Source organism: Conger conger, chromosome 5 (genome assembly GCF_963514075.1).
Source record: "Conger conger chromosome 5, fConCon1.1, whole genome shotgun sequence".
Taxonomy (NCBI): domain Eukaryota; kingdom Metazoa; phylum Chordata; class Actinopteri; order Anguilliformes; family Congridae; genus Conger; species Conger conger.
In genome coordinates this window covers 51426318-51696793 of record NC_083764.1, presented here as the reverse complement: position 1 = coordinate 51696793, position 270476 = coordinate 51426318, and the positions used below count along the sequence as shown (strand labels likewise).

The 270476-nt window shown below is 40.8% G+C and overlaps 5 protein-coding genes across 17 annotated transcripts; 4 read left to right on the top strand and 1 right to left on the bottom strand.

Annotated features, from left to right (window-relative positions):
* The first annotated feature begins 119302 nt into the window (after nucleotides 1-119302).
* On the top strand, nucleotides 119303-128449 carry LOC133129613 (type-1 angiotensin II receptor B-like). Its single transcript, XM_061243822.1, has 2 exons — nucleotides 119303-119589; nucleotides 123084-128449. The coding sequence occupies exon 2, from the start codon at nucleotides 123126-123128 to the stop codon at nucleotides 124203-124205; it is 1080 nt and encodes a 359-aa protein (XP_061099806.1). The 5' UTR covers nucleotides 119303-119589; nucleotides 123084-123125; the 3' UTR covers nucleotides 124206-128449.
* Nucleotides 128450-133383: 4934 nt separating this feature from the next.
* On the top strand, nucleotides 133384-148407 carry gyg1a (glycogenin 1a). 3 transcript variants are annotated; one of them, XM_061243824.1, is made up of 8 exons: nucleotides 133384-133540; nucleotides 134891-135026; nucleotides 136046-136220; nucleotides 137166-137328; nucleotides 143592-143718; nucleotides 145962-146184; nucleotides 146670-146720; nucleotides 147220-148407. In XM_061243824.1, the coding sequence occupies exons 1-8, from the start codon at nucleotides 133534-133536 to the stop codon at nucleotides 147382-147384; spliced, it is 1047 nt and encodes a 348-aa protein (XP_061099808.1). In that variant the 5' UTR covers nucleotides 133384-133533; the 3' UTR covers nucleotides 147385-148407. The 3 variants fall into 3 exon arrangements, with proteins under 3 accessions (XP_061099808.1, XP_061099807.1, XP_061099809.1); XM_061243823.1 differs by having other exon boundaries at nucleotides 133392-133540; nucleotides 134888-135026; XM_061243825.1 differs by lacking the exon at nucleotides 146670-146720 and having other exon boundaries at nucleotides 133392-133540; nucleotides 134888-135026.
* Nucleotides 148408-148815: 408 nt separating this feature from the next.
* Nucleotides 148816-162414, bottom strand: hltf (helicase-like transcription factor). Of its 3 annotated transcripts, none has more exons than XM_061243819.1 (25): nucleotides 162292-162414; nucleotides 161862-162069; nucleotides 161454-161620; nucleotides 161141-161274; nucleotides 160591-160694; nucleotides 159852-159923; nucleotides 159118-159309; nucleotides 158650-158724; nucleotides 158361-158421; nucleotides 158180-158249; nucleotides 157881-157960; nucleotides 157735-157779; nucleotides 157085-157186; nucleotides 156722-156813; nucleotides 155922-156065; nucleotides 155189-155327; nucleotides 154800-154935; nucleotides 154117-154296; nucleotides 153679-153803; nucleotides 152999-153180; nucleotides 152552-152674; nucleotides 151742-151854; nucleotides 150860-151040; nucleotides 150123-150203; nucleotides 148816-149534 (listed from the first exon to the last, which is right to left on the bottom strand). In XM_061243819.1, exons 2-25 carry the CDS (start codon nucleotides 162060-162062, stop codon nucleotides 149388-149390), a joined length of 2946 nt encoding a protein of 981 aa, XP_061099803.1. In that variant the 5' UTR covers nucleotides 162063-162069; nucleotides 162292-162414; the 3' UTR covers nucleotides 148816-149387. The 3 variants fall into 3 exon arrangements, with proteins under 3 accessions (XP_061099803.1, XP_061099804.1, XP_061099805.1); XM_061243820.1 differs by having other exon boundaries at nucleotides 152999-153177; XM_061243821.1 differs by having other exon boundaries at nucleotides 158361-158418.
* Nucleotides 162415-165672: 3258 nt separating this feature from the next.
* LOC133129236 (rho GTPase-activating protein 29-like) lies at nucleotides 165673-205790 on the top strand. Of its 8 annotated transcripts, none has more exons than XM_061243185.1 (23): nucleotides 165673-165790; nucleotides 167888-168249; nucleotides 186041-186184; nucleotides 190899-190995; nucleotides 191128-191200; nucleotides 191447-191507; nucleotides 191961-192101; nucleotides 192578-192642; nucleotides 192911-193021; nucleotides 193580-193660; nucleotides 194005-194172; nucleotides 194433-194570; nucleotides 195024-195214; nucleotides 196384-196556; nucleotides 197625-197753; nucleotides 198732-198830; nucleotides 199476-199639; nucleotides 200312-200500; nucleotides 200736-200873; nucleotides 201431-201663; nucleotides 202440-202764; nucleotides 203464-203569; nucleotides 204491-205790. In XM_061243185.1, the coding sequence occupies exons 2-23, from the start codon at nucleotides 167982-167984 to the stop codon at nucleotides 205399-205401; spliced, it is 4005 nt and encodes a 1334-aa protein (XP_061099169.1). In that variant the 5' UTR covers nucleotides 165673-165790; nucleotides 167888-167981; the 3' UTR covers nucleotides 205402-205790. The 8 variants fall into 8 exon arrangements, with proteins under 8 accessions (XP_061099169.1, XP_061099168.1, XP_061099166.1 ...); XM_061243184.1 differs by having other exon boundaries at nucleotides 203461-203569; XM_061243182.1 differs by having other exon boundaries at nucleotides 197625-197759; nucleotides 203461-203569.
* Nucleotides 205791-211079: 5289 nt separating this feature from the next.
* LOC133127994 (retinal-specific phospholipid-transporting ATPase ABCA4-like) lies at nucleotides 211080-254235 on the top strand. 2 transcript variants are annotated; one of them, XM_061241169.1, is made up of 49 exons: nucleotides 211080-211145; nucleotides 212732-212825; nucleotides 213201-213342; nucleotides 214078-214217; nucleotides 214783-214910; nucleotides 217293-217490; nucleotides 219312-219401; nucleotides 221084-221324; nucleotides 222454-222593; nucleotides 224738-224854; nucleotides 225258-225455; nucleotides 225570-225775; nucleotides 227437-227613; nucleotides 229031-229253; nucleotides 230125-230346; nucleotides 230769-230973; nucleotides 231674-231766; nucleotides 232201-232379; nucleotides 233410-233615; nucleotides 233733-233864; nucleotides 234351-234490; nucleotides 235089-235226; nucleotides 235605-235789; nucleotides 236599-236710; nucleotides 237333-237538; nucleotides 238256-238310; nucleotides 238829-239049; nucleotides 239359-239483; nucleotides 239862-239960; nucleotides 240214-240403; nucleotides 241214-241308; nucleotides 241442-241474; nucleotides 241813-241918; nucleotides 242578-242652; nucleotides 243381-243550; nucleotides 245336-245513; nucleotides 245662-245777; nucleotides 245873-246020; nucleotides 246761-246884; nucleotides 247048-247177; nucleotides 248239-248359; nucleotides 248450-248512; nucleotides 248879-248985; nucleotides 249337-249478; nucleotides 250981-251115; nucleotides 251527-251630; nucleotides 252018-252110; nucleotides 253001-253250; nucleotides 254076-254235. In XM_061241169.1, the coding sequence occupies exons 1-49, from the start codon at nucleotides 211080-211082 to the stop codon at nucleotides 254199-254201; spliced, it is 6984 nt and encodes a 2327-aa protein (XP_061097153.1). In that variant the 3' UTR covers nucleotides 254202-254235. The 2 variants fall into 2 exon arrangements, with proteins under 2 accessions (XP_061097153.1, XP_061097154.1); XM_061241170.1 differs by having other exon boundaries at nucleotides 232201-232413; nucleotides 233438-233615; nucleotides 238874-239049.
* Nucleotides 254236-270476: the final 16241 nt, after the last annotated feature.

Below are 270476 nucleotides of genomic sequence, written 5' to 3'. Positions count from 1 at the left end.
TAAATCTTGAAATATAAATTTCGGCAATATAGAAGCTATTGTTTGACACGTTTGGAACCAAATAGGCTACGTTGTTGTGGGCTACTTGTGGGTTTTGACATAGGCTACATATTTATTGTATCATTGCCATATTGTGGGGTGTTACATGAAGATCTACACAATGCAGCACCACGATTGTTTTGTACATGTTGCATGTTTATTGATTGTAGTAAAGGCTTTTACTTTTTATCTTAGCCATCAATTCGGTCATATCATTGGTTATTCATTTGGTCACTATTTTGTGTTACTGTCTAATGTCTCAAGTTTTACCACAAATTAATATTTAAAAAATATCTGTGTACCATAAATGAGAAGCTATCGAACATTATCACATTTTAAATTATTTAAGATAATAAAATATTTATTTCTCAAATAGGAAATTACGAGATGTCCTATTTTAACACGTGTTCAATGTATGCGGTAAGTTTTGTTCGTGGGGTAATAAAAGTTGAGTACTATATCATAAGTCACTAAATAATTTATAGGTTATAGACTTTTCAATATACAGTCTTATCCGTTTTGTCAATTCCCTTAACGAGATTTCGAGTTTTGAATAGAAGCCAAAACTAGAAGAAAAAAAACCAAAGCATAGTTCTCTGCTTGTGTATATTTCTTCAAATAAAACCAACCCTGTGGAATGGTTTGAAAAACATGCGTATTGTTGCACCATAGACTACCCCAGAATATTGGTATGTTGGAAGAAATGTCCACCGTGTCTCTGATAATTCGTTTTTACAATAGGCTAGAGCATGCAGCAGACAAAACGTAGCATATAAGTTCCACAATCGAGACTGTGTGTGTACTGACTACTCATTTACAATTAAACAGTAGGACATTTCTGATCACGCCATTTAAGATCTTTTTCCATATACAGCCATGGGCAGTAGGTCTACAGACCTACTTCAGGGCAGGCCTATAAAATTATTTCAATATCAAAAGCCTAATTGTCAGATTACAAGACTATGTCTTTTTCGCTGTAGGTTTTGATGGCTCGACTTGATTGCATTTTTGGTTGAACTTTACGGGTGACATTTTAAGTGACTTCATGAATAAGAAGCTACCACACTTTTGAGTCGTGTACTCTGATCAAGTACTGAATCAAGCTCCAGTTGACTAAACACGTTTATAGCGACCTCTCGGTCACAATAATATAGAAGAATAATGCCATTCCACTATGTCCTCCTGAGGCATGTAGTCTTCACTTGTAGCCTAATGAACCAGTGGCCTTCCATGTTGCTACTTTTATGAACTCAAAGAGCTGGAGTAAATTTGGAAATGTATTCACGGTTATGTAGATCTCACATAAGGGTAAAATGCAAATGGCGTAGCACTTATATTTCAGGATAATTATTTCATGTAAATTAGTGCTGTGTCAAAATTAATCACAGAAAGGCTCATGGAGACGTGACTCATATTAAATAGTTAGTTATTTGCCTTCGCCGATTTATTCTCAAACTCAACGTTTTCCATTATTAGGTGAGATTAATAAGAATCTCTCTCTCTCTCTCTCTCTCTCTCTCTCTCTCTCTCTCTCTCTCTCTCTCTCTCTCGCTTTCTTTCTCTTTCTCTATATCTCTCTCTTTCTCTCATTGGATATGGCTGACCCTTGGCTGACTTCGAGCTGCCTGGTAGGGGTGTGCTGTGCGCATGCAATATGAGACTCGGTGGGTCAGCCTCTACTGCAACATCAAGGACGGTATATATAGTGTAACAGCAACGCCTCGCACCTGATGGGGAGGCAAGACGATCCTTGAAAGGCACTTAGAAATCCAACAGAAATCCCATAATCGAATTATACTAGGGGTTTGCTTCAAAGGCACATAGGTTAAAAACAGTTAACTATATAATTTCATGTCAGTATGGGAAAACACGGCTGCTGACTCCAAGTTTTCAAACTTTATATTAGACCCATTTACTCAACGTTAATGCATAATTTGAGTGTTTGAAGGTATGATTATTCTTTTTTAAACTAATTTCTCTAATATATATATTATATCAATGAACTTACTACACACACACATATATATATAAATAAAGTAAGTTCATTGACGTTAAAATAGAGTCATTAAGTTGTTTGCCAAGGGACCTGCAAGTGCTAGGCTACCTGGTCGGAAAATAACTTTATTTGTGTGTGTAAAGGCCTTTAGACAGCACCGTTTTTTCACGATATAACAGCACAAAATTATTACAAATTATAGAGTGGAAACTAATTACTTTAAATTGATTATTGATTAATTCTTAATTGATCATAATGAACAAACATATTCCTACAATTCAATTAGCATTCCAATTACTTTTATTCAAATATAATTAATAATACATGTTTTACTTAATTTAATTATGGGTATAGATACCCTACAATTCACCATCCAAGTACTGACCTCATAGATAATTAAGAAATGCAGGTTGTGATGGTTATACTCAACTTTTTAATGGCTTTTAAAATACATACATTTTTACTCATTAAGTGTTTATTTATGGTTGCGTATGTCTACATGACATGCTTCTGTATATATGCCAGTGTGGTTATTATCTATTAATTATATTGTTAACATTCCTATGATTATTCTCTGTGAATAATGTTTTAGAGAATAACGTGACATTATTTGTAAATCACACAGATTTCAGGTTATTTTCTGCTACTTACCGTTAGAGATCTTGAGGGGGTGATAACAATACATTGTTTCATTTGATTGACCTGCTGGCACAGGACACAGTGCTAGTGTAACACTGAGCAAAATAAATGGTAAAATATTGTAATGCAGAGAAAATTACACAAGCTTATCATGGCTACATTTGACAGGGATTTGTGAATCTCTTAACATGCTGATGAAAACCAGGGATAAACCCACTTCTGAATTGCAATGCAATGGAAATATGCTTCCAGCATCCAAAAAAAAAAAAAAAAAAAAATTATTTCATTAGATAGTCTGGTATCTACTTGGTGATTCTTGTGGTAACAGTTAATGTAATTTGAGAGAAACAGTTCTAATACTGGCTAATACACTTATTGTCTTTCCTTGACTCAGAACACCTCCTTTCTTGTCACAAAGCCTTAGGTTATGTGAACAGTCAAAGGGAAGTAGGGCAAATGCTCCATCTTTACATGACTTACATGATTTAAGATCATTAGTTATTTTGATTATCAGTACAGTTGGTGCAGCAGGGTCATGCAGTATACTCTACCCTCAGCCATAAGGACCTCAGTGTTGCAATGACCTGTCAGTAGAAGTCCATATAAACATATAATATCTGCCTCTTATTATCACTGTTACAAAACAGGAGTATTAAACAGATACACTTTCCTAAAATTCAAAAGTTGACAAAGAATATTCTAATGATAACTCAAATAATGTTGATTTGATTATTGTATTTTCAGCTGTAGTAAATGTGCAATGTGCATATAGTAAATGTGCAATCAATAAAGGATTCAAATTCTTAACATTTTGACTCATTTTCAAAGTAACACATTTTTGAAGATAAAAACTCTTTATTCCATTGAAATCCATCAGGTTCTACAATACTTTAAGTCCACATGTTGTAACTTCAAGTGTTACTACAACAAGTTGAAAATGTCGAACCAAATCCTTAAGAGACACAGATTTAGTCTCTTTCGTGGTAGCATAAGTCTGTCCATCACCATGACTCCAATCATTAAATAAATCTATGTTGCATCACACATGTAAAATTTGTAGCCAACAAATAACATCTTAGAGGACACTTAATGTTGCCAGAAAGATGTGTCCTAATACTTTGTTTCATCTGTACTGTCCTACCTGTGGCTCTGTATCAGTATTAGCCTCCAAAAAAACGGACCCATTTTTCGCCAAGATGAGCTACTTCTTCAGTTATATTTCAAATAAAGCATTTCCTTTTACCATTATCCAATTATTTGCACTTGTTAAGCTTGTTGATGTAAACCATCAGTAGGCTATATGTGTGATTATATAAATGCTAGAACAATTGGCCATGCTAACACTTTCATACTATACCCCGGAAGCTACACTGTAGTTATTTGCACGTGGACAGGGGCATTGCTTATATTGAGTGACTGCTTTACTGGCACTTGTCAGAGAGCCTTGTAGGTGGGGTGATCATGTTCCTGAGAAACTATAAAAAATGGAGATAATAGCAAACCTACGCACAAGTACAAGTATGTACAAGTATATAATATCAAAACAGACTTAATGTGATTTGTTTTGGGTTTTTTTTTTTCAGAAAAATTAGAATTAAATAATGATCCAAGTTAGCTTGTTTTTGGAATTAAAAACTATTATGGATTTGGTTCGCTGGACCCTTGCCATGAAAAGGATAACAATCTTACCCTGATTTAACTCATCTGTCAATTTCCGAAATGCAAAAGGTGAGGTCCTTCCGCGCTTGTTACAAAATAAGGAACTGTTGCTGCTAATGCAATGGCATCATAAAATAGTTTATACTATTTAGAGAACCATGAGTTTTAACACTTTCAAATAGTATATCCGGTGACATTATTGATTGAAAAATTTTAATACAGAAAACAACATGATATAATAGAGGTCCAATGATTTTCTTGCATTTGAAAGTTTTAAATAGGGATAAACTGGTGAGACAAAAGTAATTTCCACTGCACCACGTCATTACCATCACAGCCAAATATGTGTTGGAAATGATTATAGTGAGAATGACAAAAGTACAGCTTTTGCCAAATAATGGCAAGGTACTAAGGCAAACTTTTTTTGCGAACATGTGATGTAAACTAAATATACAGAATTAAACTTTTGTAATTAAATTACAGTCAGTTTTTAAATGATGAAAAGTTGTGATGAAAATCTCTACTCAGGTGATTTTTACCTTGATTGATCAAATTTCTATCTAGTATTTAAGTAAATATAGTATTTAAGTATAAAATTATTTTTTAATTATTTATGTTTTTCTCATTAAAATTCACTGAGAGTTGGAAGAGGGAGGGGCTGCCAAAGGAATGCCTGCTAAAGAGATTAAGCAGACCTCAGTCTGTTCCCTATCCACTGTGGGAGAAGTGAGACTTTGTTGATGTCCTCTATTTCTTTCCCATGTACAATAAAATAATTCCTATTGACACTTTTAAGACAATCACGATTCTTAACCCTTGTGTTGCTTAAGGGAAAAAAATTACCTGCCACTATGTTTAACAGCAGAGAAAACCTAAATGATATTTTTAAAAATTGTGATGAGTGACAGGTCCTTTGATCAAGAAAAATAGATTTGAGTCTTAAAATTCAATGAAGCTGCTTTATTTTATTGAAGGCAGGTCATTTTTTACCCTTAGGACAAGGCGAGTATACAGAATGTTGAGAGTACTTAAGGGTTAACTAGCTGGGTTTGTTTACAATGCACAATCCATGTATTGATGATCTGACATATTTTTTATCTGACATTTTTTAACAGAAGCCTAAAAATGACATACCCAAAAATAAATGGTTACTATTGAATCCTTTTTTAGGCATAACCCTGTTCCCTTCAAAAAGGCAACTCTTAAGGTTCTCTTTTCCAAGAATCGGAATTACTCTAAATATTTCTAAAACACAAACTCAAAAAACCCTAAACTATTAGTTGTTTACTTGACTGGATAGAAATGTGTGTGGCTGTGCCATGTTGGCTGAGAGACACAACGGAGCCACAGCTACAATGCTGGACAAATCCTGTCTGATGACAATATCACCAATATAGCATTCTGCATTGCCTTATCTAAGCTATGTCTAGGTAGGTTTCCAAAAGGCAAATTATATTATGGGCCTTGTGAGGTGTAAGATACTACATATTGTATATTAAAAGCTACTGGAAGAAGTGTCCTGAAATGCTCCTGAAAAATGTGTGCTTACTTCCCCCCTGCCTGTCACCCTCCCCCTACCTCTCCCTCTTCATCTCCCTCTCCTTGCTATCCCCTCTGGCAGCAGCAGCAAATACCTAGAATATCTACAATAACATCTAGTATATTATTATGTTATATTTTATTCTATATCATATCAATCATTGATTGAGGTCCATTGATTGAAGCATTTGTCAAATATTCCACCCCCATCAAAATATCAAACATATCCCATAATTTCACATTCCATTTATTATTATCAAATATCAAAATGGAGACAAAATGGAGTTGTTTTCACTGTCCTCCTCAATATTCACTCAGACAAGTGATGGCCTTGAAGGCCTTCAAATGCAGAGTCATCTATTTCAACTTAGGCATCAACCGATCCATTGTGGAAATGTTTATTTTGGTTGTATAGCTATATTTTCATGTAACCCTTAAAGAAGTGAGGATATCAGGCATGTCTATTGACATTCCACATTGAAAGAAATTGGCAAATTTTGGCATCTTTAAATATTTGGGATGATGTTCCAACCTAAATTCATTTTGAAATTACACCCTTGGTGTAGGACATGTAAGAAGTACCTTTGAAATCAGGTAGGCTAGGCCTACAGTGCTGGCTGTGAACTGGGTAACTAAGAGCTAATAACTTTGCATGTTCCAGCTGCTCGGGGGCCCCTTGAGGGAGTACCTCTGCCGTTCATTCAGCAATGACCGTGCAGAATTATAACATTTTCCAAGATGGTTAGATCATCATACTTTGATACTTTGCTACATTATGGCAAATCTGTTACTGTGGGGTGCAAAAATTTGGGCACCCCTGGTATAAATGTCTGTTACAATGAATCTGTATGTGATCGAAAGCAAACCTGAAATCTAAATGTTACAGAGTTAAACATGAGACTTTCTATAAATTTTAAAGCAAGATTGATTACTGGACAACAATACAACATACTTTAAACAACAAAGACCTACTTCGCAGGGTTGCCAAAAATAACAACCTCAACACAAAATTAAGCATCTGAAGTATGCAAAAGAAAACATTAAGAACAATGTCGAACAATGTGCTTTAGACTGACGAAACCAAAATTGAACTTTTTGGCCACCACCATGTTTGGAGAAAAAAGGGTGAAGCCTTTGTAGAGAAGAACACCTTTTTCCTTTTTTTATTATTTTGAAACTGTAAAAAATTTAAATAAAAAGTTATCTTGCTTTACAATTTGGAGAAATGTGTCATGTTTAACCATTTAGAGGTCAGGTTCGCTTCAGTTCACTTAGATATAAACAGGTTTTGACCAGGGGTGCCCCCCCCCCCCAAGCTTCGCTTATGGATGGTGTGTATGGCCAGAACTCTCAATTTTGGTCTCGTCTGACAACAGCACTCTCTTCCAATCATAATTACAAAGAGGTTTGGCAAACTCCAGATACTTGGTTTTGTTTATTGTGCTCAATAGGGGTTGTCTCTCTGCCACCCTTCCGAAGAGTTTGTTGGTATGGAGGAGCCATTTTATGGTTATTCTTTTACTTTGTGACCCTAAGATGCAACCAGTCTCTGCAATTGTGAATCTGTGATCCTTGGGTTCTTTATGACCTCCCTCAATGTCTTCCTCACCATGGGGACAACATGCACTTGTGCAAGTTTGTAACCATTACATTTGTTTTACTTTTTTTATTATTGCCCTTACAGAGCTAAGTGGTATGTGTAACTGATTTTTTGGAATTTTGCATGCTTGTTACTTCATTTTTATACTCTAGTGAAATAGGAAGTGATGGAATGACAGAATTAGAATGACTAGAACTAGTTTTCCTTTTCTATTTACATATTTGAAAAATACATTTGAAAATAAATAATCCAATATGAAAGCAACTTTATAAACAATAAATTCAATGAAATTGAACAGAGAATAAAAAAGAATAAGTAAAAACTTGCTCATGTTTATAAACAATCATTTCAGGATTTCAGTAAAGTCTTGGAAAGGAAATACACAAGGCTTGTCAGTAAATCCAAGAATACACCAAGCTGACGTACGCTTGATAGGTCGACAACTTTTGGTACTGGTCAGGAGTGATCTTTCCCAAATCTCTGACGAAGTGGTCACAGTGAGCCACTGTTGCAGGGAAAGTGTATGAGGGTATGAGGCATTCCATGTGGGTTAAGCCATGGTTGCTACAGCGACAAGCACAGGGTGCCTTCTGGAATTTGTGTTACAAAGTGGAGGCGGAAGAGACCACAGTTTTCAAAAAAATTTCCTGGTTGTTTCTTTCCCAGATTCACATGTTAGGAGAGTTGGTAACTCATCTCATAAAGGGGCAGCAAATAAACTACAGAGACTGCATCACGGTTAGAGAGCAGCCAATGATAACTCTACAATTCTTTGCCAAAGGTATACAAAAGTTTCTCAAACTGAGGAAGCTAGTGACATGTAATAAAAGATACCCACATACTCTCACTGAGCACTTTATTAGGAACACCTGTACACCTACTTATTAACAAGATCAGCCAATTGTGTGGCAGCAGTGCAATGCATAAAATCATGCAGTTACAGGTCAGGAGCTTCAGTTAATGTTCACATCAATCATCAGGATGGGGAAAAAATGTGATCTAAGTGACTTTGACCGTGGAATGATTGTTGGTGCCAAGGTTGTTTGAATATCTCAGAAACTGCTGATCTCCTGGTATTTTCACGCCAACAGTCTCTAGAGTTTGCAGAGAATGATGGCAAAAACCAAAAACAGGCAGAAATACACTGTTAATGAGAGAGGTCTGAGGAAAATAGCCAGACTGGTCAAAGCAGAACAGAACACACAGTGCATCAAAACTCTAAATGGATAGGTTACAGTAACAGAAGACTCAATAAGTCTAAAAAATACCTAATAAAGTGCTCACTGAGTGTATCAATGTATCAGTGTTTTTTCCAAGTACCACTGCAGAGACATCAGCCTTTCGTTGTTGCCTTTCACTTTCACCCCACGCCCCTTTGTTAAAACTGTACTGCACACTGATTGGCTTGAAGCGCTGACCGATAGGGTCCCAGTTTATTCTTCATTATATAAGATGTAAAAACTGCCTTATCATTCAGTGAATCTGTTGACTGTGATCACAGCCACTCGTCAACCTCACGGTCAGCAGAATGATTTGCCAATATCATGGCCACAATCTGCATAAACTCAATTCCAACATCCTGGAACACAAAACCAGGGAATCAGTTCTCCCCTACTAGAAACATAATCAGTAGTAATCAACAACCATCAATGGCAAACTACTTTAAATATTACCAATAGAGGTAGAGAGCAAAGGTACAGTGTCCGTGCAAGTGAAAACATCCAAGGTGGAGTGTATTACATGTCTCATTTACTGCCTTTTGTTTTGGAAAAAACAAACAGATTTGCTTACGACAGATCTATCAAATAAGGTAAGGGAGCTAGGCAGGCCACCCACGATTTAAACATCCATGTCCTTACATTCATGTGCACCATGGCCATCAATTATTGATATTCTTCAGAGGAGTACACTACCATCATACCACAGTTGTAATGGCACTGTATAACAGCGACAGTGGAAAAATTGATGAGAACATTTGAGCAAGTGTTACGTTTTTTTTACCCGACTGTTCTTTTCTGTTCCACTCTGGAATGCTAAATTACAAGCCTGGTACAATATCCTCTGCAAATCTGGGAGCACACAGACAAGCATGGGTGCCCTCCCAAATGCAACTAGCCAACTGCCACATCTTTTCACTCTGCAGTCCCCCGGTTTAGCCACACATTCGAGAACCAGAGAACTGCATTTCATACACAGCTGGGGCAGGCAGAATGCCGGAGCCCAATGGACCAGAGAAGTCACTTGTGCAATGAGACAGAGTACTCCCTGCAGACTGAATTCCCCCCCTCCTCCCTGGGCACTACCATGGCTCCTAATGCATTCCAAGAAAGAAGAAGATGCAGGGGAAACTCGTTAAAGAGCAAATAAAGCACAAAAAACAAGAACAAGGCAAATTAATCTGGGACATAAGCAATTTTCCATTCGTGAGTGGGCTGGATGTAATTTGTTGATTGTTGTCAAAAATGCTGAAATGAAAAACGTGAACCTGGTTGTCGAGACATGTTCTGTCATACTGTGTGTATTGTAATGCACCTGGAATTGTATATACCTACATACTTGTGGGTAGTACTGTATTGTAATGGTCTCTCCTGATTTTGATTCTGTAATTTTATGCTGCTATTTGACCCTGTCTTGGCTAGGTCTCATTTGCAAAAGAGGTTTTAATCTCAATGTGACTTCCTAGTCAAATAAAGTTTTATATACATCAAAAGAAGATATTAAGCAGGGGATCCTAAATTAAACAAACTGTACATAATTAGCTAACATGGACATGTCCAAGAGTAGACAGCAAAAGATTTGAATTAGGTATGGCCTCCCATATCATTTTGCTGGCATTTTCTATGTCCTAGCAGTTAGATAATGAGACTGAGAGCCCACATTTCAATGGATGGTGTCTAAGTCTAATTTAACTCTGTTCCTTGGATGATCGAATGCAAACTGTCATAAAGGGAGATAATTTAGTCCAAGTGTAATAAATATCTCCCATTTTAAGGCAATTAAATAAGACCATTATCATATGTTAAAAAGGATAAAAGCAAATGAACCCATAAGTAAGCAATGTCATAAATTCTTTGGATCATAAAAGATGAATGTTAGAGTGATCTTTGATTTAGATTATTTACAATCAATAGTTTTTGCACTGTGATACATTTGGGTTTGGATATTGTATAGGTTTTTTAATTAATGTTCCTTATTCTATCTTTTCTTTCATTTCACTACTTTAACTGCCATATGTTTTAATATACAGTACTGTAGTTATTTTACTGTATTCTGATTTCATTAGACAATGTTATGATTTGTGTAGAGGATGATGCAATATAAGCAATAATCCCTTCTTAAATATATTGGTACTTGCGCCATAAGAACAATTCCACATTAAAGACAGGTATGTTGTGTTACTGAATCAACAGTAACTCTGTTTATCAACAGTGTTTTCCAATAAAATGACAAGATAGTTTTGACGGAGCCCAGGGGTCCAAAGGGAACCATTCTCGGAAATTAGCACGGAAACGGAACCACTCAGGTGTCTGTGAGAATTGAGCTGAAACATGTCACATCAACAGAACACCCTCCAATGATAGTGTTATACGCTTTTTTAAATAATGCATTACACCTTAAGGTCTAGCCTAAGTAATAATTAACTCCAAATGCTAATTATGCCTATGTAATTTATGCACATCTGTAAACATTCAAGCAATCATGGATAACTCTATCACATTTATCAGTGCGCTTTCCCATTGGTGAGTAAGACCCGTCTCCCAACATGCAAGTGGCCCGCCTGACCCAGGTGAGTGGATGGGCAATATGCCCTACAAATCCCTGGTGCCTTTCAGCCTTCCAAAACAAAAGATTTAGATACGTGCAGTCATTTATTTCCCCCTTCCCTATGCTAGACTTATACAGAGAGGAGGAAATCAGGTGTAACAGACCCGGAGAGACAGCTCACAAAACAGTCTTGGCAAAAAGTGATCCTACCATTCTCCCTTCTGCGTGTAGATTTGGTGACCATGTTAGCAGGTCAATTATATCTTCTGCCACTCAGTTTTATTTATTCATTTTTGGGGGTTGGGCAGAATACCCTGAGAAGTCAGTTGTAAGCACACTGTGACCTGTCGGGCATGGCACTCACCCCTGTGCTATGTGAAACCCCATGCTTCCCACCCATGGACCCTTTCAGCACCGATGATAAGACAGACTGTGTCCAATACTGCAACTCTGACAAAAAGGATACCGTCATTCAGTCCTTTCATTCAGAAAGATCCTCCAACCCTGAACACAGGGAACCAGGCTTCCTGGAACCCAGTCAGCATTTACAGACACACACACACACACACACACACACACACACACACACAAATACACACATGAAACACAACTGACTATAAATAAACCAATAAGGCTGATTCATATTCAATGCTGTTTGCCATTTTACATAATCTCCATCCACCTCCAGTCCCCACAGCCCCCCTCCTACACACTCACAGACACAAATGCACCCTTTTTTTTTTTACATGTCTCATCTTCTGAATGGCTAGAGATTCCAAGCTCATTTGCATTCCAAGTATGCTCTGAATATTCAAAGGGGTGTTTGCAGTTACTGCCATTCTAATCATCGTAATGGACCAGACAGTTTATGACTTTAAGAGTTCTGGAACAGCTTCTGCTGTCAGTCAAGATCTTTTGATCACATGATCTTTTTTCAAGGGCATGTACTATGCTTGGCACAGAGTGGTGGGGTCCCACAAGCAGAAAGATCCACCACAAAATTTTGTTGAATTAAATCCTTGCACCTGGATATAATTGTGGTGCTGCTGTGCAGGGATTTTCCTCGGCGAGCTCGAACAGGCAAATTAGCTGAATGGAAAGAGGCATACAGTAGGAGGGGGCATCGTCTCACCTGGTGCCTTGCTTTACAGGGAGAGGGGAATAAACCTGTTTTCTGTGTGATGATGAGTTTATTAGCTTTGGACATGCCACTCACAGAATGTAAATGAAGAATTAAACAGATGGAATGTCAGATACGTGTCAGCCAGAGTCTGTTACTCCAAAGAGACTTGCAGATTAGACTGAACTGTACTAATTTAAAGGTGATTTCTGAACAATGTCAACCGTATAAAGCTGTAAGTGTCTTACCTGTATAGACTGTAAGGAGATTACCTTGATTTTTAAAAGATCACATCATTTATGATATAGTATAGATTCATAAACAATTTGGCCACTGAGTTTTTTCTCATTTAATCATACAATCATGTATTTTATTGTTGCTTTACACCAGCAAACCCAGCTATGATGTGACATAATTGCATGCAACACAAACCAATCATCTACAGCTAGTTCCTACAGAACACAAATTATATGTATTTCTTCCACCAAATATTTCCATATATACTGCATGCATTACCATACATACATCCATTTATATACACTCAGAAGACACTTTATAAGGTACACATGCTCATTAAAGCAAACATTCTGCTCCTCCAAACAGCAAGCAAACTCAATATATAAAGTATGGTGAAGATTTTGACCATGATATGTGTTGGTACCAGACGTGGTGGCTCCACCCTCGCAGAAACGGCTGCCCATCTGAGATTTTCAGGCACTACAGTCTCTAGAGTTTACAGAGGACGGTGCAGTAAACAAAAAGCATCTAGTGAAAACATCCATTTTCTTGTTAAAAATAGAGTTAAAAGGAGAATTGGCAGACTTGTTCAAGCTAACGGAAAGGCAACACATTTTGAAATAACAGCCTTTTTACAACCGTGGTTGGTAGAAGGACATCTGTGAATGCAATGAATATGCTGAGCCTGAAGCGGATGGGCTATAGCAGCAGTGGACCACACTGCATTCCACTCCTGATGGCTAAGAACAGGAAGATGAGGGTACAGTGGGCATGTGATCATCAAAACTAGATGACTAAAGATTGGAAAAATGTCACCTGGTCTGTCAAATCTCAATTGCTGCTGTGACCTACAGATGGTAGGAATTTACGGTAAACAGCATGAATCCATGTTCTCCTTGCCTTGTGTCAATGGTGCAAGTTGTCGGTGCTATAATGGTGTGGGGAGTGTTTTCTTGGCACACATTAGGCCACTTAATACCAGCATCATTTGAATGCACTGTTGCTGACCATGTGCATGCCTTCATGGACAGTCTGCAAGATAATGTGCCATGTCACAAAGCATGCTTCATCTCAAACTGGGTCCATGACCATGGCAGTGACTTCAGTTTACTCCAATCGCCTGCACAGTCCACAGATCTCAATCCAATAGAGTTTTCTTGGCACACATTAGGCCACATGGTCATGGACCCAGTTTGAGATGATGCATGCTTTGTGACATGGCACATTGTCCTACAGACTGGTCACGAAGGCATGCTCATGATAAGCACCTCCTGTGCATCTGTTAAACAGAGACAAATGACAAAAAACTAATTACAAAATAAATATGAACATATAAATAAAGCATAAATGCAGAGAAAATGTATTTGGACCATTATCGGAACTGAAAAAAAAGAAGTCATAAATGCTCCAGGTAACCTTACATTTTCTGACTGGAATAAAAATATTTCTAGTTGTATCCCTGCTGTAAAATCCAGCAATGCCAGCTTGACCAGCTTGGTTGCCTAGCTCATATGGTCTAGCTGGATATGAGCTAGTCAACCAAAGTATGGCCAAGCTTGTCATGAAGCTGGTCTAGCTGGGTATCAGCCGGTTAACCAGCTCGTACTGGTAGCTTATCTGGTAGCAAAACATAGCTTGAGTTGGTCAAGCTGGGAGCTGGTCTGAACTGGTCGACCAGCTAAACCATATCAAGCTGGGAGCTGCTCTAACCGGCTCAACCAGCTACCAGCGGTTTCAAAATCTAGAATTTTTACTTGCATTTTGCAATATGAAATTGAAAATATTTCCCATTTTGAATTTTTGAATACACCCTTGTCACATAATTGGCAGGCAAGCATTTAAATTAGTGTTGTAATTCAGACCTAACTGTCCAGCAGAACCAATGCGTTTTTGCTAATGTTTGATAAATGAGGCCCATAGCATAGCACAGGATTTCTCACAAAGCAGTTCTTTCTATGATTGCTTCCAATTAAGCATTAGTGTTTCAAATACCTTTCGAGAAAAAAGTTATAATGTTAAAAATGTATGTTACGTTATCCTTTGACTGACTACTACACTGCTAAACAGACTACCTTTTATAAGAAAACATTAATACCTGATTCTAATGTTTAGGAAGAAATTTCACACTATATGCAATATTGTGTTTAAACATAGAGCACACACATTCATACATAAATAGATGTACACACTCAGTCTATAATTATCATAAATAATGTGATTCCATATGGGAGACAAATATCTCTGATAGGCTGCAGTTTGGTTAGGTTTTATGTATGAGGGTGAAAAAACACAACCCATGGTAAAGTGCTACATGCGTATGAAAGACTGCGTAGAAGTTTCAAGGAATAACATCCCCTGGAAAGCTGTCTTCTGATTCTCTAAAGGGAGATCAAACCAGTAGGTTTTAATCATCTGCATCAAACATGCTGTGCCATCACAGGCACAGTGCACAGATCACACCAGAGGAAAAGGTGTTCATCTTCCTGGAGCTGTACCTGGTTCTGGGGAGCTATACATAGGAAACACAATCACCCCTGCTCAACTAAGTGGCACACCTTATTTTGTTGTTTTTTTTACAGTTAATCACACTTTTCTACAAAGCAAATGACAGTTGACTAGACTAAGCAGGGGCTAATCTCTCTGGAGCAATGCAGGGTTAAGTGCCTTGTTCATAGGGCCCAACAACTGCTCTGATGTCATTGTGGCCACAATGGGACTTCAACCACCAAGCTTCCAGGTCCCAGTCAAGCACTTTAGCAGCTAGCTACGATCTGAAAAGGAAGAGGAAGACCGGAAAATGCAAAGCACCATCATCGTAAAAAACAAACAACACATTACCACCCAAGAACATTTTTTCTTTATGTCCCATTGTATCACAGCTATGGAGCTTCCTCACCATCTAGTCATTTAATCAAATTATTACATGTAACCTGTCACTCAGAATTAAAGACAAAGCAGATTGGGTTTTGACGGAATCGGATGTGTCACCTCCTGGGTTTCTGGAACGAGGCGCGAGTCAGCCCGGTGGACTGGAGCACGTGCACAGAGAGGTCCGGCTCAGATGCTGGCTTTGTTTCCAGCGTGAGTAAGAGGCTTATGCATTGCATTGGACCTCTGCGGAGGCCCCTCAGCGGGAGATGGATTAGCACCCACTTCACTATAGCTTGTGCTTCCTAGCGCACTGCCAACTTCTCTCCCCCCCATCCCCGGACCCCCATATCAGACAAGCGCCCTAGACCACCAATTGAGACCCATTTTCTCTGGGTCGCTTCAGTTCACACACTTGTCTCATTGACTCAAACTTGCCTCACAAGTCATATCACAGCATTAAATAGCGGTAAAAAAAAAAAAGAAAAAGATAGAGATGGAAGTATTCTGCAGACATTCTTATTCAGAGCTTACAAAACTGCTGAACATCAGCTTTTGTCTCAGGAATATAAAAGTGTGATATCACTAAGAAGGCACATTTATAATCTGTAAGTGTAAAAAAACTAAACAACCTACCAATTAGTATTGTAAACACAGGTCTCATCAGACCAGAGAATCTTTTTCCTCATGCTCTCAGAGACTGTTGGGTTCTTGGCCATCTCTCTGACCAAGGCCCTTCTTGGTCCATTACTCAGTTTGGCCAGACAGCCAACTCTAGGAAGAGTCATGGTGGTTCCAAACAATTTCACCATTACTGAGACCACTGTGCTCCTGGGAACACTCAAAGCTTTAAAAATGTTTATCCTTGTTCTGATCTGTGCCTCACCACAATTTTATCGCAGACGTCTACAGAGAATTCATGGCTTGGTTTTTGTCCTGACAGGTGAATTGTGAGGCCTTATATACACAGGTGTGTGCCTTCCTATGTCAAATCAATTCAATTTGCCACAGGTGGACTCAGATCAAGTTGAAGACACATCTCAAGGATAATTAAAATTTGTGCCACTACAAAAGGTCTGAATACTTATTTAAATAAGAGATTTCGGTTTTGTATTAAAATAAAATACATTTTCAAAAATGTCTAAAAACATGTTTACACTTTGTACAATTTAAAATTAAATTTACAACACAATAAAGTGTGCAAAAGGTAAAGGGGACTAGCCACTGTACATCAAATAGGGAATCATACAGTTATATAACTAGATATAGCTATACAGTTATATAACTAGATATAGCTATACAGTTATATAACTAAATATCACTTTCCACCACCTTATACAAAAGTATATATTGCTATACAGCTAATCATATTGACTATGACTGGGATTAGTTGCTGTGGAATAAGTTGGTAGTGTTTTTTCTTGTTGGACAAAAGGGATATGGCAGATTCTGTGTGTGTTTTAAAGGTTCTTCCCCTCCCACACTCAGCCCTTTGCATGGGATTTGGATTTCACCCTTCACAGTGCGTAGCAAACTGTTAAAGCTTCTGGAAAGGGAACAAGCCTTTTTGGAAGCTCAACAGTTACTCCTGACACATGGTAATCAGTGAGTCAGATTAACACATGGGAAAGGGGAAGCGAGCTGCTACTTTCACATTCTGTCCTCTTCATAAAGAGGCCTTCGAGTAGCGTTTCATACCCTCCTGTCTCAAAAAAACTGTGCCCAGGACAGTAAATTAAGTTGATAAATAGAGACAACTATTTTAAATAAATCCATATGTTGGACAATATTTGGATAGTGACTTTTAGATTTAATTTGAAGGTTTTTACATCCATTTTGGGCAAACAGTGTAGGAATTGTAGCCATTTTTATACATATATAAGGGACCAAATGTAATTAGACAACTGGCTGCTCCGATGTTTCTTGGACGCCGTGCATGCATAAACAAGATAGCAAAATGTGTCAAAGACGACCATCAAGAGAAGACTATCACAGCATAACTTCAGAGGGTTCGCAATATGATGCAAGACGGCCTGTAGCATAGTGGTTAAAGTAAATGACTGGGACACGCAAGGTCGGTGGTTCAATTCCCGGTGTAGCCACAATAAGATCCGCACAGCCGTTGGGCCCTTGAGCAAGGCCCTTAACCCTGCATTGCTCCAGGGGAGGATTGTCTCCTGCTTAGTCTAATCAAGTGTACGTCGCTCTGGATAAGAGCGTCTGCCAAATGCCAATAATGTAATGTAATGTAATGTAAAAGACCCCTTCAAGCCTCAAGAATAGAATGGCCATGTTACAGTTGGCAAAAACGTACATTAAAAACATTATGGAACAAAGTGTTATAAACAGATGAGATGAAGATCAACCTGTACTAGAGTGATGGAAAAAGCAATAGCTCATGATCCAAAGCATACCACCTCATCTGTGGTAGTATTACAGTTTGGGCATGTATGGCTGCCACTGGTACTGGCTCACTTGTGTTCAGTGATTCAGTCACTTCTGACAGCAGCAACAGGATGAATGCTGAAGTATACAGAAACATCTTGTTTGCTCAGGTCCAAGCAAGTGCCTCAAAACTGATTGGATGACACATCATGCAGGACAATGATTCAAAACAAACAGCCAAAGTAAGTAAGGAGTTTTTTAAGGACAAAAAGTGTTCTTGACTGGCCAAGTAATCACCTGAAAACGGTTCACCCAATATGGATGCAAAATCCTCAAATTATAGCTGAAAGTCTGCGCTTTAACCACATAGCGATTGTATTGATTTTATTTCAAGTGCTTGTTGTTGGAGTACAGAGCAAAAACAACTAAATATATGTGATTGTCCAAATACTTATGGACTGCACTGCATGTACAATTGAAACAGGAAAGTTCTTGTTACCAAAGTAGTCATCAATAATTTGTCTAAATGTGCCTGAAGTTCTCTTTTGCAAGCAGGACATTGGACATACAGTATCTTCCTCTTGTATTACAATACTCTGTAATGCCCTCAGTTGCCTATAGCTCGAAATGTTGAAGAATCAATTAATTTAATCTTTAGCCTCGGCTAAAATATTTTTATTATTTATTATTTTTTCACAAAAAAGAGCTTGACAAACACATTGTATTAATAGCTTGCTATAGCAGAAAGCAGTAATTCTGAGGCCCAAGCTTTGAGGCACAAAGTTCAGGGTAAACCTTTTACAAAATTAAAATGTCAGAAAATCACATTATGGTGCACATTTGTTCTTTGTGAGCACATACGTCGAAATATATATTTTCTGTTTTCTGCATATTTCTGTTGTAGGCTATTAACTGTAGATCCTTATACATAAAAACATTTCATGAACATACACTGTCTCCTGGTGAGGTTTTTCAGAGATGTGCCAGAAAATAATACATCTTTATAATTAGGTTCCAGTAACTTCTGTGCTTGGACCTATAATTAATTGTATAAATAATGCCAAACCTGTATTATTTGCAAGTAAAAGATTTAATGCAAGCCTGTGAGAGCGAATCTCATAACATTAACCTAAAGCAGCACTGTAAGCCTCCAGTCCATGATAACAGATCTGTAGCAGTCTCAGTGCTCTCTTGCTTATGACTCTTTAACACTCAAAGTGTCATCCAGCCTGCTGCTACGATGCTACACCCACTCCCTCACCCCAAGATATTGACACATCTGGCAGACTTCTCACTCAACCCTGATTCACTCCCTCTATATGCTATTACTCTAATTTACCTCTCTCACAACCACGTGCTTCTCACCCGGCAGCTCAAAGGGATGGTTTTTGCATAGGCTGCCCGGAAAGGAGTATCGCAAGTGAATCCATGCTAGGATTGCTACTATTTCACCTCTTTAAATGACCATTTTGGGAAAAATGTATCGCCACTTATCCTCCAAACAGGCATTTGGCATATATGTGCGTCATTTGAATTTGAAATTAATTTGCTTTGTTTGCCAATGAGCTCTTTACATTTTTTGTTTTAAGTGATTCCCTAGGGAACATGTTGCCTCATTTTCTGCTGGACATGCTATTCTAAGTGTACATCAAGCAAATGAGACTCACATGGCTGGTTCAGAAGTGCTTGCTTCATCCAACCATTTTTTTTTTTTTAGGGGAGCCATTTGCATATAGCACCAACCAAAGTGTCTTTGGGAAGGTCTGTGCATTGTGCCTATATCTACTGCCTGTTTTCTATGCTGAATTTTAGTATTTGTATTGGTGTGTATGTGTGTGTGTGTGTGTGTGTGTGTGTGTCTGTGTGTGCGCGCGTGTGTGTGTGTAAGTATGTGTCTGTTTTATTTGACTGTTCAGATAGAGTAAACTATTGAGCTCTCCCAGCTTGGTCAATTGGTTTAGTTTGGACAAAAGATAATTAATAAATACAAAAACATCAACATGTGAAAAAAACCATTGCCAAGCCTTCTTCTGTCTCAAAAATAAATATTCTACTACCTGACCAGTTCTGTAGGATTACACCATGATGCTGTAATTCAGTATATACCAGTATGCAGTGGCTTCAGAAAGTATTCAGACCCCTTCACCTTTTGCAGGCTGTATTGTGTTGTAGATTTAATTTGAAATAGATACAAGTGCCATTTCTGCCCACCAATCTACACTCAATAATCCATAATGTTTTTAGCAAAGGTTTTGCAAATGTATATGTAAATGTGAATCAAACACAGAATTTACATATTCAATTCAAATTGTGGTCAGGTGCATCCTATTTGCTTTAATTATCAGCAGTTTCTGAGATACTCAACCTGAGTTGAGTATCTCAGAATGAGTAACAGGCCAAAAGGAGCTTTGGCCAGGTAAGTGACCTACACAGGAGCCACTCTTGAGTGAAAGCTCACTTGGAGTTTGCCAATGGCATTTAAAGGACTCATGGGGGAATGGGAGAATAAACTCAGAACTCGCAGCACTATGTCTTGTGAACACCAGGCACTGCTCATCACCTGACTAATACCATCCTTACGATGAAGCGTGGTGGTGGCAGTTTCATGTTATGGGGGTGCTTCTCAGCGGCATGGACAGGGAGACTGGTCAGAATTGAGAGGAGGATGAATGCAGCCAAATTCCTTGAAGAAGCCTGGTCCAGCGTTCAAGCGACCTCAGACTGGGGTGACGGTTTACCATTCAACACAACAAGTAGCTTTGAAACAAGTCTCAGCCAAAGCCCAGACAAAATCTGTGGAGAGACCTGAAGATGGCAATTCTGATTGAGCTTGAGAGGATCTGCCAGGAAGAATAGGATAAACTGCCCAAATTCAGGTGTGCAAAGGTTGTAGTGGCTTACGCAAGTAGACTTAAAACTATAATAGCTTCCAAACGGGCTGCAAGTACTGAATTAAGGGTCTGAATGAAGTTATACATAAATGAGAGATTTCAGTTTTAGATTTTTAATACATTTGCTAAAATTTCTAAAAACATGTTTTCACATGTTTTATTTGGACATTTTTGTTATTTTTATTTGTTACACTGGATTTGAAAATATGAATATGAGGGTAAAATGAAGACTGCAGCCCTATTTATATACGTATATATGCCCGCATGTTTCAGGAGCAAAGGCAAATGGACAATTGGCTGCTCAGCTGTTTCTTGGCCAGCTGCGTGTTAATACCCTTAAATTAAATCTGACAGACTGCAATTTAACCTTGCATTTATTGTTTCAGTCCAGAGAAAGATTAAAAAAAAACAGTGTCGCAGTCCAAGTACTTGTCCAAGAATCCACTAAATCCATTAATATAATTGAATGGCTAAACAGAAAAATAAAGGACTAGAAGCAGGTAGGAAAAATATGGGAAGAAGAAGAAAATAAAGATCCAGACAATAATGAACACCCAAATAATCCAAATGCCCGCCCAAAGATGCCATCCTAGTAACATCTCTCCTTTACGTGATGTTCCATGTAAACGAGCAACAATAAAGACAGAATGCCTCATTGTCCCTGTTTCTCCAGCCCGCCTGTTACTGTACATGAAGGCCAAAACCTTCACTGAAGGGGAAAAAAATGCATACAGCTGATGTCTGATTGGAGGAGGCAGAGTATCCTGCCCACATTATACACACACAGTCTGTCAGGGTACACAGGTAGCATTCTGCTTCCACCACAGAGCCCCCAGCGGCCCCTCCTCTCCCCTCGTGTGTGGGGTGGGGGTGGGAGGAGGGTGGCGAGAGGGCGGGTCCCCAGCGTCATGTCACATTCGATGGCCTCAGCGGTTGATTTGATTAGCCGATTGGAGTGTGAAGAGGGCAGAGTGGGGGCCACGTGCTAATGGCAGGGAGACAATAGGCCATCACTAATCAGAGACCTCAAGGTTGCGGCGGGGGTTAATTGTGATGCAGGTGGCACTTGTGGGGGTGGGGGGGGGGTGTTGACTGCTTTACTGCCTCCACTGGGGGGTTGTGCTCCGGTGTCAGACCCCGAGGCCAGGATTTCCATCCTTTCCATCCCCTTGTGTGTCCCCATCACCTTTTAATCTGTTGTTAGCCACTGATTCTCATTCGGGTCCCTCTGCGGGTCAAAGAAAACCCTTTGCTACGCTGAAGAAAAGGAAATGTAAATATTGCTCGGACAGAGGGCTGTTGTGATGCGGCGGCCATTGTGGGCCTGTTTGTGTGGCGCTTCTTCCATTTACATTCACCGCAAGTGTCCCTTTTTTCATTACCATCAGTCTGAATTGGGAGGAACAACATAGACAGAGTGTCATTGTCAGGCATGAAAAACCATCCGCAGGTCATTTATTTAGGCCTAAGGAGAGGACGGTTCTTTAATATGTTTATTTAGCATGTGTTAAAAGGCACCTGGGGAGACCTGTAAGAGAATGAAACACAGGAAAAGTGTGCAGTGGATCAGTTAACAGAGCTGTAACAGGCCTCTGTGTTTACCACATTTAAGGAAGTTCTGTGCAGGCAACTAGTTAACGCAAGTAACACGATTAATACAGCCCTGCAAATTAATAGCTTCAAGCTCTGGGGAAAGTGCTTTTTGAATTGTTTTGGGTCCTTTTATTTCCAGTCGGTCAATTAAGTCAAATGAATGAACGAATAAACAATTGAACAAATGAATGAATACACAAATAAACAAGCCCTTCACATTCCACAGTTGGTGTTTCCTCTCTGACGCTGCATATATTTCAGTACAAGTGACCAATCAGAAGGGCCGCTCGAGGCTGTGGGGTGTCTTTGCTCCAGGTTTCTCCTCTTGTTGGTTTGAAGGGAGGCTCCCCTAAAAATGGGAAAAGAGCTCTATTTCAGCCAGCCGGTCCGGGCAGAAGGCCACGGCGTTTATTCAGCTGAGGTTTGGATGGGGGCCACTGCATCACGGTCGCAAACTAATTTACAAGCTCACAAGACCGGGAGAGAAAAGCTATAGGACTTTTCACATGTGACAAATATCGCATTAGGCGTTAAAAAAACTGCAGGGGTGGCGGTGGCGAAGGTTGCGGCGGGAAGCCGAGGCGGAGGAAGGGCGGGGAGCGGGCGCGCGGGTGCGGGGCGGAGGGCGGGCCGAGCGGAGCTCGCGATTAGCCATTTTCCCTCGCCGAGCCAAGTCCTCTCCCTTGTGGAGCCCGGGCATTGAGGAAAGCATTAGAGATTCATGTCACAGATGGCTCTTTCATAAACCGTTTGTGGGTGAATTGCATTCTGCAGCAAGCAAAAAAAAAAAAAAAACACGAAGGGGAAGAGGAGGAAAAAGAAAAGGAAAAAGGGAGAAGAAAAAATAGGCTCACCGCTCCGCTTCCCTCGTTAGGGGAAGCAAAGCACACTCAGGAGCCTTTCCTCCGATAATGGAGGGAAAGCGCAGGCTCTTCAAAGCGTCCGCAGCCTCGCTGAGACACACAAGGCTTTCTCCGGGCGGCGCTTCCTGCCTGTGCTGGCACCAGCGCAGAGCGGGCGACATGCCCGCACGCTCCTCCCCTCTTCTCTCTTTCTCCCATCTTTCACGTGTGTAGACATCTCCCCTTCCTCCCTTCTTCTCCTCTTTCGCCTCCGTTCTCTCGGACGGCTTCGGCCGCCGCGAGTCCGCCGATCTAAATGACCGTCAAAGCCGAGGCGCAGTCATCAAAGCAGCTTTGTTCCTTCCCGCACTCGCCCGCTTGTGTCGCCACTTTGGAGAAAATGCAAATGAGTTCCACAGAGGAATTCTAAATATAGACAGACACTTCAGCATACCACATGCAAAATGATGTTTACGGGTTCACATAAAAAAAAGCCCTGAACCTTCCTTAACAGTACTAACAATGACTATAAGCAGGCTCTAAATTTTGAATATGACACGCTTTCATTTTCTGCTGGAGTGTGTTATGAAATGATTTACTGATGCTCTAATTCCTAGTCAGAATATCTGCATTAGACTACTGAGGAAATATGAGAAGGGATTTAATGCTATAGGCCACCAGCTACAGACAGCAACATGAACACTATGTTCTATGGAAACATACAACAAACTTGTCAGGAAGAAGAGACATTAATAATGGGTGATTTGAATTACCCCTCTATTAACTGGGAAATTACGTCAAGACAGAAATGTTTTTATAAGTTGCAAAGGACATGGTTTTATGCAATAATGTTGTCAGAATTTGCCAAGTGAACATAGTACAGTCAGTTTTGATGTATTTTGGTAAGTTGGGGCCGCCTCCTCTGACACTAGAATTTTTTCACTTCAGTTCTGATGAGCCAGAGTAGGTATAACATACAGTAGAGACTGTGTGAAAGAAAAAGTATAATACATTCAAAAAGGTTATTTATGAAGCCCAGTGCGTAAATTCCTTTTGAGATGAACCTTTAATGAAAACAAAATATAGAACAATACGAGACCAAGTAAGTACTTAGCCATGCTAACACAATACACAACAAAGGTCTAGCACCCATGCCAACAGACAAGCAGGTCATTACTTGATATAATGGAGTCCTAAGGAAGTGATTTGATATAATGCAGTCTGAAGGAAGTCACTTGATAAAATCAAGTCTTAAAGGTACAATAGGTAATTTCGGACTTCTAACGGTCAAGAGAGGAATAGCAGCAACAAACACCTTCAAACCACAACACTGTTTATCCCTCCCCCTTCTCCGTAAATGCACTGAGGTAGAAACACCATTGGCTAATTAGAACCAATTTTCAACCAATGAGCTTTAAATATATTAATATTGTACAGTTATACAATGAGTGTCGGGCTGTCAACTGTATATTTTCAAACCCGAATTTAAGGACTATAAACACAGGCAGAGGGAGAGTGAAAAATATCAGTGAGGCCTTTCCAATGATAGGAAGGGATTTACAATGGTCTTGTAACAATATTTTAACACAAAAATCTTACCTATTGTACCTTTAAGGAAGTGACGGGGCGGCCTGTAGCGTAGTGGTTAAGGTAAAATGACTGGGACACGCAAGGTCAGTGGTTCTAATCCCGGTGTAGCCACAATAAGATCCGCACAGCCGTTGAGGCCTTGAGAAAGGCCCTTAACCCTGCATTGCTCCAGGGGAGGATTGTCTCCTGCTTAGTCTAATCAACTGTATGATGCTCAGGATAAGAGCGTCTGCCAAATGCCAATAATGTAATGTAATGTAATGTGACTCGATAAAATGGAGTCTGAAGGAAGTGACTTGATATAATGGAATCTTAAGGAAGTCATTACCTGCCAGCAGAAGGTGGAGTCCCCATGTCCCATCAGTACTTGCTTGTCATTTATTCACTACCACCCTATTAGCACTAGCACTGAGAAAACATCACCCTGCAATGGTATTGCTAAATTCAAACATCATATAAAACTCACATCACTGCTATTAAACACATAGGGTTACTGTGGGGCTGTGGATACAGAATCTTAATTTGTGTGTTGTGTCTAAGGAAACAAACTTAATTAGCTTCAGTTTTTCTAAGGGTGCGACCATCAACTGAGAAACCCTGTGTCATAGTCTGTCTCTCTCTTCTTTAAAATCTCACCCTCAGATTGAAGGTGTGAGTGATAGGTTGAGGGTGTGACTAAAAACTTATTTAAAGCCAGACTAGCCTAATCCTTAAACAGAAATTGAGTTCCAGACTGGTGACGTACAAGACTGCTGCTGCATCACATTTTTGCACTGCATATCCCAGCTCCAAGGCCAATTTGCGTGCATACATATTAAATTAATACTTAATGGCAATAAAGGGGAGACACAGCCATATGATACATTCCTGACCTGTCCAAACGACGGGCACTTGTTTGGACTTGTTAGCAATTTCAGCATAGCCCACTTGGGCATGGTTAGGATCCTTTATGAAACTCAGGAGTGTCCCTCGGCTGAAAGCCCCAGTGTGTTAGTCAATTTTCAGCCCCACATTATTTTCTAATTGAATACAAACTCATTAAAAATGGCAAATTATATTACTAATTACTAATATATTATCAGTATAATAACTTGAGTGAAAAGTTGAATCTGTGAAAAATGTACATTAATTTCAGAATTGCTTAGTAACTGCTATGTCCCCCTTTTGCTTTACTGCAGTGTTTCCCAACTCCAGTCCTCGGAACCCACTTGCCAGAAGGTTTTTGTTGTAACCAGTAGCTCACACACCTGATTTAACTAATCAAGGGCATTTTTGTGGTTTGATTGGTTCAATCATTAAATCAGGTGTGTGAGTTACTGGTTACAACAAAAACCTTCTGGCATGTGGGTCCCGAGGACTGGAGTTGGGAAACACTGCTTTACTGGCAGTGCACACTGCGATGGACTCCAAAAAGCTGCCATGAACTCCAAAAATGTGTGCAAAACCTGATGATTCATGTTATCCCAGCATTATTCGACAATGTTCCAAAGAGCATCTTGTGATGTTACTGAATGCATGGCTTTTGTCAGCCTTTAAGTGCCCCCATACATTTCCAATGGGGTTGAGGTCAGGTGATTGGGGATTATACAGTATGCCTTTCTCTTCTTTGGTCTTCAAGTAGTTCATGCAAAGCTTTGAAGTAACTGTATTTTCTTAAAAAAAATTATAAATCCTAAAACTTCTCCCAGATTTTCAATGTGGTCTCAGACTTTTGGACCCCACTTCTTTCTTTCCAACTCCTCCTCTCCCCCCATGCCCACTCTGTGAAATATTTACAATGATGATATGTACGTCAGTGCAGTTGCACTTTTTTTTTGCAGAAAGTTTTTTTTTGCAGTTGCACTTCATAATGTAACTATTCATGTATGTCCGCTTTATTTTCCAAAAGCAGAACAGGCCTCTCTTGAAATGCCTGGTCACCGCTAGGTGAGAATGCCAATGAACCACCACTAAAACATAGTCACAAGGTCCTCTCAGCCACTGACTGCAGCTGCCACAGGACCATCAATTCTAAACGTATTGCTTAAACCATGAAAACATAGCTGTAACTCAACAAGCTTCCAAGTTTTTCAAATAGGATGGGGGGGGGGGGTAGATTTTTATAAAAGTAACCAACCATTAATTAGTCCTACCCATAAATCAGGCGAGGAAGTCAAGTGCAGGTTCTGTAATTGTACGAGGATTGCCTTCTGCAGCATTGCTGGATGTTGGCAAAGGGCTCCGGTCGTGACAGATGCTCAATCCGGCACAAACAGTTTGAGGCAGTCAGCGTGTGATGGATCGGAGCCCCCGGGTGAAGACGTCATTGGCTACGAGGGGGAACCTTCCGACTCCAGATAAAAGCATTAACGACTATAAAGCCCCGCTCGTCATCTTCCGGGCTTTATTTTCATTTCAGCCACCCATTCCTATAACGCCTAAGCGCGTTTGAGCCTCAAGGAATCAAAAAGTTACAAACACGGGGTCAGTTGGCATTATTGTCATTAGAATTCATTTTTACCATCTGCCACCTGGTTAGACAATGGCATAACACTGCACGCTGACATCAAAGCGGAGCCCTTTCATGAGAGAAAAGGACCGTGGGGGAAGACCGCGTGTGCAGTCCGAAGGGCAGAGCATTCTCCAGCCGTATATGCCAATCCCCCCGCGTGGCTGGGGTTCAATTCGCCCGGCATGGTGCTTTCCGCAATGCAGTCCCAGTGTCTATCTGTCTGCACCACAATCCCCCTCTCCGCTTTACCCCCGTCTCCACGAAGCGGGCGAAACGCATGAGGCAGGGGGTTTGCCTGCTCTCGGTTTTTAATGAAAAAGGATTGCAGGGGAAAATATTGGGTGTTGTACTGTTGTGACTTTTTTACTTTCGTTTGTTTGCGTGTTTATTCTTTCAGTTTTTCTGTAAAGATGTATAACTGTGAGGTAGAGCGAGGGGGGATACAGAGGCTGCCTGTTGGATTATTTTAAATGCACCTCGAGACCGATGAGTAGAGCTGAGGTCATTCGGCAGTTGGCCCTCCTTTCTTGTCGTGGAGTGACCCGTCGGCTGAGTTTCCGTAGAGACCGCAGTGGGGGGCCAAGCCAGAAAAAGCAACATAAATTTCAAAATGAGAATCAATAGATGGTGCAAGCTGGAAGAGATAGAGTATGTTACACTCACAGAGAAAGACACAGAGTACACACACACACACACACACACACACACGCACGCACACACAGAACAAACACGAATTCTAAAACATAAAACATAAAAACAGAAATCATAAAACAATGCAAATCTGTGTGTGGATGCATGCATGTCTTTGTATGCGTGTGTGTGGTATTTTGCTGACAGGTTTCAAAATAAGGATCGTTCTACAGTGCTGTTCTCACATATAAAACTAGGGAGAAATTCTCTCCCACTGCAGATAAAAATAGCCCCTTTCGTGTTCCTCAGAGGCAAAGTTTGGACACTCAGTGGGGTGTAGGCTTCAAAGACACCGGAAAATTCTCCAGTTGAAAATCAGCATACCCCTTGAAACAGGCAGACCAACCAGGCAATTGTGTGTTCCTGCACCTCATTTTATATTTCTTTGCTTTTGTTAACTACATTTATCTATTTTATTTTTCAAATGTTTTGTCTTTTATTAAACTATTTACCAACATTTCTGGTTTCTAAAAAGTTACATTTTTAACACTGTCCAGATATAATACATCGCTAATGGATTCTCGCACTATGATTAGCAATGCTGAAAAGCTAACAGTAGTCAGAAAATCATACAATAGGCCTACGCATCCAGCTTCTCCAGCAAACAGAGGAGCACGAGACCCATTGGAGACAGAGTGGGAATGGTCTGAGAAGCTCTGGTCTGGTTAAATTTCCAGGCCCATTTTGCTTAACAGTTGGTGGGAAATTAAAATGACCTGAGAGAGCAGCATAGGTCAAAGGCCTAAATCACATCAAGAGCTGAAGTGAAAGAGTGGAGCAAATAAAAGAAAAAGGAATAATGTCCAAGAAATATCTGTCCATAGGTAAGTACATAAACAATGCTAAATTATCTATGCACACACACATAAACTCGAGATGGAGCTTTATTGGAAAGAGTTTTGCCGGTGTTGCATCTCAACTGGCTACTGGCTCTCAACTGGTTCATGGATGTCACTCCAGCGGTAAAATCTCTGTCACTGTGCTCTCGACCAGATTAATTACATGATAGACCCCAATCTCGACTCTTTGAAGTACAAGGCCATTGTTTGTACTGAAGGTATTCTACACTGCTGTAACGAAAAAGGCAACCCTCCCCAAAAGCTATTGACTTATTTATTGTTAAATGTGTATTGTGCTTGGAGTGTGAATGATCTAAAATGTGAGCTTCTTTACCTCAATCGAAATTATATTAGTTTATTAAATACATTTGTTAATCGTGTTCCAGAAAGATCACAGGCTTTGCGGCTCAGCTTTCTCGCCTTTCTGCCAACAGCGATGGGCTCATTCCAATCCCTTATTTTTCTTCACTGTTTCTTTCCTCCTTTTTATGCCCCTAGCTCCACCCATCGGGAGAGGCTAGGAAAAGATTAAAGAAAAAGAAGTAGAGACAGGGACATAGAGAAAACGTGAATTAGGCAAATGGAGTACCCTCGCTCCTTCAAACATGAGTTCAAAGCCTGGTCAGTTACAAACGTGGCAGATGCGTGGCAGATGGGGAGAGGTGGATCCACAGCTCGATAATTTCTAGATATTTCCGGAAAAAAATAGTGCAAAGGATGCACTGATGTTTTCTTGCTCAAATGAAAGGAGTTCCTAACATGAAGGAACATTTAGGGGGTGGACAGCCTTAAAGATGGCGGACCTCAATCAATTTCTGGGTTAGGAGCAAGTAAGATAAAAGAGGAGAAAAATAAGAGATTTGAATGAGTGTCTTGGCAGAAGCAGGTGACACATAGAGTCTTCGCAAGCTGCCAAACTTGTAGAGGAATCAGTCAGAAATAAAAGGCTTTAACACTGCCCTCTTGTGCCGAGTCAGACAGCCATTATATGATCAAGTGCCCCTGCTTTTCAGTCAAGGCTCCTCTGTAGTGGGCATCGTGGGTGACAGTGGTCGAGAATTAAAGACCATTGAAGGCAACCAGAAAAGCTTATGTAAGATATCCATCTGTTTGCATGTATAGTATATAAATATATATGTTTTTCCAAATGTAAACTATTAAACTTTATTTTTATGATGTTCGCTGTAAAGCATATCCTGACAAGCCACATAAAAAAAAGAAAGAGCTGTCGCCCCCAGACAGCGGCCAAATTCTCATGTGTATTCTCAAAAATCATACCATCCTTTGTGTTTTCTGCTCCTGGATCACGTACTTCACGTGCGTGTTTTGATTTCTATTCTTTTTTTGTTATTTTTTTTTTACACCCAGCTACGAGGCATTACAATCAGCTAAATTAGAACAGTTGTTGAAATTGGTTAGTGCTTGACCCCACTTGACCTCAAATTATAACTGGAACAGGATGTCACTGTCACCGCTCAGGGAGAGGCACAAAGCGTGAGCGGGCTGTCATGATTAGAATGATTGGCTGTAATTATTCTTCTGAATATACTAGGCAGTGCAGGTTGTAAAAAAAAAGATATATATTAAATAGATATGTGTACCAAATAATTGCACATCCGACACAGTCTGTAGTAAATAACTGTCTAAATTAGCCTATCAAGGATGATTAACCTTTTGAGTTACTGCTGTGCCACCCACACCCATGTGCCATGGTGGATGAACTGAGCACACTCCACTGATGCACTTGCTAATGAACAAGTGTCTACTAGCAGCTAGTGCTGATTTGACCGAGTGAGGATAGCAGCTAGCAGCCTGCGAGTAGCTGCATCAATGGGAGGATCAAAATCAGCAATGGCTGCCGAGTCTTAACCACTCTGATGATATGGACTTGAACCTGTGACTATAGGGTTGTGGTGAGTACCTTTGTTGACGAAGCCTGAGAGATGTATGCGATTTACTCCCATACGCTGTGCGAACAAGTTCACAGTGGCGTCCGTCTAGAAAGGAACATATTCCAGAGAAATTCTCATCGTTCTGACTGACAAAAGGAGAGACAACTCTGAAGGACAGAACAGAGGCAAAGGTTATGAAAATAGCAATGGAAAAAAAAACATATCGTAGTAAATGAAAACACTTCTAAGGCTTTTCCTGGGAGGGCGCGAGTGTCCCTCTCCACAGGGACTCCCTCAGAAGCTGTGTTGGGGTCGGGGTTAGCATTCCATTGGGGTTTCAGTGACCACGTTCCCAAGCTTTTCCCTTTTTTTTAAACCCCATCTCCGACACTGGCCTTGTCCCCGAGGTTGGAACCCTTTGATTTTCACTAAGGAGATCAACATGTTCCTGGAGCCCTTTCACCTCTAAACCGCAGAGCCTGCCTCCAAAGGGCCTGATGAGGCATGTTCCATGCAGTACTAGTGTAATGATATTCCAGTTATGATGTACCACTTACTTGAATGTTTGTATATGTAGTCTCACTGAGAAGGTCACATATTGGATACATATGGAGATCACATTGTATGTAAAAGTAAAAGGGAAAGCAAAAGAAATTGGTGAGAACATTTTCCATTATAAAAAGGTAAGTCATGCTAACACTAAAAATGAACAACATAATTTTATATGAAATATGTATTGGCAATTTCTATAATATTTTAAAAAGTGAATATACTGCTATTGAGGAAATAGTGTATACGCAGTGCCCTCCAAAAACTATTAAAAATACACAATATAGGTAAAGAGCTATACTCAGTGATCACTTGATTATGCAGACCTGTACACCACCTTGTTAATGCAAATATTTAAACAGCCAATTATGCGGCAGCAACTAAATGCAACCATGCAGATGTGGTCAAGAGGTTCAGCTGTTTTTCAGACCAAATGTCATAATGGGGAAGAAATCTGGGGAAATGGGGAAAATCAAAGTAAAGATCAAAGTAACTTTGACCATGAGATGAGTGTTGGTGCCAGACAGGGTGGTTTGAGTATCACAGAAACATTTTCATATTATTATACTGTATTGGACATTGTTATTTTGAACAGTTGTCTGAAGTTAGGTGTGTGTGTTGAATCTGACGTGGCACGCTTGTATGACCTCTTTGTTTGAAAAAAAGTAAGATAAATAAATTAATGATAATAATATGAAAATGTTCTTGCATGAATCTATTTGTGGGCCAAGAACTTATGGCAGGTTGTGATTTCACTGACCTTAATAAGCCATATTTATTCACGTCTTTTTCAAGTGTTCTTCTCTCAATGCCAAACCCACCATTGGTATGAAGGACAAAACGGTCTTATCCAACGGATTATGGTCAATTATGGTCAAGCATAACAAAAGCATTAACTAGCCACAAAACGTTTTGCATCTCTGCCTCGAGACATGAATCCTATCAAATATTTATTCTATTTGAATTGAAAAAGGCAGTCTACTAATGCAGACCGGAGGATCTTTAAAGGTTCTGTCTGTACCGTAGGAACGGAAGAAGAACAGAACCTTCCAGCATGTTCACATAAAACACAACAGAAGATGACTCAGCAATATTACCCTGGGAAATAGGATTGTGCACAAAGCACAGACAGCAGGTGTGGAATAAATGTGACACATAAGTATCTTTTTGGGCGGACCCAAAAAATGCTTGTTTTGCTTTGCTTTTAAAACAATGCTCTTTCCAGCAAAAACATGCTTAAATCAACGAGCGCTAACTAGAGCCCGAGGATAAATAACACTATGTTCCGATTTTATGATCAATTACAATTCTGTAAAGCTGGTCTTAACAGTTCATACATGTCCTGTCTGCTTGGAAAAATGATAGGTACAGTACAAATGAATCTCAGAAAGCTGAAATCCATCCCCGTGTCGCCAAAGGTCCTTTCCACCCAATATCAGTTATCAGCTTAATATAATGTTGTTGACTTAACAATGATGTATTTGAGCCCAGAGGCTCTGTTCTTATTTTGAGTGAATAAATGGTCTTCAGCTGTGTAAAGAGGTGTTTTATTATTTTAGAAGGGTGGCTGAGAAGCACGAATACGGTGGTCTTTTCATCACTTAGAGTTATATTCGATTTCTCGACGCGGCATTAGTCACAGTGACAGGAAACCTTAAACCACTGGAAGACGGTTATTACTCCCCTCAAGATTAAACCCCCCTCCCCATACCAAACACCACCCCAGAGTACTCAGCCACATACCTAAGCCTTATGCCAGGGCAGGTAGGGAAGAAAAAAGGGGGACATCTATTCTGCCGTTGTTCATACTTTGATGGGTAAAAAAAATTGATTAATTGCACATTTAACTCAATGCATGATCCTCTGCACCACAATAAATTATGGTCATTAATCAATAAAGCGCAGAGTAATTCGGCAGGTCTGGGGATAGGCTGACGGCTAATAGAAAAACGTATGCATGGGTCCCTTTTCCCATTTTCCCTGGCAGTGACCACTCCTGCTGAAGCACTGCACACCTGCCTCAATCCAATTAGATGACATAATTAATGAACATCCCTTTGTCGGTAATGTGCCTTGCTTCTCTGGTCACCTATTAATTTTTAATGGGCAACAATTTACGCACCTTATCATGGAGTTGAGACAGCTGAAAGTTTTGTTTCTCCTTTTTTCCTGTTAGGAAAACATTTTAAACTTTAGTCTAGTGGTTTATATTTGAATTCTGGGTCGCCTATCTGTGACCAATAAAGTATCCCTACAATAAAGTGCCCAAAAGGTGTAAACACGCTGTAGCAATATGCATTTAAACATGCACAACTTTCTTTTGTTTTGTAAAAATCCCTGTGCAATGGATTTCAGTATTTTTTCTACCAACAAACTAGTCAGGACCAAAATGAAAACCTTTACACTACAACAGGGGTAATTTATTGTTTTATAAAAATCAGCAACTGCAATAGGACTAAATAGGCCTCCAAATCTCTGGGGGTAAAAAACAATTAAGTCCTTCTTATGTGAATGAATGACTGAAAAGGTTCCTCTGACTACTGGAAATCACTTTGCCCATCTAATGCTGTCCGCGCTGTCAGAGAGCTTGAACTTCTCTCCACTTGATTAATGGAAAGCTTTGGGGCGCAGCTAGAAGCTAAAGGCTCAATTATGGAAAAAGTGCTTTCTTGTCCAATGTCGCTGATGCTCCCATTACACTGACAGCTGTGAAAAATAGCAATATTTCTAATCAAGAATTAATCATTTATCAGTCCTTTATTGGGATTCTCAATGTGCTCTTCAGGTTTGCCTTTTTATCCTTGAAGTTCATGTGGTACTGTCACCTGGATGCTCACTCTGAAGGCAATGGGAAGTTTCCTTCACTTCATATTCCATAAACTACCTTATTATTTGTGCATTTATTGAATTTGATTTATGTATATATACATTACACACTTAAATTATATTATGTGAAAGGATCACAAAAAAATTGAATATTTCATTTGAAGAAGAGCCTTCTACTGTATGATAGCCCTACAAAAACATAAAGAGGACCTATAGTTAACGTGCCTTTAGCTTTCAGTGGTATTGGTATGTCCAACTAAAAGCATCCTCTTTGGCTAAAGCTTGAATGCCTACTTTTTTCCAGAAAAAGCAAGAATCAATTCAAGACATACATTGTAAATAACAACTTTTTGAAATGGCACTGGCTCCCTAGTGTATACAAGAAATAAGTGAGCTTAATATATCCCTAATCGTAAATTAAAACTATATCGAAGCATTTGTAGAAATGGCCTCACAGAGAAGTGAATATGAAATACAGGGAAATGTTTTAATATTTAATTAGGATTTTATGTTCCATTTGCAGTTTGAGTTAATGAAATTATTATTATGTTTCTATCCTGATGGTGCTACCAATCACATATTTCAATATATGTGGATTTGCGAAAACTGTTTACGATGTAATTCATTACTTTAATGAATACAAATTATCCTTCAGCAATATAAAAGAGCGATTTTCTCTCAAAAGGTACTTGCCACATGCAGCTGGCTGTACTACAGTACTGCAGTCTCCAGTTGATTACACAGCACTTTAAGCTCCCTTGTTCATGCCGCATAGTATTTTTATTTTTGGCATATCATAGTATTACACATGATTTGTTTGACAGTCTCTCTTTTCCGGACTAACTTAAATAGTAACTTAAATAGCTCTGTACACATGCATTTATAGAGTTGGATATGTATACTCGCTTATACACCTACCTCAAATGCACAACAGCAATGCCATGCGTTTTAAATGCATTTAAACCTAGCTAGCAAGTCCAAGTCTTAAATCATTGCATTACACTGCTGCCCATTTTATATTGTATGTTAAAATTATCATGTTTATGATTTTGGCATGAAAGAGGAATGACTCATACAGCACTCAACACAAAAGGGAAGCATAAACAAAAGAAGGAAATAAATCAAGAGATTGTGTAAAATGCAGATATTTTTCAGCAGATACAGTGTGCTAAGGCAAACCATATACAAATATTACTCTAGTTTTGCATTTTTGGTACTTGTGTAAGGATTTGCTAAAAAGGTATGTTTCAATTTGTGCCTTCAATGCAAACCCTGATCATGTTGCATCATCCAGTGAACAATTTATGCAGTGAAAAGTCAGTGAAACGTCATCTTGGCATTCAGATGAAAACCTGCCCGGCTATATTTAGTTAAAAAATTTGAACTCCCGAGCCAACTAGGATGTACCTGAAACCTGAGATATATTGTGGTTAACCCATTTATGTGAAAACGTTTCTTAACCTAGATTTCCAGCTCTGTCTAGATTATGTCTTCTGCTCACTGGACAATAGGCATATGAGGCTGGAATTAGGCTGGTCTGGCTCATTGCTCAGAAGCTAAACTTAACCTTAAACATTTCAGTGTACTGGAACCAAGGAATGTAAAATTGGCCAGTCAAAAATTAAATAAGCAGATGTACCTGTCATCCTTTTCTTTTTACCTGTAAAACCTTAAACAATGCTTTTAGGCCTACTGTAAGTTAGTGTCTATGTTTTAATACTCAGGGAAACCCCCATTAAAACTCATATGGGTGTGCCACATCCACGGCACTCCTGCTAATTCCGCTTCTGAAGGACGTGTTTCCTTGGAAAAAGAATCCCAGCCAAAACGCAGGAATTCTGAGGTCTTTTTTAAGACTACAACGTCTGTCCCAGACTTGAACCACAACATAACTACTCCTGTTCTTTTGAACCCATTATAATTCTGTGTCTGATGTTTGTGTTGTTTATTGATAACAGTAATAGTTTTATCAGAATTAGTTAAAAGAACATTTTTTTAAATGCCCTGTGTTCCAAAGAGGAAGCATTCCATGGGCAAGCGGCACTACCACTGAAAGAGGTGCTAGGTTACTCAAGTATCTCTTGAGTACCCTTGTACTCTAATAAGACCTAATGCTTCTACCTAAAATGCCACTAGAAGTCAACCGCTGCAGTGGATCTGAACGACAGCTCATAACAACCCCTCACAACAGCCCAATTCCTAAAATGACACACTGGGTGCCTTCTGTACCTTCAGAACCCTCCGCCACAAAGCAAACCAGGCACAATTTGAAGGACGAGTCACTCCTGGAACCAAAGCTTTATATGGCACATGTGGCGTGGAGCTGCTTGGTGAAAAAAATCTTGAATTTTGTGATGCCATGTGATCCCAGTTGCCATAGTTACATGCCACATTGCCCAAAGTCACTGCTGTGTCGCTACTGCGACAGAATCCTGCAGAAGTATAAAGGCTGAGGTTTGTTTACGATACACTTTGTTTACTCTATGGACAACAGTCCATATAATTGCCCCCGACTACCAATGATGGCGTGGTACTCATAGTGGTCTTTCTGTGCAGAACAACATGTGTATTATTTAAATAGTGGGCACACTACATTGTGAAAAAAGCTTAAATGTGCCCTGCTCAGAGGCATGAGAGCAGCCTGGATTTATTTCTTCCCCATTTTTATTCATAGTTTAGTACATTGTTCTGCAAGGTGCACTGCAGCTGAAGCATTATGTAGCCAACTGCTAGGCCAGTGAACGTGTTCCACACTGCAAGCTACCACAGATGAGCCAGTTCCAGAGAAACATAGCTGACTGAAGATGACTGGTAGCCTGTGGAGTCTTGGAGAACAAACTTATCGGTTAACCTAAGAAGCCCTACTGACTGATGAACAGGAAATATCAATGAGTTTCATTGCTGTAACTGAAGCTAGATGACTTAAGGGGTTACTGCTGCATTTGACTCTATACTGTGTACAGTGTAGTGTAGGCCATAGGCCATTGCCCCCTCTCTACTCCCAGTCCTATTAAAATCTCCTATAATCATGGTTATTATTTTCATCATCTTAATGCTTATTGATATGGCAATCATTTTAATTTTATCACTTATTTGCCAGTTTTCCTTGGTGACACCCGCGTGTGTCACCCTGGACAAAGCTTCATTGGCTGCTCTCACAGAAGTTGAGACAGGATCAGATCAGCACATTACCAGCCTAAGGTTCATGATCAGTTCCCTGCTGTTTCCATTCAATAGGCTTACACACAGAAGGCAGAAACAAGTTACAAACTGCGCACTGCAGCCTGATGAAAGGCAAAAGGAGACGAGGTGTTTCAGGCGGGGCTGTCCGGGGGAGGATCAATGTTCCCTGCCAATATTAAGTGAAAGTACTTCCTGTTTAATGTGCTCAGTCATTTCAGGGTGAATACTCAACTCAGCCATGGAAGACAATCCTTTAATCCCGACTACATTGCTGGACAAATAATCTTGACATGGCTTAACATGATCAGACAGATGCCGTAGGATTTGGATTTGATTCTTTTAATTGGTGTCTGCAAGTTTTCATTTTTCCTACTGTACTTGCATCCCCTGGTAGCTCTCTCTGTGTTGATCTCTGAAATGAACTGATTGTGGTACCATATAAGTATCTCTCAAAATGTTTTTCAAAGTAAAATAAAGAATTGAAATGTTGTACTGATTGAATTTTTTTTCCTCATGTCATGCTACTCTGTCTGCAAGTTTTCCTTTTTCCTATTGTACTTACACTGTATCCCTGGTAGCTCTCTCTGTGTTGATCTCTAAAATTAGCTGATTGTGGTGAAGATTGACTTCTCTTTCCTTGTGTCATGCTAAATGCAGACATCCATACTGGGTTAAAAACAACTCACTCAAACAGTCAATGAGTGTGATGCCAAAACACTGCCATAGTACTGATAATGGAATACAATGTGTTCAATGGAATGCAATGCCACACAAACAAATGTTGTGAAGACCAAAATTCTGTGGTAAAATTGATATTCATAATCTCCTTAAATGCTATGCTAGTGTTGTGGAACATGCCAGAGCACATGTGAGTCTGGAATACAATTGATCGTACGTAATTGCCCAGTAATCACTGACCTATCATTCCTAACAAGCCTTAATTTAAATTACTTGCACAGCTGTTTTGGATAAAATTAGCAACATACTATGGGGTATTGAATGTAAAGCAAAACACTTGCATCACATTTGTGTTTTTTTCTCTGATTTTACAAAACCCTAACATTTTCCAACAGTTCTAAGGGAAATGAGGGATTTCTTAATTTATTATATTTTCAGTTTGACTGTCAGATCTCTAAAAATGTTTATATATTACTAAAACATTAACTGTAAAATATTAGATTTAGTTTGTATGTTGGTCTTCCAAGAAATATACAGTATGCCTTTGTCACCAATCTCAGTTTAAATTGAACAAATACGTGTTATAATTCTGAGTAATTTACAATATTTAAAAAAAAGTCTATTACTGCATTAGAATCTATACTCAGTGACCACGTTATTAGGTAGACATGTAGATGAGCTTGTTAATGCAAATATTTAATCAGCCAATCATGTGGCAGCAACTAAATACACAAAAGCATGCAGACTTGGTCAAGAGGTTGGTGACAGTAACACAAATAGCCATGCATTACAACAGTGGTATGCAGAAGAGCATCTCTGAACACACTAAGTGGAAAGGTTACAGCTGCAGAAGACTAGTCTAAACAATACGTCTAATAAATACCTAATAAAGTGCTCACTGAGTGTATAGTGAGCACAGCCTTGTGTAAATATAACACTGCACATGCCCCACTCAACACCATCCCAATAGTGACTGAATTGAAGGGAAAATGGATAATATAAAGCACAGGCAAATACTGCCAAACACTGTTTCAGTCTGCTGAGACCTGAATTGGGGTGAAAATTCACCTTTCAGAAAGACAACAATCCAGAGCTACACTGAGATTTGGGCTCAAGATGTCCTTGGGTGGACCAGTCAAAGTCCTCACCTCAATCCCAATCAAAAACCTTTGACACAACTTGAAAATCACTGTCCATAAGCAATGGCCAAACAACTTGTGAGACCTGGAAACAAATCTGTCATGAGTGTTACTGTCACCTTCCTGTCAGCTTTGACCAGTCTGGCCCTACTCTTCTGACCTCTCTCATTAACAACGGATTTCTGCCCGCAAAACTGTTGCTCACTGGATGTTTTTTGCCTGTCTGGCACCAACAATCTTTCCACGGTCAAAGTCACTTAGATCACATTTCTTCCCCATTCTGAAATTTGGTCCGAAAAACAGCTGAACCTCTTGACCACGTCTGCATGCTTTTATGCCTTTAGTGGCTGCCACATGATTGGCTGATTAAATATTTGCATAGCTGGTGTACAGGTCTACCTAAAAACGTGGTCTCTGAGCGTAGTTAAAAAATTACATCGAATATAATCTTCGGTTGAAACAATTTCCTATGGTGCAACCGGTGAATGCTGCACGTGCAGAAATAAAAAACTGGCACTGACATCTGCGTTTTCAATCATGAGTAAATGCTATAAAGTAAATGGCTGAAACATAAAATTGTGGTAAGAGCTGCTTTGAGTTGCTCAAAGTATATTTTCTTGCTTCAGACCACAGACCCCTGAATGACCTATACCTGCCATTGTAAAGCTATCCCGAGGAACCTTTTTTTTTAAGAAACCCCCAGAAAAGTTTTTCCATGTTTTCAGTTTGAGTGAGTTTTAAATATAAATTAATTGGCTAAAAATGTATCATTTGTAATCTTTTTTTCTTTTTTTTACGGTTCAGGAATATGAATACCTTCACAAGGCATTATATATTTTGAGGTCTGTCAATTAAATCTGAAAAGGAATTCAAATGTATTTTTTGCATGTCAGATAATTATGATTCATATTTACCATAAATCTTGGCAGGGGGAAAGGGTGTAGAGTACAGACCAAAATGGCTGATTTCAAAAAGCTCAGTGGTCTATCTATTGTACGTGCCTGTTTATAGGTGTGCTCATAAATACTTGTGTCCTCTCCAAGCTCATATCCTGGTACAAGTCTTTATGCATCTCGATGCAGGAACTTTACCATTGCGTACAATGAGGGTCTGTTCAATGTATTCCTCCAGTTATATCCATCTGAAAAATATTTTGTATACCATCTGAAAAACCTACATAAATAACCATGCTCTACAGAGCACTGAATATGCGGTAAAATTGGGTTGCTCCTATGAGACATTTTTCTAATGTGACGTCTTCATTTTCTCATCCAGCACTGTCGATTGGTTCCTACAGAGCCAACATGTTTCTTTTACTTGAGGTCTTTGCATGCAATGTCTTTTTATTCTACCTCAACACAGATGGAAACCAGAGTAAATCATCCACTCTGCATTGCACCTCTCAATTCAGGCCGATCTATCAATCACCCCACATCACAGACTCTGACCGTCTCTCTATTTCTCTTTCATTTTCTGCCCCGCGCCAAGCCTTTTGACGCAAAGCCCACTCTGCAATTAATTCACACGTGGCCTGAATCGTGAGCATAGATCACATCTATGCGTCTCCTCCGCCAGATTTGGCTTACTGCTCAGCATGCACAGTTCAAAACCCAACTTCTAACAGTACTGTCTTTTTTTCGCAATATTAAACTTTGCACTTACGGGCCAGTTTTTAAATACTTAAATGTTTGATTTTTCATACTCAAAACATGTTTGTTTTTTTCTGTCTCGCATTCAGGTAAATTGTTTCAAAAGCCTATTTTCATTTCACAAGCAAAAAAAAAAAGTAATCTCTGGTCAGGCATCCACTTGCGCTCAGTATCTGCTGGTCACCCCCTGCTTGTGTAATGGATTCATGCAGGAGGTGAAATGGCCGCCCATCAGAGTAATCCCGGTGATTCATCTTCTCATCTGCGCCTAGCTGGCAGGACTGTGCAGGAGCCATGCTGCTTCGCCTCTGCCCAGGTTTAGACTGAGTGACAGTGGGGCGCGAATGTCCACTTCCATCACCTTCAGCAAAATATTTCCCCTCATTTAATAAGCCAGATATGGATTCCTGGCTCGTTTTATGAGAACACCAAGCATTTGAGCTGCTTAATTTGCGTCAAGTATTTTTATTTTTTTAACTTGTTTAAATGTAGCCGCGCTGCAATTTATCACAATTTTCGGCTTACGTTTCTTCCCTGAGATAATGCGGCGTTTTGTGGTCACGGGCATGATCCAAATACTTGACTGTGAACATCTGGAGATTATTCATTCTAATCCATAGCCATGCCATTAACTTGATGATTTCTTATTTTACTTAATGACACATTTTTTCTCTCCATGGATCAACATTGCCAAGACTTTGGTTGTTGCGTTTTGGCATGTATAGGCCGACTTTTCACAAGTGTGTGTCACTTTAACTTGGAAAAGCATACTTATTTTTGTTAGGAAAATACGTGAGGAAAACAACATATGGCGTGGTCGGTTAGTGCTGTACACCTTACAGCAGGTTCTCTCTGCCAAATCCTATTTCCCCCCAATATGGAGCAACAGACCACAATGCACGATATTGGAAGGAAGGGAGAAATGGAGACCACCCCCCTGCCCTCCCCAATCACAGAAACTGGTTGTTCCTCGTCTGTATTGGAGAGAGCTGTCAGTTTGTATCGGTAGCAGTCAGTCAGGCTGAAGATTCCCCACTGGCTGGAAAGAGCTGGTTTGCCAGGCCTTACTCATCAGGGAGAGTTAAACCGTACGCTGTTCCTAATTCCAACACTGTTGCTCAGCATTCCAATTTCTACTCGCTGCGTGACTTGTCAGATTTAATACGGATTGCAAAAAAGAAATTATAAACACACTAATAATGAGGATGTTGCAGGCCGCCGTCATCTGTTCATTTTCATAGTTCACCGAACCTTGCGGTTAATGTTATTTGTACATTTTAATGTGTGCCCATGAGCACGAATACACTAAAGACGCTTTGTCGTCACGTGAAGATGATCACCGTACCTTTTTTACGATTTGGAAAAAGAAAGACCATGGAGAAATACTGCAGCTGTGGCAATATTGCGATCATGCAAAAACGTGGGGTGGCAGCCACCGGACCAGCTGACAAGACAATGTAGTGGATGTTGCTTGTCTTTCCAGGGCCTGGCCCTTTCCACAGAAAGCCCCTAACCCACCCACTCCCATCTCTCGACGGAGTGATACATGGAAACGAGAGAGATATACAGTTGCTTCCCCCCTCCCTTGCTCTGTTTGGTAGGCATTGGCTTTCATGTGTCCTAGCCCAGGCCTCTCTCCACAGGAGTCGTAGAAGAGAAGAAATGTGGGAGTTTATCCAGAGCACAATGAAATGAGATGAGAGAGCTTTTTTTAATGTTTTTCTAAGTGTGCAGAAAAGAGAATACCCTAAGTAGATCGGAAATCCAAGGAGACTAGTTTTGTAAAGTTTGATTTAAAAATGTCAAGTGTGAAAACACTGAGATATACTGTACGGTATGTAAATTTTATAGAAATATATCAAAGAACATGCATATTAATAAGAAATGAAATTAATAAGTGAAATTTTGCATTTGCTGAAAGCCCTAACGCTAAGATCCATCAAGGTATCAGCACAGATCTCTGACTACTGCCATGTATAATGCCTACTGTATGTTCAACAAATCTAGATAATATACCAGGAGATAAAAGCTGAAATTTCATGTATATAGTTTGACTTCAAACTCAATTGTCTTCAGTGTATAGCAAAAACAAAGGAATTGGCCTTGCTGTCCTAATACTTTTGGAGGAGACTGTATAGCCTACAGTATCTACATATGTGGTCCTGTACATAAGTATTCATATTTGTCCAAAATAAATTGGCCAAATAAGGTCCTGGCTAACTACTGTGCATTCACAGTCAGTCAATGATAGTGTCACCGACACATCACGTTGATTCTCACTGTAGGACTAAATGTTATGTTGTAATGTTGTTACAATTTTGTATCTGATGAATTGAGCAAAATAATAATACACTACCATGTTAATGCTATGCAAATAATTGGGTATAAATGAGGAAGTCTTGTTCTGCACAGACTGAATATAAACTACAGGGCTGATACCTTGATGGAGAGCAGGCTGATGTTAGTGTCAATTTAATTTCCTGTCTTTTGCAAACATTTCACTAAAAACTTTTTTATTTTTTGTGGTTTATTTCCTTAGTTTTTACACCATAAATGTAGTTTATTTAAAAGAGATTTACCTGCATAACAGTGCAAAACTGTAGTAGTTGCTTTTCGGAACATCTTGAGCAAACATGGTTCTGAACATAGGGAAGTTGTGTAGTTATTTGTTGTCACATCAAAATGTTTTAATGTCTGGGATAGTTAATAAGCAACCATAATCATAAACCACATTCCTCGGGAGAAAAACTACCATTGAACAGTTGTTAAATTCTAGTGGAAGCGTATGTTTCTACATTATATAGACTAGCTAGTTAGCTAATTAGCTAATAAACTAACATAGCTGCCGATTTAACAGTAAGTTTTCTGTTCATGTACACGGAGCTAGCAGGTCTCTTTTTGCCATGCTCGCTTTACTGTATCCGACATGTTTTCACAAATTGAGTGCTTGCCACTGTCCGTGTGCTATGTAATGTCATCTAGCTAGTTACTACCTGCATGCGGTAACGTTGCTGAACCTAGCGGTTTCTTTGAACTTTCAATGAGCAAATGTTAGCATTGTGTCCCGCCATGTTAAATCTATGGACAATTCATCATTGCAACCTTTAAGACGTGCCTTGTTATAGACTTAAGTAAAATTAAATAACAAAATTAAAATACAATTCGAACAAAAACAAAAGCACAACAAAACATTTTCATTTTCTTCAGAAATATTACAAGTTTGGTGGACAATATAATTACTGGGGAAAATGAGGACAGAGAAAGAGGAAAGGAATAACTCAAGTTCTGTGCCCTACTGTCCTTATTTGAATCCTGACCATGACTGTGCTACATAGTTGTGAGTCGCATGTGGAGACATGCATGGTGCCTACAGTGTTGCCTAGAGAGGAATAAATTTGGTCAGCAGGATACACTCTGCCTCATCACACAAGAGCAATTGCTCCGGTCTGCAGGCACCTGCAAACTGCCTGAGCCTGGAGCACACAAAGTGCACTTACTGCTGGGCTGCGTAGTGAAATGAACCAGCTTTCCATTGCATGCACCTTGGAAGTAGTCAGCGCTGTCCCACATTTATGGATGTCACAGCAATGGCAGGGGCTGACATACATGACTGGATATTCCGAAAGGGACATGTTACATTGTACATATTGTACCGTATGAAAGTGCATTAAAGTCCAACCACAAATGCTGGAACGGCAAAGAAACAGGCCATGGAGTTCTGAATAATACTCATCGCATGGTCTGTTTTCCTAAGTGAGAATGTGAGATGTCAAATTTGTTCAGCTGTGACTTAGACATGGCGGTGGACACCACACAGAGAGGTGAAAGGTCGGCTTTGATATTTCAGATTCCTTCCTCCTCCGCACTCCGTGTGCCTGTGAAAAATCTGCTTCGGCCAAAAGCCAAGGTGACTATCTAACGTCCATCTGCCACATAATATTTAGCACGACTGACTAAATACGTGAATCTCAATATATGTGAACAAGGCTATCTGTATAGATAATAGATTTTCGGGTTGAAAACCAACAACTAGCCTGAATGGATCATTATGACAATGGCTAGCCATTAAATGCTCCCCTGTGATGATGCATGCCCTCTCTAAAAAAGCTCATTTTAATAATGCTAAATTAACTTAGGGATGGTTGCACCATAACAGATAGGTTAAAGTTCAGTCACTTCTGTCAGTGAGTGATTTTTTGTGAACAAAGAGATCCACTGGGAATGCCGCTTTGTGCAGTATACTGGTCTCACTCATCTCATGTTATCAAATAGGACCCTTGTGATTCCAACCATGAATCCCAACTCTGCTTGTGAAACATTATCTAAACACATACTCTTCTTCAAAAATGTTTGATTTCAGCTGTGCCAAACTTTTTTTCAAATGAACAGACAAAGATCCAACCAACACAATAAAGTTGGCTGGTCTGATCTTGAAATAAAATAATGTTTTGGGGTTGTCTCAAGTTTCAGTACAAAATAAATAACAAAAATGAACCAAAAAGAATTAAGAATTGTCTTCCATTTTAAATTTCTCATCAATGTTGAACATCCAGTGGAAACTGAAGGCCCGTTCCATCCCATGCAACATCCTTCATTACTTCACCATGTCTTATGTTCTGAAACATGCACAGCTCGTTTTTACAAGATGCCACAGTACACTGAAGTGGACTGGGCAGCATTATAGTATCACCAACAGTTGGTCACACGACACACCAACTATGCACCACCTTGCAGGGCCTAAAGCCAAAGTCGGCCTTGGCATGGGCAGGATTTGATATAACGCCACAGGGCATGCCACTCACCCAGAATTCCTAGCTTGTGTAAACAAGCAAATTTGAAAAAATTCTGACAAGCTATAAGACGGATACACAGTGGGCTCCAGAATTATTGGCTCCCCTGATAAATCTTCACAAAAAGTGCAGTAAACTAAAAAATAATTTTAGTTTTTTTGTTTTATTTTCCAACTTAATTATTATTTATTAATTTAAGGGAACAAACCAAGGTCTTACTGTTAGGGTGCACCGAGTGTGGAGGACAAGAACGATGAGGGACTGTGGTGATGAGATGCTGATGGTGTATTTTATTTACAAGCGCGATGGTGGCGGTGCAGAAATATTTACAGTGCAGTGATGACAAAAAAATAAAATTAAAATAATAGTAAACTAAGAAGAAAAACTGTACAACACAAACAAAAGAAAATGAAAATACAGTGCACTTGGCTATGCCTGAAAAATAGACACAGCGACTCTGCCAATTAAACGCCAACTAAACTCAATCCACCAGCTCAACCCCAGGAGCTCTACAGCCACTTGGCCCTTCCAAGAACCAAATTTAACAAAATGTAACAGGAACATCTGAATAAAACCGAATAAAACAAACATGGCCATGACACTAATAATAAAAAACTAAATAACTAAACAAAGGGGGTACTAAACGGAAATTTAAAAAATACTCCTACCGTTAAAATTCCCCCTTACACCAACAAACAGGTGGTAGCTTCAATTAAATAAAAAGAGTGTTGTGTTGCGGTGTTTGTAATAGTGTAAGTCTCGTCACGGCGCTAGTCGGTGACACTTACATTTTTCAAATAAAAAATGTATTTCCCCAAAAAACACGTTCCACTGTTATTGGCAACCCTGGTTTAAAGGGTACCTGTACCCCAAACAAGCAGACGCTAGAAAGACTCTTAGAGGCTCATGGTTGATGGACCGTCCATAGATTGAAGTTGAAGAGAGACAAGACAATGATCCAAAGCAAACCTGGAAATCAACCTTGGAAGTACTTCTAGGAAAGACATATGAAGGTTTTGGAATGGTCACCACAGTCCCCAGGCTTGGATATTAATGAAAATCTGTGGAGAGATCTGAAACATGCTGTACATGCAAGGAGGCTGAAGAATATTTCTGAGCTTGAGGTGTTCTGCCAGGAAGAATGGGGGAAAAATATGCACTTGCATCCTTTTCCTTGCAAGTTTGCAACCATTCCATGTGTTTTACACCTGTATTATTGCACTTACAGTGCTAAGTGGTATGTTTAACCATTTATGTATGCTTTTGTACTCATTACCCGACTTGTGATGGTCAATTACCATCTGTGTCTTCTGAATTTTTGCATTAATGGATTTTTAATTGGATTTTGCATAATTGTAACCCCATTTTTATACTCTAGTGAAGCAAGAAGTGGTGGAATGACAATATAGTTCCTTTAGACTAGATGAATTGCAGAAATTGTATTGCCAGTTTCACTTTGTTTGAGTTTATTTAAAATAATCATTGTGGTTTTCTGAAAAACTGAGATTACAAAATAAAAGCCATTGTAACATGAGAGTAAATGTCTTTAAATAAAAGTGTGTAGTGTATGCATCATTATCAATGTTTACACCCTTTTTTCTCAGTTTTTTATTAAGGCTGCCAATAACTCTGGAACCCACTGTTTGTAGGTGAATAATTTAAAGTGCAGAGTTTTCTTAGCCCTCAGATCATATTCATCTTAGGTCAAAATATTTGTCAAATCTAAATCAAAAGCCTGTTGGAATCGATCAATGGAAATCGCAGGAATTAATTAATGCCCTATTTTCATGCTCTATGATGTTGTAATTTATCCTTTATTCACGACATTTATCAGTGTCAGTGTCAAGTTTTCCTGGGAACATTTTTCTCAGGGTCTCCTATATCAGTGAAGTCAACCAATGAAAGCATATTGTGAAAATAATTAGGCTACCCCAGAACTGATTAATCTAAGGATAGCAAGGAGCTGGAGCACAAATAACATGGGAACATGGCTACAAACTGGTCAAAATGACTGGTCCAATCAACTGAAAACACCTGCTGCTACTTTTTTCTGCATGAAGCACATTGCATCAGACTAAGAATTTCAGATAGAGGGCATCTTGTGACTCATGTCTACACAGGGTGAACAATTTATGTTAAAATACACATTGGCAAGGTACAAACAAGATGGTGCCTTTTGACTTTAAATCTCTTTTATTCTAAATATGAAAGGTAGAGATTTTACACCGTCTCAGGATTTCCACAGGTCCTGCAATGACAGGAAATCAACTATTGGCTGTGTGCATTTTAGGCATATAATGTAACACTGCTTTGTCAGACTGAATAATATAAAAACTGCAATGAATAAACACTTTCTGTTAAACAATCAAGAACACCCACTGTTTGTTTATTTTTTGGCGAGCTATAGATTGTCACCTCGAGCAATACAATAATTATGATTGTGGTGGGGCGGGGGAGGAGGTGGGAGGATAAGGGGAGCGGTGTAATAGTTTTGAGAAAAGACAATTTCATTTTGTAATGAAGTGAGCTCGTTTGGCACGACATCCGGACATGCCCATTCATTGGCGATGGCCTTGCCGACAGAGGACAAAAGGGACTATCATGTGCACCACGCGTTTCAGTGCTGGAGAGGAAACGCGTGCAGCTGACACACCAACACAACCCGCTTCAGTGCTTACAGATAACATCAATTGTGGACATCCAGTGAAGTGTGGGGGTATACCTTTGATCTTCCGTCCCTTTTGTCTGTCCTCAGCCCACTCGTTTGGCTCAAATAGCGATTATTAATGCCGTCTTTTCGCTCGCGTTTTATCGAACACGGGACGTTCAACAGTGGAATGTCCACCACAACATTTGTGTTGGGTATTCTTAAATACACAAGAAGGAAGTGCAATTGCTAAGGTGCTGAAGCCTGTTTTGAGCTTGGTGCAGTTTTCAGACACCAGTGCCCATACGATACAGGCATTGGTGGCTTGGTTCGCACCGCAGAGTTGCTGATAAATCTGGTGATAAAACACCTCTGAGATAGTGTGTAAGGTGCCAGTGGAAATGATGACTCTGTACTGGCACTGAAGCAAAGTATTCCAATAGTGTATGAACTCTAAGTAAGGGCTCTGCTACCTCTCATCGAACATGAGCCAGGGGAACTGCCACATCCTCTGGTCACTGTCCAAAAACGATCTCACTCCAAGTTTCCCCCACACCGCCGCTCCTTCTCCAGACTATGCCAGGTGGGGAGGTCTGGAAACTCTCAAAGGTTAATAGGATCCCAAAGAAGAGTACGTTTCCATCGCTGCAGAACAGATAGCTTTCTGTCACCATTACAATGGTGACCTTTACTTAGCGGTGCCCCACGCTGCTTTTCCGTGTGCGATCTTGATGACTGATGTCATGCTCCCTCTCTGCACGTTAACCCGTGCTCCACTAAAGTCTGGGATTTTTTTGCTTTTACTTTGTGTGTATTGGCTTTTGTCTTCAATGTGGGATTTTGTGTTGGTTACAGGACGTGAATGTGCATATTGAGATGAAAAGTAGGAATTTTGGGGTCATAGGTTAAGGAATTGAAAGTAATTATTACGTAAATGTTTGGTAAATGTCAGGAGTATAGTAGCATACATTCATGCAATATCACATATATTTTTAAATCCATTCAAGAAACCTTTTACCAATCTGACTTAAAGAGATGATATTATTACTAGGTTTAAATTAAAACGTGCAAGTACCACTTCAACTTTCTCATTATTGCCATAGAAATGCCAATCACAAGCTTTGCGGTTTGACTGCTGCGACATTAATGGTAATTATCTTTGACACATATCAAAATGACCTCTGGGCAGAAATGTTCAAAGCAGAGGTCAGTTGTATTAATCCAAACAGCTTTCAATTCGTCGCTCTGTACCTGGAAACCCAGTTTAACTTCATCTTTATCAACCTTACGATATTTACGATGATTAGCATTATCACTTTTTCCTAGAAAGACTTAGAGAATAACTGTCTTTACACATCTCACGCTGAGATTAGTGGATGTTCTTTCTCCCCTTTTTAATACAGGAGAGTAATTCAAATGGAAAGCCATTCAAGCGTAATCTCCCATTCAGGTGATTCTAATTACATTATTTGTTTCAACACCTGTTTAACCTATTCTTAGTTGGTTAATTCCCTCATTACACCAGTTGCCTTCCAATGGCACTAATAAAGTAGAGGGCCTTTTTATAATAGGAAAATAATCACGTTGGCCATGTAATGTTGCAAATGAGGTCTCTGGATTATATCAGATATAACACCCTTCAGCTTCAAGATAAAATTAACAAGGTGGATTACACTTGAAAAGAGGATTTTTTTTTTCAAGGATGTGTCCTTAACTTTTTTTTTTTTTTTTTTTCTGTATTCTTTGTGAATAGCACCTTTTTTATTCCGAAACAGAATTAGGAGCTCAATTGCCAGCTTAACAGCCAGTGGCTTTGTTGTGCATTTCTCTGCATATATATGAGCTGTGGTTTTGAGTCCACTGAAAGGATGGGGGCCATGATGTTCTGTCACTATGGATGAATCTGTTTGCTGTAAAAAAAACCTTGATGTATGGGTTCCATTCATAGCTTATTTCTCTTTTTGTCTCCTTGAGTTTGAAGCTCAGGCAGGTCTTTGGCAGTGAGCCTTGTCTATTAAGATGACATTAGCGTGGCTAAGGTGAAGAACTTGACACCTGCAGAGTTTTTGTAATGACTCCTGTTCTTGGCTCACCTGGGTAAGGCTTTACCTCATTAATATTCACAGTTTCTATTCACTCCCCAAACACAGAGACTCAAGCCAAAGAGACAAAACACTTGACATCTGAAAAGGGAACGGTAAGTTAAACGTGCCTGTTTTCAAAGGAGCCCATTATTTCTTTACTTATGGATTTGAGGGGGTGTGTGTGTGTTTGTGCGTGTGCATGCGCTTGTGTGTGCGTGTGCGTGTGCGTGTGCTTGTGTGCATGCGTGCGTGCGTGCGTGCGTGCGTGCGCGCGCGCGCGTATGTGTGCAAATACACAGATGAAAGAGTGAAATAAGGCATTATTCACTACATTTCAGTGCTTCTCACTGAGTGTAGGCTTTGCAAAGAATAAAAACAATATGTTCTGATTAAGGAATTCAAGTCCAATAATATCCTATAATACATCTTCATCAAAACCCATTAATAAATGGATGATCTCATGAAAAAAAAAAAATTTGCGTTCAGATTTCGTTTAATCTTGCCAGGAAAGATCCACTGCACAGCCATTATTTAATTTCACTTAAAAACACTCAAGCTGATTCAACAGTAATTGGACTTTTTCTAGTTTTTAATTACTTTTTCATTTCTAATTATTTTTTATCCTCATCTAAATTAATGTAGATACATCATCTTTTTCCTGGAAAAAAATGTTAATCAATTCACAGTTCACAAAATACATTCGATTTTTACGGGCTTTTTATTTGCTGTCATTTGTAACTGCTTTAGCATTTAGTTAGATACAATTAAAATAAACGCAAAGAATACTAGTGTACACCAATATACATTTGTCTTAAGAAAAACACATTTTATTACCCAAATATGATAGCGGTTGTACGAGACTCCTTACCCGGACAACTTCACAGGGACTAGACTGAAATAAGACAGGGTGGAGCACACTAGGCTCAGAGAAATGCACTCTATTTAATGTGAGACTGACGTATCGATCTCAAACGACGTCTTCCTCAGAGTCAAAAAAATAATAGTGGTTGTATCTCACAACAAATTTAGTCTTGGATATACTTCATGTGCATGAGCCTCGAAAGGAAACAATACAGTATAATATGCTCAGCAGGCAGCAGGAATTACAGTATATGTGTACTCTGCAGAGTGGGATACTGTAGTACCCAGCTGGTATTCCTTTCAGAAAATATCAACAGGCTAAATGAAGTAAACATACTGTACGTATGCATAAATTGTACTGTTGTACTGTACTGTGTTTTTGGTTGACTAACAGACCCAACCCATCTAGTGGTTTTTGCTTTCACTTGGTCTGTCTTGGTTTTCTCAAAACCTCAGGCATGAATACATGAGAAGGAGGTGACACCTAAATTGTTTTGTTAGAACATATAAAGATTTCCCTGTTTCCCTTATAATAATCGTGCTCCTGGAGAGAAGAGGGTTAAAGCGGCCTCTAATTTAATATTTCACCCAGCTGGTGGTCCGACACCTGAACCCCTGTCTTTGAGTGAATCTCGCCTCTGCAGGACCGTATTTAAATCGATTATGAAACCAGCGGAATGTAATGTAAATCAAATTAGAATAAAGGGCATGTTGACATGTTGACTAAAACAATAATCCCCAGAAAGGTCAGTTCAGTACAGTCCAGGGATAGAGTGCAATGGAAAAGCAAATGATCGTATTTTCATACGAACCAGATGTGTGAAAGCAAAGTACCAACTTGTTTAAACATGCATGTTTCTCTTTTGACTGAAGCACGTGCTTTTGTGAATCAGATAAAATTAGTTTCTCACATTCCAATGGAGACATCAGCAATGAATCTACCCAACAGAGGAGACATACTGAAGCATCTGAGCAGGTATTAATTGCTTGAAGCAATGTATAAACATATATACACTCATGTTGGCCAAAGAGATGACCACTTCTTAAACCCCACCTCCTAGTGACATCATCAGTTGTGCCCATCACTGCATTCCTAAGGGCCAGTCATCAGTGGACAAATGGCTCATTCCCATCTCTTATTTTTCTCCTCTTATCTTTTACTTGTTCTTGACCTGGAAATCAATCAAGGTGCGTTACCTTTAAGGACATTCCAACCCCTTAAATGTTCCTTCTAGGAGCTAGAAGTAGAAGTTAGGAACTCCCAATTTTTCCTTTGAGCAAGCGGATCCAGTGGAGCAAGTATTTTTTTGGAAAGTCTGACATAAATGATTGACCTGTGGATCCACCTCTCCCCATCTGCCACGCATCTGCCATGTTTGTAACTGAGGTGGCTGAGAACTGACGTTTGAAGGAGCACGGACATTCCATGTGCCGAATTTGCGTTTTTCTTCATTTCCCCGTCTTTACATCTTTTTCTTTCATCTTTTCCTACCCTCTCCTGATGGGTGGAGCTAGAGGCAAGAAAATGAGAAAAGAAAAGGAAAATGAGGAGAAAAATAAGGGATTGGAATGAGCCCAATATCTTCATTTTGGGGTCAGTTTGAATCTTTCAGGTTGACACCATTACAGTACCACAGGAAACCGGTACTGACAGTTCACAGTCCTCAGCTACGGAGACCAGTGGCATAATGGCACCCCTTACTTTCAGTTAAAGGAATGCAAACGCAAATAAAAGATCACAGTAATGATGAGCCCATGGGATTAAGAATATATAAGTCTTCAGAAAGAGATATGAAGACGAGCTTGCTGTGGCACTGCAGTGATAAATATTTTCTTTGGCTGTGACGTGCTCCTCAATTTATGGCGGAATGTTCTTGAAGTGGCAGCAGTTTTATCACTTGGCCCACACACTGATGACAGAAACACATTAAGCCATGCCGTGCACTTTGGAAAAAAACTGGATATTTACAGATGAGGATGAGCTCGGAGAGTTCTGTAATTTCTCTTTTTGTCTTACCAGTGGTCTCAAACAAGCCAGCATGATATTAATTGGAGAAATGGGGTGAGATAACATTAGCTTAAAAAAGACATTTACACCAGTTACTGTAACTTCATTTTCTGCATTATCTGTTGTGCAGATGTAATAAAATACATTTAATTAAAAATACATATTCCACATGTCAAGTATTTCTAGATGATTTATGTCTTTGAAGGAACAACTCATTCACAGTTCAGCATTGACTTTCCCATGCTCAAGTAAAGCCCAATAAATCATCATCAATTCATCAATAAATTAATACATTTCCAAGTTATTTTTGGAGTTTAAATGCAGTTTGACAACTAGTTCATCAACACAATTACAAATCACTTGACAAGACTAAAAAGCGTGGGTTATTAATATTATACAATTCCAGCCATTTTCATTATTTATTTTTGCACCAACATTTTACTGCCATCTGAAGAAAAGTTCTGGCTATCAGTCTCTGTAAGTTGTAAACTGAATTTTGTTTATGCTGGATTGGAGATAGTGATATTAATATGACATGAGAGGGAAAATACGCTCCCTCCTCATCCATTTCTTACATTGGCTGTAACAGTGCATTGGTGGCACCCTGTGAATAATGAGATTACTGGCTTGATTTAATCACACACATGCATATACTATACAAACCATGGGCTCTGAATACCCATTCCAGCACCACAGCCTACCGAGTAGAAAATGAGTACCAGTTTTTGACATATGTAATCGATTTAACGGCTGAATTTGACAGCGAATCTCGAGGAGCAATTCTCTATGAAGAACGTGACCCGGGGGCTTTACCTGTCAGACCCAATGACTGTAGCTTCAGCCATGCAGATGAAGTTGGTTTTTACAGATTTTCTCCCCTCTGTCACCCACTGACACAGACTGGTGAGCAGCTGCCAGGACCAGAGACTGGAAAGAAGTACCGTAATGCATACACCATACCGCATAGGGACATAACCACGATTACTGTAATAATACCAGTCATAGCACAAGGAACCACCATTGATCTTGAGGGAAATATAAATACACTTTTGGTGATGTGTTTTCTCAAACGTGTCTGTGTATTTGTCTTTTCCATGCACATAACAATATTGTCAGCCACTCAGAGAACATTACACGGTACACCTCCTGTTCGCTTGGTAAAACGTGTCATTGCTACAGTTCCAACAGCAGCATTTCTGGTTGTTTTTGATCAGAAGAGGTTGGTTCAGCTGGCTGAAGAAAAGGTGTCAAAAGTTTAAAAGCACAACTGGTTGTTTACACAGATGGCTTTTTTGTGGGCTCCAGTTCAAAAGAAATGGAATTTGATTTGCAGGAGACCAGCTTTGGCAACACTTGTGAAGAAAACAGCTGAACTTAGTGTTGTCTCTGTGACAGGCAACCAAAATTATTGTGTATTAAAAAGAGAGGACTAACAAAACGATAGAACAAAAAATATTGAATTAAGATAAATTACAGAAGAGGAGTCTTAATGACAGTATTTCGATAAATACAAGATATTAATTTTCCATTTTATCCATTTTCCGGACAAACCAAAACATTATTTCAGAATAATGTACAAAAAAATGTAATCATATGGGGTAAAAAATTAGACTAGGGTAAACCATAGACACGTACAACGTAGACTGCAAAATGCTTTTTGTGTATGAAATTAACAACAAATTATAGTATTCACTGGTTCTTAAGATAAAACAGCAGCCCTGTGTAACTTCACCATCCATCACTCCAAACCCAAAATATCATGGGAAAAGAATTCTGAAATAAGCAAAGATAATACTGCAAATTAAGCAATACTGCAAGCCTATCAATAATATTTTATCATTATCTAGCTGAATATGGGTGTGTAATTTCAAAACATCACAGACCTGGACACAAGGGTGCAACATCACATAAAGGAGAAAATACTTTGAAATGGAATCCATACAATATACTGTAACAAAGCATCTATAGTAAAAGAGCATGTAGCCAATGCAACAATAAGTTACCAAGCGTACACATACAGTGAGGTCCATAAGTATTTGGACAGTGGTTCAATTTTTGTTCTTTTGGCTCTGTACTCCAGCACATTGGATTTGAAATGTCACCTTTAATGTGTGGGTATTTACATCCATATTGGGTGATCCATGTTGGAATTACATCTCAGGAATGACATTGCTTCCAAGGTGCAGGTATAAGAAAGACTTTACCATCAAGTCTCGATTCGTGGCTTTTGATTGCCTTTGTTATTGGCATTAGTCAACATGAGGACCTGTGTCAAGGAAGCCATTATGAGGCTGAAGAATAATACACATTTTCTTTTTTTAAACAGTCAGAGACATAGGCCAAACAACAAGCTTACCAAAATAAACAGTTTGGAACATCATTAAGAAGAAAGCGAGCACTGGTGAGCCCAGCAATTGCAAAGGGACTGGTAGGCCAAATAAGACCTGTCGATGACTAAATAATTCTTGCCATGAGAAAAACCCCCAAAGACTTGTCCGACAGATCATAAACACTCTCCAGGAGGCAGGCGTGGATGTATCTGTGACTACTCTCTGCAAGAGACTTCACGAACAGATGCAAAGCACTAGTCAGCTGCAAAAACTGCATGGCCAGGTTACTGGGCAGTATTTAAAAGAGCCTGCACAGTTTTGGAAAAAGGTATTGTGGACAGATGAGACTAAGATGGACTTCTGTGAGAGTGATGGCAAGAGCAAAGTGTGGAGGCTAAAAGGAACTCAACGAGAACCAAAGTACCCCGCTCATCTGTGAAACATGGAGATCACTGGCGCTAGCTAGTTTAAAATTAATTGTGAAGTATACAGAAGCTTATCAGCTCAAGTTAAATCAAATGTTTCCCAACTCAGTGGATGGTGCTTCATCCCACATTAAGGCACCATTAAGGATCCCTAAAAATGCACCAGCGCTCTCTTTCTTCTTAATGATGTTCCACACTTTAATTTTCAGCCTCAAATGGCTTCCTTGACTTTTATTGGCACAACTCCAATATTAAAAAATACCAATAACAGACTCCAAAGGCAATCAAAAGCCTTGATCAAGACTAGATACTGAATGCTTTCTTGTACCCACACTAAGGAAGCAATTGTATACACCTGAAAAATGAGAAACAGCAGAGAAGCAAACTGTCCGATTACATTTGGTCCACTTAAATGTGGGGAGTATGTATAAAAAGGGATGTAATTCCTACATGGATAAAATTAAAGGTGACAGACTGCTCTTTAACCTCATATTTATTGTTTAATTCAAATCCAATCCACTGGAGTACAGAGCCAAAAGAACAGAAATTGTACCAATGTCAAAATACTTACGGACTGCACTGTACATATGGTAATTACTAAAAAAGTTCATAATCAGAAAAAAGCAGAAAAGGAATAATTTTAGCACTTCAACATTTTTTGAGTGGAAAAAGGTATTAATAGTTGTATTCTAGGTATTTTTTTAAATAATCAGCATATGCTCCTATAACACCAGTGCTTTTTGAAATTTTAACAATTTAACCTTAAATTAAAATACAATGGATATCCGTGAGTCAATATAACAGTAAAGTGAATCTGCTGTTATTTGTCTCTGAACTGTACATTGAGATAATGTTCCAGCACTGAGAGACGGAGGAGGGCTCAAGAACACACGTCCACAAAGCGCTGACAAATGGTGTCATTAGACCCGGTTTCCCTGGATGAAAGCACAGTGTTCATCCATTTCACTGCAGTAATAACAACCTACCTGGTGACAACAGTATGAGCACAATGAAGTGGCTGCAATTGGGTTTGGGTTGTGTGTGTGTCTGTGTGTGTGTGTGCCTTTGTGCAAATGCATCTGTGTCGGTTAGGGATACCGTGACATTTTTTTCTTTTGCCTCAGAAGGTTATCATTTAAGGATGTGTAGATGGATAGAAACTACTTTGGCCTGGCAACTGCTGACAGGCCATGGGGAAGCAAAGCATATTTCCTACCTTTCATTTTCTGTAGTTTAGTTTGAGAGTTTCGTTAGCTGTGGTTGTGTCCAGGCTCCCTCCTCTGTTAGTAACCTTGTGTGGTTGATGTTTACTGCAGAGGTGCCCAATCATGTGCAAAGGAGGGCCGAGAGTATGCAGGTTTCCATTCCAACCAATCACTACCCCTGCTCATTTAACTGATTTCACCAAATAACACACCTTCAACCGGAGATGAGTGAACTAATTAATGAACTCAGCAGGTGAAGTGATTGGCTGGAATGAAACCTGCATACTCTTGGCCCTCCATGGCACATAATTGGGCACCTCTGGTTTACAGCATCCTGAGCTGATCAGCTGCCAAATTTGCTCGTTCCAAGTAGCAGACCAAGCCCTACATGAGGTTCCTGGATATCTACTGTCCTGTAGTTTTCATTTCAACCCTAATTTGGCCCACCTATTTCTATTAATTAGCAGCTCAATGAGATCTCTAACTGTTGAAAGACCTGTGCTTTGTTAGGGCTGAAGTGAAAACCTACAGGACAGTAGACCTCAAGGAGCAGGGTTGGGCAGCCCTGCCCTACAGAGTCCACAATGCAAACATTGCTTCACCCAGAGAAGGGTGGGCTTAAATTACCTGAGGTAACAGCATACAAGCTTCCTTGGTACCCAAAGGTATGAGAGCACTATAGGGGAAAATCCTTGTTTTCTAGGAAACCTGCCTCTACTCTGGGAAAACCGAAGTTATGAACACTACCTGCTTGCTTGGGGAACTGCCTTCCCTGCCCAGGGAAACTGCCTACATTTGCTCAGAAGAGTTTCTATATCTTTACTGCCTGTACATTTCAGTCATGGACCATGTGGATCTCAAAAGGAAAAGAAATGCATGAAAAACAAATACTAATAATCAGACAAATATTTGCTTATATGGATACAAAGTGTATTAGAGGGCAAACAAATTTAGGTCCTGCAGATTATTTTACTGCATCATGCAGTGCCAGCCACGGAGATGAGTGATTTGGGCAGATGTCACTTGTACGTATAAAAGAGTGAAACTTCTGACGCAGGACAGATTTTTATCGAATGTGAAAGTTCCAGATCAAGGCATGACACCTCTTTCGTAATGTGGTGTCATGCAACTTCTTCGTCACATGTAACAGTTTTGAGGGAAAGTTCGATTTGACTTTCCACTGCATGCCCTCCAATCGCACAATTTGTTGGCTGTTGATAAGCCTCGGGGAAAACAACTTTGTCCTGGTAACACCCCTTCCAGCAGGCATCACTGTCACACCCCCCTATGAAAAAGGACACAAACGCATCCAACATTTCCCTCAGTAACGTACCAGTGCAAGCACAGAGGAATATGACTCTAAGGAGGTCAATAAGAGTACAAATGCAGAATTCCTGCGTACTATATAATGAAATATTACTGGGGCCTCCATTCAAACTGATGCTGTAGTACTGGACTATTAAATCTGAAAATGACATGAGAAATTTTTACATGAATGATTAATTTTGTTACTGAGCAAAGTAAATGTATTCACGTGACTCTTTTGCACTTGTTCACTTGTGTGACGGGAAGTTTTTACGCATGAATAATTAAGGGTTTAAGGACTTATTTCTAGCGATTGCAAACTAAACGTTAATGAGTTTCCAGAATAAATTGTCACAAAATTGTTCAGCACCGTGCCACTGCTCATGAACGCTGCAAAATAATTTTCCTGCCAAGTAAATGATAAGACTGGGGTGTCAAAAAGCAGTTTTAATTTTATGCATACAGTTAAGTCAAATTGAAATTTCATTGAAACGCAAGACATTTAAAAAGTTTCCCGCTTAGCTTAACCCAGGTACCAGGATACATTTGCTGAATACAAATTAGACTCCAAATTCAACCATGCTTGGGGGAATCGATGCTATGTTTGGCCAAGAGCCATGTTAATTTTCCATGTCTTAAGTCTGAAGCTAAGCAGTGATGGACTTGGTTGGTACTTGGATCGGAGACTTCCTGGGAAACTGGACTTCCTGTTGGAGGGATGGTGAGGTGCAGAAAAACCAATGTCCCTGTGTACTTGCTGGAACTGTACTGCAGGACATTGTGCTGTAGGAGGTGCCATCTTCTCGGTCAGTGATTCTAAGCTCTAGTCCTCGGGACCCACTTGCCAGAGGGTTTTTATTATATCGGGAACTCACACACCTCATATAAATAATCAAAGGAGTTTTTTGTTGTTTGATTGGTTCAGTCAATCAGGTGTGTGACTTCCTGGTTACAACAACGACCTTCTGGCAGGTGGGTTCCGAGGACTGGAATTGAGAAGCACTGTTTTAGATGACACATAAAAATGTTTTTTGCCTAATTATGCTCTATGGGGGCACAGCATGGCACAATGAAAAAGGTTAATAGTGAGGTAACGATGAATGGGTCAGGCAGTGTTGCATGAGAAGCGTCGAATTTTCCAGGCTCGTGAAGAAAATCAGGAGGTCAAATTTGTGTCTGCCATACATTCAAATATATATTAATTATGGAACAGATTACACAACTCTGTGTACTTATCATTGAAACTTATCACTCAAGATTATGATTGCTGAGGCTAGCAGTTATGTCCTAATTTCCTCTATCTTTATAATTATGCGCAAAGGGGCATGGTGAAACACATCCTCCTCTATGGTTTATGATAATATCAGCCTGGCTATGCTACCTGTGTGTTACAAGCCTTTTACCACAACCAGTCATCCATTCGACACAGGTAGCATTTGTCCTCAATTGAACTCTGCTTCCCATCTCTGAAATAATAAGAAATATGTTTTCCTTTAAATTGCAATAGTACCAAATGTTTCAGTGTCACCAGGTCTATCGTTTTCAAAATGGAAATGATGACGGTTAGAAAGGAAGGGGTTCAAAATCCAGCACTAAATGAGATTCACAGTAGCCCACTCGACACACAGTTTAAGTCTGTTTAAAAGTAGCCATTATTAAACAGGCCCTTTAATTGTACTCTCTCACACACATATAGCGGATTCCAAATGTTAAGTTGAAGTCAGGTAGTGCACTCTTACTATACCTGGGTAATCTCACCCCTCTGACAATTCAACAAACACCTGCATGGCTGATTTGTGCAAGGTGAAAAGGGGGTGTGACGGGGACACACAATGGGGGGGCCGTGTGGATTCGGGCCGCTATAATGGTAAGGCTGAGATTTCCATGGTGGTGAAAAGCCTTTGGGACAGGAAACAGTTTTTCTCTCCGGTGCTGGACACCATGCGGAGGCTGTTGAAATGGAAAGGGGCCACGCATTGTCATGCGCAGTCCCTCCCTTTAATAAACAGGGAAAGGATTAAGTTTGTATCGAATAAAAGTATTTTCTGGGCAGCAGCGGATTTATACTGTCCTCAGGCACCAGAGTTTAAAAGGCACCTTGGGCTTTTCCGCGAGAACGTTAAAGCCCAGGGATTGGGTCGGCTTGGATCTTTTCTTCTTTTCTTTTGTAAATCAGCCGAGTATTATCATTTTAAAAGATACACGTCCAATGAATCTGACTGAAAGCAATTCTCTCATTTAAAAAATATTCTTCATTTTCCACCTTTGTATATACTGTGGGCTCTAGAATTATTGGCACCCTTTATGAATCTGCAGAAAAAAATAATACCGTTATTGACATAAGCTTTATTTTCCAACATACGTAAAGTGCTTTATTAGTGATTCAATGGAATCAATCAAAGTCTTACATTTTTCAAATAAATAATAATTATTATTATTATTGGCACCCCTGGTTTAATACTTTGTGCAAACACCCCTGGCATGAGTCTTTTCCTATAATGTGTGATAAGGTTAGAGAACATATTTGAAGGTATGTTTGACCATTCCTCCATGCAGAACTTTCATTGATATCATTGAATCATTGATATCCTTGGAATACCCCCCTATTCAGTTTAGACCACAGGTTTTCCATGGGATTAAGTCTGGAGACTGAGAGGGCCATTGCAGAACGTGGTTGTGGTTGGTGGCATTGTCCTGCTACACAATTTTTCTAGTGCTTTCTTTAATTCATTTCACCATTGATCTTAGATAGTGACCCTCGACCACTGGCAGCAAAACTTCTCCAAATCATCAATGACTCACCGCCACATATGACAGTAGGTATGAGGTGCTTTTCCTGTATGCATTACATTTTGCCTCTAAACATGTTGATGGTGTGTATGGCAAAAATGTTCAATTCTGAACATATCTGACCACAGCACTCTCTTCCAGTCATAATTCCAATCAGGTTTGGCAAACTCAAGATGCTTGGTTTTGTTTATTGTGCTCAATAAGGGCAGTCTTTGTGCCATTTTATGTTCTTTTTAGTTTAAATAAATAAAGTTTATGTCAGTAATTGCATAATTTTTTTAGTTTACAGTTTTTGTGCATATAATTCTGTAGCCGACTGTAAGTGATACGTATTATTTTTGTTGCGGCAGAGCTCTGCTGTATTGTAGTGTAATTTGCTGTACAGTAGATCCATATTGGGTTTGTGTTTTCTTTGGCCAATGAAATGCTTCAATAACCGGTGCTTTAGAACCAAACAGTTCCAGTACCTCCGGGTAAAATCTTCATTGTATATCCACATTAAAACATATATTTTCAATTCAATTAATCTAATTTTAATTATGTAAAAATACTGCATTCTATTATATTTGAGTAATACAAAAATATAATGACATTTTCGTTTTTATTTTATTTCTAACAAGATCTAATTACTTTCTTTTATACAATGCAACTGGACATTACTGGCTGACACCTGCACTTTAAATTCTCTATTTCAGCATGATTTCTCCTGTCATTATATTGTACAACAACTGCATACATTGACAGGGGATTTGAGACAGTGTAGTCATTTAACACAGCTACATCTCAAACAAGGAAATGGCACCTCGCTGTAGTTCTGCACAGCAACCATTGCATGGTTGGAGGTTTCAGAAAACATGGCTGTCTCCCCCTACCAGAGTGAAGAGAGCCAGGCATTTGGCTGAATTGAGCTGATGGGATAATGAATTCTGCTGACTTTACTGTGCCCAACACAGGGCCATTGTGCCGCCCACACAAAGCTCTGCAGGGTGTGGGCAGTCCTTATGGGGCCAGATCCGACAATGGCAGCGTCCCTGCCCCTTCTCCGTGAGCATGGATTTTCATCCAGCAATTCACATGATTTAGGAGAAGAGAAGAAAAATGTTATGTAACTATGTTAGCATGGCTTACCAGTTCAGGTAGACTTTTTATATTTATCGATAGCATTTGTTTCTGTTTGTATTTTTTTCATATTTGAATATGTAGATATTATATAATACATTAGAAGATTTGAAGTGAATATATCACTACAAAGGTTTTGACTACCGAAGAAATCACTACATTGGATTCTCTGAAGCCTTAAAATAGGCCTAGAAATGAGTCAAAAGACTCTTTCCTGTTCATGTATTTCATGCATCTCTCCGCATTTTTTGGATTTTTGGTGTAAAACAATAGTTGACAAAAGAACATTTGCACAAATGAATGCAAAGAACTGTAATGGCACCGCAATGGTTGAACACCAGAGTGGGGGTGATAGAAAGCTATGGAGCCAGGCTGTGGGGGCGGGGTTCTTGGGGAGTGGTTGAAATATTTCCTTTCTTTTGTTAGCCGCAGTCCATGTCATGTAATTATAACCCAAACACAGGAAGCACTAGAAAGAGCAAGTAGATATACGGTAATTGTGCCCACTTGATAGAAACTCTCACAAGCGAGCTATCTAAATTGGTCTATTCAGGGAAAAATGCCCCAAATGATCTGTGAATGTTAACTTTCAGGTTCCATAAAAAGTACGTGTTTTACAGACGTGGCCCACAATGCCGAGCAGAGGCACAATTGGGACGTTTCGTGCGAGAGTGAAAAACGTCTGTGTTCTTGGCTAACAGAATGAACTATAGCGGGAGGGTGCGTATGAATAGCCTTTTTACAGGTCATGGAGCCCATTCAGCTCCCTGACATTGTTATTTTCTGCTGGTCATGGATGGACCTAATTAATATTCCAATCATACACGCACCCTACATTTTAAAATTGTTATTTCTCTCCGTCCGCTCTTTAATGAGGTAAGGCGCGAGGTATGCGGACAATGTTTTTTATGCATCGCATAACTGCGAAACCGTGTCAATTTTTAAATCCAAGTGTTTTTCTTTGTCCTGTTTGTTTTTTGTCACAATAACTCACATAAAAGCAGGTGGATACATCGACACACACACATCCCTTCACTTGGAGCCAACTGTAACTTGTACAACCCATTTGATTATTTTCTGTGATAGATCCCTTATTACATTTCTGTTACAGTCCACTGTATGTCTACATGACACCACGCAGGCCAGTAGAGGATGGGCTCCCTCTCTTTAGCCAGGTTCCTCCGGTGAGTTCTTCCCAACGGGGAATTTTCTCTCACCAATGTTTGAGTATTTTTCTTCCGACCAGTGCGTTGTTATTATTATTATTTTTTACCTCACTTGCTTGCTTTTTGGGGGGTCAGGCTTGGTTTCTGACAAATTTTCCTTCTGTTTCTCTGTGAAGCATCTTTGTGACATCTTTGTAAAAATGAATTTGATCTCATTTGATAAAAGGAAATAAATTGTGTAAGTCCCTCTGGGAAATTGTAATGTAATGTGTGTATCGTGACTGGTTTAATTCATTTGAGATTACACTATAGCCCAATTAGTTGTAGGTAAGATATCACTCTGCATGCAATCAAAGCATGTATTCAGACATTACTGATTCGCATGGGTTAATTGGAGAGGAAGGAATACCACAGGAGGATGTCTTTGAAAACTGATCAAAATATATTTACTGCTATATGAATTACAGTTTAAAGATCACAGGTTTTACCTCCAGACTCACCGGAAACCTAGCTGTTTGGTGTCAAACCCAAAAACACTTCCAGACTAATCCATGGGGATATAACAATATAAGTTCACCCTGGAATCAGACACACTGGGAAATCCTAGAGGAAATGTTATTCCATTGCATTAATGGTGCCAGATTAGCATGGAAACATTTTTATTTAATTGAATGGCATGTACCCTGCAGTTTTACCCTAATACTACCTTTCTCAAAGTTTCACACCTGCATATCGATGCATAGAACAGGCCTATGCAGTGAGAGCCAGCTTCTGCAGTAACACAGGGCAGCATTGTGGCATAATGGCTACAACTCAACGGCTGTGAGTTCAATTCCCAACTGGGATTCTGCTGTTGTACCCTTGAGCGAGATACTTAACCTGAATTGCTAAATGGCAAGCTATAAATATAATAAAGTGCACAATGCCGGAGTTCTGCATTGCCTCAGTCTCTCTGGAATGTCAGTTAGCGGGAGCGGGAAAATCACAGGACACGCCGTAGCCAAAGACAGAAGTGATAAGTTTTGCTTTCCTTTTATTGAGACTTCTCTTTATGCAGATGCGGTAAAGCACTGCAGTGAGACTGCAACTTCACTCCAAGCGTGTATTCAATTCCCATCTGCCCATCGTAGTCTTTTTCCACCCCCAATGGGAGAGAATAGCCTAAGGCTATTTACACCAAGAACAGCAGAGTAATTACCCGGCTGTTTAATGTAACGCAGAAACAATTAGAAGGTGATAACATGCAATTAAAATGTGTTCTCGTATTAAAGAATTTGTGATATGTAAGTGATCTCACTCCATCCACAAGACAAAGTGCCCCATCTCGTAAATGTCAAACTGTAGCGGATTTATCTGATTATTTCTCAATTAATATGCACATACCCCGGTCCTGCTCTCGCCGACGTTATTGACAGTGATGAATCGTGGCCTTCCTGGTGGAATTTGTCCCTAGGATGCTGGGTTTTGTTGAATGTCATTCCCCGTATTACTTTGTTTCACAATTCTGCCTGCGAGCTTTGCGTGATCTAGCTGAAATCCCCATGGCTCCTGTGAGATTAGGGCAATGCGTCAGTTTGAAAGGAGCAATAATCGGAAAGGGCATCATTATAAATAGCGTGTTGGGTTATACGGTACTGTACCCCACTCTGTAAAAGTCCTACACACTTTTAGTTCTTGTATTCGGTTGCTTAAGGGAACAAACTTAGTATATCAGTTCAGCTGTATAGCATCTGACAAAAACAAAATAAAAATAAAACAACGCAATCCCAGCAATTTGACTGAACTCTCATTGAGGTATCTTTTTGGTTTTGCAGAGTAGATGTACTTCCTATGAAATATATTATGCAACTATTTATACAAAGCTGTGTTTTCATTTAAAACAATGTTGTAGTGTCCTATAGCTTTTGAGAAAAAAAAACATTCAAACAGCAATCTAATGGCTTGTCATTTCTGGTAGCTGAACCAATTTCCCCTCCTGCATAATGGACTGGAGACAACCTGAGTCCAGGGTCTACAGGGCAGTCAGCCAGTGTCCTTTAGCAGGACCAAAAGGTCCACCAGTGGAAACCTGAGCCAGTAAGATGGTAGGGAATGTCCACAAAGCATTTGACAGGATGTTAAAATGCACCAAATGCATTTGGCAGAACCTTAAAATGCCCTCTTGAACAGCCTGTAGTTGTTCCCAGTCATGTCGTGGTAAGGTACATGACTGGGACCCACAAGGTTGGTGGTTCAATCCCCGGTGAAGTCACAATAAGATCTGCACAGCTGTTGGCCCTTGAGCAAGGCCCTTAACCCCATATTGCTCCAGGTCGGATTGTCCTCTACTTAGTCTAACCAACTGTAAGTCGCTTTGGATAAAAGCTAAAGGACATGTAATGTGATGTAAAAAGAAACCTTTGATTGGGAGTACCCTGCTGTCCCCAAATCACCACCACAAACAAAGCTTGTCTATGGTCAGTTTCATTTATCCAGGTGAGTCCCATTGAGACACTGAAGGACTCTCTGGCACCTGGGGAGATGCAGCTTCAGGCAGTGGATGGAGAGACCTCCAGGCAGAGTCAGTAGGGCACTTCTCAGACAATTTCAATACAAGCTCAGTGCTCAGAAGAAGAAGACCCTGTAGAGAATGGTAATCATCTCAATCCATCTCACAAGTTACACACAGGTTTTACTAGAAATCTGTAAACTGATAATATTGAGTTTACAGTGTATTACTCAGGTTGAATTGGCATCAGTTGAGATCAGTATATTATTTTAGGTCGCTAGGCATTTGTGTGGTAGTGGGGTAATATAGTGGTTAGGGACATTGGCTTGTTATTCAAAGGTCACAGGTTCAATTCCCTAGTGGGCAGCTGCTGAGGTACCCTGGAGCCAAATACTGCACTTGAATTACTCCAGTAAATACCCAACAGTATAAATGGATTGTATGGTTTACAAATAAGAAATACATGAATATTTGTCACTCTGGATAAGATAATCTGCTAAGTGTTGTAAATTCTATATTATGCATAGTACTTTATTATTATTAAACTGTAAATATCGCAGAGGTTTTTTTTTTGATGAATTGCATCTTATCTTGTATACTTTCTCTTCTTCCTGTTCCAGACCTAGAAGGGGAAGGAGATAGGCAGTTTCCAATGGAAAATGAGAACGTTGCCATAGAACTGTGTACAATAATGAGGTAATATTCATGTGCCATGCATTCATGAAGTGAATATTTAATGGCAAACAAATAAGTATATGCGTGTCCGTATTCTTGTTGTTCATATCAGGTAGATTACTGATAGTCTGTCTCTCCTTCGCCAGTGTGTATGCAGCGGAATGTAGGAATTGTGTTTTCTTGTCCAATGCCTCATCTGCCAGGCCCAGAGCTGCAATTAACCATAGACGGTTTATAAACATTCAAACACAGAACATTACACGCGTGTCACAAATTATTTGTGTGAGATGAATGAATCCAAATTTCTTTCAAGGGAGCCCTGACCAAAATCAATATTCTTACCCAATCTAGATAGACATTATCCTTAGATATTTACTTTTCCTAGGCACTCTTTAAACAGACTGCAGATAAGCATGCAACTCTGGTTTGGAACCTGCTCGTTAACCAGAGATTAAATTGTCTCAGTGTTATTTCCTGTTCTAGTAGCTGGTCAGAGGAGGGAGAAAAGAGATGTGAATTGTACGCTCCCGTAGAGCAGAGCTGATTATTGCGGGTCAGTGTTTAAGCAGCTTGCGGGTTTTCACGGTGGTCCTTGCAGAGAGGAGGAAACAAGAGCAAAGAGGATCAGGGTGCCGTCCGCTACTGTGGTCAAACTGTTGTTCCATCCCGCACAAAAGGTGACGCTTGATTGGCTCCCTTTTTTCCCTCCGCTGACACAATCGTACTTCTGTGTCTCTCCTCTGCCCTGCCCCTCACCTTCAGTGCGTAACGGCGAGTTGTAACGCAGCCAGGACCAAGACAGACACGAGGAAGAGGCAGCTAATGGCGCCATCTGTCAAGTTCATGTCCAAGGCAAGAAAAATTAGAGTCCTCTAACTCGCTGTGCAATGCCGACATTCTTTTTAATATTAAAGTGGATCCACTTAGGAAAGAAGGCGGGGGCCATTTTTCAAAACAGGTCTGAAGGAAAGTGTGTCGACTACAGTTTATTTGGGGTTGGGTTGAGGCGGTATTCTTTCAGCTGCATTTCAGAACCACATCACTGGCAAATAGTTTTATAGAGCTGTATAAAGGTTTACACAAAAAGTAATTTACAAAGTAGTATATATTAACTCTGTGGTTAGAACTATGCTAATTGTTTATTTAGGAAAAGGCTAATCAATGCACCTTTCATTAATACTACACAGTCGCCGAGCACTTTATTAGGAACACCTGTACACCTATTCATATGATTATCTAATCAGCCAATTGTGTGGCAGCAGTGCAATGCATACAATCATGCAGATATGGGTCAGAAGCTTCAGGTAATGTTCACATTAACCATCAGAATGGCAAATAAATGTGATCTAAGTGAGTTTGATCATGATTGTTGGTGCCAGACAGGGTGGTTTGAGTATCTCAAAAACTGCTGACCACCCCAGTCTCTCCAGAGCCTCTGACCACCCCAGTCTCTCCAGAGCCTCTGACCACCCCAGTCTCTCCAGAGCCTCTGAGCCACCCGAGCCACTCCAACGGCCCAAATCTCTCTCCTGTTTTTCAAGTTCCCTGGAGACGTAGATGGCAATTTTATCCATTTCAAATTAAATCTACCACTCACTAAAGTTTGCAAAAAATGTTTTATTACATTACAATGCACACATGGCAATAAGGCAGCTTGTTGTCATTTCAGGGATACAAGCAAAATTGAGAGATAACCGTGGCAAATTGCTCTCTTCGCTAACGACAACCGAACGCAGGTCAGATTATCAGCATGGGTTGAGGAATATGCCAGAGGCTGAACTGAAAAGCAAACATTTTCTTGTGAGGAATGAAATATGGGGGTAAAAATAGCCATAGAGGACCCTCTGAGCAGTTACAAAAACAACGGACTCATCTCTGAAAATGACGCTTCGGTTGAGAAACTTTCAAACATGGCATCTGTTTCTAATACCACGCTAGCAAAACAAGGATGCAAAGACAGCACCATATAACCTTCAGAAATATGGACATGATTTAGAGTAGTTAATGGGTGTTCTGCTGTTACACTGCCTTCTGTTCTATTAGAATATGAACTTCTGAAATCCAGATTCCTTTCTCTTGTGATCTTGGGGCTGTTTGGAGTATCCCACAATCAAAGTGTCCTCCGTGTGATCTTCACAGTTTGATTCTTCACATGGTGTCTTTGGAGCACAAAAATCTGAACAAGAAAACCCATTTTGATCTTGATGAAAGTTTATTTTCTTTTGCAGAAATTTGATTTTCTGTCGGGTAATGTATTCCAGCTCTTCTTTAATGGATCCCTATAATGTAATCAGCAGCTGATAGATTGGGAAATCAAAGAGCACAGGGCTAAGACTTTTCCCACTACTTCAAACATTTAAAAATGATTTCTTCAAAGAACACATCCATGGCATTGGTGACAGTACAGTAAAACAGTGAAGCAAGGATGAAATTTCAACATCTGAGTTAAAAAATAGAACAGCTAAATAGATTCATCAAATTTGAATGTCCAAAAACTAAAATTTGATGGGGAGAGATGACGCATGCTCAAAAATATGTTGAGGTACTGGCTAATGGAAGCAATGATGAAGAGAAACATACTATGCTCCCAAAGTAATTTATTCCAAAAACAAACTGTGACTATCCTTCTATTTTTACAAAAAAATAAAAGCTCCCAAGAATGCAACAAACAAAAAACCTGTATGGGAAGCAGAATGTTTCATTAATTGGCACCGTTGGAGACTGCAATGGGAAGGTGTCAGCTGAATGACATCTGGGCAGGGTGCCAGTTCATCAGAAAAGCTAGCTGTCGTCCTCTCAGACACCGAGGCTCATCCTTAAAGAGCAGTGTCCCGCCCTTCCATATTTGCTCGGGCTGTTGCCATAGAATTTAACACAGGTCTTATTATTATGGGATTGTCATGGAAAGACCACTCCTTTTTTCATCCTTTCATTTTCCACTCAAGGACTATCAGGTGTGTATGGCACCCATTTTCAGATTTTGCCAATACTGAGAGGCTCCGTCTCCATCTTCACGAAAGCCGCGTCTTGCAGAAGACGGAGGCCTTTTGTTTGGGTGGTAATTATTTCCAAACCCATGCGATGATGCTATGTTAAATACCCTCTTCAGATCACCTGGAAGTGAACTGATATTTCCTGGATCGTCGAGGAGGGCCTACTTTTTTTTCATCGGGATCGCTGATTGTAAACAAGCCCTTTGTGCTCCTGGCAGAGCAAATACTGGCTTTTGTCCTGCCCCCAAGTCCCTAAACAAACTTAATCTCGCTAACACTGTGACAGATGCCATTAAGATGTCCATGTTGCTCTTTGAAGGAGTTTTATTGACAATCGCTCCGGCACAAAAGCAGGCCTCGGATAAAGACCGGTGTTTTATGGCCCTCGCTGAAAGTGCGGCGGTTCTTTGGCCCTGCTGCGGGCGGCTGAGGTAGCCCCCATTTTCCTTGGCAGTGCCGCATCTCCATGACAACTGGATATTGAATCCAATGGCTGTGACTCCCATGGAAGAAAAGATGCTGTCACCGGAGCTCTTGTATGATACAAGAGGCGTGATGGGTAAATTCACAGAGGGGTCAAGGATTTGAGTTCACCTGGCTCAATGGACTTTTTAGGAGTACAGTGTAACCACATCAGGATAAAATGTTCCCGCAACATTCATGCTTAAAGGGCACCCTAGGGTTCCTCTCTGAACAATAAAGGATTCTGCAGACTGCAGTCTTGTCTGTTTAAAAATACATCCTTGCGCACTTACACTCACTACTTCTACTTGGAGGAACCTACTCTTGATTCTGGAAGTAGTTCATTCACTCATATTGAGTCTGTCCAATTCATTTTATATACAAGGAAATATTCAAATTCAGTCATCGTACCCTCCATTATGTCCAAGGGAATGCTACGAAACTGCAGTGAAAATGGATAAGGCTGTTTACAAGTGGAGCACTCTCTGAAAATCATTTTTATTGTGCAAATGCAAAGTTGAGTAAATGAGTATATAATATTTTTAGATTTACATGGCTTGTAGGTTTTGATATTCACTTTAAAATTGATCTCCAGTTTGTTAGCAACTATGCATAGAATGCGGTTTTAGAACACACATTATTTAAGTGTGTGTGTCTTGCATTGTAGGACACACAGAACTCCAACAGGCACTTACTGTCTCCAGCTTATATCTCTTCTCGAGTGGAGAGTGGTCCAGTTACAATAAATCCACTCCCTCCCTTTCGTCTTCCCTTAGTAAGCAAGCCTGTTCCCTCTGAGTGAGGTCTGCAAGTGATGTGTGTGAGGGCGGAACATTTAACCTATCGGACCGTAGACCTAGTCGCATTCTACGGTACAGTTTCTATCTAATAGAAACAGCGTGTTTTTAAATTCAATAAACAATAAGCAATCTTAAAATTTATATCAGGAAAAATTCACAAGACAAATATTTACATTTTAAAATGGTGCAACATGTATGTCCCTTAGCGATGGACTTACATCCACTGCCAGGATTGTGGTCTTATAATGCATAATATCAGTGGTACGGCGGTTCACTGCACTAAGCTCATATTCAGAAGGATGTGAGCATTAGCAATATATTACATTAGTTATTTAACTGACGCTTTTATCCAAGGCGACTTTTATCCTTTTCTCAGTCTTCTTTTATTTTTGAGGGAGGACCCAAAAAGCTGCAGTCTTTACAAGAAATAACCCTCTGAGCGGGCATTATTCTGCCATTGTAAACCATTGTTAGCATTTCATAAGGAGCAATAGATTTTTGTGCTTTTCTGGGCTTTGGGGCATTTCTACAAAGCATAACTGAAAGGGCACAGAGAAGTGTGTTGTGAAAAGCATTGGAGGCCTCTACTGGCCAGTCGTGTCCATGCAGACATCGGTTCTCTGGGGAGAGAAAGATGATGGCGATGAGATGGAGTGGCACAGGCTTCACAAATCCCATAACAGGCAGAACGTCAACATTCTGCCAATCGGCAACAAATCCGGCATGGTCCAAACACAGCGATTTGATTAGTCCACTTCAGTGGTTCATTAGTAGCTCCACTCATTTGAAGTCTTCTTTCCATCAAGATTGTAGATTTAAGTTGTTAACACGATATGGATATAGATTATGTGTTTGGAAACAAGCTCCAGTGTGTAAAGCACATATATGACAGTCCCTCCCTTGTTTTTCAAGTTAAACTGAGTTTTTTAACTTGCATGTGACTAATCATCCAAATTTTGTCCATCACCATTTCTATCCCTTCAGTAAACATTTCCTTACATTTATTCAACAGATCCTGATAATGTAAATATCAACATCATTAAACAATGCAATAATACCTCTCAGGTATTATAATTTACTGTACTGTTGATAAAATGTTTTATGAGTCTTGCATGTCTGCACCAATACATTTGATGACTGAAATGACTGGCCCTACAACTTTAAATCCTGTTCTGCAGAATGGTGTCTGCACTCTATGTTACACAGGTCAAGCCAACATCTAACCTCTAATTGGCATGGTAAACATCCTTTTGCTCTCTCACTGGCTCAGTATTTAAAGGTCTGACTACTTCCAAGCCAAGAGGGCAAGAGAGCCCAATAACTGGCACAGTAGGCCAATTATTGGGGCAAATTAATAACACTGCTATCATTTTACAATTCTTTTAGAATTTTAGCTGGTGTGGGAGCAGTCTTGGTTCTAGCCTGTGAAAAAAAAATCTAACTAATCCAGACCTTGTTTGATGGTTGATTAACTGACTCTAGCTCGTTGATTTGTTGAATATGATTTATAGCTTCTTACAGATCAGTCTAGTTCCTCCTCCAGGATTGGCAATACTACACTCTTACCTTTATATTACTGATACATGCAGAATTGTATGGGCTCTTCTGTATTTGCAATTTGATCGATCTACCATGGAATATCACCATTTAACAATATACACTCAGTGACCACTTTATTAGGTAGACCTCCACATCAGCTTGTTAATGCAAATATCTAATCAGCCAACCTTGTGGCCCCAACTCAATGCATAAAAGCAAAAATGGTCAAGAGGTTCAGTTGTTGTTCAGACCAAACATCAGAATGGAGAAGAAATATTATCTAAGTGGCTTTGAATGTGGAATGATTGTAGGTGCCAGACAGGGTGTTTGAGTTTCTCAGAAACTTCAGATCTCCTAGGACCAGAGGAGAACAGCCAGACTGGTTCAAGCTGACAGGAAGGCAGCACTAACTCAAATAACCACATTATAACAGCAGTATGCAGAAGAGCGTCTCTGAACACACAACACACCTAACCTTGAAGTGGATGGTCTACAGCACCAGAAAAAATCTAAAAATAAGTTCAAAATAAGTAATAAATACCTTGTAAAGTGATAACTGAGTGTATGCAAAAAGAGTGTATGTAAAATGAATAAATATTCAATTGCAAAACTGAATGACATAATTAGGTTCAATTTAAACATTTTAAACAATTGTATGAAACATTATTGCATTAGGATATTTAAACATTTCCTGTAGCTCTTATTATGACATATCTGATTAAAGTTGTTATAATGTAGATTACTATAGTAATTCACCTGAAATGTAAATAAAATCCAGGCACAACATTTAGCACTCCCACAGACATTGAAATGAGGAGAAACATTAACATAACATAAATTAAATCATGCCTGTTAATGATTTTCTTTCTAGTGTCATAACAGTTCTAAAACATTTTACTTCTGCTTGAGCATTGCATGCCACACAATCTGTTGATGGCGTCTATCTCGATTTTTTCTTCCACAATAATTACACATTCAATGGCGATATGGCTCATTTTTTAAATTATCGCATTAGAAATGGACTGCTGCAACATCAATGGATACCCCCCCTTCCCCCCCCCTCCATAAGCCCTGGAGAATTTCAGCTCACCAGAAGAAGCCAGCCTCTCCAGAGCTGGGACAGGGGCTAAACTTAACAAATCAAATAACAAATTAGGCAATTAAAGAGTTCAGTCGCCACGAAAAGCAGGCAGATCTTGGGAGGCCCGTGGGCCGGAAGCCGTAAAGGGCAGCGCTGACGTGAGGATAATCGATAGTAACGCGCGGCAATGCAAACAAGTGCTGCGCCGCCGTCCGCGAAAGTCGCCCGTTAGCGGCTCGAACGCCGGTGATGATGATATCAGGGGTGACAACTGCAACGACAAACAATGCTTGATTAACTCCGGGCTGAGCGATGACGGCTGCACGAACCACCGAGGGGCGTTTTCCCCCAAATGGTGTCTATATCCAGTCTTAATTGAGGCCTGCTTCTCTTTCCTCGTCGTGTTGCCCACCCCCCACCCACCCACCCCCCCCCCCGGTTGGTTATACTCTGGTTATTTTTCACTGTGGGTTGACGCCAGACGGCCCTCCAGCTGAGAGGTCTGGGGCCCTCATATGGAAGCCCCCCCACCCCCCCCCCCCCCCCCCCCCCATCCCCACCGGCCCCTTATGAGCCTCATCAAAGCAAAGGAAATCCAAGGGTCACTAACGCCTCAGATGGTAGCACTGGCCCTAACAACCCGAGGTTCAGGAATTCTACGGGGCAGAACCCCGAGTCGTTTCTTCCAGCTCCCGTCCTCGCGTGGTGCCTCTCTCCCCCATTAATAAGGGGCTCGCGGCTCCAGCCGGGCCCTTGGGCTTCCTCCCGGTTCCCAGCTCAGCCTGTCGTTTCTGGGCTATTATGTGCCTTAATGTGTCCGGGCTGATCCCCGGTGAAGCTGTGGGTCCGGGGGATAATAGGGGCCCCGGGAAAGGCCGGGTCCAGACGCCGGCGCGGGGCTGGGCCCGTGGATTAGCCGCGGCCGACGGGTTTAGCGCGGCGTCGAGCGACAGGACAAAAAGAAGGAGGTGGTGTCCGCACAATAGAGGCGGCCATCACGGTGCGCCTCGCATCCAAACTGCCCCCCCTCCCCCTTCCCCAACCAGAGCTTTCTGCAGCCTCTTGGGATGGGGGGGGGGGGGGGGGGGGGGTTTAGGAAGTCACAGCTAAAGAAGGAGCACAAAACCAACTGTAAATAAGAATGAATGCTAATCCAGCGTTAATTGGCTCTCCCTTTGAAAGAGTGCCCCCTTCACTGAGATTATTCTCCCGGTTTGCTAAAAGCCCATTGGAAAAACGCTCATTGTTTCTTGGACAAGGCGCTATTGTCCCGGCTGATTAACCCCAAAAAAATGTAAAAGCTTTGACTTTCATATTTTCACCTGTCTGAAAAAACCAGGGTAAGATATGACCATTATCCTATATTTATGACAGTTTTATTATTTATCACGCTACTGATTTTGCATTATCATTCACTTGCATGAAAAGTATGCAAAAATTCAACATATGAGATATCAAGTAATTTCAAAAAAACTATTCTGTACATATTGACATTGGATACTGTGGTGTGGTTGACCACAATGTTGGCACAATTACATTTGGGGAAAAGTTGAGCTGAAACTTCAAACAGCCAGATTTGTAGGATGAATTTATTGCTTTCTCTGATCCTTATAAGGTTCAACTGTGCTGCAGTGGTCCTGGCGTGCCAGGCCCCCGCACAGCCGAGAAACGGAACAAACTCACCGAAGCCCTAGGGTCAAGTTTGTGTACTAGAGTTTAAATTCTGTTGCAACCGTACCCCTCTCTGCCCCAACCTGAAAGTTTCCACACAAGAGCGCCGCAATCCAGCCGCCCCAATTATCCCCTCCCTCTTTGACCGCCTTTATCGACTTTTTCAAAAACTTCTTTCAGCCGTTCTTGTCAAGCGATGAAAGGAAAACCTAACCTCTGTGTCGAGAGAACTCGGCTGCCTAGCAACTAAGAGCCACAGTTTAATTCTGACTTGTTTCAGGTCTTGAGTAATGGAAACCGACAACGTAAAGCCAGTCAGAAGTGTTGTTTGTCACCTCTGAAATGCAAACAAAACTTTATTGTTTTGCAAAGCGGCGAACGTGATTGATGCGTTCAGCTACAATAACATTAGTCATTTTCCTTGTGTTTTTGCTAGGACTGATGTCATATCTTTTCATGCCGTATTAAATGTTTTTGGGGAGACTTGCGTTTCATCTCAGTTTCTGCTCTTTGACAAGGACTTCAACAACTGATGAAGTTGAACAATTCCATTCAAGTTGCGTCCGTTTCATCCATAAATAATTTAATAATCTAACAGCCGCAAGGGGCCGATGTGTCACACTATAACCCCAAAAGACCAGACAAAAGGTAACTTTTCAGGGAACAGAAAAACAAGATGATCTTTTAAGCAAAAAAGGTTTTTGTCCTCTTCTCCTTTAAAATAACTGGTGGATTTGTTAGGTGTAATTGTTAGGTTTAGTCAACATGATTACAAACAGGTCATATCTAACTTTTTAATTCTAATCAGTTTAGAAATGTATTCACTGCTTAGTTAGTAAAGATGAATTAACACTTTGTAAGGTTGTTATCATTGTGTGAAACAAAGCATTTTTATTGTATGTACAAATTTTTTGTACACACACACACACACACACACACAAGGAGAGACAGAATTTAGACATTTTAAATATGGCTCACTTTTACCTTGTTAAACAGTAAAAAATATGCTGTATGTTTGGTTACTTTACTGTATGTATATCAAAAATGAGTGAAAAACATATTGGACTATGCCTTTGCAAAATATTCAAAAGCATTAAAGTAAAGACCACCAAGATCCAAACCATTTCTTGACAACTCATTTAATCATCAGCACATGTAAATATTAGCAATAAAGGTTCCGTGTTAACACTGCTGCTTGTGGTGGGGTTTGCCCTATTTAGAGGATGAATGAGCCAGGACTGCAGCAGTAATGTGATAATTTAACACCACTGCTATGAGTTTCAGGCTGTGCCCATACCTCCCCAATGCAAAGCAATGTATTTATTCTTATGCTTATATGGTTTACTCGTATGTTAATTATGCTTATTTTTGCCACACATACTGGCAACCCAGAAGAGGGCAACATCTTTAATGTAAGTCAATGGCCATTAATTCACAATGAGCATCATTATTTGGAAGAATTTATACTACTTATAAAGTCTTGGGGATCCATGGGAAGTTGTTCTGTGCTTTCAGTTAATATCATATCTCTAATGGAATAGCAAAAAACTCCTTCCTTTTTGGATTACTATTATGGTTTGTTCAGATTTGGACTAGACTGGACTAGACACCAGCTAGATTAGTTGATTTATCATCTATTAATAGCAAATTAAAAAGGATGAAAACTTTCAAACCGAAATTACAAAACACAAACAAACATGTGTTTTATGGCATCAATGATATGGCAGCTTGGATATGTTATTGTTACCGCTTCGTAGAATAGATAATACATATTTATTCTTTATATGTTGTTAAAATGAAAATCTATTGTGAGCATAGCCTATCCACTTAGAGGTTTTGACACTTTGTGTGTTTAGAGATGCTCTTCTGCATACCACTGTTGTAATGTGTGGTTATTTGCATTACTGTCACCTTTCTGTCAGCTTTGACCAGTCCGGTCCTTTTCTGTTGACCTCTCTCATCAACAAGGCGTTTCTGTCCATAGAACTGCCGCTCACTGGATATTTTTTTTGTTTTTTGCACCATTCTGAGTAAACTCTCGAGACTGTTGAACATGAAAATCCCAGGAGATCAGCAGTTACAGAAACACTCAAACCAGGATGTCTAACACCAACAATCATGCCACAGTCAAAATCACTGACATCACTTTTTTCAACACTCCAATGGTTTTATGATTTTATGCATTGCACTGCTGCCACACAATTGGCTGATTAGATACTCGCATGAATAAGTAGGTGTACAGGTGTTCCTAATAAAGTGCTCACTGACTATATGTTATTCATAACAATTGTAATGTTTAATCACCTATTTCCCTTCCATAATTAAAAATCTGCACAACCTTTTTGGTACAGTATCTTGAACTTAGGCAGAGATCAATTGTATTTTTTAATAATTTCTTTGGAAAATATGTAACAAAAATCCTATTTCAGCACTTAAAACATACAGATCCACATACATCACCTATATCTAACTTTGGTGTTCCTGTTCACATGACAAAACACATTATGATTTAATTCCACGAGAGGCAAATAAAAAAGTAATAGAAATAAGAAGTAGGTCTATGAACCCTCTTGTTGCTTACTCTGATAAGTATGTTTTTCCACTGTACACATATAACACATTTCAAATAAACCAGTACAGTGACAGGTTTATTCAATTTTATGTGGACATCTAACATTACTCAGTTAGATTCAACAAGCCCACACCTCCCAACCTGAAAAATGTGAAATGTGGCAAGTGTACGAAATAGCTGTCATGTGTCAGCCTGGTGAGTGCTGTACATCAACTGAGTTAAACTCCTTCAGAATAACATGCTCTTTCACAAAATACAACATTATTATTATTATTATTATTATTATTATTATTAAGTAATAAACACTGTTTTATTTAAGTCCCAGATGGCAGTAGTGGCTTACAGAGAGAGCCCTGCACAAATATTCGGTACCCACACGACCACAATCAATGTTATTTCCTATGATAGGTCGCTACTGTGCAATAGATCTCTGTTTATCCTCCGGCTCCTGTGAACATTGGAACATGTGGGAGATTCCTTGTGCAAGTAATTCAGCAAATATATCCCTGCCATCAGTTAACTCTGTTCTCCGCGATAAAAAGACTTGCCATGTTCAGGGTAAACTGTGTCCACCTTATCAAAACGAAACATAAAAGAACAACTTATCCAAACTATCAGCTTAACGCTGTTCATTATTAGGCTGCTTTGCGTCTTTTGACTTTGTTTTTTTATCAACTTCAGCATCTCAAAGCCGCAATAAAGTGTGCAATAATAGAATATAATATCTATGGAATTGTTTTTGGACTTTTCTCCAGTTACGGGATAAGGTTTGCTTCCATTGCTTGAAAATAATTTTCCCCTCCTGATACTAATACAAAGATCTTTAGGCAACTATGAGCTTCTATTTTAATGAATCATGGTTAAGACAGATACATTTATTTTAACCAAACATTTCATAAAATGATCTTGTATGTTTGCAATGTTTCTTTTTTGTACTTTAAATATTTAAATGTATCTTGAAGCTATTAAATAAACAACTTTCTTTTTGTATGGTTAATTAATTCCAAAACTTAAATCGCATTGCAGTAGTAGCAGTTAATTAAATACAGTATTGTATCCGTTTGATTAATCAGTGGCCAGTGATATGCAGAGAGAAGGCAGAGTCCTTACCAGCAAGCTAGTTCCAATAAGATTATTTGACTGCATCTAATTTGACAGCTAAACACAACACTTTAAAATCTCTGTTGCAATCAATGCTATACATAACCCCAATCTCTCTGGGATGATTAAAATGGCTTACTTACTTATTTACTTACTATGTCAAGTAACTTACTTACTATAGTGTCTTAATAGGCATTTATAAAAATTATACAGCTGGTCATTAAATTCTGAAAAGCAATCTAAACAATGTTCAGGAGAATTACACGTTTACAGGTGCTATCCCATACTTGTGTGCACTCATTGGTTTCAAGTAATAATAAATTAAGTGGGGTTTTTTTCTGTTATGTAGTTCTAACTGTGCAAAACATATTTTCTTAAGAGATTCAGAATCAATATATACAGTATCAGTATCACCATTTAAAGAGCTTGAAGCACAGCTAAAGAATAATATATATGTATATATTACACCTTGCATGATGAAAAGCAGTAACCACAGAAACAAGCAGCAGCCATTTTCAGAGGCAAACATAATCAGATGACATTTATGTAGTGTGCTGCACGTTGTCTAAATTGTTTCATCCATATTACAAATGGCTTTTAGCGGTTACGCCATCTGTGCTTAATGAGTCTATTTTTTGTCCCTGTTTCCCATACTGTATTGTGTTGCTTTATAGCCATTTGCATAATTGTTCAAAGAATTTCCTTCAAAATTAATATCCTCACACATTGGGGGGTGCGAAAAGGATGATGCAGAGAGCAGGGCGAAGAAGTTTGAGAAATAAGGTGAAAGGCGAATCCAATTTTCCCAAGCGCCATAGTAACCTAATCAGGGATGGCTTTATCTGCTAATCCACATTTAAACTTTAACCTGCAGGGGGGCTTATTGTGTTGGTTAATGTACACACAAAAGCAGAGGCCATCTTGAATGACTAATAAGATTAATCATATTTTGTGAGACCAAAAAGATCTTCACAAAAAGAGGCTAGACTTAAAAGCCGGTTTCATTTAATAGGAAAGAAGTAACTTTGGCACAGAGGGTAATTATCATCAATAGGAACCACCACTGTAAAAGTTTTGAAAAGCTATATTTTCTAAAACATAAAACAGTACAGATGACTAAACCCATAAATGCTATTTGTATGAAAAGGGCTAACTGTAACAGTGAAATGCTCTGGACTGAGGAGTATGAAAGTCTTTGGAACTATCATTCTAAGAACTGATCCATGAAGTGAATCACCACCATCAAGCTTCAACAAGAGAAAATGACATATTTCAGTATATGTATGACAAACTTTAGTGTAAAACTGCATTTAACCATTGGTCATCATAAGTGATTAACTATGACTCTCAAAGGTTGTGGCACTGAAAGAAAGAAAAAGAAATTAAAGAAAATAATGTTACTATATAGACTATATAGATAAATGAGAACAACTTCTGATTAAAAAAATCGAATTAATACTTGTGTTGCAGTTCAACAGTTACATGTGAATATTCATAAGGCAATATGAAAGAAAACACTTAGGATCTGAGAATTCCTAAAATACCTGTGGGAATTATGGGAGCAGCAAATTGAATAATAGCCATTACATGAGAGTTTGTCAAGAATAACATTTAGTATTTGAGGGTTGGCTCTTAATTAAACATCTGTGGATGGATACCTCCGGGAGAGCTACCCCAGCTTCAAGCTCACTGTTCTGTTTCAGATTCGTATTTCTGAAAATTGGATATGGGATACAAAAAGAATGAGAGAAATTAGTGCCGCTAACCACACTTGCTAACCCTGTCAGGTATTTTGGATAGTGAGTTTTTCATAATTGCATAAATGCATATTTGCAGTATTTCTGCAAGCCCTGCACACCAATCAGAGTCCTGCTCTTCCAGACCTTGTGCAAGTGTCCGGTCCCAGATAGACCCGACGGGTGACAAATACTGTAGACCAAATCACAAAGAATCATTACTGATCCTTCTACAGATAATTTGAATAGTTCCATTAACAAGTTCATGGTGTTAAATGTATATTTTTTCATTGAAAATGTGTCATTTTCAAAACGTTATTTTCTTTGTTCGTCAATTTCAAGTTTCAACTGGAAATTAAAGTCAAAGATAAGTCATCATGAAATGTATGAAAAGAAATAAAGAGCACGAGCCGGCTGCAGGAGTCATTTTAAATTCAAATATCTTATGAATATTAACTTCATTGTTCACTCCCCTGAAGTTTGTCTAGCTTGTCTACAAGAGCACACAAAGACAGGGCTGTCTATTTGGAAAACTACTACTGTTGGCCTGGTCAGTTGATTCTTGATTTAGCAGGGCAATTCTCTGTGGAAAAACTTTATGGAATCTGACTCCTCCTAGTGGCTAACCAGAGGAAATCCAACCCACAATGCAAGCCCCCATTCCAGCATACCCCAAAATAATTATTGTGTTTACCAACAAGAGAAATAATCACTTTGGGCTTCACGCATCTTTTTTTTCCATGAAAAACTCCCTGAATTGCTGCTTCTTTTCTTAATTTACTCAGTATTTCCAGATCTAAATACAGATCTTGATTCCTTCAGATTGAAGGGGAAAGAAATGAAACAGGCAGAGGGCTCCCCTTGCACTTAAACTATTATATTCTAATAAAACCGTCCCTGTAATAGGCATCTCTCCCCCACAGGGCTGTAGATGTCGGTTTCTCTCTCGCGATTCTGCGGAGAGTGAGGAGCCCCACATGCCATCCACATTTTAATACAATATCTTCTGTGTTATCTGGCCATACTTTAATATCCAGAATTTGGTGACAGTTTGTAACAGTACCTGTGGTTATCTAAGTCTAATGGGACTGGATACAGCAGAAACTTTTAAAGGTGTACCTTGTGGTAACCTTCTACTAATGAGAATTTGTGGTCTTTTGGCACTCAAGGAATTGTAGACATTCTGAAAACAAAATTTCATACATTGTTTTATCAATTATACAGTACAACACTACGCTTAAAAGTGTTTTCCACAAGAAAAAAAAAATCGTTAAAATATTAGGAGGTAAAGTCTTTGGTTGGGAGTACAGAGCATGTACAGTCCATACTAAGAAGGTTTTTTTTTTAAATGAGAACTACACTAAGGATTTCTCAAATTGTTATTTCTGTAGGAGTGGCAGTGGCCACCTTTTTTGGTTTCCTCCATGAATCTCTTAAGTAATTTTAGTTACAGCCAAACTCGTAACATTTTGTGAGAGACTTCCCTAAAGTTGTTGCACAGTTGAGGATTGTGTGCATTGCGGTTAGACTGAAACAAGTTTGGAGCATAAAAAAAACACTGCTTCCAAATCGTAACTCACATGCTTCTACTGAGCCAGAGGACCACTTGACAAGCAGCCCCCTCTGGTGGTGAAGGCACTAAATACTTGGCACCTAGTGAACTGTGCGCTGGTGTTAATGCAAGACTGACACCGTCAATCACCTTTTTTGAGTACAACAAAAACCTGCGATTCACAGCAGAACAGTCACTGACTCATATGGGACATGTGGCAGCTTTAGCACATTTTTGGATTCCAGAGGCGTCTTTCTCCCATTGCAGTAGTTATTTCAAGTAGACACCATTACTGTAATCTCAAGCCTTCAGTGACAGCACATGACAAGAAATTAGGGGGCTGTAACCTGTAAATGCAGAGTGGAACCATCTTAAGTTTTTAATAAACAAGTCAACCATCATCCACTGATTCCTCTGCACTTTGTCCATTGCAGTATTATATTACTGTTGTGCAAATCACATTAAAAAAATACTTCCATCTTTTCAAAGCTGAGCTTTTTTCTTTCTGAAGAATTTGTAGAAATTAAACCCAATGGTCAAACATAATTTTACTTAGATTTACTCATGAAAATGCTGGTAATGAACTCTGAAATATTGACCCTACAACATACAGTAGGAGGTGAACAGGCCTGAGCCGCTTTCATAAGAGGATATTGGAGTGAAGAGAGGGGGTGTATAGTCTGGTAACTGTACAAACCCAGATTTTTGAACTGATAAACTTTGAACCGATAAACTTGATGACTGATGAAGGAGAAGAAATATAAATATTCTGATAAGCAGATTTATTCGACACCAGTCCACTGCCAATCTAAACATTCTTTGCCTGATATCTTCCAAGGCGTCCATAGCACCAAATTCCTCTGGGCTTGTAAAAACATCTCCTTCTTGTTTAGTTACATGGGAAGTCAAGTTAAATCCAGTGAGCATCACGTGTTGCACGTTCCTACAAAAGCAGCAGAGCCAAAAGCAATTCTGACATACCTCACTTACGCAACATAACACAGACATGCATGTTTTTGTGCAGATGTCTGGTCTGTCATACATGAATATTTAGCCAAAAATGCACATCCAGACTTCAAGAAAGTGACATTGAAGCCGAGGTGTAATGACAGACAAAATGGCGCTCAGTTGATTTCCCCTCATTTCTCTATTCACTCACACACCATCCTCTGGGGATGTAGTGATGCTCTGTGGCACCTTTTAGTCACAGCTGTCAACAATTAAACAATCATATCTATCAGGGACACAAGCCTGTATTTCAATATGAGATGGTTCCACTGATTCAGTATTGTTGCTTGTTTGTGAGTCACTCATATTCCATTTCAAATGAGACGCTTTTGTATTGACATATAGTCAATGAAATAGTTATCAAACCCAGAAATACTTCTGACGGTTGAAGGCAATATGGTAACACACTAGCTGGGGGTTGCCTTTAGCACCTTCATGACATAAGCACTTCATAATATCCATGACGTTGCAGCATATCATAAACAGCTATATGTGGTCAAACTTGTGTATGCATACATATACTGTACACACACGCACACACACACAGTATATTAACATCATACAAGTGACATTAGGGGTTTTGCTATGGTTGTCTTGACACTTGAGATAAGACACCTCAATATATGTGGTGTAACACGAGTACACATACGTACTGCATGTACATCATATTACTGTCAATATGGGGTAGAAATATATGATAATGCAATGAAACATGTCCTGAAGCATTATGAAGCACTTATGACATGTGGTCAGCTCTTCATGCATGTTTTGCTATTTATGGATAATGCTTTTAACTTGCGGAAGAACCTATGCACTTGTAAGTCGCTTTGGATTAAAAGCGCCTGCCAAATGACTAAATTGGTCACGGAGGCATTATAACCATAGTATTAAAAATAGCTGAGTCATTATAATATGAAATTATTATACATAATAGTTTAAGTATATATATGTTCGATTCTGTAGCACATCGTAAAGGACAAAAGACACTGAAAGGCATTTTCATTACATGTGGGAGATTGCACTATGGTTTAGTGGTTAGTCATGGACAGGGCTAGGGTTATGCATTGCCCTGCCCTTGAAATTTTTAACAGAAACTGCCACAGTAATGAATGGACAATGTTTAAAATGTAATAAGGATAATGTACAAATGGAGACTAACGATGAGGTACATTGCAACCCCGGCACGTTGCGCTGTTTCAGGCCAAAAGGTTGCAGTTGCTGAAAGGGTCATGCAATATATTTAAATCAGCAGTTAATTTAAGGAAGTATTACTCTTTGTCAGGGCCTGCACAAGTATTTCAGAATGGCGTTCATTTGAGTAGGCCCCTAGGCCCAGTACAGGACAGTTTTGTACACAAGTTAGATTTTTATGTTATTTTAGAGACAAGGACATTAGCTCCCCTAGGCCAACCCTGGCCTGGATGAAGCAAAGGGTGAGTTATGTAGTATTGCAAGTAAGAAGTATGTAGTTCTGCCATTCATCCTTGCTTAACCCTTGTGTAGTTTTAGCATTCTGTATACTTCCCTTGTCCTAAGGGTTAAAAATGACCCGCCTTCACTAAACCCCTAAAATAAAGCAGCTTAATTGAATTTTAAACCCCAAATCTATTTTCATGAAGAAACAACCAGTCACTCATCACAAACTGTCATCAAATTTCAAATTGAAGAAAGATCATTTAGGGGGTTTTCTTTGCTGTTAAACATAGTGGCGTCATTTGACCCTTAAGACAACACAAGGGTTAACATAAGGATGCTGGCCTCTATACAGATTAACCACAAGGTGCTTTGATTGGAGTAATGAATGTCAACCAGCCATTTAATTATTACATAACAATTGCAACATGTTTTCCCCTTTTCAACAGTAATTCCTGGAAAATTCAGGATTTGTAGTGTCAAAAAGTCTATGATTTGCTGTAGTTCATTACTCAGTGTTAAGGGGCAAATTCCGCTGTGGTTACCATGACATTGAATCTCCTATCCTTCACTCCAGCCTACAATGCTCCTCTTTTGTCATCTCGGTCATCATCACATGCAAAGTGCACAACTTAAAGACAAGGGAAAACCATTTTCTATGGAAGGTAATGAAAGATAAACAAGCAATATGATATGATAACATCATCACGAAACAAGGAATATTTATCTTATGGATACAGACAGCCTATTACAGGAGGAAGTACTATGCGCTGCACAACTGTGTCCTCTGAAAAGGTAAACCCGATTCTCCTTGACATTCAGTGCCAGTATTGAATCGCGGCATTTTAATTAAATCTTTAACATAAATCTGGGGTGCGAACAGGGTTGTGAGAGAAGTGTGAATCTGCTGAACAACAGTCTTCTTTCTCCCCTAAACATACAACATGATGTCTCAGAAGAGAAGGCTCAAACATTTTCCAACATCTGACACTTAAGAATCTTTTACATAAAAAAACCAAAAAAAACCAAAACATTGTTAACAACAAAATTGGATGTAATTCCAATGATATGGAATGCTAATGAATGTGTTCTCCCCATATACAGTGCAGTCCGTAAGTATTTGGACAGCGGCACATTTTTTGCTGTTTTCACTCTGTACTGCAGCAAACAAACAGTTGAAATAAACAATCACAAAGTCTTTAAAGTGCCTTTCAGCTTTAATTTGAGGGTTTTTACCATATTTAGGAATTATACATAGTCCCCCCCCCAATTTTAGGGAACCAAAAGTAATTGTAAAATTGGCTGCTGAAATGTTTCTTGGACAGGTGTGTTAAGTTTCAGAATTAGTTAATGCATAAAAGAGCTAGCAAAATGTGTTTGTTCTGTGAGTGCCATCTGCAGTTGTTGTCTCTCAACATGAGGACAAAAGATGTGTCAATGCCAGTAAAGCAGGCCATAATTAGCCTGGAAAATCTGAATGAATTAATGAATGAATGAATGAATCATAAATCATGTAAAAATCTATTGTTTGGTATATTGTTGAAAAGCAAGAACGCACTCGTAGACCATGGGTAGACCATGGAAGATCAGTGTTTTTGGATGACAGAAGAATCCTTTGAATGGTGAAGAAAAATCCTGTTTTAACTGTTCAACAGATCAAGAACACTCCCAGGATGTAGTCATGGATGTGTCAAAGAGGACCATCAAGAGAAGACTATGCCAGCATGACCTCACAGGGTTCACCACAAGACGCAAACCCCTGGCAAGCAAGGCTGGCCAGGTTACAGTTTGTAATTATAAAACCTGTAGAGTTCTGAAACAAGTGTGATGGACAGATGAGATGAAGATGAACCTGTACAAGAGAGATGGAAAGAGGAAATTGTGGAGAAAAAAGGAACCACACATGATCCAAAACCACCTCAACTGTCAAACATGGTGAGGGTATTGTTATGGCTTGGACATGTATGGCTGCAACTGGAACTGGCTCACTTGTGTTCATTGATAATATTTGCTGACCGCAGCAGCAGGATGAATGTTGAAGTATACAGAAACATCACATCAGATCTAAGCAAATGAATCAAAACTGATTGGACAAAGCTCCATCTTGCAGCCGGACACTTATCTAAAAAATACAGCCAAAGCAATGAAGGAGTTTTTTTCAGGCCAAAGGGTGGAATGTTCTTGACTGGCCAAGTCAGTCACCTGACCTCAATCCAATTGAGCATGCATTTCACTTGCTGAAGACCAGACTGAAGGCTGCAGTACAGGCCTGGCAGAGCAACACCAGGGAAGATACCCAGCATCTGGTGATGTCCATGGGTTGTATTACAAAGTATTTGCGACAAAATGTTGAATATTGACCCAATATAGATGTAAAAACCATCAAATTAAAGCTGAAAGTCTGCACTGTAACCAAAGTGATAATTCAACTGTCAGTACAGAGCGAAAGAGCGACCAAAAAAAATTGTCGCTGTCCAAATACTTACGGACTGCACTGTATAATTACAGTTTGACTCCAAGTGCATTCCATAATGAAATAAATGTAAAAAGAAAAACTGTAACCAAGGGCCCAACGGCCATGCAGATCTTATTATGGCCGCACCAGGGATCGAACCAGCCACCTTGGGAGTCCCAGTCATGCACCTTAACCACTATGCTACAGGCCACCCGTAGTGGTTAAGGTGCATGACGGTCTAATCACTCTGTGCCAATATCCATGATATCCCACAGGTTCTCGTTCCATAAAGCTTAAATAGACACTCAATGCCTAATTTATGCTCTGTAATAAGGCATTCTGTTTGAAGGGGGTACCAACTTGCAGACCCCACCTCTATCCTCCTTCCCAACCAACATTTGGCTCAGCAATACTGTTGTATACTCATTCCTTAGTACACTGCTGGCAATGACATTTTCCTGTTTTTTTATTTATTTTCTTGTTCTGAATATGTCTGCATAGTTACCAGAACTATCAGACTATGACAAGGAATTGGTTTTAAAACATGCAGGCCCTGGAAGGGTTCTCTCAGCTCTCTTCCAATGTTGTTTACAACTTTCTGAGATTGCTCCAATCAGTATACAATTAAGGGCATTAAAGGCATCGTTCCAGTGGGTCCCGTTTCCACCATCTAGTGGAGGCACAGATGAACTGCATATTCATTTGGCGGGAGCCATTACCTAGAAAGAATCCAAGTGAGAAAGGTAGGATTGCTTAGTCATAGCCAACAAGGCTACAAAGATTATGCAACCAAATCATACCAAAATTGAAATATTCTTAAATGATTTGATAGGTTTGCTTGTGAAAACATTCTGTCACATTTGTGAAATAGATAGATAGATAGATAGATAGATAGATAGATAGATAGATAGATACTTTATTCATCCCAAGGGAAATTTTAGGCATCCAGTAGCTTATACATACACACATATACACACATATCTCACACACATAAAGATCAAAATCACTCACAGAAAAGTAAGAAGTAAAGAGCATGTGAAGTGATTACAAAGGCCTAGTAGGGACTGGCCCTGTGATATATTGACCATGATAAGGTGCTATGGTAGATTGTGTGCAATGGTGGTAGTGCAAAAGTACAAAGTAAACAGTAAACAGTAAACAGTAAACAGTGCAGGGATTTACTCAGTGCAAGTTGTGCTTGTTGTTAAGTATGACTACGGGCATACAATGAGTGTGAACATAAAATAATTGCTTAACAAAGAATAATAATATGAAAAAATTATAAAGGTACAGCATGTAGAAAAGTCAACAGGGGTAAAAGTGAGGATTGCAGTCCAAATGAGGTGTGTGGTAACATGAATACAAAGCCTCAGTGATCAGCAGAGGCATGCCGTGGCAGTTACAACAGTTTCAAATTAAACAGGCCCCGGTGAGCAGAGTTGCCCCGAATGCCTATGAGAATTTTTAGAAAAATGTCAAAACTAAGACTTTTTTTAAGGTTAGTAAAGACAAAAAACAGTAATTTATTTGCCACTTGTGGCTACCTCATGGCACGTCCAGGTACATTCCTGACCTTTCTATGACAAAGTCCTTTGTTGTAGATGCTGGTTAACTTCTGTTTACATGCATCCACAGCAGCTAGCTAGTCCAGGAAGCTCCCAGAATGTAAATATGATAACTAAATATCACAATATGCTGATTATTTTGCTGCATTACTATCTAGCTACACAAACTACTCAAACTACACAAACACGGGAGTGAGAAATCCTGCATAGTTCGCTTTTAAGGGGCTTTATGACATATATTACTCCAACTCTGCACCATCAATCTAGAAAGCACTGCTAAGAAAACTCATAGAGTCATTATTAAAGTCTGGAATGTGGACCTGTTGCACCTCGGCTCAGGTTTAACGGCACACATTGGAGCAACCCACAGAGCTGCTGTGTATTTATGTTGGCCATGTCTGTGAGAAAATTAAGAACATAAAACTCAATGGCAACACAGAAGTATCTTCAACTTTCCGAAACCTTTGCTTTGGAAGATTTTGTTCTGTGGGCAGGGTAGTCCCTGCAGAAATATATTTTCTTAATCTTTGCTGCTTCACTGTTAATAAACATATATACACTCAGCAAACACTTTATTAGGTATTAGACTTATTGTTTTGCCTTTTTGGTCTTCTGCTGCTGTAGCCTATCCACTTAAGAGGTTTGACATGTTGTGTGTTCAGAGATGCTCTTCTGCATACCACTGTTGTAATGCATGGTTGTCATCTTCCTGTCAGCTTTGACCAGTCTGGCCCTTCTCCTATTATTTCTGTCATTAACAAGGCACTTTTGCACCATTCTCTGCTAACAGGAGATTAGCAGTTTCTAAATAATCAAACCACCCTGGCTGGCACCAGCAATCATTCCACGGTCAAAGTCACTTAGATGAAATTTCTTTCCCATCCTGTCATTTGGTCTGAAAAAACAGCTGAACATCTTGACTATCTGAACATCTGCATACTTTTATGCCTTTAGTTGCTGCCACATGATTGGATGACTAAATATTTACATTAACAAGCTGGTGTACAGGTCTACCTAATCAAGTGCTCAGTAAGTGTATGTTCATATTTTACATGTTTTGTCGTATCCATTGTCATCGAGCCAATTCTAAAATCCATCACACCTCATCAATTTCAGGCTTGTTATTATTATTGATGCAAAAAGACAAGAATTAAGCCAAAAGTAGCAGCACTTTCAATCAATTAAACTGAATATCGTCAAAAAAAAAAAAGGGGGGGGGGGATTGGCACTATTGCAAGAGAACACAGTGAAAAAAATGCCAGTGGTGGGATTAAATCTTGTGAAATCCAAAATGTAATGTTACACTATCGGACCAATAATGCCCTGGTTAATGCACTGTAAAATTTTATATTAAATCAACTCTAATAGATAATTTCCTTCCTGAACTCATAATCTCTGTGGGAGCTAAATTCACACTAACCAATTGTGTATATTGAAATTGCAATAATTAAATGAAACCGTAACACTTACTAATGACATTTCTACATTGCTAATGAAATGCATTTTCTAATAAAATCTACAGATAAGCACAAATGTGGAGGACAAAGTTGTAGGAGAAGAGAAGATTCAGGCTGATAAACGTGCATGGTGATGCATGTTTTTGGGATGTAGGGGACACGGGGTCTGTTGTTACCCAATGTTTTTTTGCCAGATCAGAAACAAGCTAGCCTTCTGTACATCACATTGCACACCGCCATACACGTCCATAAAACATTATATAACAATCAACAGACCCCGGTCCCCTCGACTTTATTTCAGCTGGCAGGCCTGTGGTGCCAACTGCAGTGGGTTTAACTTGAGGTTTTGTATTCTCTGTATGCGTATATGGCAACAGATGGCCCTCTGTACTAGAAATCCAGATCCCAAAGTGTCAGATCTCAAGCACATTAATGAATGTATAACCAAAAAACGACCTTTGTTGATAATGTAAGTAAAAAATCAAAGAACAGTACCTTCAGCCCCACAAAAAAGCTTAACCCAGCTGCTTTCTCTGGAGTAGTTCTGAAGTAGCAACAGTGGTTCTGTAACTCCAGTTCAACTTTTCAACAGTTTCCGACAGTAAACTTGACCTGCTAAGGGCAAGGATTTGGCATGCTCTTGGTACATACTGTCAAGGAAGGTTAAATAAAATAACATACAACTGTGATGCTTCAAATATTAATTCACTTATTTGCAAATACAGTACTTATTCATCCATCCATCCATTATCTAACCAGCTTCTTCCTGGTCAGGGTCACGATGTACTACTGATGCATCTGTACTTATTCACAAAGAAGGGTTCTCGACGTCCGTCAAGCAGTTACATTTTGTGTTCAGTGTGTTCTGTAAAGTGGCTATCTGCACATTCCTGCATTCTTGTCAGCTCTAGGGCCCTGCAGTGTGACATAAAGGTCTTTACTGTGCTGACATCATGGTAAATATATTCGCTCCAAACCGTCTGCTGTTTGTCATCAGTTCATGGACCATGTGTCCAGCAATTTGTAAAAAGGGCTTAAATTTTGTTCACATTTTATTGATTTTATGGTCATATATTCAAGCCGTTGGGTTTCTGGTTACATTTATTTTTTTTGGTTTTCTAAGTCATACATTCCCCCAGCTATCATTCCCACACACTATCAACACGTAAACACATAAAGCCTTAGCAGCCAGACTGATAGCAATGTCTTTGTCAAGTCGAAAAAAAACATAAATGAGGAGACAGCCATTTACAGTATATGTTTACATATTATTTTAATACACTCCAGATTTATTGGCATCCCTGACTGCCAATGTACAAAAAATACTTCTAATATATATATATATATATATATATATAATCTCGGTAATCTTTTTTTTTTTTTTGCATTGCCAGTCAGGAGTGCCAATAATTCTGGAGCCCACACTTGCCCAAGGTAAAATATGTTTGTATATGTTCATATTTTGAAATATTCTCCATTCATAGCTGGGTATGTTATGGGAGCAGTTCAGGCTCAAGGCTTATGCTGTAGAATAAATGTGAACAATGTGTGTTATTCCTCCAAAGAGGCCATATACAAAGAATTGTGCCAAATTTCAGAGAAGAGTCAAGTAATGTCATAATCAAACATTTTAAGAGGCTGCGTGAATGCATGTGACCAGAGGGAACTTTCAGTCAACATGACTCTTCCTGTTCTTATAAGCTGTGCATTATAGCTGACTTTACACATAAAATGGGTTAATGGCTTTTGTTTATTTTTTATGGAGGGATATGACTGAGATCATATTCTGAGCTGGTATGCTCAAAAGCAAGGAGTGGTGCAGAAATGTATTTGTAATTAGTCACTTCCCCAGTGGAAAAATCTCCTCATTAGGCCTTGTGTTAATGAGGACGAGAGTGAGCAAACTTGTCAACGTGCCATGAATCTAATGTGAGCAGAATGTCAATAAATAACTTGAACTGGCTGATACTCAGGAACAGACTTGATGCAGAAATGACTGTTTTTCCCCAAGTGCATGAGAGCTTGCCTCATCAACCAAATGACCTACAAACACACGGTTCTTCAAACACACATGTGCTTTGGACATAAATTTGCCTTCACATCATACTGATTTATATATTTTAAAAAAGTCCATGTATGTTTTTCCAGGAAAGTGGAGGTTAAGCCATTGAAATGTTGCAGATAGCACTTAATTACAAAAACATTGTTTACAGGCCTAATTTAAATGGGAATTTACTTCTATTAGAACTGAATTTCTGTTCATCTTAATTTCCTGCCAAAAAGCAAAATTTCAAGGCAGCATGCTTACTTAGCAAAGAAGGGAACTTTCTTAGATAGACTTGAGAGTCAAAAGGGAATGCTCACAGGGGTACTTAAATCAACGTGGAGATTAACAGCCGCTAATGTCTCGGTGGAGATCATGCGTAAAGTCATCAAGCTGCTCTTCACTCAAGTCCGTTTTCACAGCCAGCGCCGGGAGAGAAGAGGTGCTGGAGTTCCCCATGCACTCGGTCAGACTCCTTATCCCTGGCACCATGTCTTCTGCTCCACAGTGTGAGGACTATCTCTCTCTGCCCCCCCCCCCCCCCCCCCCCTCTCTCTCTCTCTCTACCTCTATCTTTCTATCTCTCTGTCTCCCTTCCCATGGCCCCTTTCACGCTATGTGGCACCAACCACTTTATGTCATATGACCAAGGCACACCTGGGACAGGGCATATGCCACTTGGACTGTTCAATCCTCTTTTCTAGAGACTCTTTGCTGGCACAACCTTTATTTCACAAAAAATTGTTCAAAATGTTGAATATTTGTTGAACATGTTAATAGTTCATGTAAACTCACCGTGTTCCGAACACCAAGTTAACTCACCATGTTCCGAACAGTGCAACTTTCATGACGGATAACAAATTCTTCCAGATCAGCTTTGGTTTGTGTGTGTGTGTAAAGTATAATTCCTTCTCCATAAAAACTTGGTACGAGTCACATACGCGATCCATTTCAGCATACAGTGACGTGGTAATAGTGTTCCACTGTGACCTTGTGGTGGGGAAGCTGTTGCTAACGAGAGACTACGAACCCGGCAGGCTTATACGGCGGTGTTCGTACCATCGTGAGCTAACACTGTCTTTCGAACACAGGGACGTTGTGCAGTTATTTGTCGTTTTCTCTATAATTATTGGTCCATTTCACATCAAATTGTTGTAGTCCCTGAGATAGTCAATAAGCAACCATAATCATAAACCACATTCCTCAGGAGAAAAAACACTGTTGAACGGACGTTAACGTTCTCCCTGATTACTTCGCGTGTGAAATAAACCCTAAAATGAATATATATATATTCTCAATTTATAATCACAGACAACGGAAAAGGCTCTCCAACAATTGTGTTCCTCATTTCATTTCCAAATGTGTATCAAGTGCGTATCTAATCTTTTCATATAAAGGTTCACACACTGCAGTTACCTGGGACAGGAAATTCAATCATTTAATCTTGTAAACATTGCAACTCAGTCCAAGTTTTTTCTTTCTTTCATTAAATCATACATCTCAGTGGGGAGTTGAAGGAGGAGAGGCAGTGTTTATTTCCATCATTTCGCTCAGCTCCGCAGAGGAAAACTAACGTTATATGTTGTAAATATATATCATTTCCATTTATGCTAATCAAGCCATTGTCAGTGCCCCACTGGTATGGTCTTTATCCTTAATAACCTTTTGTATTTATTCAATCCCACAAGCGAATGTGGTTTACTAAACTACGCGTTTCAAATTATATCATAACATAACGTCTTTTACAGCTGCTGTGAGAGCAGGCTGATTTTGAGTTATTCAACTTTTTTGTATGTATGTTTACATCGTTTCTGCTGAGTATCGTGGTATTGCTATTTAGCCTTTGGTAAATGCGTGTTTCACGAGAATGCAAATCATTCACACTACATGGTTGCTACATAATATAGTTCACCTGCTGGATGGCAATTCGATTTGCATATTGTCAACAAATTTCCTATGCTTGCTTAAAGTCCTCGGATGGATAATAGAATATTTTATCATTTTCAAGAACATGGTTCTCTTTCCTGTAGCTGACCATAATTCAATATTCATCTGCAGTGGTCGAGATCAATTTTAGGCTTCAAAGCATTGTAGTTTTTTTTCAGACTAATAGAAACACTCTGTTTGTCCATGCCAAGTTATTACAGAATTGTGGCAAAATGTTTAATTACATCTACCGATCTACAGTGGTTGTAATAGATGTACTTTACATAATCATTTCTCATTTTGCCCTTGGGGCAAATGACAAATTAATAATAACTAAATACAGAAGTATTGGAAGAGTTTCAAATTTATTTTTGGTTTTGCCTCTGAACTCTAGCACATTGGATTTTAAATAGAACAATGAGTATGAGGTTGAGGTGCAGACAATGTTAATTTGAGGGTAACTGCTTCAATATTGAGTGTCCTATGTAGGAATTGCAGCCTTTTTATACATGTATATACACTCAGTGAGCACTTTATTAGGTATTTATTAGACTTATTTTTAGAATTCTACTGCTGCAGACTAACCACTTAGAGTTATGATGCGTTGTGTGTTCAGAGATGCTTTGTAGATGCTTTGTATGTAGAATATCACTGTTGTGGTTATTTGCATTACCGTCACCTTCCTTTCAGCTTTGACCAGTCTGGCCATTCTCCTCAGATGTCTCTCATTTACAAGGCATTATTGTCTGCAGAACTGCTGCTCACTGGATTTTATTTTATTTTTATTTTTATTTATTTTTGTTTTTACCTAGATTACATTTTTGTTATGGATATTATAACTATTACTGTCTCAGATTTGTGAGTCTTGAAATAACGTTCAAGATATCTAGTTTAAAGTACTCAATACTGTTTATAATACAATATGCAGGTTTCTTTCAGCCTGCAATGAAACAGTTTTTAGTTTACAGCCAGGTTTCAATAAACCCTTATTTGTTGAACACTTCATAGGCTGTGAACGCAGGCTCCTGCAGGTTCCCAATCAATGTACAATGTACAAACATTGCAATATAGGTTTTGCTCCTCATTTTGAATGAGTAGTCGATTGTTATTCTGATGTTTGTTTTGAAGCGCAGTTACGGCGCACTGGGCTGGCTCCAGGATTGCTGGGCCTGGAATGGCTTTCGAAGGCAGCGGAGTGAAGAGTTGATTTGATTTGGCTGCCGGGCAGACAGTGGGAATCACTGATAACAATTGCCTTCCTCTTTGCATTACAGCTGTCATCTGTGCAGAGAGAAACTGCCACTCGTTCTAAATAAGCACACAACTAATACTACAGGAGACAAATAAGTGCCAGCAGCCAAATAAATGCCATGTATGAAAAAAAAACAAAAAAACAACCACAGTGACAATAGTTAACTGACACATTGTGCCTCCGGGCTGTTTTGAAGCTTCTAAATGTTCTTGTAATGCTTGTATTAATCTGGGATCGGGCCGAAGGGGACAGTGTTCCTTCTTCACGCTCCGTTCCTCTGCGCTTCCCAGTGATTCCGACCCAGGAGTACGCTCCCACCGGGCTTACCTGTCACTCCTCTCCGATACGTAGGCGTCAATCATAACCATTCCCTTCTCTCCTCTCCCAGGGAATAGAACATACTTCAGGCATTTCCGTCAGTTTGGAGTCGCTCAGTTCGAAAGACGTATCTTTCTTCTTCGTGTTAATAATAAGAAAGATGTTATTACGTTTATTATAAGTAATCTGGAGGAAGAAATCAATGTTACTCATTAAGCACCATGGGACAGGGAGATTGTGTGGCCCTGACATCTTACAAAATGGCTGAAGTGGAGTTGTGCTGTTAATTGCCTTGGTCACCCAGGTCTAGGCCCGCTTTGACCAGTCTGGCCCTTCCCCACTGGGGTGGACCATTCCAGTCTTGGAGGGCCGGTGTGTCTGCTGGTTTTTGTTTCCACCAATTGCCCTGGCTAAATGAGCTATAATTGACTGTACACAGCAACACTGGTTCACTCATAGATTAGATCACAGTAAAACGTATTATTGTAGAGACACAAGAACAATTTTTGGCTGTCATTCTTGGGCTTATCATGAAATGTAGCTCAAATTTGAGGTGGCATAATGTTAGGGCTAATTAAGTCATTAAAGCCAGCAGTTGGTATGAAAACCAGAAACAGATATGACCCTCTTTGCCCACCTCTGCTCTAGAGACTGCTGTGTGTGAAAACCCCAGGATCAGCAGTTTCTGAGATACTCAACCACCCTGTCTAGTACCATTCCTACTTTGATCACATTTCTTCCCAATTCTGACATTTGGTCTGAAAAACAGCTGAACCTCTTGGCCATGTCTGCACGCTTGTATGCATTTAGTTGCTGTCACATGATTGGTTGATTAAATATTTGCATTAACAAGTTGGTGTACAGGTCTACCTAATAAAGTGCTCACTGACTATAAATGTATCCGTGTGTGGATGACCATGTCCATGTGTCTTCAGTCCATAACTTTGACTGACAACATCATAGAGCCAATCAATTGGAGAGTTCCGTTGAAAAATTGATCCTCGTAGCTTTCCGTAGGCAGGCTAATTCTCAAACGATCAGAGCTGGAAATACCCTATCAAAAATATGGACATTCCAGCTACAAAGATTCTCCCACTTTGGCCCTGACAAGAAAGGAGTCAGAGGAGAGGTGGAGGTTTTGCATACATATATAGGCACAATACTGGGCACAGTTTTGTTTTCCAGTTGGCCAGTGGACTACTTCATTCATCATTATTGCGATTGTCTAATTCTGAATATTATGACCATCCATTGTGACGTTGTATTTTTTATATTTTGATACAGACAGGAGGGTGTACCATTGCACACTAGCCTATAGACACATTACCAGCCTCATATTTAAATCAGCAACAAAACTGCGACATGACTTAAGACCAGATTTGTTTTGTGTATACCTGTCCCGATGTGTCTTTGAGTAGATGTGCACAAGCCTGTGTTTGTGTATGTGTTCTTGCATGCACGAGCGTGTGGGCGTTTGTATACATTCGTTGGGGTACTCCTCTGTTTCCGCATAGTGCCCCCTCGTAGCGTCCCGCTAGCAGGCTAAACCGTGTCCGCACCTTTCTCGGGCTAATGCCATTAATGAGTTATACGTAGCAAAAAAAAAAGAAAAGAAATAAAGAAAGAAAAAGAGCCAATTATTTAATTACCACGTAATTATGCTCCCCTAATAAATTGGCTGTCACTTCAGATTTTATTACACTTCACGCAGATGGAGTTGTGTTTCTGCCACTCCTGCGCCCCTGCTTGGAAAAACACTTTATTTTATTACAGCCTCTCTAATTCATGGAGAGAGCTGCACTCGGCCCGGGATCCTCTCTCCGTGAGGCAGGACTGGCAGCAGCCCTTGGACGTTTTCCATGCATCATAACGGTTTACTAATTCGGTGTGCTAATTGACTAATTAATTTGGGAATGGGAGATTAGATAGCACTCATAAATTGCTTGACGCAGCAGTGTCGTTTTTTTTCTTCCCGTTTTAACCGAATTTGACTTTCTCCGTCTACAAAGCTTTCGGAATAAAGCCAGACTTTATAGTGAAAAAGGACCCAGTCAACACACGCTATAGTTCTGAAATGGCTACATGTCAGCATGTGCTAGTTCTGTAGCTTTGTGAAAACGTCGTAATGACTTTAAATCATTGGGTTAACCACCTTGCATTGCCACAGATATCACAAATGAAGAATGCCAATATATTATCGCAACATATGCAAACAAATGTAAGGGTTTAAAGGGTATTCGCAGGGTGAAGACCATGTTCTTTATTCAAGCAGGACACACGATGATGCAGTTTGTAATCCAACCCACACGGGGGCAGACATCATATCTGTAACTTCATACATAGAACTTCATAGTAGAGCATTTAGAAGCCAAATTCCAGAGTCATCAGATTCAGTCTGCTGTTATCGAAGAAACCTACATTGTTATCGAAGAAACCTACATTGTTCTGACTGCAAGATTGTAAGCCAAAACATGATAAAAGAGATTCAGTTAAATTGGTTGTTATTTGACCTGTCCAATTTGTTTCTCAATGTAAAGACAATTGAACAAAAGTCTGAACAATCTTTCTTCACTCAGTAAAGAGAGTGAAGAAATTCTCGTATAAAACTGACATTCCTGTTGCCCTGGGCCCTGTTCCACAGAGCAGTATGTAAACCCAGAACCTTTTAAAATCCTGCTTTGTGAAATACCCCCCCCTGACCCCCCCTGACCCCCCCCAGCTGGGACTGCCTCCATGCACCTCTGGGGTGCAGATTGAGACTGCGTCCACACAGTGGCAGCACTGAGACATGGGGGGCGGGGGATGAGACCAAAATATGGTTTCTTACCTGACAATGACAAGCAAGATTTCAACATAATATCTGTTTGGATTATTATTATCAACAAAAGACACAATCACTTGACTTGAAGATTAGCCAACCCATAAAACAATTGTATATAACTGGATAATTGTACATAGTAAAAAATAATGATATAACGATAGTTCCAGCCTCAGTGCCCTTCTTTTACGGTAACAGCTGATTATTCTCTCTCCCCCTGTCTCTTGGGCAAAGCAAATAAATTAAATTAAGAGTCTATAGAGCTGGCGTACTATAAATAGGTGATGAATGAGAGAGAGAGAGAGATATGCATTGTATATTCTGATGTTGTAACAGTTAACTGATATATTTGAAGTTTAGCATCTACATTTGTGGAAAAGCCAACAGTTGCTTGTGACCGGTCAAAAAAGTCAGGCCTGGGGTCCTGTTCTTAACTCCAAGTGTTCAAAGCGTGCAGGTACAGATTCTATGGTTCACAAGGGCACTGATGACCAGATGTTGCAGTTGCTTTATTTAAGCATGTTGATCTGTGTGAACCATGAACACACTATATCGTAAACATGTCATTTGCTGAGGGTCCCATAGGTTCTTTTGTCCGTTCTGGCTCAAATATAGAAACACTACCAAAGATAAAATTGGGACATGGGAACCATGTAAAATCAGAAGAGTCACTCCATGTGACACTGTTGCTTATCCCATGTAAATGTCAGGCTCCCCTAGGGCTATCACAGATTAACACAGACTTGTAGTGGGATGAGGGGCAAGAGTAACCACATGCTAACCGCTAAATTTTGATTATATAACAATGCTGTTCCCACAACACTGGAAGTCATACAAAGGTATGGCTATTGGATTTATTTTCAAGTCAAACTCCAGGACAAATGCTGACTGAATTGAAGCCAGGGCATTGTGATTGGAAATGTACATACATGTACAGTAACATATTGTCACCTTGTGGCTCCTACCAATTCATGAGATCAATACACCATGGGTTTGAATATTAATCTAAATAGGAAAATGAATTATTATTAATGGGCAAGCTGCTACCTTCTTCCCCTTTCTTATACAGCTAACACACTATGGGAATCTGTGTATCACGATAATACTGTGTATCAGGACACTGTGCCTGACATACTAATACCTAATAAAACACTGCAGAAACCCAAATTGTCCACCCAGTTAAGCCAGGGTGTCCATAGATCATGAAGACAGCATGTTAGTAGCTGTGTCAGCACAACACATTTTTACTCACCCACTCATTCCCCTTAGATACATTTTTTTTTCATTTCAGATCCAATATGTTGGACTACTAAGCCAAAACAACTGAAATTGTACCACTGTCTAAATAGCCTGTATTGACTGCTTTCATATTTACCCATAGGGTATATATTTTGGAGTACAGACTTAATTTGGCCATTAAAAAATGGTATGGTATTACCAGGACAGTGCAGTTTGCATTGTCACAAAACTAGGTATTTTCAATCAACTACATTTAATGGCTTTTTGAAAGAGCTCATTGAATGTGTTTTTTTTTTTCACTGACATCTGCCCCCTCTGTTTTTTTATAACATTGGGAGGTAAATAAGGCAAAATGAATTGAATTTAAGAGTGTTAACTATTAATTGATCATTCAGGAAACTGCCTACAACTAAACAACCATTTGAAATATCTTTGCATATACACTTTTAATACAATCACTTTCACCAAGGTGATCTGGAACCTATATTTGGTTCATTTTTTCTAATCATGTGTATCTTTTTGAACATCATGGACTTGACAGATAAGAAAGCTTCATAAAATAAGAACACATTAAAGAACGTTTGTTTATTGTAAAGGCGCATCCAATTGTTGAATTTAGCTATTAGACATTTTGGACCATTTAATGTCAGCATTGACCAAGTTTAAATGTTATCTAGCTTGGTAAAATACCTACTTTCAAGGTGTCAACACAATTAGTGTACTACAATAGTCAAGGCGACATTAGGACTAGTTATTGCAAAAACTGCAAAGCTTCCCTTTTACACCAAAGTAAAAGACAACAAATCATGTGAAAAGCTAACATCCAACACTCTAACATCATCATTGTCCTGATAGTTTGTTTTCTCCAATTATTATTTTTTTTTAATAAGATGGGCTTTATACAAATAAAGAACAACATATTATTTCAGTCCAAATTTGGGAATTAGGCTACATCAGGAATTGATCTAAAATTGTTAGTACAGAAGAAATATCTTTCCAAAAATCTGCACGTTAATCACATATGCACTGTTTGATTATACTTTTTTATAAATCCAGTTTTCCTTTGAAAAAGTCATTTTTTGCTTGAGCGGTCTGTTTAGGATCATTGACTTGCAACAGGATGAAGCATCGTCCGAGTTTGGAGGCATTTGGTTGAATTCTAGCAGATAAGAGGCTTCGGAATTCATTTTGCTGCTGCTATCAGCAATTACACCATCAATGTTAGAAAAGGTCTGAATACTTTCTGAGGCTACTGTACACTGTACAGCCTGCATCATTGCACATATATATTTCGAACAGTAAAGGAGCCAAGAAGAGACATTGCTGATGACAAGGTGATGAATAAAGCTACATTTTACTTGTTGCAAGAACATAAAGTAATGTCGGCAAAAACGGCCAGGAAACCTGACCATGCCAGTGTGAACTGTAGCTAGCTGCGGGATTGGGCAGCAGGACTGGATAGCGGCCAATTGGCCGCAGTATCTCCAAAATACTCCTCTGGTTCATCAAATCCTATAGTCTGCCTTTAGTCTACCAATGCAATGACTGCACAGCCCAGTGGGTAGGCTGGAGAGTGAAAATATGATGGCAACACACATATAATGTGATTGTCTGCACTAGTCTTTCCAATTTGGGAATTTAAAAAAATAATAAGGTTATGTCATGTAATGCAAAATATTATGGAAGTGATAACGAACCTACATTTTTAAGAACATACTTCCTCTAAAGTCGAAGAGTCCCCTTGGCTTGGCTGCAAATGTTATAGTTAGATAGGACTGAGCCAGGCAAAACCAGGCTTCCTCATTGATGGCTCATTCCTGGTCATGCTGAAAGACTCACTAGCACCACTGCAAGTTATATCCAGTGTAGGACATTCAGACCCATTTTCATTTTAAAATTAATGGTACAATTGCAGTCAAAATACAAAGACAATAATTTTTTTCCCTGTAGAAAATGTAATTGTAATCTATCTCCATGTGCTGATTTTCTTTAACTTCTTGTGTTATTAGGACAGGACAGCAATAATTTGTGGACAAGTCAGGGACGAATCTTATGCACTTACTCGACTCCTTATTGTGTAGTCTCTTGATTCAAATTCTCCGACATGGCAGCGCTGATAAATTTTAGTTCCGCGGTTTGAAACCACTTTTCATGAGCCTGCAGATCGTCTGTGGGTAACATAACTGGTCCATATTTATTTTACAATCTATGGGATTGAACTCTGTCACACTGCAGCTGCTTTATTTAATGTCCTTTCAGGTGAATAGTGATGCTGAGTGGGACTTCTACAGGTGTTTACTTTAATGTACAATAGGTACATTGTTGCAAGATCATTGTAAATCCCTTCCCATCAAGGTTTGCTGTAATTCCAAAATGTCCAAAATGACTAGCTTTAAGAAAATATAACTCTGAAGGCAAGTCAAAGGGAAGAGAGACACTGTTCACTTACCTTACCAGACTTACCAGCTGGCGGCCATGTTGGGAGTCGTGAGGAAGCCATAACTTATCTGTGTGGGAGCGGCCAAAAGCTACGTCTGATCCCCCCAGGCCCCGCTCAGCAGGAACAAAAGGCCATTAAGGCGATACATTAGGTGGGTTGATTCAGTTACCGGAGTGACTACCGCCCTCCATCTGTCCGAACCCTGCGTACTTCCCAGAGAGATGCTGATGCGCCTGCACGATAACACACTTATTTGTGCTGTTGCACCCCCCACTCCCGATCCCCCACTCGCAAAAGGCCATTCTGAGTGCAATAAATCATCTTTGGGTATGAGTGAGTCCTTTGATCTACATTATTTAGACCACCCACACGCGTCACGTGAAATTTACTTATTTGCTTTGCAACATTGTTTTCCAGGAAATGGAGGGCAAGACAGGGAGTAACTAATGACAAAGAGGATACACACCTAGTCTGTAAATAATGCTTCAATTTCGGATTTAAAGGGATGAGGTGGTCTCCAAGAGAATCTGGGTATTTATGGGATTATTGCCCTCAGTCCGGAGAGGTGTGAGTTACTGGCTGTTAAAACAAACAGTTGTAACTATGGAGAGGCACAATAGCATCAACAAATGTTTGTGTTCATTGGGCCTTGAATGTTGTACTATTGTTTCCATTAAATTGATTCCATAAAGGAAGTGGTACACCAACACTTCAGCTTTCTGACCAACACCATTTTATGTTACTCAGGTGAAACACTTGTAAAAGAGCAATGTAACCCATTTTTACCAGCAGTCATTTTGGATAGCAGTTATGCTATTGCAGACTAGGCTATACAAATGTCAAAATACATAAATCACTGCACCGCTCACATTACACAACATTCTTTCTTGCAATCTGTTGTCTTGCCGACATTACGGTCCACACACACATTTTAATTTCAGGGAGAAAATCCAATCCAAAATTTCACTTTTATTCAACATGCCTGTATGGTTTATAAAGACTGTTTGGAGTGGAATCATTTGAAAATAATAATATTTCATCAGAGGCAGAGCCCTTCTTTTTTGATAGGGCTTTTGTGCTTATCATTCAAAGAAAGACACCAAATTGACGACGGTTTTGCATAAAACAATCAACGTCAAAACCCCTTTGTCTAAACACATTAAGCCAAACCAAAGGCTTGCTATACCAGCCTGTAGCCTAGTGGCTAAGGTACTAGGAAGGTTGGTGGTTCAAACCCAGGTGTATCCACGATAAGATCCGCACAGCTGTTTGGCCCTTGAGCAAGGCGCTTAACCAGGCCTCAAGACTCACAGCGTCTTGACGTCCCGAGCATGATTTTTAAAAATGTGTTCAGGACAAACAGAAATCATCCCCGGGCCACCTGTTCCTTTTGCAGAGCATTGAAGGTGAGCTGCAGATATACAACAACTAGGAGCACAACAGTCCAAAAACAGTAAACCACATCATCTTTATGAATTGTAAATAATATTGGACCTAAAATTGAACCATGAGGGACTTATTTATATTAAGAAACTTTGATTGAACATCGTTAGAAACTATACATTGAGACCTATCAGATAGGTAGTTTTGGAACCAATTACAGGCAGTTGGATCTAGCCCAATGCCAGATAAGCTATGCAACAACAAGTACACAGATCTATGAATAGAGCAGCACAATGTTGCCATTATCTAGAGAGGTCACTATATCATTTAACACAAGGGTTGCAACATAAATTTTTACTATGGTCAGCTCTAAATCCAGAATGATGATTGCTCAGAATCTTACTTTGTAAGAAGGTTTTTCAGCTACTTGTTAGTTGACTTTAGCTAGACAGGACAGTTTAGAAATAGGATGATAGTTATTAGGATTGATAGGATCACTACCCTTATGGACTGGTAGTACTTGCTCTGCTTTCCATACCTTAGGGATGACACCTGAGAGAATAGTGAGATTGAATATATAAATCAGAGGCTCTGCAATTAGAGGAACAGCCTAATAAAATATGGGTCAGGTTTATCCTCTTCAGTGGACTTCTTAACATTGATTGCCAGAAGAGCATCAAGTACCTCATCTAAAATGAATGGAGAAAAAGAAAAGGTGGCAACTCTGTGCCTAGCAACAAAAGTATAAATAGCAATGTTTGGAGAATCAAGAGTTCCTTCAGATGTAGGCTCAAGCAAATCTAGAATGTCAACATTATTTTTAGATTCTCTCTCAAAAAGATGGCCCACTGCAGCAAAAAGGTTAACCAGTTACTTCACTCTGACCCTTAAATGAACAACTGTTTAGCCTGATTTGATGTGGCAGAGAGTTAACATCTTTTCGCTTGGTTGAGATAACTATATAACTATTTTCCAGAAGTTTACTGGATTAGTGTCAGATCTAGCGAGATAATTTAGTAGTAAACGGATTTGGCATTCCTTATAGAAGTGGGGCACTTGTTTCTTAATTTTCTGAAGGTCAGCCAATCCAATGAGCTACAAGTACGTCTGGCCTGTGCCCAGGCTTCATTTCTCAATTGGATTAAATCAGTCAATTCAGATGTAAACCAGGGATTATTCCTGTCTTTAGCTCTAAATTTTCTCACGGGTGCATGTTTGCTTGACGTATCAGAATGATGGCAAGAGCAAAGTGTGGAGTTTAAGAAGAACTGCCCAAGACCAAAGCACCCCTCTCCATCTGTGAAACATGGGGTTATAGTTTGGGCATGTATGGTTGCCACTGGTGCTGGCTCACTTGCCTTCATTGATAATGTAACTGATGGCATTAGTAGAATTATTTCTGAACAGTACAAAAGCACCATCTCAAGTTAAATCAAATGCCTCCAAACTCATTGGACAGTGCTTCATCACACAGCAAGGTGATGGTCCCAAACACGCACCAGTGCTCTCTTCCTTCTCAAGAGATTAATTAATGGGGCCTGGGTATCATCATACCTGAAAATAATTATTTTATACAGTTTTCTGATATACAGTATGTTGTGCATGTTGTCATTTACCATAGATACTTTACGGTACATTTATGACTGCATATTATTTATTTTAAAATACTTTTTAATGATCCATTTTTTGCTGTCATGGTTTTGGATACATTGACCTTCCCTTGCAGAGTTGGGTTTGATTAATGAGTTCAGGACTTAGTGGGGAAATACGAGCTGATCCAAGGGAGTAGGAGGAATTCTCTGGCTGTAATTAAGAGCAAAAGAAAAACATAATAAGTTGGTCCAAGCAGGCCGGATGTTATACAGTGTACAGACCACATCGGGGAGAGGGGTCCGTGTTTACATCTGGTATTAGAGAAGTGCTGTCAGTACAGGAATAACCCCCCAGCCTCTCCCCCCGAGTACTGACCTCAAGCTATTATGCACAAATGTCCTGTGTTTTTGTTAGGGGTATTTATAAACTTGAAGATAAAGAACGCTATCAGTGTGCTTTCAATGTGCTGTGTAATGGTAATGGAAGCCAGTGTAAAAAAGGAGCTAACGTGATTTATTTCCCATTGGTTTTGTTCTATTGCATTTTACTTTCCCTGAAAATACACCTGGCGCAATAACACAATAATATCATGGGATGGCATGGTTGGAGATACTATGCAAATGCTGATTATCTTCTTTCAGAAAACTTCAACCTGATTTCAAGATCTTATAAATATATTCCTATCTTCTATATCTTATATATTCCTATACAGTATATCCAAATAAAAAAATTCTATAACAAGTTTCATGTGGTATTTTTTCAGAGGAGAGTTTTTTTTTATTTTCTCCATTATTGAGTATTCTTTGGTCTTAACTTGTGAGCGCTACCGTCACCTAAAACCTTTGTATAATGAGATGTAATTATTAGAAAATTAACAAACATTTACCCGTGGCTACGTGCTGCACAGAGTGTACACATTATTCTCTGCTTGTAGACTCTCGTGCTCTAAGACAGATGTAGTGTTTGATTTCACACACCACATTATCTCATCCCCAACATAGAGTGTCATTTAATAGAATGACATATGAATATTCTCCAATAACTATATTATGAATCCCTTTAATGGTCCCGAGCAAGTGAGAAGTGGGTAAGAGGTTCACAAGCCAGCTCCATGCGCCATATAAAATAATTTGGTTAGCTATCAGTGAGTGTCGGTCGTGTCTGCGTTTCCCTCAGCAGGTGACGCAAGTTGATTCAATAAGACGGCAGCTGCGAGGAATGATGCTCGGCATTAAGCTTGTGTACGAAGGGAGGGCACGCTCGCTTTTCAATGTGTCTACGTCAACTTTCTTCTGTCTGGGGAGCAGTGGTGTTTATGCAAGGGCTATTCAAGGGCTATTCATCTTTCTGGTTTGTGTAACCACTAAAAATATCTAAAATACAGTTTTCCGCACAAGTTTTAACATGTGAATGATTCCATTTCAAGTGGGACAGCAGTAAAAGTAGACTATGTGAGTATGTTTAGTTCAATGTTGGTTGTATATGGATTTCTTGCAATGGTCATGGCTGTAAATGTTTGTATATTGCCACCCCCCAACCGCCCCCCCACCCCAGATAATTAGGAAATGGGGGTGGAGCTGGTTATTCACCGACAACAATGAAAATATTTACAAAGCTCTCTTTCCGGTATTTCATTAGACATTTTCAGACCTCGGTGAATGCATCCATGGCAACCTGTGTGGGAGGGGACCAGAACTTGACCCTCGTGGCGCTGGCATGTGGAGACTCTGAACAAACAGGCAGTAACAATTCAGCATGGCTAAGTGTCTGCAGAGCAGGTACTCCTTAAACTCAGCTCCATGGATCCCCATCAACAATATTCTCACAACTTATTAATTAACTAATTAACTTATTAATTATTTATTAAAGAACAAGAAGGGCACTGGTGACACCTTCCCCTCCCTCGGTAGCTCAACTGGTGTGTGAATGAGCACTCGTGGAACAAAAATGGTTGTCATGCATCCCAGGTTGGTGCTGCTCGTGGAGGTGGGTTCATACCCTTCATTATAAAGCATTTCAGAAAATCACAATATAAAAACAACCCATTGTTATTATTATGACTTGCTATATGTAGAGGTGGCGCAGTGGGTAGCACTGCCGCCTCACAGCAAGGAGGTCCTGGGTTCGAATCCCCGTCGGCCGGGGCCTCTCTGTGCGGAGTTTGCATGTTCTCCCCGTGTCTGCGTGGGTTTCCTCCGGGTACTCCGGTTTCCTCCCACAGTCCAAAGACATGCAGGTTAGGCTGATTGGAGAGTCTAAATTGCCCGTAGGTATGAGTGTGTGAGTGAATGGTGTGTGTGCCCTGCGATGGACTGGCGACCTGTCCAGGGTGTATTCCTGCCTTTCGCCCAATGTATGCTGGGATAGGCTCCAGCCCCCTGCGACCCTGTTCAGGATAAGCGGGTTCAGATAATGGATGGATGGATGGATGTAGAGGTGTCAACATAATATGTAATAACAATGTTAAAAAGGCACAGTCTCAGACATTAACCTGTGGAGAAGGTTTTTGTATTGGTATTGGTATTGCAATTACTGTATGAGGTACCTTTACAAGACCCTACTGACTTGGTATGTTACTTACTGTGCCCATTTAAGCAGCAAAGCTCCATGGGGTTCATGTCAAAATAAATACAAATATGATTAAATTACATAGGCCTGTTGAATGATACCTGTAAGACAAGCACAGCGTGCAGTTGAAATTTCCTAAACTGTTCCGTACTGGGACGTGTGTTTATTTTCCTGTCCCTGTAGTTGATTTGTACGTCAGGACGGGATGCCCACAGGCTATGTTATTTTCTACCAATTCTGTCCCTCTCCCATGACCTGTGTATGATTGGTCGTGACTCACAAGGCCTCGCTAACACGTTCCTATCAGCCGCCTCACTGCCAGATGGCGTATTTCATGGGATCATTGCAGTTCCCATAATGGCAATAGAGAAATAGCACAGTGGCTCCTCCACAGACAAAAACATAGGCATTTCATTAGCGCAGGCTTAGCACATGTAGATTACCATGTCAATGTGAAAGCCTATCTCTGCGGTTTAGTCACACGGGTTTAGTTTTGAACCAAATTCATTGACTTATGTGAAAAGTGATAAATAATGGTCATACAAATTGTTCATACGCCATCAGTGATATTTAATAACCCCACTACCTTAGTTGGCAACACACATCCCATTTTTTCATATGTACTATATATACTTTTATTTTGGATTTGGACTTTTATATACTGTAGCAGAAGAAAGATAGAAATAGATCCACCAGGAAAACAAGATATGGTTTTATAGATTCTTAAATGTATAGATTTATAGATTCTGATACTTCTTTATGAACAGGCACTTCTATGAAGGACCCAAACCCAGGACAAAATTGAATAAACTACGGTATCTTTCAATGAATAATTATCCTGGCTAAGGGGGAACCTGGCTCTCATCAGTATGAGAGAGCGGCTGTTGAGATATGGACTTTGAGAAGGAGCGGCCAGCCGACCGCAACACCTCAGCTGATTAGCCAGGGCCACGGAGCCGAGCATCATGGGAGAATGTAGGCCAGGCTCTCATGGGAATATGTTCTCCTTCAAGAAGCCAGAAAGTTAACCACAGGCCACAGATCATGTCACAAATCAGAGGACACAGAAATGTTCAAGGCAGTTCCAGCATAAGGACTAATGAGTGAGATAGATTTTAGGCATAAAAAATATTACCTAAAAAAGGAATACATTCGTTATTGATTACTGATGAGGCACTGCATGAGTTCACCTTTTGTTTAAAGTAGTGCTTAATATCAGTAAATTGCTGTTTAAACATCTTTGTAGCCCGTGTTTTGAATGCACGGTTGCACACTCAGTTATTCTGTGGAGGGTACAGCCAGTAGAGGATATTTTCAAAGTCTGATCCTTCTGAATCCATATACTAAAAGGTTAGAATCTGGACTGATGTGAAAGAGCTTATCCTGGTAGAGTATTCAGGGATAACAAGGCAATGTCTTCATAGTTGGTCTCCAGAACTATATGGACTTAACTAATGAGGAAATACATGAGGAAGATATAATTCATCTCTTCAATGTATTTACTGTACTTTCAGTGAGTCACATCCCAATAAAAAGGTCCATATCAGATGTTTTCCCCACAAGCATATACATAGATTACATTTCTAATGATCAGCTCAAAAAATAGTCACTTCTTGAAGTGTTTCATTCAAGCAGCAGTCATTTTGGTGAAAAAACTGGCACCCAGGAAGCCAAGCAGGAGGCATATGCATCACAGTTTAAAAACGGTTATCGACATGGCTTAAGTTTTGAATAAAGTAGGGAGCAAAAAGGTAAAAGGTAAATGAATATTGGCAAGACATGGAATTGAATGGACTTAACAGAATGCCTGTCATTGTGGTGCCTGTTTTTCCAGTATCTCTTGAGACACAAGGGGAACTGGGACAGACCACTGGAGAGAAAATAGAAATGTCAATGATGCAATCATAAGGGAAAACAATGTTAACTGAATTAAAAACAACTGCCTAGACCTAGTAAAGAATGGTAAACACATTTAGTGAACACATACTTACTACAAAGCTTATCAAAGCATGCCACAGCATTTCATGTTATTGGAAGTCCTTGCTGATTAAAAGGCCTGCGATTCTAATTCACTTATGTAAATTTTAGATCTTGGACCCAGTCACAAAGCTAGCACTATACCCCCAGTATTGCTTATTTACCAATGCATTGGAAGCAGCAAAGAATAAATTCCAGTCCTCTTAAGTGTATTATCTGAAAGGCATCTGTCCAGGGAAAAGGATTTGTTTGTTGCGAGATCATAAAAATGTCCAAACACGAAGGCTTAGCACGAGGTTCTCCATCCCAAAAAGCCATGTGTTGACTCAGCTGGATGGCGGCAACACTCAAGACTTCAGATACAATCACTGTATGGGAAAGGCTGGGCCCAGGCCTCTAATGAAAACCAATACCCAACCATCTCCCTCCGGTATTGATCCTCAAGTTGACTTGCTTTCTTTGATGTGATGAAAGGGTTGTGTACACACTTTCCACAGCTGCTGTGTAAAGTAAATTGTACTGTAGTTATGTTGCAGCTGCATGTTGTGTACATCCTACAATATAACCGTATTTGTAACACAAGGTTATTGGTGACCTCAAGGAAACTGCATACGTTTGCCTCTTTGTTCTAATGGCCTGAGGGATAGCAGGTCTGTTTTTAACAGGAAAACTCAAGGGGGGTGCATGGTTTAGGGTGGAGTCCCATATTCTCTCTTCTGTACTGAGTGCCTCGTTGTTTTTTGGAAATGAAAGGCTTGGTGAAAGAGAGATGAATGCATCCTGCAGTGTTTACACGGAAAGAGACTTGCGAAGACATGAGCCAGGGTACAGCCAACCCAAGATGTAAACCATCTCACAGAACTGAGGCCATTACCTCATCCGAATGTCTACACAAAACAATTTGTTCTAGTTTTTACATTACATTCAAGATATTCTTGCTTGCTTGATGTATTTCTTTCCAGATTGGAACTGTATGGTGTCAAAATAGAAATGGTAGCCCATTAGATGACATACAGAAGGTCAAAATGAATAATTTCAGATAATAATGAAAAGAATGAAATACCCCAGGCATATTATTTGTAAAAACAAAACAAATAAACCTAATAAGTCTGGAAGTTCCAGAAAGATTACATTGGTAGCTTGAGGGCATCATTAGCTTTTTTAGTTTATCTAATTACTCTTCCATTTACGCAAGATTAACTAACATGTTTATTTTGAATACACACCTGGAATGTGTGTCTGTCCTGATATCAGAAAATCTATTTTTGTGTACAAAGCTTCCTGTTTGTATAAAGTCTTCTAAACAAAAAGAATGTGCCTAAATATTTGCTTACGCAGATACATGGATGGCGAATTTTGGAATCATATCATAGAAGATGACTGGTTTGATAAGTGCTGTTGCATTGCATTTCATGTTGTATTCACAATAAGACTAAAACCTTGACAGCTCACATTGTAACATGACAGATGGAACTCTTAGGTTGTTTTATCATCCTTGTATCTATTCCATTCAGCGATTGAAGTGAACTCTCATTTTCATTCTGTCACACAGATTTAGTTTTGGAAGCAAAAAAATCACGCAAATCAGTTTCATCACTCTCTCAACCCACTTCTCAGATTCAGGTCCAGGTTCCCATTGTTGAATGTCTCTGTTGCCCTGGTCCATTGGGGCAGAAGTTGGATAGTGACTTTGATGATTCCCAGATATCCCCCCCCCACACACATACACACACACACGCACACACACAGTGCCCATGACGTCAACACATGTGACCCATTGGCCAAGGCCACTCAGTGACCCACAGCCGGAACATATGTCCAATGATCTTGTCTACGAGGCTGCGCCCATGCAGAAACCAGGCTCATTCAAACCAAAAATCCTCTAGATAGATAAGAAGAATAAAAAAATAAAAAAACAATATAGTCAAGATGAAGAAGAAGAAGAAGAAGAAGAAGAAGAAGAAGAATATAGTGCTTTTCAGATAATGAATTCAATGCTCTTTCATAAAAAGACACACTTAAAAAGAACATACCAATTAATACATGATATGAAGGTAGAAGTAATATGAAAGGTAATATATATTATGGGAACATAATAAAAAATAATTCCGAGCAAATCTAAATAATGTGTCTTTCACACGTCTGTGCATTTTGAATGACCCCAAGTAAAGAACTGCATAGTTTATGAGAATGAGCATTTACAGTAGCTAAATCGAATAGTTCTCAGTCAAATACTATTTTCAGTATTGCTGTACTACTGTTATACTACTACAGTGTATAACATAATTATTGGCATCCCGATAAATCTTCACAAAAAGTGCTGTAAACTAAAAAGAATAATAGTTATTGGTATAAGCTTTATTATTTATTCACATAAAGTAGTGTGCTTTATTAATGATTCAATTGAATCAACCATAGTCTTACATTTTTCAAATAAGAAACATATTTCTCCAAAAAATAGGTTCCACAATTATTGGCACCCCTGGTTTAATACTTTGTGCAAACACACCTGGCAAAGATGACAGTCTTATAATTTGTGATAAGGTTAGACAACACATTTGGAGGTATTTTTGACAATTCCAGAATCATTAAGGGACACTCCCCTCTTCAGTTCAGACCACAGTTTTTTCATGCGATTTAATTCTGGCCACTGAGATGGCCATTGCAGAACATGGTTGTTGTTTTCACTTAACCATTTCTGTGTGGATTTTGATGTATGCTTGGAGTCATTGTCCACACGCTGGCACAGTGTCTTAACAGATACCAGACCATGGGGCCCATCCACACACTAGAACAGTGCCTTAACAGATACCAGACTATGGGGCCTATCCACACATTGGAACAGAGCCTAAAAGCACTCTGCAGAATTGGGGCAGCAGATGACATACTCTGGCATCATGGTAGTAACAGGCCCCTTGGATTGTTTCTTCTTCTTCAGTTTGTGCAGCCTTTGGGGGTGGGAGGCAGGAGGGGGAGGCTGTGGGATGAAGCACTGTCCAATGAGTTTTGAGGCATTTGATTGAACTTGAGCAGTTAAGATGTTTCTGTGCTCTTCTGAATTCAATTTGCTGCTGCTATCAGTATTTACATTATCAATGACGACAAGTAAGCCAGCACTTGTGGCAGCCATATGTGTCTTTTGGCGTACACTTTCCTCGACCCATCACTCTGTTACAAGTCAATCTTGGACTTGCATCTGTCTACAAGACCTTTCTTCAGAACTCCAGCAAGCTGTAATCTGGCCATCCTGTGGTTTGCGTCTTGCAGTGTAGCCTCTGTATTTATGTTTGTGAAGTCTTCTGCAGACAGTAGTCACTGACACATCCATGCCTGCTTGCTGAAGAGTGCCCGACACGAAGCAGATAATTACCCTGAAGGGCAATTATTTCCTCATAACTGACTCGTTCATAGGGTATTATCCCACTTATACCACGGCTAACTTGACAAAGTAATGTACCTATGGAACAGGAGAAGAAATAGTCCCTGTTGCTGAGAAGAAAATTGTACACACAGCCTAAAAGTGCCGGCTGCAACTAAAAGTCAACTGCATCATCGCCAAAGAAAGGTTCACTAGCTTACCAATGCGAAAGGAAATACAACGTTAGGCTATTAACTAATGTTTGCTCGCAAATTGATAGTAAGCAACTTATAGAAATTTGATGCTGTATTCCAGATTTCAGTGCCATGCAACTGAACGGAACCCTTTCCACTTTGAAGCATAGAAAAATGTCAATATTTTGTTGAGTTGTACAGCACAGCTGTCCAAATCAGCTGGCATGTCTCGTTCTTGCAGCCAGTCCTGCAAAACAACATATAAAATTATTATTAACTTCATGCTATATATAGTTTACAAAGTATCCTACAATCTAAACTCACTGTGTTCGTAACACCAAACTAGCTAACTAGGTTCCCAACAGTGAAACTGTCATAAGTTATATGACAAAAAAAGCTTTGGTTTTTGTGTGTGTGTACAGTCTAATTCCTTCTGTTTTCATACAAACTTGGTATGAGTCACATATGGGATCCATTTCAACATACAGTGACATGGTAATGGTGATCCACTGTGACATTGTGGTGGGGAAGCTGTTGCTAACCAGAGACTACGAACCGAGCAGAATTTTACAGCTCTGTCATGCATAACAGAGTGAATACGACCATCGTGAGCGAACACGGTCTTCCGAACACGTTGTGCAGTTATTTGTCGTTTTCTCTATAAATATGGTCCAGTTCACATCAATCAAAGTGTTTTTGTGTCTGGGATAGTCATTAAGCAACCATAATCATAAACCACATTCCTCAGGAGAAAAATTACAATTGAACGGATGTTAACTTCTGGTGTAAGTGGTCGCTTCCCAGAGTTCTGTGCGGAACATGGTGAGTCTACTTTACTGAATATATTTTAGCATCTCAGGGCATTCCGTGTCTAAGTATATTCCTCCACACTTGCTACGTTCTGTTGTTTTCGGAGTGAATTACAAACAGTAAACATTTGATCATTCTTTCTTCACTCACTTATGTGTTGTTATGTTATTATTACTGCCTAAGTTAAAACATTTGATAACATTATGTTTGAAACATCTCCCATGGTTATCTTTCCGACAATGTAAAGTGTAACTCAATGCAATGTAGCCTACGGTAACATATTTTAGTCACCTGGTCGGCTGTAACCGGATTACTTGCATGAATTACAAAACAATTGTGTATGATGTTGCGCACATTGGTATTTGTTGCATTTTTTAGCTGTGAAAAAATTCTATGCACCTGTTCGATCTGTTCTTGTTGGGCAAGGTTACACAAAAAAATTGTGTACTCCCACGTGACACATCTCAGCCAATCAGAATGCTGTATTTCCCCTAGGTCAGTTCTTTTTCAGTGCCGTGGTAACTAGGTGCTCAACAGCCAGAACAATAAAGTGAGAAGGACTGCTAAACCGGAGACAACTTCACAGGGACTAGTCTAAAATAAGGCTGGAGCACGGGAAGCAAAACACACTGTTTAATGCAACAGGGGAAAGACTGACGTTTCCACATCTATGACGTCTTCCTCAGTGTCAATAGTGCAAAGACTGCAAGGCAATCAAAAGCCTAGAATCGAGACTTGATACTGAAAGTCCTGCTTGTGATTGAGTACACCTGTCTAATCAGAAACAGCTGAGAATCCAACTGTCCAATTACTTTTGGTCCCATAAAATTGGGGACTATGTACAAAAAAAAATAAAAAAAATAAAAAAATAACACTATAACTAGTTTTAATGGATTAAAGGATTAATTAAAGGATTAAATGGGTTAAGGGTGCCAATAATTCTGGAGCCTACTGTACATTTGAGGAAAGATCAATATGTTATATTGCCATGTATTTGCTATGTATTTTAAATATATGGTAATACTGAATATTTGAAATATACTGTATAATGATTTCAGTGTGGGTATTATTTTTGGACACAATAATAATGTAGATCTAGTCTATGTCAGGGCTCTATTGACTGCTACAGTTGTATATACCTTCTATATCAGTCGCTGTTACACTATGATAACAGGTGTGTCAACTGATTTTGAAGAGCACAAGAGCCTCATTAAATTTAGTCTTAATATGAGTATATAGAATGTGTCGCTTTTCTCTCCATGCGTAGTCCATGTCAACTTTGGCGTGTTTGTGTTTCTTCAGCCTTCCATGAGCTAATGCTTTTTCAGGTAGTCATTGTCCTGTGACGTGTTTGTGCAGGGACCGGTAAGCTAAAGGCCACTAATACAGGAATCTGACAGAAAACAGGCCATACTGTTCGTAAAACCGCCGGTACAATAACAAGGGATTAACGGCGATGTCAGTGAGCTGCTGACATTTACTCCGCTTTTTCCATCACTTACCCGCATGCGGCCGTCATCAACAATGCGCCGGCCCGCCTGTCCAGTCACTTGAAACGAGGTTAGCAACTTTGATCAAATCAAGATCTTTTTTTCCCCTTTTGTTGAAAACATATCACACACAAACGCCTGACGGGGGGATTTTTCAACTTTCAACCCCGGGAAATGAGGATCATCGAGAAGGCCCTGAATGAAAAATGGGAACAGCGTCCCTCGGGTTCAAGGACCGCCTTATGCCAGAGTGTCATCAGTTAAGAGGCAAAAGGAATTTTCTGTTTTCACAAATTACCGGAATCGTACACTGGTCGCAGCAGAGACGTAGCCCGGATTTCCCAGAAAGGCCCTGAAACAGTGTTGAGAGGGATTTACTTACTAATACATTCCTCCAGGCCCAAATAATTTCATACTGGAGATTGAGCTGTTTTCTGATTAAAGACCAGACACCTGGTTGTAGGGAAGAATACATTTCCTGCTTCAAGGGGGGTTCACTGTCTGCTTTGCTGACAATGACCATTTGGTTTCCTTGATCACATCATATGCTTACAAAATAATGTGTATTTGTCTGCCTGTCACCCAATCAGGGACAACTACCTGTATTTTACATCAGGAGGTTTGGGGCATAAAAGCTCATTCCTCTCTAACATGAGTTTGTAATTGAACTGCCTTGCTTTTACCCGGTATGCTTCATACTGTAATTAAAGACTATTTTTGCTATATGAATACATTGTTGCTAACCTGAATATTGGACTACTTGTTTTACTTCACAAAGGACCAAATTCCTACATGGTTTAGCAAGGATAAAGGATAATCCTTCTGGGTTTACCTTGATTCCCAGTGGTAATGGTAATCAAGTTCCATCCACTTCAAAATGAGCACTCCTCATTACTTTTCCAAGAAAACAGACAATCCCAACATTAAAAAAGCACAGTACCTTAATCCCTTCCTTTTCACAAAAAAGCAAAATATTAAAATGGAAATGCTTCTAAGAAATCGGGAGCATCTATGTTTTGCTTTGTGACCAATGTAACTATGCCTTATCACTGTTGTGCCCTGAAATAACATCCTGTTCCCAAGACAACACCAGAATCTTCAGATCATGACAGGTGTCTCAAAAGACCTAATATCAACTTTGGAATGATGCTAGTCGTTTAGAAAGACACAGAATTGAATAAATTGTTTCAAATATATAATTTACACACATTTAGCATCTCTCTACAGGTGGAGAGACACTGCTGGTAATTTTGCATTTTGCATGTAAATAACAGTAATCACATTCACATATTCACCTGAAAGCACATCACTAGACGTTCGCAAAATACAGCCGGCGGGAAAATCAGCCTGGAGATAGAGAGCGCCCACAGATGTAACCGAGAACATGGAAGGAGCGATGCATGAGAATAGCAATCTCAGAGTTTGATAGACGTGATTGAACCCCTGCCAGTTTGCCAAATGTTTTATTGTGCAATAAGCATATTTTAGCAACACCGGGACACCTGGCGTGCCTGGCGCGAAGCTAAAATCAGTCTGAGAGACCGTTTCTAAGTGACACAGATTGAATCTTTGCTTGGTCTGCGTCGGGTCCGGCTAGCACACCGCGGCAGGAGCAAGAGGTCGCCTCAGAATCGCTGCAGTTTTTCGTGGTCTTATTACGCCGTCCCATTTAGAACAGGCTGCCTTGCCTTTGCGTCAGTACGAAGCAAGGAATACGCTGTAATGAAGCCCAGCGGGGGGGGGCGGTGGGGAGGCTCTCTTTGTCAAGGACTCAACCTTTATTCTCTTCTTTAAAGCAGACCCTGTGTTTTAAATATAGCGCACAACGGGCCTTTGCCAAAACATCGCTTTCTCAGTGACACCTGTGATAATGTCAGGCTATTAGTCCTTTGGCAATGGCAACCATATTGGTGTAGCTGCAAAACAGAGGAGTAAAAGTAGTATTAGTTTTAGTGTCTGTTTGGACGAGCGCCAGCATTGGTGATAAGTATGATCATAGTAAAACCAGTTGCAGCACCAGTAGCAGAGTATCACAGTGTTCTAGTGCCTGGTAGTGGTCCACTGCAGTATAATCCAGTTTACAGATATTACCCTCGTCATATACTTAACGGTATCTATGACACCTCTGATCTAATCAGACTGGCCTCCTGTGTCTGGTCCGGTGTGTTTTTTTTGTGTGGTGTGGGTGCGTGTTGAGACTCAACATTGTTTGTCTAAGATTATTTAAGGTAGTAAGTGTGGCAGAATAATGCTTGACAAACAATTATGGCTAGACAAGGGGACTGTAGAGTGAAAAAAAGCATGTTAGTTAGCACTCTCCTGAATTTTCACAGGATGCTGAGGCACCGAGATTGAATATACTGCATTGAGAGTTAATGCAATACCGATGCAAACCAATATTGTAAACGTAACTTGTAATATTTCACCCTTTGTGATGTAATAGGGCAGTGACCTTTCGTGCTAATCGGGGACCCAGGGTTACTAGGGCTGTACAGGAAAAGACTCATCTGCATGTTGACACAAGAGGTGCTGACAGGCCTTCCTGAGGAAAGAACAACTGAGTATGATCATTGTTTCTGTGTCCGGGCCTGTCCTATGAGACTCAGGGCTCCATTCTATGAACCAGGAAGTTCAGCCATGTAAAACAGCTATTTTTGTACCTGGATTTCAAGTCCAATATTAATTCCATTTCCAATATTAACCGCCATAGGCTCACCAAATACTGATTTTGGTGTTGCTACATTATGCCATTACTATGTTGTGGATACCCCTAATATTGCTGTGACATAGCGATCTCCCGTTGTTTTCATGTTTGTTTAGAATTTACAACAATACAAACTTAGAGACGCAAGCCTTATTTCCACGTTAGCGCTGTGTCTCCCCATGTTAAGTCTTAATTAATTGTCAAAATGCAGAAGTCTGATGTCTCATTAAAATTTTACAACGTCTACAACCTTTAAAGTATTAAAAGCATGTGTGTCTCAAAGTGAGTGACGGGATGAGTGGTCTTGTGTCTGGAATTGGGTCTTGGAGTTAAATAGAGAATCTTTTTGCACACAAAAAAAACATTTTTTAGGGCTATCTATAACATAGTAATGGCCTAACACAGCATGCCCATGGCAACTGTAGTCCACCTGTGAAATAGTATTAATTTTGGATTAGAAATGTAGGAGAAATCCAGGTTTAAAACAAATGTTGCTTTAAATGGGAGAGCTGACCAACGCAGACACACACTAAGTGTTACTGCAATATAAGTGGATTTAAACCAAGAAGTTAGTCAATACCCATCTTATTTACTGGAGAATGGGTTCAGGACAGGTCAATAAATACATTAATGATGCAGACGTTTATGGAGTTGTTTCTTTTGAGTTGCATGTTTCTGATGAAATGGACTACATTAATTCAGGCTGCAAAAGAATGCAGATTTGTGTCATTTGAGCCCAACATAGTGCAGTCATTGCTCTGGCTGTAAATTTGTCTTTTGTCCATGGTCAAGGACAGTTTTGATTACTGATGGAATGATGCACCATGATACAACATAAGGTTGATGCTTCTGAATACTGATGTTTCAAACTGCGGACGTGTTGAACACTGTTTTGTCGTTGTTTTTGCCCTCTTGTTTATTCTGATTCTGATGTGGATAAGAGTGGCAGTGAAATAAATGCAATTAAATGATAATGTTAAAAAAACAAATAAACAAAACATGATGGGTGGTTTAAATAATTTAATCTCCCCAATTTTGCTTTGACCCTCCGTCTCTCTCTCACTCTCTCACGCACACTCACACACACACACGCAGTCTCTCCTCCACTCTCCCTATGACCCTGTGTCCAGGACACTTCGGATGTTATTAATACAGTCTCTTGAGCCACCCCGCTCTCACACAGGGGACAGAGAGGGGGCTGGAGGGAGCTATAAGAGCGAGAGTGGAGGAGGCGAGCCGGACATTGCCATGACAAGAGACAGAGAGCGGTGTCTGAGCCCAGAGCCCCAAGGGCTGATATGCTAAAGGGAGCTGCTCCTCCACAGTGGACTTGTGCCTGGCGGCATCAAACTTAGCGAAAGTCAGATTCATTCATCACTGGAGAGCTGGACCTGCACACTCTCTCACTCTTTCTATCTGTCTCTTTTTCTTCACTTCTAACCTAAAACATCACCGGACAGCTGCTGGTTAACCCCCAGGTAAGGACACCTCCAGCCGCCATCTGCCAATGGTGTTTCTGTTTGTTTGCCTTGCTATGTTTTCTTTGTTGCATCTTCAGTCGCTTGTGCTGTATGTCACAGAGATTCTTTTCATTTGGTGTTTCACTGAAAGTTGCTCACAGTGGAGTCCAAAATCTGCCATCTGTTTGTTGTCAACCAATAGCCTATCTTCATTCAGTGCACGCATGCGGTATTCATGTGAAATGATTTCATAACACAAGTGGATAACAAGCCTTAAGAACAGCATTGCATTTCCCTCACAAAATTTGCCTGTTGTCTAATATCATGTACTGCAGAAGCAGTTGCTCTAAATTTTTAGTTTAGGGATAGTACTTAGTACTACTTAGTACTTCTAAATTCTTGGCCTCTGTTCAGACTATTTGTCTTTTGCATGGAAGCTAAAGCACATTTACTTGGGATTTGTCTGGGGAAGGAAAAATGTGTTCACTTAAATAATATGTTGCAACTTAGCACACCCAGCAACCCCTCCAGTGGTAAATTTCTTGGGTCTCAGAGTCCACAGTTAAATGAATTGGGGAGCCTATTAAACTGGGGGGCAAATTGGAAAAACGCACGCAACACAAGTTCACAATTTTTCCCTTCCTGAGAGCATGCTTCTGAAATACAACACAGCAGTGCATCCTTTTCTGAAAATGCTCAGTTGTATCTACAAATATTATCTGACCAAGCAGTCACAGAGCTCACAAAACCTGAAAATGTTGTTGCTCCACACATCACATGCAATATTAATTAAAGGCATTCGTTTGGTTATCTGTTTGCAGTTCTGTTTATTTCACACGCATGTTATAGTTTTCTCCTGAGGTTCAGGCCATCTGCGGATGTGGAGAAATGCTTGTGACATTGTGCTTGTGAATTATTACTGTCTTGGGAAGAGTTGGTCTGGAAGTACCCCAGCCCTGAAAGCTGCTGAATCGGGGGGCTGATTTATGTTGTTTCCTTTTTTGACTGTTTTTTGGATATGTGATATAGTTATTTTCTTGCAAATTCATAGAAAATGGACGATGAATAGGAAAAAGCTTGATCTGATTCATTGATCTAAAATAATCTAGTTCTGGTAAAGTAATTTGGGCTGTCCTGGTTGGCTTGTCAAACTGCATGGGTTTGTGATGATCAGTTAGTGAAACATTTGCCCCATCACATAGTGGTGGCCACAGCCACACAATGTCCAGAGGACAGTTAGCACCTGACAGTCAGTCAGTTAGAGCTCTAATCAATATTGGTCTATGATGTCGATATTATGTCAATTACTGGGGCAGAAATGAATGTTTTTTTGACATTTGTAATTCGCTGAGTACAAAACACTAGAGGCGGAAAAGTGGTTGCATTATGACTCAACATCAATCAGCCGCAACAGGTTGTGCAAACCACAAAGGCAAGTGTCTATGCCAGAATGTATTGTGCTTGTTCTACTAGCGCAAATATGACTTTTCTATTCAGTCAATTACTTGTTTCTATTCCTGTTACTGGTAACCCCAGCTATGTGGCCACAGCTTAGTTACGTACATTCTCGAGTCCAAAATGTAATTATTTGAACTGGATTTGGTCTGTCACTAGACCAGATATTATTCCAAACCTTTTTGATAACAAAAACTTGACTGAGAAATAAAACTTACTTACAAACTTCTTTCATTCGAGTACAATCGAAGAGCTTCATCATGTGATTATGTATTATTTTATTAATTTAACCTGCACTTATTTTGGAAGTGCTTATAATGGTAATGGTGTCATTGGTCTGCCATTCAGGACCAGTGTAACAGCAAGTGTTTGGCTTTCTTTTTATGACATCATGAAAATCACATAAGCAAGTCAATGGGGGGTCAATGGGATGTGGAAAATAGCTAAGATGAAATAAAAGTCGAAGAGCATGAGAAATGTTTAGAATTTAAATGAAAACAATGATAATCTAGTATCGTATTCCCTAACCGGCTCAATTTACGACCCATGCCTGTCATAATCATTAACTAAGGGAAACACTTTTAAATCTAAAGAGGTGACATCTGTGTCATCAGATTTTATTGCAGCCAGGTTCTGAGGAGGAAATTCAACAAATGATATTTGAGAATTGCGTTGCCCTTGGCACCAAAGTAGTCCCAGTTGCCACAGCCCCCACATCTGCAACTAATGTCTTTACATTGCTTATGCAGGAAGTGCTTTTTGAAGAATGCGTTTACTGTGGGGCCAGGCAATTTTATTGACAGACAATGTACAGCGACCCCAGCCAAAGAAGTTTATTGAACAAATTCGGCACAGCTTACCCTAATGCCAAAATAATATAAAATTAATTGAATAGTAGGGGTACTGCTGCTGTGCTGTAATAGTATTTACAATCTGGCCCTTATCATTCAAAGGACATGTTGTTTAACTGCAAAGTGTAGAGTGGGGTGGATTTGTCAGTGCAGTGACATTCTGGGTGGAATGGCCAACTGACACAATCCAGTCTGCTGCTCTCTGACATGCGAATGACAAGAAGCAGAAGCGGTTAGGAGTAGCACCAATCTTTTAAAGTTTTTCCTTTTTGTATTTAAAAGCAACACTGCTGTGTTCTGCATGGTACACCTTGTACTAAATGTTACTAGTGCCATCAAAGCAGATACATTTGATTACTTTGATTACAGTAAAACAAAACAGTCTGGTTAAAATAATGAAATAATAAAGAAAATATCCTTGCATTTGTTTATGAGTCAAACGAAACCGAAAGGTTGAACTCAGAACTTAGTACTTCTCGCATCATTAAATGTGAGGTCAATTCACTGTCGTAAACATCCACACAATTGTTGAAACGGATATCAGATAAATGATGCAGGTGGACATAGTTGTCATTCAGATATGATCACCTAGACATAAAAAATCATGAGCATGCATATGACCAAAGCAAGTACTGCAAGGAATGTTGCAGGTTTTCTTTTGAAAAAAGGAAATAGGATGTCACCTAGTGGTGTACCAAAAACATTGCACTTGAATTGACTTACCTCGTTCATGATCACTTCTAAACTTGGATGAGATTTATAAAACAGTAATGCAGACATGTATATATTATAGAAATGTTATCCGCCATGTAGTGGCATGGTGTACATGGCACAGGTTGTTGCTACGTTGCGCTCAATAGCTGGGGGTGACATGGCAGTCAGAGGGTTGCTGGTTGGACCCCCAACCTGGGTGTACACCCAGTCACCATTGGTGCTTGTGTATGGATGTATGAGTGAATGAGAGGCATTCATTTTAAAGCACTTGGGAAAGAAGCGCTATATAAATGCAGTTCTTTTACCATTCAATAAACATGTTTTAGATCTGTATCAACAAAAAACAACTGAAATAAACTGAACAAATGTCAATTCACATCAGAGTGACTTGCTATCAAATGGTTAATTTCATTGCTATTTTTGATCCATGTTAATGTTGCGAGCATTATTTTACACTGCTGAGTGTGTGTGACGTTGCTGTGTTCTCTACAGGAGGCTGTGAGTATCTCTTCTTGGCCTGGTTGAAGTAGCGAGATGGAGAATTTAACGGTGGAAAGGACAGAGGAAATTCACATAACATGCAACTCGTCCGGCAGACACAGCTTCATCTTCACGTTCGTCCCCATCGTCTACGGCTGCAACTTTGTCATCGGCGTGGTGGGGAACAGCATGGTGGTGGCCGTCATTTACAGCTACATGAAGCTGAAGACGGTGGCCAACATCTTCGTGCTGAACCTGGCCGTGTCCGACCTGACCTTCCTCATCACCGTGCCTATGTGGGCCACCTTCACCGCCACGGGCTACCACTGGCCCTTCGGCAGCTTCCTGTGCAAGGTGAGCGCCGGGCTGGTCACCTTCAACCTCTACACCAGCGTCTTCTTCCTCACCTCGCTCAGCATCGACCGCTACCTGGCCATCGTGCACCCGGTGCGGTCGAGGCAGCGGAGGACAGTCATGTACGCTCGCATAACCTGCGTCCTCATCTGGGCCTTCTCCTTCCTGCTGAGCCTGCCCACAGCGCTTAGCCGAGAAGTCTTCACCATTAAGGACTCCAACAACACCTTCTGCGCCACCCTGAAGAGGAAGGATCGCAAAGGCTTCCTGGTGGCCATCGGTCTGATAAAGAGCATCCTGGGCTTCCTCGTCCCCTTCGTCATCATCCTCACTTGCTACTCCCTGATCGGACGGGCCCTGCTGGACGCCCGCCTCCTGCAGAGCAGCCGTTCCCGCGGCGACGAGGTGCTACGAATGCTAGCCGCCGTGGTGCTGGCCTTCTTCGTGTGCTGGGTGCCGCACCAGATCTTCCACTTCATGCACGTGCTGGTCCTGCTCGAGGTTATCGAAAACTGCCGCACGGTAGACATCATCGACACCGCCCTGCCCTTCACCGTCTGCGTGGCCTTCTTCAACAGCTGCATGAACCCCATCCTGTACGGCTTTGTGGGGCGGAACTTCCGCCGGAACCTCCTGAGGCTGCTGAGGTGCGGGCCTGGCCCCACTTCCAGGCACTCCCATCCCAGCCTGACCACCAAGATGAGCACCCTCTCCTACCGCGCCTCAGAGACGCTGCGCCTCAGCTCCGTGAAAGCCGCCACTCCGCAGACCACCAAGTGAACGGGGGGAATTGCCGAGACACTCAGCACTTGTCCCAATACTATTGGGTAGGTTTAGCATCAATACAGAATCCGACAACGTTGTAGTGTGCTATGTCTTGTTTTGAATGTTGACAGAAGAGAGTTTTCTCTTCCCAAGTCATTGCAAACTTACCCTAGAGAAAGGGGTGTAAAATGAATTGCCTGATAGACAATTGCAAAGAGGAATAGACTGGTGCTCAGCAGCAAGGTCACCTACATATGTATATCGAAAGTAAAAATGTATATCAGGGAAGCTTCCATAGTGACTGAACAACAAGGAGGTCTGGAGCCCACAGTTGAAGCTCTGTGCTTCAGTGTTACCTTGAAATTCCCTGGTAAGAATTTATTTTGGAGTCTGTAAACTCCTTTTGTTCCCGAATTTCAGTCTCTGATAGCATGTGAAGTTATAACAATAATTTATTATCTGTGATTTGATATATCATATGTTTAATGGCAGAAAACATAAAATGCTACTGATTAATTTCCAGATATTTCTATTTCTGTTTGAAATTAAATTAATTATATTGATTAAGTCCACAAGAAGTGTGTTATTGGAAGCAACAGTTTGAGATTTTGAGTCATTGATTGAACACAGGTTGCTAGCCTCTGCCAAAGTCCAGACCTGGGTCAAATGTAACTGTTTTGGATTCCAATTAATTTCTGTGTTTGATTGATCTTGCCTGGTTGAACAAACCAAGAGGACCAGAAGGTGGGTTGGCACTTCACAGTTGTATTTCATAAGTTCCCATACACCAGACAACCTCAGTAAAGCATAGAAAAATATTTTAATCCAAAACAATTATGTATTTGACCCAGGTCTGTCACAGGATGTTTTGTAAGTTCAGGGAAAAAAAAAAAACTTGGCAATGCTGTAAATTGATTGCCTTGAAGGGAGAGTCTATTGATTGTAAGATTGAATCAAGCCTAATAAAAACATTTCAGCCTAAAAGAGCACATACTGCACGTCTGAATTACTTTGGGTACAGGATGTGCTGTTAGTCCAAACCTAACATTTGCTTGATTAACAAAAGGGTGTGGTAGCTTTATGTCTCACACATAGAAATATGTCAGATTGACACAAATGTTTTTTCCCCAGAAAGGTTTACATTTGGATTTGGTTTAAACTCCTTCACTTGTGTATATTTCTATTTTAATGATGTACTGTGCCCTCCATAATGTTTTGGACAAAAACCCATAATTTATTTATTTGCCTCTGTACTCTGCGATTTGAGATTTGTAATAAAAAAATCACATGGTTAAAGTGCACATTGTCAGATCTTAACAAAGGGTATATTGTGTCCTCCATACAGTGTGGGACACAGCAAAGTTATGTAAATGAAAGTATTTATGTTTAATATTTTTTTGCATATCCTTTGCATGTCATGACTTCTTGATGTCTGTGAGATATCAACATCATCAGAGTCCTGATATCTTATTTTCAGGCTGTCCTAGAAGCAATACTAAAACTCTTGCATTTGAATGGCTCTCTATGGGAATTGGGGGGTGGGACTAGTTTCAGTTACACTGATACAAAAAGGAACTCAGTTACACTGACACAGTAAGGAACTCATTTGTTGGCTAAATGGCTTTAAGTCATCAAGGGTCCAAGGTATCAAATAAGCCTCAAACCACCATGCTGCTGCCAAATATGCAGTAGATAAAAAAGGAAAGAATTGCTAAGGGAATGTGGGGAATTTCTCATGCTACACTGAATGAGGTACTGACAGACACTCTTAGTTGATATGGGATTTAATTATTTTATTGTTTTTGTGTGTGTGTGTGTGTGTGTGTGTGCGCGTGCTTGCATGCGTGTCAGCGTTTGTGTGTGTGTGTGTGTGTGTGTGTGTGTGTGTGTGTGTGTGAGTTAGTGCATGCATGTGTGAGCGAGTGTTGACTGACTGTAGAACATTTCTTGTGCATGATTTTGTTGCATAGGTACTACTTAACATCACTGGTCAGACCCAGGTGAAAAAGATCATAATAACAATCTTAGTATTGGACATCATGTCAGATGAAAGACAGTTAAGCAAATACAAAGAACATTATGGTTTCTTTCTGTGTTTTCAGTCTTGATTCACATGCACATGACCATATTTTGCTGGGCTATATTGTATAACTGGTTAAAGGAAGACTCTGAAGGGCTTTTATTGTGTGATGATTTAATTATTAATGATTTGATGATTAATGATTTAATTATCAATGAACAGCTACTTAAAGCTGGATTTCATTGTATACTGACCATAGATTGCATTGCATCAACAACCTGGAAGAAATTAAATGTGACAGTAAAAAAGGGAAACTCTCCACCAGACGAAACGCGACGAGTTGGTTTTCGAACATCTTTAGAAGAAAGTTTTATTGATCTGAGCTGTCCAGTTTTAGAACGTCGGCTCTCGGCGCCTGGCGTTTCGAAAACTGAGCATGTCAAGTCTTAAACCCGGAGTTTTAGAACAATCACTGATTTCACATTAAGCCCAGTCTCCACAGGGTTTGATTTGATTTCACATTTGATTTGTGAAAAACCGGTGCGTTTTATGCGCGACGCGGGGCGTTAAACCATATTTGCAAATATACTATGTTAACAGTTGTAGGACCCCCTATTGCCTCTCTTACCTCTATTTGTCCTGACGCAGATGCACTCTGTGGCAACGAGAGGGGGAATCAGGGAGATGTGCATATAATTTAGAGTGAGACACAAGCCTCACAAAAAGGAGGCTCAAACGAAAATAAAAAAATGGGTTCTTCAACTCTTCTGAGGGTATTCAGGCACCTATGCGCAGTCACCAGCCCCACGGGGTTCCTCGTCTGACCCTGACGCAGTTGCATTCAATCTGGACTCTGTCTGCTGCTGTCCCTTTCTACATTAAATACAGATTTAAAAATAATGGGGTCGTTGAAGTGAATACACGCGCCAGACTCACAGCCCGTACAGTGGTTGCTAGGTGATAAGGTAAACTTTCGTATTTCTGCCACCAATTAAAAAGAAGTATAGCCATATGGCCAATCGTCGCTGTGTTTTACTTATTTTACCTGTTTACAGACACGGGATTGTATGTCTAAACGTAGAGAGGAAAAAACAGAATAGCAGTAGAAGAATCCGGTTTATTTGGAACTCTGGCATTTAGAAGTACAAAAAAACGGGACAATTCGTTTCCCAGGGCAGTCCCTCAAAAAAGAGAACAATCCCGGGAAAACCAGAACGTGTGGCAACCCTATCTCCACCAAACAGCCGAGACGAAACAAGACTAGAGAAATCTCGGAACTTCCGTGTTTAAATCTCAAAACGTCCCGAGTATGGACTACTAGGCAGTTGGCACAGAGTAAAGAAAAAGACGACTGTTTCCACGACGACCCGAGTTAATTGTATCGTTAAATCACGAATTGGTCTAAAACTCCGGGCTTAAGACTTGACATGCTCAGTTTTCGAACTGCAGGCGCCGAAAACTGGACATTTCACACCGATAAAACTTTCTTCTGAAGACGTTAAAAAAAAAAAAAACATCTGTCTTGGCTGTTTGGTGCGGACTGGGCTTTACAGTTAACTCGGACCGTCATGGAAACAGTCGTTTATGTATTTACTCGGCGCTTTGGTGTGGACTGCCTAGCCCTATAGTCCATACTCGCGGATGTTCCGAGATTTCTCTAGTCATGTTTCGTCTCGTCTCGGCTGTTTAGTGGAGACTGGGCTTTATGGAACTGGACTTGCAATCGGAACATTGAATTGCAGGGGGGACTGCTGCTTTTGTACTCCTGCGCCAAGACTGGAACCTAAAGTGCATCAGTATAACATCCAGCTATATAAATGGATAATACATTAAATGTAAGCTCTGTGTATCACCCTTGGGCGTTTGCTAACATTCACTTGTAATGCTAAACATAGGTGGAGTGTTTTACTGTTAAAAGTTACTGTTAAAGTTGTCGGGCCTCACCTGTGTATTCCCCTAAGTGCAGTCTGTGAAATGTGTGTGATGTTTAAAATGTGCTGGTATCTTGTTCCAAATATACATGTACATTGTTACATGTACATGACAAGTAGCTTCATTCCTTTAGAAATGAATATATTAAAACAAATAAATATTTCCACAAAGTGATTTTGAATACATGTATGCATTTTGTTTTGGTTTGAGGGCCAAATGGCTGTCAGTTGTAAATTTAATTGTGTAAACTACCACAAGTGATACTTAATTCAATATTTAATTAAAATAAACAGTACTGAACACTTGATTCATCTGTTCCCTGAGTGATTGTTCTTGGATCCTGAAATGTGTTAGGTTGAAGGAAATTGACAGCTGAATCGACAATCCCCGCCAACAATGCTACAGGCAGGTTAAAATATCCTTTCTACTTGTCTCTTGTCTCTTTCTCCTATCTGTTATGAATATGAGGGGAAGAGATAGTGAAGGATGATGCACTGGTTTAGTGTTGGGACGCATCCCCGGTATCCCCAGAAAAGACATGCAGCCTAGTCTAGCATTCTTCTGGGACACTTGGTAGCATTCCATATATGTGCAGATCAAACAAAGAGGTTACCTGTATGCTTGTGGCTTGAGAGGGTCAGGAATACATATACAGTGTGTTCAGAAAGTATTCAGACCCCCTTCACTTTTTGCACACTTTATTGTGTTGATTTAATTTTAAATAGATAAAATTGCCATTTTTGCCCATCAAACATTCAATAACCCATAATGACAAAGTGAAAACATGTTTAGACATTTTTGATAAATGATTAAAAATACAGTGGTGTGAAAAAGTGTTTGCCCCCTTCCTGATTTCTTATTTTTTTGCATGTTTGTCACACTTAAATGTTTCAGATCATCAAACAAATTTAAATATTAGTCAAAGACAACACAGGTAATCACAAAATGCAGTTTTTAAATGAAGGTTTTTATTATTAAGGGAGAAAAAAAATCCAAACCTACATGGCCCTGTGTGAAAAAGTGATTGCCCCCCCCTGTTAAAACATAACTTAACTGTGGTTTATCAAACCTGAGTTCAATTTCTCTAGCCACACCCAGGCCTGATCACTGCCATACCTGTTCTCAATCAATAAATCACTTAAATAGGATCTGCCTGACAAAGTGAAGTAGACCAAATGATCCTCAAAAGCTAGACATCATGCCGAGATCTAAAGAAATTCAGGAACAAATGAGAAAGAAAGTAATTGAGATCTATCAGTCTGGAAATGGTTATAAAGCCATTTCTAAAGCTTTGGGACTCCAGCGAACCACAGTGAGAGCCATTATCCACAAATGGCGAAAACATGGAACAGTGGTGAACCTTCCCAGGAGTGGCCGGCCGACCAAAATTACCCCAAGAGCGCAGCGACGACTCATCCAAGAGGTCACAAAAGACTCCAACAACATCCAAAGAACTGCAGGCCTCACTTGCCTCAGTTAAGGTCAGTGTTCATAACTCCACCATAAGAAAGAGACTGGGCAGAAATGGCCTGCATGGCAGAGTTCCAAGACGAAAACCACTGCTGAGCAAAAAGAACATTAAGGCTCGTCTCAATTTTGCCAGAAAACATCTTGATGATCCCCAAGACTTTTGGGAAAATACTCTGTGGTCTGACGAGACAAAAGTTGAACTTTTTTGAAGGTGTGTGTCCCATTACATCTGGCGTAAAAGTAACACCGCATTTCAGAAAAAGAACATCATACCAACAGTAAAATATGGTGGTGGTAGTGTGATGGTCTGGGGCTGTTTTGCTGCTTCAGGACCTGGAAGACTTGCTGTGATAAATGGAACCATGAATTCTGCTGTCTACCAAAAAATCCTGAAGGAGAATGTCCGGCCATCTGTTCGTGACCTCAAGCTGAAACGAACTTGGGTTCTGCAGCAGGACAATGATCCAAAACACACCAGCAAGTCCACCTCTGAATGGCTGAAGAAAAACAAAATGAAGACATTGGAGTGGCCTAGTCAAAGTCCTGACCTGAATCCTATTGAGATGCTGTGGCATGACCTTAAAAAGGCGGTTCATGCTCGAAAACCCTCCAATGTGGCTGAATTACAACAATTCTGCAAAGATGAGTGGGCCAAAATTCCTCCACAGCGCTGTAAGAGACTCATTGCAAGTTATCGCAAACGCTTGATTGCAGTTGTTGCTGCTAAGGGTGGGCCAACCAGTTATTAGGTTTAGGGGGCAATCACTTTTTCACACAGGGCCATGTAGGTTTGGATTTTTTTTCTCCCTGAATAATAAAAACCTTCATTTAAAAACTGCATTTTGTGTTTACTTGTGTTGTCTTTGACTAATATTTAAATTTGTTTGATGATCTGAAACATTTAAGTGACAAACATGCAAAAAAATAAGAAAGGGGGCAAACACTTTTTCACACCACTGTATAAAACAGAAATCTGTCATTTATATAATTATTCAGTCCCTTAATTCAGTACTTCGTACTTCGTTGGCAGTAATTACAGCTTTGAGTCTTCTTGGCTAAGTCTCTACAAGCTTTGCACAGCTGGATTTTGGCAGTTGAAATTCTTCATGGCAGATCCTCTCAAGCGCTGTCAGATTGGATGGGAAGAGTCTGTGAACTACCATCTTCAGGTCTCTCCACAGATGTTCTATGGAGTTTAAGTCTGGGTTTTGGCTGGGCCACTCAAGGACAGTCAGACTCGTCCTGAAGCCACTCCAGCATTGTCTTGGCTGTATGGTCATCCAGTCATTGTTGTGCAGAAAGGTGAACTGTTGCCCTATGCTGAGATCATGTGTACTCTGGAGCAGATATTCTTCAAGGACCTCTCTGTATTTGGCTGCATTCAGCCTTTCCTCAATTGTGATCAGTCTCCCAAGCACTCCCATACGATGATGCTCACCATAGGGATGGTATTAGCCAGGTGATGAGCAGTGCTTGCTAGACAAAGTGCTTAGAGTTCTGCCCAAAGAGTGACATTTTTGTCTCATCACACAGAGTACAAACTTCTTCCATTTTCAATTATTGAGGCCTCTGTGCTCCTTGGAATGCTCAATGCTTTAGAAATGGTTTTATACCCTTGCCCTTTTTGTCATGACATATAGTATAAATTAGTGTGTACCTCTCTAGACTATGTCCAATCAATTAAATTTGCCACAGGTGGACTCTATGAATTTCTAGACCACAGGTGTCAAACTGTCCTGGAGGGCCGCAGTGTCTGCTGGTTTTTGGTGTGCGTCAGCATGAGAGATTCATTTTCAAGTCTTTCATTGGCTAAAGAGTCCACCCACCTTGTTCTCAAGGACTTCATTGGCTGCTGGTTGAAGGGAAACCACAAATAACAGCAGACACTGCGGCCCTCCAGGACTGGAGTTTGACATCCCTGTTCTAGACACATTTCAAGGGTAATTAAAGCAAACAGGATGCACCATACCACAATTTGGAGTGCCACAGCAAAGGGTCTGAATTCTTATGTAAATGAGAAATTTCAGTTTTATATTTTTAATACATTTGCAAAAATGTCTGAAAACATGTTTTAATTTTGTCATCGAGGGCGTAATTTTCGGTTTAACATTTGGGCATTAGGCAGAACTAGGGTTGACAAAATGTATTTGGCCAATACAATGCGTATGTTAGCTTATATATTACCCAACTTGATCACTGGACAAGGGGCAATATCTAAGGTACATGACTGGTACCCAGAAAGTTGGTGGTTCAAGCCCAGGAGTAGCCACGATAAGAGCCACACAGCTAATATTATTATTACTAGCTAAGTAGCAAGTAAAGTGGTAGGGTGGCCTGTAGCATAGTGGTTAAGGTACATGACTGGGACCCCCGAGGTTGATGGTTCGATACCCGGTGTAACCACAATACAATCCGCACAGCCGTTGGGCCCTTGAGCAAGGCCCTTAACCCCACATTGCTCCAGGGGAGGACTGTCTCCTGCTTAGTCTTATCAACTGCATGTCGCTCAGGATAAGAGCGTCTGCCAAATTCCATTAATGTAATATTGTTACAGGCTGTAACAATACTTGCTACATAGCCGTGACTTACAGCCAAAAACTCACTAAGTTAGCGGGCTAAATTAATAATAATTTTACAATAAAACCACCTGTTATCGCGTTGATTTTCGCTGTTCCCAATTTCACTCAAAAATGTCATAGAGCAATGCGCAAAGAAAATAAAACAATGGACTACTGCTTTCAAATAAATGATCACAGATCATTTAATGAATAGTGTTTGGAATATATTATCTGCACTAATTGTCATGTTCGGATGATGCTATATATGCGTGTTGAATTGACAGTATATTATAGACTCTTCTGGTTGGTAATGGCTTTGATGCTGGATTGATAATATTCTTGCACCATATTCATGTTTAGCTGTTGAAATTAGTTTGCCTTTAACTTCTGTAGCATTCGATCAAGTTTGAATGTGGGCAGAACATTGCAGGAGACAGGTAAGGCGTCCTCTGTGTAAATTACGCTTGTGTTGTGTACATTAGTATTGTTACAGAATCTACCTTTGTATAGCAGCCTACATACTTTGTAACATGGCAGCTACAATGGTCGTTTCCTGTACAGGAGACTCTCCAATTATATCATGGAAATAAAAATAAGGAAATCAAATCGGCTGTGTCATTTTAATTTGCACCAGAAGGTGGAACCACAGGTCAAAAAGTCGAGGAACGTTTCTCACTACTCTTATATCGGTCATGATTGTTGGCTGAAAAAGGCTTAAAGATTTTGTTTTTAAATTGGTAGACTAAATCTGATATCGCTCTGCTGAGGGGATTGGACTAACTTATTTTCAAGTGAAGTAAAAACATTTAGAAATGTTGTAAACACTGTACAACTAGCCACTGTAGGCTGCACGAAGTCTGAAAGTTCATCAATTTTAAATTGTATAGACCTTCACCTATAAAACTTAAGTCTTTGTTTTGTCGAGCACATTGATCATACTATTTATTGGGAAACTGGCAATGAAACAGTCTGTAAACAACCACCCTTCCATACATATACTTACACAATAACAGTTTAAATGTAACAGATGCAAAATCATCTAATTATTGGCTATGGCGACGACCGTGAACTTGTATTAATCCATCATATTAACCAATTCATAAATTGTAGATACTTACGTTATTTGCGACAAGTAGGCTGTGTTGTAAACTATAACAACTGAAAACCGCAGGCCGATGCGACGCAGCTCCATGAGAGGGGGTGTGTATGTGTGTGTGAAGTCATCACGTGACGGAATATATCAACTGAGTACTCCTCCTACTATAAATGTACCGTTGTCCTGGCTGCGTGCTCTTTCTGGGGAATAAGGGTGCATCGTTTTAGGGTTGGGACTACAGACAGGAGCGTTAACATCACACAGATCATGGCAGGTACGTAACATTTTGTTGAAGAAAACTGAAGCAGTTCGGTCGTAACGTTTTTTGTTGTTGTAAATGTCACTGTCACAGTGAATGGTCAGACGGCACACTGTGTTCCTGTTCGTAGCCTACAAGCCCTCGTAACACACATTTACACTATTACGGCTGTGATATTAAATACAAGTAAGGGTATTGTATTGTGTATATACAAATAATATAAATGGCTGCATTTTGTTTCAATGCTGAAAGGAAACCTGTATTCCTTCGTAGTTTAGAATGATAACCTACGCAAGTTTTGCAGCAATTTAAGATCCCCGATAGGAGGCGTGGGCCTAGCAGCTTCCCTATTCCGGGCTCTCTGCTATTTCTTCACTAGCAGGGTTGCGACAGTATATTTCCTGCTGCAATAGCTATTGCTTAGTAGAACAATACTACGGGGCGAGTATGTTTGTTATTAAAGGCTCAATTGTTTGGAACCAAAACATTTATATTTTATTTTATTCCGCAAATTGTTTGAAACCGTAGAAGCCATCTCTCCAAGAGCATGCGCTCACCTGTTCTCGGCTATTGCAATTGCTTGCCCATATATAGCGAACTTTTCCCATTTAGCTAAGCAATTCATTTACAACGTAGAAATGAGCAGGCTCTGTGGGCCCAAATGGTGTTAATCCATCAGAGGCCTATAGGAGTGTAGTTTATTGAAAGTAAGGGACATATTTAACATAGCCTACGTCACTCGAGCTTGACATTTTCTTGGAAGTTCACGTATGCCGCAGGTCACGTCGTTCGTTCGATCTCGGAATCCAGATGGCTAGAGACGTTGTAGAAGTTATAATCTGACGGTAGAACTTCTACAACGCTTGAGACGTGGCTAAAACATTTCGTTACATTTAGCCTCTACCACGTTCCTGTAAGCTACTTTGCTATGCTATATCAAGTGGGACAGACGTTCTTACGCTGCGCATTTTAATTAATGTGCAAGTGAGTAATCTGAGTATTACACATGTGAATCAATTCCATTAACAGACGCCGATTTAGAAATGGAGCTTTACAGTTTCAGTGGATTAAGGGAACAGTTCCATTACACATTTTGTACGCACTTGTCGTCTTCATGTTAGTATATTAAGTGGGTGTGTTCATTGTACAAGGAAAATTGAGCGATGATATAACGCACTGTAGCCTTTTATTTGTTCATTTTTCTCCATTCCTATTTGGAAAATATATATTTCTTCCTTTATGTGTGTGTATTTTGTGGTTGGGGAATCCCGCCCCATGCCAGTTTACAGTAGAATGGGGACACTAAGACTTTCGTTGATTATGCCTACCTGCTTTAAGTGAAGCCCGTTTGTTTCGTTTCAGCAGACCAGGCATTTGTCACGTTGGCCACCAATGACAACTACTCAAAGGGAGCAATGGTGCTCGGCAGATCCCTGCGTAACCATAAAACATCCAGGAAGCTGGTAGTGTTGATTGGCCCCCATGTGACTGAACCAGCCAGGTATCGTACAAATCAAACCAACCTCCGAACACACGCGCGCACAAATGCGCATACTAGTGTTGTCAGATACCAAAATTTTGATTTAGATAAAATAGCAGGTTTGGTATCATGATACTCGGTACTAAAACGTTACTTTTAGACATTACTAATTTAAACATAGTTTTTAAGTCAAAGGGCATTATCAGAGTAGATATTTATGAAAATCAAGGCCTTTTTCAAGCACGTAAATGTCATTTCCCAGAATAGCCTACAATTTAATTTTTTTTGCTGCTTATAAGAATAACTTCAAAAGATTATCCAGCTTTGGAATTCCAAATCGTACATTTAAAATACTGCCAAATATTTGTGTTTTTGCAACGATGGTTGTTGTTACCTGGGTGTCATTCCGTTGACATTAATGGCGTTAGAAGCGTCTCGCCGTAGCTGTGCGTCCCAGTGTGAATGACGCTCGAGTTCTACGTCGTAAATTCATAGAACCGTGGTTACAAAACCACGATAACCATAATTCCAAAACGACAGCAGTGGCTAAAAAGCTATGTTTACATGGAAATGGGACGTCAAAATCAATGGACCCTCACATTTCAAATGTGCTATGTTACCTGTACATACAGTTTACGATACAGGAATGCTAACGACGTTAGGCAAGGTCGCACAAGCACAAACTCGCTCACACGTGCAGGCGCATGGTAAGGGAAATGAGTGGGGCATTGTGTAATGTTTCAGTAAGTCACTGGTCCTCTAAAGCCGAGCTGGTGAAGTAAACCTATAATGGTTGTGTGCTTCAGTAAGAGGGTAGAGACTTGCCAAACAAATGCTACATGGGCCTAGGGTTTTGGTGGCCAATTCTTTATTTGTTTTATTTATTTTTAAATTGTGTGGCCCAGGGATGGTAGTGGCCCAAAACCGAGTTCTGCGTAGTGTTCCATAGTATTCCAGCAGCTGGCCCTGCTACACAGGGATCATAGATTGGTTGTAAAATTAATTGGCCTGAAACTAGTTTTTTCCATTCTCTCTCTCAGGGAAGTGCTCCAAAAGATCTATGATGAGGTCCGGCTAGTGGATTTGCTGGATAGCAGGGATGCAGCCCACCTGTCCCTGATGAAGAGGCCAGACCTTGGTGTCACCTTCACCAAGCTCCACTGTTGGACACTGACACACTACTCCAAATGTGTCTTTATGGACGCCGACACACTGGTCAGCCCACGGCCTTGAACACATGACACAATGGTGTGCGTTAATTAACATTCATTCAGGTTGTACTGTGTTTAAGCCTATATAAAAGATCAGGTATGAAGTCAAGGGACTCTCACAGAATGTATGAGGACTTATTTGAAAGCACCTGGAGCAGGGCTGCCGAACCATGTTCTTGGAGATCTACCATCCTCTAGGTTTTCATGTCAACCTTAATTTGACATACCGGATTCTACTAATTAGCAGCTCAATGATATCTCGATCTTGAGTCATTCTGTGAGAAAGGAAATCACTGAGAAAGGGTTGGATTTGTTGGGTCGGAACATGCTATATACAGTTTCACTTAAAATGGAGGGTGTAATTCCAAATGACTACTACTTGGGCAGCATAATGGTGCAGTTGATAGCACTGTGATAGCACAGCAAGAAGGTCCGGGGTTGAAATGCTGAACGGTGGCCTTTCTGTGTAGAGTTTGCATGTTCTGAGTCCCTGTGGGTTTCCTCCAGGTACTCTGGTTTCCTCCCACATTCCAAATCCAAAGACATGCAGTTTAGGGTAATAAATACATTCTTCCTGGATATGTAACATACCAATATATAATTGAGAACAGACAAAGTCTTAAAGGATAACCAAGAAACAAGATATAAAGTCCAATCAACAGGAAATACAACGTATACTCTTGAGGTTTTTTTGCAGGTGTCTGGCACATTCTTTTTGGTGCTTGCTGAGGGTTCTCAACAGTGTTTGTAATGGAAAACAAAAACAAAAAAACATTTATTCTGAAGTCAAAATGAACAAATGTGGATTGAATACATGCCATAGTCTTCTGGTCATAGGCATCCCGTGTGCAGTTAGCTTGTGTGATATTTGTGTTGGGGGAGGTTGACTATGCAGGATATCAGAAGGGATAGGTCTTGAATGAAGTCCTGGTTTTGGTCTGTGTCCCAGGTGCTGTCGAATGTGGACGAGCTGTTTAATCGTGAGGAGCTGTCTGCTGCTCCAGACCCTGGCTGGCCAGACTGCTTCAACTCCGGCGTGTTTGTGTTCCGGCCTTCCAACGAAACCTACGAGCAACTCATCCAGGTCTGCACTAAGGATGGCAGCTTTGATGGTCAGTTTAATATCTGCGTGCTGTGTGTGGGTGTGGGGGAGGGCGGCAGCAATGCGCGTTAATCAACCCTTCAGTTTCCACATCGATGCAAGTGTGCAAATTTGGCTAATGAGCCAATTCATTTGTAGTCCCTGGGCAGGTTAAAAAAATGACCTAATGTCATAAATGCAGTACTCCAACAAGTATGCCAATACAATCCATAAATATATTGTGATTATTATAGCAGTATGTAAAAACAATACTAATATTCTTTATAAAGTTTGTGCCAGAGATGAGCTCTGCTTTAAGCCATATCTTAAGTTTGTGTTTAAAGGTAAGGTAATTAGAGTCTCTTAACTCGGTGGGTAGACTATTCTAATAGTGGACAGCTCTGACCAATAAGTTCTAAACTTGCTGTGATGGTATTGCATAACAGTCACCTCTAGTATTTGCCATTGTTGTCCTGCTAATATCCTTGTGCATTATGAGCTGGCTCAGTGGGGGAGGGGCAAGCCCATGCAATGGCTTGAAGATGGGGCAGGCTTCTGTAAAATCTTTAGTCATCCAAACTGAATAAATTGTTCCTTTTGTTTAATATGGGAATCTGGCTTGTGACCAACTCGTAAAGCATGTGGGAGAAAATAATTGCACGCATAAAGAACTTGGCTGCCTCTGTTGTTGGACTGGTTAAATATGATAGTATTGGCCACCTTTGTAAAATGCTTTTTAGAAGACTGATTGAAATCTAAAATTATACCAAAGTATCATACCTGAGCTTTTCTCTCCTTTAACAAAAACATCAGGTTTGTGGGTCGTTGCTAGCTTCTTTGAGAAATGTACAGTTTGTAATGTTCAGATGTTAACGGTAATTGCTTAACTCATCGGATACATGGATCATGGCTGCAGTTAGTTTGTATGCAACATGCTGTTTGTTTTTAACATATATATGCTGATGACACACTAATTTATGTAGGTTGACAGATGGGCAGATGGAAGGCAAATAATTATGTACAAGCTAAACAAATTGGACTCAGTATTGAACCTTGAGGAACACCAGTGGTACTGTTAGGATATATTGATTGAGAATTGCAAATGCATACACTTCGCTTCCTGTTTGTTGGATATGAATTGGATTTTATGGTATCATTGGAGAAATTAAAATGGGATAATTTTGACAGTACCTTATGGTTCACAGTATCTTGATCAGTTGTCAAGAAGAAGAGCATGGGAGCTAACTTGAGTTGCTATTGTATGATAAGGTCGGGGACACCCTGCTGATGGAAGGCATCCTTCCTTCCCTGGGCGATGTTCTGGGCAATGAAGTGATGCCATGTAGGACTTGTGACCACAGTGAGAACTTGTATGGTTTCGATTCCATTCCAAAGTGAACTGGTTTAGGAGCTGGTGACTTGGCTGAACATGCCCTCTGAAAATATCCTTTTTTTTTTTTTATCTCCTGTTTTGCATTTCCTGTTTAATAAACTGTTGAGGTTTTGACTTCAGGCATCCACTAAGCCCAAGGAAAACTGCCGCTAGAATGTTTAGAATGCAGTAAAAGAGCGCATCCATTTAACAGCACAGGAATGGAACTGCAAGTCTGTGGCCAAATATGTGGACATTCTGGGCTTGGGGTTGTGATGTTTGACTCCTCTAAGGTGCTTGCTGGCTGGCTGGTCCAGTTCTGTAATATGGGCTTAACAGCCCATGTTTACCTCCTACATAAGTAACTTATTTATCAAGGTCCGAGCTCAAATACAAGGCTCTTCTGTCATTGTGACCCCCACCCCCCGTCCCCCTCTCCCATCACACCTTGTGCTTCCCTGTGAGTTATTTTGGGGGATTTTATGGGGTGGGGCAACCAAGCAATCCCATGTTGGAATAGCCACATACTCAACGGCATTGACAGGCAGCCACTGATACTTAACAGGCTTGTTAGTCTTACCTCCAGTCTACCAAAAAGCCACTGGATCTACATTGTGCACATTTTGTGCCGCCAATGCGTAATTACATTTTCCAACCTTTTTTTTAAATGACAAACCTGTAATGGGCACAGCTGATGTTATGCAACACTACTGATCTCCAGACTGTATTCCAGGGCAGCTTGAGGAATTTGGCAGCCGTTCTCTCTGAACACAAAAAGCCTTTTCACTAGCAGTGTTTTATAAGCACAGGCCCTTTCCATAAAGTCATTTTGTGTGCATGATGGCACAGTCCTTCTTTGGTCTGTGGTTTTTCCTGGTTTGGATTTTGTCATTTTAAAGAAAATAGGCACACTATTCAATTCTATTTTTGAGTATAATTTTGCAGAATGGAGTCAGCAGGGTCTTTTCATGCGTTTGCTTACTTGCAATATTAGAATTGGGGATGAGCATTTTCAGTGTTTTCAAACTGGTGAAATGTAATCGATTAACAGATTAAAAATCTCTTTTTTAAATTCCTGTAATAAGCTGTACAAGCATGCTCCAATAGGCTGGACCACAGCCAAAATGATACAAGTATACACGCATTAATTGTTACTGCACAACCGGGGCATCATCTCAGGAAAAACTTGGCAAAAAATTACGATGGTTGTCTATAGCAGTGCATCAACGGTAATATTATCAAAATCCAAATATTTCGAAGGCATGATACTGACCAGGGGTGATTGCATGAAAATGGCAATAGTAAACGTTACCAAAATATACCGCAATGGGTATTCATGTCGGGAAGTAATCATACGTGACGTGCTGTACAATATGAATTGCACTTGCATTTTTAGGATTGCTATCATTTTTTCTTCATCTAGAGATTTGTCACGGTTTTTACAGATCATCTTATTCAAAATGTTGCTTGCCATAGCCTACGCTGCTGCGTTTTCTAGTCGGTGGGGCCTCAATCATGTTAATTTGGCTATTATGAAATTCTATGACCCCACTGCTGTAGGCTACCCACAACTCCAATCAAAATAAAGAACAGTCTTAAAAACGTTATAGCTACAATGTTATAGCTACTGCTATAATGCAGGATTGACCTTTTTTTTTTTTATTGATTTTTTTTATGTTAACTGGATAAGATGTTGGCAGTTTCAAGTGTCCATTTTGGTTAATCCCCATCCTGAATTAGAATATAAGAATAATTAATCTAGAGATGGTAATGCTGCTAAGAAAGTATTGTGGTTTGAAGTTCAGTCACTAGTGTTGCTCTTTTAAAGAGGCTGTGGAATTTAGCTTTTTTCTGGCAAGTCTTGTTGTAATGTTTGATGCATTGATGATCATTGCCAGAATCAAATGGATTACATTATGCCGGTGTAGTCCTGTAAAATTTGCAAGCATCGCACAACATGATGATTCAGCCTATCGATGTTTTTGTGGCTGATATATTGTTCTGATGTGTCCTTGTACCCCTCTCGTATTGCCTCTCTGGACTTCATGTTTTTGATCCCCTCTGAAAGCTCTTATGGACGCTAGCATTCATGATCAGGTGCAGCAGGTTTGCCTAGCTGTAGTGCTGGAAATAGCCGACACGCATCCATAAAAGCAATTCACCCTGTTGCAGATCAGTAATCGCATGTCTTTTTGGAAATGTGGTCTCCGCCATCTGCCTTATACAGAGCGTGTGATGCGCATTACCGTTGATTTGGAGCTACTTTTGCATGAGCGTCCCCAGAGTGTCTACAAAAAAGCATGCCCCATTTTAAACAAGCAAAGTCCAGGTCTCTAAAATGCTTTTGTGGGCATGCATTAAGTCAATGTTATTTATTTTTGGTACGTTTTCTTTTGTTCTCCGCTAAAATACTTTGGACAGTTGTACATACACCCTCCAGTCATTGCACAACTACAGGAACAAGCGGAAAGTGAGTGAGCCCATGGCACAATGGTGTGGCCTTTCTGCTAAAATGAGGAAGTATTTCTCAAGCAACCGAGGCGGTTTAAGTCGGAGTGTTAAAGCAACACCTCTAATTGGCTAAGTTGGTATATGGACAGCACTAGGTTTTGCCAACTTTTGCTAGCTCACGCTGTTCATTTATCTATACATCTTAATTAGATGATTCATTTGTGCTAGTTTTATACGTTAGCTAGGATGTATACAGCTGCTGTAACTTGGGGGTAGGTAGCTAAAGTTACCAATATAACTATGCAACTCGCCACCCAAATTAGACGTGCAAACGGCAAGAATAACGCTGCCAAACATAGACCGAAGAAGATTGCTAAAATAAGCAAACGATACAGGTCATTCCTATTTCCGTAGAGCTGATGCTACTTCAGAGCTCGTTAAGAGATCTGTAAATCTGGTCAATTTCATAATCCGTTGATCAATGAGGCATGCTAATATTTATGCATAAATTGCACCAATAATGAATCCGCCAGAAGCCAATACATTATTTTTAACAAGTTGTTTTCAGCCATATGACATTTCCCTTGTTCCCTGTTACAGCTTGGTTCAACTTACCTAGATAGCTAGTCTTTTTCCGATAGGGGCTTAGTTTTCCTAACCATGGTCCTGTACTCGCATAACTGGTGCCACGTGGGTGAAAACAACCTATGAAACGGTGTCCCTGAGTGAGTAACCCGCTCCATTGGGCACCGTGGGAAAAAGATGGTCTTTGGTGGAGTGGTCTACCTATCAATTTCTGTGGTTGCCTGCTGTTTGAGGCCTTGAAATGCACAACATGACTCTGCTGTGACAAGGAGTCTAGGTATATGTACTCCTCATTTCCCCATACTGTAGCTTTAGGTCTTTTTTTATTCATTGTTTTTTAGAACTTTATTGCTAGATCAGACTAATTCAGCATATCTGTCTAATGTGTGAAATGTTTGTTACGCAAGCCATTTACAATACGCGATTCCCATTGTGTGCTGCAACCTTTTTTGCTCTGCACATCAAGAACTTTTGGCAACACTGTTCAGCCATGTCATATTTGGCCCAATTGGTCACGAAAAGAAGAAAATTGTCTTAAAGTACAAGAAAAAGTCTGTTATTGGTCCCTGGGCATGCTGAGCTGTGCCCAGTATGGGAAGGCTATTGTCTAAATATATAGACTTCCCAGCAATTGCTCTCGGTGAAAGTGGGTAAATTTCTCCATGCATTGTCTGTAGTTACACAAGTCTAGCCATCATGACAGTCTTGTGGCAGCCTGGAACCATGAGTTTGGAATTTACAAAGGGGCCCCCAAGAAGCGAACGAATCGTTTCCCAGGGTGACCATCTTATTATTTTTTTGTGTGGCTTTGGCAGAGCCTGGCAGGGGCGATGGGTCCTGTTTGCCCCTCCCCCTCCATGCCACTGTAGATAATTAATGTGCATATATTACACCCTGTGTTTCTGCAGACTGAATCCCCAGATTGCTGGGGGGGGTTGTAGCCGATTAAAAGGGCTGGAAGAATGGTCATCTGTGCAGTACTCCACAGCCCCACCTTTGATCTCTGCATTTAGTTTGATAATGTGCTTTCTTTACCCAGCAGACCTGCTGACATCATGCTTATAATGGTGTCTTATATATTTGTATAATGTGTTAGGACTAAAGCTATAACACGCAGCCTCACATTTGCTATCTCCCACCGCATTTGGTTGGCCTTTTTTTTTGGGGGGGGGGGGGGGGGGGGGCTCCTAGTGGTTGCCATGATTCCAAATGGAAACTGGAAATAAGACTGTGCTTTTACTTAGAGCACTCGGAATAAAGTGCTGAAAAGCACCCATGCATTACCCAATTGATTTATTCGAACAAAGTCATCCATTTTGTATTAATGGCATTAAGTGGCTGATGCTTCCCCTTGTCAGTCCATTGGCTGCAACTATGTTTCGGGAAGTGTGCCAGCTAAGCCAAGCCCACTATTTACGCAGTGGTGTCCCAGGTGCATGGATCACTGAAGCACAATGTTCACATAACGGTTATTTGCTGCACAGTGGAACCCAGCCAGGAGAACTGGGGGGGTTGCCACACTTTGCTATGATTGGCTGTTATGTCATGATTACAGTTTCTGTGGCTGCCTCTGTCCTTTTGATTCACTGGCTAATGTCTGTCCCCCTTTGAGTGCTACTACCAAATGTTCTTTATTCACTTTTTTGATTATACATTTATTTTTAAGGTTTACGGAGCAAAACTGAGGCAAACGGTTTTGCACTCAGTGAACTAGTATTTCCGACAAGCTTCATTCTGTTTGCAAAGTACAAACTGTGTTCATTCTCTCACATCTTCATAGTGATTCTATAGTTTCTGAGGCATTTGGACACTGCTTAGATGGACTGGAAAACAACATTTATTTGTTAAAGTTTTACATTGACAATTGGGTGCTTTTCTGTTTGCAGGTGGGGACCAGGGAGTTCTCAACAGCTTTTTCAGCAACTGGGCGACTGCGGACATAACAAAGCACCTTCCCTTCATCTACAATCTCAGCAGCATAGCCATCTACTCTTATCTCCCAGCATTCAAGCAGTGAGTGTCACCACGTTAAAAATATAAAAATATTTTGCCTGTGATTTAGCATACTCGTATTCAAGAGGGTGTTTCATATACGTATTGCCTCTAGATTTGAGCAGGATATTGCACTTGACAGCAAAAAAAAAAAAAGTCTTCAATGTGATTTACAGTCCTAGACCTGGGCATGCTGACAAATCCCTTGCTGTTCTGTTACTTTATGTAACCATGAAGACGAGTGGTATTTGGCTTTCATTGCGCAAGGTTTGACATGTTTGCTCTAAACTCATTGAATATTTATGTGGTAAGGAAGTTCAATACATGCATGTTTGTTAGCTTGCATAGTCTCTGCTGTCCCCCCCCCCCCCCACTTCATCTGTATTGGCCAATGAGTGCTTTTACCTGCGTGTTTATTGTTTGAACTGCCTTCATTGCTTAAGTTTATGATACAGGGCCTACTTGTGCTAATCGAATAAGACTGCACTGGACTCTAGGCGTGCTGTGGTCTCGGTTGTGCTCGAAAGTTCAGAGAATAAATGGACCCAAGGTCGCACTGGGCGCGTGCTCACATAAGGTGTCAGGTTACTCTGGGCGACAGGGACCAACTGCTGTCCTGGGCTCCCTGTATTTGTATATCCACTCCAGCCTACAGTGAACAGATCCCAGCAGTCCCCAAAATAGAATGATGTATTTAAAGACCTTTATGCACACAGAGACCCTTTCATGAGCAAACCCATCCCACCCACTTGCTTCACCGGTAAACAAAACGCGCTCATTGTGGAGTGATCTTTGCCCCAGGTTAGGGGACGGTCACAGGCTCTCCTGGAAAACAAATTTGCGAAAAGGTGAGCATGTTTTGAACCGTTGATTGATGAAACCTCAGGCTGCTCGTGAGCACAAGTCTTGAACACACAAGGACTATTGCCAGCAATTTGGAGTGTCACGCAACTATGCGCCCATTTCGTGCCTGCCATCACCTTTCTTCTCAACCTTGGTTGACTGTGATCTTTGTTGTGATGGGATGGCTGAAATTCAATAAATATTCATCCTGAATTAATTGAAAGTGGGTGTCAGCTTAGATCTGCTTAATCTGTGTAGTTATTGTCTACGGATGTCAAATGTATGTGTATGCAACTAAAATTGTTCTTGCACTTGCCGATTTTAAAAAAAAAAAAAAAAAAAAAAAAAAAAAAAAAAACCATTATATACAAAAGTTTCTCTACCACAATACCAAGTAGTGCTTATCTTGTTAAATCAAAATTAAATCACAAGAAAAATGTTGAACTTTTTTTTCCAAGAGTGTCTGGCTGCAGCCACTTCAGATCTCCTCAGCCAGGAACCTCTCCAGTGAGGACACATTACATCAGAGATGGAAATGACATATTTCCGCTGTGTTTTTTTATTGGTTAATTTGGTCTAGAAGGTAGCGACTTTCAGTTGAGGTGCAAATGGAAGTTTGGGTGTTTATCTGTTAATTTAAGGAGACTGAGTTATCGATTTGCAGAACACCACACCCACTGCAGTGTAACCCAGGTCACGATTAGCCCTCTGACCTATCCATCAAAGTGGTCCCTTGACCTTAAGTCAATGGTGATACAAACACAGGTGCAGTATAAAGGTTATACCGCCCCCCTTCAAATTCTCCAACCCATTCCTGACCCCGAAACAGAGCCGGCACAAACAAACTGGTGTTTTAAATGTACGGAATGAGCTGTGCGTTGTGGGTGCATGCTGCTATGTTCTGGGGGTTGGGGTTATAACTGGGCTATTTTAACTGTGTTTGTCTATAGCGGAATGCATGTCTGTTGCCCGTTAAAGAGAGGGATTTATAATAGCTGCATAGATGATGATATAGTAGCTATATTGATAATCAAATTGAAGCTTAATGATGAGAACATTTTAATCATGTTTGTGACCTTACACCAAGGTTGAATTACTCGTGCTGATCCCCACGTGTGCGCTTAATTAGAAATTGCATGGATTATTCATTGCTACTAGTAGTAGAACTACCTAGTTATGGGAGAGTGAAACTTCCTAACTGCTCAGTTTTGTTATAGAAAGGTGTTTAGGTCGTATAGTGGTTATAGTGGCATATTTAAGTTCCACGCATTATGCCGTTCGCAAAACATATTGCGCTGAATTTCTGTTGCTTATGGAGTCTTAAATGGATACGTTTGGTTACCTTAGGTCTGCAGTCATTCCTAAAACACCGGAATTCGTCGGCATCTTTGCTCAGGGCCACTGTTTGCAATCGTTCACAGGTATGGCAGCGAGGCAAAGGTGGTCCACTTCCTGGGTAAGATGAAGCCATGGAACTACTCGTACGACACTGCAACGAAAAGCATCAAGGGGCATTCACAGGACCCGTCCACGCTTCACCCCGACTACCTTCTGAGGTGGTGGGACATCTACTCTGGCTCCGTGCTACCAATGATGAAGGAACAGTATGGGAGCCAGGCCTTCTATTCTGGATGCGAGGACTCTGTAAGTCTGCCAAGCAAATCCACCGGTGACATGAAAGTGGGGAGGGATGGGGGGGGTTGGCCATGAAGACTCAAGTTTTGTGGAGTGTTTTTATGCCACAGCTTGGTGGGTTAAAGTAAATGGGATCTTTCTCCATGTCATACCAGTCTTTCCATTGCTAATTTCACTGTGAAACCATTTATCTTCTGCATCTTTAAATGTTATGTATAAAAATGTGGAAAACGTCTCCATGTCAGAGAACAATTTTGGACTTGATGATTCGCAAAGCATTCTGTCACGGTTTACATTTCCAGAAATTATTTGGAAAAATAAACCGCAAATTTAAACAAAGCGAGGTACATACTAAAAACTAAGTTGGTCTCGTGTTGTGGACACCATCCAAGGGCACTTGGTAAGTGGTAAATTATTGTTTAGAACGGATGGGTCATTGAAGATAAGATTGTTTGCGGTCTGACTGTGTGTGCTCCCCTCCTTATCTGGTGCAGTTCATCGAAACGGCATCTCCTCATCCAGCAGTCATTTGTGACCGCTATAAGGTATGCAATAAAGGCCTGATGCTTAGCTGTGGCTGAGGTCCTTCCACGGGGCCTCTTAATGTTGCTCCTTGGTGACTGATCTAAAAAAAACTTCCCAGTGTGGCGCTCAATCGGCCTTTTCACACAAAGCAATGTGCGCAAAGCGATGTCTGGGCCTCAACGCCAGAGCTCAAAAGCAATCCCGGATTTAACGTAGCTGTGCACTTGATGTAACGCTTTGGCTTCCTGTCGGTCCTGCTTGTTGGTCTGGTTGAAGTCATTGACTGTAGCCGGTGGCGATTGGTTGAGTAGGCTGGCTGGGTCATTGCGTTACGCTCATGGTGTGTCATCTTGTGCTGGAGAAGCTGTCTGTCAACAACACCTCCACTGTTGGAATAGGTGGCTTTTGCTGCATGGCTTTTCTTGGGGAAAATTTTGGGAATTCTTTTTTTTTTATTTTTTATAAACCGTTGAAGTCCATATTCTGAAACCGTATTTAACCCCTACCCTCCCTCCCCAGGATGAAATTCACAACGGGATGTCCAAAATCCACGTCTCCGCACCCGCAGCCCCCAGCATCTCCTCAGAAGAACGCAAGCAGAAGTGGGAACAAGGCCAAGCAGACTACATGGGAATGGACAGCTTTGAAAACATACAGAGGAAGCTGGACTCTTTCCTAAATTAAAAGGGAAAGGGGGTGGGGGAGGGTGAAAATGGATCGAGAGAGCATTTGCAGTTACACAAATTTAGATTTTGGGGGAAATGCGGTCAAATTTCAGGTGGTCTACTGTGTTGGCAGTTGGCTCTTATTAAAAATGGTTCAATGCAGTGTGAATTCATTAATCACTGCAGTACATTGGTGGAGGTAGTGCTACGAAGGATAAATGACTTTTAAACCTTTTAGCAGTACATTGTAACCATGTGGTATGCTGTACTGTATGTAGTTAGAAGCCCCTCCTCCTCTTTCTCAAATACCTGCATACTGTGAGGCAAGAATTTGCCAACATTGGACATCAGTAACAGAACCTAGGCTTAGAACCTAGTGTTGCATCATGTATTGACAAGGCATTGATATTCAATTATAATGATGGTGAGGAAATGTTCTGTCTCACGAGAGGAGTGCTCTGATTAGAAGCTATTGGAGGGGAAAAAGTGAAACCCCCTTTTAAACAGGAATGACAGAGTAGTAAGTTCCTGTAAGATTGCCTGTGATGTCTTGTTCTGTGAGTTGTATGGGTTAAGAGAACGCACGTCCCGAGCCTTGAAAACGTGAACACCTCTGTACAGTATTTTGCATGTTTGTACCAAACAGCTTGAAGGAAACCTATTGTATCGCTATTCCCAGTTTAAATTCAAGAAAAAAGTAATTTCTTTAATTTTCTCCAAGTCAATCATGCAATACCCACATAGAAAGGTGATGGCAGCCTTAGTTTTAGCAATGTTTGCATCACACCTTACCTGCTGCTACAATCACTCCTTTCAAAACTTTTTACCCCCTGCTTTTGTTTGCTTTTGCAATTACACTCCATGTTTTGGAGGACTTAAGTTTGATATTTTGCTGGTCTTCTCCCAAGTATGACACTGTACACGCAGATAGCGCTTGTTCTTAGTTCCCTTATGGGGGAAAAAATGAAACTACTGGAGTATTTAACCTTGCTTGTAGCACTGGCCATGTACCTGCAAAATTAAAAAAAACTAGTGTTGTGAACGCGGTTGTCTTTGTACCAGCTTTGTTCTGTTGAAGGTACTTCGTCAATAAACAGACAAGGTTGTCAGCGTTTTAGATAAATTTTTACTCCACCCACCCCCACAGAGATCATGTTGGTCTCAACTAAATTCACAAATTCAGGGTAAATTACTATTTGCAATTTGCAAAGGAATGTCAGATTGCACAAAGTAGTCCAAAGTATCAAATTACATATCTTTGATAGAACTGAGTATTTGTGGTAGCTGTACCTATTCAAAACTTTTTATTGTGTTTGTGTGTGCAATAAGGTGCAGTAGTCTCCTAGGGCACATCTATGACCAATCTGAATAAGCCACTGAGCAGACCACCAATTTTTCTCCTCAAAATGTACTTGCCCTGAATTATTTGATAGGATACTGCAAGCAAACGGTCAGTTCAAACTTTAGCACTTCTATTTTTCCACATACAGTATCTGCATCATTTGTTTATGGTACAAAACCCGATCTAAAAAAAGACATTTCTGCAATACATCATGTGTTAGTGCCTACAGCTCAACTGAAATTTACCATCCGAATATTCAAAAACAATGAAACTGCAATTTGGCAGTACTTCAGTAAATACCCTGAAGGTGGTTTAAACACTGTATTATCAGTCAATGGAGAGTAATTTGCTCCTTTTTGCCTTCAAATATATGGACATTCACTCTAGGGCATGTGTGCTGGACATATAGTGAAGTGCTTCTGATGAAAGAAATAAAAATAAACTTGGGGGTTGTGGTATTCTTTTAGAGGCATGAAAAGTCATTGGTACAAGTACAATATAACACTCGTAAATTTCAATTCCTTACAAAGTAGGTAAAAAAAGAAAAAGAAATTTGGTATTGGGTAGCAAGAAACTTTGGAGGCATTTTGACCATGCAAAACCTTCCACAGGTGTAGTTAAATGAGACATACTGCATAATACTGAAAGAAAATGGGAGACAAACTTGAACGCCAGGATACCTACAACTCCATCAGAGCTCGAATCTCCTCGATTCGTGACTGTTTACGGTCCTGGGCTTTCTTCCCCCCAAAGGCCTTCTCCACAAGCTCCTTTTTCCTCTTCTGACTTTTAACCATGCTCTCCTCGACAGAGTCCTTCACAATGAACTGGAGGAAAGGAAAGGGGTTGGAAATAATACCAGACCCCGATCGATTTGCGGGTTAGAAGCAAATAAAAGAAAAAAGAGAAACGTAAGCAATTGGAATGAGCCCTTGTATTTTCCCACCTCTGCATGGGGTCCACAAAGCTGCTGCTGATGGCAGTAAATGTAAAAATATGATATGAAAGGGATGCATTCCTCAGGAAAAAAGGAAATTGTTTTTGCTTCTGGGCCTTGCACAAAGACAACAGAAGAATTCCACTCTCCTCATGCCAACAAACTATATCCTCCTGGTCAGCGGTCTGTCAGCTACTTGATATGTGATGCTCATGTTTGGTTTCCTATAGTTCTAATTACACTGATGGTTTCAAAAGAAATTAATACATTTGATGCAAGACTCATGGAGCACCTTGTATACAGTAGTGTGCAAAAATTTGGGCACCCCTTGTCAAAAAGCCTTTTACAATTAATATCCAAATGAACAGAAGTGAACCTGACCTTTACTATGCACAGTAAAAATTGATGCCGCCATTTTGATTGTCGTACCACGTTACTTATACTCTAATGAAAACAGATATTCCGTAGAAATGCTCACCTTGGTAATAACCACGTCCTTCTTCTGGCCGAGTCTGTGGCATCTGTCCACACACTGATCCTCCGCTGCAGGGTTCCAAGCCTAGACAGAGAGACAGGTATTCAATATATACAAAGCAAATGAGCATGCCTAGCTTTCGCATGCTACTTCAAGAAATCCTGCAGCAAGCCGATACTGAGAAATAATACTCAAGTTACCAAACCGCAAGGATGGAGCCTACATGCAACAATAATAAGGTAGATTACTGGGACCCCCAATGTCAATGGTTCGATCCCCGGTGTAGCCACAACAAGATGCACACAGCTGTCGTGCCCTTGAGCAAGGCCCTTAACCCAACATTGCTCAAGGGTTGTCTCCTGCTAAGTCTAATGAACTATAAGTTGCTTCAAAAAGATGAACAAAAAAGACTGAAAAATAAACATGAGTAATGATCTATACTTTATGCTGAACAAAATGCGAAAAGCAATAGAATGACCCTGCATATTCCAGGGAGCAAGAGCAACTACACAAGGCAAGAACACAAGAGCCAGATGGTGTCCAGCAGTTGAGAATGCCTTGAGGGAGATCCTGATATTATGGCTGTTCTTTGTCATCATGACACACACATACGCATACGCACACGCACACACGCACACACACACACACACACACACACACACACACACACACACACACACAAACACACACAAACACACACAGTGAGGCACAGTTCATGTCTGATGGTGCCGGAGACTCACCGGGTCCATAAGAAAGACTCTGGAGGCAGCTGTCAGGTTTAGCCCAACCCCCCCAGCCTTGAGCGACAGCAGCATGATGGTGGGACATCCCTGGGCAGTGTCCTGGAAGTCCTGGATAGCCTTGGCTCTGCTCCTCTGGCTCATGGAGCCATCCAGACGTGTGAAAGAAAACCCCTGCTCCCTACGTAAGAGGGGGAGGAAAGGAAGGAGAGACAGAGCCCAGGTAAATGGTTGGCATTTATTTAGCACCTTTATCCAAAGTGCTGTACAATTGATGCTTCTCATTCACACATTCATACACACACTCACACACCAACCAGCTCGTCAGGAGCATTTAGGGGTTAGGTGCCTTGCTCAGGGACACTTCAACACAGCCCGGGCGGGGGCAACCCTTCGACTGCCAAGCAACCACTCTTATTGCCTGAGCCAATGAGCCAATGTCCCCCGGTAGGGGATTGGAGAGTAAGGATGCTTTGATAGTTCACGTTCACTTTTCATCACATAAATCTCAGATTACCGGCTCCCTGTATTTTTTTCCCTTCTGCCATTTTCCTTGCTATATATAGCACTCTTGTGTCACAGCAAATTGTCCCCGTCATGTGACATGCAGGGAATTGTATGTCAATTGTTTTCTTCCTGTAGTCCCCATAGGTACTAAAACAGCACAGTCAAGTGATGAATTATACATGTGGCTAATTGTGAAATTTATAAAAACAGTTGGCTGACCTAACACAGAGAGAAAGCAAGGAAGGAAGTGAACATGAATGGACATGATAACACACGCCACAAGAAAGTATGACTGTGTGAGCAAGTGCATCAGTAACAGCACACAGTTTTCAGTCAATGACATCAGACTGAAAGAACATTATGTATAATTCTCACCTCAGAGGGACTTCCAGCAGCGACAGAAACTTGGTGAACTGAGACACCACCAGACTCTTAATGCTCGGATCCTCTTGCCGAAGTCTTAGCAGGTTGCTCATCAGGGCGTCCACCTCAGCACACAGACACGGAGACAAAAGTGTCCTTAGAAAGCTTTAGAGGTTAAGAAATTACCAGGACAGACATTTTCCTGCTTTCTGCTGGCCTGGATCCCCAAAGAAAACAACAGCAGGGACCCCGGTGCTGCAATTTACCACAAACCTAATCGGAAAAACCTGCTATTATTGCTAAATTGTTTGTAAGCTCGCAAAGTATATGTCGGAGTCCGTAATTTTCTCTGGTCCCATTCCCATGTATAGAGATGCATGTGCTGATTATTGTTGACTAACATAATGTGGTAGATACTATTTAGCTACTATTATGATTACTACTATATTTTTTAGCTTATAGGCAAACTAGGCAGTGGGTACACTTATCCGTAGGAAAAGGCGAGCATTGTTGGGCTGAATGGCCTGTTCTCGCCATTATGTTATGTTATGTTATCATAACCATCCAAATTAGTGGATGTAAATATGACAGGGTATTAAACACTTCAGATGTAACATGTATCCATGCCATTAAACAGTCAAAAAGCTTTTTCCAACAATTTTGCATATCATTTCTCAGGCCCATAGGCCTATTGTGAGCATGTTACTTGAGACATGTGACAGGACGTCTCTAGGTGTCCCCATAGACTAAGAACTGTCCTCATTGTTTTCCTAAATAAAAGGACATTCTACAGGAGTGTGGGAACCACTGCCGTCATCTCACCTTTGAACTGGACTTCCATGTGTCCTTGTCCTCATTGGATGCTGACTCCGCAACCTCCCCAGGATATTCCACAAGTTCCTTGGTGCGGATCTGTGCCCTGCAGAGTGGGCACTTGGCATTCTCCTGTGAACCACCAGTTTTCAAATATCAGTCCAGTCATTACAAGTCATTTTAATTTAGGTTTGACTTCTCTACACCCATTTCACAGTCAATAGAATGGTTTAGTTAGAAAGTTAGAATGCAAAAATGTGCATCTGCTAGCCTAGACAATTAGCATTAAACAACAACTGAGAAGTATAGAGAAGCACAAATAAACAAATGCGAAAAATTACGTTTATTAACCAGTGTTTGCGCATATACCATTGAAATCAAGTTAGACACGTATATGCAGCATACATGTAAAAACACGAATATGCCTGCAGAAAGAATATGTGAAAGGTTGCGGACCTGTTCGGAGCGTATGACCTCACAGATGCAGGGTTTGCAGTAGACATGGGCGCAGTAGGTGATGACTGGCTGTCGGAGAGAGTCCAGGCAGACAGCGCACTCCTCGTCTGAACCGGAGCTCAGGACCAAGGTCATTTTATTGATCAGGCGCTCCCTCAGCCCACTGGGCGTGGACGTATCTGCTTTTTAAAAGGGCGGGAGGCAGTTACAGAAGGCCGGTTTCTGCACCCAAACTGCATTTAAGCTGCTTTCAGTTCTGGTGCAGTGAGTAGACCGAACGGGGGGACTTTAAATTGAAACGGACCAAAGTGAGCCTCACACAGATGAATATTATAATCAAGGGAACTGTACACTGTATGTATTTTTGAAAATGCAATGATCGTATAACTCCCACACAATCTGCAATCACCGTACATTTTAATAGCAGCAGAGATTACTCTGAAAATGATCTGTAGTTCACCTTATAATTTCCATTCGACACAGTATGTCCATCATAAAGTACTTGAAAACCTAAGTCTGGAGAAGGTTTGCTTCGATGAACCAAGCATGCATGAATTAGGCCTTCTACACTACATTAACTGTGTCAAACCACAACGTTTTATTCTGGGTTAACCTAACTCACAGATCAACCCAGAGTCCATAACAATGTTTGTTACAGATTTGTCTTGGTCCACTCTCACCTGCTGAACCTGCTGCGCTGGTGGAGCTCCCCAGAAGGCGTGGGTGGCAGCAGAACTGTCTCAGCCTGACGAGGATGGCCAGCACATCCGCGTAGTTCGTCAAGACTGTCCCCTCTCTAAAATACCTGCAACAGGGGGAATGTGGCAGGACCCAAAGTGAAGAATGATCCACGTTTCCATTTTCTGGAATTACATTACATTACAGCCATCTGGCAGACGCTCTTATCCAGAGCCACTTCCAACGAAGTCCATACCCATAACCAGGGACAAGTGCGCTGAAAGTCCTTAGAGGGAAGTATGGTTACAAGTGCTAGGAATGACCACAAAGATAAGAACTTGACAATTGATCCAATGAGACACACAAAAGTAGCAATAAAGCTGTAGGAATGGCTGAGAGGCCTATCTGAGAGCTGACCTGAGAGCGAGATTCCCCCCTACCTGCTTATGGCATCTCTGCCCTCCCTCTTGACCGTCTCGTAGTCCAGCCTCTCCTCCTCGGACAGGGTCACCTTCTGCACAAACACCCTCCTCTCTGGCAGCTGCACCACTGCGCGTCCTGCCACTTTGCTGCTTTTGGTCCGCCTCAGGGTGATCCCCTTAATCAGAGTCTGCAGGTGGCTGATAGAATGAGGTAGATAGACACTTTACTGAAAATCCTGGCGTAACTTCACCTCTGCATTTGACACATCCTAGTTACTTAAGAGCAGTGGGCAGCCACAGTGCAGCGCCCAGAGACCAACTCCATTTCTGAGGCGAGTGCCTTGGTCAAGGGCAATGGCAGGAGCGTACCTAACCTGACATACCTAACATACCAACCTAACATATCTAACCTAACATGCATGCAGAGTACCCGGAGTAAACCCAGGAGAACACAGGGAGAACATGCAAACAGGAGTTTGCCAGCTGGGATTCGAACCCAGAGCCTCCTTCTTGCAAGGCAAGCTTTCACGGCACACTGGTTCGGATGCGATTATACAGACAGTCTATGAAAACATACATAATTTTGCTGAAATATTTTAGCCTTCACAAAAAAACTGAATGCACTACCCCTCATTTTGTAATTTGGGCTTCAGGTAAATGGTGACACGGTGAAGACCCGCTGCTGGTCTCCAAACACTTACCTAAGCCCTTTGCTGTCGCCCAGGGTGACGGGCCGCTCGATGATCCGGTTCCACCACTCCCTCACGTCGAAAGGCTTCATCTTCAGGAAGGAGATGAGCATCCACAGGTCTTTCAGGGAGTTCTGGATCGGAGTGCCTATTGAAAAGAAGCAAGTTACAGCTACTGAAACTGAACTTCCCAGACGCCACCTGCTGTCTGAATTAAATCGGTACAACAGAGTACAGATTATGAAAGCATGAAGTTGTTGTGCAACTAAGAGACAACATAACTCCTGAGACGATATGCGATCTTTGTTGATCTGAAATGTGAAAATATGGAAGCTTGAACATCAAAGCAGAAGTTAGGAAAAGCAAGGCAAGCCACATCCACGCACTGGGAGCATTCTCACCTGATAAAATCCATCTCCTCTCTGCTGTCAAGTTCAGCACAGCCTTGCTCTGTTGTGCGTTGGGATTCCGAACGACGTGTCCCTCATCCAACACCACTCTCAGCCATTTAACCTCATGCAAAGGGCTGCACTTCTTACCCTGAGGGTGCAGGTGACAAGAGGAAGGATGAGATGCAGATCCAACACCTCTATAATGAAGCTTACTGTTAAGAGCAGTATTTTATGTGCTGTACTTAATTAATGCAATTGTTATGCACTGTTCAGATTTCACAGTCCATGTTTGTATGCATTTAATAAACGTATTCAGCAGTTTTCTAATAGGTGCACTATTAGAAAACTGAAACTCTACAGAAAATTACTGCATTGTAATTACATATGAACCCAAGCAGAGTGGTTCAATAGAGCTAATGGGTTTCAACAAAAAACAATTATCAACTTCAATTAGTTCTGAGACAAAACCCAGGCAAAGTGTCTGATTATCTGTGATTATCTGCCTGATTATCTGTCATATATAAATGAAACATTTTTTTTTAACCTTTGTTCAAATTCAAAAAATATTGATAGGTAAAGGTAGGTAAATTGGTAGGTAAACTTAAAGTCATTTATCTGTGGTTATCTATAGGGCCAAGTGTAAGTTCAGAGTTATTACAGTAAAAAAAATGTCAAGATTACGTTATCATTTTCATCAACGAAAACCAGTTGTACGGGAACAACAGAAATCGGGTCCACTTGCCGCACAGTCTGCAGACAGTACGTTGTACGTGGTAAGCACCACGTCCTGCTGGGCCAGGAACTTGACATTCCGGTTACGTTCTGCACCGTAGTACAAGTACACGTTCAGCTCCACATCTGCACGGACATGTTGCTCAAACTGATCCTGAAAAAGAATCAATGACAAAGCAAGGCTGTCAAAGGTCCCATATTGTACACATTTCTGGTGTTTTATTTTAGGTCCTGATATCCAGAAGAAGAAGTTTGTGTGGTTTCAATGAAAAAAAAAGAAAGAAATCTCTATGCAGTTTCACATGTCCATTCTCGAGTGCCTCTCATAAGCTTTACCAAGATCAGGCTGTTTTCGTGACTGTCTTTAAGGCTCATTGATATCAATGAGCCTCTGTTCTGATTGGCCGGCTAGCTCCAACAAACTGAACGGCATCTGTGCCGAGCATTTGGATTTGTTCAGACAGAAGTTCAAACGGCTCATTTAAATGCATTTTCTTCATAGGGATTGCCTAGATTTATTTGGGGACTGCGTTTTAATACTTTCAGTGTTAAACACCTTCAACTCCTTTATAATCCAAATAACAAGGGAAGTGTCATTTCCCACCATATAGAACATTTAAAAGGCTTGATCAACACAGTGCCACAAATCACCTAGTGATAAAATGATATGGGGTGATCCAGAAACAACATCTACCAACTGTACAAGATACGACTATGCCCAGCAAATGAACGGACAGGGAAAATAGTGACATTGATAGGCCTAGGATCCAGCAGAACAGGGCATGATAACAGGCTCAAAGCCTCACACACCAGCCAGTTGCTGAGGACTGAGAGTGGGCAGATGACCAAGGTTGCCCTGGCTCCTTTGCTGTCAGCGGGTTTTGAAGGCATCTTGCTGACTCCTGCGAAACACAGAAAGGCATAAATCCCTTTGCTCTGCGTATCAACCTGTGCCAAGGCAGACAGTGGGTTAATCTCACAGATAATCTTCCACTAGGTTAATCTCCCAGATCTATCACGCAGTTCATTTAGAAACACTATGCCACTACTTATTCTGAATTAATAAAGATAATCTAATAAATAAGCAAAGATATAATGTATGCAAAATATATACGCAGGTCATATTTTACATATATTGGCAGTAGTACACATTATTATATGTCAGTGACATACCCTGACTCTTCTTCTGGGCTTTCTTCTTATGAAAACTTTTTTCCAGCACACCCCCACCCAAAGCAGCAGCAAAGTCCATGTCCTCCATCATTACAATCGGACCTGGAGCCACACAGAACCCAGTGTTACCCACTGGAGCTGAAGGGGCATTATGGGGGGAAATATAGAATGCTACGCAGCTGCACTCTAACAATTCAACTTTTAGTTTTTTAATTATTTCCATAAAAAGTTGACAATTTAAACAAGAGCCAAGATTAACTTGCTTAATAGTGCTTGAGGGAAAAGAAACCTTTTGATTTTACTTCTGATAAGGAGGACACAATGTTGATTTAATCCAATGCCCATGTTCTTCAGACTGTATGTCCAAAGATGAAATTTCCAAAAAACTAGATAAAACACAGGTTTCCTTGTATTTATTAAAACACCTACTACCCAATTTGAAAAAAATTATGATAATTAATAAATTATTTTTTAACTCAGATCAGATACACGTCAAAAAATTAACGTCATTAAATTATGGAAAAGGTTCAATGTTGTTTCACCAAATCAAGTTGAATTGGACAGTTTTGATGATGCACAACCTATCTAATCTAAAAAACAATTAATTAGGTACAAAAAGTGAAACGCATCTCAGAAAATGATGGACTTACCTTTCTTTTTGCCAGATGGACAGTCTGATTTTGCTTTTGTTTTTGCTGAAAGAAAGCCAGAGCAAAAAATAATAAATTCCACATACCAAAACTAGGGACCATCACTATCCATCACTGCAAACAATTTCATATCCACCCATTCATACCTTTCTTCAATGGTGCTACACCCACTCCTGAATCAGCTGAATCGGAGTCGATGACAATTACACCGGGGTCTTCGTGTTGCCTTTGAAGAATGTTCACACATGATTTATATCCACAACAAAAATCTGACCTGTATTGCATTTTCTTTGATTAGAAAACTGGCATCAAAAAAACTTCTTGACAGGGGTTCATCACACTGCTATACAGTAAGTACAGACGTACTCAAGTATTATGAGATGAAAGAGACATCACAGATTTATTACTGAGTGTTTTTGCTATTGGACATTCCATAAACCTCCACCTTTTTGAACAAGAAGGAGTAGCTTCTTCTTCTTCCACTGTTAATTCATCACTCCCTTTTCCATTGTTCTCTACAGCAGGTCAAAAACAAAGAGAGAGCTCAAATAAGCACTGCTTATAAGCCTTTATGAATTACATTCATTCTTGTAAATTAAATGCAAATATTCAGATGGGCGGCACACCTTTCAGTGCCGTGCATTTTCTCTTGGTAGCCGCAGTTCCCGGAACAGGTGGTGCACTCTGCTAACGAAAGACAAACTATTCAGTCTCCAGTTCCAACACTCCACTCCAGTTCAGTTTTTCTCCTTTTCCTCCATGTTGGGAATGGCCAAATGCATTTTTAGGGCTGTCATTGACTTCAGTTCAGCAGTGCACAATTCAGCTTTGAGCTCAAAGGCACAAAGGTTCGACTCATTCAGGGAGAGTGGTGCTAGAAGGCGTTTACAGAGTTGTCTGCTCGTGCATACTTACCATCTTCACCAGAGGCATCGGTTTCCCATTGTGAAAGTTGGTCAGAATGAGTGCAATAGTGGTGAGGGTTTTTCCCTGGAAGAGAAATTGTTAATTTTATGCCAGAGGCATCACAACTTCAGTGACTGAAATGCATGAAATGCTAAATGCAAATAAAACAGACGTGGGGATAAGGGTGTCAAAATGCACAGTGCATTAAAGGATGTAGTACGACACATATTTAATTTGAATCTGAACTTGTTACTTTTTAACTAACACAAAAAGGTGTGTGACTAAGGGTTTATATTTCAACTGATTTAATAAATGAGTATAAGCCTAACTCAAAGGAGTTCACAAATCTGATTTCTCATTATGAGACAATGTGAATAGATGTTTCCAAGTTGATCTGTTTCCTGTTGTATAATTCAAATCACCAGCAACAGTTGGATTTCTAGCAAGAAGGCCAGGTTTGGTTGGCATGGCACTTACCAGTCCCATGTCATCGGCCAGGATCCCTCCGAGGACACTCTCCGGCCTCTCTGGTACAGCAAAGTTGGTGAGAACGTTGAAATAAAGGCCATTCTTCTCCACCCAAAATGGAGGCAAATCATTGTTGTTCTCCCTTGTGACCATCCAGGCCAAAGCCTGCTTCTGATGTGGGAGCAGTGGTGTGCACACAGCCTAAAACAATTACAGCATACATACTGTATTATATTTCAAAGCAATATATCTCACAATGTCTTTTTGATTTGACTCTAAATACAAATCTAGAATTTTTATTACAAATACACCCACATCTTGTGAGCTGAGAATTACGATAATTCATAATAATTAATCTTTTTTTTATTCTTTTATAAATGTGAAGATACAAAAATACTGTTTTAAAGTACGAAAATACTACATTTTAAAGTCCATTCACTCTCAGAATGCAGAGAGAACCATGTAATTCTCAGCTCACAATCTATACATCAATAAAAAAGTAAGGTATCCTGAAACCCTGTCTGGTGATGTCTTGTGCTACAAATGAGCAGTCAAATAGTTACCACATGTTTTGATATTCCAAATAACTTGTTCTCCACCACAAAACACAATCTTTGGTTCACATCTGCAGGAATGTGTTCGCACAACCTATTTCTGGTTTCATGAAACCTCACATTCCCATCACTGGCCCTCCGTGACACCTGGAAGTACAGGTGTTTATGTGAATTTATGCATCAAATCACCTCTCCTGCCTCCATCTCACGGGTCTTGTCCTCCATCAGGTCATCAAACAGCTTGTCAAATGCATTCTTCAGCTAAGAGACAGGTAGCCAATGGAGCACAGGAGAGAACGCTGATTTAAAGGAGTGGCGAAAATAAAAAGCAATCTAAACCAACTGGAGTAGAGCTTACTGAGTCTCCCTTCTTATATCAGAAGCAAGTGCAGTTTACCACGCAAGTCAAAATCCCTTGTTATATGCACCATATGCTAGCCTCCAATTGAAATTTTAGAAATGTAAAAATCCATCCAACAGATCAAAACATTATTTTCTACAAAATGCAATCATTTAAATCAGGATTTAAATGACTATGAGGAGAACTCACAAAGCCTGCATTCATTTTGTGTGTTTTCTTAAACAGTCATTGAACCATATCAAAATAATTCCATTAAAACTGAGGTTCCTGTTGACAAGGCAACATCCGTCACACTTTAGACTGCACCTACACATCATTAAAAAGATATGTCATGATTAGGCAACAGATTACATTACATTTACAATTACAGTTATTTAGCTGACCCTGGTGCAATGTTGGGTTAAGGGCCATGCAGAAGGGCCCAAAAGCTGCACTGATCATATTGTGGCTACACTGGGGATTGAACCACCAACGTTCCAGCACCTTAGCCACTAGGCTATAGGGTTCCCCATACACGACACAACAGTGGACATATTTTGATGTTTGAAATGCTTTAAATTACAATACCTGTTCAGGTGTTAGTGGTACTGCCATCAGCCGTTTAGAAGATACAAGCCATTGGTCTAGAGTGCGACCTGGTGTCACACCTGGTGTCACGCCTTGTGATCCACCTGTCACAAAAAGAAGTGCAAACCTAAATCTTATCCAATTCTCATCAAAAATCATGAAGGGAGTTACAAGCAGAAACGGTCATCCTAAACCGCGGTCTAATTTATTTCATTGTTCTATGGATCTCATTATCATATTATCTCAGGATAGCTGGTGAAAGCCCATCTCTGGAGATATACCATTCATACATTTCTGCTCTTTATATAAATAATTCCTGTTATGCATCTCACCATAATACCACATGCTTCAAAATATTCATACAGTATTGTTATGTTTGTGCATCCGCTTGCAGAGTAATCTGAAATTGCCATCTTTTTACACTGTGCTTTTCCTTTTTTTTTACAAATCTGCTTCATGCACGTTTAAGTAATTCATCATCCCAAAGTATTTGTATTGTGTTAATGCTATTACTTTTATACGGGGGGACAATACTTTATTCCAGGCATACCTTTTGATTCTTTGTCAAGTTGGAATCCGTGTCTCTTCAGTTCATTCGTTACTGCAGTTTTGTTGTCATCCTTCCCCCAGAAGGAGAGGTTGACAGGCATGGTGAAAGCATTGTTCACACCGAAAGGAACAACCCTGTAGACATCAGGAAGCACGATTTTTTCTTTTCTTTTGCGCACACGGTTAATTAAACTACGTGTTTGTATTAGTATCAACCATTAATATGCACGAAATGTGCGCAATCCATTAAAAGAGTATACATTCACCTCATTCACAGACCGGTTTCAGTATAATAGTTTTTAACTGACACTGACCCTTCAACTTTGGCCAAATTGTTGTCCATTATGTTGGCCATTGGCGCAGCGAGCTGGCGTTTGATGTGCCCGACCTGGCTCCCGTACACATTGGCAACCATAACTGCGTTTTTATCATAGGGGTTGTGAGGTTCCCTGACCAGCGACACCATCTCTCCTTTGTTAACCTGCGCCAACATTCAGAAGGAAACCCACAGCTAGTGAAACGAGGTGTCAACAGATGCACCTAAATAGTTAGCAAATCAATACTTTGACCCACTTTATATACATAAGTGAACGTTAATATTATCTACTCCCAGGAACAAGTGTGTTACAGTTATATAATTCACAACGTGCAAACTTAATATATATACACGCCATATAGACACTATAAGCTAGTTTGCTACGTTATAAGAAACGTTTGCTTACAACCCCAGTATAGTAACGTAATCCGACAACGCTTCCTCTAATGGTTCCAAACAGCACATTTGCCTCCGTTTCGGATTCAGCAGCTGCAGCCGTGTCCTCTGTTGAACGCCGTATTGCTTGAGACAAGGTTTCCCTTGTGTCCGTTCCAAAGAAGTCTATAAAACTGCATTCCAAGCTGCCCCCGAACCGTCTAAAATCCATGGTGCCCCTGATAACAGGATCAAATAAAACCACATTTGGTCAACTACTAAACTTCTAATGTTACAGTATCCAACCTGATGTGTGATAGGCATAGCTAGTTAGTGTATGCTAGTTGTAGCCTGCTATACGTGGCAAGCTGAATAGTGAACTTTAGCGATTTTCTCCGATTCAGCTACCATAATTTATTTGCAAACTATAGCAATAGTTGGAAAATCTTAAAACAGTTTACCAGTGTTAGTAAATACGACGTAACCACCGCCAGATTCAAAACAAAACAGGAACTCCGCTGGTGCATCTGTCGCTGGATTTTGCGGATGCACTGAACATGCGCAGAAGAACATGCCAACCAATCCACTGCCGGATTCTGGATCCCCATGGAACTCTCCTTATCTTCCAGGCGTCACTAAGGGAAGGAAAGTAAATTGGGCTATTCGTTATTTCAATCATCGCCTCACAGCAAGGAGGTCCTGGGTTCGAATCCCCGTCGGCCGGGGCCTCTCTTTGCGGAGTTTGCATGTTCTCCCCGTGTCTGCGTGGGTTTCCTCCGGGTACTCTGGTTTCCTCCCACAGTCCAAAGACATGCAGGTTTGGCTGATTGGAGAGTCTAAATTGCCCATAGGTATGAGTGTGTGAGTGAATGGTGTGTGTGCCCTGCGATGGACTGGCGACCTGTCCAGGGTGTATTCCTGCCTTTCGCCCAATGTATGCTGGGATAGGCTCCAGCCCCCTGCGACCCTGTTCAGGATAAGCGGGTTCAGATAATGGATGGATGGATGGATGGATGGGATTTCAATCATCGCCTCACAGCAAGGAGGTCCTGGGTTCGAATCCCCGTCGGCCCGGGCCTCTCTGTGCGGAGTTTGCATGTTCTCCCCGTGTCTGCGTGGGTTTCCTCCGGGTACTCCGGTTTCCTCCCACAGTCCAAAGACATGCAGGTTAGGCTGATTGAAGAGTCTAAATTGCCCATAGGTATGAGTGTGTGAGTGAATGGTGTGTGTGCCCTGTGATGGACTGGCGACCTGTCCAGGGTGTATTCCTGCCTTTCGCCCAAAGTATGCTGGGATAGGCTCCAGCCCCCTGCGACCCTGTTCAGGATAAGCGGGTTCAGATAATGGATGGATGGATGGATGGGATTTCAATCATCGCCTCACAGCAAGGAGGTCCTGGGTTCGAATCCCCGTCGGCCGGGGCCTCTCTGTGCGGAGTTTGCATGTTCTCCCCGTGTCTGCGTGGGTTTCCTCCGGGTACTCCGGTTTCCTCCCACAGTCCAAAGACATGCAGGTTAGGCTGATTGAAGAGTCTAAATTGCCCATAGGTATGAGTGTGTGAGTGAATGGTGTGTGTGCCCTGTGATGGACTGGCGACCTGTCCAGGGTGTATTCCTGCCTTTCGCCCGAAGTATGCTGGGATAGGCTCCAGCCCCCCTGCGACCCTGTTCAGGATAAGCGGGTTAAGATAATGGATGGATGGATGGGATTTCAATCATAGTCCTTATATAGTTATGTGATTGCAACCGATGGCAACCATCTACAAAAAGTTTCAATTTTTGGAACAGAAAAAAATGCACGATGTAACCATAATTAGAACATAAACTGTACTTTCAGAAGATGTAATATAGACTACCTTTCAAATACAGTTCTATACAAATGCCATTTTAAACTGTGTATCAGGGTTGGGGGTCCATTCATATTTAAATTCAATTCAGTCCTTGAATTTGGATTTCACAACTACAACTACAAACACATGACACAGACATGGAATTCCAGGCTGCTAAGGGGACTGCCCCACTGTACGGATTACATCCCAGCAAGACCTCTCTGGTCTGCCAGCCTTGTTTAGTCCCCCCTCCTGATTACCCCCCACCCCCCAATATCCCTATTAATTCTCTGCCAGCTTCCAAAATCATGTGTCCCATCAACTTATCACTGCAAACTATATAAAATACTCGCTGCACAATGCAAAATATTTATACCAGTCAATAGCCATATTCTCCACTAGATGGACTAAAGAGCTACTTATGTTTTTTGAGCTTGCAGTTTAGTAGGCTTAAGATTCTCCACAAGGGAGAGCTATTAGCACTCAAATTTGACACTTTCGTATTTCTAATGTGCCAGTCTGCCCTCCTCGTAAACCAATCTTTATTGTTTTAGTACTTCAGCTAGGTTGTGGAGATGACCATTGGCACAGTACCACCGGTGTTAAGTAAGAGTTGTGCTTTGCATCAATGACACCTTGTGCCTTTGTTGTAAGTCACTTTGGGATTAAAAGTGTCTGCCAAATGACTAGATTGTAAAAAATGAGAATATATGTTCACATAGTAAAAACAATTGTACAGAGCATCACCTGTGATACCTTGCTTCTTGGACTTGTAGCATTCATTAGGGAGTCCATTGTTATTGAGGTGATTATTATCTTGCCTGTAGGATGCAATACACTTTTATGACGGCGTGTTCTGAAAAACTTACTGGGGACAGAGTTGTGGTCTGTAAGAGGGTCAGGTTCAAAAGGTTTTCAAATGGGCAAAAATATTGAAAACAATTTTCACATACACTTGAGTGTTAGGCTACCTATGTGGTAATATTTGTACAAAATCACAAAAAATGTGTCATGTTCTCACATGGGTATTGTCATATGGTACAGCATCCTGTTTTCTTATAATCTCTTACCAATATTCAAAACTGAGAGCAAAAGTGCTTCATGTGCAGTTCAACGCATGCTGCCAAATTTACTGCAATGCAATTACTGCAGTATTTTGACCATCCAACTCAATATCTCAATTTGCTAGAAAACAAAATTGTGCTTTGAACCAAATTAAAACAGTTAACTAAAGAAAAGCAAGAATGTATGATGGAACAAAATAATCCTCTCACCTAAAATCATGGTCAATTCACTAGAAATCTCATATGACAATACATACTGGTTATTTAGTTACAAATCACATTTATTGGAAAGACAATTTTATCCAAAGCAACTTACAGTCAGTTCAGTACAGGTTTACATAAAGTATCAGTTATCCATAGCCATTAACATCAAGTCAAGTACACACATTAAGTATAGGTGGAGAGCTGCTAGTTTAAGTCAGCTAGTTACTTATGTAACCCTTGTTGATTACCAACCTTTAACATTTTTTGCTTACCTACCCATATAATTTAGTGTGTGTGTATATTCAAAAGTCATGTTGTGGGGTAATGTCATTTAACAATGCCAGTTTCAGGTAGTGAATATGTAATGGCATAGCATGATCAGTGCCTAAGCTGTTGACTTCAGAAATCCCAGTAATTCTGCCAGCTAGATCCCATCAATGAACAACTTACAGTACAAAAACATTGTGGCTTCATTCCCAAACCTTTGACAAGGTGCTGCTCATTGGTAACTAGATTTGTCCCGTGTCAAGTTACTGTAGATCTGACACCAGGAATGTAGGGCTGACTGCGGTCAAGAGAAACGACAAGTCTACCGAAGCAACATTTTTTAACACCTGTTATTAAGAGAGTGAAGCAATTCAAGTGCTAGCCAATGAGAAGTAATAGTATGTATCACGTGAAAGAGGAGGAGACTAGAGTGAACAGGACGAATTGTGGGGTCCCAAACTTTTACGCGATTGATCCACGCGAGGAATACTCAACTGTACTTATTGGAGGGATTTAAAAATGTTTAATTTGTTCTGAAAAGTCAATATATATATTTCCGGGTCGTCTAAAGTGCAATGAAACGGAATTGCAATTCGAGTGAGTATCTTCTCTTCGTGTTTGATGTAGCTTTGAACGTGTTTTGATTGAAACCGACCAGCTCCTCAAATTGGACAAGACTGGCCAAGCGAAGATTACTCTGCATGCATGCGTGTCACTTTCTCAGTTTACATTACTTGGTAAAAATTAAAGACGTAGCCGAACAAACACAACATAAATGTTATCTGATAGATGGAATTTCGCTGGCATGCATTCGCGTTAATATAGGTGGACTATCCGATACGGTTTGATGAAAGTTTTGTGCTTGTGTGATGCATGTGCTGTGGAATAGCGGTCGGTTAAAAGCAAAACGGCAAAGCGTAAAGGGCTAGCTATGTATTGACCCCGAGATCATAGTCTGCGGTCTGACCGCTATTTCACAACTGCATTAGGATACAAATGCTGGAGTTGCATGCTAGCATGTACAGTGCGCGCATAGACTACTGCGAATCGCAATTGTCGGTTAACTTGAGTGCATTCAGTAATAGCCAATGCATTAAGCTTGAACTGCTGCAGCCTCATTTTGACGGCCTAAAATTGTTTTGGATGCCACATAAGTTAGATTGATTGGGTCAAGGTCTGTTGTCTTCCCACTACAGTAAGATGCATTGTTAAAGTAGGAATTTGGTATGTTTCTTAAAAAAAATTCATTGAAGTTGACACGTTGAAAGTCACGTCGCGGTATTTTCAGGTTTCCAGGGGACACGATCAATCACCTCAGTGCCCTGGGAGGCAATTACGTGGTTTGCAGATAATCCTGTTTCAATGGCAGACGTGTGATTTGGCAAGTGGTTTAACTGGGGCCATAGAAGACCATATTTATGCATATTAGAGGCCCTAAAATTGGGCGTTGGCAAGTTCTAACTTTTAGATTTTTTGGGAAATAAATCTGTTTAATCTTATGGCATAAGCGACAGTTGACAGTTAATATTTTTATACCTGTGAATGAATGTCCAGTGATTGATAGGTGTGAACATGACGGCATAGCACGGTGCAGTTGCAACCCTTTAAAATTGAACAATGTATATTTTGCCTGATTCGTTTCTGTTCAACTTTTTTAAACACAGACTCAATATTTGAACAGTTATCCATGTCAGACTGGTTAAAAGCATCAGTTAAGCAATTTAACGATAACTGCTCCCAATTCCTTTTAGTTTTTCTGCACAGAATGGCTAATCTGATCTATTGTGTTGTGTGATTTTCTTCGCTGCCAGACTTGCTTTTGGTTTTGCTGTGCTTTGGTGGGTGCTGCCACAGTGTCCCAGTATGATGTTTAAATTACAGGCTGCCTGCATCTGTTTTCTTCCATTGTATGAAACATGACCCTGGCAACCACAGTCTCACCACGCATCAATTACATTGATGCAACACACAGGTCCCCTCCCCTCTAAAATGGAATGCATTTCATTTATGATTCAACACGATTTTGACAGCTGGCACAACTAGACCATAGGCATTTGGTGGACCAGAGGAGGTGCCTTTGCTAAGAGGCAGGCTGTCACCATTCATGTGTCCAACCAGTGGGCTTGCTGGACACAGTCAAAACCAGAACAGTCACGGTGTGATTCTGGACCACAGCTCTCACCATTGAGGATTACTGTAACTGGATGCCCCCCCAGAGTTTGTCATTGTACAAAACAAAATGTAGGACGGTCATGTGGTTATAGGTGGTGGGTATTTTAGGCTGTAGCCTGACCAACAGCGGGAGCTGCAGTGTGAGGGTAGTATCGGTGTAGGAGAGGTCACTCATCAGAGGGGGAGTGTCCTTTTCTCTCTTCCTGTGAGTTCCCATAACCACAGAGCCACCGGTTGAGAATGGGGGGAGGCGACATTGGCTCAGGCGGTAAGAGCAGTCGTCTGGCAGTCGGAGGGTTACCGATTCGATCCCGCCCTGGGTCTCTCAAAGTGTCCCTGCGCAAGACCCCTAGCCCCCTAATGCTCCTGACGAGCTGGTTGGTGCCTTGCATGGCAGCCAATCACCGTTTGTGTGTTGAGTGTACATGTGAATGGGTGAATCAGAAGCATCAATTGTACAGCGCTTTAGATAAAGGCATTATATAAATACCAGTCATTTACCATTTTCTCCGGTCCTTGCAGGGGGGTCGGCTCTCTGCAGGCGGGGGCGGCGCGTGAACCGCGGTTAGCGCGGCCTCGGAACATTCCGGAGCGGGCAGCCTGGGCACCGGCCGGGATGTTGCGGCAGGGTAACGGCAGCGGGAATAAGCGTTCCATCGGCGTGGGCCGTCTTCCTGGCCCGCATCTCCTCCCCTCGTTGGGCGGCTCGGGAACCTGGGGCACAGGCCGCCCCACCAAGAGGAACTCCCTGGGCGCCGCAGGCTCCCGGTCAGGCAGCGCGGACAGCCACGGGGCTGACCCGGAATACATCATGCAGCTGGTCAACGACGTCCGCAAGTTCGCCGACGTTCTGCTGCGGCTGAAGGAGGCTTTCCACTCCAAAGGTGCGTCCAACAAGGCTGGGGCCGGGGCACTAATATTAGGGCTGCACGGTATATCGTAAATATTTTTCTTATTCGGTGGGCCTAGGCTATTCATTGTCTGGGGTCTATGTTTGCAGTGTAGCTAAAGCTGAAAGGCATTAGAACTGCGCACTTCACTATGTGTCATATCGTCATCACTGTTTTCAACAACGTTATCGCATATTTTCCTTGTATCATACAGCTATGACTAATATCCAGTACGCTCTATGGATTTTTGTGCACCTGTGCCTGGCTATGGTTATGCATATGTTGTATGTCACTCTGGCATCTGCAAAATGCCTGTAATGTAATGTAATGTAATGTAGTCTGGCAGGAGGCTTTTGCTGGCTGAAACGGTTTTTCGTGATGGACACTGCCTGTGTCTGTTGGGGGTGGGAGGGCAGTTGTTGAGGACAAGCTCAGTCTAGAATTGTTCCAATAAGCTTTTCAGACGTCCAGTACAGGTGCGGTCACCGGCCTCCTGCTCACTGAACAGCCAGTCGTTGGCCATACGGTCACTCACTCCACGCTCTCCCTGGTGAGAACCGTCGTCAAATGTTTTCCATTTCTGGCATTACGGTAGTAGCTGTTGATCCCACCTGCACAGATGACCTGTGCAGTCACAAGGTAGTCTGTTCCTTAAGCATTTCTGAAATGCTCACTGTTCTGTCTTTCTTCTCAGTTGTGAGTAATAGGACTGACTGTAACTGACTATCATAGTGATTTTTGTCAAGTTTAGCCTGAATTTCTCCTGTCAGTTTTCAGTGGTAGAGAGGTATTTCAGTGTGAGACAGGAATAGAAATTGGATGTTAGCGGAGCTTGTTTTGACTAGAATCATGGGAAAATAAGACTCTTTTATCTATAATTACTCATCTCCTTCAAATCGCCATAGGCCCAAACATAAACCAGATGCACATGTTGTTTTGAGACCATTTCTATTTAGTTTAGAACGGCACTTTAAAGTACGGAACCAAAACTGTGGATTCAGAGGCACGTTTATCATGGCTGTTGGGGTTCGTTGAGTCTGAGGCTCCAGACAGTGATGTCTCCAAAAAGAGCTCCAGATGAAATGAGTGCCTGTGTACACAGAGGTACTGAGACTGCTTGGAAATCATGGGTGATTCTGGTAAAAGTAGTTTGAGGGAAAGTGTTTAGTTAGACGTAATGCAAATATGACTAATCAGCCTGGCAAGGGTGGTTGACCTGTTAATGCTTCCGACGTGAAACTAACTAAGCACTATCATCCGGAGGTTTGTTTTAGAAAGGCCAGTTTCACAGACACTGATCAAATACAGTTTTGAATGGACATTCTCCATGCAAAACAGAATTTAGTCCAGGACGAAGCTTTTATCTGTGTCTGTGAAACAGACCCATTCATTGTTCTTAAGTAATTAACCACATAGATCCCCTCACTGCTGGTTTTTGGGACAGGGCTTGATGTCAAAATATGCTTTAAAAATGCTATTAAAAGTTAGTGGAAAAAAGAGATTATAGAAACCAAAAAAAGGTGGGGGGGGGGATAACATTGATGTGGTAGAGTGATGATAGCAACTTAAATCCAAGTAAAATCTTGAAAAATATTGGCTTGTTTATGAATCTGTTTTTAATACATTTTCTTGCTCCGCCTATAGCAGTAACAAGTGTGTGTAATTGTCATTAGGCAGATGGAACATTTAAATGGCTTTACTTTGTTATTCATCAGGAAGATGCTCAGGCTGAATGTCGAGGCTTGGGTTAAATGTCTGCTGGTCATTTTAAAATCAGATTGAGGAACAATGAGTCAAGCTTGTTGCTTGGTATTTATAGCTGATGGAAACAAAACCACATGATAGTTATTGTATATGGCTAAATTATGTTATGGAGGGCCCCGTCGTTTTCCAGCCGGCGCATAATGCATATTGCCAGCCCTCACACTGGCGAAGTGGTTCGTTCGTAATGGATGTTGATGCGCCTGTTTGTAACTTTGTGATCTCACCGTGCGCCGAAGTGAGATGAGAGCCACTGCTGGGGGTGTGTCAGTCAAGATGGAGCAGTGCATTGCAATTCGGTATAAGTTTCTGCCTATTGTATGGCAGTTTGCAAATTGTGCGGTTTTCCTATGCAATGTGTGCATGTTCACAACCAATTCAAAAGCCAACTGATGTTTTTTGTGGCTCATATGCTGTCCAATTTTACTTTGATATAAATACCACAATCAGAAAAAAATACATACTTTGCATTTATTGTTCAATGTATAATTTTTTCTTTTTTTATTATTTTAATTAATTAATTAATTTTTATATTTAATTGTTCATGGCAGTTCTTGCATTGTGGTGCCTTGGTTACTTCATTATGTTTCTTACACCCACCTGTAATGACAAGAATGTTATATTGTTGATTTTTGACATTATAATTGACCAGTTAAAATGGTAGGACCAGCAGAAATCATGGATGGTCTACATTTTATTTACAGTTTGATGATTAAGGCAATGTTTTGCAAAAGTCTCTCTTTTTGGCATAATAAATGTAATCAGTGTAATATCAAGATAAACCCAAAATGTTTAACATTTGTGTGTAATGATCACAAATTCCTACATGTATTTGTTCATACCAACATATTTGAGCTGTCAAATGTATTACTTTTTTGTATTCCTTTGTCCAGTAGTTGATTTTTCTATACAAAGTGGTACTCCAATATTTGTGCAAAGTAAAAGTTGTTTTTGGCCTATCTTGTTTCCTGTTGGATGCCACCCTCTCTCAGTGCTATGGCTTTTGTACAGATACTGCACTGGGTTGTTGTTTAGTTTGCACCAGCTGTGTGATAACCAGGTCAATGTTATGGTCCTAAGGACACTCTGCCCTTTGTAACATTGATTTTGTGCCTGCATAAAGTGCTCATCACCAATAATCCATGGAGAATTTTCTCTAAATGTAACTTTCACATGATGGATGCAGTGTGTTTTGGAGGTTACAGTGTTCACGTCATCATACATTTTTACGCAGCCAAAATGCAAGGAGAAGGTTTTTATTTTTATTTTTTATTTTTTTATCATTTGTAGGCGTCTGACTTTTGTGTTGTTTTTTGATCGTTTTAATTACACAGCCATTGGTAACATAGTGAGAGAGCACTATATTTGAATTAAAAGTACAAAAATTAAAACCAAAAACCGAAATCACTCCGAGGGTTTGTTTTAAAATATTATTTGCCTGTGTGGCAAAAATGTGTTTTGATCAGAAAGTCATTATAAAATTATGAACGACATACATTTATTGTGTTAGTATTTTGGGGCATATTATGGAAAACAATGTTGTTATTACTGAATTGGAGTAAAAAGCCGATTTTGCAAAGTCCTGCATTCCAAAGACGCAGCATTCTATGGCCTAGCATGACCACTGGTTTAATGAACTGGATTTTTTCAGATGAGATGACAGGTTTAAATCCCAGAAGAAGAAGTGCTGCTGTTCTCTTCAGTATAGGCTCTTAATCTGAGTTCCTCTCCCAGCGCTTCAAACGTCTGACATGGAAAATGACAGCAGCCTATTTCTCCCTGGGTGGAAGCATCTGGGAGCGAGCGTCTAAATTTGCATAACAAGGGGACCCTTTGGATGTTTTAATTAAGTGGCAGTGGTCACAACAGAGGAGTGTACTCCGATGTACTCAAATGACAGCTAGATAACTCAATTAATTATCTTTGCTGTGCACCCCAGTCTCTCACTCTCTCACTCTCGCTCTCCCCGCTGCATGGTTCAGTGTCGGTATGGTGAAATAACCTGATGGATAGCATGTATCAGTCTTCAAATTTTATTTAATTTTTAAAAAATTTTTAAATTGCTACATTTTGAACAGGCTGTATGCTGGGAACTAAAACCCGACTGGGAATCAGCTTTAGAGCTTGTAGGTTTTATAAGCTGCGTACACAGCGTGTCCTAGGATAGCACACAGGCCAACAGGACTTGCATATAATATGTGACAAGGATCAATGTCAATCATTTAAAAAAACGTGTGTACCCTGATCCTATAGTACTCACAATGTAACATTCCCTGGGTTCAGTGGTCAGCTTTAGTTTTAACCATGACCATTTTGCTGTTAACTTTTGGCCTTTGGATTTGTTCTAATTTTGAAATCTTTTTGGGTTTCCGCCATTGGCTGGTGGAAGTTTGTGTCAGTCGGGGCCTTGGAGGAGGCTCTTGCTCCGGATAGGGATAATCCTCTGGAGGTTTTGCGTGAGTTGTGGTGCGGCCAGGTGGGCCCCTAGCAGCCGGTCCCGCCCAGTCTCAAGCCGGCTTTCTCTGTCACGTTTCTCACGAGCGCAAGTGGTTGACCTCTGCCCTGTTTTTTTTTCTGCCTCATTCCCACTTGCACCAAAGAAAAGCTACATTTGTAATCTCTCCTTCTTACCGTTTCCGTCCTTCTCTTTGTCTCCTGCCCTGTTTCAGTCGGCTACTTTGTATGGGCTTGGAGGTTAAAAAACATATTTCATGTCTTTCTTATCACTTTTAGATATGGACGTTATAGAACTTTCACAGCGTGTACAAGGGACACATAATTTCCAACTGTTAAATATGTCCATATTTTTTATCTTGTTTTGAAACTACATTTGATATTCTGCTTAGTTTTTCTACCAAAAAAGCTTGATGATTGTTGTAATATATCATATTTGTTTCTACTCTTTCATGGGTATAAAAAAACAAAACAGGAAACAGGATCAAGCCACTTCATTGTGTGCCCTCTGGATCTATACACACTACAAACGCATAGATCCAAGTAAAAATGATCATGTTACTCATATGAACCCACATGGAAATATATTTATTAATTTGGTAAGATGCAGGTAGAGTTGGTACTGGTGGTTACGTGGTAGAAAATGTGTAGTATCGTTCAAGCAAAATTACCGGACATATTCTATGCTGCAGGCAGTTGCAAGGGGCGTGGTCAAGGCTTGATCATCAGTCAATCAGAATCTCGTATTAATCCAACCTATGTTATAAATTCTCATTATGGATTTTGTCTTTCTGACACGTGTAAGGTGGTTTTTACACTCGAATATAAGCATTTAAGGGAATACATCAGGTGTGTTTTTGTTGATGGCACGGGTAATCATTTTAATCGGGGTGAAAAACAGACCCTTGGTTTCCACAGTCCCTCCCCCTCCACCCCCTTTCAGCATATTCCACATTCCTTTAGAACAAACGTTCGCTTGTTGCTATAGTGACTCAATCAGCGGATACTGTGTGCGACTCTTAAAAAAAACTTTTCTAAAAAAGAAATTAGAAAAAGTTACGGTTGTATTGTTTTGTGAGATTTTGTTTATTTTTACTGAATAGATATCTGACCCAAATATACCATTTTGCAGCTTTGGCTAAAGACCACCTTGACCACCTTGGGGGGGGGGGGGGGGGGGGGCAGGCTTGTTCAGCATATTAGCAGGGCTTTAAAAATAAATAGATAGATAGATTGCCTAAACCTATATTTATGCAGCTATGTAGGTTACTCTATGTAAATGTGACTAGTAATGCCTAAAATTGAAAAATGTAGAGATTTAACAGAAGCTTCCATAAGCTTGCAATAGGTGGAGCTACCTGCTGTCAGTCATTAACTAATGCATCAATAAAAAGTCTTCTCTTTTCATTCCAAATATGTTGAATAGTGAATTGCAAGTTAGTTTATAGTTGAGTTGCCAATAATGTAATGACTTTGCCTTCTAGTTCAAACAAGATACATTCCTGATAGTCCCAAGTACAGCAACAAGACACAGGTTGAAACAGACATCTTATGACTGCTTGCTGATTCTGTGGTTTTGCTATTCGCTCTGTTCATAGCTCACATTGTTGAATAAATGAAGGGACAAGCCACAAGACAGCGTTTGTACCTACATCTTTCCACCAGTGCTTTTATCTCCTTGACTGGAAAAGTAAACCTTCATTCGTCATAGCAGAGATGCGTGGAGAGACTTGCCTTGGTTTCTTGTTCTGGTATCTGCTGTATGCTTGTGTAATTATTTACTGACTAAATTTTGAATAATGCAATAACAATGCACAAGCCAGGAGTTTAGGCTCCTCACATTTCCTTACATTTTATACACAGACTTACGCTCATAGATGCAAACACAAACAACTGGTTTAGATGACTGTCCTCTGAGTGAACTTAAAAATGGTGTAGAGACTTCCAGTTCATATTGGTCTACGTGAAGGGCTGGTCTAACATGAAGTCTTTTCATTGGCATCAGGCTTTTATGTGTCTCAAGTCACTAAACGCTAAACTCGGCGTGTTCCCAACCGAACACGGGGAAGCAGCCGCCTCTACCAGAAGTCCATTCAATGGTAGCTCATTGACTATCGCAGACGCTAAAGCACTTGTAAATTGGACAGATTGATGTGAATTGGACCAATCATTTTAGAGAAAACGACAAATAACTGCACAACATCCCTGTGTTCGGAAGACCGTGTTAGCTCACGATGGTCCAAACATCGCCATATAAGCTTTCGTAGTCTCTTGTTAAAAAAAGGTTCCCCACCATAATTTCACAGTGGAGCACCATGTCACTGTATGCTGAAATGGATCACGTATGCGACTCATACTAAGTTTTTATGAAATGGAAGGAATTATTCTTTATACACACACACACACACACACACACAAACCGAAGCTGATGGAAGTAATTTTTTAGTTACTCGACATGAAATTTGCATCGTTTGGAACATGGTGAGCTAACATGCTGAGTTTACATCACTTATGTAGATGGAAAGCTCATTTTATGTGACCTTAAGCTGACCTGTGGTAAAAGCTACTCTGAAACATCTCAGGATCAAACTTGACAAAGTTATAGATTCACTCTAGGTGAAGTAGAATTGGTGGAAATCCCTGTTGTGGTTATACATTGTTGTGCTCTCAATTCAGTTGGTCATAAGTCACTCTCATAGTTTAGGTGTGAACACTTTTCTGATTGAAGCTGTCGTCCACTGAATCAAAAGAATTGTAAGCTTAGGCCTACACCACTTATCATGTTTATTTGCTTGGTAAATACCTTGACAGCTTTACAGTACACTGTTTTGGGCATAACCCAACATATTGTGTCATATGTTTACATGACTTAGCTTCATATTTTCATTTGCAAAATTTCTTAGCTTGAAGTCACAGCAACCATGACTTCCCCAGCTGTGGTTTAACAGCCTGTTAACAAGTGAACAACCCTGAGCTGCTGGGCAGTGCGCACCCAACCACATGATGTGTTTATTTCAGCCAGTCAGCGCACTTCAGTCAATTATCAAGTACAGTGTAATTAAATTGAGCAGAGGTGGCTGTGAACCTCTCTCTCACCTCTGCCGCAAATAGCGGACCTTCCATTTGCTTCATGAAATGTTGCGACACTTTGTACAATCCTATACAGTTTATCTGGTTATTGTTCTGAACTTGAACTATCTATAGGGGGTAAAACTGAATGTAAAGAACCTTCATAAGAAAAAAGAAATTGTCCTCCGGTGAAAATGTAATCCCTGTATACAGTGAAGCATGTAAATGCAGTGTGTGGTGCCATTTTAGGGAACAGACCTAGGCCTACATGTTATTTGTAGAGTTTAATGGTCTGCCACACTTAAGTCTGAGATTTGTGAGGTAGCCCTTTTTCCCTTCTTTGGCGTAGGATGTTTCCGTGTGGTTGTGGCCCCGGGACTCTCGGGGATGTAGATTTATGGCTTTGAGCCGGGCTGCTTTTGCTGGTGGGATTGGTTACGGGGAGAGAGGAACAGTTTTAAGAGCCTGAGAGAGGTGCCCCTTTGCTTTGTGGCTGGATTTTGTGGGTTCGGCTAATTTATTACCATGGACAAGCACTTGAAGGCATGTAGAAGGAGCCAGAAACCAGCCCTTCACCTTTCTATGCTGCTTTTATGGGATCCAGTTAACTGAAATACCCACACTGACGTAATGTATTGACATCATTCCTCACTGGGTGCTGACCTAACCTGTTAACTCATGCTTAAATATGACATCAGTGTTGGTGTTTTTCAAATCCATTATTGTGTGTTTATTTTGGGAATAAAGCAATTTAGTTTAATCAAGAGGCTGGCAAATAGGGATTTTTGAAAGTCAACAGCAGTCATGCAGTTTATACAGAAGGGGAGATTATCTCTGTATTTGTCATTCTGTGTTCGGCTGTTTGCAGAAGTTTTCTCAGGATTCCTGTCTCAAGAAACAAGGTTCTCTTAATGTTCCATGTTTGTCTCCATCTGCAAACACCAATGACATCACATCCAGGACATGCAAGGCTTAACAAACAGAGTTGGGCCTACAAGTATGGCTAATGCCCAGCTAGTACAACAAGTTTGCGTGAAACCTGTGTGAGGCAAATTCTGACCTCAGAAATGGATTTATTTCATCCGAGTGAAAATAAAGGTTTGGAGAGGAAACAGCCTGGCTAAACATTTGCCCACCTGTCATGAATTGTTTTATGAAAAGTGGGGATGCGTAAGGCTGCCAACTACTGTTGGAGAAGAAAAAGGTTTCTGGAAATTCATGTGGATTTCTAAAGTTTTTTGGAAGTGGTGAATGTACCCTATTCATTATCCACACTAGTTAGCAGGTTGCAAAAGAAAATGACTGATTCAACGAGGCCCTACTCCATTAAGAGTGGATAATGGTTCTGTAGATGACTAATGCTCTGGGCATTCTGGGAAATGGTTCTGGCTCAAGAATTGCAATCTCTAACTTTTCTTGAGCTTCATCTGCCAGTGTGAGTAGACAAGCAGGGCTTTGCTCCAGCATGAATTAAGGAGGAAAGGGAAGTATAAATGATAAAAGGAAAGTATTCTGGATTCAGTCATCCCATATTGTAATTCTAGCCTTCAGTTTTTAATGAAACTACAGGCACAGTGGACTCTCCTGTTATTTAGTGGAAGCTACTCATTCGTTTCCACGCCTTACAAAATTGCAGTGGCGTGAAGAAAATCAAGGCTCACTGAACATTTGAAATTCTGCGTTCCTCTTAGACTGACTAATTAACTGCCTGTTGTTATCACAAGAGGAAGTGGAAGCACAATCGGATTCTCTCCCATGTTTCCCTTCTTCTTTTTTTTTTACTCACGCGCACATGTGATTAAAGTTCAATATTTGCACTGAACTGTCGAGCCAGGAACTCAAGGTGACATTTATCCAACAGCATAAGGGCTGCTTTACCCCTCCCTCATCATTAACACCCCTCCATAATACCTTGGTTTGACTACTTTAGAGGTGAAAAATTTGTCACTGTTAATCAGTTGCTCCAGATTGTAATGACCAATAAATTAGTCTTGAGTCAGATTAAATTTGCTTTTTATGATCAAAACTTTGAGTAATACTGAAATATGAATAGCCTAGGTGTTAGCAAATACATTTTAAATAAGTTTTAGAAATATATTGATTATTTTCTGCCCATTTAATGATATTTAATGATACAGCAGTGCTAAATGTGCTTGTTTTGATACTTTTGCTGTCTATATTGCTTCTGTTGTAAGTACTAACTTTTAGAGGGCGTGTGTAAATGTACAGACAGGGTAATTAATGACATAATTGGAGGTGTCTTGTCATGTTTTTTTCCCTGTGGGCCCCTCCATTTGCACTCAAGTCATGTGAGTCTAAGCCCTGTCCTTGAGCTTTTTCAAACTGTGCTTAGGGAACCTGTCAGGCTCTAGTGTTTGAACAATGGTTTCAGAGCATCAAGGCCTCGTCATAGTCATTCATAGTAAAGACTGATTTGCCTCGCTCAATACCAGGAAGGTCCCAGAATTCCCAGCAGCCGTGCGTCTAATAAATCAAAATATAAAAAGAAGAACGGCCATGTTGAACTTGTGACAGGTCATTGTCAACCAGCACCCAGGCTGAGAGCAAGGGTGAGGGCGAAATTGGTGTGGGGAGTAGCTCAAAGTGCTACAACAGGGCAGAAAACGTAACAAAAATATTGGTAAGTTTCCTCAGAATTCTTCCTATGCATACAGCACCCTTGGTTACTTTCTCTCTCTCAAGAGAGAGAATGACAATTACTTTTTGTAGTTCTCCTGGCAAGGCATGAAAGTGTCTTGGCCACCCACTCCCCACCCTGACTGGAGCTGACATGTAAAAATTATATCCTCCTCTTGGGCCTACCAAGAGGGGATATCTCAATGTCCCATCATGGTGAATTATCCTTGTAGATTGGAAGCCAGAATTCTTGTTGAATTCTGTGAACCAAGTGCGTATTCTTTTTGACCGAAATTTGTATATAAAAAAAAAAATAAAAAAAAATCAACACCTTTAATTTGCCCGTCATCACCAAACTGAATGCAGAATGCGTTCCGAAAAAAAAGGAAAAAAGAAAAAAAACAATGCTCGGTTACTCGATAATAAAGCAAGTCAGCGCTCAGGTTGAGCGACTGAACTGAAAGCCCATTTAAGGCATGGACAAGCACTGCATTCGCCCTTCTTTTCGGTCATCAAGTGCACACTTACCCTGCGCTGTTCTGCATTGTTGTTTGGTTTGCTCCCTCAGATAAAATCTTGGGTTATCTCAGGGGCCTGAATGTGTCTGCTGTTCGCCCATTGTTGGCATTGATGAGAGTTTTCTGTGAAGGACAACCAGCTCTCTGGTCTTGGGAGAAACCTGAGTCAAGTCTGTTGAATACCAGAAGTAATTCATCGTATGGAATTACCAAGTGCATGTTAAACTTTTGTAAATTAGCCTGCAGGATAAGAATGTTGGCACTCAGTCATAGCTGTGTGTATAGTATACAAACTTCACAAAAACTAACCACAGGTAATTTCAAGCATGACCTGTTTTAAAGGGCACAGCTGGGGTTTCTTTGATCAGTAGTTTACCTTCAACCCTATAAGCTTTCTGGCAAATTCTGAAAATGTGTGAATATGAATATGTCCCTTCCCAGATTGGAGTTATAAATGCTTGCTTCAGCCCACCTTATACTCCTAGGATTTCATTTCATGGAACTTGGAAGTATGTATTGTGCAAATAAAATATTTGGAGGTGTAAAGCCAGAAATCTTCCTTGTTCAAGAGGTGCAAAGTTCAACCTTTGCCGTTTTTGCTTTGATCCCCATAACCAGTGTTCTTTCAGAGATGTTGGGCCTCTGTTGAAAAAGCTTCTTGACCGATACCCACCCCTGGGCCTGGAAGCCGAGCTTCGCGCACCAACCGTGAACCTGGTTTCCGTGGGAGGATTCAGAGCCCCGTGAAAGGCGGCATATTTGGAATACCAGATTTTCAGTTTTCCATGCGAACAGGGGGAATCATGGGAGAGAGGTTGGCGGGCTCCTCCCAGGGACTGGCTGGCCTACCGGAGAAACGTGGGAGGGGGAACTTTCTATTTGTTGGAAAGCACCGTTCTTATATTCATTGCCCCCAGAAAATGCGGTGTGTCTATTCAATTTGTGTGGGGTGGCTTATAGCCTAGTTCAGCGCTACTCAACTCCACGTCCTGTGGACCGCAGTGTCTGCAGGCATTTGCTTCAACCTTGCGCGACACCACCTGATTTCAGTGATTAGCTTATTATCTGAACCAAGCAGGTAAAATACATGCAGCCCACAGGACGAGTAGTTGAGTAGTGCTGGCCGAGTGGCTAAGTTAGTTGACTGGCGCTCTAAAGGTTTGTGGTTCAAGCCCCAGTGTAGCCACAGCTGTTGGGCCCTTGAGCATGTCCCTTAATCCCACATTTTTCCTGGGGGGGATGGGCCCATGCTTATCCAAATCAACTGTCGCTTTGGATAAAAGCGTCCGCTAAATAACTCATTTGTGGGGAGGTCTGAAGGGTAGTGGCATCGGAAATGTTTTGATCATCTGTGTCTGAGATTAAAATACATCCATAGAATAAGGTTTTGGATGTTCTGAAAAGTAGTTTGGGCGTAAGAAGCCAATAGTTTGGGTTGCTTTATAGGCCTAAATGTTGGGTGCACATAATGCTTTGCCTGACATTCACTTTCTCTCAGGACTACCCCAGAGGCCTTGCAGTTCACTCTCAGAAATTGTACCCTGTTCTGTTTGGGTACTAATAAGTACCTTTTACAAGCAAAAAAAGGTACACCTTATTTGCGTATAGCCCGCTAGGTGTACAGTTTTATGTTCCTGTCGGTTGTACGTTTTGAGGTACTTTTTGTGTTATAGTTTTTTTGGTCTTTAACCCCTTTATTTTGCAGGAAGTCAGACCAGACTATGGGCAACATGGACCCAATGGTGCAGTGTGAGCATGATACCACGGCCACCCAGTAGCCCCCTCATTTATTATGGCAAATTGTAGCGAATGGGACGCAGGATGGTTTTAAAGTTTATGGCTCGAGAGCTCATAATGGTGGTTTCATCTGTGTTGTACCATCAAAGGTAAAAGAATCATCCTTCTGTAACGGAGGATGTAATTTTCTTCTCCCGTGCGTGGTTGTATTCCATGGTTCAGGAATTGTGTTCTTTTTCTGTCATTGAAATCCAGTGACGAAGAACGAGTTCATTATGAATTGGTTTGTTGAACATCCCCCCTCCCACCCCCCCACCAAAAAATGGGGGGGAAAAGGAAGTTTGTTTGTCTTTGGAAAGTGGGCCTATTGGAAACTGTAACGATGGCCTATTGTCCCCTACAACAGGGGTGGATTCTTCAAAGTGATGGTGGCAGGGGTCTGGTTCAATAGGGGGAGGCAGAGGGGTATGAGTGTCCTGCTTACTCATGAGCCACCTGTGATCTCCTAATCGTGGGTGACTGGCGTGGACCGCAAGTGGGTTTTCCTGTGCCACCCTGCAGACCAGAGGCACCATCTCTAGTGCCTTGAAGCCCAAGGGCTCCACAGGACCAATCAAACATGTTAAGTGTTTACATTTTTTCCCCCTCAGCTCTTGAAAAGGGAACTTGTAAAGCGGTTGCTTTTATTTGAATGTAAGCGGGACTTGTAAGCCAAGTTGTCCAGCCACAAAGGTGAAGCCCATGAGCATGGAATTGTCGTACTCCCCGTTCCAGTCACAAATGAAGTGAACTAGAAAATATTTAGTGCTGTTGCAGGCGTTGTTCTTTGCTGTGTGGGCCGTTGATTACAAGGTTACAAGGTTGTCATGTTAAAACAATAGTGGTAGAATATTGTTGTACACTTGAGAATTTTTTTTTTTTGTTGTTGTAAATATCTATTTTTTAGTTAATATCCAGAAATTCATAATATGCACATTCAAAAGAGAAAAAAAAACATAGGAAGAAAATATCCACTTGTTCTGCACTCTATTGATTGCAGTGTAAATGCAGGTGATTTCACGTGTAGGCTATATTATAGCAAGAATTGTATTTGTAAACAATGTAAGGGTCATAAGGAGTGCATCATAGAAAATGTATTCCATAGTTTAGTGGGCTGAGAACCTTGACAGCCAGAGGCATTGATGGACAAAATATTAGCTTTATAAGAAGTCCTTGCTAGGGAGTGCAGAGTAACTAAGGCTCCATTATCTTTATGCATAACATAATTGTATCTTATATGTTCTGCAGGTGTTTTGTGGCAGTCAGGACCATGAGTAATTGATTTGTTGGTCATAGTTCTGCCTGCAGAAGCACTTGTGAGACCCCTGAAGCAAGATGTACACTCTAGCAAGTGTCAGTTCACAACTACTTGGTAATTTTGTAATTCTGTACCGAAGCAAGCATGCTGACGTCTCATGCCAACCATTGTTCAGGCTCTCCCATTTCAGCCAGCCATAAGGTTTCAATCTGTGTTCAATAAAATATGCTTATTTAGCGGATGAAGAGATGGGGTTTCTGCATGGGTGGGGAAAGGAATGTGTTTTTTGGAAAATGCTGAAGCGTTTCTAAGGGATCCCGAGGCGGCGGTCTAAAGGTGGGGGGTTTGAGGAGGCTGGGAAATCCAGAGACGAGGAGGAGAAGGGTCAGATTAGTCATGCAGTGATTACATTGTTGTGGAATTGCTATGTCTTTTTTTTGCTGACTTTCTGCATTTTTTCACCCTATGAAATGGAGTGGATCCTCCTCTTTCAAATGAATTCAAATGAACTCCCAAGGTTTTTAGATTGTTTGTAGAGCTTAGTGTCAAACATCCCTCACAATTTTTATCACACAAAAAAAACTTTAAAAGATTTGTGGTTTTAATTATTCACACTTAACGTTTTATATTATCCAAACACAATATTGTATTCAGGGTTTTGTTTTTTGTTTTTTTCCCCCATAATGTATACAGTAACAGCATTTTATCTGAGTAGGTTTACATTTCTTAAAGTACAACCAAAGTCTAGCTGGATAGGATCTCATGCTTATTACAGGGAAACAAAGATTCTTTACAGAAAAGAGGGGAGGTTGTGTCAAAGTCAACAGGAGATTTAAATATTTACTACAGAAATGGGAGGGCCTTAATGTCAACTTTATAAATGTAGACCTGAAACAAATTATATTTTTAGGCATTTATCAGATTTTCATTAGATACTCGAAAAATGTAATTGTCCCATACACCGTGAACTGGCCATAAAACTAGGAAAAGGAAAAAAACAATGTAAGCAGAGAGAACTCATTCTTCTGTCGTAAATCTTTTAAGGATGACCCTCATTGGAGTCACTGCCCGACTTGTGCCAATCAAAGAGGGACAAAGCATTTTGGGGGAGAGGTGACTCGCTTAAAGAATGTGCATTATTATGACCCTGTGTGAGTGTTTCTTCATAAGAACCACTCATCAAGGTGCCATCTCTGTGGTGGATGAGCTCACCGTATTATGAATTAGCCCGTGCACCCCCATCTCCACCCCCCTATTCCTGAGTGTCTGAATCAAGGGGAATACAATACCGGAATGTGGGGTTTCCATGACGCTAATGAAGTCAAATATGCTATTAGACCGGTGCTCCAGACTCTTTATCTGTCAGACGAGCTCTGTGGCCCCCACGGCATCCTGGGACAGCTCATTTTTGAAGCGTGGAGGCCAGGGGGGCTTCTAGGTCCCTCAGGCTGGTGGTCTGTAACAAAGACCAGGGGAGGACACTGAGGAGAAGGAATGTGGCTTTCTCTGGGGGGGTCGGACCTTCCAACCTCCCGCTCCACCCCCTCCCCCTCTGGTTCTCGCTCTCTTTCTCTTCGTTTCCAGGAGTCAGGGAGTTAAACAGGCTTCATCATCAAGTTTCCGCAATTTATATGGAAAGGCTTGGTCGTATCTGTCTCCCTCCTTGTTCTCTTTCTCTCTGTCTCTCTCACACATGCGCTCTACTTCTCACTCTATAAATACTGTTTACTCTCCCTTTATCTAATCTCTACATGTCTATATCCCTATTTTCTCCCTCGCCCTGCGCTTTCTCTCATAAAGGTTCTGTGAAAATGTTCTGTAATCAGCTGTTCTGGTTAACCTTCATTTCGGAGGTTAACAAGTTGAGGAGGACTGTTTATGAAAGGCCACTTTCATAGTGAAATAGGCCTTTCATCCCCCGAAAGGGTTTTTTGTTTATTTGTTGTTGTTTTTTTTTTGGTGTGTCCCTTGTGTCTGGAAGTCAGAGTCCATTTTGAACACTGTTCAAATTGATCCCCTGTGGTTAAATGGAGATTTAAGACCAATAATTCTTGTGTCTTGCCGGGACACTAGATGACGCTTAATAGTGAACTAATTTGTTTCTTGGAGAGCATGAATGACTGCACAGTCATTAGAAGGAAATTATGTCATGCTAAAAGGGGCTCATCATCACCTTTGTTCTGGTCATTCATGAACTAACCACCGTTGTATCCCTTAATGGAATGTAGCAGCCCAGTTTAACTTTTCTTTGAAAAAAAAGTTTTTTTCAATTTGCTTAATGCCCAATCATATTATATCAAGGCCAGTTGCTGCAACCTCTGCTATCAACATGGGAGGCAATCGTATGCAACAGGCAATCGTATGCTGCCTTCCAAATGTTATCCAACGCTAATGTCTCACACAGACATGAGTCGGAGGAAGACACTCGGGGCCTGGTGTGATCAATGATTGTCCATGGTTTTTGCTTTGCACCAATTATTGGTAGTGTTATTAGTTTTGTGTGTGCTAAAACATTTTGCACATCTTAAAGGTCGTAGTAAATCAGACCCTCGGTGTTCAGCTCGACAACGTGCTTGCGGGTGCCTGATCGACAAGCGGGATCGCTGTTCTGCTACGAGTCTCTCTGATCCTAGCCGCCTGAAATCCTCCTATCCCTGGGCAATGAGATTCTATTACAGTTCATAGGGCCCATCCATGTAGTGCTTTAACAGGATGAGCCACCCAGCAACCCAAAAGGCTATTCCGTGCAAGGTTATCGAGTAGGCTCAGTATAACTCATCGACCTGACCCTTAGTTCATGATAATGCACCAGGCTTGGTTTTATATTTTATGGCAAAGATGAAAAGGTTAATAGGAAGTGTACTTTCTATTTGCTGCAGTTATAGAGAGGATTTATCTGCCATTGTTGTCACAGGGCACAGTACTGTGTGATCAATAAAATGTTGAAGCAGGAAAGTAAGAAAGGTGGTTTATGTGACCTGTTGAATTTCAGCCCCCTCTTTGTTGCTTTTTTTTTTTTTTTTTAGATGTCAAGTACTTTGGTTTTGGCACTTAGCTACTCCCACATTCACCCACATACTTACCCACTCGCTCACTCTTACCCACTCATTCTCACACATACACATCTACCCACTTAGTCACTCATTCACTCACTCACACATACACACCCACCCACTTAGTCACTGCCCAAATCACTGTTGCGTACATAATCAGATGCACCCCCTCTCTCACTAACACACGCAGTCACTCACTTGCTCTCACTCTTTTCTCATTGAGGGAGAGGGGGTAATGGAATGGCATGTACATGTATGCAGTGGTTGGTATACAGTATTGATTTCCCTGTGTTTCAATCCATTTCCATGCATGTTTTGACATGATGTGAATATTGATTGAGGGGGCAAGCTTGGGGCATGAACATTTCATTACATCACTCGAGAGCTGGCTGCTGCGGTTAGCTGTCATTAGCATGTTATAACCAAAGATGGCAAAACAGCAAAAATCTGAGCTGATTAAGGATGCAAAAGGCGCATTTTAAACGCCACTGGAAGCCCTCCTCTGCTCATCACAGGACACCTCAGGCATCCGGTTTCTGGCTTATGGGCGAGGACCACAGGATGGTGAATAAGCTTCAGCAACAGAACTCCTCACCTGTGAACAGTGGGTGATTGGAATGGCGTGAATACAGGACAACAGAGTAAAGAAAAATAATCCATCCATCCATCCATTATCTTAACCCGCTTATCCTGAACAGGGTCGCAGGGGGGCTGGAGCCTATCCCAGCATACATTGGGCGAAAGGCAGGAATACACCCTGGACAGGTCGCCAGTCCATTGCAGGGCACACACACCATTCACTCACACACTCATACCCACGGGCAATTTAGACTCTCCAATCAGCCTAACCTGCATGTCTTTGGACTGTGGGAGGAAACCGGAGTACCCGGAGGAAACCCACGCAGACACGGGGAGAACATGCAAACTCCGCACAGAGAGGCCCCGGCCAACGGGGATTCGAACCCAGGACCTCCTTGCTGTGAGGCGGCAGTGCTACCCACTGCACCATCCGTGCCGCCCAAGAAAAATAATAAATCGGTTTATTTATTTTGCCTTTGGAGGTAGAACACTATCCATTTTCAAGCACTTCTTTAATTTTCAGGAAATGTGAGCCGTAACAGGTCCCAAAAGATGATGACTACACCTTAAATGGCAACAATAAAGTCCAGTTCTTTCAAATTGCCCAAAGCGCCTTCCTAGAGCATCCCCATCCTTAGAGAATGAGTCGGAGACTGACCACTGATCTTTTTTCATTGCAGAAACCCAGGACTGTTTACCCCAGACGGTACAGGAGAGGCTGGGGGAGCTACTCCGCGCACTGAAGGCCGTCATCGGGAAACACCAGGTCCTCAACTCCGTGGACGTACTCAGCACTGCCGGCACTGTCATCGCCAAGGTCAAAGGTGAGGACCCCACCAGCTCCGCCCGGGTTGTGGACTGCGCCACCCGTTAGCATGATGAACTGTCAGTATACAGACTGGAAAAAACGGTGCTGAAATAGTTATGGTTATGCACTTTGCCTATAATGTAAAAATATCTGCAATTCGTACAATTAAAAACAGCTGTTTGCCTTCTGAAATAGGTTTAGGTAGCCTTAAATAATCTATGGGAGTAGAAGGTAAAGTTTAATAATAATAATAAGTTTAATAGAAAATAGTGATATTAAAAAAAAACACTTAATTGACAAAGTGCATGCTTGACATTTGATTCAAGGTGGTGGGAATGTCTGGCCACCGTGATGATTGCCTTTGTCAATACGTTTTAACATTTAAAAAAAACTTTTAAACAATGACAATGGAAGTGGTCATTTCTGTAAGTGAATCATGAGTCATCATTTCTGCACTAGCCTGCTCTGTGTGGCTTTGAGAGTCTCAGTTCCGAGTGAGAGAGGTTTATGGGGTATAATTGAGTCATGTGCGCTCTTACAATGCCCTGCATGAGCAGAAGAGAAGAATCCCAACTTGCAGGTTTCCTTCCAGAAATATGAGCTTGTGCACGGGTAAACTCTTCCCTTGGCCTCCGCACAAGAATTCAGAAAATACACTCTTCAGAGCGAAGTGCATTCCAAAACCGGCCCCAACTTCGGCAGCTAAGCATTGCTGATGGCCTCGAGCTGACGATCCGTTTTCCCTGCTAATGAAGAACATTTTTTGCCAAGCCAACATGACTGATCACCCTCTACATCTCAAAAAAGAACCCCCCCCCCCCCCCAGGCCACACAGCTTACATGATTTATTTATTCGGTTTTTATAGTGAACCAAGATCCAGGAAAGACCAGCAATGATTGAGGTTGATTTCGAAGCATCACAAGGCCTTCATTGTAGAAGGTTACTTGGTGGTAGTAGCTGTACAGAACTTATAGTGGTTGCACCGGGGCTTGAACAACCAACCTTCCCAGTCATGTACCTTAGCCGCTACACTAGAGGCACCCCAATGTTCCTGTTGCTAATGGACCTTTTGTGCTGTTAGCCTGGTAGATTTTTTATGAAAGGGGCTCGGGCTGATGGTTTTTTCACTTGTGACGCCATCTGCTGCTCTTTGGGTTTGAATCGGAATGGTTCAATGTTAACCGAAAGTACATTGGTGAAATATTAAGTACGCGTGGAGTCTGTTTTGAGAATGGCCTCCTTTGTGCTTTAAATAGAATCTCTGTCACTCCGATGTGCTGCAGGCTAATATTTAACTATAGCGCTGGTTAGAACCCTCTTACTCACCCCCGCTACCATCTGACAGATTCATGTATCATCCAGCCTGCTGCAGCGATGACAGGAACTCTTACACCGCTGACCCTTTTAGATAGATCCGTGATCGTTTTGCGGCCAGTGTTGCCATTTTCCACGAGCGAGCGGGACTCGTCTCTGGCAACCTCACGGTACCAGGACATTCCAAAGGAACAGCAGGCCAACACGATCAGAGTAGACCTGGGTCAAATTCATGCTTGTTTTGGATTAAAATACATCTCGGTGCTCAATTTGATCTTGCCTGGCGCAATTGAGTCAACCAGATGGTGGGTTTGCACTTTTTGGGAGTTGTATAGGTTCCAAGAAAAGCTCAATAAAGCGTAGGAAGGTGTTTGAATATACAAGCTTACATATTTGACCCGGGTCAGAGGAGCAAAGGTGGAGTCGCAGCAGATCCAAATGACCAGAGACTGCCGCTTCGTGCATGATCGCTTCCTGGCTCCTCATAACAAAAGCATGTTTGCGTCACCTGTGCTCCGGGTAATTCCTGCTTTCGTGGCAGGGGTGTAACGTCATTGGACTGACCGGTTTCAAGACTCAAAATTCTTCAAAGTGTTTTACAGTTGAGAGAAGCTTTCTATCTTGCGTCTGCTACGTTTCTTCTAAGCCTAAGATGACCCTGAGTTGAAAACGTGTTGAAGATAAAGCGTCTAGTTCTCCATTCCCATTTTCCACGAGTGACCTTTGTGATTCTATCGAAGAAACATGGTCTTCTTTTCTCAAAGCTGACACTGATGGTATTGGTGGCTTTTTCCTTAACTTTGGTTGAGAGAGTTTATGGTTGAGAGAGTTTATACTTGAGAGAGTGCTGGGGACCACACTCCATCAAGCACAGCTGTAAAAGTGTCAGGTTTCATCTGCGACTTAAATTCTTTTCTCCTCTCATGTCTCCAGAGGAGTCTCTAACCCTTTTCACACATGCAGCCATACACTGAAACTTTACAGAACTTTACCGTTCAGTGAGCCGTAGTCGGTTGCTCTGCCTGTTCGAGACCTGCCGGAAATGTTTTGACATCATTTTCAATAAAGCTGTAACCTTAACAGATCAAGCGTACAAAATCTGACTAGTTTTGCCAAGACCGCCTTCCAGCTATGTTGTTTCTTACTACTACTTCGACATGCACGTCCAAGAATGTCAGAATGAAGATGGTTCATTCCCACCAAGAAGTGTTTAGAGGAACTCATGGTTGTTAACACCAGACAGAACAGCCACTGCAATTGGATACTTTAGAAGGCATGGAGTTACTTCAGATTAAAAAATTCTGCCCTGGAATTATACTCTGACTCTTTGAAGCCCTAACAAGTAAATCACCCTGGTGTGGGCCTAAGTAATCATCTTTTTTAAAAGTAACAAAGAATAATCTAAATGGGTTCCCAAACCTTTGCACAGGGCCCTTTTCCTGTGTTGATTTGACTGCCATTTAAATGAGGAGGGGAAAGCAGATCCATAGCCTATGGCTCTGGAGAATATGCGCCACTGTGTGAAAGGATATTGATTGGAGAACTGAAAATTGACAGCCATTTCATCTATATACATGCCCACTGACACGATGATGTCAAATCTCATTTTTCAGAAAGTGGATGGATAAAACTCAAGTATTATAATATACAAGGATTTCAATTGTATTATTTGTTGGAATCTATACTTTAAGACATGTTTGTATGGTAATGCAGAATTGACTAAATGTGAAGTCATACTTTTTTATACAGTTTATTGTTGGAACAACAATGATCAATCTTCTTAATCGACTCTTAATTTTAGGATTATTCTAAAAAATAATATTAGGCTTATTAGGCCTCTTATCAGCCTACTTTTTAGTTTCTTAGATCTTTAAACATATTTTTTTTTCCCCATAATAAAAAAAAAAAATGAAAGAGATTTTGTGGGCTCATTGTCTCAGAGGTGTTAGGCTGTCCTGAGAAAACAATGCCATTTTTGCAGGATGATGTCGTTTCCATGTTTGGGTTGTAAGGAGCGCCGGTGCGGCATTGTTGCGGGCGGTCATTGTGTGTGGACCTCAGGATGTCCTGAGGAAGACGTCACTACAGCGGGAACGCGCTGCTCGCTGCTGCCAGCCGCCCGCTTGCATTCGGAGGTTCGGAGTCACCCCGCGGGGAGTCTCGCACCTCTCTCCCGTTTCCCCCCAAGGCGGCCACTCTCGAAAAGGTCCCGGTCCTTCACCGAAGAATCCTCAAAGCCGCTGGCTCCTTTAAATGGAAAGCCTTTAGTCTTAGGAAAGGTCTCGCCTTGCCAACTCAGTTTTTTGTGGCCAGTCTTCCTGCAACAGGAAAAGTGGAAATGCAGAAATCTGCCTGAACAGAAGACGGAATCACTCCAGTCAATTGTTTGACTGAGATAAGCAGCAGCTAATACTTTTGGGCTTTTCATAAATGGACGGCTTGGTTTCGGAGGGGGTAAGTTCTGCTTATAAGTGTTAACGTTGTGTTACCGAACTAACGCTGGTTCGAGTTCGAGATGGCAAGCTGCACTACCATTTCCTGTCACTGTGTAACATGCAGACAGGAAACTATTGATGAAGAGTTTTTCAGACTCACTGGAGAGCAGTATTCAAGCTTCTCAGGTTCGTTTTACTCATGTGTATTCGCGGCACTGTTTCCTGTTTAGGAAAATGTGTGAGATTTGGAAGACTCATTCTTTATGAAACTAGACTGTGGCATCATTCTTGAATCAGAAAGGTTTCACTTTTGTTAGTGTAAACAAAAGCAAACTCTCCTCAGCCCAGGCAACTGTAATAGACTCGAGAATATTTTTGAACAATAAAGCAAACTTCCTCGGTATTACTGGTGTTAGGTCTGTTTCTTTCTATTAGGCTTCTTTTTCGCCATTTCCTTCCCTTGCTCCAGCTGGTTGGATTGCTGGAGAGACCCATTGTTGAAGAAAGAGGAAGGGGGAAGGCTGTAGAAAATGCAGGGGGAACCATGCAAACGGAACATTCGCCTCATCCACATAGGGTTTTTATTGAGGATGTTCGCATTATGGCTTTATTTTTACCTGGAGTTTCCCCCCTTTAATTTTCTCCCAGCTATGGTGCTTATGCAGTCATTGGGAAGTGAATTATTCATTGTTTGAAAACAGCTTAAGGTTAAGGTGCCCCCTGGAATTCTGCTGTTAGTTTGTTTTCAGCAAAAGGTTACCTTTCAGGATGTTTTTCACATCACAATGGCAAAAATGCAACAATGGTGAAAATGGAGAAAATAAATGTGGGCACAATGCTATGGTCTTCTGTTAAGCTGACTTAATCTTGGCAAATATTCAATGAATGATTTGCAGTTTTTAACATACTGTACAGTGTATATGAGCAGTTTGTATTTTATGTGAGTCTTGAGTTCTCAAGTGGTTTCTTACTTTCAACAGGCGTGAACTTCAAGGAAGTAAACGAGGAAAACAGGCGTCACATTTTCGCTGAGATACACAGCTCTATCGACACTTTGGCATTCACGTTTGGCAATGTGTGAGTGTTTTCTTTCCGCCCTCCCTCGATTTAATTATTTTCATTTTCTTTCTCATTTGATTGTGCGGATAAGTGTGTGTAATAAACACTTTTGGTGTGTGTAATGACCCTAAATCGGTTTTCTCCAAACAGAGTGTCAGACTTCCTTATGGGAGATGTGGACAGCGAAACGGTGTTGGGGCTCCCCCAGACAAGGAGAAGCCGGGTAAGCTGTCTACCCCAATTTCTTTTGGACCTTGTGAGGCATGTTCTTTGAAATCTCATCCAATTCCATGCGCTGACTTTGGGGCTTGGGACACTTGTTGAAACCCAATGAAAGTAAGATTGGAAGGCCTACTCATTTTAGGTAAACAAAAGAGGGACTGCCTGACACACAACATGCAGTCTGTTTTACGTGTCTCTCCAGAGAATGTTCCAGAAGTAAAATGTATCTCTTTCTTTATTTTTGAAGTCTTTTGAGAACTTATCATTGGAGTCTGGTGGCTCGCTCCTGGAGAAAGATGACCCACCAGGTGAGACTTCTGCATTGCCCCCATGCATGTACACTACTGGTCATGGCCCTTCCCACCCATCACCTACCTGTACGGAAAGCTTTATTCCTTTTATGTTTTTATGCCGTTGTTTTGCCCTGCTTGGTATTCCTGGCCCACTTCTCATGTGCTGGTGGTTAACAAAGATAAAGAGAACCTACAGCTCTAGATGCGATTGTGTTCCTATCACCGTAGCACACTTAGATAATGGCAGCTTCTGTCCATGTCCTCGTTAAAGAAAACTCGTCTTTCTCTGCTCTGCAAAATGGTCAGCAGCACTCTTCAATCCACCCGAATGGGAGTGGTTTATCTCACGCTTTCTTCTTTATCTTTATATGATTGGAAAAGTATGGTACGTCCAGCCAAATGGTTGCCCAGGTTACATTTTGTTCTTCACCTCCATCGACACCCCTGTTGTCTGCCACTGACCCACAGGGCCACTGCCACAGGTGGAAGATGTGGACTGCACCCTGCTGAGGAGCGACAGCGGTGTGGAGTCAGCACTACACTACGCCAAGGCCTGGTCCAAGTACACCAAAGACGTGCTGGCATGGGTGGACAAACGGCTGAGCCTGGGTGAGCAGCAGACAGCCAAGTTCTGTCACCTCATCCAAATCACCATATTAGCTTTGGAAACTTCTGGAACACAATTATGCTGGGGCAGCCAATAGCCTAGTGGCTAATGTGTTTGTCTGGGACTGGGACCTAGAAGGTTGGTGGTTCAAGCCCCAGTGCGGCCACAATAATATCAGTGCAGCTGTTGTGCCCTTGAGCAAGGCCCTTAACCCCATATTGCTCCAGGGGGGATTGGCCCCTGCTTAGTCGAATCAGCTATTGCTTTGGATAAAATTGTCAGCTAATTTACAGTAATGTAATGTATGTTTGTTCCATTGTATCTTTGTATCTCACTGGCCCAGCCACTGTTTTGCGGATGGGTCAGCGGAAGCCATGCCATAAACATGCGCACGTCTATTTACCTAGCAGTTTATCACGTGGGTCTCGCTTTCCTGTTTGTTGCCTTACCATAATGTAACCTCCACTTCTGTTTACAGATGTTGAAAGTGCAAAAAGCTTTGCGAAAATGGCTGAATCTGCAAGAACGCTTGCCAGTCAACAGGTAAATGTATGTATTAACACAGGATCTGCTTGTTTTATTTTCCCAGCTGCTGGTCTCAGATTTTCAGATTGTCACTATAGGAGATGTTGATGTTCAAGTTGTTCTGAGAGTATCTGGAACTTTAAAAAAAGAGCAAATGGAAGCCTATCTATTGTCTAAATGGAGACATTTCTTGTGATGGAAAAAATCCATGTGTAAATAAAAGTACTTCTGATCTCTTCATAACAGAAACAAATAACTGGCTTTTGTGATGTTTTTTTAAACACAGGAATACATGCCATTCAGGGATATTTATATCTCTGCCTTCAAAAATGACATTGAATACAGCCAAGTCCTGCTTCAGACAGCAGCTGCTCTGCAGACCAACAAATTCATGCAGGTAGGGTTTTCTGCAGGCCTTAATTAGAAATGGGCTAGGTTCCCTTATTGTAACTATGTACCTTAATACAGCTATGGTTACTAGTATCTAGTGCAACTATCTCCAAATACAGCTTGGAACAACTACACCCTGGTTAACATAGTCTAGAGTCTGAGTGGGAGTTCTGTTCCCAAAAACATTATGGGTTCTGATAGCTGCTTGTCTACTTTAGTCACTAGCATAGTCATTAACATATATTTCTCTAGTACATTTCTCCAGCAGCATAAATGGGTGATGTATGGGCCTAGCATAGAAGTGCTAGGAGCATAGAATTAACCTAAACCAATGTTTGAAGTGTTTTGTGAGTTATAAATGCCATTTGTATGGTCTTCTCCTTAAACACCTGGAATTGTTCATTGACACATTTTTGTAGGTGTTTTCTATTACATACTGTATATTGTTTACAATGTGATAGGCCTGCTATTTCAATAAGCGTGAGAGTCGTATAAGCTGTCCAGGTGCTGTGGAGGGGGGACCTGTTGTATGGAAAGATGGTGGAATGTGTTTTTCTGTTCCCAGCCTCTGCTGGCTCGGAAGAATGAGCTGGATAAGCTGCGGAAGGAGTTGAAGGAGCAGTGGCAGCGGGAGCAGAAGAAGATGGTGAATTTCATTTACAATTTTATAAGCTGCTTTTAAACTGTGTGTGTGTGTGTGTGTGTGTGTGTGTGTGTGTGTGTGTGTGTGTGTGTGTGTGTGTGTGTGTGTGTGTGTGTGTACGTGTGCGTCTGTGTGTGTGTGTGCCTGTGTGTGCGTGCGTGTGCTTTGTGTTGAAGAGGGCAAGGCATGGGCACACATTTTACATCTGTGACAGGAATATATGTGGTCCATCATTCATGTTCGGAAGGGAGTCAGGAGCAGGGAATTTGGGAATTTGGGAACGGGAAGTGGAAGGGCAGTGATTCAGCAGAGCTCCTAATGGCCGACGTGCGTTTCCTGTGGCGCAGCAAGAGGCGGACGGAGCCCTGCGGAAGGCCCGGATCCTGCAGGCCCAGAGGAGGGAGGAGTACGACAAGGCCCGCTGCTCCACCAGCCGAGTGGAGGAGGAGCAGCTGGCCGGCGGGGGCAAGCAGCTGGAGAAGAAGAGGAGGCTGGAGGACGAGGCGTTGCAGAAGGTAGGCAACCTCGGCCCAAAAAGCGCATCTGATCTTATGGTCTCAGCTCCACATTATGTTGAGTAATACATTTTATTTGATAAGTAATAAGTAAGTTTACCTTATTTTTGATGTGTTTTTACTGAGGAAATTTGATGGGGTTAGTCTGCAAATTTCTCCTGACATTTAGTTCAAAACTATCCTGTGATGTGTTATTACAATGGACAAGGATCCACTAGGATTCAGTGAATGTTTGATTGTTTGAGCCCTTCCCTTTACAGGCAGAGGAGGCTAATGACCAGTACAAAGCCTGCATCGCTGACTTCCGGCTCAAGCGTGTCGACCTGGACAAGGCTAAAAGCGAGATCTTGGCACGTATCCGGGAGCTGGTCTTCCAGTGTGACTTGACTCTGAAAGCCGTAAGTCTACCCATACTGGAGGAGGCAACGTATCTACACTAGTGCTGGGCTGCCTTAAGCTAACAAGATACACATTTATGGGGCACTCTGGTTGGTCCTTTCTTTAAGGGAATAAAACTGGCTGGATGTACCAGTTTATGACTCAAGTTTGCCTTGAAATGAAAGTGAGTGACATCAGAAACGTGTTTGTCATTCCTCCTCATTTCAGTAAACATTTGTACCACGCACATCTGAATATTTTTTAACACTGGTCAGGGTATTGACAGTCGAAAGCACCTGCTTCTTATCGAATCCGAATCAGATGTACATGTAAATAATATTTGAGATAAAATGCTATTTTCTTAGACTTGTTGTTTGGGAATAGTTAAATGTATAATGGGTATTTGAGGGAACAGTCTTGGTTGCTTTTTAAGGGAACGGTAATGACTTGCCATACCCTTTTGTCTCCTGCAGGTAACGGTAAACTGGTTCCAGCTCCAGCAGACACAGGTGGTCTCTCTGCCAGTGAACTACCAGGGCCTGTGTGAGAGCGCCAAGTTTTACGAGCCAGGACATCAGTACTCCGAGTTTGTCAGGACCCTGCCCAAAGACATGAGTCCGGTGGATATGCTTTCGTTTGACCTCTACGGGCCTCCAAATTCAGGGTGAGGTTTCCCCTCAAACACCCCGTTTTCACTAATGCGACGGCTGACCAGACCCATTCCTTTGGTTTTTTGATCATAGAACATTCCAGGTTGGTTTTGCCGACCAGTCACTAACTAACTGTGAATGGTTGATTGGTGTACTCTTGCTGTATTTTTCAATACATTGAAGCCTGCCTCCAGTTTGTCTGGATTTGTATTTTAATGGGGGAGACATGTTCAATTACTGTTTGTGTGCTCATTCAAGTTCATTGCTCAGTAGATGGTTTTAGTTACATTACTGGATGTTGGGCTGTGTGTAAATAAACATACATTCAGTGAACATTTTATTGGGTGTTTATTAGACTTCTGCTGCTGTAGCCTATCCACTTAAGAGGTTTGATATGTTGTGTGTTCAGAGATGCTCTTCTGCATATCACTGTTGTAATGTGTGCTTATTTGTGTTACTGTCACCTTCCTTTCAGCTTTGACCAGTCTGGCCCTTCTTCTCTGACCTCTCTCTTTAGCAATGCATTTTTGCCCCCAGAACTGCTGCACTGGTTGTTTTTTGCACAATGCTCTGCAAACTCTAGAGACTGTTGTGCATCAGAGAGCTGAACCTCTTGACCACATCTGGATGCTTTTATGCATTTAATTGCTGCCATACAATTGGTTCTTTAAATATTTGCATTAGCAAGCTAGTGGACAGGTCTACCTAATAAATAGCTCACTGAATGTATTTCACATGTGTTGTTATCGCCATAGGAATTATGCAGAACCATAAAATAGAGGCTAACAGGTCAGGATTGTCTTCAATGTTGGGAAAAAGAGAATTACCACACAATTTTTATATATATATTTTTTAAATATTTGTGGTGATTTGTGTGTGGTGTGTGGTGTGTGTGTGTGTGTGTGTGTGTGTGTGTGAGAGCGAGAGAGCGAGCGAGAGAGAGAGAGAGAGAGAGAGAGAGAGAGAGAGAGAGAGAGAGAGAGAGAGAGAGAGAGAGAGAGATGCTCTTTCTCTGCACAATTGTACACAAATCTGAGAAGCTCTTTGAGTTAAGGGACCTTTAGCTGGCCACTGGTTCAAATCATGAATTTTTCATGATCATGATGACCAGACTTAATATGTCACCATAAGCGGGACACGTGCGATCTTGCTCACCTGATGGAACGTGTTTGCGTCCCTCTAGGTTTCCATTCACAAAGAGGTCGACGGGCAGCACCCACTCTTCCCACGGGAACTTGTCACAGGTGTCCGTGACCTTGGGTGACTTCCACAGCACCGACGAGGTTGAGAGTCCAGTGCACATGCGGGCGGCGAAGATTGGAGACCGGCGCTCAAACAGCAGCACAGATATCCCAGGTAACGTCTACTACGGACTCCAGCAATAACATGGATGGCGGCCATTTTAGGGTGGAATGTCTGAGGGTAATCAGTTTAAGAAAAAGTTAAATGTATACCACTGCATATCAGAGATATGTTCTCTGATTCTTTTGTACATTTGTACATTTTTCAGTCTTCTCTTTTCAAAACTAGTTAATGTTCATTGTCATGTTGTTTGCTAAGTAATGCATTCAATTAATTTAGGTGTGTGCTGGAATGTCTCTGACATTGTTGCATGGAACTATAAATTATCTTTCATCTGGGAACTTATTTGCACATTGCAGTGCATCACAAGGATCTTCAGTGACCTCGATCTATAACCTTAACTTTTCTTCCAGGTTTATAAGTGATTCTGTTAGTCTGAGATCCCTTAAATCATTAATTTAACATTTTGTTAATTGCAGCATTAAATGGCCTCAACTGAGCCTTATTCATAAACCCACTCATGAGTTCATGAGAGTTTCCAGGTGACGTTTCCTCAGATAGAGCAAGGATGTGGGCAGGGGAAGGGTCAGTTGGATTGTAAATCAGTTTTCCCTCTTCGCTGGAAGTTGGCCTCCTTCACTTCCATAACTCAAGCTGTTGTTCGCTTCCTGCACAACAGCGAGCTCATGTTCTGCCCTGGCTCTGTATGCAAAAAACACTCCTTTAATATAAGAGTTTTTTGCTTATCGCTATTTATTGAAATCCTAAATCCTTATTTAGGATTTGGGACATCAGTGTGATTTTTTACATTTAATGTAATTCTTTTTTAATTGGCAGAAACAAATATTTTATCATTTTGATTTATTCATTTGTCATTATAAAATTTAAGGAATACTCTTTCTTTGATGTACTTATTTGTATTTGTGTTCTTAAATGAAACGCACTAAATGCACTGTATTCCAACAGTTCCATGTGCTCTTAGATTAGATAGAAATTATTTATGACCAATGTGGGGAAAAACCAAACCATTCTCAGCAGTGTTGAGCATTCTCATTTAATTGAGCACATTATACCATCCTTGGTTAAATTTGAATGCTGACAGAGCTAACTATCTCTCTCTAGTGTCGAAGACCCAAGGCCCCCTCCGAGCGTGGGGCACGGGTAGCCAGGGCGGGGGGATGTGCAGCGATTCGGAGAGCGCCGGGGGGAGTAGTGAATCCCGCTCCATGGACTCCCCCACCGCCAGTCCAGGTACAGGTCTGTGGACACCTCTTTTTCCACTGGGTGCAAAACAAAAGTTCTCATAAGCTTCTGCTTCTCAAAAATATGGTCACTGCAGGCAGAAATGTACAGTTATTACTTAAGCATTGTTATGCATTTTTTAACATCTTGAGATAACCACTTTGGTAATACCAGACTTACGTGTCACGATCTTGAGATAATAAGTTAAATTTTTGCTAAGGCCCTGGGCCCTGTTTTTGAAAGGTCTGATTGTTATTCTGGCCCAATACCAGTTTGTTCCTAAAGAAAAGAGAGGTGATGCATGCTGTAAACATGTGTCATCATGACTAACTGCGTAAAAGCATCTCTGCTATGTACCGCGCAAACAATGTTAGAAATGTTAGGCCTCTCTAGCTGACTTGAATTTGATTTCGCCATAGACAACTTCCTCCGATATTTCCAAGAAGTTTAGTTTGTCAATTCTGTCCTGTTTGTACTTTTGTGTAATTTTCCGTGATACATTTCAATATGGAAATGCTTATTAAGAATCATCCAGACTTTACAGTGCAATTTACAGTAGATACTCAGTTTCCAAGTTTATGTGTAGGTCATTGTCTTATTGTGTGTAATCTTGGTACTCTGAAAGAGGAAGCAAGGTACTTCTGGTGGCTAGAATGTGGAATGTGACTTAGAGACTACCCCTCAAGTCACAGGTTTGAATTGACCATCATGCTTTGTGTTTCTGACATAAAAATGTCATGTATGGTTTTTGTTGGCTTGTTTTAACATCTTATTTCATTGATGTTTACTTAACCAGGAATTCCCACTGAGATAAACTATATTTCAGAAGAGACCCTCCCAAAAGAGCAATAGTACATCGTTCCAAACCAAATACTCCAACACTGCAACAAATATGAACATCAAATATGAATGCTTTCTTAACCGAACTGTACAGGGAGTTGACTTTTGACATTAAGTAGAGCTTTGGCTGTGGGTTTTTCTGTCCAGGTGATTTTAAGAGACGACTCCCTAGGACGCCTTCTACGGGCACCATGTCCTCTGCAGACGACCTGGACGAGAGAGAGCCCCCGTCCCCTTCAGACAACGGTACGTGAAAAAAGTTATTTTTTTAAGCAAAGTGCAATACGTACAGCTCTACAGGGCTGTTTTTACTCTCGGCCCAGCTGCGCAGATGGTAATGTTGTTCTTGGCAGCGGCTCCACGAGGTCAGTCCCCCCTTTTCCTAAAATCGGTTCCCTCACTAGGCCCTCCCCCTATCTGTTATTTTTGAAAGCACCAGGAGAGTTTGTGCTTTGCCTGCTGAACCAATTAAATCTGCTAACTGGGGTCGTGACTGGAATGGATTTACTAGCAGATTGACATTGAAAGTGATATTATCTGCCCCATTTTGATGAGTCATCACACAATATATGTGAAATATTAATCCTCCATGTCACTTCATGGTTTAATGCTTCATGGTAAATGGTGTAATCATTTCATTTCTGACATTATTCCATACTTCTGTGTCATATCATTGTTTGTTATATCACCACCATTACAGTGTGTTCGAAATGCAGTGTAAGTAAATTGTATTTTGCGTATAATGTTCAGGGTGTTTCAACATCTCTAAGTGCAGTTTGCAGCAAGGTAACGCTCATATGACTATGCAAATTAGTTAAATGGCAGTGTCCCCATTTTCCCTGGGGCTGGCTGACAGGGATGTGTTCCCCCCTCCTCCCCTCTGTGTCCCAGGCCTGGGTGAGATGGTGACCGAGACGACGAGCTCCCCCGGACCCTTCCGGAATGCGCAGATGTCCAAGGCGGCTCAGACCCACAAGCTGCGGAAACTGCGCGCCCCGTCAAAGTGCCGGGAGTGCGACGGCCTGGTGGTATTCCACGGAGCGGACTGTGAGGAGGTGAAGGCACAGGGATGCCGTCCACAGCCAGGGAAACTGCTCAAGCTTTATCATCTTTAATAATTCATAATAATCATTTGTTTTTTTCAGCTGACGCCTTTATCCAAAGCGCCTTATTGTTGATTAGACTAAGCAGGGGACAGTGGTGTGGATGTTATTGTGGCTACACCGGGGCTTGACCCACCAATCCTCCGGGTCCCAGTCATGTACCTTAGCCACTAGACTACTGGCTGCCCCACTGTTTTTCGTCTGGTATTGACAAATGCCTGGATTCACTGAATATTTACCCTTAACTTTACTCACAATTGTATGCAGTCTTTAATTTTATTCAGTTTGGTGAGTTCCTAAACATTAACTTGCTAAACTGCAACCGCCACTGTATTATAAGCATGTTAGTTGCTTGTCTTGGTGTCAAAATTGTAACTGAAGTATATCAAATAATGATAAAGATGGCATGGTACACTCAGGCATTATGTTAACATATGCAATCTCAAATGTATGTGTACATTTGTTTATTTATTACACATTCCTCATGAATTTTCAAATGAGGATTTTGTTAAATACCTAACAATTGTTGCAACTTCATGAAGGGTGTTTTTGACATCCATGGCAATATATATTCCTAAATTTATTGAAAAGTATGTTTTAACAGTTTCCCCCTTTCGTTTCCAGTGCTCTTTGGCATGCCACAAAAAGTGTCTGGAGACGCTGGCTATTCAGTGCGGTCATAAGAAACTCCATGGAAAGCTTCATCTCTTTGGGATTGACTTCACCCAGGCTGGCAAAAACAGCCCTGATGGAATACCCTTCATCATCAAAAAGTGCATCTCGGAGATCGAAAACCGGGCCCTAACTATCAAGGTAGCCTCATACTCACTGATAATCCACATACAAAATCTTGGGATTTGGGATTTTTTTAAGCAATTGGGATGCTTTTAAAAACTATACAATGAAGTCCCTCTCTCACACTATTTTATTTTCCTCTCATTTTACAACTGACTGGCAAAAGTCTTTGTCCAAAGGCACTTATGTTTTTCTAAATGTTTATTTGTGCAGCTACCATTTGAACAAAAACTATGTTTATTTACGTGTAAAGGGTATCTATCGTGTGAATGGAGCCAAATCCCGAGTTGAGAAGCTTTGCCAGGCTTTCGAAAATGGGAAGGACCTGGTGGAGCTCTCTGACCACTTCCCCCATGACATCAGCAACGTACTCAAACTGTACCTCCGACAGGTATGCTTCCGACAAAGTTCTTTTGACGTTTCAAGTTCATATACATATTTACATGCCAAACCTAGATGCTCCAGCAGGAGGATTTATAATGAGATCCCAATTATTGTATCAAACTAAGGCTTACAGGTACAAAATGAGGCTACAGTAAATAATTACTCCAATCAGTAAAGGATTCACTTTATTAAGAAACATATTTTCAAAATGATGAACATGGTGTCATAAATAGTATACATATGAATTGATATTTTATATGGCTGTTTACAGTATCAAGTAGAAAACTTGCATATCACTCAAAATTCAAGGCAAGTCTGTTGAAAAACGTTTTAAAGAAGCCAAACTAGCCAAACATCTAACTTCATTTTCAAAAGAGGTGCACCAGTGTAAGGTTCATCAAAATAAATAATAACAAATAAGTAATAATAATACGTTTCGGTCAAAGGACCGTCATCAGTACAGTTCCACTACCACGTCAACCTTTGAAAACATTCTATGATATTAGGCGCAGTACCTGACCACATTTATAAATTGCTGTTAACACCAGTTTTTCTGCCCCACAGCTACCCGAACCTCTGATCTTGTTCCGTTACTATAACGACTACATCGGCCTGGTGAAGGAGAGCCAGTGCGCCATCATGGACGAGGTGGACGCAGCGCGGAAAAGCCCGGCCTCCGAGCAGCCCACACTCAGCGTGGAGCTCAACCGCGTGATCCTAAAGCTCAGAGACCTGCTCCGGCAGCTGCCCTCCACCCACTACAGAACCCTGCAGTTCCTCCTACAACACCTGTACAGGTATGCTATGTGCTCTACAGTGGACAGTGGGTGGATTTTGGGGGGCTTGTAAATTGGAACGCGCGGCTAATTTCTGAAAATGTATTTGTAATCTGTTTTATGACCGTCTACTACCCTTGTATTCATAGATTTAACCTACGGGGTTTTTTGTTTAGTTTACTTTATTTTGATAATCATAATAAACGTACAGCCAACAGTCATGCATAAATTGAAAAATTATCGAGGATGATGCTGATGATGATGATGAAATAAAGTTTCAGAAACTTCTTTCCATTGTGGTCCTCATTGAAAGACAAGATGAATAGGCAAACATGACATTGGCAGGTCTATTCCACAGCTTATATTATAAAACAGAGAAGTATATAAAATATATATTACACATCCCTTCATCTCCAATGTCTTAATGCCTGTCATGACTAGCCTGGACCACAAAAGAAAACTTTAGCATATTAATTTCCGGTTCAGCTTAAGCCCATTGATGAATGTTTTAAAGAATTTGATCGTACTTTCCAAGCATATCTTCACTGACTTGCAAAAGCCTTCTACAGTATGTTGAAAACTGGAATTCTAAGGTGTAGCAATAGCATCGTTACTTTTTCACGTGGGGATTTTAACCACTTTTGAGACTGCCGTTTCTTTCATCGCAATTGCGCCATCAAAAGTTGGTCAATGCTAATTTGCTAATGGGCACGCTCTTGTTATCGCGTGTGCTTCCTGTAATCACAACAGACTGAGGTTTCACTTAATCATCTTTCTCCTCCACCGCCATACCCCAGAGTGACGGAAAACGCAGACGAGAACAAAATGACGGCGAGCAACCTGGGCATCATCTTCGGGCCGACGCTGATCAAGCCCCGGCAGACCGAGGCCGAGGTGTCCCTGTCCTCCCTGGTGGACTACCCCTTCCAGGCGCTGATCGTGGAGCTGCTGATCCGCCACTTCCACAAGATCTTTGACGCACCCCTCAGCCCCTCCACGGCCGGGCCCCCGGCCGGGGAGGGCTCCCCCCTGCCCATGAAGGGAGTGGTCGCCCGTCTGACCGCCGTGGAGAAGGCGCAGAGGCTCAGCCGCCACTCCAAGTCCCTCGGCGACTTCAAGGAGGTGAGCACCACCGTGCTGCACCCCTTCACCCTTTCAGTCAAAATTTTGAAAGTTGAGAATTTAGTAGGGGTTTAATAGGGGATTTTACGGTAGTTTGAGTGCTATATAGCACTCGCAACATTACACCTTTTCGACCAATCAAATTGGCTGCTATACTATTGTTTTGAGCCCCTATTAAAATCCTACTAAATTTTCTCACCACCTCAATTTCTCAACCAAAGCCAAAACCAAATCTCAACAAAAAGTTTTGTGTGGAGTTCATTCATATTGGGCTTGGTACTGAATGGGTTAATTGTCAGACCAGGGTAAAATATTGAATTGTTTTGGATTCAGATACTTTTCTACTGAGCCTGTCCGGTAATTGGAACCTATGAAATACTCTCAAAAACTGCAAATCCTGTCTTCTGGTCCCCTTGGTTTGCACAGCTGCACCAGGGAAGATCAATTAAGCATAGAAAAGTATTTGAATCCAAAATGAGGTATTTGACTCAGGTCTGTACGAAGTAAGAGTGTGGATTTAATCAAAACCAAAGTCAAGGATAAATATTTGTTCCAGGCAAAATATAAAGTCAAGTGTGGATTGAATTCAGGCAGATAGATAATGCAAATATGGATTGAATCACAACCAAGATTTATGTTGAATGAATCCAGTCCTGACCCGTACCTGACTTTTCCCCCTGTGCCCCTGTTTAACAGCAGAGTGCTAAAGTCTACAAAAGGCACTCCTCTGTGATCCCTTCCACACACCTGCAGTGTGAAGTGAAGGCACCAAAAGCCAAGCCAGACGGGACCGAGTTTGAAAATGGTCAGTATAATGGTGGTGTACAGTATGTGTGGGCAATGTGGAGCAGCAGTGTAGAGTTTCAAATTCAGCAGCTTGTAGCCTAGTGGCTAAGGTACGTGACTGGGTTGCGGAAGATTGGTGGTTCAAGCCTCGTTGTAACCACAATAAGATCCATACAGCTGTTGGGCCCTTGAGCAAGGCCCTTAACCCTACATTGCTCTTACCGTTTGGGCGTACACACAAATTATATTAGACTGTATAAACAAACTCAACTGAACCAACACATAGCTCACTGCTCTGTTCATTAACATGATTTATTCATAGTCTTCATATTTTTTATAACATTGTAGCAGAGAGACTTTTTTATTGTAGAATGACAAGTTTTTAGTAGTTTGTTCCGCTTCTGATGCAACTGATTGATAGCGTTTGCTAACTACGTCGTATCAGACTGTATAATCTAAATACTTTTAGATGTCTAATAAAGTTTGATGTAGTGCATCCTCCATCTGAGATCTCAGTCCAACATGTCTTACATACGACCATTCTTTTATTGTTTGGTAAGTTTTAAACCCAAACGCAATCATTCGGGGTATATCCTAGGTGGACATAAACTCTGGAAATGATGATAACAGCATAGCACTGACACATGCGCGTTTGTGAAAATGTACCTTTTCGTGAAATAACGGCACCCAGGCAGCTTTGTGATTAATGGGATTAACTATAGCAAGAGTGTCACAAAAATGTAGCGAGATTTTTGGTTTTTCACCTTCACTAACAAGTACAAATCACAATTAAACTTCAAGTCACATCAGCCAAGTCCAAGTTAACTCATTTTCTTAGCGACCCAAATGTAACTTGAGTCCAGATCACAGACTCGAGTCTCCAACAATGATTTACAGTAACAGAACTTGTTTTTAATTACACGTTGTGTTCCACATACAGCCGCGGCTCAGAACTCCGAGAAACTCAACGGCCTCCCATCGTCCGACCCGCCGGAGATGCAGAGATCCACGCTGGTGATCAATCGGCCCTACATCAGCACGACCAAAGTCCAACTGCGGCCGCCGCGGGGAAAACTGGCGTCCCGTCCCATCAGCATGCCCACCGGCCCCGCCCAGCTCAGCGAGCGCAACTCCCGCAACTCTTCTGAGCGCGAGCGTAACCCCGCCATTGAGGAGGGGGCCGAGCCAGAGCGGCCTGTAACCAGGGCAGGCGGAAACTACCGGAACACATACATCGACACACAGACTCTGCGCCGGACATGGGACAAGCAGTACAAACACTTTGACGTAACCCCGAGGACCGCTATGATCTTGGCAAACACGCCCTCTGCCTCCGTAGCGGGGGACTCTGGGACTTCTGCCGCTGGGGCCCCAGGGAGCAGCACAGTCAGTACCGTCAGCACAGTAAGCACCCTCTTCCCCAATGCCCCTTACACGGTCTCCATAAGGCCCGGGAGGTCATTGAGAAGGGAAGACAACGTCAGCGAATCCATGGCCCCTCCCCCTACCTTCAGGGCACCACGTACCTTGCAACCCCCACCCGGAACTTTCTACAAACCGCCCTCCAGTGGCAGGGCGAAGCTGTCTGCCGCCTCGGGAGCCAAGCCGAGCGCCTCGGCTGACTGTAGCGCAGAGACCGGGCCCGGGGCAGTGCAGTACACGGACAGCAGCTTGGAATGTGAGGCCCCGCCCACCGAGTCCCTCCCCTCGCCCGCCGCCTCCGTCTCCCCGCCCCTGTCTCCCAGCAACAGCCCCGAGAACCTCAGTCCCACCGAAGCGAAACCGGTTTACCAGCGCCTCCGGCCCCGTCGCCTGCAGGAGTTCGAGCACAGGGAAGCACATTTTGTATGACCCTCACACAAACTCAAAAGTTGCAAATATTTTTATACGTATATATCTTTATATAAATTCAACTTTTGTGCCATATTGTATATTGGGGGGGGGGAAGATGTGTCATTTGGGGGGGAAAACATTTTCAAGAGCTGTGAAAAATGACCACAGAAGTGTTATGCTCATTAATATATTCCTTGTTTCCTGTTTGTGATGTCACATTTTGAGCTCGAAGGAATATTTGATCCCAAATTTATGCACTTACTTGGAAAAGTGTGTATTTATTAGATATTTAACTCATTAGTGACTGTTGCTTTATTAAAGTAATAAGAACTAGACCCTATAATATTCTGAATTTACATCAACAATTATTGTCATATCTCTTGAAAATAAAGTGCTTTTTTTGTAAATTGCATCACTGTTTTTCTCCAACTTTACAAAATTGTAAAACATTCTGAACTGCAATTTATTTTTACTCGCAAGATATTAAAGATAAAAATTGAAGCACACACAAGAAAAAACTTTCTAAGAATATCTCATTCTTTTATTTGTATGGTTTAATGCCAAACTTATTTTATTTTGTTACAGTTGTACATGTACTGTTTTCTTTCATAATCTTTGATGCGCATTCTGGGCTTTAACACAAATTAAAATAAGTGGAACTGAATTCATTACAGCAGTATTTTATGTGCATTTTAGCCGCACAACATGTGATCATTTGGGTAGCCCATGAGGTGGTTTGGGGTCAGGAAGTTGATGGAGGAGTAAACTGAGTCTCTTGCACCTCACCTGACTGTATGGTTTCAGTTCTGGTGTCAGTTCAGTTAATCCTGGATTTTTAAGATTAATTCAGTCATGTTTATGAAAGGTTAAAAACAAAGCTTTGAGCATGTAGTCGACTCCTTCCCCTGTTCCACCGCCTTCTCCAACTACTCGAGCTGCCTTTTCATTATATGATACTGTCGATATTTTGTTTCGGTCACTTCAGGCTCTGCAACATACATATGAGTTCTCGCAGGGTTAGTTCATGCAGATCACGCCATGGGTCATTCACAAGTAACAGGCTATTCACAAATTATTTTCATACAAATCTTTTTCCTGAAAAAACTGCCCTGCGGTTATTGTAATATTGTCACTCGCCCTCATGTCATTTCATTATGATATGGATAACATCATATCATCTTGCACTGAGCAAGCATATGCTAATGCCTGGAAGGGCTTCCTGATTCACTGGTGCTGTCATTTCTGTATTTATTTTTTATGTCTTGCAGTGTGAATTTCTTTTTGTATTTTAGTTTCGAGAACATCACAAATGGTAGCACTTGTGTTACTTTCCACTCAAAGTTCATAACAAAGAGTATTGTGGCGAGATTGAACCTGGGCCTTGACATCTGATGCTCAATGTGAGTTTTCACACCTGACAGTTGACAAAGGTGACTTAATTGCTAAGAAACAACTCTAAATCTACAGGGGCTGCAGTGTGCTTTCCTTAATTCTACCTCTAAATTAATTTATTCAATCATTCTGTCTTTTAGAAAAGTTACTTGTGTTTATATCTATGTCACCTGATGGTCTATGTCCTCTAGGACCCAGAACCCCCATATATGTTGGATTTCCCCTTTCTAATGACAAGCAAAATGCCCTGTTTCAACCCAGTAAGTGGTTATTGTTGGGTGTCTGTGCTGTATAATGTCCTCTGTATGGACCCCAAAATTATATTTGTAGTTAAATACCGGTATGTACTTTGAGGAGTGGTGTCATGATTATTTTCAGTTAAGGTAGTTTGTGCACCAAGAACGATGCTAATGGCAGACTTTTTACCGGAATACATTTAATAATGTATACGCATTTTTTTATGTGTAATTGTCTGAATAATGGCAAAAAATAAAATAATCTTTTTGAAAAAAAAAAATGCAAAGGAAGATATCCTCTTCCCAGTTTGTGTCAATACTTACTTTCCTCTAGATTAAGTCATGGGTCTTGGGGAGCTAGGCACTGAATGTCCAAATGTTACAAGTATAAATATGAAGTAATCAAGTATAATATCGGTCTACGCATAATCAATTAGTATAAATACTCATACATTTGCTTAGTCACTGCTATTTTGCCGAGATTTCAAACTCATAATCATTCTAGCATAGTGACATCATACACAAAAACGGAGCCAAATAAATAATGCTTAAGAGCAATTTTACCGTTATGTTAAATGTACTGGGAAGCTGTTGTCAGTTTGCGTTCTATCACTGGAGCTTTAGACGATTATATTCAGCCATGACAAACATGTCACTGCCCGCAGTCCTAATTATTTATGTCATGTGTAGGCCTACTCCAGGACTGCGCAGCTCAGTGGCGATTCAGCTCCAGCAGTTTATTAACAATAACAAGCCAATAGCATTTCATATGTGTTCAAGACTTAAAACTAGTAACACTATTCACAAATACTTTTCCGTCCTTATTTGCAAACCAGAAGTAAACTTGGCAAGGTCGCCGCTCTTTTAACAAAATGGATGAATGTGCTTTCTTCAGCCTGTCACAGAAGAGAGCTTAAGGAAATCTGATTAGGGGCACAACCTAGAATTGTAAGAAGCGGCTGCATTAGTAGCAACATGTAGCTCTCTGCTAAACGTTTTTATTTATCGTTTATTTCCCCAGATGAGGTTGAAAGCTCACGCTTCACTTCTGAGGTAAGCAAGCTAACTTTTGTCAGTTGTGCCGTTTTATTTCCCCTAGGTATAAAGGTAAACTGAACAACAGTTGCTGAGTTTGAACTCAAAGATAATATCTCTTCCTGGTTATTCTCACAGTGTTGCTGCAATATTGCAGTATGTTAATATCTTTTTTCTTTTTCTTTTTTTACATTTTTATTGCCTAAATCATAGTTTGTTCATAAAATGATCACTTATTTAAATGTAATTTCTTGAAATGAAATGAAACGATTTTACAAAAAAATGAAGTGATCTCCTGTTTAAAATTCTAATTAAATGAGAAGAAGTGGTTGAGTGTAAATTCATAATTATATAGCTAATTTAATCAATTTCATTCACTTCTGTGGTACAACTTTACAGGGTTGCTGGTCACTGCAATCAGTTAAAGCAGATGTATCTTAATTACAGAAGTATCAAACTTCACCTGACTTCAGGAAGAACTGCGGCTGGGGTTAGAAAAGGGTCAATGAGAATGTCTGCATTTTGTTTGTTAAACAAAACAAAAAAGTTCATGACATGGCCAGAACTGTAATAAAGTAAAATAATCTAGAACTCTTTAAGTAAGCCAAGAAATGTTTACATCTACTGTACACATATAATTTGGCAGATGTGTAGTTTATGGTTCAATGGTCTGATTTAACCTGGTAATTATGCAATCATCCGATAGGCCTACGTATGGGACAAATGTTATCTGACAGACCAGAGTTATAGACTTCAGTGAGCCTGGTTATGTTTTTAATGGTGAACCAGAGGCGATCAATTTCTGATGTGCACTGCAATGGCCCATTTTGAAATGAGTTGCAGTCACTGAGTTCAGGAAATACACGACTTGACACTGATGTGTATGTGTGTGTGCGGGCGTGTGTGCTTTTATGATTCACTGTATTTCGCTTCTAAAGCCCTGCTACTCACATCTGTCCTCAAGGACTGAGAACTGCTGGTTTTCCACCCTCCCTTTACCTGGGAGTCTGGTGTGAAGACAGTCTGGCCACTCTGTATCACTAATTGTTAATTGCCTGGGAGAAAGGAAAACCAGGACTAAGATTTGGATTCCAGGGCCAGATTTGAGTATCCATGGCCAAAGTATCCCGCACAATATAGCACCAAAACATGCTGGCATCATTCATTGCGTGTATCCTAGTCAGACCAAGGGACGTTATTGTAAATGTGTCCTGGGTGTGCAATGTTGGATATTGCTGCATGTAGTGGGTGGTGGTCACTATTACAGCCTAAATCCAGCACAAAGTTGGTGGTGCTATAATAAGCCAAGTATTGGTAATGATATAGAGTTTGCATATAGCTGTAGATTTGTAGATGTAGATGTAGATATCGCGGCATCAACAATAATCAGCTAGTGCTGGTAAGTCTCTTGGACCATTGCTGGTTGCATATGTTGGATAATTCCTGCTGGCCCACTGAAAAAAAATTGCATTATGGTGAACACCAAACCAACTAGGCTGCATTTACTGACCTTTATATGACTCCCACGGTGACCTGGCTTTGACTAGAACAAGGAAAATAAAAATAAACATATTTATATCGACTGTGGTAACCCCAGAGTGAATGGTTCCGGAGCTTCCGTAATGGTGTTGGATCCACTCTTACCCACAGAAGTCAAGATTGTCAATCGTAGTATTGATTGATAGTCTTCATCCCATATTAAAACATTTCATAGACATTTCAAGATGGCAATTTCCCTGTCCAAAGGGCACCTGTAATTGCCCAATGGTTTGAAAAGCAGGGCACTGATGTTTATATCCATGTGTATTTGTTTTGTCTGTCAAGACCTGAACCTAATATATCATTTATAGGATATCCTGAAATGACATCTGAGACAGTCTTTTCAATGTACACTCAGTGAGCACTTTATTAGGTATTTATTAGACTTATTTTTTAGACTTATACTTCTGTAGCCTATCCACTTAGTGTTATCATGCATTGTGTGTTCAGAGTTGCTCTCCTGCATACCACTGTTGTAATGTGTGGTTATTTGCGTTACTGTCACCTTCCTGTTGGCTTTGACCAGTCTGGCCATTCTCCTCTGACATCACTCATTAACAAGGCATTTCTCTCTGCAGAACTGCTGCTCACTGGATTTTTTGTTTAGTTTTTGCACCATTCTTTGAAAACTCTAGAGACTAGTGTGCATGAAAATCCCAGGAGATCAGCAGATACTGAGATACTCAAACCACCCTGTCTGCCACCAACAATCATTCCACAGTCAAAATCACTTTGATCACATTCTGATGGTTCATGTGAACATTAACTGAAGCTTCTGACCCGTGATACATGACTGTATGCATTGCACTGCTGCCACACAATTGGCTGATTAGATAATCGCATAAATAAGTAGGTGTAATAAAGTGAAAATGATCCTAATAAAATGCTCGGTGAGTGTATATATCAACTGATTCAGACCTAATAGTCTGAATAGTGTACTTTACATTGGTGTTTCCGTCATTTCCGCAATTTACAACAGCAATTATGAAATTAGCTAATGTAAGCAGACTTCAACTAAATTCACCTCAGTGAAAAAAATTACCACTTCCACAGTTTACATGGTTTTATGAAATTGCTCTTGTTGAGGCATGAACAGTTTCATAATCATGTCAATGGAGTGGTTTTCTGATGAGGCATTCTTAGAAGCTTCCTCCTTCATCAGCACAATCATGTGCAGTGTGGACTCTTGGCTGTGTTCGAAACCACACGCTACTAGCAAATCACTCATTCTAAATTTCAGGGTGATTTTCATTGAAATCATACAAGTGGTATGCCAAGTATGCACTTTCGAATGCAGCCCTTGTCTCCTTCACTTCCTTAGCTTGCCAATGTGACTGATGGATGCTTTGAACGTCCAATCAAACATTTTCCCTCAGAGAAACATTGACATAATGGGTTCTTCACCTGTGAACCTGGACTGCGAGATCTTATCATTTTGTGTTCTTCCAGGTTTGTGACCCGCTGGTGACCCCTTTTTGGGGTTTCAGAAGAGTCATGAACACCAGCAGTCAGGTCCGACTGCTGCTGTGGAAAAACTGGACTCTCCGCAAAAGACAAAAGGTAGAACCTGTTGCCTCACCTTCAATGAGAGTAGACAGAAATAACTTCACCTTTAATTGGGCCTTCAGGCCCACTGAGGTATATCAGCTTGTAAATAAAGGGTAACCAGCCCATTAAAAAGGCAAGTGTTTACAGGGCTTTGTTTTGAAGGGTCAGAGGTCACGAGGGGCTGCTACTTTAAAGCAGCTGCCTCAGTGAAGACATAAAAGTACACACGGAGATGTTTACACACAATGGTTCTTGCATGAGGCCAAACAAGTGCGGACAAGAGAAGCTAAGCACTTAGGACCCACTGTCCCCTCTATTGTGAAAGTTCAGTCACCCGTTTACCCATCGTTACATTTCAGAAGCATTTCAGCAGAGTCCTTTTGAAGTTAGGCTGGGCACAGACTCAAACACTCACAGTAACATTCAATTTGAAAAGAAATAGGGTGCAGCTGTTCTTGTGTCCATTAAGAGCTTAATTGCATGTTTTTGTCCATATAATTTTGAGGGTTGAGAATATTTCTAAAGGACATTGTTATTTAGGTTCATGTATCTTATGTAAATGTAGTGACTCCAACTAACAGATCGGGGGGTAATGGTTCTCTCATTAAGGAATAAAAAAATTATGGTGGGTCAAAGACCAAATACTGTAAGGGTTATGGAACAGTGTTTCACATCCAATTTTTGTCACATGGCACGGCATGATAGTAGTTTACACTGTCGCTTCTATTATTAAAGGATGGCTTAGGGGATATTTACACAGCAGTTGGAATCTGATATTTTTCATATCCGATTTTTTGTACCCACTGTCACACCCAATTATGATTAATGGCACTTGAAATAACCCATTTAAACTTAGACGTTTGAGAAATACTGTCAAGCTCTTATGCTTCAGGGGAAGCCTGGGTAGTTCTTTGAAGAAATATTATTGGTTGGTCACTGCAGTAATCACAGGAAGTTATCTAACTGCAGACTGAGATGAAGATTTTTGAATTGTGGGAATGTGTTGCATGAGGCAGTTATGGCAAGGTGCTTAATTCGATTTGCATAATACCCCTAGAAGTGGCCCAATCAAAAGCTCATGTAATTAAAGGTAGCTGTGATATCCAATCACAAACTATACATGGTTTAGTACCAAGTACCAAGGTACATTACACATATAATAACTATAACAAGTGGCTGTCAGTTGGCCCATCCTGCTAAAACGGATAAGCTCAGTTTTCAGTTCAGTTCAGTGACACATCCCTCTGGTGTCAAATGCTGGCTGTGCCAATGCTAGCTTTTGTTGGCAGTCCCACAGGGCAAAGCATAATTAGCTGAAGCATCATCCAGGGCAGGAGGCTGTTATCTGTGCCAACGGCACGTGCGCTCCTCTGATACCATGACTGCACAGCTCTGCTTGTGGGCTAGAGTGTGAAAAGCAGCTTTGGCTGGAAGCCTGTGCCTTGCAATTTTGCCGTTCCAAATGGGACAAAATGAACAAAGAAAATGGATAAAAACTGCTTTGAAAAATTCAACTAAGCATTTAGAACATTACAACATTCTTTCCAAATGCATGAAGCCTGCAGGAGTTGTATAAATGTATTTTTATTGCTTGACAGATTCGATTTGTTGTTGAAATCCTGTGGCCAGTAGTGCTGTTTGTTGGACTGGTATGGTTAAGGAAGGCTAACCCTCTCTATCGCCAACATGAATGTAAGCTTTTTATTTGTTTATCTCGATATATTTTAGCATACATTTACTTAAATGTCATTCAAAGAATGAAACTCCTGAACCTTTTTTTAAATTAAGCTGTTTTTATTACATGCATTACCTTATTACTGTATGTTGATTCAATGGCATGTATCTGTATATTTCTCTGAAACAGGACGTCCTTAGTGCAATGTATTTGTTCATATAGTTGTATATTTCTCTGTAGAAGTGGAAGTTTAGCATCTGGCAACCTCCCAGAATCTAATTTAAAATGTTCAGTTTCCAAAACAAGGGTATTGCAATTCAAAGAAGGGATGCCTCCTTACTGCTGTGCCCCATGGGTAATAATGACTCTCTCTACACTGGCTGCTTACACAGGTCACTTTCCCAACAAAGCCATGCCCTCCACAGGGATACTTCCATGGATCCAGGGGATCTTCTGCAATGCCAACAACCCCTGTTTCCGGTACCCCACCCGCGGCGAATCCCCCGGGGTAGTCTCCAACTACAACAACTCCATGTAAGCTGACCAGTAACCCCCGGTTTCCCAAAGAATGTGTCCTGCGATGCCCCATGTGCTATGCACATGCAGAATAATTTTCCTTAGTTTTCACTAATATCACTAACCTTTCTACTATATGTTACCCAAGTAAGGTAGGTTATTCTTTCAGTGATGTGACATACAATGAACTTTTGTGATGATGTGTACTGTGTGCAGTGTTCCTGACATGCTGATATGAATGAGGAATGGAAAATTGCTGCATTTGTGTGATACATTAATGCAAATCATTTTAATGTGGAACCCAACACAAATATGTTTACTGTGACTACTCACACAGAAGACACACCAGAAGGGATGAATTTGCTTGTGCTTGCATGTGTGTTATTGCATGTCTGACGGTGTGCATTCATATACCTTATGTGAGTATACATTCCTCAAGGAAGGCTTGACTGCCAAAATGCGTCCATGCCAAAAAAACCTGAGTGTAAATGCTCTCGTATTTATTGAAATATCCATTTTGTTAAACTAAGGATCCAGAAAAATATAACATTAAGAAAACAACACAAAAATAACATCCCAAGAAATAGAAAGAAGAAAATAGCATTAGATGATTAATGTTGAGCATGTTTGAACTCTCTTACTACGTGAGCCCTTCGTACAACAAAAACCTATGATAAGAATACGAAAACGTTCTTGCACGAGGCCCATTGTGTCTATGTGCCTTCACACATCTCTGTGTGCCTCTGTCCTCAGACTGGCGAGGTTCTATCTGGACTCTCAGGAACTGCTCTTTAACGACCCAGAGTTTCAGCAGCTGGGCAGGGTGTGGCGGGAACTCAGTGTGATGAGCAACTTCATGGACACCATCCGCAACAACCCTGCTCGGATCGCAGGTGGGTAATCCCCATCAAATAAATGAATCCATCTCAGCTCAAGCCTCAAAATATAAAGTTTTGGCAATGACAATAATGAAAAAATAGTATGTGTCCCATATTATTCCATTTATTTGAATATTTTATGAAAACAATTTTATATTACCGCATTTTGCCATAAATGGAAATATATGACATTTTAAGTGGTCACCATTTTCAGCACATCGGGGAGTTATTCCTCCAGCGTTAAAAGTGTCCCTGGGAGTGCTTCATTTCAGCTGCAGTCGTTCTCAAGTGGTGCTTTTGGCCTTTTGACTTGTGTGTTTCAACTGAAAGTGAGGACAATACAAAAGTCTTCCCAAAGGCCCGAAGCAAAGCATGGATTTAGATCAAATACCTGTGGACTCTGTGGCCCACAGGACCCTGAGTTGAGTACTTAAGATTTCCACAGTCCACAAACATTGCTCTCCCAGTGCTTTCCTCTAGTCCTAAGAGACAATCAATCAGTCAGTTCCTTCCTGCTGAATTTCCCTGTGAGTTGCTACTTTTCCATCATTCAGGAGCCCCTTATTTTCCCCCTGTCCAGGGCGAGGGGTGAGAATTGAAGATATTCTGAAGGATGACGAGACTCTCACATCATTCCTGCTGAGGGACGCAAGACTGACAGACTCTGTGGTTTACCAGCTCATGAATGCCAGGGTGCGGCCTGAACAGGTAGGCCAGAGCTGAAAGCAGAATGCTGGACATGTCAATTCCTCTGCTGCCATCAACATGGGTTGATAATGAATAACAATCAAGTAAACAGATAATAGTTTTGTCATGTGAACACTCATCATTTATACGAGTAGCCACAGAGAAATGAACACAAAGAATTGTAACTTCCCATAAATATGTAGTTTAAGTCATACCTATTGTATAGTCCCACCAACAGTTTTTCCCACTACCCCTTTCCTGTTCCCCCCCAGCCGTTAGCTTGTATTCAGTGTAATTGCAATGTGTTGTGTGCTTAAATTGTAAGAATATACTGTATGTATACGGTCGTTATTTGCCACTACAAACACAGTTTTTGTCAGTTGTGCTTAAACATTATGGCATGATTAAAATAATGCTTTAGAGGAATAGTTTTGTGCAGTCTGTTTCTGTGGATGGAAAGGCCTGTTAATCACGCTATGGTGAAGCACTGATCTGCAGTCATTTTGTCTCTGGGAAAGCCACGCAATGTGTGGGAAATGAAAGTATGCAGGATCTGAAAGCTGTGAAAACAAAGAGATGCCCCCTCCCCACTCCTAAAAAAAAAGGAAATGCTGGGATGAGATCACCAATGGCAAACGACTTTTGAAACGACATACTTTTCACATGAAACGTGAAACATGCTTGCATGGCCTTCGCACAGGCTTCACCAAAACCTGGCCGTGGCCTTCCCAGGAATGTGCCGGCTGGATAGTTCTTTATCGGTTAATCAGCCAGGACCTTCCTGTGATTCACCGCTATCGGTGCACCTCTGTCTGTTTGCTGTCAGGATAACAGACGGTGGCTGGCCTCTGAGAGTCTGGGAGTGTGTGTGTGGGGAGTGTGTGTGTGTGTGTGTGGTGTGTGTTTGGGAAAGGGGGGGGGGGGGGTGGCAGGACAGGTTCAGAATGCTAACGGTGACTGTGCAACTCGTGAAAATACAGCTCTCCCACGTGCCCCCGTGCCGCCATACCATGAGGCAGCTCAGGGTGGGAGGCCTTGGAATGTGGGAGTGGCATCCCCCCTTCCAGGGATTTCCTGGCTCATTGCTTTTGTATTTGTGCACTTTCGTTATTTATGTCCTTTTTTTCCTGCTCTTGGGCTGGGTTGGATGTGAGTCAAATTGCAGGCTCACTGGCTTAAGCCCTCGGGGGTGGCTGCGGACAGACTTTCTGGGGGTCAAGAGGGGGAGGATGTCGAGGTTTGACTAAGAATTACAGCCATTTTATAGACCGCAGGCCCTTCGGATGTCTGCACCTGGAGTATATACCCAAAAACAATTTGAGACATGCTGTTTGGATGGCAGGGTTGCATATTGTGCACAGTGCTGGGCTTGCAAATAGTGGGACACCTGTTGTAGGATCATTGAGCAAGGCACTTAACCCAATAGGCATATAAATATCCAAATGTATTAACAAGTAATGTTAATAAAATGGAAGCTGTTTAAGTTCCTCCAGCTAAGGGCATCTGCTAAACAAATTATGTAGCCTGATGTTATGCTTTTAGCAGCTGATTGCTTAGAGAAAGCTTCCTGCACAATGAATCACAGGTTCCATCAAAGGCAGGTCAAAAACCCAGGATGTAGATCTGTCACTGATAAGGAAGCCCTGGGCATCAGGTGCAGCCATCGGCTTCTGCCAAGGGCAACGTTGTGTCTTGGGCCAGAGTCCGGTAAACACGGTGTGCGTACAGTAGTGGAAAAAGACAAAGAACTGAAAAGAATAAAGCACACTACCTTCCGCATGTTGGAAAATAATACTTATGTCAATAACTGTATTATTATTTAATTTTCAGCACTTTTTTTTTTTTTGCATAGTTATCAAGGGTGCCAATATTTATGGAGCCCATAGTAATGCACGACCAAGAAGAAAGGAGGGTTCATGACCTTTTCTAAGTTTTTGTTTTGTCTAGGTTTTTTTGTTGTTTTTCTTTCAGTCAGTTCTCGAAAAATAGCAAATCCTTTAGTAAATCTTTCTGCATCATGTTTTGTCCTAAACTTCAACTAAGGAATTCATAAAAGGACTACACCCTTTTTCCTTAATATGTCTTTGTGGGTTCTGTGAATGCTGAATAGAATATAACTCCTGCTAAATAGAAGGTCCTGTTGTACTCAATATTAAAAAGTGATGTACTATGTGGTGTAATGTGAGTTTTATTAACTGTCAGTCAAAGCTTTACTCTCATGGATGCATCTTATGATTTAGCACATGCTACTATTTTTACCCTTGTATCAGACATAGATGTATGAACATTGACAGGTAAATAGAGATCAGGAGATCAAGTGAGCATAAATTGTTGACTCGGGCGGCACCAGCACATCTTTAAGAGGTGGCGAGTGAAAGTTTGACGGCTGCTTTGTCTTCCCAGTTTGCTTACGGAGTGCCGGACCTGATGCTGAAGGACATCGCCTGCAGTCAGAGCTTGCTGTCGCGCTTCATCATCTTCCCCAGCACGCGGGGCCAGTACAGCGTGCGCAACGCCATGTGCGCCCTGTCCCAGCAGAAGCTGCAGAAGATCGAGGACAAGCTGTACGCCAACGTGGACTTCTTCAAGCTCTTCCGTCTGGTCAGTCCACCGAATCAACGTTGACGTCCACCCCGCTCCCACTTCCCAAATTCGCAGTTGGCTGTGGGTGGGCCAAAATTCCCAATTCTCAATTCATATTCCCCCCACTAAAATCTATAGGCATACCCCCCCTTACCAACAACACCAGCTAAATCAAGGAAGTTAAGAGTTTGAGAGTGCAAACTAATCAGTTATTTTTGTCTTAAAGTGAAACATTTAGGTACTATGTATCAATAGCATTGGACAGAGTCAAGCCTTCACGCTGCCATGTTTTTTTCCCCTGCCATGTCTTTTCTGGCCTGCTTTTCACCTGGGGAAAACTGCAGACGGGTGTGGAAGCCAACTGTTTTCGTTGGTCATTGTTAGTCTTTGCTGGTCACCCCACTGTGAGGCAGCTTGGAGTCACTGGAGTTCACTCCAGGGAGAGTGGGTGGGGGAGCATTCAGTGACCAGCTCAGGCCGATGAGGTTCACCTGGCCTATTTTCATAATGGGATTACGGAGGACTGGCCTCCTGGCCAGGCTAAGACATAAGGAAGCTTCCCGTAATAGCCACTGATATGTCACTCTGAGTAACACAGAGTAAATGCTGACACAGTTACATTTATTTGGCATCAGGGCCAATTCTTTTTTTTTCTTTCTCTTGGGCAGTTGAGATAGCCCAGAAAAGGCAGGTTTGTCATGAGTCATTGACATTACTTTAGCTCAGTACAAAATTATTATTTTGGAAGAACGAAAATAAGTTATATTTCTTTCATACTTGGTAGCATAGTAAAGCTGTTTATGGTTCAGCTGCATTCAAAAATAAATTATGTGGTAGCATGAAAGGAAAAAACTGCACATTGTCTATCTACATAGCCTCTTTTCATTGGTTTATATGACTACAGCTGAAACATTTGCAATCCTTTTGCCCCAGAAAAAATGAAGTATATTTAAAGTTTCACTATGGAGAACCTTTGCAAACCTAACAATGGTGTGCTTTGCCTTATTCCCGCTCTTTTGAGACGAGCCTAATCTATAGAGACGCTAAGGAATGTCATAGGAAGGATGTCTTATTCTGGAGCTCACGTTAGCACATAGCATTTCCTGAACTGCTGCCCATTGTGTTTCGAGGCAGTCGGAAGAGTTGGATACGTTTACTGGCAGAAGTAATAAATATGCGAAATGACGGAAAAGATTTTGTAAAAAACTAATCTAAAACGTTTTCCGTTGCATTCTCTTGCTTTGTAATCAGGTTAGCTGTACAGGTTTCTGTACATTTCATAATATGTACCTTCTTTTAACCCTTGTCTTGTCTTAAGGGTCAAAAATGACCCGTCTCTGTGAGAGAGAGCAGAGATGTGATGAGTGACAGGTTGTTTCTTCATACATGCTTTATTTTAGGGGTTTAGTGAAGGTGGGTACTTTTTACTCTCAGGACAAGGGGAGTTTACAGAATGTTAAGACTACACAAGGGTTAAACTTTGAGGAAAGCCCCAATCCTGTTCTTGGGAAGGGGAAAGGGTGGGACCCTGTCAACATCATTATTCATTTTTAACACAGGCAACATTAAATAGGGAGTTTATTAAAATTATGGCTTAGTGCTAGCATACAGCTTATGCTTTAAAATTGTATTTGAATGCAAGTACTTCAGTTAAGTTTTCCATATAAGAAAGAATCTGGAAACACAGAAAACAGAGAAAATGCTGATAGTGGCTTTTATAGTTCAGTAGGGATACTGAAATCTGAATTCAAAACATGAGAATTACAAACGTGGTGACACTTCCAATTTCACAGGATCTTGTGTTGGCTGCTCTAATATCAATCAATTTCCTTTTCTCAGCTGCCCCAGGTTCTCGACAACAATTCGTCTGGCATGGATCTGCATTTCTGGGGCCGTGTGCTGTCAGCCGTGTCCGAAAAACTGCAAGAGGTGAGCCTCCCTTGGCTCCAGGGTTCCTAACCCTTATTTTTAGCATTCAGGAAACCGTGGCTTCCTCTCTTGCTTTGTGTAAACACAAACTGGGAATTTGGTTTATCGTATGTCTGCCTGGGGGGCAGAAAGCCATCTCTTCCTGGTTCGAAGTGTAAAAACTTATAGAGCATTTCTCCCTTCCCCTACCTTATTGGCTGGCTGGTGTCACAGGTGTGGGTGAATTCAGGTGAATTCTGGGAAGGTATATCTCTCCGATTACATGTCCCTGAGGGAAGGCTTCTCTACAGTTGCTGCAGAGGCCAGTCATTGTTGGGACAATCTGCTGAGGTCACATCCTGTGGGTGGGGTTTTCAATTGTCAACCGTTTCCAGGGCTACGATAAAGACCTCAGCACCCAGGGGGACAGGGGGACGATTGAGGACTTATTTCCCAAAAATCCGGTTATGCTATTTTCAGATCAGTTCTGGCTTCAGCCACACATATTTCCAGCTGTCCCCATGGAAGGGATTCTAGTTTTTCCTTTAGAAGGTAGAACTTCCTGATAGATAATGTTATTTATGGTCAGAAGCCTCCCCAGAAACCACTTCACCCTTTTTCACCCTGTTTTCAAGTTATTTGGTGCTATTTGTCGTGATGTGAAAATGTGTGACGTCCTTGCTGCGCAGAGGGCATGGGAAAGTTATGTATGGCAAATATTTGGCAACTTTACACTCAGTGCCCCGTGGGAAGTGGACTTAACCGCCGGCATGAACGTATTCCAAAAAACATGCAGTAATCAACCTATGCTTGTTGCTAGTATGGACATTACACACTAAAACGCTTCTTTCAGTCGCAATCATGGGGTCCTTGTCATCCCTTTTAGACAGGCAAATTTGGGGAAGACCCTCTCCGGCTTGTTTATACAGGAAGTGGCCCTTTTAAAGAAAGGGAACACCATTGGTAAGGAAAAGGATGGGGGAGTGGGGGGTGGAGCCTTTAAAGTTTTTTGTTTTTTTTGACAGTATCAGAGAGTAGGCCAAGGGTCTTTAATTATTTTTGTGGTTTCTTCCTTGTAATTTTTGTTCCGTCCCCTATAGCACTACAAGCCCAAAAGAGCACCTGCATCCTTTACTTCTTTTAAAGTCTGTCATTTATTTCCAGGCATGATTTTCCAAGTGGAAATTTCTTGTTGAAATTAATTAGAGGCAATGCGGAAAAAAACAAGGGGGGAAAACTTGTGGCTACTATGTTATGTATACTATTTGACTTTGTTGTTAGCCTGCTGATGGTGTTACATTACCCATTATGAAGCATGACATTTGCATATGTATGACCTATGAAGACATTATGTTATACAGTATATGCTGTACAAAGCCTTTATGAGATACACTTCTTTTTAAGTGAGAGAGGGGACTTGAAATGTGTTTTTTTATAATAGCACAACCATACATACAGTATGCAGCTTTCTTCTAATTTCTTACTATACGGTGTGTCTTCTTAATTAACAAAAGATGATTGTACGTATGTTCTGTATATGCCGATGTTTTGAGTGTTCAGGCTTGCCGGTTTAGAATGCATTTTAGTTCCACTGATAAGCTTGGATTACAGGTTCACCTCAGTACTCTGCACCATAAACATAAACAGTCTTAAGTGGAGATTGATCCCGTGTGCGTTCATTCATGGATGCACTGTCCCCACAGTTGGCGGAAAGGGAGAGCTCCAAAGAGCTGCTGCAGGTGCTGTACCCGCTCTTCCAGACCGGGGTGCCCTCCTCCTTCAGCCAGCTGATCAGCACCGTATCGGACCTCTTCTGCGGGTACCCAGAGGGGGCTGGCACTCGTGTCTTCTCCTTTAACTGGTATGAGGACAACAACTACAAGGCGTTCCTGGGAATCAGTGGGACCAAGAATACAAGCAACTACATCTATGACGATAGCACCAGTGAGTGTGCGCTGACATGACTTCCCCCTCTGGAAACCTCCGTTGAGTTTTGAGATGACAAGGCTAATCTATACTCACAAAGCATTTTATTATGGAAGTATTTAATCTGCCAATCATGTGGCAGCAGCTAAATGCATAAAAGCATGCAGACATGGTCAAGAGTTTCAGTTGCTTTTCAGCAGCAGTTCTGCAGGCAAAAACACCTTGTTAATGACAGAGGTCAGTGGAGAAGGGCCAGACTAGTCAAAGGTGACAGGAAGGTGACAGTAACACAAATAACCACACATTACAACTGTGGTATGCAGAAGAGCACTCAGAACACACAATGTGTTAAACCTCTTCAGTGGATAGGCTATAGCACCAGAACACCAACAAGTCTAAAAAATAAATCTATAATAAATAGCTAATAAAGTGCTCACTGGGTGTACTTTACATTACATTACATTACATTATTGGCATTTGGCAGACGCTCTTATCCAGAGCGACGTTCAGTTGATTAGACTAAGCAGGAGACAATCCTCCCCTGGAGCAATGCAGGGTTAAGGGCCTTGCTCAAGGGCCCAACGGCTGTGCGGATCATATTGTGGCTACTCCGGGATTAGAACCACCAACCTTGCGTGTCCCAGTCCTTTACCTTAACCACTACACTACAGGCCGCCACTTTATCCAAGCTGAAGTATGTTTTTTAATTAACATTGGATCAGGAAGCTCAAGATCTGCTGAAAGGAAAATGTGTCTGAAACCTATTAAATAATATGGGCAAACAGCATCGTAGTTTGATGGAGTCAGTTCAAATAAGAGGGCTTTTTGGCCATGGCAATCTGAACAATCACAGATTTTAAATGTTGAAGTCTACTGTAATGTTGAAAACATTCTTGATTCAACCACTGTCCTCTTCCTGTCTCCTAATGAAAATAAAATGTCTTATTTGTATAAAATATTCTTTTGATATTTCTGAATAACACGTAATACATTGAAACATTATCACACTACTCTGATGGTACTACTACTACTGCTACTACTAATAATAATAGTAATAGTAATAATAATAATAATGATAATAATAATCAATCAAATCAACAGATAAAATAATAGTATTTATAGGTTATCTTTCTGTCTTCTCTGCCAGCACCGTTCTGCAATGCTCTGATGCAGAACTTGGAGTCCAACCCAGTCACCAAGATTGTGTGGAATTCGGTCAAGCCCCTGCTTATGGGGAAGGTTCTGTACGCCCCTGACTCCCCCGCTGTGAGACAGATACTCAAAGACGTGAGTAACTCCCGCTGGAATTACGCTCCAGCAATTACTAGCTTAACACCTACCACTGTCAAGGCAGTCCAACAATTTCACATGCACAACATTCTCTGACTGATCTTGTTCAGCTGGATTCTTCCCTCAACAGTAAGATGATCCAAACTCTAAACAGCATATGACACTCTATCCAGCTACTCAAATTATGTTTTCAAAATATTTTAGGTTGAGAGAATTGAAAACTTTGTATCTGTGTGATTTATCATGTAGCAAACACATCAACAGCTGCTTAAACACTGTATTATACCGCACAGCCAAACGTATTTCTGCTGTAAATGTGTGTTATCTGGACAAGAACATTTTGTTAATTCAGAGTTGTCATTTAGGGGATGTTAAAAACAGAAAGGTTGTAGAAATATAAAAACTTTGTTATTCACCACATCCTTATACAACCTTTCTGAAATAACAGTTTGTACTAGCTCAAATGAATCTGTATGTATAATGTTGTTGTTTATTTCGTTTCTATCTATTTTGTCTTTTAAAATGCTACATGTTTTACAAATGTATCGATTTTATATTTTTATTTGATCTTAAAGGTACAATAGGTAATTTTGGACTCCTAACAGTCAAGAGAGGAATTGCAGAAACAAATACCCTCAAACCACAACACTGTTTATCCCTCGTTCTCTGTGAACGCGCTGACGTTCACCTTCCATAGATTTCATTCTGAATTTGACATACAGAAGGATTTTGGATTGTTATCTGACGACAAAATCTGTCTGGCTTTCTGGAAAACAAGGCCCACGTCCACTAAGTTTGGAACTTAGCGGTTGGACATATTTACTGCCATGTATCATGGGTAATCCTGTGAGGTATACCCCTTCAGGGAACTTTTCCCTCCTTACACAACAATTTATTTGGAGCAGATCCCTTTGTCTTATTATAATTTAAATCGCTGTTTTTACATGTATCACACAGTTACAGATGGGTGTTTAATGAGGTCGTTTTCCTCAGCTTAAGTACCTGCCCTATGGGAGTGACAGGAGTACAGCTGTTGCTCTGTCTCTCTTTAAATCAAGAACGAGGAGTGTCTCACGTACAGAGAAGCAGCCCTTTATACACAGTTGGCAGCTGAAATTTTGGTGAGGCATAAATAGACAGCCCAGGCTGTCTATTTACTAGATTGGGTGCTCTCTGTGTACTGAGCCTTTTCCCACACAATTCTCTGAAACGCATTATTCATTGTTCTAAGGCCAGTTCCTGGAAATATTACCGCATCCACCAAGGGCAGCTGGCCTCTGGCTCCTTAACAAACCGTTCAGTTTGTTCAGGTTATTAAGATAGCTCAGCAGGGTGATGCTATTTCAGGCTTTCTCTCAGGTATGTTGAATGGTGGTTCAGATATAATAACAACAACAGCAACAACAACAACAATAGCAGCATAGTTTGATGGGCTATTGTGTAAATGGGCTATGTGATCTGGTATTGAATTTTGACTGTGCCAACACTGACTGGCAGCCCCAGGGGGCAGGGTATAGTTTCACACATACTCTCAGAAAAAAAGGGTTCTTTGGCTTGTCTCCAAAGAAGAACCTGTTTCAGTTCTTTATGGAACCTATTATCATAGGTGTAAAGTGTGAAAGCTCTCAAACAAAGAACCATTTTGCTTAACAAAGCACCCCTGAACTAGATTGAGTTCTTCTGTGAAATCATTTCTCTGAGAGTGTAGCATTAGGCAAGGCAGGGATTTTAGTGAGATGATCGTATCTCGTGTCTCACGACACACACCAACCTCCTTCGACTTTATCCGGTGTACTGCAGAAGTCCTTGTGCTAGCGGCTAGCCTATGCTGTTCTGAACAGAGGGGAAATAATAATAAATATTAATATAATCATTTAATCAGGTAGATCAACTGAGCACTCAATTTCCATTTGTAGTCATGATCTGGTAGAAGTGGGCAGCCAATAAAACGTAAGACGGTTAAGTCGGCAGACGTACAGGGCCTGTTTTGGGTGGGAATGCTGATGATTAAAATGTGCCACCACGGCCAGTCAGGACCTGTTTCACTGAATGGCCCATTCTATTGCACAGTTCCCTCATCCCTGTACTAGGGCTTTGGATTTGGCTTCTGACACTGTGCCCATGTGCATTTCTCTGGCCAGGCTAACACCACATTTGAGCAGCTGGAACGCCTAAGGAACATGGGGAAAGCCTGGGAGGATGTGGGCCCTCAGATATGGACGTTTTTCCAGCGTGGAGTTCAGGTGAACATCATCCGGGTAAGCACTGTATGAGGGTCAAAGGTTAGGGCTTTGGGTTCCCAGAGAGAAGCTGTTTCCATTGACTCTGTAAGGGTACAATTTTTGTTCTTGTACCTGACCAATGCCACTCGCTACTTAAGATCAGTAAACTTGGTGATAAAATTCCTACATTTTATGTGTTATGTTGCTTTTGACCAAATTCTAAAAAGAGACGTTGACTTTCCAGTGATATTTTAGAAACAGTATTATTGTATATGCATACAGAATATACTCTATATGTATTCATGAGATCTTAAGAGTCAGAAGGATTTTAGGAGCTATGTTTTTTTCTAATTGAATGAACTCCAGATACATTAAATTATCGACCATAACACCCTTTATTATTTTAGTTTAACAACAAACTGAATTTCTTCTCTCACAGGACACTATTAGAAATCCCACGGTGATGCATTTCATTGACAATGCTCTGGAGGAAACTCAGTTCTCATCCAAAGATATCCTCAACTTTTTGTACAATGGACCAGTGGAGGATCGTGAAGAGGACATGCCCAATTTTGATTGGAGGAACATCTTCAATCTGACTGACCAGGCCATCCGCATGTTCAACCAATATACAGAGGTGGGTGCCTGCATTGCCTGCAATCTTATTTAAAGGTCCGTTTCTATGTCCCAAATCTATTCTACATTTAGACATGATATTGAACTTTTTAATTTTATTTCTGGTTTCTTGTAGTGCATAAACCTAGATAAATTTACCGGGCAAACAGATGAGGACCAGATGACGCACCAGGCCCTTTACCTCCTAGAGGAGAACAAGTTTTGGGCAGGGCTCATCTTCCAGGATATGTATCCATGGACCAGCAAACTTCCCACCCATGTTAAGTTTAAGATCCGCATGGACATCGATGCAGTGGAGCGCACTAACAAGATCAAAGACAGGTATGTCTCTACCAATAAGCTGGAGACCTTCAATTACCATTTTCTGAAGGGGTGGGGTGGTAGCTTTTCAACACAGTAGTTTCTTGCTATCTACTAATGATTAAATTTGCCTTGTGGCTTTTTTTCACAAGTCTGGGTTTTCTTTATACAGATTTTCAGAGAAACAAAACCCCCTATGTATGGTGTAATTTTCTAATTCTCACATGCCCACAATAGTTCATTGGAATAGACCAAGATGAAACTGAATAGGGAAGAGATGTCTATTTGAAGCAAGAAGACCTTGCATCAGCCTCAGAATATTGGATTCTGTGATTGTTTTGGTAGTGGAGGGTGGTAATAGAGGTGTTTATGTCTTTAGCTGGTAATTATCTCCTCATAGGTAGAAGGTGTTTGTTCTGTTAAGGGCTGTGAGAGGAACAACTCTGAGTACACAGTCTACTTCCTATTCCGTCTTCTTCACCGCAGGAGGAAGGAACTGTTCTCAGAAACAGGCTTGGTTCCCATAAGCAGAGGTATACTCTGCTTGTACTTCAGGTCCTACAGTGGAAAAAACCCATTACAGTCTCTGTTGTATTGAAGTGAATAAAGCCAGATTTAAATGTGGAACTTAATTATTTGAAACGAAAGGCTCAATCATTTCAGATAGCTAAGCGGAAACAGGAAGACAATGGGAACAGTAGTGGCATTTTGTACCACCTGACATTACATGCTGTGAAAGAAGATGTGCAGTCTGACTCAACCAATCTCTTGAACTGTGATCCTTTGGTTACTTATGTCTTCCCTTACCATCTTCCTGACCGTCTGTGCAGATAATGCCGGTGCCTCCACTTCCTGACACGTTTGCCACCATGCCTTTTATTATTGCCCTTACAGTGCTAGGTAGTATGTTTAACCGTTTAACTATTTTTGTACCCATTAGCCCTAATGGGTATAATCGTAAGGGGTGCCAATCATTTTGGCTCCTGTGGTTTTCAGAAAAAATTACATTACTTCATAAAAAACATTGAAACATGAGAGAGTAAATGTAAATGTATATGTTTGAACATAAAATATGTTGATAATTCCCATGTTTTATTTATTATATGTGGCTTTTCTTTCTCCTTTTTTATTCAGGGTACCAATAATTCTGGAGCCCACTGTCGGTCATTCAGACCCGTTTTCAATGTAATGTCAATGTTACAATTGCAGTCAAAATACCAAATCAATAATAAGAAAATGTAGTCGCAATTGGTGTTTCTTCTTCATCTAATGGTTCCCTGTGTGCCAATTTTCTTTAAGTTATTGTGTTATTAGGACAATATAGCAGTACTCTGTGGACGAATCAGAGACAGTTTACGTCATTTGCTCTCACACGCTTAGTGGAGGAGCCACATCGGCTTCCCTACTGCGCAGTCTCTGGCTCCAAATTGTAATTGTAACAAACACTGTACAATCTCCCAGACTTCCCAGGCTTCAAAACGCTTTTCACATGCCCACGAATAGTCAGTGGGTGGGTGACAGATTGCCAATTGGACCCCCCATGACTGCGTAGTTGCCCGCTCAGTCATGGGGGGGCTCCAATGGGCAATCTGTTTTGCATCTAGACTTGCAATACCATCAGTGCAGTTCTGGGTCAAGTTGACACCCTAATTCCTGATCCCACTAGTCGCTCCCCTCCGCAGGTACTGGGACCCAGGGCCAAGAGCCGACCCCATGGAGGACCTCCGCTACGTGTGGGGGGGCTTTGCCTACCTGCAGGACATGATTGAGCACGCCATCATCAAGATCCACACAGGTGTGGACTGGCCCCTGGGCGTCTACATCCAGCAGATGCCCTACCCCTGCTACGTGGATGACCTGTGAGTCACGTTCGTTAATGAGACTGTTGCTGTCACTGCAATGTATAATATATTTTATAACATCTTCTATAATTCACATAGCAGGGGAAATGTCATTTTCCACAATATGGAACCTTTAAGTTAATTAGTTTTATGGAATGTAGAAATGATTATGCATATTCTATAAGGCAGGGGGTCAATTAAAAAAGTTGCACTGGGTGTATTTATAACACTTGGTGCTCATGGTTTAATGATTGTACACTTCAAACAATAATTTGAAATTTAATGATAAATCGGCGATTTTAAGCTGATAATAAAAAAAAAACATTTAAAAAATAATGTAATAATTACTTTTCACAAATACACTCACACGTGCGCACACACACACACATGTACATACACTCACATGCACACACAGTCTCTCTCTCTCTCTCTCTCACACACACAGCTATTTTTTTCAGAAGAAAATACTGACAGAGAAAGATTCCTTCCATAAGGGACAGTGAAATGTCATTACAGTCCGGTAGATCAAAGCCAGTTTCACTCACTTTCTCGTTTCATCCTTGGACTGGTTCCTCTGTGGTTCTGCCAGCTTTGTCCATACAGACCATCTCCCTACTCCCTCTCTTATCCAGCCATGCGTGACATTAAAGACCATAGAGCATTGTCAGAATTCAGCAAATCAATCTGCCCTCTGTTCCCTGTGTAAGACAAGTACTGTAGCCTTGTATGGCATGGGAAGCAGCCAGCTTAATGGGATGCAAGCCAGTTTTTGTGATGAATCAGAGACGAGGGCAGCCTGTGTTCAGGGAAAAGCATTTCCCCTAAAGTGAGGCTGTACTTTATACTTCAACATGATGAAAAATATAAATGACTCATAAGCTAAATATCCAGCCTCATAAAAATACAATATGTAAAAAATGTGTAGCTTGTGGTAAATGTACTGTCATGATATATTAGTCCTCATAGTGAATCAGTCAATAACCATTGAACACGTAATGCATGCAGGCTGAGAATGGCATTCCTATTCTCCCGTGTCAAGTTTAATCTATATGACATCTGTGTAAATCCGCTGGTCCTAAAATTATGTTGATTGACAATGCCTGATGCTGAGATCCTCTGTGATTGGGACACGCTGTACTGTCAGCTGAAAGGTCACAGGGTCTGTGTAGATGTTTGCTGACAGGACCAAGCACAAAGGTAAACATGCTGCATTTAAATAGGGGTTTTATCCAACAATTAAACACCCATTCCCACATACTCATACACCAATGGCGATAGGCTACCAGGAGCAATTGGTGTCTTCCTCAAGGACGCTTCGACATACCCGGGGCAGGGGATCGGCCAGCCTGACAACTGCTCAAGGAACCCTCCATAAAACCTCTCCCTAAACCTGAAAACTGATCTTTGACCCCTGCTCCCTCTCTCCCGGTCGCAGCTTCATGATCACGCTGAACCGTTGCTTCCCCATCTTCATGGTGCTGGCCTGGATCTACTCCGTCTCCATGATGGTGAAGAGCATCGTGCTGGAGAAGGAGATGAGGCTGAAGGAGATGCTGAAGGCCATGGGCGTAGCCAACAGCGTCATCTGGTACACCTGGTTCATCGACAGCTTCTTGATGATGACCGCCAGCACAGCTCTGCTCACCGCCATTATCATGGTAGCATGTCCCCGGCACCCCACCCTCATGATCCATGTAACCCCTGCTGTAGAATACAACTGGTAAAGCTGGTCATGAAGCTAGTCTAGCTGGGCATGAGCTGGTCAGCCAGCTAGTGCTGGTAGCTTGTTTGAGCTGGTCTGAATTGGTCAAACAACTACCACCTGTTTCAAAACATAGCTTGAGCTGGTCAAACCATATCAAGCTGGGAGCTGGTCTGAACTGGTCAACCAGCAACCAGCTGTGTCAAAACTCGAAAATGTTTTCAGCAGAATCAGAACATACCAAAATTCTACTAATCAGCATTCAGAACTCTCAGTGATTGTTAGCATGTTAGCATTTCAAATAGAAAACACTGAAACTGTACTGCCTAAAATCAGCGGAAAACTTACTGTAGGGGCTTCACTGCAGGGCACAGATTCTCTGTGTTTTGTCTCGTGAGAACACACCAACATCGGTATCAGTGTATGTAAACACAGCCTACTGCATCAACAGGACACACTGAATCACATCTAAATATACTAATGCTCTGGCTGTCTCACATAGACAGCTTCATAACACACTCAATAATGACCTCTAGTGGATTTTCTGAACATCACCTACTATGTGCGCTCTTACTATTTGACCTCAGCGCTATTTCATATTAAGCTTTTTCTTAGTTTAGACAAGATTTAACATTCACTATTAGCATTAAATGTGATTAACCTCATTGATTAATCTAAATCAAAATGTTGTTTTCCTAATTTATAACATTTTTCAGACCTGTTAAAGTTGTGTAAGCATGGATTATGTAGAGATAGTCATCCTTAAAAACCCACAAACCTACAAAATCATCAATCAGGTGAACTAAGATATTTTTTCTGTCTTCCAGTCAGGGAATGTGCTGAACTACAGCAATCCTATCATCCTCTTCCTGTTCCTGTTGACATTCACTGTGGCAACCATCATGCAGTGTTTCTTGATGAGCGTATTCTTCAACAAGGCCAACCTGGCAGCCGCCTGCAGTGGCATCATCTACTTCACTCTCTACCTGCCGCATATCCTCTGTTTTGCCTGGCAGGACCGCATTACCAAAAACATGAAGATAATGGCAGTATGTCACCACATACCTTCCTCTGGGAAATATATAAACAAATTTTGGTTCCTTTTGTGCAAACAACAGATAAAGAAGCAAGAATTCTGTCTAGAATTCAGTCATCCTCTGAACAAACAGAATATATTACAAGAATTACCTCTTAGTAACACTTGTATTTCAACCAAATATCAAATTAACCAGCCATTGTGGCTTAACATTTCAGGAGTTAGATAATTAAGAACAACATTAGTTCATGCCAATTCATGTAACCTAATTGTAAAGTGTTACCAACCAATCTAATGGAGATTGTTACAAACCTACTGTATACATGTGATTGGACATTCTAAATTGGGGGGAAAAATGTTGACAGTTTCTTGGATGTGGGGGTTTGTAGTTTCAGTACTGGGCACTGGGATGACTTTCCTTTGGTGGTGTTTCAGAGCCTGCTGTCCCCGGTGGCTTTCGGCTTTGGGACAGAGTACCTGTCCCGATATGAAGAGCAGGGTCTGGGACTTCAGTGGGACAATATTAGGACCAGCCCCCTGGAGGGGGATGAGTACTCCTTCTTTACCTCCATTCGTATGATGATTTTCGACAGCTTCCTCTATGGGGTCCTGGCCTGGTACCTCGACAACATTTTTCCAGGTACGACGGCTTCAGAGTGCTGCCAAATTCACTCTTCATTAGTTTATTACCAGGCTTAATGTTTAAATTATATCATATGCTTAGGGCTATTTTTTAATCCTAATTTCAGAGGATTATTGAATGGGAATCTTTTTTTTCTTTTCTTTTTTAACAAATTCTGTATTTACCGATTAAGCAAAGTTTGGTCAAATAAAATGATATTCTACAAGGCTCATGATTTTTACTTACAAAGCCAATTGACAGATCTAATCAAGCACTTTCTGTGTGTTGTATTTTGAAACCTTACTGTATATGAAAATGTATGTATTCCATACCAGCCATTGAATCAGACTTAATGCCATGTAGCAATGGACAAAATATCTCCTTTTGAGGAAAGCTAAAAAAAAAAAGAAAAAAAAAGAAAAGCACAGTCAGTTAGCCAAATCAAAAGAGAACATTCCCTGTCTTCAGCTAATGGTGGGTATGGGGAAAAAAATGGGGGGCAGAGAACACAAGCCAGGAGATCTGCCATGATATTAACATTGAAAGCTGTGATTGTTCATTTTTCACAAAATACTGCAGGTCCAAGCAGTTATTGCATATGCTATATGATATACCGCTTGCCTGTTAACTTCATTTGGCCATGTGCATTGATATTCATGAACTACTGTATAGAATTGCTCTCAATTCAATTAATAAACATTTGTCTTCTGCTTTACAGGCCAGTATGGAATTGGGCGGCCATTTTACTTCCCCTTCCAACCCTCATACTGGAGCAGCCCAGATCACTCACCAGCACAGTCAGCTGATCAAGGTCAGCACCTGCATCAGAAATACAGAATTATTTAATTATGAAATTTAAAAACTGTCTACCGGTATATAGCAACAGAATGGTATTTTCTTAGATTTGTTCTATGATATATTGCATTGTTTTGATGTGTTTTGCAAACCAGGGGTTTGTGGGCCAAATCCTGGATGGCAACAACATGCTGCTGTTGTAAGCTAGGTTAAGTTATACGCTGTTGAAGACATGGTTAACCAACGTGTTCTAGAAAGTCTCCAGCTTTTGAGATTGAGTGTTTGTAAGACGTGAAAGTACACCATTAGCAGAATTATCTGGTCGAATTGTTTAGCAAATGCAAAAAAACGTAACTGAAATTGTGCTGGATGTTTAACTGCATAAGGGGTGCAATTGTGAATCCACACGTGCACATTTAAAATTTTTAAATTTTACATTTTTTTACTAAGCGGCTGAAAAGCCTGGCCCAGACAAAATGGAGGACGGACAGAGCCTGCAGCCTCCAGAGTCAGCCAAGGAGTCCAACGGGTCTGACAAGAAGCCCTGCAAGCACCAGGACAAGCGGGTGAAGAAAGAGAAGGAGAGAGAGGATCAGCAGAAGAAGCAGGACGATGCTGGCCAGGACCAGGGTAAAGGAGCAGACCAGCCAGAGCAGCCAGCAGGTAAACTCTCCAGCTGAAAAGATCACAGCAAATTGTCTAATTAATCACTGCAAATTACTCTCATGGAGTTTCCACATGCAACTGGCAAGCAAAATTCTTTTCAAGAACAAGGTGGTGTTTTAGGTTGCAGAATTTTCTCAAATGTTAGTAAAAAATTAACCCCGCACCAGGGCCCACCAGACCTAGACGGTTTAATTGTCCTTGAGCTTGTTTGCGGAACCACTTTTCATTCAGTCAGCTTTAGTGCACTGCATTCTTTGTGTTAGTTAATATGTGCTGAAAGTGACGTTACATTCAGAAAAAATAACATTCCTGTTCAATGAATTCACTCTTTTTTTTACTTTTATCATTTTATCCTCCAGCACATTTAGTCCTGATCCTCAATTTCCTATTCTTTTTTTTCCTAAATTGTGTGTGTGTGTGTGTGTGTGTGCGTGTGTGAGAGTGTGTGTGTGTGTGTGTGGGTGTGTGTGTGAGTGTGTGTGTGTGTGTGTGTGTGTGTGTGTGTGTGTGTGTGTGTGTGCGTGTGAGTGAGTGTGAGTGTGTGTGTGTGTGTGTGTTTGGGTGGGTGTGTTTGTGCGTGTGTGTGTGTGTGTGTGTGTGTGTGTGTGTGTGTGTGAGTGTGTGCGTGTGTGAGAGTGTGTGTGTGTGTGTGTGTGTGGGTGTGTGTGTGTGGGTGTGTGTGTGAGTGTGAGTGTGTGTGTGTGTGTGTGTGTGTGTGTGTGTGTGAGTGAGTGTGTGTGTGTGTGTGAGTGTGTGTGTGAGTGAGTTAGTGTGTGTGTGTGTGTGTGTTTGGGTGGGTGTGTTTGTGTGTGTGTGTGGGTGTGTGTGTGAGTGTGTGTGTGTGTGTGTGTGTGAGTGAGTGTGTGTGTGTGAGTGTGTGTGTGAGTGAGTGTGAGTGTGTGTGTGTGTGTGTGTGTTTGGGTGGGTGTGTTTGTGCGTGTGTGTGTGTGTGAGTGTGTGTGAATGTGTGTGTGTTTATCTGTGAGAAGCTGCATCTCACCACTGCACTCCTCCCTCTCAGGGAACCTCTTCTTCGAACCAGAGCCGACAGGTCTCGTGGTTGGCGTGGCCATTCAGGACCTGGTCAAGGTTTTCTGCAGTGGCTCCCGGCCTGCAGTGGACGGTCTCACCATCACCTTCTACGAGGGACAGATCACCTCCTTTTTGGGCCACAACGGGGCGGGAAAAACCACCACCTTGTTCGTCACATTTCTTATCTCTCTATTTTCACATAGACTCACCTAAGAGCAAATCAACTATACAGTCCTACTGTCTAATCTCTCACTAATGTCCCCTACTCTATCATCTGTGCCCAGGTCTATCCTCATGGGTCTGTTCCCACCCAGCTCAGGCACGGCCTACATTAAAGGGAAGGACATCCGGACCGATATGGATGTCATACGTCAGTCTCTGGGCATGTGCCCCCAACACAACATCCTGTTTAACCAGTAGGTTCTAGTAGGTTCATGCTTGGTTCCATTACATAAATATTCATATTAAATATGAATAATAATAATAATCATCTTCATCATCGTCCTTGCCATTATTATCATAATCATCCACATCTTTACAATCAGAACCAAAAGCAGGTTCAATGAAAATTTGAACCGCAACTGCCGTCCTTGGTTTTTATGCTTGTGATTGTGTAATGTTATCACTAAAGCTTACCAAATGCCAATAATGTTAATTTCAGCGTTTTGTTTGTAATCGGAAAAGCTATTTTTATTTATTGATATTATGTTATGTTCATCAACTATACCACTATGGTACATAACCATTTATCAGTATCATCAGCAATTGCATTGATAGCTACATTGTTACCTGTCTGCATTTCTGGTGTGTTCACTAGTTCACTTGTTGGGCACATGCTGTAATATGTTTGCCAGTAGAGCGGGAGATGACTCAAATCGAGTGTGTGTTGATGCCCTCTCCAGTCTGACCGTGGAGGAGCACATCCTGTTCTACTCCCTGCTGAAGGGCAGGCCGCAGGCCGAAGCCCTGCAGGAGGTGGAGGACATGCTGGAGGACCTGGGTCTGCCACACAAGAGGCACGACGAGGCACAGAACCTGTCTGGTCGGTCTCTCAAGATGTCCCGTCTACCTGCGGAAAACTGTTGCATTACATTACACTGCAGTCATTTAACAGACGCTCTTATCCAGAGCGACGTACAATAAAGTGCAAATCAAACCCAGGGACAAGTGTTTAGGAAAGTACAGTTCCGAGTCCTCTCATGAACACTCTCATGCTCACTGGCCTTCACTGCTTAAAAGGCCTAAGGGACAGCCTGTAGCGTAGTTGCGGTACATGACTGGGACTCAGAAGGTAGATGGTTCAAGCGGTGGAGCCACAATAAGATCTGTGCAGCTGTTGGGCCCTTGAGCACATTGCTCCCCAAGCACTGCACAGTGGCTGCCCGCTCCAAAGTAACTAGAATTGATGAAATACAGAGGTCAAATTCCCCCACAGGGTTAAAAACCAGTTTAGAAATGTATTATTGTAGGGCTGTGTGGACTGTAGGGTGTGAAATAGTTAATTGGGTCTGAAGAGCACTTTTACTTGTAATGTAAATGTAATTGTAATGTAAATCACAGATCATTATTTCATAGTATCCTGTTAAGGTGTTTCTATACTTTTATCTGTCATGAAACTGGTTCCTGCTCTTAACATTCAGGGGGCATGCAGAGGAAACTGTCTGTTGCCATGGCATTTGTGGGCGGGGCGAAAGTGGTCATCCTTGACGAGCCCACATCTGGCGTTGATCCCTACTCAAGGAGATCAATCTGGGACCTTCTGCTCAAGTATCGCTCAGGTACACACAGCCCCACCTGCTGGCGAAAGCATTGCAGGCATATCACAACTTCTATCATCCTAAAAATGTCACTGCTTTCCTCCATTGATGAAATGAAGCTTGTGTGCTTTACTTTAAATTTTAGAATTGCGTACTTACAATATTTAATTAGCTAGCTTTCTAATTAATTCATCGGTACATTTACTGTATGTAAAAAGCGATGTAATAGTTCAATAAAAATAGTGAAAGTGAACTATTATTAGAATGTATGTGTACATGTAATTTGTAGTTTTACATGAGCTTTATAAGGTTATAAAAGTGGTAAATGTAGTTTTTAGTTTTGGTGCTGAATGAAGAGAGCAGATGACATTAACTCCTCGCTGTCCACTCCACCCCCAGGCAGGACAGTCATCTTGTCCACCCACCACATGGACGAGGCCGACCTGCTGAGTGACCGTGTGGCCATCATCTCCAAGGGCCGTCTGCACTGCTGTGGCTCGCCGCTCTTCCTCAAGAATTACTTCGGCGTGGGCTTCTACCTCACACTGGTGCGCCGCATTAAGGACCAGAAGAAGAAGAAGGAGGTGACTCGACTAGGACCGACTAGGAATTACACATACTGATATTCCTTGTTTTCTTTTGGTTCTTCCCCTGTTCTGTTCTGGTTTTGGCACTTGCTGATGTGATGTCAGACAACGGGACACACCTCTATTGCACAGGTTGGCCTCCTAATGGATGTGGGGAAAGGTGAACGCAAACTGAGTTAACATTGGGTTATGGTGAAGACAGTCAGGAATACTGCTTAGGGGAAAATAGTTAATGCTTGCTGCACGTTGTTGCTAAGTCAGCGACTTAGAGGGAAGTCACTTTTTCTTTTGTTTCTTTTATGTCCACTGAAACTAATAAATTAAACTATCCACAAAAGCTCCAAGAGAACTTGCCGCCGCAGAAGGCAGAATGATCATATGCATAATTTTTTTGTCCAGTGATCACGGCCTCCCCTAGGTTGACACCTGTGTCCCTGGTTAGCATTTTGAAGGTAGTCGCCTTTCCAGCACCATTCACGCGCAGGAGGCCAAAACACTGATGTACGAGAGAGGATCGGTTTGGATTGAGCTTTGGGTTCCAACCTGACCAGGGTCAAAATACATTATTCTTTTGGATTCAAATACTTTCCTACGATTTACTACGTTTGTTTGGTGTGTTGGAACCTAAGAAATACTCTCAAAAAGTGCAAAGCCCAACCTGCTAGTCCTCTTGGTTGGCTTAGTTGCAACAGGCAAGATCAATCAAGCACAGACACGTATTTGAATCCAAAAACAATTACGTATTTGAACCAGGTCTGATCATAAATCATAAATGTGTGATTTCTTTGCCCCCCCTCCTCTCGCAGAATGAGTGTGACTGTGCATCAGAGTGCTCCTGTACCTGCTCCACCTGCACCAGGCACAAGGAGGAGAGCCTGAACCAGGCCCAGGTCCTGCCTGTGGAGAGGACTATGGATGGTGAGGGTCAGGCTGTATTAAAAAAATGCATCCTTCCTTCCTTCTTTCCTTATTTTCCGCATCTCCTTGTTGTAGCCTCTTTTCCTGAGCCTTATAACTCAGATAGACAGAAAGTATATTAAAAAATCATAAATTTAAGAAATAAATTGTACTGCAGTTAATTTCTCCAAAGACAGCAGACAGCGGGTGACTCTTGACAAAGGCACAACCACAGAAAGTTAATACTATTTAAATGTCATAGCATCAACTCTAGTCCTCAAATCCAAATCCAGCCCTGGTTTTCTTTTTTTCCTGGGTAATTAGTGCTACTGATTGGCCAAACTGTGTTCACACCTGACTACCAGGTAAAGGGAGGGTGGAAAACTGACAACATTAAAAACCGCCTACTAGCATACCACTCATACTAAATCCCAGGCTGATTTTCATTGAAACGTAGTATGAGAAGTATGCAAAGTGTGTGATGTCAGATGCAGCCCAGCAGTTCTTGGCAGATCCCTGTCCGATAGATTATGAAATGCATCATTTGGAGATTTGTTGAAGCTTGTTATGCCATTGAACACTAGTAAGAATTGTTGCAGGATCAGTTATAGGGGTGTTTCTATACTTTCCCCCCATTTCCCAGGCGATGTGGAGAGCATCACCAACCTGATCCACCACCATGTGCCAGAAGCAAAGCTCCTGGAGATGATTGGCCAGGAGATTACATACCTGCTGCCCAACAAGGACTTCAAGTACAGGGCCTACGCCAGTCTGTTCCGTGAGCTGGAGGAGACGCTGACAGACATGGGCCTGAGCAGCTTTGGCATTTCTGACACTTCGCTGGAGGAGGTATGGGCTGGTCCATCTGTGATAATGTCATAATCCTTGAGAGCTTATGGGAGCTGAAGTCCACATTACCCAATGAGAGTTATTCCTGTAGTGCTGTTTGACCTAAGCGTAAGCACACTGACCTGCTGTAAAATTCAGCTATGCCAGCTTGACCAGCTTGACAATTTAGCTGGTCATAAGCTGGTCTAGCTGGGTATGAGCTGGTCAACCTGCTAGTGCTAGTTTCAAAACATTGTTTGAGCTGGTTAAACCATATCGAGCTGGCAGCTGGTATGAACTGGGAAACCTAAATCATATTACAAAATTGTATTGGAATCCAAAACAATTACAGTACGCATTTGACCCAGGTCTGTTATCCAGTAGCTGCTTACATTTCCTGTACAAATGTTTTGTAGAACTGTAGCACTGAGCGGTTGTACAGACTAGAGAGGAAAAATGGTGTCATTTACCTTTCTACTTGGTTTGTTCTGTCTTAAGGATTTTCACAGTCAATACATTAAAATAGAACACTCTGGATGTCCTTTTTAATGTTTAAAAAGGGATATGCACCAAAACATTTTTGGCATTTGAGTTTCCTTTAGATTTTATTGGTTGGGCCTTGACAAGAGTGTCATTCTTTTCTTAGAATGTGTGTGTTGAAGGACATAATTTGTAAACTTTGCTATGTTAGTGTGTTAAGGTAGAAAACTGAAAGCTAACAGGAAGTGTCTTCCCCAGATATTCCTGAAGGTCACGGCTGAGGGGGAAGCAACAGCGAATGGCGCGATCCCAGGTAAATTACAAACTCTAATCTGTATCCTGTGTTTTCCCTTCTCAGACATGACCCTTTTTTCCACAAATTCTATTATATTTCCCCTCTCTCCGTCCCGTAGCTTTGCATGTTTATAAGACATGCATGCACGCACGCACACACACACACACACACACACACACACACACACACACACACACTCACATACACAAATGCACAATAGGCATGTAATGTTTCGTGTTCCCTGCTCATATGTATTTGGTATGTTGCCTGTAGCAGTGTTCTTGTATTTCATGTTTCGTTGTCTGGCTGATCATTCCCTGGGTTGGCATGTGGTCGACATGTGAATTCTTATCTATTTTCTGACACATTTTCTATTGGCATAGCTTGATTTTACTGCACAGATAGCTTATACCGTATAATGCTTTTAGAAATGACCTAAGGGCTAAACCTGGCACTGGAGGCTATGAAGATTACAAAACACTATGGTGTATCTACTGTCCCTGCTTTGCAGTTTTAGCAACTGTTATAAAAGAAAGTAAATGGTCTATTTTCTTTCTGTATCAATGCCTGCTATTGTACAGAGACCAATGGAGTGAAGCAGGCCAACGGTCAGGGCAACCACTGCGATTCGGACAGCGGTGGTGGAAGAGGGTCTAGGCAGGTGAAGGGCTGCAGCCTGGTCTTCAAGCAGTTCTTTGCCCTGCTGATCAAGAGGTTCCACCATGCCACACGCAGCCACAAGGACTTCCTCGCTCAGGTATGCCTGCGTCACACCGCTTGTGGGATTTCCACCAGGTGGTTGCAAGAGTCCTAAATGTTGGAGTTGTTATCATACCCTCAAACGAGGTATGCATCTCAAGTTGCTCTAGTAAATGTCATATCTGCATAAATGTATGCTACGCGGTTGTTTATAATATTGTTTCACACTGAAAAGCCAACAATGTTGTTACAGGCTCCAGAATTTACCCACATTGATATTTTAGAAGCACTTTTTCAGACACCTTGTTTGTCTCTTCCTCGATATTTTGTTTTGTTTCAATTGGAAAACACTCAATCTGCTCCCCAGATTGTCTTGCCTGCTAACTTTGTCCTGGTGGCCCTGTTCTTCACGCTGATCGTCCCTCCGTTCGGGGAGTACCCCAGTCTGACCCTCACGCCGTGGATGTACGGCCAGCAGTTCACCTTCTTCAGGTACAGAGAGCTGGGGACAGAGTTAGCTTTAAAGGACCTCTATGTTTCGCTTCTTTTGAATAATATCTACATCCTGCAGATGTTTGCACAATTGATGAAACCAAAATACTGATGAAATGACTCGTCTGTTATAGTACGTTGTTTTGAGGTACAATATGTAAGTTTTTTGTGTTAAAACATTGTTGTAAGACCGGGGGGGTGGGTTCTACGTCAGCACGTTCACAGAGAAGGGGCAGGAATAAACAGTGTTGTGGTTTGAGGGTGTTTGTTGCTGCAATTCCTCTCTTGACCATTAGAAGTCCAAAATTACCTATTGTACCTTTAACACTCTCTCTCTGATGTAATTTTTACTGTCTCTTCTCTATTTTCTGCTTTCAGCAACGAGCGGCCATCCAACGAGCACATGAGGCATTTCTCAAATGTGCTTTTGAACAGCCCTGGGTTTGGAACACGCTGCATGCTAGACCAGCCTCTGGAGTGAGTCTCATGGGGTGGCAGGACATTGCGTTTAAATTCTGTTTCTAACCAGCCAAATTGCTAGATGTTGGCCTGCTGGGATTCCTTTGATGTTTATTCTTAACATTGCCCATGATTCAGATATTTGTCATTAAGTTCAGCCTGGATTGAATAGAAATTTGTCCTTAACTTTGACTGAAATGCATTTGTTGTCATTCTTCACAAACACTGAAAATTCAGTGATTGAACAAATTAACTCTGTGGTTCCTCATAGGAACATGCCCTGTCACAACATCACCACAGCATGGGGGGTTCCCACTGTGCCCCCTGTGGTCTCCAACATCCTCCAGAGCCCCCAGTGGAACGAACTGAACCCCTCTCCCAGCTGCCGGTGCAGCACGGACAGGAAACTCACCATGCTGCCTGTCTGTCCCCTGGGAGCTGGAGGCCTGCCTCCACCGCAGGTTAGCGTTAGCATCTGTTCTCCACCCTCCACAGGCCTGTCTGCCTGTTTATAGCCATCTGCTGCTTCTCCGGTTTGTCTGTTAATTACTGTCTACACACCTTTTACTGTCTGTTCATCCGCGCAGTGTTTATTACTGTCTGCGTACCTCTTACTGTCCGTCTCTTTGACTGTCTGTTTGTTACTGCGTCTCGATTCACCTTTGAGTGTCTGTCTTTTTAAGTCTGTTTGTTTGTTAACGTCTATCCATTCACTTCAATCTGACCGTCTGTTTACCTTGGTCTATTCACCTCCATCTGAATGTGTACTCCATCTCTACTTGTGTATAAATGCTTGTCTTTGCCCCTGTCTGTTCACCCATATCTGTCTGTTCACCTCTATTGGTCTTTGTGTTTCAATCTGTTTGTCTGCCCCTATTGATCTGTTCTTCAACTGTTGAATGTTTGAGCAGAGATTACTTCCAGCTGTATGAATCTAGCAGGCACCACAGAACCCAGATGTCCCATCTTATTTTCTTTTATGCTTAAATACATTGGTGCAACCATCTGCTTTAACTGCACCATGGTGCTGTGGCAGGTGGCCATTTTGTGGGCATAACATATCTCACTAGTGGACATTTGCAGACAGATGCGTCTGCTGGGATTTTATGTTTTAGGATGCACTGGAGCTCAAATAAGTCACATTCAGATAGAGCAGTCAACTCAGGGGGAACCCAGGAATCGTGTGACTAGAATAGTTTTTAATGAATGTTAATTCAAACAAGTAAATGTGAAGTACCATTTTAATTGTTATTGATGTGTGTGTTCTGCAGAGGATTCAGCCCACAGGGGATGTGATTTTGGATCTCAGGGAGCGGAACATTTCTGATTTCCTAGTTAAGACCTACCCCAGTCTCATCAGAACCAGGTAGCCATTTTCCATTAATTCACTGCTTAATTTCCCCTCACAATTGTTATGTCAAGTCTTTGAGTTATTTTTTATTCAGTGTCTAATATTTACTACTCTTCTCAAACTTAATTTAATTTTTTTTTTTTTTCAGTTTAAAAAGCAAATACTGGGTGAATGAGCAAAGGTACAATTTCCTTTTCTTAAAATATGACATCTTCTTCCTAAGTAATTATATTCTTTCAGTCCAAAAATATACAACATATTAGCTTTTGTCTATATTGTGTGCATAACTGAAACCCAATCAAACAAAACTGTATCCTGACCCTGACCCAAACAGCGAGTCAAATCTCAAATCTGTTTTTATCTTGGGTCAGGTATCTCGTATTCAGCTTCTGGTAGACCCATGAATACCCCATTGCATGAGCAATATAGCCCTCTAGTGGTTTCTTGATAGAGGGCTTGGGAGGGCTTTCAGATATAACGAAAATGCATAGTGCCTATATTTGCTTTGGCTATTTTCAGATATGGAGGGATTTCTATTGGGGGGCAGCTTCCTATCCTCGATGTGGACCCCAGAAATATTCAGGATGTCCTTTACCAGCTGGGACGCATGTTCAATATCACAGGGGTAAAGTATAACGTATATTTTATGTGGCTTTACTAGAGTGGTCTAAAGCCAGAGGTATAAAACTCTGGGAAAGTGTTTGGTTGTCCATTGTAAGCATTAATAAACCTGCTGTGGCTTGGTGTGCATTCAGTAAATATCTTCTCCATAGTCAAACATTTTAATAAAGGTAAATTAATGCAATATAAAAAGTGAAATGAAGTGTGCACATTAAATGATAATTGTTATAACTGCTGCTTGATAACTTAAAAAAATCCAATGCCTATTAATTTGGAAATGGGTTCACTGTAAGTACGATGCTCTTAATTATTCTATGCAATTACACACAGTGACCATTATGTCTGTAAGCAACAGCTCCATTTAATGGATGTAGAGAGCTGGCTTCAAGTTCAGAGAAGCAGTTTTACACTTCGGAGCGAAAGAGCCTTTGTTTTTTTTTCAGAAACATCTACCCTGTTCCACACATTAATAGCGGTATAAAAATTCATAGTTCCATGGACCATGGACGTTTAATGATGGTTGTTTTTATTACTATGGCATTTAACCTAATTATAATAATATGAAAGTAAGGAAATGCTTCTCATTTTAGCACTTTGTTTTGACATTTTGTTTTCTAAATGTATTCCCATAAGCATTCCATTATGTCCTATGTTCCTTTTCAGGGTAATTATACCAAACTTGCAATCAAGGAAATAGGACCTTTTCTGAGATATATGGAGAGTGAATACAATGTCAAGGTGAGATCTGTTCTTGGATACACATGCTTACATTTCTTCCGAAGTCCATAGACTCTTTTTCAAGAGACCCTGGCATGCAATAGACAATTGAAACTAAAGTACATAAATGTACATAAACTGCACTTACATGCATTGTCAAATATTAAATATTGAACAGCAAGGTCAGATCATATTCATTCATTGAACAGGCCCTTAAGTACAGCCTTGAAATAACCTCTGAGATCTAGGATGCTTTGTTGAAAAATATTGTATTTATATTTTTTGTAATAGTGTTTATCAGTCTTTCAGTGTGTTTCTCACCATACCTGTCCAATACAATTAAAATAAAATGAATTATCCTGGAGGTAATTTGAAGAACAAGATGCACAATGGCCGAAGGCAGATAGTCCAATTCAGAGTAGAAATGGTGAATGTGGAGATAGGATTGCTTTGAGAGCGTGTCTGGGAGTTATTACTACTCCAGGTGTGAAGTGATAGATAGGGAGTTTCAGAAGAACTGCTTTTTTAAACACATAAAAGCCAATGCTGGGCCCATCTAGAAGTCAGGGACAGGTATGGATGGAGGTTTATATGGCCCCTCCCAGTAGAAATAAGCATGTGAGCAGATGGTGCTTCTCGAGTTGTCTGCCCAAACTAGCTTTTCAGGCTTCACATCATTATTATAATATTATAATTCAGCGGCAAAGAAACAGGAAGTGGTCCGTCACCTGCTTCCTCTCCTGTTCCAGGTGTGGTACAACAACAAGGGCTGGCACGCCATGGTGTCCTTCTTGAACGTGGCCAACAATGCCATCCTCCGGGCCAACCTGCCACCCAATGCCAATCCTGCAGAGTACGGCATCACCGCCATCAACCACCCTCTCAACTTGACCAAAGAGCAGCTCTCAGAAGTCACCGTGTGAGTGGTCAGGTCCATGCCTTTTTAAAGCCCATTTTTATTATACAGGAAGACTGCACATTTTCTGCAGATAGGGTCAATAAAACCAACACTGTTGTTAGGGTCATATGTTCAGCTCTCTCCTGCTACAGTAATACAGTACATGGATAAGCCACCACTGCTTGTTTCAGTAAAGGTACATGGGTCCAGGCCAAAGGCACCAGGGAGGCATCCGGTTCCTCTGAATCTGAGCAAACACTGTTCCTCAGAGTAAACCTTCTTTATGCTCTGTCTGGGTAAACGCTGAGACAATTTGTGGTCAATTTGTGGTCAATTTGTGGTCAAATTTGTAATTTCATATATTTGTGGACGGTCCCTCCTTACAAATATGTTTCCGTGCAAATGTTCTTTTTTAAATCAATGACTCAGTCATGATGATTTGTCATGACTGCAATTTACCAGCTTGAAGAGATGAAAATAAAAATGCCTCATAAATGCTTTCTCTGCTAGGGGGAGAGTGTGCTCTCAGTTTTAATTAATGAAAAGTAATAATAATTTAATTAAACTGTCACTTCAAATCAAGATTGAGTGTTAATAAAATGCTACCATCAACAATTGTGCAAAATGTTTAAATACAAAATTGATTTATATTTTTGTAGCTTTTTAAAATGACCATTCTAGTTAGCATAAGGTCATGAGGCTGGATGTACTCTGTAATATAGAGGGATATATTTAATAATATCCTGAATAGATTCACCTGTCAGTTATTGGCCTTTGCTCCTTTGCATTCCCTTGTGATAGTAAATGGCTGCTGTATGAATAATAACCATTGTTTAAAACTAACTAACCATGTTTTTTGGAGGGTTTTTTGCACCCTTCTCTGCAAATTCTAGAAACTGTTGTGCATTAAAATCCCAGGAGATCAGTAGTTTCTAAGATACTGAAACCACCCTGTCTGGCACCATCAATCATTCTACTGCCAAAGTAACTTAGATCACATTTCTTCCCCATTGGTCTGAAATCAGCTGACCACATCTGCATGCTTTTATGCATTTAGTTGCTGCCACGTTATTAGCTGATGAAATATTAGCATTAACAACTGGTGTACAGGTTTACCTAATAAAGTGGTCACTGAGTGTATATCACAGCTTTAATATTAAGTTGATAGTGGATTTGACTGATGCTAAATGAGGAGGGGGAAGCAGAGCCGTAGCTTATGGCTCTGCCTTAGAAGATATTGATTGGAGGGGAATGGACAATTGACAGACATTTGATCTAGATACACACCCAGCTGGTACACGATGATGTCAAATCTCATAAAATCTTGTTTTCCAGGAAGTGAATGAAGAAAAAACATCAGTGTGTACATTTTTTGGAATATACAGTACTGTGTAGAAGTCTTAGGTGCCCTAGACTTTATTATATATATATGCTTATTTTTTGGTTATTTTTTGTTTGTGTTAGTATAAAAGAACACATTTGAGATTTCCAAATATTCATTATCTGAAAGATTTAATTTTACAGAGACATTTTTGTATTTAATTTTCAAAAGTAACATATTACTGTAAGTAATTGACTACTTTTTACATAAAAACATGATCAAGACTGTCTGAGATCAGAAGCAAGGAGCGAAACGTATAGTATGTTTATTTACGACCTTTCATTGACTTATTTTTGGAAGAATTTTATCTGTACAGAATGTCATATGACCTTTGCACAGTACTGTATACTTACAGTTATGAAGAATTTACTAAATTCGGGAAAAAGTGAATTTAGGTTCTTGAAGGTTTTGTTTTCCCTCTCCAGACTGACCACGTCCGTGGATGCGGTGGTGGCCATATGCGTGATCTTTGCCATGTCCTTCGTCCCGGCCAGCTTTGTGCTCTACCTGATACAGGAACGGGTCACCAAGGCCAAGCACCTGCAGTTCGTCAGTGGCGTCAGCCCCTTGGTCTACTGGGTCACCAACTTCTTCTGGGATATGGTGAGAAACAACTGTATCCCAAACCACCACGCACGCTGCACCACTCTATCTGACAGACAAATACATTTGGGATTAAACTCTTTATTTCACAGCTCATTAATTACATAGTGATCTGGAACCAACTTCATCACACCTGCTTCTCTTCCAGATCAATTACTCCATCAGCACAGCGATGGTGGTGGGGATCTTTGTGGCTTTTGATAAGAAGTGCTACACCTCGCCGACCAACCTCCCGGCCCTTGTCGCTCTATTGCTTCTCTACGGGTAAAGTCACAGATATGCTAATGCGTACATTCACACTCATAAATCTTTGCCTTGACCTTTTTGACCCTGCTCTACCCTTGTTTCGCACTTTGCAGGTGGTCAGTGACCCCCATGATGTACCCGATGTCCTACCTGTTCAGTGTCCCTAGCACAGCCTACGTCTCGCTCTCCTGCATCAACCTCTTCATCGGGATCAACAGCAGTGCCATCACCTTCATCCTGGAGCTCTTCGAGAACAACCGGGTGAGAGGAGGGGAACACCCATCTGACTTTACACAGTAGTCTTGAAGATAGTGATGATGATGATAATGATGATGATGATGATGACACTATAATAGTAATAATAAAAATCATCATCACTATATTCTATGTATATAGAATATAGTGGGGCGACATGGCTCAGGCAGTAAGAGCAGTCATCTGGCAGTCGTCGGGTTGCCGGTTCGATCCCCCGCCTGGGCTGTGTCGAAGTGTCCCTGAGCAAGACACCTAACCCCCAAATGCTCCTGACGAGCTGGTCGGCACCTTGCATGGCAGCCAATCGCCGTCGGTGTGTGAGTGTGTGTATGAATGGGTGAATGAGAAACATCAATTGTACAGCGCTTTGGATAAAGGCGCTATATAAATGCCAACCATTTACCATATACTATGGCTCCTTTCGCCTTGTCTAAACAATAATGTTTTATTACTCTCCTTTCTGTTTAGAAGAGTGTCACCCTCTAAGCTTTCTTCTCCAGCAGAATAATATATGGCAGGACTCCTGTGTGTTTTTTCTTTATCTGTGTCCTAGGAATAAAGATGGTTAAAAACCTAACAGTTTCAGAGAACTACAAATGCTTGTACTTCTCTCCATGATCATGAAATAAAGCTGGACTGAGATAGGCCTGAAGGCTGCGTAGGCCTGAATTATTCTGAACGGAATTGTTCCTTGGTTAGTGCTGTAACTGTTATATGTTATTGCTTTGATTACTTGGTTTTTCCAGGCCCTACTCAAGTTTAATGAGATCCTGAAGAAAGGGCTACTTGTATTTCCTCATTTCTGCCTGGGACGTGGCCTGATCGACATGGCCATGAACCAGGCTGTGACCGACGTCTACGCCAGATTCGGTGAGTGGCTCCTGATTGGCTGGAAGGGAAATGGAGATAGCAAACCTTTGCTTTTTTCTCAGCTGTGCCTTCTGTTGACCTCTGATGCAGCTTTCCTTGATAGCCGAGACATCTCTTCTGCTTGTTTTGTAAATGTTATGCTTCTTGATTTTTATTTTTTAAGGGGAAGAGTACAGTAAGGATCCTTTCAAGTGGGATTTTGTGGGGAAGAACATGGCTTTCATGGCGGCTGAAGGCATTGTGTATTTCATTTTGACAATCCTCATCCAATACCATTTCTTCATGGATCATTGGTGAGACACCTGATCTGAGACATTTTAATATGTTCTTGTGGCATCACTTTGGAAACCTTTGTTACCTCATGAAAAATTACTATTACTATGTTGTCATTACAATATATTGCATTACATTATGTCTGTTTCACATTTGTCGATATTTGTTGATAATGTTCCAGATCAAAAGCTCCAGGTCAAAGCTAAAGCACAAAATAGTTTTTCAGTAGTTTAAGACCAGTCATGATAGTATAGATTACAAACAAGATTTAGAGCCAGTGATAAATAGCTTTACAGCATAATCAATTATCCAGTCAAACATATTGAACTACCATGTCAACAAATGCTGATGTGATTTAAATGCTATTAATCACAAGTTTTAAGTCAAATGTTTGCATTACTAGCAAAACGAAAATTAGTATTTGGAAAATCCATGGCGATTGTAATCCAGCTGCAAAATGGCATGAAATGGTGGAGATAATAAGGTTTGAAAATTGCCATTTTACATGGGGGAGCGGAAAACACAAACATACACTCACACTAATCACGGACAGCTGGAACAACCTTTTCATGTTTCCATCTGATGAATGATACTGATTATGGAGTGAAGTTCTGAGCGATAATAAAGCTAGGTTTGTAAGAAATAGTAATTAAAACAAATTAAAATATATATATTTTTACAATATTTACAATAAGGTCACATGTATTAACTCCTGTAGTTGCTAACATGAATTAATGATTTACAAATGCATTAATTAAGCATTAAATTATCTTTTCATTAGTTGATTAATTTATTAACTCCTAACTGATGTATTAGTTATATTAATACTTATACATTAGCAAACCATAGAATAAACATGCAATTAGTTTCACTGATTAACTGGTTTTCTCATTCCAATATGAATTGGCATGAACTAATGTAGCTGTTAGCATGTATTAATGATGTACAAATACATAAACGAAGCTGAACAGCTTAACGTTTCAGTAGTTACATAATTAACAACTACATTCGTTCATACCGATTTGTGTAACCTTGTAGTAAAGTGTTAGCAAATATTCACCAAAAAGCGGTCTTCATCCAGGTTATCGGACGTCCCAAAGACGTCCGTCGAAGCGGAGGATGAGGACGTGACCCAGGAACGCAAGAGGGTCTGTAGTGGCGGAAACAAGGATGACATTCTGCAGATCAGAGACCTGTCCAAGGTGAGATTGACAAGCAGAGGGAGGGGCATCTTTGAAGTTGCTGTTCCATCCTGATGGTTGGCTGACACCCCCCCTCCTCTCTCGAAACAGACATACGTGGGCAGGAAACGGCCGGCTGTGGACAGGATCTGTGTGGGCGTGCCCGCAGGGGAGGTACACACAAGTTAAAAATGTGCAATCTGTATATGCCAGTAGGTCTATATTTCAGTGCCCACGTGCGCCCTCGTCAATTCACAAGCTTGCAATGGAGTTAATTATGCGTGTGTATTGTTGGAATCCCACCTGGGTCCAAATACATAATTACTTTGGATTCAAATACTTTTCTGTACTCAGTGATCTTGCCTGGTGCAATTCAACAAACCAAGAGGACCAGAACTTGGTTTTTGAGTGCATTTCATAGGTTTCAATACACCAGGCAAGCTCAGTCAAGCATAGAAACGTATTTGAAGTTACGTATTTGACCTAGGTCTGGTTGGAATCCCAAAGCTCAATCCAAATCGATCCTCTCTTGTACACCAGTGTTTTGGCCTCCTGGGCGTAAACGGCGCTGGAAAGACAACCACCTTTAAAATGCTAACCGGGGACACAGATGTCAGCTCAGGGGAGGCTTCGGTTGCTGGCTACAGGTAGGCAAATGCACAAACCACAGCTATACCTCTGTTTGACCGCTTGTCATGTTCACGACTGTCGCAAAGTTCTTCATGGAATTATTTCCCTTTTTGATTTCTCAGGATGTTTAAAACATACTCAATGCTATGCAAGATATGATATAGGATACATGAAAATAGTATGAAAAATAGTATGCCGTCATACAAATGGCACCTTTGAGGGAAAACAGTAATATGTGGGGCAATTTCTCCACTCAGAGAAATTTCTGCATGTTTGATTTGTGTGTTTACCTATGAAGCGTTGTTCAGAGTTGTTAAAAAATGATTATTGCGCCTTATCAGTGTTCTTACCACGCCATTTTTCTTCAGTATTCTCACCAACATCCTGGACGTTCATCAGAACATGGGCTACTGCCCCCAGTTTGATGCCATTGATGACCTGTTGACCGGGCGGGAACACCTCCACCTCTACGCCCGTCTGCGAGGGGTGCCTGAATCTGAGATCAGCAGGGTGAGTGAATCAGCCCACACTCCGGGGTTATTGTTTCATGCGCCGGACTGTACAGGGGCAACAAGAGCCATGTCATTTAAAGGTACAATAGGTACGATTTACAATAGGTTACAAGACTATTGTAAATCCCTTCCTATCATTGAAAAAGGCTCACTGACACGTTGACTCACCCTCTGCCTGTGTTTATAGTTTATAGTTTATAATTCGGGTTTCAAAATATACCGTTGACACACCGACTTTCTGTACCAAAACATTGTACAGCTGTACAATAATTCAAGCTCATTGGTTGAAAATTGCCACAGCCAATGTCGTTTCAACGTCAGTTTGTTCACAGAGAAGGGGGAGGGATAAACAGTGTTGTGATTAGAGGGTGTTTGCCGCTGCAATTCCTCTCTTGACCGTTAGGAGTCCGAAATGACCTATTGTACCTTTAACCTTTTACAGAATAAGCTCCTAGAACTATGCCCAGTTTAAGAAAACCACCAGTTTAATGGGTAGTCTGTGCACAAGCTGCTGTTTGGTTGAGAAAGACAAAGTAAGGAGGCAATCCCATCAGGAAAACACTTCACACTAGATCCAATTATTGGGGTCTTTATTTCTGCAGGAAGAGTATGCCTGCTGACTGAGTCAACACCGCACTAAAAAAAACATTATTTACAGCAATCCTTTATACCCTAAAGGGACTGTGCAAATGTGTGTATATCAGTTTCAAGGACATCCAACTCATTTTCAACAAGAAAGTAAAACTTCTCATCCTCATTTTTTGTAATATTTCTTGGTCAAGGCCTGTAGGACCTTCCGGCCAGTGCGATGTTGAATCTGGCTCACACGGGTACTCAGTCATTCATATAAAAGATAGAAGCAATGCTGATCAGGACAGAACATTAAACAATATGTATTTTAAAAATACAGTATAATGAGAATAATAATATAGACAACAACATGTTAACCATACAAGAACTACTGGGAGTTTTCAAGACCAGGCTTGATACAATGATCGATACGATTTAGCTTTTAGACAAACTTAGCAGTAGGTACACTTAGGGGCTGGAAAAGCAGGGCTGAATGGCCTGTTCTCGCCATTACCTTATGTTATGTTATGTTATGTTATGTTATGTTATGTGATACTATGCTATGCTATGCTATGTTATGTTATGTTATGTTATGCTATGTTATGCTATGCTATGCTATGCTATGCTATGTTATGTTATGCTATGCTATGCTATGCTATGCTATGTTATGTTATGTTATGCTATGCTATGTTATGTTATGCTATGCTATGTTATGTTATGTTATGTTATGCTATGCTATGCTATGTTATGTTATGTTATGTTCTGCTATGTTATGCTATGCTATGCTATGCTATGTTATGCTATGCTATGCTATGTTATGTTATGTTCTGCTATGCTATGCTAGGCTATGTTATGTCATGCTATGCTGTGCTATGCATAATACAGTGTATTTCAAGAGCCTGGCCTGTACGACTCCTCTCTGTCCCCTAGGTGGCGCAGTGGGGGATCGAGAAGCTAGGGCTCTCCGAGTACGCAGAGCGCTGTGCGGGGACTTACAGCGGTGGAAACAAGCGCAAGCTGTCCACAGCCATCGCCATGATAGGCTGCCCGGCCCTGGTTCTGCTGGTAGGGGGCGCTGTTACAGTCTCATTTTTTATATAGGTGTAGTTTGCTCGAGGACTCCCACTTGGACCTGCGTATTAGTCATTGGTTCCAGATGGGCTGCAGTCTGGATACTGGATTTCAACAGCTTTTCTGAGGGTTATCTTTGTTATTTCAGTTGCTTGACTGAGGCTACTTTTTGCAGGAAAGTCTGTGCCAGTATTCTGACAAAATCATGTCAGTGGAGAAATAACTTTAAACCATCACATTTTCATTTGGCTAATGTCTGTTGACGACTTAATTATTTTTTGATAATTGCATGAGTTACCTGATACATTCCATGTCAATATGGATCTTTCAACATGAATTGGTGTTTGTGTTTACATGTGTGTCCATGTGCATGTTGTTTGTGTGCATGTACTTGCATGTGCACAGGATGAGCCCACCACTGGCATGGATCCACACTCCCGGCGCTTCCTGTGGAACGCCATCATGAGTGTCATTCAGGACAGAAGAGCTGTGGTTCTGACCTCACACAGGCAAGTCCTGTTCTGATACATCTGTATGCATCTGTGTGTATTTGTGTGGGGTGTGTGAGAGATTGACAGATGGTGTGTATGAGAGAGAGAGAGTAAAGAGTGAGAGTGAGATAGCCTGTTGCCTAGTGGTTAATGGGATCCGGAAGGTTGGTGGTTCAAGCCCCGATGTAGCCACAGTAAGATCCACAAAGCTGTTGGGCCCTTAACCCCCCTTTGCTCTGGGGGGGATTGTCTCCTGTTTTATCTAATCAACTGTCAGTCGCTTTGGATAAAAGCGTCAGTTAAATAACAAATGATTAATTATTATATAGAGATGTTTTGTTGGGTGGAGGGGAGGTGGGGTGTGAAGCAGTTCTCTAACACGGGTTCCATTTTGGGGTTCCTCAGCATGGAGGAGTGTGAAGCTCTGTGCACCCGACTTGTCATCATGGTCAACGGAACTTTCAAATGTCTGGGCACCATTCAGCACCTCAAATACAAGTAAGCTAAAAGACATACACCTCTTACTTATCTAGAATTATAGGGTACATCAGCCTAGAGCAGGGGTATCCAGTCCTATCCGAAAAGGGCCAGTGTGTAGGTTTTTGTTTTAGCCCAGTACTACAACATCTGATTAAACTATCTGATTAACAATCCACATTCAACAATTATTACTGTTAGCCCTCATATTATGTTAAGATTTTATGGCCGTTTTCATGTTGGGAGTCAAATTGACCCCAACAGTTTGAATTGACACAAAATTATTGTAATAGAAAAACGTTGACACTTTGTGTTGTGCCTTCTTACTTGCCTTTTATGTGCCTTCTTACTTGCCTTTCACCTTGAAAAATCTAAGGTAAGTGAAAGTTTGACACCTGTATGGGAAAGTGCCACCAGAATCATCCAAATCTGAAAGGAGAAAATTAGCAAAAGCATTGTTTCAAAATTGAAAAAAAGATTAACTGGTTTTTAAGAGATGCCAAACGCTGAATGGGGTCAAATAGACCCCAAACATGGTATGAAGGTTAAGATATACAGATGATATGTCGTGCACACACACTTCTCCCCGCCTTTTAACAACAGTGACCACAATGGAAATAAGTCTTGACTTTTTTGTGTTATCCTTGATGTTCTTTTTATTGTGCAGGTGCATTGGGGATGTAACCATGTATTTGCCAATTTGAAAGTGTAAACTAAAAACAAAAACAAAAACAACTTGATTAGTACAACCAGATGTCTCAGTGCTGGGCTGTGACAACAACCAGCACCCACACCATACCTTTTCTGATGATGTTCTCTCAACGCGGACCATCTGGTTGCTCAGGAGAATCTGTGGGGATAAACCAAAGCTCCAGCATTTATGACCGTTTTGCGCTCTTAACGGTTCACAGGTTTGGTGACGGCTACGTGGTCACCATGAAGATCAAGGCAGCTAAGCCTGGGCTGGCTCCTGACCTGAACCCAGCGGAGGCGTTCATGGAGAGCAGTTTCCCTGGCTGTGTGCAGAGGGAGAAACACTATAACACCCTGCAGTACGAGATTGCCTCTTCCTCCCTCGCCCGCATCTTCCAGCTGGTGGTGGCCAACAAGGAGAAGCTCAACATCGAGGATTACTCCGTCTCTCAGACCACGCTCGACCAGGTACGGTCAAGCACTCAATCTGTTCCACCGCTCTGCGCTCATACCAATGTGCAGTCACCTGCAGCTGCTCCACAGGCCTGGATTCAGTTACAATTTGCCCTTTAATGCAAGGTGTTCCTTCAGTCAATTTGACCTTATGCTGTATTTGCAAGTTAATGCAAGGTAAAGTCCTTGTTTTGTGGTTTTAAAATTGTTGAACTGTGTGAAGAAATTTTCGTTTGATTATCATTAATCATGAAATGTTGTTAGCATTTACATTTTCATTAAATTGTAAATTGAATGGATGACTGAGTATTTTCCTAAAATAATAATGGTATGTATATCTTAATCAAATTTTACGGATGTGGAAGATTACAGACACACTTTCAGTGCACCATCGTATTCTCAAGGACTACCAAGTCATCTTCTATATTGTTTAATGAGGTTGGTGAACATTGGGGGATCTTTGACCATTGCTCCATACAGAATCTTTCAAGCTACTTCAGTCTATACTTGTGTACTGCACTTCAATTTAAACCACACCTTTGCAATTGGTACAAGTCTAGAGACTGCGATGGCCATTGCAAAACAATAATTTGGTGGTCAGATGACAAATTCTTGGTTGATGTTTCGATCATTATCTTGCAGAAAGATACATTTGCGGGCACGTTTTAGCTGCATAAATGGGGGTCATTGGGAATATGCTGAATACTTTACTGCATATGGATGCAAATCACAATATGATAAAGGATCTCTAAATGTCATTGAGAATGCCATAATTCAGGGATTAAAGTTGAATAAATTAGACGTTTCCGTGTCTCATCATAACGCCTTGGTTTTTTGCAGGTGTTTGTTAACTTTGCCAAGCAGCAGTCAGGTGAAGACGATGACCTCGTGCTACACCCACGAGCAGCGGGGGCACGGCGGGAAATGAAGATCTTACCGCTCAAAGATCTGCGGAATAAGCCATAAACCACCAAAGGACTAAAAACGCTGGTGGTGTGGACCAACCTGTGTATAGACCTATGTACATATACTGTACATAGACCAAGTGGTGCTGTGTTTGACCAGGTCAATTTTTTTGTGACAAAGGCTTGGATTTGATATAGCTAATATAAGAAATGAAGGGCAAAGTCGGTGGCAGCTGGATTTAGTGCAAGTCTTCAAAATATTTTTATTATATTCACTCAGGAAGGAGATATTTTCAGCTTTTCCTTCACCAGAAACCAAAATCAAGGTTTTCTATCAGCCAATAATAAAAACATCACAAACTGGATAGAGATTGAGAGAACGAGGCAATTAAGACCCTTTCTGGTCTTTCACACTACAATAGAATTATACAATATGTGCAAGGAGGCAGGAATATGCAGTTGTAGAAATTATAAGCACTTTAGTGGGTTTATTAATGATATGGCTGATTAAATCTACCACAAAGTGGTAACCCATGGCTACACATAAAGATAGAAAGGGACAATTAATTTCAGGCAGATATTATCATTATCATAACTTATTTGACATTCCATTTTTTCAGACTGAAGCGAAGAATGAATATACAAACACAAAAATGTACAGCCTTCAATTTTTGTTCAATGTTTTTTTGTCTTTATTTTATGTTAGGCTAAACACATTCTGGAAGATTCAATTGGCCCCTTAGTTAATAAATCTGTATATTATGGGTTGCTTTCTGTAAGTATATAAGAGTTTTATTTATTTTTTCTAAGTCCTGTAATATTGTGTTTTTCAAGAAAATATTCATTTTCATGCCCGTTTTGCTTCAGTGCTCATATTCAAAACATAATGCATATTGATCCATTTCTCTCTCAAAAGAGCGTACTACTTTGCTTTATTTAGACATGTGGGGTGATAAAATAAATATGTGTAACTCTCACATTGCTTTACTGTAAGTCTATAACACAAATAACAGTTATCAGCAAGAATATCACATTGGACATACGTCCCTCTCACTGTACATAAAAGGGAAATGAAGCTTAATAAAGCTATGTTCATACAAACTGCTGTAGTTGTGCTGTAGTTTCTTTGTCTCAACATGAAAACAAAGAACCAAGGGCTTCTTTTTCTGTACGACTTTACAGTTTTATTCCAAAGGAACACTTTGGGGTCACACTTTACAATAAGGTTACATGACTTAGCATTAACTAATGTAGTTGTTAACATGAACTACTAATCTACAAATACATTAACTTTTAATAAATTAATGTATTTGTTAACTACAAACTAATGTATAAGTTACATGTATATTTATACATTAGCAAACAATAGGATAGACTTGTAATTAGCTAACCACTAACAATTACATAAAGTGTTTATTTCATGACAAGATAAATTGGCTAATGTAGCTCTTAACATTAATTAATGATGTACAAATACATTAACAACGCTGTACACATTAACTTCTCAGTGGTCATTTAAAACTACATTAGTTAATGCCAATTTGTGTAACCTTATTGTTACCCACTTTGGATTCAAACAACTGGAACACTATCCAGTATTACAAGATGATGTCTGGAAAACAGCTGTGCCAGAAACAAAAGGAATTCTCATAAATAGCCCCTTTAAAATAACAGGAAAGGGCTCCCATCTGCAGGATGTTACAGTCAGCAGGAATAGGATTATTCCTGCCTCTGTGAACATCACACATGGGGCACCGGACTTACATGTGAAAGTCACTTAACTCTGGGTTTAGGCCCTACCACATCCTAGACTACTGCTTAGTTCAAGCTGCAGGGTTGGAGTGAAAAGCACTTTCAGATTCTGCTCCTGAATTCTGAAGCTGATAAAGGTTTTGTATCAAATCCTCTATGCTAAAACGAAAAAGGTAACTCAGTGAAAAAACATTCAATTTCAAGCTTGATTTCAGGTGTAGGATTCTGCTATCACATATAGGCCTAGTTACCATATTTGTATATGTTGCTAGGCCTTCAAATGCTTGATAAGTGCTTATAGGAACGGTACATTATGAGATTGGTTTAGTTGGCCAGCCATGCAAATAATCAGATGGACAGTTCTTGGGATCAGAGAGAAATCCTCTAAATTACATTGTCCAGTAGAGCTTGGCCTGACTAACATTAACATCTGTATCTTGCGGTAAGATATCAAATCATGTTATGGTTTCTTGTCTGCCGACATGCAGGTTCATGAAGAATGAAGCAGCGGTGTTCCTACCCAGAAGGCTACAGGACTGAAGAAAGAATGTTTATGCTGCACCTTAAATGAATACCGTTCAACCAGAATATCTACATCAACAATTAAAAATGTGATTTATAGGAAATAGCTACCCCACCTCACCGCTTAAGCAAAGTTTTGGTGTTGCTATAATACATATTACAATAAGTCCAAACTTCTGAAAGAGAGTGCCATCTGGTTGAGCACAACCAGAGATCTCTGCACACCATGAAGCCCGTTTAGATGTTGGCCTCTGCTGAGGAGCTGGGCATGCAGGGGTGGTCAGCAGGAGAGGGTATAAATTGTTCCCCTGCAATTGCTGAGCCATCTGTTAGCCCACAAATCCCACAGTAAAGGGCCTAGGGGTCCGAGCCTGTCAGCGGGGAAAGGCAAGTGTGCTGCAAAAGTTCTCCAATTAAAATGAAAGCTCCAGTGACAACCTGTAACCCGGGCCATCCATAAGGGACAGCATTAAAAATCCTATCACATTGACAGGTATGGATTACGATGGATATGCGCTGCTTTATGGCATAATTACCAGAAAATGAAGGACAGTGTAATGTCACTGCTGTCTGGCCCTAGCATATTTGAAACACAAACCAATGCTGATAGATGACTGCGACTCCTGGGATAGGCAGAGCTGCCATGAGCGGACAGTCCACTGACTCATATAAAAAAACTAAAAGCCTTTTCTCTGCAGTGAAATGCTACAATTCACTGAAAGCAGTGAGTCACTCATAGTGCGGTCGCTCTACTCGTTTTGGAGATACATGGAGCTTCGTATTTATATCACTACACAATAACTCAAAAGAGTGAAATTCATTTGCAGCAGGGCGCATCGTGGCTGTGGTCCCAACAGCCATACATCCTAATATCTCATGAGTGCTTCAGCTTCTGACAACAAAAATGCCAGATAACAAAATAGGATTTAAGACTTACAAAACTATTACACAAGCAGAACCTGACTTCGAGAAGTAAATAGTTGTCAAGAGTCAAAACACTGCTAGCCATCCACTACTGATTGAGTGTACTGACAGATAGCAAAGTGTATGTATATCATGAAGAAAAATAATAATAATCAGGAAGTAAAAAGGCATGGAAGGTTACCCCTGAAGCCCTCCATGAGAGTCCTTTTTTTGAAAAAGAACCCTTGCACATGCCAGTGTCACCAAGCAAAGCTTTGTCACAATTCAATTCAGATCTTGAGGGATTGAGGGACAGAGAGGTATCAAAAGTGTCACTCTGGAATGCACCACAAAGTCATCACCACAACCCTCACCTTTACCAGTGAATGGCACAAAGCCTATATCTCACAATATATCTCAGAACTGAAGTCTCTGAGATGGCAATCTAGTATATAATCTCTGTAGAAGCAGAATCAGAATCAGAATTGTACTGCACCATTATTGTACTGATTGGGCAATCCATTAAAGATGCAATGCATATATGGTTGGTAAAGTATGATCACGATATTAAAAAGCAATAAAATGAGGCAATATATGTATATTAAAGCACAAATCCCGCTTTAAGTCTTTGATAAGACATTTCCCTCCTGCTGCACGGAGTAGTTTCCATTGGCAGTTGTTGGCTGGTTTTACCTTTTGGCTTTCATGCTAACACTCTAATGATGCAGAATGAATGTTTTAAATTTAGAATGTTTTGTTCGACATGCCAAACTAAAAGGTGCATTTCTGTCCGTGAAAAGGATGTCCACTTGTAATCCCCCCCGGAGCGATGTGGGGTTAAGGGCCTCGCTCAAGGGCCCAATAGCTGTGAAGATTTTATTGTGGCTACACTTCGGCTTGAAGCACCTTCCGGGTCCCAGTCATATATCTTAGCCCCTAGGCTTCCCCTAAGGTTAAATATCTAATCTAAATGCAGCACTAACATTAATGAAAACAATTGCAATTAATGAGAAAAGTACCTTGCATCTGAATTGCTGGTATTTTGCAGTACAAATTATGATTAAATTGTCTCTTACACCTCAGTGCAGTAATCCCATGCGATTTCTCTTTTCAGAAAAAAATGTGGAATTGGAAACCCATGTCAAGGTTGATTGCGCAGGGTTATAAACGTATCGTTGCCCTTTTAAGGTAAATTCACCATGAATGCATACTGGAAACGTAGTCTTTGTCAATGTAGGATATCTTAAGAATCATAGTTTGCATCTGAATCAAATGAACTAATTGGGAATTCCACAAGAAAGCAAAGGTGGCCTTGTACAACCCTGGGCTGCTGTGGACATAATTTTAGCCTGGCCCAGATAACTAAAGTAAACTTCTGGACGAAAACAAATCAAGTTATTCAAATGAGCTGTCGCTCATACTCGCTGTGCAATCACACTGCATGCATTATTTTGGAGGGATTTCAAAATGTTACCAAAAACGATTAGATAGCCTCTGATGTATCAAATCAGAATTCTGAGAGGATTCTTTTTAGCAATGACAAAGAGCAGTGCTTATGTACTTCAGAAATTCTGTATGGCATTGTTTTAACAAAGACATGAAACATTTAGATTTGTTTCCAGCACTCTGCGATATCTCAGTTAATTCTGAGTACCCAAAGCAAGCAGTAGAAAAACAAAGGATTATTTATTATGATCAAGAATACAAAGGGAAATGCATAGCCAACAATGCTTGCGAATGTAAATCATTTTATGTTATTATGAATGGCCTCAGACAGTTTCATTAAAATTATACTCCATTCTGAAGAGTATATTTAATCCATTTATTTTGTCTGTAATAAATGGATTAAATATACTGCACGTGCAAGGGATTATTTTTTATACAGTATAAGATCATTTTTCTTGGGAAACAACACAATATTGATGATGGTAGTGATGATGAATACATTGTATCTGTGCTCCTATAAAACTTTTCTTAAAGTTCATGATTCTGTTTAGTGGGGTGAGGGATGCTTGGCTGGTTGTATTAATTTATCTTCCCTGGACAGGCCACTGCACCACCATAGAGTCAGATGAATTGTCAGGAGCCACACAACCATGCACCCTGCTCCTGCTGAATGGCTGAAGCTAAGCAGTTGTGGGCATGCTTAGTACTTGGATAGGAGACACTTTCAAGTGGTATAGCCTGTTACCATTGTGATTGAAAATTGCACTTAAAAAACAGAATGATTGCGAAATAAAATGCTCACCGGCCCAGCCCTGGGTTGGTGAGGCTTAAGGGGTTTTAACCCCTTAATCAAATGGTCAACCAAAATATAGACAGTCAAAACAGGTGACTGTCATCATCCTGAAATCCTCAGTTAGATGATGCAAATGTTCAGTTTGACCAATACTGGGCCAGTGATCCCACCGATCACTACTCTAGAGTTCCCCTTATCTGTATGGCCATTTTATTTGCACTGTGCTCTGGTCTACAGGCACTGTATGTGTTTAGCCTTCTGCAGGCTGTAATCTGAGCACCCATACCTGCTGAGCTTGGCACATCTGTCACACAACCTTCCAATAGGTTACTAAAAATACTGAATACATTCAAAAATGTGCATACACCCATGCTCTCTCTCTCTCTCACACACACACACACACACACACACACATACACACACTACACTCACACACACACACTCACATGCACACATTATTCCAAACCCTCCAATATTATTGAAAACGTGTTCTTCAGTGAATGGTGACATAACATTGAACCCTGATCATACAAACCACCACGTATCACTGAGAAGTCCATGGCTCCTCATTAGATTTACATTCTTTACAAAGTTTCATATAAACAATTTTATGAAATGGAAAAAGTCAGAATGCCTATCAAAGCCTATTCACATTAATACTCACATTGTTTAATTTCAGTGATCAGCCGTCAACAACTGGGACCACACTGATTTCCCCTGTTAGCCTACAGTTTAATTCTAATTTTCTAAAGTTCAATTGCCCTACACCACATTTCAGAAAATGAAAGAATATGGAGTATTTATTATTCATGGTATGCATTGCTATATGCTCGTTTAGTAGCCAATAACATTTCTTAGCTAATTAAGAATAATTGAAAGCTTGTTATGATTGTTCTAATCCAGTGGTTGGAAGGCAGCCTCAGGACCATTCACACTGCTCGATCATAGGTATGATAGATATACACAATTCCAAACCGGGAAGAAAAAAGCAGGAACATAAAAGATCTAGTCTGTAGACTCATGGGAAGGTTGGTGATCTAACCATCTGTATGTTGCTTTGGATAAAAGCAAATAACGTATTATCATTATTAGATTATTAGATTAATTAGAGCTTGTATGGCCACATGCACAATTAAAAATTTAGTTCTGGTTCTGTGGAAAAAATTATATAATAACATCTGGCATGAAATTAGGCCTTGTAGTTGCAGATCATTTAACATACTGCAGCACTGACACAGTGAGTGATTGATTAAAGCACTTGTCACTAACATACAGTAGATATAAAATACAAGAGGGCAGTATTTTGTCCAGAGTGTGATATTTCAACTTTCTTCGTTCGAAGAACATGTAAAATGGTGAAGGGACATAGAATTGATGCCCTAATGAGGCAGGATGAAAATCAATCCTTGGTCAGGTTCCCTGGAGTCATGTTCCAACTGAGATAACAAGTGAACGCACACACGCTCATCTTTTTTTCTTGGCCTATTGTTTTCCTAAGGTCTTTGTACTTGTGTTTCTTTCATTACGTGATCAGTGTACTAAGCTTTGAATTGACTATTCTCAGTGGAAGCATTGGACTGAAGGCCACTGGTAAATTCTCTCTGCCTGTATTGGTTTGCATTGACCATTGTTCTCTGTTCTTTCACTGGAACAGTGAGTATGTCTGCATTTAAGGTGTCTAACAGCACACCTGTTTTCTCATCATGTGCTCTCTTTTCTGCTAAAGTACCAGTATTTGGAAAAATCCTGAGAACTGTATTGACTTGTCTGGGAGGCCAGCCAAATTCCAGGCCTTTGTTAAAATTCTCATAGTTACCTATGCCACAATTTCATGAAATAAGATAAGATACATACAATACATTCCCCCAATTTGAAGGGGATTTAAACTGAACAGCAGGCTGTAGCAGAAGTAATTCAGACGATCTGTAAAACAACAAAATTGCCTCATTATCTTTATAATCTCTGCAGGGAATGCCCAAATATATTTTTTCTTTTGCAGTCTGACTTCTTCCTGAAAATTCACGACAAGCTGATTTATATCACAATGGGTGTTCCATTAACCATTTATGGTTAATTGTGGGAATTATTGGAATGGGATACTGGGCTTGTGCAAGTACGCAAAATGTGAAGTAGATTGTGATTTATAAAGAAAAAATTGCATGCAGTTATGCGTATGCAGTTTTATAAATCAGGATAATTCTGACCATACCAACTTTTTTTTATTTTGTGTGTATGTAACCTTTAAATGATATACTTTATAAATAAGGCCCTTGGTGGTGCAGGTGATGATTGTGACGTTTGCCACTTCAGATAATGCATAACTGTCTATGATGGCCAAAGTCCCCATTAACGAACACACTGTGGAGCAGTAACAGGGCAATGATTGTTCCCAAGTTCATTGGACTTTTTATTGACTTTCACATTGGGTGCTATGATCCCTTAAGCTCTATAGATCGCAAATAATTGCAATTTAAAGGTTGTCACCTACCCCCCAAAAAATCTATAACAGCCTAACTTAAAGTCCAGAAGTGTTTGGATGAGGTCTCTGCACGCAGAGCAGGGCATGCCCCATTCATCTGAGGTAATATGTGGACCGAGGGGGTATATACTGTATCACACAGAGGTGCTACTGGATTTTCCTCTCTCTATGTCACACCAAAGTGCTCTGTATCTAAGCACCACTGAGACCTGCTATTGAACTGATGACTGACGATGGGCTTGGTGTTTTGCAGCACTAGTCATCTACCCTTTCATGTGACTAGTCATTTAAAGAACTTGAAAGTGACTTGAAAGTATGCTCAGCGCAATTCTATGCTTTATACTCAGTGATATGCTTACCCTTTTCAAGGTTTCCCAACAGGCTGTGGAAGCCATTTGTAAGGGTTTATGGAGATATGGGGTAATGAAAAAAAAAAAAAAAAAAGGTTTCCAGAGGAAAGAAAAACAGTTAATCTAACTCCAAAGAGGCTTATTTCAAGCCCTATCTAATGGTGTCCATCGAAGCACTGCTGTTCCATTAAATATTGCCACATTTGTTCCAATATAGATTAATCTGGTTAATACCCCCTCACGTAATGTGTTTTTGTTTCAAGAAATATAGGATCATATGTCTTGCAAAGGATATTCACTTGGAGTATGTTTGTGTTTGGGAGTCTGAGGCATCATGAATGGTGGATCTACCATGTGCTTGTCAGTTGCTTACTTAAACAAATCAAAACATGTTCTTCATTGCTGTACACTATGTACCGTTCAAGGTGTCACTGATAACAGTGGTAGTTCTGCCGATGTCGGTGATGGAGAAACGTACCTCTCCCATTTCTTCTTGTGTTGAGTCAAAATAAACAGCTGCACAATGATTTATTCCCATGTTATTGACTTGAAACACTTGAGGCAATGCTAACTAATGTCTGACTAATTTATTTAAAGCTAAATTTATTTATGCATCATGAAATACTGGTCATTATAAGACATAGAGTGGCTCAGGATGCCATATAATAACGACTTAATCATGCCTTCGAGGTATGTGATAAATATTAACAAATTAATCATGCCTTCGAGGTATGTGATAAATATTATGTTTAAATATTTATTTATCCATTGTATGCCACCAGGGGGCAACGGCAGCACCTCGTGGCTCGTGCACATGATACTACTACATTCACTCCTGACAATTTTGAAATGGGGTAAAAAAAATAAATAAATAAAATAACCCAAATTAAGCAGTAGCACGACAGACTAGACTGTCAGTGCTTTATTACATTTCCTGGTGCGTCATATTTCTCCCCCTCCCCCAAACTTTCTAGAACCTATTATAAACAGCATTCACTAACGGTGGGAGCCGTGATGCATGTTTCTTTCTCGGCAAATTGATCAAAGGTGCGGTCGTTATCTACTGATCTGTTTTTTGCCCGCACTCCTCGAGGCCGGTGCCTCACGCCATCATTTACGTTGTAAAATAAGCTTGGGGTGCTTTTAAATTTTTAAGAAGTGCTGCTACTGGAGTCATTTGTATTCTGGCTTCTTGGAAACCAGCGGTCCGAGCGAACTCTTCAAATTGGCGATTAAAATGAACTACGCCTATGTTTTTATGTGATACTGCTAATGCTTTGATTTGGTCCTTTGGATGCCAGCAGAAACTTGAACTTGCACCCTAACTGTTGCTCATTGGCCGGCTAAGTGCAATTCCACAGTAATGTCAATCTGAGCATGAAAAAATATACTTACTTACTTTCCAATTAAGCTTTTTCACATTTACCTATAAGGTGTATATTTTGGAGTGGGTTTACAGGCTTAATTTGGCGTTCGTATTAATGATTATTACCATTAGGCTACAGTGCAGGATGAGGTATTCACAAGAATAGGTATTTTCAGTCAACTATATTTAGCCCAACAGCTTTTTGAACGAGCTCACTGAACTTGTATTTTCCGCTCACATCTGCCCCCCAGTTTTTTTTTTTTTTTTTGTTTTTTTATGAAATTGATCACGCAAAATGAATCGAGATAATTCTACTAGAATGTTTTAAAGCGAGAGGCTCACTGCAACTGCTAATGTAACTTCTGTTGCGTTTTTCAGGAAATGTTTCTGTAAAATAGTTGTTTGAAATAGGATTGTATTAAAATGTATATGCAAAGCTAACTTTCCCTGAGGTGACCTGTGATCAATAATTGGTTCCTTTTTTTCAATCGCCAGTATGTTTTTGAACGTCGCGGACGTGACAGTTAAAGGAGCTTCATAAAATAACGACATTGAAGAACGTCTGTTATTGCAAAGGCGTCTCCCATTGTCTGATTCCTTTTGGGTAAAATATGGTGATACTTTACACCATTTAATTTCGACATTTTTACCGAGTTTAATTTTATCAACTTGTTAAAGTACCTATTGTTAATGCATCGACACAGTCGGCTACTGTAGTAGTGTAGTGCAATAGTGAAAACGACATTTCATTGTGAAACTGAAGTTTCCCTTTTACACTGAATTCAAACACAAAAATCCCGTGAGAATCTAACATCCAACGCTCAATATGGTCGCCCCGATAGTTTGTTTCGTCCACATATTACAGTAGACCGGTACACCAGCTTGCAAATATTTAATCAGCCAATCATGTGGCAGCAACTAAATGCATAAAAGCATTAGTATTTATTAGGGTTGTGATGTATTCCGCTATCAATCCAAAAGTAAAAAATAGCAAAACAATAGCTTCATCACTTATGGTCGCTATAAAGTACTTCAGCTAGTGTTTAAAGCATGGTAACAGTGACAAAATACATTCATTAATGCTCAAGTTCCAAGGTAATCCCTTTGGGAGCCGAGTCAACAGTTTTATTTGCAGTACGGTAGCTGCGTATTGAACGTCTGGCTTTTCCATTGACTGGATGGTACCTGCAGGTAGTATATTATGATGAGTAATGAATATATGGTATGATATGGTATATGGTATACTTATCAAAATAACCCGAATGATACAGATTAGCATGCCTTGGCTTGCTGTGCACTGCATGTTGAATCCCACTTGAGCTAAAAAGACGTGGCCTTTGATGGCACAGGAGTCAGGTGTGATACTGCTGTGCTGGGTCTCTGGAGCAATATGAGCTTTTCCCAGACATGCCTTGGTTTTAGAAAGGGCACTGACTGAACACCGTCTTTGGTGAAAGATAAAGAAACATTTGATTGTACTGTTGGTGTATTTACTCAAAATGTTAACTATTTAACCCTTGTATTGTCTTAAGGGTCAAAAATGACCCGCCATTATGTTTAACAGCAGAGAAAAGCCCCTAAATGATCTTTTTTCAACTTGAAATTTGATGACAAGGTTTGTGATTAGTGACAGGTTGTTTCTTCATGCAAAATAGATTTGGGGTTTAAAATTCAATTAAGCTGCTTTATTTGAGGGGTTTAGTGAAGGCGGGTCATTTTTTACCCTTAGGACAAGGGGAGTATACAGAATGTTAAGACTACACAAGGGTTAAAACAATGAAACAATGAAATTTCATGAGTGAAAGGTGTTTCGTTCAGGGAACATATACACATTTTTTCGGTAAAGACAGTAAAGAAACTTACTTTACCTAGTAAGTTAGAGGTATGAAATACAAATATACCATATAACAAACAGATATTTCAGATCATAAATATTACATAGTAAATAATGTATATGTAACATGTGCATATCAATTAATGAAGGTAAACATGATCAACCATGTAAAAGCATAATCAAGATGTGGTCTTCATGCAGCAAGTAGATGGTTGTACACCCTTGCAGCAAATAACAGTGGAGTTACTTTTGGCCAGATGCCAGGAACCTTTGCTATGTACTGATAATTCTGAAAGTCTTAAAAAAAAATTGAAGTGCAGTGTGCTTAGAATATAAAAACGGTTTATGATTTATTCAAAACTGCAGTGGTTGGCAGCCAAAATAAACTCACAAAAAGCATGCTGTGATTTAAAAGATGCTGCCCTTGAACCAATGTTGTATAGTGTGACATCATAGTGCCCTCACCATGTACAGGTCAATGCAGTGCACATACATACTGTCGGCTAAATTCAGTGTTGTGTGATTTCCCAGGAGGTTGCTAATCCTGTCCTATGTAGAGACCTGAAGAATAACCAACAACAACAACAACTGTGCTTCATCTGTGCTTTCAGATAAGACGCTCTCATTTCACTTCATTTCATTTTCAAATATTTCAAAGCGTATAGCTCATATTTGAAGATCGCGATGCTTGCAGGGCTGAATGTCATATGTACTTTGGGAAAAGGTTGAAGGCTTGATCCTTTCTATCTGAATGATGCTGCAGGATTATTTCCCCTGGCAAAGGCAGTGTGAAAGCTGGCCGCTCGTGTCCCACTGTAACCAGATCTGATAGAGCTTCTGATTTCTGTACTCCCCGGAACGGGGGGGGGAACTCTGTGACATTCCGCTCACGTACGTACGAGACACAAATCGCAGCTGCGGGCAGGAGAACCTGGCCTCTTGTTGTCTGGAACCGTGTGTGACAGCAGGCGCAAACGGAGCATGGCCAGGTCTATGCAGGCATTTATTATTAAATATGTACACAGTAAAACAATAAACATCACTGAAGACTATCTTTACTATAAACCCTGACCTCACAACTCCATTCATATTACAGCAATGTTATTGGGGTTGGGGGGTAGGCACATAAAATAATTACTAAAATAATTTCAATCCTTTACACATTGTCACATTGAACATTGAACAATTCTTCAACTATCCACTTTGACCCCATGGGCTGCTGCTGTAGACAAGTTATAAGTACTGACAAACCTTCAGGTGACGACCCCAATCTAATCATGATGTGTGATTTAAGATAGCATAAGCATATTAAACCATCAAGTGCTTTTCCAAAAACATCCACCATTGTGGGACTGCCACTATATTGTTCATGAAGAGTTATTAACAGATTCAAAAATCCCACACATGTATCCAATTCCCTGCTTTTTCATTTGTGTTGTGATTTTAGTAAAGCAGATGAGGATAGCTTATCTGGATACCATATTGTACTGCACTGGGGATACAATATATTGTGAACATTGTCTGAACTAAAGTAAAGTTAATATTGCAGTTTGTGCTGTGAAAGCAATTTGTTCATACATTGGGTTGAGTGTTTAGAGGAAACTTAAGTTTTAATAATTAGAATGCATTGTCCTTTATATATAGATGAAACGCCTGACAGAATCCATGGGGAACAGTTGGACATTTAATTTCATAGATAGTGTTAAATTACTCTGAGATGCTGCAGAAATGCGTAAATGTAAACACATTTGTCTCGTAATGTGGCATAAAGCCACTTTCATTTTGCTGTGCGTGATACTTTGACATACGAGGGGTATAAACCAGAACGCTAAGACTGTGCCTTTCTTGGCTCGTGGTTCAATGAAAAATAAACTGAAAACAGAATCATGAATAATGAAAAGAAGGATGTGATCTGGGTCAGTGGGAGAAGAACATTTGAACTTACAGTTTTGCAAAACACCCCACCCACACAGACACACACACATAAACTTCATTGTCTGATTGTACTAAAGCTGCTAGGCAGTATTAAAGTGTGAAACAAGTACACAAATAACAGGTATAAGCCTCTTCTCTCAGACGGTCTTATCCTCACTGACCACTGTCACTGTGACAAAATGCAGTCCTCAGGAATATAGCATGTTTCATTTGAACTTCTCCCAACAAAACAAACCTGCGGCGGAAACATCTCAGCTCTCTTGGTAGTGCTGATGTAAAATGAAATCTTTTAAGCTGACGTCAATCAATCTCGGCGACAGCTACTTTCCAATATTCTCTTCAGCGTTTTGTAATGTGCGGAGCACTATGGTACGGGCAGTGGCGTCATTCAAATTAGACTGACTCAGCGTGCTGCTGCCTTGCCGGTGATGGGCCCCCGTCTGTCTGCCCAGGACCAGTCAGTCACCGTGTCCGCTGGAAGCCCTGTTTTCCTGAGCTGACAGGGCACCGCACGCCGCCAAGCTAATCAACATCAGGACACATCGGGTAAACTTCAATAAGAGCCTCATCTGCATGCTTATTCAAAGACTTAATGAGAAGAGGGGGTGGGAAACTGAGGCTTCTCTCCAGACCAGACATCATTTGCCTTTGGGTCCTTTTTACAGCTGTGCAGTCGCACCAGCACAGCGTGCATCAGATGTTGCAGCGATCTGTGGTGCTGTAGCAGTGCATAACAATTCAGAGAGAATGGAGTGAGCTCCATAGGTCCAAGGCATATTTTTTCTTGAATTCGCTCTGTACTAAACTATTTTAGATCTGTGATCTAAAATTAAAGTGCAGATTTTCAGATTTTATCCTACAGATATTTGAGTTGTGGGCCTGCAATATGATTATGATTGCATGTTCATATAATTAACTCTGTCAATGCCTGCTGCTACATTGCCTAGTAGTTCTATAGGAGGCAGTCTTACCTCTGGATTAAGTGAATACAATGCCCAAGGGCAATGGCTACTGATACTGCCATATATGGCAAAAGGGCAGACCATTGACCAGACCAGAAGGTACACTTTCAGAAATAAAGGTACGAAAAGTGCCTAAAAAGGTACAAATGCTAGGGTGGCACCATATAAGCATATACACTTGTACCCCTAACCAGCAATATATAATTAATTTGCTTATAATTAATCCCCAATGTAGCTACGATACGATCCGCACAGCTGTTGGGCTTTTGAGCAAGGCCCTTAACCCCACATTGCTCCAGGGGGATTGCCCCCTGCTTAGTCTAATCAACTGTAACCTGCTTGGGAATGAAAGAGTCAGCTAAATAACTAAGGTAATGTAGCCAGATTAACAAAACAATTTTTAAGTGAGCAAATGCCACACCTAGTTTGTGTGGGCACATCTCAAACTTCTCACTTTTCTGTTTCAGGCCCAACAGCTACATCATTTTTATAATGAGACCTGGGTGTCTTAACTTGACACAGACCATTGGGACGCAGTAAATCTGTGGCATGTCTTCTCTGATTTACCCATGAGGTGCCCTGAGGGCATTTGTCTGGCACAGTTCCCAATACGGAGGCACACGCAATGTCGACTGCAATGTCTTAATTCTGAGGCTCCAGTACTAATCTAAATGAATTCCAGTGAGGGTTTAATCAAATCATGTTTTTTAAGTCAGACAATAACACCCGCACACCCTGTGGCTCTGTTGATATAATTTCCTCTCCAGGACTCTGGCCCCACCCTGTGCACTGATTTAGAAAATGTCTGGCACAAATTAAGTGACACTTTTAGCCTCCAACTCTCTGGGCAATTTCTGATCTGTCAGCTGTATGCACCCATTGCTAGCTGCTAGCCTAGCACTTATAATTGGAAGAAAGGGAACTTCTTTTAAACTGCCAAGAAGGAAGTAAAGGGGGCAAGCTGGGGTGAGACATGAGTATCACATAGAGGATAAGGAAGGAAAAAATAGGAAAACCCATAGGGGGAGACCCAAGAGAGTGCATGTCAAGGGAAAAGAGAAGGGGGCAAGTACAGAACGGGATTAAACCATAAAGGACCTTCCAGAGATAGAATCAGTCTACTTAAGAAATGTGCCTGATATCTCACCATTTAAGAGACATTTTTAATCTAGAATGACTTCCACAAATCTGGTCTAGGGCACAGTCGTTGATGTGATGACAGCAGTTGAGATATCTCAACATCTTAGAAAGTGAAGGTAGGGCAGATGAGAGTACTTTTCATTCTCGTCAGAGAATGAGATGGATGGGGGGCAAGATGGGGGCTGTGATGTTCAGAAAGAGCTATGGATGTCTGCTGTCTTGCTGACAATTCAATTATAGAGAGGCAGGAGAAGTAAAGAGAGAGGGCTGTGTAATTGCAAACTGAATAAATGGGGAGGGGGGTCTTGAAACTAAGTGCTCAACACTCATTTTCTGGATTATTTGGCTAATTTGTATTCAGTTGTGCAGCATTACATTTTGTCCTGTCATTACTTTGTCACACTGTAATGAATATTGCAGCTTGTATATAGACATCCTAGTGTGAAATATGGATCTACCATATTTATTTTGACAGGATGACTGTGTTACTGTCTTTCTTAATTTGCTTGTTTTTTTTACAGTGATTGCGTGTTCTGGTTTTTGAAGTATAGCAAAGGCTTTGCTTTTACCATGTAATGGAACTGTCAGGGAAGTGAGTACTAAGTAAAATTCAAAACCAATGTTCAAAAACCAACAGACAGCAGAATATTCCAAAAATGGGACCCTTTTCCAGCCCCTGCATACTATATTTAATGACCGGGGAGGATCAAAGGAATACTGATTTCTTCACTTATATATATTATTATTAGTTCGGGTAAAGAATATCCAGTCTAGTGCCTGTCATTTTTAAAGTAGAGGATTATTTTTGACACCTTTATATAGTACATTGAAGCCTTTATAAATCATGTATCATA

Bases quoted from the DNA above. Each gene is read 5' to 3' on its own strand.
- LOC133129236 (XM_061243178.1), top strand. From the start codon at position 167,982: ATGTTGCGGCAGGGTAACGGCAGCGGGAATAAGCGTTCCATCGGCGTG. The intron at 168,250-186,040 runs GTGCGTCCAACA...TTTTCATTGCAG, and splicing joins GGAGGCTTTCCACTCCAAAG to AAACCCAGGACTGTTTACCC. The intron at 194,571-195,023 runs GTAAGTCTACCC...TGTCTCCTGCAG, and splicing joins GTGACTTGACTCTGAAAGCC to GTAACGGTAAACTGGTTCCA.
- LOC133127994 (XM_061241169.1), top strand. From the start codon at position 211,080: ATGAACACCAGCAGTCAGGTCCGACTGCTGCTGTGGAAAAACTGGACT. The intron at 213,343-214,077 runs GTAAGCTGACCA...CTCTGTCCTCAG, and splicing joins TCCAACTACAACAACTCCAT to ACTGGCGAGGTTCTATCTGG. The intron at 248,513-248,878 runs GTACACACAAGT...CTTGTACACCAG, and splicing joins TGGGCGTGCCCGCAGGGGAG to TGTTTTGGCCTCCTGGGCGT.
- gyg1a (XM_061243823.1), top strand. The intron at 136,221-137,165 runs GTCAGCCCACGG...TCTGTGTCCCAG, and splicing joins TTATGGACGCCGACACACTG to GTGCTGTCGAATGTGGACGA. The intron at 146,721-147,219 runs GTATGCAATAAA...CTCCCTCCCCAG, and splicing joins TCATTTGTGACCGCTATAAG to GATGAAATTCACAACGGGAT.
- LOC133129613 (XM_061243822.1), top strand. From the start codon at position 123,126: ATGGAGAATTTAACGGTGGAAAGGACAGAGGAAATTCACATAACATGC.
- hltf (XM_061243819.1), bottom strand. From the start codon at position 162,062: ATGGATTTTAGACGGTTCGGGGGCAGCTTGGAATGCAGTTTTATAGAC. The intron at 161,275-161,453 runs GTCAGTGTCAGT...TGATGTCTACAG, and splicing joins AATTTGGCCAAAGTTGAAGG to GGTTGTTCCTTTCGGTGTGA. The intron at 158,725-159,117 runs GTAAGTGCCATG...TTTCTCTTCCAG, and splicing joins TGGCCGATGACATGGGACTG to GGAAAAACCCTCACCACTAT.